General features: G+C 37.6%; 1 protein-coding gene and 2 long non-coding RNA genes across 5 annotated transcripts; 2 read left to right on the top strand and 1 right to left on the bottom strand.

Annotated features, from left to right (window-relative positions):
• Window positions 1–51,227: 51,227 nt before the first annotated feature.
• Window positions 51,228–56,327, top strand: LOC139129792 (uncharacterized). Of its 2 annotated transcripts, none has more exons than XR_011551678.1 (4): window positions 51,228–51,282; window positions 52,282–52,408; window positions 53,297–53,370; window positions 55,851–56,327. It is a non-coding gene; the product is annotated as an uncharacterized lncRNA (long non-coding RNA). The 2 variants fall into 2 exon arrangements; XR_011551677.1 differs by having other exon boundaries at window positions 52,282–52,421.
• An 8,602-nt stretch (window positions 56,328–64,929) lies between these two features.
• Window positions 64,930–232,134, top strand: LOC139125848 (fibroblast growth factor receptor 3-like). Of its 2 annotated transcripts, XM_070691948.1 has the most exons (8): window positions 64,930–65,149; window positions 65,487–65,598; window positions 67,937–68,112; window positions 68,478–68,600; window positions 68,831–68,942; window positions 71,139–71,235; window positions 71,595–71,693; window positions 72,021–72,962. In XM_070691948.1, exons 2-7 carry the CDS (start codon window positions 65,538–65,540, stop codon window positions 71,656–71,658), a joined length of 633 nt encoding a protein of 210 aa, XP_070548049.1. In that variant the 5' UTR covers window positions 64,930–65,149; window positions 65,487–65,537; the 3' UTR covers window positions 71,659–71,693; window positions 72,021–72,962. The 2 variants fall into 2 exon arrangements, 1 of the variants encoding a protein (XP_070548049.1); XR_011550383.1 differs by lacking the exons at window positions 64,930–65,149; window positions 65,487–65,598; window positions 67,937–68,112; ... (2 more) ...; window positions 71,595–71,693; window positions 72,021–72,962 and adding an exon at window positions 232,044–232,134 and having other exon boundaries at window positions 68,861–68,942.
• LOC139129791 (uncharacterized) lies at window positions 111,483–115,295 on the bottom strand. The gene is made up of 3 exons (XR_011551676.1): window positions 115,020–115,295; window positions 112,348–112,656; window positions 111,483–111,721 (listed from the first exon to the last, which is right to left on the bottom strand). It is a non-coding gene; the product is annotated as an uncharacterized lncRNA (long non-coding RNA).
• Window positions 232,135–288,358: the final 56,224 nt, after the last annotated feature.

Genomic DNA, 288,358 nt, shown 5'->3' with positions numbered 1-288,358 from the left:
ATGGGAGCAGAGGCAGAGAAAATCATCACGCAGTTCAAATTTGATGCAGAAGCAGATGCAAACGACTATGAGAAAGTCTTGAAGAAATTTGATGAGCACTTTGTTCCCAGAAACAATGTCGTCCATGAAAGGGCACGTTTCGCCGTCGCGTACAAAAGGCAGGGGAAACCGTGGAGGCATATGTGAGAGATCTTTACCACATAGTCAACAAATGTGAGTACGGTGACAGGGATGAGCACATCAGAGATCAGTTAATCTTTGGCATTCAGGATAAAGAACTGTCACGGAAACTACAGTGTAAATCCAACATAACGGTAGAAAAAGCTGTAGACATGGCAATGTATTCTGAAACAGTGACCCACCAAGTAGCAGCACAAGGAAAAGTCCAGGCTTTAGATGAAATTGCACAGAAAGGCAAAAGCAAATTTCGGTCTGGTAAAAACCCCCATAGAAGTAAAAAGGAGGAAATTCCAGAGGTGCCTGCACTAGGTGTGGCCGTAAACATGAGAAGGGTGATTGCCCAGCCAAAGGAAAGCAGTGTAATAAATGCAACAAAACGGGACACTTTGCAGCTGTCTGCAGAAGTAAAGGTGTCAAAGAGGTCACTACCGCCGAAAGTGGTGATGAAGTTGGGTCAGTAAAACATTCACTTTTTCTCGGAGAAGTTTCCAGCGCGGGAAAAAGACAGGGTGACTGGCAGGTAAATTTGAAGATTAACGGAAAAGTAATTAACTTCAAGATTGATACCGGAGCCGACATCACGGTTATCTCTGAGAAAGCACACAAACGCATTCCGAAGTGCGCAATTTTGAAACCCCCAGATACCAATCTTATCAGCCAAGGAGGTAAGCTGAACTGCAAAGGATGGTTCATTGCCGATATGAAGCACAAGGGGAAATATATCATACCAAGGTCTACGTCATTTAGGGACACCATGTTAACAATCTACTAGGACGAGAAGTCGCTTGTGAGATGGGCCTAGTAATCAGAGCCCAGGAAGTTGTCCAGCTTGACACTCCAAAACAAACAAACCAAAGCGTGTTTGGAGACATAGGCATATTCAATTGCAAGCCAGTAAAGATACAGCTGAAAGATGGAGCGAAGCCATACAGTGTCAACACAACAAGGCGAATTCCATTTCCAGTCCTTCCAAAGTAAAGGAAGAATTGCAGAGAATGATAGAGGGCGGAATCATCGAAGAGGTCACTGAACCTACAGAGTGGTGTGCCCGATGGTGGTGGTCGCAAAATCGTCAGGGAAAGTTCGTATATGCGTGGATCTGAGGAAACTCAATGAAGAAGTGAAAAGAGAAAGGTATGTGCTTCCAACTTTAGAAGACATAGCCCCAAAACTAGCAGGGTCCAAAGTTTTCTCGAAATTAGATGCTTCGAGTGGATTCTGACAAATTCCATAAGATCCAGCAAGTTCAAGGTAGACTACATTCATCACACCATTTGGTCGATTCTGTTTTAAAAGACTGCCTTTCGGAATCACCTCGGCACCAGAAATATTCCAGCGTTTGATGACAGACTTGTTAGGTGACAATGAGAAAGCAGAAGCGATTATGGATGATATAATTATACATGGCGAGACAATGCAAGACTATGACATCCACTTCGACAATACGCTACAAGTCATTGAAGATTCAGGACTGAAACTAAACCAGAGTAAGTGCTGAGATAAGAAAAACAAGTATTAAGTTCTTTGGAGGAATAATCAGCGCAGATGGGGTCAGCGCGGATCAAGAAAAAATAAAGGCAATTCAGGAGTTGAAACCGCCAACAAACAAACACGAGTTGAAACAACTACTCGTTATGGTAACTATCTGGGAAAATTCCTACCAAATTTGTCAACAGTGATACAGCCAATAAGTGAATTACTGAACGACAGATGTAGCATGGATCTGGAGCGTAAAGCAAGCGGAAGCATTCCAGAAAATGAAGCATTTGGTATCTACTACACCAATACTTGCATTCTACGACCCAAGCAAACCGCAATAGTGAGTGCAGATACCAGCAGCTACGGACTAGGTGCAGTCTTGCTGCAACAACATAATGATGTCAAAAGGCCTGTTGCATATGCTTCACGTACACTAACGAAAGCAGAGCAGCGGTACGCACAAATCGAAAAGGAGTGTTTAGCAGGCGTTTGGGCTTGTGAGAAATTCTCCCGATACATCACTGGTCTAGAGTCATTCATACTACAGACTGACCACAAACCACTAGTACCACTGATCAACAGTCAAGACATCGACAAAGCACCACTAAGATGTCAACGCTTACTACTAAGGTTGATGCGATTCAATGCAAAGTCAGTATACGTACCTGGAAAAGAATTAGTAGTAGCATGACACACTGTCAAGAAATCCGATTCAGTGCATAGAAAAACCTGATACGGAAGGTGAAATACAAGCACATGTCGATAACCTGGAAGCAATGGAACCAGGAACACCAGACAAGATGGAAGAAATCAGACAAGCAACGATGGATGATGAACAACTGAGGTTAGTAATAGAATATACCAGTCTAGGATGGCCAAAAGGAGCAAAAGAAGTGCCAGACGAAATTCAACAATACTACTCAGTGAGAAACCAGCTTTCATTGAATGATGGCAAACTCATCTATCAAGACAGAATTGTCATACCAACCTTAATGAGAGAGGAAGTCCTGGAGAAACAGATCCACGAGGGACAAAATGCCGTGAACGAGCAATTCATGCAGTATGGTGGCCAGGCATCACCACCGATATCAAAAGGAAGATAGCTAATTGCAAATTCTGCATGGAAAATAAACCAACACAGCGAAAGGAGCCGATGATGGCAACACCATTGCCAGAGAGACCATGGCAGAAAATAGCTGTCGATCTATGCGATCTTAACAATAAGAAATATATGGTCGTCATGGACTACTACAGCAGATACTTAGAAATCGTACATATGACAAGTACAACCAGCGAACAAGTAATTGGAAACTGCAAAATCTGTTTGCCCGATGGGGAATTCCAGAAGAAACATTCTCTGACAATGGTCAGCAGTTTTTATCAGCAGATTTCCAAGAGTTCAGCAGAAAGTATGGATTTCGATGCACCACATCTAGTCCACATTACCCACAATCCAACGGGGAGGCAAAAAGTGGAGTACGCATCGCGAAGAAAATCCTAAAGCAAGATAATGTATTTCTTGCATTAATGAGATACCGAGCAACTCCAATAGCAGCAACCGGCGTGAGTCCATGTCAACTGATGATGGGGCGCCACATTCGTTCCACATTGCCTACGATAGCAGCAAAACTAGAGCCAAGACAACCTGACTTGGAAGTAGTCAGAGCGAGCATTCAACAAAAGACACAGAGCAAAAAGTTTGCCAGAGCTGTTACCTGGAGACAACGTCCAAGTGAAATTGGATGGCAAAAAGGGATGGAAAACTCCAGCCAGGGTACTACAAGCGGGTACAGCACCATGCTCATACATTGTGCAAACACTAAGCGGTACTCTGAGAAGAAACCGAAGACACCTATTAATTGTGTCAAGGCCAGCCAAAACAGAGGGGAAGACCCTGGATCTATCAATATTTGAAAACGATGAGTCAGCAGATCCAGTTACACCAACCTCAGTGGAGAAGTCAACGCCCACAGTGGAACAACAACAACCACCGGTTGAAAATATCTCACTGCCTATGCCAGAAGCTCAGGGAAAACAAACCGATGTAATGAGAACCCGGAATGGAAGAGCTTTTAAGAAGCCTGTGAGATACTACGATGAATACTGTTAAGTAGATAGCAACCAGATTGCCTTGTGCGGGGCAGAATAATCCCCAGGCAACTGTTCGACTTAGGATAGTCCACCCCTAAGTCTAGTGAGGCGAACATATTTAGTAGAATAGAAATTTTGCGCAATTAGGGCGACAATCGACATTAGAAATTTATTGACAGTTGGACAAGGACAGAACAACGTATTGACCATATGATTGGATGACGAACACTGTTCAAAATGAACTCAAAAGAAAGGGAGATGTCTTGAGTTACTGAGAGTTACTATGACTACAATGCTAATCAGTATCAGTATCAGATTACTTTACATAAGACTACATGAGACAGCGACACGTTACTAGTTAGTCGACAGTCAATTGAGTTGTGTATATAGCTTTCGTAGAGCTAGTAATAAATGTATTGAAAACGACATCGAGCCTCGTCGTATTTCATGACACCCGCAACAATGGATCATCGCATACAAAAGAACCCTGGAAAAGAACTGGAATCCAAACATTCGCGATGCACTGATAAAGACCAAAGTCCAAAGACCAAAGTCTACGCCATTAGGAAAAAAAGCCGCAAACAAAATACACAGAAACGATCTAAACGTGATATTCTAGCGTTCCTTCTAGAAGAACAAGAGATCATTTACATAATTCGACATACATATACAAATATGAAAGCGATATATCTGTAGGCAACTGAAGAAGAGACCGAGCGGGTTTCTAAACGTGGGGTCAAGGGGTCACGGTTGTCCCAGACACGCTCGACCATGCCAACGTCTCGCTATGGCTCTTTTTAAATTAACAACCTATTTGTTAATCTCCACACTAACAGACAAAATAAAATGACACAAAAACACATTAAACCATATACAAGACGAGATAAGCAATGTGTAAAGTCTCTTTCCCTAGGCTTTATTACGATACGATTCATCAGTGAGGTTGAACATCTTAATTTGCACGATATAAGTGGCATCCCCGGTCACCTGTGCGTCGCTGAAAACTCGCTTGTGTTTCAGAAGTCTCACTCCTATACATTTCCCAATATGTGATCATTATTGGAAAATGTATAGGAGTGAGACTCATGGGCCCCCCATCACCTGTGCCGGAAGTCACTTGTGTGTTTGAAAACCTCACTTGTATGTGTTCGCTGTTTCAACGCATGCGCATTCAATCTCTGTTAATTGTTTGCTTGTCGTCTCACTTGTGTAGCGAAGCCCACATGTGTGTCGCGAAACTGAACTCACTCGCGTGTTTTTGCATCTCCGTGATACGTATCGTCACCAACGTTGACAGTGTGCAGTATTTATGGGAATGTGTTTGTGTATAGTATAAGTTTGTGCGTCTTGTGTTGCTATGTATCTTGACCTTTCACCAATGTCTTCTGAGTGTCCTGTAATATAAAATGTATGTGTGCTCGTGTATTAATCTCACAGATACCATGTGGACTTCACCGCGTATATATATGTCCTTATGTATATACATGTACAAACATGTATGTATGTATGATTGTATGTATGTATGTATGTATGTATGTATGTATGTATGTATGTGTGTGTGTGTGTGTGTGTGTGTGTGTGTGTGTGTGTATGTATGTATGTATGTATGTATGTATGTATGTATGTATGTATGTATGTATGTATGTATGTATGTATGTATGTATGTATGTATGTATGTATGTATGTATGTATGTATGTATGTATGTATGTATGTGTGCATGTATGTATGTATGTATGTATGTATGTATGTATGTATGTATGTATGTATGTATGTATGTATGTATGTGTGTGTATCAATTGTGTGTGAATCTTTTGTGTGTGTGTGTGTGTGTGTGTGTGTGTGTGTGTGTGTGTGTGTGTGTGTGTGTGTGTGTGTGTGTGTTGTACGTATCCATGCATAGACTATGATGTGATGTGTGTGCATGTAAATATATTCGCTTATACGTTTTAATATGTAAATAATTATTTTACATTCGGCGCCCATAGCCCCCTTCCACTCTGACTTAAACTTTTTTACGTCAGTTTACCCATTTTGGTTTTTACACTACTACTAAAATCTTCATGAAAATTCATCGCCCATTATTTTTTTGATCAAACTAAAAAAATCATAGAAATAGTTTTCAGGTGATAGATAATACATAGGTCGACATACACAACTTGATGGCAAAATTCACGTTGAAAAGAGGTCGTCGCAAAGGAGGAAAGTCACTGTGGTTTCTTTGTGCGAGCTATCTTGGAATATATCAAGTTTATTGCCAAGCGGTCCCCGACAACAATACTTCGTACTTACATTTAATCTCATTTCTCAGGTACTGCACAATCGCGTGTGCAGATAGCCTGTATTACAGTTACAGACCGCGAAACATTCTCACAGACGTCCAATGGGTCCCTTGAAACTGTTCAACGGTAAACGCTCAGAAGCAGTCGCAGGTTGGGTGCCAGGAAACGGTAAATATTACGGCACGGGCGTTCTGCATGGCATTCTAGTGAACTCAAAATTCTATTGTTCTCGATGGTAGGTGTACAATAAATGTCATTACGTGAGGCGACAGAGTGCAGTCGCGCGAGCCTATGTAAGAAATTATTGTTTCGTGTTGGTATCTCAAGAATGCGGTCGATGTGGCCGCTTGTAAAGTTCATGGGGCCACGGTCCAACCTTGATATGCAAAAGCGATTGAGCAATACCTTTGCCAAAGCTGAGACAAATGTTCAATGAAACCTTGACTCAAAACTTCGCCGTTGTACACCCACGTCTTTTGCCCAGTTTCAGTGAGTCAATTTTGCTTCCAGAGTCTGGGTAAATAAATGGTTTGAAAATTACCATCATATGAGAATGATACAGTAAAATATATACGGTAATCAGACTTTGGATAAAACAAACAAACGAACGCATTAGGAATTTGTATGTATATATATATTATGACCGCCATCTCGACACTCTCTGCATTCGCGGTCAAGGTACGAAGCGTACGGTCATGGTTGACTGCATTATGAAAGAATCGCTATAGGACTATGAGGGGATTGGCCGGCAGAAACCATGTACCTAGGCTAATCCTATGAACGCGGAAGATTTCGGGGTCCCGAACTTATGGCTTGTGACTCCCCAGAGAGTAAATAAACCACCGATCAAGTGGAACAAAGATCACAATGTTTGTGAATATGACATCATCCGTGATATTTGTAGAGCTAATCACCGATTGACAGTCAGATTCGCACCTCAAGTAAGGTATCTTTTCATATGGAAATGATTTCAAACCAACGGCGTTTGTGGCGGGGAATCTTGGCATGACAAGCTTTTTGTTTACGACGTTTAATATCGGTGTAGTAAATAATATAGTGTATAATATAAATGAGCCACAAAAATTGGACTTCATCACTGAAGTGAAAATACACGAATGGGATGAGGTTGGAGACAGTTTTAACGATTCGATACATATGAGTGACTCAGAAAGGTCGTGATCCTTTCGGTTGCAACTTTCGGAGGACAGAGCATATCGAAGATACTCAGAGGAAAGTCAACCCTTCACGTAGGTCGTTGAACAAGTTTAGTTATATTTTGATATGTCAGTGACGAAAATACAAGGGTAGACGATGTGATTACCTTGGAAATGTTTTATTCGTATAGCAACATTGTACAAAATATATTACAATGAACGAATTACGAATTTGTACCCACTTCAAGTTTTCCCTATTTCGCTCACAAATTCTTTTCTGGGATGATTAATTCAGCATATCGGACGCGTAACGACATGGATAGTTCTTGGAAAGGAACTGACTGGTACAACTATACGCATTGCATTGCATCTTTCATTGGATGCCGTAAATATGCTACCACTGAGCGCTGCGTAAGGTCGATTTTACCCGATTTGGTTGGCCACGTAACGTTCGTGAAGGTCTGAGTTTATTTTTTCACAACTCGAAAAATTACTCACTTTACCCACTCCAGTCTATATTTTACATCTAATGTCTTACTTAACAAAAACATAAACATTCTTCGAATAGTGAACAAACATTTATTAATTCCATGGCATTTTGTTTGCTCTGATAGCGCCACACTCAGCCGGTGAATAGAATCACCAAATATTACTCCTTCGCAACCAATCATCAATGGGTACAGCACTGCAAGGAATAGGTAAGGGCCATCTCTGTCTAATTCGTCTCTAGCTTTTAGAGTAAAGGTTTCAGTCGCTTACAATTGTAGTAACATAACACTCTGAAAATATCAAGTGCGTCTGTTTCTGAGATTAAATATATTTTGTTATGGTATTCATTGAGATAGGTATGATTTGTAGCTCGTGTTCTTGAGGTCGGCATACAGTGTATCAATGAAGCCAGTTTACAGAAATATTTTTTCATGGTGGCATAAAAGAAAAGCTTAAAAAAATAAGATTTTTCTTATCATTTGTATTATTGTGGCCATGGGTATATGATATGTCATTTTTTACCTAATATCATGGTGCGTCAAAAGTTCGACTTTGCCCGAATGAGTGACGCAGCACAAAATAATGAAACGTACGCTGATACGACCCTAAAACATCGGGTAATAACCTTAGTCCTGCAAGGTTGATAGAGAAAAGCATTATATTGCATTTGCCTGTGTGAACTTACCGGGTATCCTTAATGTAAACAGGAGACAAATAATTGTTACTCTGATTTTGCGTCTCATTTTAACAAGGACCGTCTTCTATGTATATCCGTGTCTGCGCACGCAACTCTTAGATGGCAAGAGAGGGGAGGTCATTTTTTTTGGATTTAGGCCAAAGTATGATTTGACCCGGGTAAACAGCGAGATATTGAACAAATAACGCACCCCTAAGAGCTGTTCTAAGTACAGAGGTAGTCTGTTAGTCGCTATTCGGGCCAGTACCACGCTAAGAACTACGTCAATGATTGGTCAATAAACAACAGAACCAATAATATCCTAATAACAGCTATCTTTGGAACAATTATATCATAATTATATCATATTATATCATTGTTATGATATATATGGTTCCAAAAGATAGCTGATATTGAGGATATTATTGGTTCTGTTGTTTATTGTTGTTTATTGACCAATCATCGACGTGGTTCTTAGCATGGTACCAGCCCGAATAGCGACTAACAGAATATCTCAAGTATGACAGTAGAAAACAACAACGTCAGCAAACGTACCCCTTAGTGAGGTTTCAAGTATTTCTAGACCCCTTGTGTAACCCATGAACTTCACGATGAGGAGAGATTGGAATAGAATGACATCACGTCAGCTTATAAAAGATAAAAGACCAGCTAATAAAATACAAAGCTTTCACTTTCATCATATCTACTGCAGAGAATCAATCCACACAGTATGAAGACCACTGCTTACGTTGTGTGTAAATGTAGTGCGGAGCTATTCATGCACAATCGGCCATGACGCGTTTCTAATAAACTGAGATATTTTTGACCGTCAACATCATGTTACGGTCTTGATTGCCACCGCTTTGTGATTAAACAAGACATGCATGAGGTCAAGCGCTTGGGATGTGCCCCGGAGACGAGCTTGCCTGCCCATGTCAAGAGAGCTGGCTTTTCTCGAGAAGTAGAAAAAAGTAAAGAGTCATTATTAAGTATTACGTAAAATACCTTTAGTTACAAGAAAATATTCCTTACCTCTACAGCACCTGCAGTTTTGCTAGGCTTTGCTCATCCCTCACAGCTACTGTCCAATAGCTCAAGCAGCAAAGAGCGAGGATGTTAAAATACTTTTTTAAAACCAAAGTGCACATGTCTAGGGCTTAACATACTTTTGAAAACCGACGTCCACGCCCCTGGTTTTGGGGCGGAGCACAAAAAGTCGTTCAAAACATAACCTGCTGCCTGGTGCTGAGTGCGTTATTTGGGTGAATCCCATTCGCTACCCCTGCTTGAGGTAGGGCATATAGGGACGCTGGACCAAAACCACACACGGCCCGCAAAAGCAATTAATTTTTATAATATACTAGTGCGACACTGCAGAACGTAGGGAGCGTTCAGTTATTATGGCCGGGGATAAGCCGGCAAAATCCGGGGGGGGGGGTCACCTCAAATTTGAAAACTGCAAAGGGGGGGTCATGTATTTTCAAACAGCTCAGAGGGGGGGGTCACCTAATTTTCATAAGTATCTGTCCCGTCAAAAAGCAGTTTCAGTGTTCAGAATATTCTGGGAGATAAAAATGATTCGTTGCATGATTTCATTCTCTGAAGTTATTCACCTGTAAATCTGAACAAAAGTACAATTATCTGTCACATGAACATCTTGACTTGACAACTCTGAGGCTTGTCTTATTGTAAATCAAGCTCACTGCACTGAGGCGATGAACAATTCCTATTACTTACATGTTAGAGATATAGCAAGTTTTGTCAGGGAAATTATTTAACAGTTACCTGTGCTGAGACTACTAGTACCATTAGGTGAAATTCCAATATCATAATTGTTGTCCACATCTGAACTTTTAAATACCCTATTTGAATCAAGTACATTTGTATCAATTATCAAACACCTATAAAAGCACAAATTAATTTAGTTTAGCATTGTAAAAAAATTATTCTTAGTTTTCTCATAGACTCCAATGTATAGTGAGTCAACATTTCGGTGAAATTCCAAAATCCAATTTCTTGTACACATATCAACTTTAACAATCCTAGGCTAAATAAGTACTTTAAATGAATTATCAAATGTCTATAAATACACAGAGTTTGATAGTTTTGTATTGGAAAAAAATTATTCATTTCCTCATAGACGCCCATGTACAGTGAATCTACTTGTGGTATAATTCCAAAATCCAATTTCTGGCAAACACATCCATTTATTACCACCCTAATCTAATCAAGTACATTGATATCAATAATCGAGAGTACAAAAATACATGTGTTTACCTATTTTTGTATTGGAAAAAATTATTCATACTTTCCTCATAGACTCCCATGTATAGTGGATGAACATTTTCAGTGAAGTTCCATAATCAGATTTCTTGTACACATTATATGCACCTTTAACCATCATATTCTAAGCAAGTAAAATTATGTTAATTATTGAACATTTGTATATGCACAAGTATACCAAGTTTTTCATTGGAAAAAAAAATTTCAAAATTTTATCATTGACTCCCATGTATAGTGGATGAACATTTTGGTGAAATTCCAAGGTCAAACTTGTTGTCCACATGCCAGTTGTAACACCCTATTTCATTTAAGTACATTTATGTAAATTATCAAATATCTATAAATGCACAGATATAATTTGCATTGCAAAAGTATTACATAGATTTCTCATACATGTATGAGAAAATATATGTATACCATGTATAGTGAATCAACATTATCAACAGCTGATTTTTAATTAAATCCAAATATCAAAATTTTGTACACACACGCTTGCGCAAAAATATTGCGATCCACCTGTCCAACCCCTTTGAGGGGTAATTTCAAAATTATAGCAAGTCAGAAGGGGAAATCTGAGCATTAACACCTTTTGAGTTTTGTAAGGAAGGTCATTTATAAAAATTTAAGCTCTTTTAGGGGGGATTCTATTGCTCCATACCCCGAGGTGTTTGTGTGTGCAGCTTTACTCAAGCAATGTGGGGGGGGGGGGGTCATGAAATTTTTGTCATCTTGAAAGGGGGGGGTCATCAATTTTTGGTACAATGGGTAGGGGGGTTCACTTATTTTGACTGATGCGCAGGAAGAATTTGCCGGCCCACCCCCGGCCATAATAACTGAACGCTCCCTTAGGGGAACTCCTGGCTTTGACAACCATTTGTGTAGAAGGCCTCATCCAAGGAAAATCGGATAACACAACCCCAGCCCCCGGAACCAGCGAAATACTGAGGAAATATCGGCCTACACAAAGTCGAAACTTCTTACTAGAGAAAGGTCGGCTCAAGATAATCACGCTATTCTCCTATCAAGTATATGCTAAATCTAGCTAACTTCGCTGTGATTTCTTGATCACTACACTTAGGCTGTTGGGCGATCAAACCACTTGCGTTTATCAGCACGTCGTAATTATAACGGTAACGCAGTCGTTATTCCTTTCATCAATTCAATCGGCTGTGATATAGATAAGGGAACGGAGTTCTAGATCATAATTGGCTTGAAAACTTCTCTGATTGATGCATTTTATGAGCAAGTTGGTTATGGCCAGATATTAACAAATACTTTGGACTCGTTTGGGCCGTGGGCCTGACTTAGGAGGGAGACACAATCATGTGATTGGCATTTTAAGCGATACAGCCGCCTGTCTCCGTCATCTGTCTCCGACTCCATGCGTGCATTCAAACTTTTTATAACACTACTTATTTAAATTGTGCTTGATATAGTGACATTAAGAAAGTTTCTCTTTGAACACAGACAGTGAGCGAAAGGAAAAATTGGCTCTACGTGCAATAGAATATGTCTCGTAACACTTTTACAACATATTTAAAGGTATGGAAATCGATCCCAGGGCCTAGGAGTGGCACATGTAAAACAGTGTGTATCTTTGCGTCAGAGGCGGAATAAACTATGAGTGTATCTATTTATCCAGGAAATCTTAATCCCGACTGCTATGTTTGTATGCATATAGAGCCAGCCAACGTTAGGGACACAAAAAACAACACGGGGAACAAACAGGCAGTGGCTTTGAACAAAATCAATGTACCCGGTACTTCACCGATATTCGTAGCTTGACGCACTTTGAACATAGCTCGTAACAAGGGACAGAGGAAAGCCCATGGAACTACGTGTACAACTATAACAGCCACTCATGTAGTTGGTGCACAGTGGAGATTTTTTGGCTCAACAACTTTGACGGATGATGGACTGACCTTTCCCACTGCAAGCCAATTATTATTTTACTCGATTCAGCACAACATTTTCGACTGTTGACGCGGTGTTTACAGTTGTTACGTGGTGGCAAATCCCAGTCGTAATCGACGACTGCTGCGTAAACAGTCACTGAATAAACTGTGCACGCATTTACGACCACTGGATATTTTTACCGTTTTTAATCGAAAACCGTCCGTATACGCGTATGACGGTGACAAAAACAACACAAGGAATCTGGCATACATTGTTACTGAATTACTTTGACCAAAAAATTCACCTAAATTCCGAACGATGATCATACAGAACTCTGCAGGTTTCCGGACTAAACGACCCCAAACCGACCGGATCTCAGTCAACTGTACCGGGCTCGACGTCTACTCTGTCAGCGTCAACTCAAACTTTCATTCCAGACAACTTTACCCAACAAACTGGCAATATACTAAATTTACGTTGAAAAAAATTCAAACTGTGTATCGTATTGAAAAAAATCTTACCGGGGCCACGGAGCAAATTAAAAAGCCAACAAACCCCAACAGAAACATTGGAATGATCATTAGTGTGCAAGGTCGCTGTATTATATGTCAGGGTAAAAAATCTAGCTTTTTCAGGACGGTGCAAAAGGCGGGGCAGAATTAGACAAGATTACGACCAATGTGTTACCGCCGATGGTACATAACGTACTGTTATAGCAGGTAGTTCGGTGTCCAGTGAGAACACGATTCCTAATATACCACGGCTGTTGATTTGAACTGCCTCCGATCGAAAATTGTCAATACAAAGACATGAAGATGTCAATAATTTTGTTAGATTATAAGTACCCGCTGTCTTCTCGCCAAATAGCTGCGATCAAGATTATTATGATAGAAGCAATTGACCGCCATACACCTGCTTGCTCTTCTTATACACAACGTGTAAAAATGGGTTATTCCTGCTGAGAAATACGACAGAAAATATTGCAATGTGAATTTCTTTCTATCTTTCTCGCAATGGTTTTACATCTGTGTCAATTTTACCATGGTTACTGGACCATTTCTGACGATTTTTACTGACAAAGAATCAGTTCACACTTATCGTGGGAACACATTGCAAACACGTTCAAAAAATTTTCATCACATGAAAGATTACCGTAATCCCCGTTCCAAAGATGTAGGAAATGTATAATGGTTGTTTATCATGAACAATCCCGAACTGCAGCCTCTAAATACAAAATGATTTTTCTTCTGAACAACAACTGTTCCTGACAACTTTTCAATCGCACTCCGGTCATCACATGACGGTTGTAACCGTACATGTGCTGCCGCCAAAGGAGAATCAAAATCAAAAGTCAAAAGTATAGAAAAAATATCAATATCCAAGCAATGTAAAACAGAGTAATTTTGATAGGGTCAATTTATTGTATATTATAAAAAATCTCCAGGCCACTCGGAACATCATAAGATTATGATCTCACTCGTTCGAATACTACACTCACACGGTAGGGTAAAACTGGAAACTCAGATCGTTAGATACTGCTTCCGCCAAGCGAATCCGCTTAGCTAAAGATGGTAAAAGGACCATAATTATTATTGCGAGTCTCTGTAAATTTTGCCGACTATTCGTTAGTATGTCGAATTTCTTGAGTTTGTCCGAAAATATTTCAGTGAATGACGTAAGGTTCAAGACATGTGAGTGCGAACGCAATATCGATATCGGGAAAGCAAAATCAGTCACAGACAATCGAGGAAGAACATAAGAGTCTATAACATGTAATCTGCGAATTAAATGAATCCTAGGTTACTATGAAAGTAAAAAGGTAATGTTGTGCCTGAATGGGAAAGAAAAATTGATCAAAAAAACGTCAGATAATATTAGAGCAATTTAGTAAAAAACAAGCTCAGAAAAACGTGTAGAGAAGAACGACATCACGGCGATCTTCAGACCTTTCATCATGTTTCAGTCTGAATGTCAACATTTGATGCTATAATCTATGTCAACGATTTCAGACGTCACGACCGCTTCTTTTCGCACGTCTGGGAGCTGTTTGAGTGATTTGGGTAGGCAATTGGATGTGGATCGGACTCGAGTTGATTTCGGCCGAAAACAGTCAGAAAAGTAGTTGTTCGTGCTCCGTCCAAATTTGATCCACATGTTGCCGGTTTTGTCCATGGCAATCAGCAGAGCCGTGGTGGGAGGCCGTATAACGCCGGGAACACACGGCATCGTACGCAGGGCTAGGCCACTATATACTTCCAAAAGAGATCTATCATAAAATATCGTACTGCAGGTCAACATGCACATCACCCATTCATAGGCTACAGGGACACAGATCAACAAACAAACAGGGAGAGGCAATCTGCTTGAAACCATGAAGCAGTCCGTTTGTGTCTGAGACTCGTGTTCAGTAACCGTCGGTCAAGTATTTTGCTCAGTGGTAAGAATCGTTTATTCATTGTTGACATCGTAATCGATCCGATGTACACATCGAATGTTTGATCGTTTGCACCTTTTCGCGTCCCCTCGTGATTGGCAGCTGTTTGAATGCTTTCATCTATTGTTCTGTGGACGCTTTGAACACAACATCGAAGCAGTTTTGGCATCAAAAATCAACTTAAAATAGAAAAAAATTAGAGAATTTCACCGATAAGGTGATGCAACAAGTATTCACAAAACGTAATATGTTGGAACAGTGCTTAAATTTACACCATGGTTGTTGAAAGCTCCAGATTTCGGGAGCATTCGTTGACGCTGTTACCATACGCCACTCATATTGGATTATGAATGCCCAGGGAGATAGGGGGTATTTATAGGCTCCCCCTGCCTTTAAGTCCCAGACAGTTTATTAAACGATTTTTACTACTAACACGATTGGAACTAATTAGGGATAATTTGATTCTGAATTACTGTCGTTTTAATATGCAAATGTGAGCTCACATGCTTTTCTCTTTAAGCAATGCAGTTGATTTTACAATTTGTGATATAGCCTACCCAACACTTTTGAGAAATTTGAAAAACATAAAGATCCAAATATCCCAAATTTGTTCAAATCGTGTCAACTCTTTTCTTTTGCATGATCACCGTACTATGTCTAATAATTCTTAAATAGGCAGTGAGTAGATATTAAAATATGCTTAGCTTGAATCCGGCAATCTGATTGGCTTGAACGGGGTTTAAGCTTATATTCTCAACAAGAAGACCTGCGCGCTTCAAAAATTTTTGAGCTCGCGCAACTTTCGAACTCCAGCTTGAGATACGCGCCATAATGTCAAACAAGTGTACGGTTTGAAATTGACAAACCGATAAAACACCCCTAGGGATGGTATACCATGAGATTTTGAACAGTTCACGACATTTATGCACGAGCGATAGCGAGTGCGTATATGGAGTTGAACTGGTCAAAATCGAGTGGTATACCATCCCTAGGGGTGTTTTACTGTTTTTTATATTACACCATTGAAATTTTGCATATGACGTTTTAAATGAAATTTCCTTGTTCATGAGCTCACGTGAATTTTGTGTATTTAGAGGGCCCCATAACACGAATATCTTTATGTTTTATGATAATCATTGCCCGGTACCGGTGAAGTACAAATGTCATGAGACGCAAAGAAATGGATTTTCAAAAGAGTAAACGTTTTATTCACCACAGAAGCACCAACAGTACCTGACTTGTAAGTAGGTCAGTGAAAGCTAATAAAAGAAAATTTACATAAAAATACCAGTGTCAACTTTTGAGCGAACCTGCTACCTCGACCTGACACAGACGATACAATGCACGCCACCGAGAGCAGGATATCTCGCTCCATTCCAAACGGAGTTCAGTCATTTTTGTTGACGAATTGAACGTTTATCGGACCATTGAATGTGTAGTTTTGAAACAAAACCTTGAGTTTGATTCATCATCTTGCTTGAAATGGTGGAGTACGACACGCATCAGAATTTGACTCGATAGAAGAACTCGCGGTTTGTTGTTGGCAATCGTGGATATAATCGGCCTGGGCTGTCAGTAGCGTCTGTTCGGTGTACCCAATGCTTCTCGGAAAGAATCCCGACAAGTTTCGACTTTGTCAGTGGTAAAGGTTATTTTGTGTATCATGAATTGTGCCGCGTCTCTATTTCCGCCGATCTAAAACCGTGCATGCCGTCGCTCTTGGCATTGATTTGTATACGCACGGGACAACGCTGCCGCCTTTGAAATTTCTTTCATCATATCGCCCAATTTATTGACCCCAATGGGGACATTGCAAAACTAGACGGGGTCATCCGAGAGGAAGTTAATTTTCTGTCGCTGAAACAAGCAATTGATACCAGGATGTAACTTATTCAAGTAAAATTCAAAAGATGTTACTGGGCATCGCTCATTGTCGGTGGCGTACATTTTAGCTTGGGACGCATAATCATTGCAGGGGTGATTTTTTTCTCCAAAATCGCATATTCAACGAATTTCTTTCTAAATTCATCGGCTTTGACTTGAAATGATCCTTTCGTTAGATTCTGTAACCCCTCGCGACCACGTCACCCAAAGTGAAATGCAAGATCGAACCACACTTTCCTTAAAAGACTCCTAGGGGTGGTGCTACTGAGCACGCCGCTTGATGCAAGTTTTTGCAAGTCCGCCTTGCATATCAGCACTTTATGTTCAACGCGATCCAATTCCGTGGATTTCAGCTGTTTCAAAAGCGCCATGTACAATTTATTTGATGAGTTAAATTCTCTATCCTGCATTATATGTTGCATTTCTATGGAACTGTGGTGAGTTCAGATTTCGATTTACGGCTGCTCAAATTCCGCCTTAGGCTTGACCGACCATACTGCTTTCCATCTTGGCTCCTCATTTCAGCGTAGAAATGGCATAACATGTAGTTCAGGTCTTGCACTGGAAAATTTTCAAAATCTGGATTTTTACCAGTACTTGCTAGCCATTCTAGAAAAATGTGAAAAAAGTGTATTATTTTCTTTCAGTCAGTGTTTTTGTTGTTTTATCAGAACACTGAGAATACGACGTGTACGCCTTCACGGCAAGCAACAATGTAACTCACCTTTCGAAATCTTGACTCCCATGGGGCCCCAAACAATCTGCCGCTTCGTATTTTTCTCATCTTTCAAATTCTCGATGTCTTCAATTTCTTTTTCACTGCAGATCGCGAACCTTTTTTGTTTTGGTGGTAAGAATTCCTGCGTCTCATTCAGAAAATCTGCTTCAGATAGTTCCTGAATACTACCAGATTTGACGGGAACGACCTCGACACTCTTAACGAAAGCCATTGTTTATGTTTGTGGCAGATGATCGCGCACTGGTTTCGACTACAGAGGACTCGCCGTTGCAGATGACATTCCTATCAATACGTAAAAAATTACATGTGCTATTTTTCAAAATGGACGCAAATCTACTGTTGTTATTTTGTTTATGTAATTTAGTACATAAATCTGCAATATCCTTTGAAACAAAGCTTTTTCCTTTTTTGTTTTATGAGAAAGGACATTCACATTCAGGGCCACTGGACAGATGCCAACTGTGGTAATGTCACAGTGGTATATCACCAACATACCACAGTCATTTTCACGTCTCGACCAATCAGATTTGATTTACACCATCAATATACTGGTATAATATAATTTTGCTAGTTAAATTTTAGTCTGGTGCAGCTCGATGATACCAAGAAAGAAGAGATTGTATAAGCAGCGACGGCGATGTAACAACAACATAATATTTTTAAGTATTTTGAGCGTTTTTTCAAGTAAAATTCTTCAAGTTTGATGTGTAATCACGATATCGATGATTGGCGTTACCATATGTATGGAATCAACTGTTCATGCTCGCGCGTTCTGAAACGTTCTTTTTAAAGTTTGTGTAGGGGCAAGGAGCCTGCGCATGAACCCTCGTTCAAATTTCGGTTCACACACAGGCGACCCATAAAGTATTACTGAGATTTTCACTCTGTTTTCACTATCATTTTCTCTCTCTTTATCATGCTCTGACTGATTGGAGTAAATAAAATAAATGGTTTATATAACCTAACCTAGCCTCTGTGACTCTTTATTTATTTTACACTCCATTACATGGACGTATATCTCTCATACATACATGCCAAAATTAATTAGTCAACACAACTAATTATGCTAATCCGTGGACTTATCAGAGGTTGGTCAACATCGGAAAGATAGTGATGTTAATGAAAAAGGAGAAGGTATGAAGATCTTGGGAAACATGTCCCGAGGACGTCCGTAAACCTAGTGGACGCTTATATATCATGATATGCGCAACAAACACTGCTCATTATTCAAAAATAAACGGGAAGTTAGATCGAAAGGAACGCTGGAAACGCGCATGCTTTTCGTTGCCAAGCGCCAAATTCTAACATAACTAAGCAGACATGGTCCTGCTCCAAGTAAAAAATGCCACCCAGAAAGTATCGACCGACCAAGCAGAAAAAGATTGCCGGAGTGGCCGTTTCATGAGTTTTTCAACAAAATTATATAGATGTATGTTTCACGTCGTCGTATTCTTGGAGTGTATATACCAAGTATAATTTACAATCGCGTCGTGATTCAAGGCACAATGGTGACACATTAACAGGAGCACACACTGGAGAATTTTGGCCAGCACTGTGAATTTTTTAAACCTGTTACCTTTATTTCTCTGCACTCGCTATTAACTCCATGTCTACCGGTAACATATCGTTATTTTCTGTCTCAAAGTACGTACCAGCAACAGGCCTTTTGACGTCAAAGTCGGTTGTTTTACGGTAGCAACCAAGCTCATGACTAGAATGACTGCACGGCGTCAAAGAGTTAATCTCGCTGGTTACTTTTTTCGCCTAATAAAAGAGAGTTGGTCGCTACATGGAGCTAGTTTCTAGCTCCATGGTCGCTATACTAGTCTAAGGAATTCATCGATTTTCAATCGCGCCTTATGCTGTTAGTGCACAAAATTCCCGAAAGAAGCGGCGCACAGGCTATAAAACTTCGTTTGTACTGTTAGGCTAGCTTTGGGTCCATAGCTGTGGTGTTTTCGGACTTGGACTTTAACTTCACCACCACAGCCATGGGAACGTCCATGTTCTGCCCGACAGCACGCTTGTCGCAACTTTGTTTGTCGATATTTCGAAAATTTTCCACCCAAATTGCCAACACTCATCGACAGCATGGTTATTAGGGGCCTACCACGACCAGAAATCTGCTCAAAAATCACCAAACTATCGCCGTTTTTCCAGCTTTTTCCGACATGACTACTCGCAGACCGTTCTTTTTCTGGCGTACAAGCGATTGACGAGGCTCAGTGCAGCCCGTCACTAAAGTCACCTGAGCGGTGACCTCGCAACATCGAAACACAAACTGACATCATGTCGGCCACTACGTTAAGCCTGTGAGAATTTTTACCAGCACTGTGAATTTTTAAACCAGTCACCGTCATTTCTATTCACTCGCTATTATCTCCATGTCTGCCGGTAACATATCGTTATGGAGAAGTTTAGTTACACGTAATTATGTTCCATCATCAGCTGATCAGTGATAACCATACGTCGCGTACGTGTAGAACATACGTTCGGAACGGCAAACAACACCTCTACACATACAAAATGTAGTCATAATTACGTGTACACTGTAGTATTTTTTAGATATTCTTGATGATTTCCGCGAATTTAGACAAGAAACCTTGTAAACTATCATGGAAAACATCTTTGATATCATAATATTTCGTAGAGTTTGCACCTGGTCCAGCGCAAGAAGTACTTGCTATATGATTTCCTTACATGAACGAAATGTTGTTATCTCATTCCACTTGTTATCTGACGCCGCCCCAAAGAGTTCTCCAAACCATATAAAAAACTGTATCAAAGAAAATCGGCCGATTTAATTCAAGGATACAACGAGCTAGAATATTCCTCATATAAAAATTAATGTTTCTTAAAACTTAAACGAATTTCCAATGTTTGTGAGAAAAAATACAGCAAAATTATCGAGAACACGCAGCTAAACTGAAAGGCAGACCACCGTCCCTCCACCCACGGACGGTGGGCAGACAAAACCTTTAGCAACACCACTCGATTGAGAGAACCACGCTTAACCACACGAACTTTGACCCTAGTCAAAATCAGACTTGTCCCTGGGAAATATGTTTACAAGTTTGCCCACATATAAACAACGTAAAGGTCAAAGGTTTCAACTTCCGACTTCCTGCTTTACGGACGTCCTCATGCCATGAACTGCAGGCAAGGCACTGGCAGGGTTTGCACTGTTCGCGACCATTTAAACGTTTGAAATTAGAGTAGCTAGCTCTCCCCGGCCATCGAAATACATTGGCTGCAGTAGATTTTGGATAAATGGTCATGACTGGCCGCAATTTGGTAATTTCTGGACACATTTCAGGAGAGCTTCTTACCTTCCCGTTTTAGTAACCATTCCTATCTTTCGCGATGTTGACCAACCCGTAAAATCCCTGATAAGTCCACGGATTAGCATAATTAGTTGTGTTGACTAATTAATTACAGCATGTGTGTATGAGAGATATACGTCCATGTAATGGAGTGTAAAATAAATAAAGAGTCACAGAGGCTAGGTTAGGTTATATAAACCATTTACTCCGATCAGTCAGAGCATGAAGAAAGGAGAGAAATGATAGAGAAAACAGAGTTAAAATCTCAGTAATACTTTATGGGTCGCCTGTGGTTCATAACGACATTGTCTTCTTGTATTAGCTTAAGCATATTAATATGTAACAAATCTGACCCGAGAACGAGCGCAGAGTAAGGTATATCATCATTAATGTTATGTTCGCTGCATATTTTTGCCATAGAGGTTGAATGGCCGTCTATCGTTTTATAGAATAACAGTACCTATAGCAATTTAACTTTAAAATGCCAAGTTCACCAACGAAAATCAATAAAACAGGTAAATTACATGATTCAGACCAGTTTATTGTATCAGGACGGGGAACAGAGAACTGATTCAAAACAAATACTTGATATTCCCGTTGCTGGCTCTCCGCCACACGATTTTTAATTCCCGCATGAGTTGGCCGTTCGTTCTCGTGAGAGTTGGCTTGTTTCAAATGGCGGCGCATTATGATGACCGAATCCGGCTTTCAAAAGTGATAGAAAATAATCATTTTGTACTAAATGTCTCATTTTCTTTGGAACAGAGACATTTCTTTGTCGGAAAAACACGTTATCGAGTAGGATTTGTGGTAGTTGACATCTTTAATTTCACACAATCCGTGATGAAGTAGTCAAAATGGCTGCCTCAACATAAACAACCGGAAGTGCACTCTTTTCAAACTCGTTTGGTATATAGATATTCCATTCTAAATACATTCATGTATAAACTTTAGTCTGAGTGCTCGTTTTCGCGAGCGGCCTTTCGGCCGCTCTCGCTGCGCTCGCTATAATGTGGTTATAAACGGTGCGTTCTGGTAAGGTCTTACATCAGCAATCAAATACCCTTGCTTGCCTTTTTTATCCTCTAAATAACTAACCTCTAATGGAATGTTCGCATCGGATGTCACCTTGTCGCTCACTTATGACCCCTGAATGACTCCCGCCATTGTCTTTCGGTTGTTCTGTTGGTATGTGTCCGCAATATTGATTTTGAGTTGAACCAAGGAAGCCATGCCTTACAACTGCTGCGTTCAAAATTGCCACAGCAACTCATCTAAGAACAAATGTTTGCATTTCTATCGACTGCCAAAGCAAAAGCAGTCATTTAGGAAGTCTTGGTCTGTTTAGGAATGGTACACTGAAGGTAGAGTCACAAAACACCAGTATTTGTGATGCTCACTTCGAAGGAAGTCGAACGATGAACTGCCCAGAGTTTTCCCATGGACGAAAACCAATTCATCTCGGAAACCACCCAAGGAGCGAGAGCCATTGAGCTTTCCCAAATCCCACTCTTAGGATCTGACTGCCTTGATGACTGCCGTAAAACAATATATCTGAAATGAAACGGGCGTGATCATCGGCTGAAGTTACGATGTGGAAAGTACAGCTGTCAACAATGTCATGCTTACTCAGACAAAGAGACGAAACAATAGCACAGCTCCAGTAAAAAACCCAAAAAAAACCCGAAAACAAAACAAACGAACAAACAAAACAAAAACCAGACAAAAAAAGCCAAAAAAATCTACGATTCAAACTATGTTTAGAGTATTTTGGAGACTCTGAAAACAACATCACATTGCCAAGAGATAAACTAATACCTACGAACCAGTTCTTTTTGAGAATATGTAATGTATGTAAACTGAGACTTTGTCTGTTTGAGAAAGATCTGACAGAACGGTTTGATATATCCGTGTCAACAGTGGCATGACTTTATGACATAAGTGGATCGTGTGACGTGAAGAAGAGTGATATATGGCGCCAAGAGAGCTTGACTTGACTATGCCCTAGTACTTTAAAGATAAATATTCAGTTACCAGCGTCAACCTTAATGTAACAAAAATCAAGAGTCGTAACTCTGTAAGAAAGTTTTTTGGAATCACACCAAGTGGAGTAGTGTCATTTGTCTCGAACATCCATAAAAATAAGCACTGTTCTTTCAACCGGGTGTATATCTGCTTTGATACACTTTCAAATAGTGAAGTTGATGTATTGGCATGGGTATTTCGATCAATTTTCCTCTATCAAAAGTAATCAAATTTGTCTTCCCCATGTTTGATAATTGCAATATTGCGAATGTTTACAAACTGTATCAGATACGGGACCTGTAAAGTCTACAAAAACACTATTGTGCATGACACAATATAGTGTTTCAGTCGTGTGGTATATTAAATAACATGGCCTGCAATCTATTTGAGGTTTCTAAATTAGTGTAGCTAAGTACTCATAAATAGCACAATACTATTATAGTTTCAAGATACAAGGACAAATGACTAAAAGTATTACATGTGCTATTTTTTTTGATAGTTGGCAAACAATGTAAATTGTGTTAGTTACATACCAGGTAGATATGATTTAGATTTAAATTATAGATAGTTAGGATGCTGCAAACTGAAAAAAATACTCGGAAATGTCTTTGAATTTCTTAGGAAATGTAATTTGGCAATATTTCTTTTAATTTTAACATTAATTTCAGAGAATACACTGAACTCTTTGAGTCGACTACGAGCAAAACTTGAGAAAGGAGTTGGAAAGATTGTAGGTAAGGGTTTTAATATCCTGGGGGAACTTGCTGCAAATATGTGCCTCCTCCAGGACAACATATGTTAGTTGAAGATGCCATAGAAACACATAGTGATGCTGTCACTGGAACCAATGTTGAAAGGTGCATGAAAAGAATAAAGAAGTACCACATATTTGATAGACCTATTCCTATCAGTTTAAAGGGACATTATCGCTATCTTTTGACCATTTTTCACCAATATTGTTGCAAACGAGCAGTTGCTGATGTTGTTCGACTTATTGAAAGATGTCTAAAAATGGTCGACCATAGACAACTTCCATCCCATCTTGCCTACACTGTGATCAGGGGTTTTTTAGATGGCTAAAACCCCTGACCCGATAACGGTAATGTCCTTTTAGTTGGATTTACCAATCAAATTGCTCAATGTATATGCAGTTTTAACCAATTTCGTCCTACCCCTCATTCGAGATATCAACAATAAAGACCCAGTGTAAAAGGTAATCATTAAATATTTAAAATTAATTGAGTATTTTGTTATTTTGAATGAGAAGTTCATAATCTCGTAGTACTGACATTACAAAGGGTAATCTGAAAAAGAGATATCGATGTTTTCTACTTCAAACAATCAATGCAATCTTCAAATACTTAAATACTATTTATAAACTTTGAAAATTGATAGATAGATTCATAAATAGAAATAAGGGAGTGTGGAAAGTTAAATACAGAAATTGTTAATTTGAAAATGACGAATTTGAAATGTTCTATAAAAAATTAGCATATGCCCAAGGTATACTAATTTTTATTTGCTTATTAGTTTTCATTAAAGGGGAAGTTCACCAAGGATGATTTTTACATATTTGCTAGCTTCCTGGTCACTTACCCCGTATAAGTTATTTTCGCCATTTATAACTTGCGCGATTTGTTTACAAAAAAACCGACAAAAATAGTAGAGGAAGATGCCCATGTCATTTGAATCATGGGGAAAAGCTCAAAGCTTTGAGCTTGCATAATGTGATATGGAAGGGACCATCTTCGGACGGGTATGGCCCCTATATTGTCCACTCACAGTAATACGGTAGTAAACAGAAACACAAAATCTGACAGTGGACAGTTATTATAAATATACGGATAGTTTTCAATCGGATTCGAAACCCACAACATACGGCATCAGTCGCCTAGCTGAGAGGCCACAGACAGAACCACTCGGCTAAATCTCCACTCCAAAAAGAGTGGTTCAATAGCCGGCTAAGTTGTTACATTTTTCTGACTGAGACCGCTCAACACGTTGTAGAGTTCGTGAAGCACTCAAGCACGCATGCTCACTATCATACATCGCACATACACACTTTATCGAAGCGAAGAAACGAATTTCATCGCTTTAACTGGGCGAACGATAACATCGGGGACAATTCTGTCCACCAGCAGTGTTACCAACCCAGGATAGAAAATACGGATAGTTTTCAATCGGATTCGAACCCACAACATACGGCATCAGTCGCCTAGCTGAGAGGCCACAGACAGAACCACTCGGCTAAATCTCCACTCCAAAAGAGTGGTTCAATAGCCGGCTAAGTTGTTACATTTTTCTGACTGAGATCGCTCAACACGTTGTAGAGTTTGTGAAGCACTCACGCACGCATGCTCACTATCATACATCGCACATACACACTTTATCGAAGCGAAGAAAAGAATTTCATCGCTTTAACTGGGCGAACGATAAGTGATTCATCGTTTATGCAAGGATACTCGGTATAAATAAAAGTTATGTAAATACGTACAGCCTGGTTGGAGCAGGGGTGAGTGGACTATGCCATACCCATGGATAGATGGTCCCTTCCATATCACATGATGCAAGCTCCAGCTTAGAGCTTTTTTCCCATGATTCAAATTACATGGGCAACTTCCTGTACTATTTCTTTCGGCATTTGTAAAAAATCACGCGAGTTATAAATGGCGAAAATAGCTTTTCCGGGGTAAGTGACCACATCCTTGGTGAGCTTCCCCTTTAAGATAAGCAAACAAAGCTTGGAAAAGTGAATGTTCAAATACCGCTAAATATCTGGTTGTATTGAATGAGTAATGAATTTAAATAAATACACAGCTGTTTGTTTTTCTCTGAAATAATTGTAGTGCTTTACTGCCTGCCTCTTTCACTGGTGAGCTAGCTGTCTGTGGCTTCGATTTTGGTGAGGGAAAGGCGTATTCCTTGACTTCATGTACAGAATTCCATGTTATACAAAGGATACATACAAACTTTGAAGTTTGTGCAAAAATACCCCCTTTCATATTACACATAACAAGTAAATTCTCCCTACAAAATTTCACTCCCTGACTCTGACTCTGCATAAGCAACAACACCACACCATTGTCTAAAATCAGATATAGTTCATGGTCGAAATGGGTTGTAGAAATGCGTAGAGGTAGAAATGCGTTAAGGTGAAGGGATCCATCTGCTGTTTTTTTACGGTAAAAAGTTGCACCACGTTGATCACTGGTCTTGGAGACTGGTAATTGTGAAACTAAGTACTTTACTTCCAGGGATCCTACACTTGGTAAACTAAAGGGGTTATGTACCAGTCTATCAACATGACAATATTCTCTTAAGGTATTTTCCTTCTGTTTATTATGGTTTGCTATCGATGCTGTAATTCTCCCTTGTCGATATTTGTACCATTTCCCATTTCCACCTTGACATCATAGCTACTTTACTTATGGTTGCCTCCTCTGAACTAATCAGCTCAGCAAAAAAATATCTGACCCCCAGGGAGTCTGATTGGTTTATCATGGTTAGGGGATTCAGAAGCACATTGCTGCGAACTTGTATTTGCAGGTTGATTGGAAGGCCTGTCTGTTAATAGTCGCGCCAGCGGCTTACTGACTACGCATGCGCATATTCATAATATACTATGCGAGCAACCGGAAGTGTACCCTACTTTCGTGGGCGCCGCCATGTGTTTTTGAGTGCTCGTAAATATAAACAAATTCGAAACGTTCTTGCTATTATTTGATAACATGCCATTGATAAAGTATATGTGTTTTATTAGCGAGTAATTATATTATCCACTCCATACACAATATCGGTACTATCACGCCTAAAAAATAAAAGAGAGAAAACTGTTGCGCATATGAACGAGAACGTTCGCAAAGAATGCTGGGATTGAATCTTAGAAAATCGCTCTCTGTGTCAATAACTTGGTGCAAAATTTGCCCGTCCCGACGTAACGCTGGTTTCAGCTTAAAATATCGGAAGTTGACGGTGTAGTTACTTTTGCAACGTTAACGATGGCACAATACGTCCCTTGTTAACACAATAGGTAGTTATTATGGTAAAAATTGCCAATTTATGTCAAAACGTTTTTCCACATAATACAGAGAATCTATACCTACTGGGCCTGATATCGTCGTGTACGTGAACTGTTTTCATCAGGGTAAACCGGTTATACTACTTGTACAAAGTACATAGAAAGTAACAATTAATTCTATTTTATCCTTCACGATTACTAATCATGAATCGATACAAATCACATTTTTAATCTCAACGCCTGGCGCGACACCAAGGGCTGAGCCCTATATAAAAGTAGTGTTACAGAATGATATTGGTTTACTGGTTCTTCGCTTGCCTGGTTGCGTGTCTGTGGATCACAGATCGTTCGTGTAGGTTTGCTTTGATTGGGGTCAAAATGGCTAAATATGCAAAAACCAGATGTTTTATTTTTATGTTGAGATACATAGTAACCAGCTCGTACAAATCGGCCCGCTCGTGTGTAAACTAAAGCTTGCCGTAGTTTACGAGAGAATTCACTGAAATAATAGGATTCAAATGTTGAATATAACAGTTTTGACATGTCTTGACGCAATGTTTACACACAAAATAATATGTTTTTGAACATTTCGGGGGGAGTAGAAAAAGAAATTGTATTAACATAAAAATAAATAAATGTGAAACAAAAATCATCAAAAATTAATTTACAGCTACTTGCACTCAACAGTGAGGAAATTTATAATAGTTAGACAAAGTTACAACCTCTATCCTTGCCATAAATGTATACAAAATTTGAAAGTTTTGTTGTCGTTATCTTTATTACAGTTAAATATTCATTGAAGACTGAATACATTTTATTCTGCATAATGGTTATTCATTTGATACGGAGTGTGGAATAGCTTGACTAGCACAAAATAATAAAATGCTCCTGTAAAGGATTGCATTATATTATACCTACAAACTTCAATTCAATAAGGTTAAAATATAATTTTATATAATGTATAATTTTAAACTTATAACAATATTACAAAAAATTAAAATGTTTTCGTTAAATTTTCATATCATGCTGAACTTTGAAGATACGTAATATGTTGCTCGATTAATCAGATTGTCAAATAATCGGCATGATGCCGCTATTATTTAAAGAAAAAGTATTCTGTTGGGATTATATTAATAATTATTAAAACGAAAACTTCATCCTATTGTCAAATGATTTGTTTTGATTAGATTATTTACAACAAGTTTTGATAGCCATTGTGTGGTTTGCATAGATTTGGCTAGTATCTCATTATTTCGAAGCATAAAACTTGCTGCATGTGATAAACATGTATAATAATGTCTATGATTTTTTCACTGTCAAAATATTTCAACTTTTACCAGTCATGAAAAATCATGATATACTTATACTTTAGCGCACCACACTGAAAGTATCTGTAAAACTTCCTTTGGTAATTGTTTAAGTTTTCTGTTTAGTCTATAGTCTGTGTTTGTTTTTCAAACAGCCTCCGATAAATGGCCTCGGCTTCGTAAGTCACCATTAATAAAATAAAATAAAATAAAATGACGTATGCAAGCAAATACAAATATCAGTAACTTTTCAGCACACATTGAATAGTGGGTACATTTTTAATACAGCATACAGCGCCCTCATTTTTTTTAACTATCTCCGTTCAGGGGCGATGACCGTTGAATAGACAGCAATAGAGAGTATGGATATATCTGCATTTACGACTCACAGCAACGTTTAGTCATTAGTATTTTTGATTTAGTCAGTGCGGATATGTGAGCTTGGTCTTTGCTCTCTGGCCCTTGTTTCCCTCTCCTAGAAATGATATTTTAGAGGTGTAGTTCTGGTCTTCACAGAAGAGTCCTTATTTCTACTGACCCTTTCGAATTATTAAATTGCCTCTATTAACATTTTCCTTCCATTTTATTTCTCACATATCAACTGTTTAGCGATAGAAGCAATAGGCACAAACGCAATTCAAAAGGACGAAGAAAAGGATTGATTTCTTTGGCGTTAGCTGAATTCAGACGTCGCGAAGAGCAGGTTCGGAGACATACGGATGAAATCAAGCAAATTTCCACAAAATTAATTTTGAATCCAGAGAAATAAATTTCTATGAAGAAATCCTTGTACACTCAATGTTATTAAATATTAAACCATACCCTATCAAAGGATAATCATATACCAATTTGAATGTATATGCACAAAGTTTTGACCGAAAAAGACGAAGAGTTTTGAATTTTGCATATTTTCACAATATACCATCACTTGCATAGTGGTGAATCCGAGGTGTCTATTTAATTAATGTTAGAGAATACGATGCCTTAAAACTAATAGATGGTTTATTGTCTACAAACGCCTTGACCCCCCTCATCAAGGCTGCACATCACTGGTGGCGGAAACGATATCCTGACCAGCTGCAAATACTGATAAAATAAGGCATCCACGACTCATGCCTTTTTCGGTGAAAATATACCACATAATAAGCGACCGTGTCACTACGAACAAATATGTGTAAAGAAAATATATTAGATGGTCAAATATTCAAAATTACAGTTATCAATCGCATCGTTTAGTTATTGTTTGCACTAAACTGAGCATTAAATGCTTAGAACCCCGAAGCATTAATTTTAATGTCAACTCCATACCACCTTACAATTCAATAAATTACCGTTATTGCAATATTTGGAATGAGACGCAGGTTAAAATGTAATCCCCTAATTTTAGTTTACTTTGTCGTATGCTGTGCACTGACTGAGTGATCTCGGGATCAAATAACAATTAAAAATATTTATTCACTTTTATGAATATATGAATCATCGGGTAAATGGACATTTCGTGTTAAGAATTATTACAGTCTAAGACTTCTCTTTGCCACGATTTCTTGATATAATCTTTGTGTCAATGAAAATCTTTGTCGACAAAATGCAACACGATATGTACATTTGAACTCTAAACACCTACCCCAAAAATAAAAGCAAAGAAAACAAACAAACAAACAAACAAACAAAGAACACAACACAAAAAGATAACATGGTAAATAGTGAAGCAATGTGCTGTTCTTATTGGTAATTCTCACATGTTCTTAACTTATTGCTGAAGCCTTAGGGCTCAGTAACATTTTTAGACAGTTTAAGCAAATTTTCGATTAGAAATATATTCGTAGTGCTTGTTTCCTGATAGAACACAAACAGACATGTAATGATGATTAGAAGGTACCCATTCATGAGGTTATTAACAGTATTCCAGAACGTCTTAATTTCCAGTTAACCATGTCTTTTCAATATTACCCGCATACTTCATACCAATACTGTACGCATTACTGTACCGGTGCATCTATTATAAGTCGATTTAATGATCTTAGTAGCAGGGCAGATGACATGAAAATTTAGCACTATGGCTACACTCCATGAAAGATGGAACAGTTGCCAAGTAATTGACGGTGTACAGTTTTAGATGGGAACCCAAGTGAGCAGTGCCCGCGGGTTACCAATACAGGGGGGCTTATTTTCTGACTTTTATTGTTGGCGTATAGGATCAAATCAATTAAACATCAGAGTGATTTATTTGTTAATTCAAGTTTACTGCTTTAATGTCTTGATACTATGATGTTTCAAACACTTATAAGATAACAATCAATATCATCAGTGCTTTCTTTTGGCATTGAAAGGAAACATATCCATCTTTGACATGTTTGAAGCATTTTGTTTAATATTATCATCAAGATGGATGACAGGGAGCTTGGCTGATTATGTTGTAAGATTATTCGTCATCTCTCTTCCCTCCAGGATCCATAAGAAAAGTAAACTATGCATACCTTGTGAGTTGTGACGATTTTCCACAGCAAACTACATGTTTTAAACTTTGCTTTGTTGCAAATACAGACATATCATTGGAATATCACTTAAAAGAAAATAGCACTACATGGCTGACGGTCTGTCTTCCTGTCTATCCGTTTGCCTGTTTGGTACCTGTATGTATGGCTGTTCGTTTGTCTCTTAAAAAAATCCTCAACAAAAGGCTAATCAGATTAATCGGCAATCCGATGTCCAGCCTTACTTTTTGACGACAAAGAAATATAACGAGATAGAATGACATAGCTAGCATAATTAGAATTACTGCTACATATTTGCATCTGAGACATCTTGACATTCAAATATTTAATCGTTGATTTTATGATTGAGGTTTGCGACAAAGATTATCGAGATTTTATTTGCACTTTATTACGTAAATGAATTAGTTTACCTTAAAGTTTTTTTTTTCTGACCTCTTTTATTGTGGACACTTTAAAAAATGTAGACTCCGAATCATCAGTACAATGAAACCAATAAAATATTTTTTCTTCTTCTTAAAAATGAATCACATTTTATTCGCTGTCTCTGAAGCTTTGGCGAAATCGTTGAAAAAAATTGATTTTTTTTTCCCTTGTACTTTGCATAATATTGTCCAATTACATTTGTCTGTAGGGCTGTTAAAAAGTAAATCTTTCGTGATTATAGTTTGTTATTTTTTCATATATCGAAGCCTTACTAATGGTAGTGACTTCGACTATTAATCGTATGTTGATCACCTAATATTATATTTTCCATTGAAGGTATTTTAGCCCCTCGTTTTAGTGTACGATTTATCTTTTGTAAATAATAGTACATGAATGCACACTTTCTCAGGGGTTGTCGATAACTCCCACGTAGTTTGGTAGCCCAATGTGACCTTTCATTTGCCCCGACGTTCCCTGCCTACGTACTGGTTGTTGTGCGTGCGCATTCCGGAAATATAACACGGTTGTAAAATTCTGCCAATAAAAACCATTTTATACATGATGCAACAATGGTAGTGAAAAGGAATAACGTATTAGTCAGATTCAACAGAGCCTGCGTTTTGTTTGTATTATTATTATCAGGTGAGTTAATACTTCAAAACGCAATCCACTGTTTATCTCTACCACGCCTAAAGGTGTGTGTGTGTATGTTGAGGAAGGATTGACACAAAATGTTTAGTCAAAATCCGAAACGAGACAGCTCATGTAACACATATTTGTATGTGCGTGATATACGATCCATGGTACTTTCGACATTAATGAATATATAGGATACAGGATTGTATATCATATGTAAAACTTGCAAGGTCATTATATGTTTGAAATTTAGCATGTCTATTGTCATGCCATCTTCCCTTAGATGCCGACTTGTTTATCGTAAGACCCGAAGATACTGTTGTTTATCATGGTGATGATACGCAACTAAACTGCACATTTCGAGAGCAACTGTTCGATAAAGCTTGGTTTCATGGAGCAAGTCGTATATCAATAGGAGAAATAGTGGAAGGCTCCACAGAACACTATGGACTAATCATTGACGGAGACACGTACAACTTACAAGTGTATAACACAACAATTACTGTATCAGGGACGTACACCTGTGAGTCACAAAGGGAAAGAAGTAAAATATCATATGCTCATCTTTATTTAATAGGTAGGCAAACCAAATTTATGAAGTGCCCATACAAATGTATTGGTTAAGTTATTTGCTGTGCCAGTATTAGTATTCTCCTATTCCTTACACAGCAATATATACCCGTACTTTTACATGTTAACACGTTAATCATACTTTCGTTGTGCCCGGAACTTCTTACAGCCAGTAATATGCGTTGTCTTTTCATGAGTACCATTTTACTCGCGAGCAAGTATATGAAAATCGCATTGAACAATTTCAAAGTAAATGCTTTACCTACACCTCACAACCTTCACTGCCGTACCTATTCATGTCGACTACGCTGTCGAGTGTACAGTCGCTGTCGCGGTAGGCAGTTTATCGCATGTTGTCAGGCAGGCACTTCTAAAAGTGTTACGACTTTAAATATCGAAATAGTAAATCACATTAAGGATAGCCCTTAATTAGTCACAAAATCTGATAACACCATTGAAAATGCACGACAGAGACGCGCACCATGGCCATTTGCAAGTTCGGTATCAGTTCTTGTGATACGGAGTCTGGGTACAAAAACATACCTTATTCCGTTCTTCCATGTGGCCACGTAGGGTGACTGGGTGCCGTACGTTGTGAGTTCGAAGCCTATTGAAACCACCGTATACTTGAAAATATTTTATTCTTAATGCAAAAATGTACATGTGAATTTCAATTGGCGATTCTGTACTAACTTCACTTATCTCAAGTTTCCTCAACTCCAATCACAAATTCCTTTCTAAAGTAGGTTTAGCACATGACTGCACAATGTTTTCAATGTTTCACGTGTGGAAAGACGGTCCCTCTAACCGAATGTTCCACAGTGGTAATAGAGGGAAAACAAACGTTTGGGGAGTTGTGGGGTTACAGAACTGCAACAAGTTGTTGCCAAACTCTTCAAGTTGGATGTAATATCAGTTCAATAAAGATAAAAAACAATCAAGGCAAATTTGCCAACAGCGTTGAAAGCGAAACCCTTTCCCCTGTGAAGTTAGACTGAATGTTATTTTCGTTACAGTCCCTCCATGAGGAACTGCGGTTTCCAGAAGGTATTTTCAAAGTGTGACACCACTTGGCAATTGCTATACGATATAGGTACGACATAACTGAAAAGACGCTTCGTTGAGCCAACAACTGGTACAAAAGATGAAAATGGTCAAAGCCAGTACTGCGTATGCACGGTCACTCCCCAAATGAGTGGAGTGACCATGGCGTAGACTTTGTGTAATTGACGAATGCTATAGCTGCTTTATCATATATGCTATGCCTGCATTTCCATTCTCCTATTGTTTGAACGGCAATGATCTGAACCTGTATTTTGACATGATAAAATACGAATTATATTTTCACTGTAACTAAACTACTTACAGCTATGCGCAAGTAAACTTTCACTGGTATGCGTGACCTTCGTTGGTATGTTCATATATATACATGTCTGTAAAACTACTGAGCGAATAAAACTTATGACACACCGAATTGTCATTGTGATTATGGTCAAAATTTGTTGTTTGCAGTCAGTTCGGGCATTGCACTTATGAAGTGCAGTGTACCAAAACATACAAACGAACGCATATATATAGATTTAGTACATATAATATGGTGCAGTGTTTTTGTCGTCCACTCTGCTGAAGATTACGGTTCCGGTCAACAGTGAATCATGATAGAACCTTTATACCACAAATTTCCTGTTGGCGAATTTTAAGTATCTAGGTGTTTAATTACATCGTTACAACCATAAATGAGTCACAAAAATCCAACCACACTGATAATACTCGCGACAAACAAGATGCAGCTATAATATTCCGATTTGTACCTGTCAGTGAGATTTACAGGTCATGATCGTGTTCGATGGCACCGGTGTTGGTTTTCGGACACAATGTAAAATACCAAGGAAAGTCAAACTTAGGTTGTTTAAAGAAGTTAAGTTATCTTTAGGCAAGCCCGTAACGAAAATATAAGAGCAAATGATGTACATAACTGTGAATTGTTTTATTCTTACAGCAACAAAATCACGAACGAGTGTACTCACTACACGTTTTCCCTAATCAGCTCACAAAAAAAAATCTTTCTGAAATTGTATTCGGCATATTTTACGACAGAGGACATATATCATAATTGGAGATAAACTGACTGGTACAGCTATTATATCCACTTTGCGTTCATAGATGATGTCGCAGAGGTACATGCTATGTGCTCTCAGCTGTTCATACTCTATCGATTTGAAATCGAACGCTGGGGTGGCGCGAGTAGGTGGACCCGATTTTTGCGGGCCTCACAACTTTCGTAAAGGGATGAGGGTGTGTTTCAAAATACGAAAAACACACTCATCTTACACATTTCATCCTTTTTTGTGTGTCTACCGCCGTTTTTAAACTAAAAAAATCTTCTTCTAATTGTGAAAACCTCTGTCGACGATTTAATATTTAAATTGTTCGCTTTAAAAGCGTGCCATAAACCTTCCTTGAGGTGGAATGGCCCAACAGCAGAATAATATCAAGAAGTGATACGGTTGTCATCACTCCTTATCAACCAATTTTTATGAGAACAGCGAGGAGCAAGCAAGGTCGACTTCAGTTGATTTCGTCACTAATTTCGGAAAGTCATAGCCAAAGTATGTATGATAAAGGGGTTATCAACGAAGTTTGGGGGAGACCGCTTTGTATTCCTAGGCCTGTGATGTGTCCGCATTTTGACTCGTTGCGGCGCAATTCATAAAAAAACTGATACATCACTCAGAATACGACGCGGTATCGCCCAAACTTAGTGTATAAACCCCTAAGTATTGACTGCTACTAAAATTCATATTTTACTAGCATAACTCCTACCTTCTTTAGTACGTCCTTAAGATATGGCTGCAGCTGTATACTTCATACCTCACCTCACCTCACCTTGTACCAACGCTGGGGCAGCGCGAGTAAGTGGACCCGATTTTGGCGGGCCTCACAACTTTCACGAAGGGATGATGGTGTGTTTGAAAATACGAAAAAAAAACCACTCATTTTACACTTTTCATCCTATTTTTTTGCGTCTACCGCCGTTTTTAAACTAAAAAAATCTTCTACTAATTGTGAAAACCTCTGTCGACGATTTAATATTTAAATTGTTCACTTCAGAAGTGTGCCATAAACCCTCCCTTGGGGTGGGATGGCCCAACAGCAGAATAATATCAAGAAGTGATACGGTTGTCATCACTCCTTATCAACCATTTTTATGAGAACAGCGAGGAGCAAGCAAGGTCGACTTCAGTTGATTTTGTCACTAATTTCGGAAAGTCATAGCCAAGTATGTATGATAAAGGGGTTATCACACGAAGTTTGGGGGAGACCGCTTTGTATTCCTAGGCTGTGATGTGTCCGCATTTTGACTCGTTGCGGCGCAATTCATAAAAAAACTGATACATCACTCAGAATACGACGCGTATCGCCCAAACCATAGAGAAAGATAGATAGAGTGGCAACGGGTATTGTTTAAGGCGTGAAGCGGTTACGTAACCACTCCATGTTCGCCTCGCCTCAGGTTGCTCTCGCCTCTCTTTTCCGAAGAGTACCGACCATGAATCCTTCGGTAATGTTCGGATTTTCGCCAATTGTTAAGCGAAAGTATGTTCGGCAAAAGTTTGTGTTGTTGTTGTCGTGTGGTGCTGCTGAGCAGAATTGACGTGCTGGCGAAACGGGAGTGTTTTGAGCTTCAAGAGGATGAGTTTTACCGTTTTAAAAATTCCTCTCATATTTTTATGAATATATAATGAGTGTATTTGAACCAAATTTGAAAGTCTTTTATCGATACTCTCTGGTTTTACTCAATGGTTTACGGTCAGTAAAACCGTCTTTTACACATGCGTCAAGAAAGGACATGTTTATGAAACTGCTGGCGTGTTATGTTTTGATTGGCGTGAAGCAGTGTTTCTGGCCTGAGAGCTCACAAAGTAACTATGGTTGCTACGCGACTGGCAGTACGATGCCATCTCGTCGTATTTTTCGCATAATCTCGTGTAATTATCAACCACAAACAAAGCCTCCAAAAAGTTTAACACCTTTGAAGCTCATTTTAATATGAAAAGCCAATAGTCTACCGAGATGACCATGGAACAAAAGGCATGCAAGTGTTGCCACTCTGTCTATATGTTTCTCTGTGCCCCAACTTAGTGTATAAACCCCTAAGTATTGACTGCTACTAAAATTCATATTTTACTAGCATAACTCCTACCTTTAGTACGTCCTTAAGATATGGCTGCAGCTGTATACTTCATACCTCACCTCACCTCACCTTGTACCAACGCTGGGGCAGCGCGAGTAAGTGGACCCGATTTTGGCGGGCCTCACAACTTTCACGAAGGGATGATGGTGTGTTTGAAAATACGAAAAAAAAAACACATCATTTTACACATTTCATCCTATTTTTTGCGTCCACCGCCATTTTAAACTAAAAAAAATCTTCTAAAAGTTGTGAAAACCTCAGTCGACGTTTAAATATTTAAATTGTTCGCTTTAAAAGCGTGCCATAAACCTTCCTTTGAGGTGGAATGGCCCAACAGCAGAATAATATCAAGAAGTGATACGGTTGTCATCACTCCTTATCAACCAATTTTTATGAGAACAGCGAGGAGCAAGCAAGGTCGACTTCAGTTGATTTCGTCACTAATTTCGGAAAGTCATAGCCAAAGTATGTATGATAAAGGGGTTATCACACGAAGTTTGGGGGAGACCGCTTTGTATTCCTAGGCCTGTGATGTGTCCGCATTTTGACTCGTTGCGGCGCAATTCATAAAAAAACTGATACATCACTCAGAATACGACGCGGTATCGCCCAACTTAGTGTATAAACCCCTAAGTATTGACTGCTACTAAAATTCATATTTTACTAGCATAACTCCTACTTTTAGTACGTCCTTAAGATATGGCTGCAGCTGTATACTTCATACCTCACCTCACCTCACCTTGTACCAACGCTGGGGCAGCGCGAGTAAGTGGACCCGATTTTGGCGGGCCTCACAACTTTCACGAAGGGATGATGGTGTGTTTCAAAATACGAAAAAAAAAAAACACACTCATTTAACACATTTCATCCTATTGTTTTGCGTCCACCGCCATTTTAAACTAAAAAAAATCTTCTAAAAGTTGTGAAAACCTCAGTCGACGTTTAAATATTTAAATTGTTCGCTTTAAAAGCGTGCCATAAACCTTCCTTTGAGGTGGAATGGCCCAACAGCAGAATAATATCAAAGAGTGATACGGTTGTCATCACTCCTTATCAACCATTTTTATGAGAACAGCGAGGAGCAAGCAAGGTCGACTTCAGTTGATTTCGTCACTAATTTCGGAAAGTCATAGCCAAAGTATGTATGATAAAGGGGTTATCACACGAAATTTGGGGGAGACCGCTTTGTATTCCTAGGCTGTGATGTGTCCGCATTTTGACTCGTTGCGGCGCAATTCATAAAAAAACTGATACATCACTCAGAATACGACGCGGTATCGCCCAAACTTAGTGTATAAACCCCTAAGTATTGACTGCTACTAAAATTCATATTTTACTAGCATAACTCCTACTTTTAGTACGTCCTTAAGATATGGCTGCAGCTGTATACTTCATACCTCACCTCACCTCACCTTGTACCAACGCTGGGGCAGCGCGAGTAAGTGGACCCGATTTTGGCGGGCCTCACAACTTTCACGAAGGGATGATGGTGTGTTTCAAAATACGAAAAAAAAAAAACACACTCATTTAACACATTTCATCCTATTGTTTTGCGTCCACCGCCATTTAAACTAAAAAAAATCTTCTAAAAGTTGTGAAAACCTCAGTCGACGTTTTAATATTTAAATTGTTCGCTTTAAAAGCGTGCCATAAACCTTCCTTTGAGGTGGAATGGCCCAACAGCAGAATAATATCAAGAAGTGATACGGTTGTCATCACTCCTTATCAACCATTTTTATGAGAACAGCGAGGAGCAAGCAAGGTCGACTTCAGTTGATTTCGTCACTAATTTCGGAAGTCATAGCCAAAGTATGTATGATAAAGGGGTTATCACACGAAATTTGGGGGAGACCGCTTTGTATTCCTAGGCCTGTGATGTGTCCGCATTTTGACTCGTTGCGGCGCAATTCATAAAAAAACTGATACATCACTCAGAATACGACGCGGTATCGCCCAAACTTAGTGTATAAACCCCTTAGTATTGACTGCTACTAAAATGTATATTTTACTAGCAATGATCCTACCTTTAGCTGCAGCTGTATACTTCATACCTCACCTCACCTCACCTTGTACCATTCTTGAGGTTGCTACTTCAGCAAACAACACAGGCGCCAATTGTGATTGTGTCTCATAGTCTTCAAACAACTACATCAAAACATATCCAGTATTAGAGAACAAATTCAATTTTTAAATACTCCAGGTGTAGGCCTAGGTATAAAGTTATTTCCTAATCAATAAATATAAAAGTACAAATGGAAGGTCTCTTGGTAATGCCTATTTCTTACGCTGGCATACATGAGGGGCGGGGTCGGGACCTCGAACGGAATGAATTTCATTTTGAGTCGTAGACAAAATATTTTGATTCGGACTTTATCCTTTTGAATTTTATGGGTTCGGAGGCGGCTCATTTTTTTTCGCAAAGAGCTTAAAGTGTAAGACTAACGCTCAAGACCGCGGTATTTACTAAAATGGACGGTAACTCAACCATTATTTTGATCCTACGGGCAGGATTGGATCAATTGGTCTGCCTATCTCCCTTGGTGAAATGTAGATCGTTATTTCCCGAAATAATTCGATCAAAATATCTGTACATGACATTTGGCTACATGACATTTGATGGACATTTATTGACTCATGAAGCATGGAAACTTGTCATAATTATTCCTCTTTTAGGATTCGCTATCCGGCTGCCAGTCTCTCTGCTTGTCTCGCCAGAGAAGTTACAGTTCGGCCAAGCAAGCCATTTACTCTACGATCGAAGCACAAGTCTACCACCTTGCCTTTCAGTCTGCTGATCTGCTGAGGTTCATTCCTTGAATTTGTTCTGTTTTGATATTTATATGCCCGAGGACTTGGAGCAAGTCTAGTGAATCGCGTGCATCATAGGGTTATCGTTCACGTTGTTACTTCTATTGTTTATGCCGGCTTAGCATTAATGCTAGAAGTTGGGACTGTGTTTCCTTTTAACATCACTGACAAACTGCAATTTACCGGTGGTACATTATTTTTGAAAAGTCCCTCTAAGCAGACCATGGCCAAGCTAATGACCATAAAGTTTTAGTTTCCATTTCAACACTAATGTTTTTTTGTTAGTTTTGTTTGTGTAGCGTACCTTCGATTCATACTTCATTGAACGAACACGGCGAACAATGATGGCTTCCTTTCCCCCAGTTTATCTTAATCTCTTTGTCCCTCTTCCTCTGTATCAACCTATACATACAAAGTCGCTGACACTGTACGTCCATGCTGCAACACAGAGAATCTATCTATCTATTCACAGATCTGTCTGTCTGTTTAGCTAAGGCGCTATTTCATGAGTTATGCAGATCGCAAATACTGGTGGAGAGATTTTAGAGTTCGTTCTTTTGCGAAGAAAACATTCGGAATGACAATCTCTGGAAGTGACGGGAATACGAAATGCATTCTCTGTCAATTTCCTTTTGCAATAATCTGCTATTGCGTAACAGACGCTGAATTCAAAAACGTTGAAATACATTACCCATTGACTATTGATAGTTGATCGATGTATAAGTTTTAAAAGCAAAGGGTATGCACAGCGTCCGAATATCACAAAAAATCTTCGAAAATGTTACTTGACTGGGGAAGTGTTTTAGCATATTCGTGGAAGAACAAGGTCGATCGACACTCTTTAGCAACAATAAAATTGGAAATGCGAAGTTGTCACTGAGATAAAAACCAAGGTTTTACTAGTATTTTAAGGTTGGAAAGTGTAACCTCACGATAAGTGCAAGCATAATATGATTTCAAGAAAATGTGCAAATGCCGTGAAATTTGTTTATGATGCATACCATCGCTAGTGCAGTCAATCAAAAATAAAGTTGCACTCTTACACCGATACGTTGTAAAACTGCATATGACGTTGATGCTCCGTACACGTCTATGAACACATGGTCAAATGTCAATGTACTCTTGTAATATATTGCCAAAACCGGTATCATTTTTTTCATTGTGACAATCCCTCGACCAAGCAAGGGACTGTTGTCAACCCATGGAGGTAAAGGTCAGACACAGTCAGCGTGTTAAGGGATTGAGGGTGAGCATATCAAGGGCCATAGTGCCATAATGATAACCAGTAAATTTATCTTCAATAATCCCTCATTACAGAGTACTGTGCAACCTAATTTAATTTGACACTTCGCCACGAAATGCATACTAATGACGCTTTCGGCGAAGTCATAATACTTACTACGCATTCAGCACCATTAAATGTTTTGGCTACAGGGCTTGTGAGAGAACATGCATGTTTTTACTTAGCAGATTTGCACAGCTCCTATATATGATTGTATTCGTAAAATTTGTTCTCTAATTTGTTCTTTAACTCCCCAGTCGGTTATTTGACGAGAGCACCTAAGCACTGTCCTAAGTCCCAACAAAAAAACGCCTATTTACGTTTGAACAACTTTTGTTTAGCTGCGTTAATGGAAAAACTCAAAATTTCAATTCAAGACTTTGAATTGGATTCTGTAGATTACTGGAAGCCAATGAAGTCGTTTCAAAATAGGTGTGATGTGATCAAATTTCCTAGAGCGAGTAACAAGACGAGCGGCACAATTTTGGGCTCTTTGCAAAAGTCTCAGTTGTGAATATGGTATTCCAGTCAGAAGTGCATTGCAATAGTCTAATTTTGCTGATAACACAGAGTGAACTAAATGAAGGCAGGTCTCTCAGGCAGGTATTTACGTATCTGACCTATTTTCCGGATGTGCATGAATATATTCTTGCAAAAGGCAGTTATATGTGTTGTTTCGACTGGAAGGAAGGTGCTGTCAAATATGGCTCCAATTATTCGGGCAGCTTCAACTGGTGTTATTACACAGGATCCAACATGAATGCTGTTGATTGGATTTGGGGCATTATCATTACTTGGCTTGATTATGAGGACTTGTGTCTTCCCGTCGTTAACTGCAGTTTGTTATTAGTCATCCACATCTTGATGTCTACTAAGCATTCTTCTATGCGAGATACTGCATTAGAGGTGTCATTGCGAGTGAAAGCCAAGTAAAGTTGATTGTCATCGACATATTGATGAAACTGTAGATTGTGTTGTCGAATTAACTGACGCAGATGGTGTAATATATAGTGAAAACAGTAGTGGCCCAAGAACAGATGCTTGGGGTACACCAAAGTGTAGAATTTGTGAGATGACATTTTCCCGTTGATGATAACTGATTGAAATCGGTTTGAGAGATAAAATGAGAACCACTGCAAGGCGATGACTTTGATGCCAATATCAGCTAGTCTTATAAGAGGAATGTTATGGTCGATGGTGTCAAATGCAGCAGATTAATCGAGTAGAACAAGTATCATATGTTCATGCGAATCAAGTGACATAAAGATGTCGTTGTGGACTCTAAGGAGTGCTGTTTCAGTACTGTGGTACTTTCTATAGGCAGTCTGAAATGGTTCAAGTAATAAGTTGCCGGTAAGATACTCGTTGAGTCCATTTGCAACAACTTTCTCTGTTACTTTAGATATGAATGGTAAATAAGAGATAGGTCTGTAGTTCTTGAGTATGTCTGGATCCAGTGAAGACTTTTGAGAAGTGGTAATAGATGTATAGTACTGTGGTTTGCTGCACGTATTAAAGTGTATGGACCCAAATTATTTTGGTTTTGTCTTTTTTTGTAACTTTGTACTGATATTGAAATTATTTGCATTTGTTGAAATTATTTTCATTTGATAGCATATGTTCTTTTGTAAGGGGACAATTAATTTTAAATTCGACAAACACAGGCCAATGCAAAATAAAGACTGTTGCAGAAAGAAAAGTAAACGTTTTGATTAAATAACCTGAAAGCAGTATATACTTTCTCGATTCCGTAATATATAATTTCATCCTAATTTAAAATAGATTTGACAAGTTTTCTTTTCCGAAAACATACAATAATAAATATCAAAAATTATACTAATTTTTAAATAATATATCTACATTTTGCAGTTGATATTCCTGATTGCTCAGTTGATCCAAATTCAGTTGTGTAGAAGGCTACAAAAATTATTTAGATGTGACCATTGATTTACCGAAGAAGCGCCTGGACACTTAGTCTGGTATAAAGGAGGAAAAGAATCCTATCGAGCTGAAAATAAATCGAAAACTGTAACTTGGATAACAGAGGTTGACAGGGCAGATAACGGGCAGAATTTGACTGTCAATTTCAACACAAAACACTGCCAAGATTGAGATGGTCTACATTGTCGTGTGATGAAAAGATTGTCATGGATGTCCAGTGTAAGTTGATTCTTCTATCTTCTTGTTGCATTCTGTTACTTTTCAAAGGCGTGTTAAGCTTAAGAGCTGATTGGTCTGGTAAAAATTATATTTCTCGTTCTTTATCATAATTGACTTTAAATTATGCATACATGTGAGAGGATTGAATAAATTACATAAATAGGAAGGTGCGAGACCGTGAAGAAACTAAATGATGCATATCTGTGAGAGCCTCAGGAAAGAATAAATTACATAATGGAATCTGGAAGCAGCTTCACGGGCCGGAGCACTTGCATATACTGGCAAAGGGTACCAGAATGATAATCAATAACTCTATTATGCCATAGAATGCTTCATGCCTTACAATTAGAAGCATGTAGCACTTGTGATTACTTATTTATAGGCATGTTTGTTTTATCTAGATCAAAGAAAATCTGCGTCTATATGATATTTTAGCAAAAAACATTCCAAAATTTTATCCCTCTGTATCAAAAATCTTTGGCTACCCAAGAATAAGGACTATACGTAATCAATAATGAGGTACGAGGTGTATGGCGTTGTTTGAAACCACGTATGAAACCGGTATAAGATTTTCATTCAAACTGAAGTTGACATATTTATGGTCACCTGCAAACATTTCCGCATTGCTCCTATGGAGACACATTTGAAGATCATGTATGAAAATTACGAAAAAATGTGGTCCAAGAATAGAGCCCCATCGGACTCCACAAGTGACCGGTAAACACTTCAGAGTTTTCATACATATAATGACAAGCATGTTGATACGAGAGAGAGAGAGAGAGGAGAGAGAGAGAGAGAGAGAGAGAGAGAGAGAGAGAGAGAGAGAGAGAGAGAGAGAGAGAGAGAGAGAGAGAGAGAGAGAGAGAGAGAGAGAGAGAGAGAGAGAGAGAGAGAGAGAGAGAGAGAGAGAGAGAGAGAGAGAGAGAGAGAGAGAGAGAGACAGACAGACAGACAGACAGACAGACAGACAGACAGACAGACAGACAGAGAGAGAGAGAGAGAGAGAGAGAGAGGTTTATCAACAAATTCAACCATATATTATGACCTTCGCCTTTATAATACATCTTTTCTATTCTATTTAGACGCTCCGAATGTCACTATCAAAAAAGTTGGCAGTAGTACTATTCTTGAAGGAAGATCTGTGGCCGCTTATTGCAGTTCCAATGACTCTAATCCAAAAGTAATAGACGAGGTTAACTGGAAAGGTCCTGATGGTAGTTTGATTTCACAAAATGGATTTCTATTCATTGGGTCCTTGACCAGAAATGACGGCGGTAAATACACGTGTCTCATGTGGAATATATTGATTAATGGGGGAAAAGGAATTGGTGAAGCCTCTATCCACGTTAACGTACAATGTGAGTTCAAACACAGACAAATAGAAACACAGACTGGCAACGCGGCATGACTTTTGTTCCGTGCTTGTCTCGGTAGACTATGGCCTTTTCATATTAAAATGAGCTTCACAGGTGTTAGATTTTTGGAACCTTTGTTTTTGGTTGATAATTGCACCAGATTATGCAAAAAGTTCGACGTGATGGCATCGTGCTGCCAGTCGCGTAGCAACCATACTTACTTTGTGAGCTCTCAGGGCAGAAACACTGCTTCACGCCAATCAAAACATAACACGCCCGCAGTTTCATAAACACGTCCTTCAATAACCAACTTTTAATAGACGATATGACTGACCGTAAACCATTGAGTAAAACCAGACAGTATCGATAAAAGACCTTCAAATTTGGTTGAAACACACTAATTACATATTCATAAAAATGTGAGAGGAATTATTTTAAACGGTAAAACTCACTTTCCCGAAGTTCAAACTTCCCCGTTTTCGCCACCACGCCGATTCCACTCAGCACCACACGATAACAACAGCACAAATTTTGCCAAACATATTTTCGCTTAAAATTGGCGAAAATCCGTAAACTTCCGAAGGGTGCATGGTCGGCACTCTTCGAAAAAGCGAGGCGAGAGCAACCTGAGCCAGGGCGAAGACGGATCACTTACGTAACCGCTTCACGCCTTAAACAATACCCGTAGCCAGTCTGTGTTTCTATTGGTCTGTGATACAAATTAATGTTTGTAATAATACCGTTACTAAGGCAGTAGGCCCGCCTTCCTTACGGAATTTGGTTATCTTTATGGTAATTGTGTGGTCTTTTGATGGATGAAAGTCGTCGATAACATCGTATTTATAACTCTAAATAAAAATGACATGTAAAGAAGTTAGAGTTTTGTCACTTTTCGTATCTGCCAAACTTTCAGGGTGATTCTAGAACAAAAGGAGATTACGTTAGTCTATCCAGAGTCAGTCTTCTGCCGAGTTGCCAGCATGCATGCTGTAGGTCATTGCTATCTATCACAGCGTTGAAAGCGAAACCTTATCCATAAAAGCAAATTATCAAGCATCTGACCTGGAATATGAGAAGGTTTGAAATCCGTTGAGATAATATTTTTAAACTTGTATAGCCAAGACGTGATGACGTCCAATGCGCCGCACGCACGACACAGACTCCTTGGCATTGCGGCACTGGCTAATTAATAAAATTGAAATTAAATGAACTTTTACCTTCTTCGAATCATTTGCAGAAGTTCAAATCATGGGTGAGGCAAAGCGGGGCCATTTCTGAGAATTTAGTCAGGAAATCAAAAGTCCTGGCTCTCGCTGTGCTTCAGCAAAACACACCAAGCCTGCAAATGAAAACCAACACAAAGTCATTCAAAGTCACAATGTCAATGTTTTCCTTTCACTACGACGATAATATCACCTATCTGGTGTTCATATAACCAATTTGGCGCTGTGATTATGATTTCATTTGTATTAGTTTAATATGCAACCAAAAATCACAATATGTGTGCAGACACTATCGAAAGTCAGCCTCTCTCTCTCTCTCTCCTCTCTCTCTCTCTCTCTCTCTCTCTCTCTCTCTCTCTCTCTCTCTCTCTCTCTCTCTCCAAGACGATACACAGGAGCTAATGAAAATTTGGAAATTTTTTATCAATTATTTAGCCCTAAGTTTAAGCCCCCCTTAAAAAATATTCCATAGCCCCTGTTAGAAGGTTATCTTTGACCTCATTTAAATCTTGACAGATTTGTAAAATGCAGATAAATATGTATATGTTAACAAGTTCAAATGAATTTAAACTCTCTCAAATCACGTTTTCAATTTCCTACTGCTAATTTTTTGTGTCGCATGAAGCGTAACCTTTGGCGTCATTTTCATGTTAGCACATTCACATACCTTTCAGTTCACCTTGTATCGGCTATACCGATCAGTTCTGCTATGTCGCCCAAAGCAAAGTGAATTATCAAAATGCAAGAACGTGTTTTAAAACTCGTTAAACAAAAGTCGATTTCTCTTAACACTTCAGCAAAAGCCATTTTACCCTCGTACTCACACTATCAATATAAAAATAAAACGCAGAGATGCTCAATTTGGCCAAAACAAACAAAAGCGTCATGTTCTTACAATCTTCATTGTTTTTAATTGTCAACCTAACATTGTATATACAACATGTCGGGAGCATAGATTGAATTCATTTTCAGGCAGTGAAAAACTCATTTTTAAGTTAATGGTCTGTGACCTTTGGTCAATCGTATACAGAACATGCACTGGTAGAGATACGCAAAGATGCTACAGCTTTTGTTAGTGGGTAATGGTGATATCGTTAGTGTGTGGCCTTGACACATTTTAAAGTTTTAAACATTGATAACACCATGATCAAGTGCTCACTTTCATAATTTCCGGTGCTATCTACAGATTTGTCAAGTCTTAAAATGGCATTGCATCCTGCAACACGTATCGCAGAGGGCAATAATGTACTGTTTCACTGCCAAGCTGGAAATGGAAATCCAAACCCTCAACGAATGGTGCTGTTACTCGGGGAGAAAGCAATTGCAGAGAAGGAGGGACCGACTTTACAGCACACAATAAATGAAGTCAAAGGATCGGACAGTGGTATCTACGAATGCGTCGCTTTTACGAAATTTCACGATGGTAGTCAAAATTCCTCTTCTACGGAACAAATACTGATAGTACACTGTAAGTTCATGTAACCTGTATTTAATTTTTCCCGGGCAGCTGCAAAAATCTACTTGAGACTCATTACAAGTACACGTATCATCATGCACCTATGTCACTGGCCTAAAACCCTACTTCCTGTCAAACGAAACACTTAAACCAGCGTTATGCAGTACATCGCTTGAATTTACATTTAACATGATTGGAAATAGTCTGGGAGAATCGGATCTTTATATATTTCAAATTTATCAACAATATTGGTTGTCCTATAGCTGACTGTTGCAATATTACAAATTACTCATAAAAATAGGTGCATTGCTAAAAATAAAATCATGTGATTGTTGTAATTACTTGAACTAAAATGTTTTAATTTGGATCATGCAAGAAACATGTTATGCTTACTTGTTGGGTTTTTTTTAAATTTCGCAAATGACAGAATTTAGTGTACTGTCTATTATGATTTAGGCCTAAATAGGTCAGAAAACGTGTTAACTTCGTCAAAAATTCAAGGCCTACTTTTTCGGTTTTAGCAGTTTGTCGAGCAGCCGGTAATTCTTACCTTTTCATTGTCCTGTCATGACAGAAAGAGATATGAAAGTAAAAATAATTATCATGGTTTTGCAACGACAGACGAAGTAATGAACACAGGTCGTACAAAAGAAGGAAGTATAATAACACGTTATACGATTATGTCAGAGTCTTTAAATCAAACACGAGGAAAAAACATGTAGACGATAAAGAAACATGACGAAAAAGCATTAAAAAATTCAGCACCGAAAATTTGCATTCAAAATGTTGATGCAATACAGTTGTCGTAATAATTCAAGACCTTCCAACTGTACCAACAGAGGGGACGTTGGGAAGTGATTGGCGCAATTCTTCGTACAGTGAATTAGACCATTTTTCTATGGAATTAAAGTGTACTTGTCCTTTGCACTTCAATCAAATAATCCTCCTGTACATGCACATCAAAAAGATGGTAACAGCAAGTTGCCTGTAAGTACAGGTTTTTTCTTTACATGTATTATTTACGCTGGTTCACCAAGTAAAGAATTACTCCCTATTAAGCTGAAATACTATAAAAGACTTGTGCAATATACGTAGTTTTCAGTAGAAGCCGACAACCGGATAAAGCGGACTGTTAGTAATAGCATTTGAGCAAGCAAGGATTTGGGGCAAACTATTATAATTGTTGTAAAATTCTGCTTCATGACTTAAAACCATGAGAGAGAGTAGCTGTCTAGGTTTGGGGAGGGAGCATTTTGGATTGTAAAGTTTCCTTCATCTCTCTTGTCGTACAGTCTTGTTGCAGTACAGGCATTTGTAAGTATCATTGAAAATTGCTCCAAAGATATCAGTATCGGTAAAAATAGTTTTTACCTTCCCATGTAGGAAGGTTTAAATAGTGTATACGGTAGATAGAATCATAGCATACAACTGTTTCTCCGCCCGGCAAAGTCTATATATTTATTTTTGTGTTTTAGGCAATATTCTTTACGGTCCGCCATGATCCTCTTGTGTGATTTCTCCCTATTGTAACACTTTGGATAATTCACTTGGAAATAAACTTTAAAAAAATTAAAAGTACGATAGGTACAAACAAACCCGAGTCATAATTCAACCACATTGTAACTTTGACGGAAAACACGATCGTGTTAGTACAGAGAAGAGAAAATAAAAACATTTAGAGAGTATGGAATTTACTCCCACTTGAATATTTTTAAAACACATTTTTAATGCCAATGGTCGATATTTAACGTTGCGACTGCGCGCGGATCGCGTGATATCGATAAAACATGTCCTCATAAAAGTAAAAGTTTGAATTTTGGTGGCCCACCTAAATTCAGCTTCCGAACATCGAGCGTTCGGCACTGGTGCCATTGTCAACTAAGCTATTGAGTACAAATCTACACTGACGCTGTTGTACGCCACAGTACTACTTGCGTCAGTGTCGGCCATGCCCAGTGCAGTGGGAAAAAGCTGAGTCTTACTGATTGGCGAAAAAAAACAACCCGGAAAACAAAAGTTTGCTCTTTCCACCAGAATTCGCATAGGTGACGAGTACAGTTACCTGCCGGTTTACCTGCGGCTAAGCGGCTGCCGCGTCATATACACAGACGCATACCACGCGCGCGGCGTACTGTGTGGCAGACGACAAAATGTAGTCATCGAAGGCGGTTAATATTTGACACGTAAAAAATGATGTTTATTCGGTATGGGTTAAAAATATAATACAACTGATTTAGAGTAATGAAACGACAAAAACTAAGGAGAAGTTTTAAAAACTTACTTGAGGTAAAGGCATAATGCTGTATATAAAGTCTTCGCAGTGAGAGGTAAATTAATTGCGTTGTTCGATATTATTATGGACTCCCTAGAATATTGTCGATCAGCACAACAACAAACCTTCGGGGGAATTCGGCTCAAAATCAGAAACGATCGTAAAACTTCGGGATGTGAAAAATACGCTCGGTAAATGACATGTTTTTATCGATATCGCGCGATCAGTGCACAGTCGCAACGTCAAATATCGATCGTTGGCATTAAAAAAATGTGTTTTAAAAATGTTACCAAATGGGAGTGCCACTTTAAGTATCAAACAACCATTATGTAAACAATGATTGTAAATTAAAGATGACAATAACGTTTGTCTTGCAGAGAACATATGGCATTGCTATGAGCTAATATGTTGCAGAGAATTCTTCATTGAAAGGTCCCAATACGTGTCCAACTCGCCTAAAGCTATTATATATACAAACCGTATACACTTGCCTACGTCGTATACACTTACCTACATCGTATACACTTACCTACATTTAGTTAAGTCCTGTTTTAATTTCTCCTTGTCCATATGATTTCATATCGACTGTCGTTTTATATGCCTGTTGTTGTCTTAAAATAGTCACCAAAGGGCACAACTGGTATTAAAATTGTTCTGTCAATAATGTAGATATTCCACCAAACTCCCACTACACTGCAAATTCTTCTGGCTTGAAATATAACCACTTGGTTTGTATGTGGCTTGCGGGTGAACCAGTTTGAAATATTTCGGTTTGCCCGCAATCCACTAAGATTTTTTGGTTTGCAGTCACGCCACCACAAAGAGTATGAATGGCATGTATTCATACCAATACATGGGTGGCTTATTATCAAGCCCGTCATGGCATAAATTTAAGCCGAATGGCTTCTTTTTAAGCCTTTCATAGTCTAATCTCATTGGTTTAAATTTGAGCCACTGGCATCGTTGGTTTGCTTATATACCGACAAATTCATTGGCTCATTTTTTAACCAACCACAAGTGGCAACTTTGTGAGCATGGTTTAAGTTTAAACATCCATGCACTTGAAATTAATCGGCCTGTTTTCAAGCCATTGTCATGACAGTCACTGGTTAATATCTAAACCAGAATCGTACATCACGTCACTACATTGATAACAGCGAGGACGGTGCGCATCAATGCCTGCATTCAGTGCGACAGATTGATTAGCTTTAATTTTGTCGTACTGTACAATTTTGGGATGTTTTCAATTGAACATAAGATATGAACTTGCTTCAAGTATGCGGGTACATAAATATCAAAACAATAATTTGAAGGAATTAATTGACAATACTGAAATAGTGTTGATCGCAAATGACGTCATTTTTCTTTCATTAACATGCAAAAATAAATGTTGGGCCTATAGGTCGGATTGTCTGCATTTCCCGCGAGAACAACGAAAGTAAAAACCACAATAATTTATGGCTCATGACGTGCCAAAAATATGCAAGCCAGATCACCGCTGATGATAATTTAGAGCGTTACGTATACGTGTGTCCACGCGTGACGTGTTTCAATAAAGTCAACGGTCGCGGTCATTACGTAACCTTTGACCCACGGTTCACCCTTTGTAACATTACGCTTTAACATAGTTCAATTTTACACAATGATTCCCCGAGTCAATGTGAACTTCGTTATAGATATTATATCACCGTGACATATGTAAGAATTATTGTACTTGCTGATTGATCGTACTCTTAAAGTGACCGCTGGCTAGTGGAATCCTCACCCCTTCACTTCAAAGGGAGTGGCGTATGAATTCCTCTGTCTGCGCGCCAAGCCACAGCCGAGATGCAGTGCAGCCGAGACAGTACTCTACCACCGTCCCTCCACCCGGTGACTCTACGCAGTCTACGATCGTCCAACCTTTCCGAAGTACGGCAGTCCCCGTCAGTTTACCTCCAAAATTTCCCATATAACAGTCGACAGCAATGGCTTCCATCACCGACGAAATATGACTTTGGAAGAACATGTTATGTACAGCGAAACTACATGTATTGTGTTCATTCGTTCAACCATGCATCGAGTCACTCGATGGAGCACAGTCCCGCTACTAGGCGCTAGATCTGTGCATGGAGGTAGAAAGAAAGAACCGACGTCTTTGGAATTTGAGGCAAGTAAAAGTAAGCTTTATTCCGTGTTATATTCTGTGTAAGATGTGCAAAGTCATTAATTTATACCGGGCTTGAATTTGTTCAAACACTTCGATCGCGTTCCGAAAACATTTCTGGGAGCCGCCATTCAACTTCCGGTACAGGCGGCTCAGTGAAACACGGATGCCCTACGCTCAGTCAATGTTTATGCATGGATGTAAAAAAAAATTACATCCATGGTGTATGGAACGCGATCGACATGTTTGAACAAATTCCAAACCCCATAAACGACAAGGTTAGTGTTGTGTAGTGTTTGTCTTCAGTAGTGATAAATCGGTACGACCAAATTCAGCAAATATGTAGCATTTCACATCAACACGCCTCGTCCAGTGGGATGTGCTTATTTCATGTATGTGGTGGAACTCTACACGGCCGTCGGCATTGTAGTGCTACTGGTGAGTGAGGTCGCAAAAACCAAAACTCCCAACCGCCTCACCGTAGCGCTTCAAATTTTGCAGCTAGTGCATATATTCATATCAATGATGATTGCCAAGGATGTAACAAATGGGCCTGATGTGTGTGTGTCCCTTTTATACGGTGTTTGTATGGCTTTCATGACGGCAAACTGACTTGCCATGGTGTAGATGCAGGTATCCTCATACCATTCTTTCAATAACAAAACTAGACTGTTTCATGAATGATATTTCTTGGTTATGTTGATAATAACCTCGACCTGGCAACTTAGATGATTTAATACAGACAAACATACCTCACAAATCATTTGTCCGAAATGACGTAATGGTTGATTCTGTTATTCAAGGCAACTTTATGTTTCCACAGCTTGATTTTAACTTGGGTCCTTCAACGTCATTGTTTACACAAATCCTGTGAGCCATCTTGTCATTCAAGACAGGTACATACTAAAGTGATTCATTTCCAGCAAATAACTTCACGTACAAATGTTGACCATTGACTTCCACTTACTGGTAATAGATACTTATTTGTTTCTTTTTCAACAGATGGTCCAGGGCATGATATACTTGATACAGAAAATGCCTTCAGCTCCACAAATTAACAATGGATTCTCTGAGCACAATGTGGAAACAGAATGAAGACTCTGCCCTCAGATATGGTGGAACTCAGAAAGTGATTATAAAAGGTGATCAAATATCGTTGTGTGCAGCGATAATAATCATGTTAGGCGTGAATGTTCCTCATATTTCCACATATTACTCTAACAATGTGGGTTTTGTTCAAATTTCAGCTGTTATTACATATCTGTGACATATCTTTGTCGTAGTCACACAACATACATGATAAGCACTACACTTATTATTGTAATTTAAGGTTGTTCACAAAATTCTGGGATTTATGTCCGAGTACATAGTGCAGTGGAGGTATTGTCCTCGATGCTACGCCTCTCGGACAATGCTAAAGCGTACGATGTACAAGGACATAAATCTCGGCATTTTTATTATACACCTTTTTGGTCCAATTTTCCGCAAAAAAGTCAAAGTGTTTTTGGGATGCCCGTCACATACTTCACCAGGCGATTGCAAGCAAACTGAGAACACATTCAGCGTGTCAACTAAACTCAAACCTGCGCAGCACAGTGTACATGATAGAAATTGTAGGTCAGCAGCATAATTTAACTCTAATTCACAGGGTTTTGATTCACCACTAGTAACGTTGTGAAGTACTGAATGTTTAGAAGTATACTTTTTGTTAAAAATTTAAAATCATCTCTCCTTTTTCCCTGCACTGACGTAAAGGTTTTTTGAGGGCAAATGTCAAATAGCGTCCAATGACACCAAATGTTATTGTACTGCGCCACAAAGTTATTTGACTCTGCATCCTCTGATACTGAAACTTACTGTACAACGAAACTCAATAGGTTACAGAAGCAGGTGTATAATAATCAATCACATGAGGGGAGGCACTTGCATGCACCTAGTTTATGATATTAATCTTATTCTGATGTATAGAAGTAGAATAGAATTGACATAATTTACCATTTTCCTGATTGTTAAACAGGCATCAAACTTCTCGGTTCTCAAGAGTGTCTTTTGTGGAAAAACTGCAGTTGGACAAATGGTTATGGTTTTGACGTAAGTATTGCTTGTTGAAAAAATTTGTTACCATAATTCTGTGCAAATTAGTAAAGGCACATTGGCTGTAAATTTTAGCAATTTGAATCTTCATTGTTGTGTGTACAAACTGCAGTTTTGATAGCTATATAACAGTCTCATGAATACCAATATTCTGCTTGACAGTGTACTGTGTACATGTTTAACAACCATTGTTGTTGTTGACAAATGAGTTCTATATAGCCTTTGCGCCTGTCGCCAGGGGGCATGGAACTAGGGGAAAATACTAAACGGAAGTGTGGTAAAACATATGACGACTTCTATACTTTAACACAGAACGGTGCAATTTTCGAGCGGAAAAAGTGAGTGAAATATGAAATGCATATTTATGCTACAACAAGAAAACACCTAATGGTGCATGGGACTAGCTCTGGTAAGTGTTCATGTGCATTGTTTAGCTCCGTATTATTTTATAACTGTAGATATCGGCGATTTTCAGCCTGCGATGCGGCCAAGTTGTAGACTCATACGAGAGTGGGTGACGCAAACTGTGTCACATGGCCCTGCTGACAGTAGCGCCGGTATGATGACTGTGCACTTCCCGAACCTAAGGGACCCGTAGTAGCTCAGCGGAAACAAATTTACGTGAATGTTCAATTTTTTTCAAATATTTCAAAAATAAAAACACAGCAATGAAAACATAAGTCAACAAAGTATGAATTCGTTAAAATTTTGAATTTTTACCCATAATTCTGAAGATTTTGACATACTGGCCATGTTACGCCGTCATACATTGTACATAGTGAAATGAAAGTCTACAACTCGCCCGCTTCGCGTGCCAAAAATCACCGATATCTACAGTTATAAAATATTACCTTGCTAAACAATGCACACAAACACTTACCTAAGCTAGTCCAATGCACCACTAGGTGTTTTCTTGTTGTAGCATAAATATTCACTTCGTATTTCACTTTTTTTCACTCGAAAATTGCACCTTTCCATGTTAAAGTATAGGTCGTATGTTTTACCGCACGTCCGGTTAGTATTTTCCCATAGTTCCATGTCCCCTCAGGACAGGCACAAAGGGTGTATTCCAGACTGAAATTTGATTTTCAACAGTAACAATGCTAAATATGCACATATGAACTGGGTTGATAATGTATGTTTGACACTCATCATGCCTTAAGAAGTAGAACAAGAAACTGCAGTTTTTTTGCACAAAATAAAATTACTTGGAAATTGCTAAAAGTTACAGCTAATTGAGCTTTCATCATGCTGGATTTGATTACTGTCAGATTCAGTGCATGGACATTGTGTAACACTACACTTGAATATTCATACAACCCTGTTACCTTCAGAGGGCTGGTTCAGGGATGTACACACAGCTGTACCAGCCCTGAGAAGCAACAGAGACTACCAGCTATTAAAATAATATCCCCAGTATAGCATAGTCAGAAAAATAACTAGCACAGCTGCATTTACATCCATGTACCTAGTGTGTGAACAGTCCAGTACAATTGTTCTGCTTATCAACTGCAGTTTCCCATTCAAGTCATTGAAGCATGATGAAATCCCCAATGTTTAGCTACTCAATACAGTATGTACATGTAGCATTGTTATTGTTGAAAATTTCATTTAGGGCCGTACAAGACTTCATTAGTCAGTTATAAAAATGATCAAATATACAGGCTATAAAACTTGGCATTTTAGTATGCTGTGGAAAGTAGACCAAGAAATTGTAGTTGATAAACAGTACTGAAATACTGAAGAAGTAGACAAAAGTTACAGTTAATGGAGCCTCATTTACTTATTTCAAACTACATACATGTGAAGTATATCATCAATGATGAGGGTTGCATAGCCAGAGTGATAAAATGCTTTCTCAAAGGTCTACTAACTTCTTTGCAAGTCTCAAAAGGACATTGCACTGTGACTCTGATATATCTTGTCTTGTAATAATCATTTTGATATTCTTGAATTGAAATTCATTATCGTGAAATTCACTCCGTAGTTTCACACACTTTTTGCCAGTGCACTGTTGCAGCAAGCCTATGACATTGACAGTAACTTGTAAGAGCTATCTTTGTCATACTGAGAGACTTGCCCTGAGCAGTCATGTCAGATTATTGATGCACCAAGAAAGACTTGAAAATTTGCAGTCAAATATGTGTTTAAGAACATGACTGTTATATACTTGTACAAATTCCCTAAACATACCAGTTTCTAGGCCTTGCCCTCATTGTACATGTAGCTGGGCACTGAGTGTTTTACCAGGAGCTCATCTTGGACTGTAGAGTTTGAATGTTTGCATCTTTTATATTGCAGGATGCTGGAAACCCACATTCTGTGGAAGAACATGACTGTTATATACTTGTACAAATTCCCTAAACATACCAGTTCCTAGGCCTTGCCCTCATTGTACAAGTAGCTGGCACTGAGTGTTTTACCAGGAGCTCATCTTGGACTGTAGAGTTTGAATGTTTGCATCTTTTATATTGCAGGATGCTGGAAACTCACATTCTGTGGACGAGATGCAAAGCAGCAGCCCTGTTTAGGTGTGCTCGTCGATAAAGGAGGAACCAGTTTGTGTTGTTTCTTGAAGATGTTATATTCTGCAGCATGGAAAGAGACAATGTTGTGCTAGGTTTGCTTAGTTATGTAGGGTTTCAAACTTTGATTACATCAGATGTGTGAAAGGAACATTTCAATTTGTAGAGTACTTCTGGCTTGACAAAGCTGGGATGAGAAGTAAATGGGCTGACAATTATGAGTGGTCTGCAGTGTACAGGGGATTTCCCAGTGAAACAGCTAGCAATTTTGCATCAGATGCATTAAATTATGTTATCAGTATGATTTTACAAGTAGCATTCATAAGAATGTCATTTTTAGTATTCCCTTGTAAGTATTAGATTCAATTATGTTGCAACAAAGACTGTTTCATTTCTTGTAAATTGCAATAAATGTTAGTCTGAAATTCATTTGATGATTGTTGTTGTTTTGTTTAATGTAGCTTGCAGGATTTCTAACTATTTCAGCTGTTGTTTGTGTTTCAGATATTTTACAGTCCTGCTTTGTGTAGCTCCATCACATAGAGGACCCAATAGGCCATTCCATGGGATGATAATCCTCCTCTGTGTCTACAAAATTTGAAGACATCCAATTTAAATTTGAAGGATGGTCAGAAATAATTATCCCTCCCCCCTCCCCTCCCCCCCCGGAAATATGGCTAATATTGAACTGGTTTGTCAGCAAGCCCTACAAAAAGCCATAGATTGGCATGCCTGCAAGCCAGCTTGTAATGGCTTGTTGGTAAACCAGAGGAATCCTTACAGTGGTTTCCCTGTAAACCAGAATTAGTCAGAAATTGGTTTGTTTGTAAGCCACATTGCAGTAATATTGGCTTATCTTCAAACCAGATGGAACCAGAATTGGCTTACTATTGATCCATGGAAGTGTGGTATTGGTTTAAAAATAAGCTACTGTTCAGCATTATCTGGTATATGGGCAAGCCACAGTATCTTAAACATGGCTTGCTAGCAAGCCTAGTTCATATAATAGTGGATTGCCTGTAAACCATTCTTTAGTACTAACTGGCTTACTGGCAAGCTGAAGTGATCTGTACTTGGCATGTATATATGCCGTATCAAAACCCAAACTGGCATGCACAGAAACCAGACTTGGCATGCCAGAAAGCCAAATATAAGCCAAAATTCACAACTCGAAACAATCCGTTTACTGACAAACAAGCCGGTTTATTTTGGCTTGAATTTAGCTGGCCGGCAAACCAGAAAAATTTGCAGTGTAACATCTTAAATTACATTTTTTGGTTGCAAATAAAACAAATGTGTAATATATATGGGTCACCTCTTTAAATTTAGAACAGTTATTCTTTCAGATCCACCAAAAATGTACATTGCCGATGAGAAAGTCCTAGCAGACCTAGGTGAAACTGTTGAACTTGAGTGTACTGTAGATAGCTTTCCGGCAGCAGTGAAAACATGGTATGATCCTGAGAATAACATAATTTCAAACGAAGGCAATGGAGACGACACAATCACGAGTAAAGTGACTATTACAATCGAAGATGAGTCTTACTACGGGATATACACATGTCAAGCAGACAATGGCATACCACCAATAGCAAGACAAAATGTTGAATTGGTTAAACAAGGTATGCCATTCATTTTAGCATCGATGCTACAGCGAACGTTACCCTAAAGTACTAACAAGTATAAGTGTGTTATTGAGTTCTAATTGTCTTCTTACTTTTGAATTCCTGTCGAGCTCGTAGTTTGGTGAATTAGAAAATGAGGTACCAGCCTGGATCATAATGCTTTCAGTAAGTGAAGCTGACACATCAACATACAGATTGTAGCACAACTTCAAATCTGTATTAATGATGGCTCGTGACACGCCACGCCTCCAATTCTGATCTCAGTGTATATTCGCTACAAAGTTATAAATCTACATAACTACTAAGTTATTATCATTATACAATGGTCATCAAATAGCAATTTTCCCGCCGGTCTTTGATGTTTCTAAAGAGTAAACAAGATCACACCGTGGAATATCCCGTACTCGATTGTTCTCATTCAACTTTTACAAATAATTAATTAAAAATATCTCCCTCTCGTACGATCTTGAATCAACCTTCACACGCCTTGGCCACGTGACGGACAAACTCTCTAAAAGGGAGGGCGCGTTACAACCAATAATGTAGTAACTAACCAATATGTTTCAAACCTGATAACATAGTAAAAGTTTACAGATAACATAGTAATTATTCTTAACCGATAATGTATCAAAAGATTTACCGATAACGTATCAAATGAAATGATATCTCATTGGATGAAGTAATTCATGGGAATAGATTCATGGGAAGGGATTTATCCTCGATCGATTGATCAATCATATTATCAATTGCTAGATCGACTGATAATCGATCGATGCATTGATCTATCTATTGATCGATCTTTCTATCGATTGAATGTTTGAATGAATTGATCGATTGACAGAACGACTATATATATATATATATATATATATATATATATATATATATATATATATATATATATATATATATATATATATATGTATATATATATATATATATATATATATATATATATATATATATATATATATATATATATATATATATATATATATATATATATATATATATATATATATATATATATATATATATATATATATATATATATATATATATATATATATATATATATATGTGAGAAGGACGTAGATCGATGTCTTCTTCGGACTGGCAGAGTGCTCAATTTTTGAACTAGAGCCATAGGTAGATGAAATTACGGAGCTGGATTATTTGATTAAAACATTATTCGCTACTCAGAGTTTCGTGCATCTTGCGATGCAGTCAACAGGAATGTTACCTGATGTGTGTTTGTGTGTGTGATATATATTATATATATATATATATATATATATATATAATAATATATAATATAATATATATATATATATATATATATATATATATATATATTTTTTTTTTTTTTTTTTTTTTTTTTTTTTTTTTTTCTTTCTCGATAGGTTTCTTTGTGTAAACCAACTGCCGCTCTTTACGAGCCTTTAATTTATCAGTACTTATACTTTTATACTTTTACCAAACCAAAGCTAAATGTATGGCCTCTATAGCAAACGCATTGGTTGGTTAATATGTCATTCTGTCGATCGATCTATCTAATGATTAATCTTCAATTCTATCGAATATATAGATTCATCGTTCCATCGATCGATGTACAACAAAATTTATGAATTGATAGTTCGATCGATAGTTCTATTTATTGGTCGATCCATCTATCGATAGAGTGATCGGATTACCGATCGATCAATCTATCTATGGATCGAGCGATCTATCTATCGATCGAGTGATCTATCTATCTATCTATCTATCTACTATCTATCTATCTATCTATCTATCTATCTATCTATCTATCTATCTATCTGTCTGTCTGTCTGTCTGTCTGTCTGTCTGTCTGTCTGTCTGTCTGTCTGTTATCTATCTATCTATCTATCTACCTAGCTAGCTAGCTAGCTATCTATCTAGCGATCGATCGCTCCCCATTAATCCCTTGATCAGATACGTTATACGTTATTAGTTTATTAATACGTAATCGATTATTCGGTGCGGTATTGCAGACTTATCAGTCACTTCATCCGTAATTAGTTCATTGATATGTTATCGGTAAATTCGGTTAGGAAAAGATACTCCGGTATCGGTAATTTTTTACTATGTTATCGGTTGGAAAAAATATTACGTAAAGGTTTGCACTATGTTATCGGGTTTTGGTTAGTTACTATGTTATCGGTTGTAACAGGGCGTTACACCCATTTACTTCATCTAAAAAAAGTAGCCGTGTCACATCTTAAAGGCAACAACCCTTCAATTTAAATACAAAAATTGACGTTGTGACTAATTCCTTATTAGTAGATGCCGTGACAGTCACTGTCCCTTTAACGCTCGATCGCCCTGGTGTTGAATTACATGCGTATGTACTTAAGAACGTATGTCAGTAATCACACTAAGACGCTTTTATCTTCAAGTCATGAGTAATTGAATTTCAATTTCCTTTAGATTCGTCCTCAACTCTTCCGATCGCTCTAAGTGTGGCTGGTGCTGGTGTGTTCTTAATACTCATCGTTGTACTGGCCGTTTGTTGTCGAAGACGTAGAGTGAGCAAGCCAAACAGATGTGAGCAATATTAAGTCATACAAAATTACTTTAAGGCTAATTAAGGCTAAGAATAAAAACAAAATAAAAAACAAATAAATTCACATGTCTATATTTGCAATGCCAATTACGTTAAAAATTTTAGACATACTGCGAAACCAATATCATTTCATGGAAGAAATATAACACTTTAGACGCCAGGCGATTGCAGATTGTCATTCGTCTCGAGAGTAACATTTGTTTACACATTATTTAGATTTACATTTTCGAATTTTCACAGGCGTACGCAAATACACCATCATAATGAAGTGCACTATGCAGGTAGACTGTTAAAAATGACATACTATGTCATTGTATTTCCCTAGAAAAGAATAGGAAGATTTATAAAGGGCGGTCATTCTAATTTACTTACAAAAACAATCTTCCATGCTACATCAAAAACTTAACAAATCGTCACTCTTTCAATATAAAATTATAAAGATATTTACTTGCCATGAATTGACATTGACATTGCCTCAGTCCTCCCTTTGCTGGCATCTCTGACTTGTATTATTTATTTATTTATTTATTTATTTATTTATTTATTTATTTATTTATTTATTTATTTATTTATTTTGGAAAAAATACACAATGTTTTATGTTTTACTTCAATTCAATGTATTTTTATCATTATTTCCACAGCTTTGTCACCTGAAAGTCATGTTAAATCAGATCTTTACTAGTTTTGGGCCATGGATTTGATTAGTTTGAATGAACTATTTCCATGGTCCTCACCAGGGTCGTTTATTCAGTGTAATCATTAGCACTGCTGTATCATTTTCCCTGGTGAAATGAAATGAAATGAAATGAAATAAACAACCACGACAGCTGTCATCGCAAACCTTTGAAGAACTAATTAGATAAACCAACAAGTGTGATAGTTTTTGTGAAGATGAACTAAAACATGATATATAAATACACATGTTATTTATTGTTTGTCACTTAAATAGCATCACATATGTTCGTTTACATGTTTTCTTTCTTGCTTTCTTTCCCTCTTTCAGGTAATTCAAATTCAAGGTATACGTTATTCTTCTATAATTATAATTTTTGCAATTAATAACTACTTTGAAGTCAAATTTAGTCTCTGAAAGTGATAGAATGGTTCGCATGGTAAAATCATCGATATCTCCGAAAGGAAAAAAAAAACGATATCCGTGGAAGTTAGGCCTCGCCTTCTCTGACGACCTACTGCATTGCAAAGTGGCGAACAATCCGAAAGAAAAAAAACAAACGCAATCAAAGGAAGAAGACCTCGATAAGGCTTCTTTATTATTTGTGTTCTAGGAGATATTTGTAATTTAAATGTTACCAGCATAATTTAGTGAAAATGATTGAATGATTATGGTAACTCACACAAGTCTCTAAATAACAGTTCATTCCGCAGTCTGTAGTGTGGCATGTAGCCCTTAATTGAGCTAAATGGTTACCCTCCGCAACAGACCGTTAACAAATTAGTGAACGCAGAACTATCGGTTTGTACCTTTGGAATACTGTCAATCTAAGCACGTATTCTAATTCTACATTGGGTATTTCCACAATCAAAAGTTACAAATTTGACCATGTATGATTGCAGCAAGGATAGCTTTAGTGGAATCACTGAACTGGCAATAGCAACGGAACATAAAGAACCTTTGTTCAAATCTTATATTTATCGTTTAATATAGGGCTCAGCCCTTTGTGTCGCGCCAGGGGTTATTAAGATTGGCAATGTTATTTGTATTGATTCATGATAAACTGTAATTGTTACTTCATAAACGTTTATATGACAACTACCGGTATGCCCAGTTTCCCTCTGATGAAAGCAGTTCACGTACTTAACGACGTCAAACCCTGCAGCAGGGCAGGTATAGATTTTCTGTAGCGTGTAAAAAATTTTGGCAAAAAATTGGCAATTTTTACATGATAACAGCCTATTGCGATAAACAAGGGACTTATTATGCAATCATTATCATTGCAATGGTAACCGCACTGCCCACCTTCCACTTGCAAGCTGAAAACTATAGCGTTCCGTCAAAAAACTGGCAATTTTTGAATCTAATTATTGACACAGGGGGCGCTCTTCTATAATTAAATCCCAGCATTCTTTGCGTATGCCCCGTTCATATGCACGACAGTTTTTCCCTCTTATCTATATTAACGATATTTTTGTATCAGCGACAAGGTGCATAATAACATTTATTGGCTAATAAAAGAGGTATATTTTATAAAAGGCATGTTATATAATAGTAATTTTTTTCGTTTTTGTTTATTTACGAGTACTCAAAAAAGAAAATATGGCGGCGCCCATGAAAGAAGGGTACACTTCCGGCTACTCGCATAGTATATTATGAATAAGCGCATGCGTAGTCAGTAAGCCGCTGGCGCGACTATTAAGCTCTTAACATACGCGATACTATCATATGTGTGACCAGTAGGAGATGATGCCCTCATTATTGGCAATCATATTATAGCTTTATCAATATCAGTAAATTTTGTGCCTTTATCTTCCTAGCCGCTTACTTATATTGTATCCGGTTATCCGCTATTGCTGTCCAACATCTATATTTACATTGTACATCTGGAATCGTTAACTGGCGTTGCCAAAAATATAAAAAATATAAATAATATTCACCCACCCGACCCATAAGGGACTCTACTTTATGCCTCTTTAAGTTTGCTTTCTTCTATCATGGGCCGGATTCACGATTGCTTAATTATTTCATTTGCTTTTTCATGCGACTATATTTTATTTTGTCTACTTTTCGGTAACGATGTCCTACCCAACCTGAACAAAAATATTCACGGTTAGTACTGGAACTGAAGATTATGCCATTGAACCCTACACGGAACTCTACGCAGGTAATAAACGGTATTTTCTATTTATCACATACATAGACCCAGTTATCCCTATAGTATGACGTCACACTATAGGTATATGACTACCATGAATCCATATTCCACATGTGGTGGATATGGGACCCGGACTACTTTTAAAACGTAAACAAAAAATCAGCTGTTCAGAACTTATTTTCAAATCCCTGAAATGCAAAAGTGGGAGGGTAATGAAGCATAAGGAAATATGGAGTATTAAAATATATGTGTTAAATACAAAATACCGTCGATACTAGAATTTTTATGAATTTGTGTTTCTTTGTCGTTGATTTGCGATTAAAAAGTTTGATGACTACAACACTGATATTTTAATATGCTATATTACTGGCATTTTGTGTTGTCTACCTCGTAACAATTGTCCTTGTTGATATCCATCAAACAACATTAGCATAGCCGATAACCCAAGACACGTACCAATCATCCCTGCAGCAGTAAGAATGTTTTCTGAAGCAACATTGACGGGTTTCAAGTTCAACATCACGATCAATGCTGCCGCGGCAGTCAACGAGTCGAGCCCCGGGTCGAGCCGGGCGAGCCGATGAAGCAAGAGCGTACATTATTTCTGACAGCAATGACGATACTCCGGACTTGAGACTCATCAGAAGAAACGCTATTTTATTTTTCAAGAGCGACGAGTTCACGAGGTTATCAGTGCATTTAAAGGTGCAAGCTATTGCTTTGTCTATGCATATTGTGCATCACGTTGTATTGTACCGTGTTGTTGAACTTCAGTCGTCTCGCGTCTGAGCTCAGAAGACTCGTTGCTCGTAGTCTTACCGATTGAGTCAGAGCCGAACACTGTTTTTCATTATAATTAAACAAGCTCATTTTATTCGTAAAATATTAAACATACAATTGATAATTTCGTAAAACATAATAATTGGTAATTTTGAAAATTTCATACAAACTTTGCAAAGCAGAATTCTTTGAACGATGTTCGAATATTGACAAAAATAACCCGTTCTCGGTAGCCAGATAGCTGCGGCTGAGTGTCGCCACGTCCCGCTCCTAGCGCTTGCACGTCCAATAATTTTATGAATGAATTTTCACTCAAATTGATGTTATAGTAAGTACCAAATAAATACCTTGTATTAAAAATCCATAGTCTTTCCTATTTCCGCTTGATTCGCACAGAAAAAGCCCTACGAGAGACGCTAATTATCCATAGGAGCAGCTTCAGCGTGCTCGAAGTTAACCTCGACGTGTACAGCTGAGCGCAGTCAAGTCAGCTGTGACCCAGCGACGACCGCATAACACAAGCGTATGAATTCTTGTAAAATACTCCCTCTCCTTATTTCCCATTAATTATCATTCCTGAAAGGTTTATTAATGGAAAACTGGGTCTATGTATGTGATAAATATATAACCCCCCCGTATTCCTCACTCGTGTGTCTGCGTCGTGGACTCGTGATTCCCCGTGTAGCGGCCGTATCCCCCCTGGCCGTATACGGCCGCTACACGGGGAGTCACGCGTCCGCGACACAGCCACACTCGTTCGGAATACGGGGGGATTATATATAAGTATCCGAATAAACATCGCACTAATTTTAATCTGTTGTCACACGATACTCAAGATATACCTATCCGTACTCTATTTTATTGAACAGAAATGTCGTATCTGTATCCTTTGGCGAATATCTCGACAACGGATGGAGTACGAGATACAGACAGAGGAAATATCACGGATCAATGTTATCGTACAGAGAATCAAGCAACTGACAGTGAAGAAAATAATGAAACCGATATTGATCGACTGTATGAAGAGTTGCCGGGATATCATTCTTACGCGACGGTAAACAACCACAAAATATTTTCAATATTTAGCATAAGAATTGATAGGTGATATTTAAGCTTAAATACTTTGAAAATAACTTGAAATAATCAGTTATGTAAGTGTCTTTCGATTTTGCTCCTCGCCTTCTCACAGTAATTATTTTCTTTATCTGAAGGAGGACAGCAAACAAAAATATGCATCGCTAAAGCCACATTTAAAGAGTAGATCAGTTTATCTTGAAATAGGAAAGTTGCAAGATATTGAAATATCGCGAGAATTTCTTACTCTACGAGAGGTTCTTCATGAAGGTGCTTTCAGTAAGGTTGTCAAAGCGGAAGCCTGGAACATCGCTGGTAAAGATGGAGCCACAGTTGTTGCAATAAAAACAATGAAAGGTATGTTTACGGCATGATGCATACATTATACAGTTATTAATATAAAGCACAGATGTGAATTTAATAAATAGTTATTATAAATAAGGCTTCTGTCAAGAGGGCATTACTGCCCTATGTAATGATCATAAGGTGTTATTATTACATCAATATTATCGTATATAAAATAGTGTCGCATACCAAATGCTTTGAAAATATTGTAGCATTCGGAAGAAGTTGTTTAATAAATTTAAAAGGGTATGCGGTAGAGACACATATATAAAATGGTTAGTTAACAAATCTGAGCAAATGAGTAAAATCCGAAGTGATATCAATTTTTGTCATGTTCTTATTCGAATAGAAGGTGCTAGACGCAAACGACAAGGAAAGTTTTCTACGAGAAATTGATTTGATGAAGTCATTGGGCATTAATGAAAATATTGTTTCAACGCTTGGTTTTAGCAGTGAGTTAGGTAAGAATTAATCTGCCTCATACCTTGAATGAATATATATATGGGTAATATATATATATATATATATATATATATATATATATATATATATATATATATATATATATATATATATATATATATATATATATATATATATATATTTATCACATGAACTGGCCCGAATTCTCACCTGTGTGACGTAGAACAGGACGGATAAGAAATCCGAATTACCCCTGTTGTACGTCATCAACCGGAACTTTTTTCTTTCATGGTACCGTTCATACATGCAGGCGTCGCGACGACACGAAAATATTTGTTGTGATCGATGCCGTGCTAGCTCGCACGTTATTTTTACAAAAGGTGACCCGATAAATCCAGACATGGAAACATAAAGGCATATTTGTCCAACGAAATTTCAAGTCGCTAAAAACAGTAGCTTTCTCGAGAATCGAATGGAGATACCGACGATCGTTATTTTAATGGCTCAGTAACGTCTCGGCTCCAGTCGAGTCGTGTGGACGTCGTACCTGGCGACCCCGGTTGGCGATAAAACCGAAACCTACACCTCAAACTGAATAATGAGTATAGTATAATCTTCGGAAAAGCGACATGGAGGCACAAGCCTAAAGTCATTCGACTAACAACGATCAATTTCCTTAATCACACAAAACTCCGTAAAGTCTCGCTCGGAATCAAACTTGCAGCGCGGCATAATGCTGTAGCGAAGACATAAGCTGTCGAGCTGTGTGCAGCGCTGTGGAATCCCATGTACTTCGAAAGTTGACTCAGACAACACTCAAAACAGAGTTTCCGTCAACAAAATTAGGATGTATCCATGGACGAGATATGTGTCAATGCAAACATCAAAGTTCGTAAGACGAAAACATTGATGACCGAGATCGGGATTGACGAGTTGACACCGGCAGAGACCGGTGACGGCAACGTTGTGGGCACAGACATGCAATGAGTGTGTCATCGAACGGAATCTTTCGCGCTCGCAAAGGTCGTAAACTTGTGTGATATTTTGAAAGCCACGGCATCTCTGAGAATGAGAATTACAGTTTCGATCGTGTCGTCTCATTTACTTTATAAATATAATTGTAAATATTCTAAGTAACTCGGAGTACTATGGTTATCCGTCGCTAGCACGGTGAAAGCTATGTCCGCCGATGGCAACTTGCCTTGGCATCGGTACAGCGCGAGACAATGATTGACACGTTCACGTGACCGAATCCGTACGTCTGGTTGGTGGAGATACCCTTTAATGTAGCAAATTTCAGCTTGATGGGATTATGAATGAAAGTATCTCCTGGGTGACGGGCCGCTTTACTCTTTAAATGAAAGTAATCCGCGTAGGTAAAACACAAATCGCGACGAAATTCATGCAATTTGTTACGATAATTTTGATCCTTTAGTTAAAAGAAAAATAAGAAGACTGTTCATGTGATAAATATATAATCCCATGGTATTTTTCTCTGTTTGACGTCATCGTATACGAGTGTTTTTCGCGGAGCCGCACAACTTCTCGCCTTCGGCTCGAAGTGTACGGCTCCGCGAAAAACACTCGTATACGATGACGTCAAACAGAGAAAAATACCATGGGATTATATATAAATATATATATATATATATATATATATATATATATATATATATATATATATATATATATATATATATATATATATATATATATATATATATATATATATATATGAACAAATGCAATCGTACCGTAACATGACATGAAAAAACACAGTACAGAGTTTTCAAAGTTTGTATGGAATTTAATAAAAAAAAACGCTAAAAAACGCACTGACAAATTCTTTGACATTTCTTGGTCAATCAGAAAAGCTGCACATTATCAATACTGATAAAAATTTACGAAGATATACAAACGCTCTGGGTATGTTTCGAAATGTCATTATCAAAACTAAATTATTTATCAAGTGTTAACATCACTTACAAATAGCACTGTAATTTCCCCTGAAGACATCTGTATACTTCGATATATATATATATTTACTTAGTATCATTATTTTACTCATCCTCTATAAAGTCTTTACTTTACTTATTTATTTATTTATTTATTTATTTATTTATTTATTTATTTATTTATTTATTTATTTATTTATTTATTTAGTTAGCTATTCAATTAAATATTACAAATGTGCCATATTTCTTTTCATTTTGGTTAGTATATTTTCTTCAATCATCATCAGTGTTGTTTGAATAAATTTTTGCTCGGTATGATATGTAGTCTCATAACATGGTTATAATGTAGCACTTTAATGACTTACGCTTTATGTAGAAATCGATATTCAGCTATTTTTTTACATCAATACCTTCACTTCAGAGCCATACTACATCATTTTAGAATACATGGAACAGGGAAACCTACAGACCTATCTGCGGATGATCAGAGGTACGGAGGGCGCCAGCAAGGCATATGATAATTTTAAACTGACGAACACTGACCTCTTGAAATATTCTCAGCAAATTGCCCGTGGAATGGAACATATTTCATCTAAGGTAATTAACAAAGTTCTTTTTCTCCTCGAAAGTTACGTTCGCTCTTTACCGTAACATGTTAAACTTTTTTAGCTTTCGTTTTTAGCTTTCCAATTATGTTGTTAATAAACAACAACAAATGCTTTGTGATATATATATATATATATATATTATATATATATATATATATATATATATTATCTATATATATATATATATATATATAATATATATATATATATATATATATATATATATATATATATATATATATATATATATATATATATATATATATATATATATATATATATATATATATAATATATATATATATATATATATATATATATATATATAATGTATTTATTTATTCATTCCTGCAGTGCATACACCGAGACCTTGCGACTCGCAATATTCTGGTGAACAATGTCGGCATTTGTAAAATCGCAGGCTTTGGACTAGCTAGTGAGGTTGTTGATGAACGTCAATACAGGAGCAAGATACAGGTGATTTATAATACATTTCGTATCCGAGCGTACTGTCAACAATCCACGCATTGGCATTTGTATTCATATCGAGGAAAAAATGGTTTTGATACAGAGACTTTGCCTATCGTCTTGAAGAACATAATTGTCAATGGTTGATGTTAACAGTTTACAATCTCATGCATATTTTTCACTTGCAAGAAAATGAGAATTTTCAAAACCATAACTTTTCTTATTTTTTTTATTTACAGGATCGATTAACGATTGGATGGTTGGCCCCCGAAACAATTGATGGAACTGGGTTTACAACAAAGAGTGACGTCTGGTCATTTGGTATCTTACTTTGGGAAATTGTCACTATGGGTATGAATATTTTGCAGGGGTTTCCATCGATTGAGAAATCGCAAAAGTACGATATCATTACCCACAGCAGACATGCTTTGTATTATTAAGAGGAGATCATATTGTGTTTTCAAAATCGTATCCATTTTAGCTCACGTGTTCACATACGTAAACTAATGTCATAGCGATGTCTGTCTGTCTATCAGTGTGTGTGTGTGTGTGTGTGTGTGTGTTTGTGAGTGAGAGTATGTTTTTTTTTCTGTCTGTCCGTCTGTTCACACGATAACTCAAAAACGCCTAAATTCATGCAGACAGGTACCATGTGCATATGGCAAGATCTAATTAGATTTTGGTTTGTGTGGCTTGCATATTAATGAAGGTATGAAATATATATTTTTTATATCATGGTTTCCTATTGAGACATTAATGACGGTGTCGCCGTATATCAAGAAATACTGCACAAAATTCCTTGAAACTTTTCACAGATGGCAATCTTAAAACATTATGATGATAGTGGGAGTGTCATGTCAATTATCTACTCATTTGCATATTTAATGAACTTTTGTAATTGGTGATAGAAGTCCAAAATTCCTACATCAAATTTGATGACACCAGCTACAAATATTGATCCGATAGATAGCTAACTTCTCAGTGTGAAGTTAATAAGTATCTCATTTGCAAATTTGATGAAGCTTTGTAATTAGTCATATAACTCCGAAATACCTGAATCAAAAATGATGAAATCTGCTGCAGATACTGATCCGAAGGATATATGAGAGTGTCATAAAGAATTTTAGAAGGTGTAAAGTTAAATAAGGGTTCATTAAGGGTTCAAATTAGTAAATAGCTCATGTACATATTTTATAATTTTTTGTAATTCGTCATGTAACTCAGAAGTAACTGCACCTGATTTGATGAAATATACTGCAGACACTGATCCGACATTTAGTAGTGTGAAGTTAAAGGCGGAGCCTACCTTTAAAAGGACGCGAAGCTATGTGGACACCAAACAAGCAACACGCGGGCACATAGTGTTTTTTGTTGTTGTTTTTGTTTTTTTCCGGTCGCAGAAACGCAGAGAGACTGCCAAACAGTCAGCGCGAAGCTGCTGCCGATTGAACTCTGTGGTTATATTTAACTTCTAACGCGATGGAAGACAATTTTTTATGAAATTTGAGCGTTGGTGGTGGCGAATCAATGACCTTTGGCGATTTGAACCGACCGTAAATCAAACGCTTGTATAAACTCTGTTTGCAGGATTAGCAAAAGGTGACAAAAGGTTGAGATTAGTTTGTGTTATTAATGTTATAGAAATCAAACATCGTACTGGCCAAGTGTTTGATTACGAGGAGAACTCAACTAATACGAAAACCTGGGATTGAAAACTATGGCTTTAATTAAACATATTTAATGAATGCTGTAATTCTATAACTCTGAAATTATAGCACCGAATTTAGTGTAACCTGCTAAAGATATTGATCTGATAGACATCTTATATACTGAGAAGCATTGGGCAGTGCCAAGTTCATAAATAGCTCATTTCAATATATATATATATAATATAATATATTTATATTTATATATATATATATATATATATATATATATATATATATTTATATATATATTTATTTTTATTTTTATATTAAGTTTTGTAATTAGTCATACAACACCGGAATAACTGCACCGAAGTCGGTGAAACCTTCTACATATAGTGATATGATTAATATATATTTATCGCGTGAAGCATTGAGCAGTGCAAAGTTTATTTAAGGTCCATTTGCATATTTGATGAAATTCATAATTAGTGATATTACTCCGAAATTATAGCATTAAATTTGATGGAACATACTATAGATCTGATAGATCTCTAATTGTCCCATGAAGCATTGAGCAGTGTCAAGTTAATAAACAGCTCATTTGCTTATTAAATTAAGTTTTTGTGTAATTAGTGATCTAACTCCAGAGCTCTGTGCGAATGTTGTTGAAACCTGCTACATATAATGATGTGATGGTTCTTTGAAGCTTACTACTCTATATTAGACCTGATGTTAAACTATGAAAGCACATTCAGTTCACATCCGGTAAAATGCGGTAAATACAACGAGTATTACAAACTTACCTAACTAATCGTCCTTTCCAAGTAGTGATGTGCTGGGTTTTTTTTATGGATTTTTTTGTGCATTTTCAATATTTGACAATATGTGTCTTTCTCAGGAAACAAGCCGTACAAAGATATGTGTACAAGTGAATTGAAATCATCGCTGAAAGAAGGTTATCGAATGCCCAAACCACTGCATTGTGACGAGGATCTGTAAGTTACACAATTACTGTATATGTTTAGAATGATATGCCGTACAAAATATCACAATCTCCCTCGCTTAACCACTATAACGGTCGTTAACCTTTGATTTCGTACCCTATATCTTAAACCATCCCAATAAAATCAGTGTTTAGAGTAAAATGATGACTTTATTTTCTACTATCCCTCTTCCGTCAATAGAAATATATGACTTACTGGACATATATACTCGAACATTGCACAAAACTAGGACAAAACTAAACCTGTATTTTTGTGTAAATTATTGCGCTCATCATATTGACGCATGCGCGCTGTCGTCCGCTATTTTGTCTATGTTGTCCCTTACAAAACTTGAAAACTGGCATTTTCAGATACGCTGTCATGTTGAGTTGCTGGAGCGCTGACCCAAATGCCAGACCTGGCTTTCGGAATTGAAGACAATGCTGGATAAACTCGTCAAAGATGAAAAGGTGAATGCCAATCTAAAAATTTGCTTGTATATTTATTTAGGGAAAATGGGAAAATGGATACCAGAACATAGCGTTATTTGAACATATACCGTATTTTGTCGACTATGCTCATCTTTTAATAAATGCATTTATTCAAGCATTCAATTGTTTCGCGATGGATGTTTTAATCTCTAATTAAAAGTACTGATGTAATGTTGTGTTTCATGTCCAACTTGCTGAAGTACCTTATGAAGCTCGACTCATCTATCTCTGTCTCTACTGTATGACTAATGCTACAATATGCTGATTTTTAGGTTACGTACCCTTTTATTTTAATTCTTCTCTTAGATTTACATACATGTCGAAGCATAGGGCCAATCGACACTAAGGAACTGCAATCCGAGGACGGAGAGAGGTGTTGATTATTTCGGATCAATAATTACATTCCGAACACGAAAAAAAGCGGCAGCAGCTTGAAAACGAACGGGTATAATATAAAATGGTAATTTTGCGTCAAGTCCCATTGATCCACCGGTACAAAATGTTAGAGAAAAAAACATGGGGAGAGTAAAAATGAGGTTATCGCCATTCACTATGGGAAAAATACGAGTGTATCATGATACAATTTTATTTGCCCAAACCCTTTTCCTGAATAACCCCAAATACGTAAAGTAATTTTGAAACTGTATTCTGCTACCTTTCACTTTTCTTGATCGTCACAAATATCTAACGAAACCATTAATATTTACATCGGCACTAACCTCCCCCCCACGTGTTTTTTAATGACACAAAGGATTTTCTTTAATTTGGATCTACCACTCCAGTTATACCCCCTGTTTTCTACCCGCGATTTTTTTTTCTGAAGTGTTACCTCCTTCGTTCGTTCTTTCAACATCCCGATTTTTTTTTCTGGATGTACCCCCTATTTCATTAACACCGGCAATTTTTTTTATCTATCTGCTACAGTACCCTCTCCGTTTTTATTTACCCCTGGCGGTTTTTTTTGGATCGTCCGAATATTTAAAATAATTTTGAAACAATCTGAGCGCCGTATGTCTCCATACACTTTTAACATGTTTTCACTCTACTCTATGCTTGTGTATCTCATGTATCCTCAGGAAATTAAGGGAAATATGAAAAAAATTACTTTTTAGTGATCGGATTTTTAGCTATGGAGATTGTAAAGAAAAACAACATTTCATAATATATAATCTACTGTTTTTATATATTTTCAAAGGTAGGATGTCGTGGTTTCAAAGGTTTTAAATAATAATTACACTAATTCTCTCGATGTATTGCTGGAGTCTTTCTAATATTAACAATCTACTTGAATGCTAACTATAGGACGCATGGCAGCTTTTCCGAACACAGATTTAAACGTGGGGGGTATGGCCTATTTGGGGCAAGTCGGCCATACCCTCCACGTCTATTAAAATTCATGAGTTTGCTTTTCTTGTTTACGCACACACCCATATCTGTTGGAAATTTGGGGCTACTACATGGGGTTGAAAACCCCCACGTATAGGCAGTGAATTCAGGTGACTCTTTGTAAGATAGCTACGATTCCGAAGAAAGACAAGACAAACTGATGCTTTCACAACCGGAGTGATGTTTACATTTTCCTGACCATAAGTGTGGTGATTACAACATTACTGTAACAGCACAACTACTCGTGCAATTAACTATACGTATTCACTTAAAATAAATTTTCTGTCACGGTATCAACCGATGCACGATGGTAAGCTATTAGCGCTACTGCCGGTATGAGTCAAGTCGTATGCAGTCCAAATGCAGAACTGATGAAAATTAGGACTCACTTCGCCTGTTGTTACAGTTATGTACTCAGTGCCTGTTTATTGTGATAGGATGCTACTGGTGATAGATCACAAGCCTTTTTTGAACGCTAAAGTCACTAAGGTTTCCAGATTCGAATGTTGATGCTTCTATAGCCACCTCTTTCAGAGTGCGCCACTTTTGAGGTTAATGAAAGTTCATGTTAAGAACAAAATATGACACCAAAAGATATGAGTATTCGTGCTGTCATATAGAATCCTGTGGGCTCACAAAGGAAAAAGGAAAAAGCATGCGATAAATATAACCATGATGACGACATCGGGTACAGTCTTCCAATAACTAATCGACTCAGAAAAAACGTCGTCGCATAGGGACTCTCAAGTGACTGCTTCTGTGATGTAATCAGTATGATGTAAATATGGCCTATAGCAGACAACGCCCTTATATCTCTCGGTTATTCATTTACATCTATAAGACATGTACTTTTTTATTGCATGCCCACGGAAATGTTATGACCTTATCTTCGGTGTCAGCAGCCCTACTAGCTTGTATACCAACTTTTAGTATGTACATCGCAAAATATTACACTGTGAGTGAAGTTCAATTAATTCAAATCAACCCCCTACCGTTGCCTATCGCTCAAATTGTGTATAATTGTGTAAAAACGGCTGGCAAATGATCATGTGATGGAACTTTTAGAAATCTTTTGAGAACATAGCCTCTGACAATAATTTTTGAAGCCAGTAGTTACTGGACACGTCTGTTTATCGCTTCATGACAGTTTTCACTTATTCGCACTCTCAATGAGTAAACGATGTTTTACTGTGAATTTAAATTAGGCGCAAACAAATCTCCTTTTTTGCGCCCAAGCCTATACACATAGCTTTATTGATAGTTATGTCACATATCAAAGAATATTCTAAGCTGACTTGTACAATATATATACTATATATATATATATATATATATATATATATATATATATATATATATATATATATATATATACAACGTCTATATTGATTTGAGAGAGAGAGAGAGAGAGAGAGAGAGGAGAGAGAGAGAGAGGAGAGAGAGAGAGAGAGAGAGAGAGAGAGAGAGAGAGAGAGAGAGAGAGAGAGAGAGAGAGAGAGAGAGAGAGAGAGAGAGGAGAGAGAGAGAGAGAGACCAACCGGAGTCAAATATAACTCACGCAGCTTGTAAAATACGTTTAACATTGATAAAGATAAACACTATCCGCCATTATTCGGCCACTCCTGAAAAAAACCGAACCGTGTCAAAACATGCTAATGAGCTGTAGACCGTGTCAACTTTTCATTTCTTTCAAAAGTTCTTGACAGAATCGTTGCACAACGTGTACATACCCATCTTACCAGGTTTGATCTCCTCCAAAAGCGCCAAAGAGCATACCGTCCTAATCACTGCACCGAAACACCTCTTTTGCGGGTGCATAATGGCACCATGCTTGCCCTAAACGATAAAATGGACGTCATTCATCATGTTGGATTTGCTGGTTGCGTTCGATACGATCGATCATTGCATTCTATTGCACAGACTGCAATCAAGATAAGGCATAACTGGCACCGTTCTGTCCTGGTTCCGATCATATCTGTCAGATCGCAATCAGTGTGTCAAAGTGGGCAACGTAACATCGTCAATTTCGACAATGAAGTGCGGTGTATCACAGGGATCTGTACCCGGACCCATCCTTTTTACACTATATACATCACCTTTGGAGGATATCATCAAAGACAAGGTCTGGATTGTATGATGTACGCAGAGGACACCCAAGTATTTGTTATTTGCAGGCAACCAGATCACGTACGTACATCTCTTCAGGAATGTATCGACGATGTTCGTGGCTGCATGAAGTCAAATCTATTCATTCTGAACGATGACAAAACTGAAGTTTTCCATTTCTCGTCTCGTCTGTAATCCGATGCAACGGGACTGTCTAGTCTAAGGATCGGTGACGCTAATGTCATCTCTTCGAACTCTGTCCGTAATCTTGGCACAATTTTAAACAGGTTTGGTGCTATGTCTGATCACATAAACGGCGTCAGTAGAAATGGCTACTACTCATTATAAAGAATTGGCAAGATCCGTAAACTTCTCCATCAGGACACTACCGAGACATTGATCCACGCATTTGTAACATCTCAGTTAGATTATTGTAATAGTCTCTTGTATGGAATTAACAAAGATCAGCTTTACCGTTTGCAATCTCTTCAAAATGCTGTAGCTCGTTTAGTCAGCCGTTCCCGCAAATTCGATCATATTACACCCCTGTTTGTTGATTTACAGTGGCTTGCTGTTGAAGCACATATTAAGTTCAAGATTATGTTAATTACTTTCAAATTCATAACAGGCTTTGCACCTGTGTATTTGACAGAGCTGATAGAGCAGTATGTTCCTACCAGAGATCTCCGTTCTGCAGACAAATTACGTCTGATTCCACCTTGAGGGAAATTCAGTAAGGCATACGGCCATATGGCCTTTTCAGTGTGTTCGCCATCGTTGTGGAGTATGTTGCCTGTAGAGATTCGTACTGCTAGAAATGTTGAGTCATTTAAACGCGGTTTGAAAACTTATCTTTTTAATCTGTATTATCAGTGATTTGTTTATGCTTTGCGGTAAGCTTACATTTTCTTCACCGCCGTACTGCTCGTGTGGTGCTGACACTTGCATCAGGTATTTTGAAAATTTACATATTCTTTTTTCCGTGCTGTACAGCGCACTGTAACGTATGTGTAGTGCGTTTTTAAAGACATTGTAATAATAATAATAATTATAATTATTATACTAGTCTATTTGTTGTGTTTTGTCTCCATATTTGTGCCCATATTTTCACCTGATCAAGTCCTATTTTTAGGACGAAACGTAGTGTTAACATTATCAAGGCAATAAACAAGAGAGAGAGAGAGAGAGAGAGAGAGAGAGAGAGAGAGAGAGAGAGAGAGAGAGAGAGAGAGAGAGAGATGGGCAGATTGGCAAGTCCTATGATTGTGGTTTAGTTTATGCACGCGGACACTTTATTTGCGTAGCATGCCCATAGATATAAAATTTCCGCCATCAACGGAAATATAAATTCAGGATATAGGCATTGATATCTTATCCTTGACATCTTATCGGTGGTGTACATCAGAAGCTGGTGAGTATGGTTGTTGTCCAGTCTAACTTCATGATTTCTCCTGCTTCTAGTTGTTTGATACCAATTGCTCGAGACTCATTATTTCGGGTATTTTACTGAGGCCCAACGCAAAAAATATGTTTGGTCTGGTTCCCTGCTGACCCATTCTCACTTTCTACCGCTGGCTGCACTGTAAGCAAAAATAGGGTCAGGTATGGGCTAATGTTTCAGTCAGAATTTGACTGCATATTAATTAGCGCAGTCACCTGACAAGATCATGTGATCAGCATATCTTTACAGTAGTGGCAAGCTCGGAAATTAGATGACAAAAAAGCGAACATTAAAGTTTTTTTGTAAGGCAGCTGTTTGGTGTCCTATGCTGTTATTCTGTGATGGTATTATGTGGTGAACTAACGATTATCGTCTATGATTTTTTTCTCAGACGTGACCTGATAACCATGGTGACCTTTAGCATGGTCGGAAATGACTAAAAAATAAAGGGTTATTTTGTTTTTCATTCAATGTCGACATGGGATGCTTGGTTCCGGAAACTATGCAGGTAAAATTACTCCCTGTTCATTCGAAATCTAAATTCGAAGGTATCTCTCAAGGTGGAAATAAATTCAACGCAATCTCTGAACTCGTACTATAGACCAATGATAGCCATGCTTACAATAGCCCATACATGACCTATGTACCTGACCCTATTTTCGTTAGCAGCGTAGGCAGCGGTAGAAATGGGTCAGGGAACCAGAATAGAAAATGACATGTCATCATGCCCCCATGTCTTACTTGTTTAACTTCTTTCGTTTCTCAATCATGTCCTACTGATGACCTTCAGTTTTGTTGATATGCATGTTAAAAATGGAGATTAATAAAATAATCTGCAAATTGAAAGATAACTTATCTCCATGAACACATTTTGAGTGTTGAATGGGTTTTTGGTCATAAGCGAGAAACTGTTGTGTTGACCGTACTTTTGTGAGCAGTGTTCCTGTCGAGATCATTCTTTTTATCGATAAAATATAATGTGCCTTCCGTGTTTCATGTTCGCTTGTTAGAAAGATAAAGAAACCTCTCTACCACAAATGTCATTAGCTAAGCCGTACAGTTCCCTTCTCATATTAAAGCTGTGGTTAATATCGTGGTAATTATTGAAATGAAATTAATTTAGATGATGTCATTCCATTATATCCGTATAATATAAGATTGTTAGCGCGCTGTGATCAACTGAATGATTACTACAGCATATTTTTTCAAAGACATGCAGTCTCCTTCCTCAGATATATGGATTGAGTGAACAATTGGAACGGAAAGTCATAAAAAATACAGAGTGAAATAATGTCAATGTGCAGGTGTAAGTGTAAATAAAAACCGGAGTGTAAGTGTGATGTCAAGATGGTCAATGATCTGCAGCTCATCTATTTCGCGTTCACATCCATTCCTGTTGCTTGCGTCTTCAAAACTGCTGTACTGAAGTCATCGATAGAGTGTCCTGGTTTGATGAAATCTTCACAAGTTGGCTTGCATGTGTTACCTTACTGTATGTCGAATCTGTGGTTATTCATCCGTTTTTCAGTGACTGTCGGAATTGGCCTACGTATACGGCTTGTGGGCATTGTTTGCAGGTTATGGCGTAAACTTTTCGGTTGAATCACATGTAAAATTCCTTGTATGTTATAGGTGTTGTCATTCGGTCCAGTTATAGTTGTAGTTTTATGTATGTCGTGGCAGATTTCGCATCTTGCTTTCTGGCGTGGTAATTTACCTCTGGCAAGTTCGGCAATGAGTCAAACATATAGGAGTTTCGTTTTTCATTCAATGTCGACATGAGATTTAGTCCGTGGGCTGGAGGGGCCCACCGTGCACCCCCCCCCATAAACCTACTACATGGGTATTTTTTTGTTCTTTGGGATCTGCTGAACTAGAAAAAAGATGTTAACATTGGATATTTTGGGATGCACTACCTGTCTGCACTGGTTTTTGATTTGTATGTACCGCAAAAAATGGCGAAAAATGGGTAGGGGTAAGGGGTACTATATCCTCCCCTAAATTGAGTAAACTAGCATGAAATAGCACAAACTTTACATTTTTGGAAAGCTCAGATACTGCTCTTTCTGAGCAATACCAACTTTAGCAAAATTAATTTGTGTACATAGAATAGGACGACTTTAAAATGAATTTTTTTGACAATTTTGAAATTTTTTACCCAAATACCATGTAACAATTGTGATCTACTTTTTATTAAGCAAAATTTTCACAACTTTTTGTGTTTAAATTATTCATTCCGACATATTAAACAAGAAAAAAAGTGTTAACATCAGATATTTAACTATACACTACTTCTCTGGCGTCAATTTTGAATTGCGTGTATCTGTATGGGGTGTGCAAAAACTAGGGGTAGGGGTACAACATTCTTTCCTTGATGAAGTAAACTGGCATGAAATGCCATATACCTTATAGTTTTAGAAAGCTTAGATACTGGCCTTTCTAAAATGCATAAGTTTTTAGTAAAAAAATATGACGTCATAGAATTGGATAACTGTAAATCGATTTTTTCTGGTAATTCAGCAATTTTAACCGGAAGAAAATACGATAACTATTGTTTCCTCCCAATGAAGCAAATCAAACAGATTTATGGATGTTATTTACTAATTGCAATGTGCTGAAGAAGAAAATAAATGTCAAAATTGGGTATTTACAATCCATTATTGTCCCTGCTCACTCAAATTGCAAGTTTTGCTACATTGGTATATCGTGAATGGGCATTTTATTGTTATGCAATGAACTAATGCACAGCCTTAAAAAGAAGATTTTAAAACGCACACACATAGTCATATTGCCATTTTCTCCTTAAAGTAAATAGATTGTTGATGACTGTCTATTTTTATAATTTACTTTTTAAATATTTTCTATGAAATAATTTTGATAAGACGTATTTGGAAAATTGTGTATGCTCCTTGTCTTACTTATACAGCAAGCATTACTAACAATCTATTAGGCCGTGGGCTAGAGGGGGCGTCTACGTGCACCTCCCCCCCCCCAACCGCACAGGATAACAAACCTGTATTTTTCAGAAGCCTTGGGATCCCTAGAATAAGAAATAGGATTTTAACAGACAAAATATAGGGACTCAATAGCTGTTACGGTCATGTTTTGAAGGGTGCCGCAAAATCACGATTTTGTGACCCACATGGATTTTTGTCAAACCTGTCTTCATATACGTCATCTGCTGAGCTTACTGTTTAACATGACCTGGCTTATGGGGTATCATTAGAAAGGTGATGTATTCTTCTTGATAATGTTATATAGCAATATGCAATATCTTCTATAGTTTTTATGAAATAGGGCCATAATTTACCCCATACCCCAAAGTTTATGTTGCAAATTACTGTCAAAACTAATCTAAATTCTACCAATTATTTACCTAGACATAATACAAAGGGTAATGCTGTGTATTAACTTTGTGTTATCTGCTACAGGTACATGTTAGAAACCTGAAATAAACTTTTGACAGAAAAAATATTGGGATCCTGTAGCTGTAACAGTCATATTTTGAAGGGTTCCGCAAAATCACAGTATTACTGAATCACATTCGTTTTTGTTAAACCTGTCTTCTTGTAAGTCTTCTGCTGAGCTTATTTTGAACATAAAGAGGCATATGCGATATCATTTGAAAGTTAATTTACTTTTCTTCAAAATGATATATTGCAATATGTAATATCTTCTATAGTTTTCATGAAATGAGACCAAAACTTACCCCATACCCCAAAGTTTTATGTCGTAAATTACTGTCGAAACTAATCTTAAATTCTACCAATTATTTACCTAGACATTATACAAAAGGCAATGCTTTGTATCAAATTGTTTTATTTGATACAGGTACATGTTAGAAACTTGAAATAAACTTTTAACACAAAAAATATCGGGATGCTGTAGCTGTAACAGTCATATTTTGAATGGTACTGCATAATCACAGTATTGTCAACTCGCATACATTTTCGTTAAACCTGTCTTCTTTAAGTCGTCTACTGAGCTTATTTTTTATTATAACGTGGCAAGTTGGGCATCATTAGAAAGTTAATTTACTCTTCTTTAAAATGATATATTGCAATATGCAATATCTTTTACAGTTTTCATGAAATAGCACCACAACTTACCCCACACCCTAAAGTTTTATGTTCCAAATTACAGTCAAAACTCATCTCAAATTCTGCCAACTATTTACCGGGACATAATACAAAGGGCAATAATTTGTATTAAATTTAGTTTATTTGCTACAGGTTCATGTTAGAAACTTGAAACGAACTTTTAACAGAAAAAATATTGTGATGCTGTAGCCGTAACAGTAATATTTTGAAGGGTACCAATAAATCATGGTATTGCCAACTCGCATACATTTTTGTTTAGCCTGTCTTATTGTAAGTCATCTGCTGAGCTTTTTTTTAACATAAGTTGGCTATTCGGGTATCATTAAACAGTTTTTTTCCTTTGATATAATTTTTTGCCAGAAAGCGACTGACATATTGTAATATGCATTGTAATATTGTAATATCATCTTAAGTTGTAATGAAATAGCAAACATCTCATCACCCCAGCTCATAGTTTGATTTGCAAACTACATCTGTTCTAAAACTTTGCAGTTTGCGAATTTGGGATATGGGGTAAGTGTTGGTCCTATTCATGAAAACTATTGAAGATATTGCATATTACAATATGTCGGTCGCTTTCTGGCAAAAATTGTCTTTCCAATGATAGCCCATAAGATAGGTTAGAGTAAAAAGTAAGCTCATCAGATGACTTACAAGATAACACATTTAACAAAAACACATACGAGAGGGCAAGACTGGACTTTACGGTACCCTTCAAAACATGACAGCAGCAACCATTCAATCCCAGTATTTTGTCTGTTAAAAGTCTATCTCATATTTGTGACATGTCTATGTAGCAAATAAAACAAATTTCATACAAATCACTGTCTTTTGTAATATGTCTAGGTAAAAGCTTGGTAGAATTTGAAATCAGTAGTGACAGTAATTAGCAATATAAACTTAGGGGTATGAGGTAAGTTTTGGTCTTATTTCCTGAACACTAAAGAAGATATTGTATATAACAATATGTTATATCAAAGGAAAAAAACCTTTTTAATGATACCCCAATAGCCAACTTATGTTAAAAAAAAGCTCAGCAGATGACTTACAATAAGACAGGTTAAACAAAAATGTATGCGAGTTGGCAATACCATGATTTTGTGGTACCCTTCAAAATATTACTGTTACAGCTACAGCATCACAATATTTTTTCTGTTAAAAGTTCGTTTCAAGTTTCTAACATGAACCTGTAGCAAATAAACTAAATTTAATACAAATTATTGCCCTTTGTATTATGTCCGGTAAATAGTTGGCAGAATTTGAGATGAGTTTTGACTGTAATTTGGAACATAAAACTTTGGGTGTGGGGTAAGTTGTGGTGCTATTTCATGAAAACTGTAAAAGATATTGCATATTGCAATATATCATTTTAAAGAAGAGTAAATTAACTTTCTAATGATGCCCAACTTGCCACGTTATAATAAAAAATAAGCTCAGTAGACGACTTAAAGAAGACAGGTTTATCGAAAATGTATGCGAGTTGACAATACTGTGATTATGCAGTACCATTCAAAATATGACTGTTACAGCTACAGCATCCCGATATTTTTGTGTTAAAAGTTTATTTCAAGTTTCTAACATGTACCTGTATCAAATAAAACAATTTGATACAAAGCATTGCCTTTTGTATAATGTCTAGGTAAATAATTGGTAGAATTAAGATTAGTTTCGACAGTAATTTACGACATAAAACTTTGGGGTATGGGGTAAGTTTTGGTCTCATTTCATGAAAACTATAGAAGATATTGCATATTGCAATATATCATTTTGAAGAAAAGTAAATTAACTTTCAAATGATATCGCATATGCCTCTTTATGTTCAAAATAAGCTCAGCAGAAGACTTACAAGAAGACAGGTTTAACAAAAACGAATGTGATTCAGTAATACTGTGATTTTGCGGAACCCTTCAAAATATGACTGTTACAGCTACAGGATCCCAATATTTTTTCTGTCAAAAGTTTATTTCAGGTTTCTAACATGTACCTGTAGCAAATAACACAAAGTTAATACACAGCATTACCCTTTGTATTATGTCTAGGTAAATAATTGGTAGAATTTAGATTAGTTTTGACAGTAATTGCAACATAAACTTTGGGGTATGGGGTAAATTATGGCCCTATTTCATAAAAACTATAGAAGATATTGCATATTGCTATATAACATTATCAAGAAGAATACATCACCTTTCTAATGATACCCCATAAGCCAGGTCATGTTAAACAGTAAGCTCAGCAGATGACGTACATGAAGACAGGTTTGACAAAAATCCATATGGGTCACAAAATCGTGATTTTGCGGCACCCTTCAAAACATGACCGTAACAGCTATTGAGTCCCTATATTTTGTCTGTTAAAATCCTATTTCTTATTCTAGGGATCCCAAGGCTTCTGAAAAATACAGGTTTGTTATCCTGTGCGGTTGGGGGGGGGGGAGGTGCACGTAGACGCCCCCTCTAGCCCACGGCCTAATAGATTGTTAGTAATGCTTGCTGTATAAGTAAGACAAGGAGGCATACACAATTTTCCAAATACGTCTTATCAAAATTATTTCATAGAAAATATTTAAAAAGTAAATTATAAAAATAGACAGTCATCAACAATCTATTTACTTTAAGGAGAAAATGGCAATATGACTATGTGTGTGCGTTTTAAAATCTTCTTTTTAAGGCTGTGCATTAGTTCATTGCATAACAATAAAATGCCCATTCACGATATACCAATGTAGCAAAACTTGCAATTTGAGTGAGCAGGGACAATAATGGATTGTAAATACCCAATTTTGACATTTATTTTCTTCTTCAGCACATTGCAATTAGTAAATAACATCCATAAATCTGTTTGATTTGCTTCATTGGGAGGAAACAATAGTTATCGTATTTTCTTCCGGTTAAAATTGCTGAATTACCAGAAAAAATCGATTTACAGTTATCCAATTCTATGACGTCATATTTTTACTAAAAACTTATGCATTTTAGAAAGGCCAGTATCTAAGCTTTCTAAAACTATAAGGTATATGGCATTTCATGCCAGTTTACTTCATCAAGGAAAGAATGTTGTACCCCTACCCTAGCTTTTGCACACCCCATACAGATACACGCAATTCAAAATTGACGCCAGAGAAGTAGTGTATAGTTAAATATCTGATGTTAACACTTTTTTTCTTGTTTAATATGTCGGAATGAATAATTTAAACACAAAAAGTTGTGAAAATTTTGCTTAATAAAAGTAGATCACAATTGTTACATGGTATTTTGGGTAAAAAATTTCAAAATTGTCAAAAAAATTCATTTTAAAGTCGTCCTATTCTATGTACACAAATTAATTTTGCTAAAGTTGGTATTGCTCAGAAAGAGCAGTATCTGAGCTTTCCAAAAATGTAAAGTTTGTGCTATTTCATGCTAGTTTACTCAATTTAGGGGAGGATATAGTACCCCCTACCCCTACCCATTTTTCGCCATTTTTTGCGGTACATACAAATCAAAAACCAGTGCAGACAGGTAGTGCATCCCAAATATCCAATGTTAACATCTTTTTTCTAGTTCAGCAGATCCCAAAGAACAAAAAAATACCCATGTAGTAGGTTTATGGGGGGGGTGCACGGTGGGCCCCTCCAGCCCACGGACTAATGCTTTGTTCGATAAACTATGAAGGTAAATGACTCCGTGGGCATACGAAATCTCAATTCAAAGGTAGGTATCAGTTGGAAATCAATTGAACGCAATCAATGCACTGGTATTATTGACCAATGATAGCCATGCTTACAACAGCCCATACCTGACCCTACTTTCGTTAGAATAGCAGCGCAGCCAGCGGTAGAAATGGGTCAGGGGATTAGAAGATGTTAATGATATGTCATGATGACCCATGGCTTATTTGATTAACTTCTTTCGTTTCACAATCATGTCCTACGGATAACCATTCATTGTTATTGATATGCATGTTAAAATTGAAATGAATCATTTAATCTGCAAATTGAAAGATAACGTATCTTCGTGAACACATTTTGACTGTTGAATGGGTTTTTCGTCTTTAGTGAGAAACTGTTGTGTTACCGTACTTTTGCTTGCATTGCTCATATCGATATAATTGTTTTTGCGATAATTTTAAATGTGCCTTTCGTGTTTCATGTTCGTTGGTTAGAAAGATAACAAACCTCTCTCAAACAAAGACTTTCAGCTCTACCATACAGTTAGTTAGTGAGCAACTGTTGCGTTGACCGTACTTTTATTAGCAGTGTTGCTGTCGATATCACTTCTTTAGATACAATTTAATGGGCCTCGCGTGTTTCATGTTCGCTGGTTAGAAAGATAAAAGCCTCTCTAGTACAAAGATTTTCAGCTCTGCCATAGAGTTTACTTCCCATATTAGCGCTATGGTAATATCGTGGTAGTCAAAGAAATAAAATTAATTTAGATTATGTATGTCCATTATATTCGTATAATGAAAGGTTTGCTAGCAATTGCAAGTTGTGATCAACTTACTGGTTACTCGAGCATATGCTTTCAAAAAGATGTGTAGTTTTATTAGTCTGATGGATGGGTGGAATGAACAAAGGAAGCGGAAAGCCGCGAAAAAAATCAGTGTGAAAAATGTCACAAGCAGGTGTTAGTGTAAACAAAAGGAGAGTATAAGTGTGAAAATTAAACAAAAGAAGTGATGATTTTTAGTATCAAAATAGATGAATAGAAATCAGTATTCTGAAAAGTAACAGTCATTTGTAGTGTGACAGAAAGCCGTACGGTAGTCCCGGTTGAATCCCATGTTAAGACAGTCAAGAGGGCTAATGATCTTCAGCTCACATCCAATTCTGTATGTTGACTTCTTGAAAACTGCTACACTGAAATCGTTGATAGAGTGTCATGGTTTGTTGAAATGTTCAACAGTTGTCTTGTATATGATATTGTTCTGTATGTCGAATATGTGGTTATTCATTCGTTTTTATCAGTGATTGTCAATTTGGCTCATGTATACGGTTTGTGGGCATTGTTTGCAGGTGATGGTGTAAATGACATAGGCTGAATCACAGGTACATTTTTTGTATGCTGTAGGTGTTTTCATTCTGTCCAGTTGTAGCTGAAGTTTTGTTTATGTCGGGGCAGATTTTGCATTTTGCTTTCCGGCATGGTAATTACCGTGGCGTTTTCGGCGCATGACTCAAAAACACATTTTTTTGTTTTTCATTAAATGTCGACATAGGATGCTTAGTAGGAAACTATGGAAGTATAATGTCTCCGAGAGCATTCATACGAAATCGAAATTCGAAGGTAGCTCCAAGTTGGAAATAAACTCAACCCACCAATCACTGCACAGGTACTATTGATAAACGATAGTCATGATTACAATAGCCCATACCTGACCGTATTTTCGTAAGCAGCGCAGCCAGCGGTAGAAATTGGTCAGTGAACCAACCTAGAAAATTTTATGTAATGATGCCCCATGGCTAATTTCCTTAACTTCTTTCGTTTCACAATCGTGTCGAACGTGATCTTGTATGTTGTAGGTGTTGTCATTCGGTCCAGTTATAGCTGTAATTAGTTTGTGTTAGGGCAGAGTTTGCATCTTGCTCTCTGGCATTGGAATGTTCCATCTGTCTGGTGGGTGGTGCATCCTGGTCATTTACTGCTGACTATCGGCTGTTATCTGCTGTTTCAGATTAGGTGGTTGTCTGTAGGCAATGTTGGGTTTTTCGGTGATGGTGTCCCGTTGAGTTGTATCTTCTTCTATGATAGGTTGGAGGTTATTATTTTCTGTAGGCCTTCAATTGTGGGTTGTTGGTGACTACCAATGGCACTCTGTGTTTATTGCCCTTTTGTGCCGGTACCGAGTTTATTTGCTCATATCTTGACGGCCCTTTAGCATATTCAAACATAATTTTGCGACGTTGAAATCTGACCTGAGATCTGACCTTTAAACGACCTGAGTGAAGATATGGCAACAAGTAACGCCTACAGTATATAATTTACCGATGACCTCATTTGTATTTAGTAAAGGTATAACAAACACGACATCCGTTAGTTATTAAATCCGTTCCACTCAAGTATATTGTACAAAATACGCCATCGCGAATGTGTACAGTGGCACGTTTATTGAATTAATAACATTACATATCAAACCTTCCCGGCGCCAGGCAAGTTGAGCCCCTTAACTGTCTGTTAATGCGCAAACGTTTTCTCGTGATCGTAACACATAAGTAGTCTGTGGTAAACTGGAGAATATCGGCGAAACATCCTTAGGTGCCGCCAAAATCGAAACACATACTCGAGAAACAAACTGTATATATTACCTGTCGTTTGGTTTCAGCTATTGCTTTCGTTTTGCAACTATCACGACCTACGCATAACGTTTCTCCATGTATACGTGTTAACTACCAAAATGGTGGGTATCATTGGTACTACCTTCAATACACTTTGATTCTCACATTGGCAAATCTAACTTTAATTGTTGGACAGTAAGGTGCTATAAATCGTTATCATCGGTTGCGAAGTGTCTTTAATGGTTTGAACTCAAAGTACCAACAAAAAAATGACCTTCGGTCGTTTGAAAGTGATCTCAACGCTCACATGCACAAAGAAACACTTGCTAACTTGGGAAAGATTCCTTTGTACATTTTCCACTTCATTTAGGATCAACAAACATTGTCCGACATGGAGTTGTTTTGTCGAACACTAAATGTGGGTGTGTGATCGTAAAATTTCGCACATGACAGGAGACGTAAAATACTTCAACGTAAGGAAATATATGCAATGACAACATGATGATAAACTAATTAAGTGATAGAGAAATATTAAGACCCTTCCTGTTAATGTTTTAATTTCACCTACACTTATTTACTAACTTGGTAATATGTTTTAGACCTCGAGCAAAATAGATGGTAGGAACCGCACGATTGTTTGTATCGATACATAGTCAGCTCATGGCCATACGTAGTTCAAAGGTCTGAAGATTTTAAGCCCATTCAATTACAGCATTGAAATATTCTACTCGATCCACTCCAATTACATATGTTCCAGTTAGTGTTATGGTCAGTATTGGCGTTCAAATGAAATTACCCCTGAATTAAAAAGAAAGACCTGCCATTTCCCTCATATGTATCAATCCTGCCGCCATCACTAAAATCCCTTTCTCGGTCAAACTGAGGTCAGACACATGTACACTCCGTAAACGTAATCTGGGGCGTATCTAGGGTTATGTCACCTGCCGTTTGGACGACATTAATCCTTTTTACGATAACCTAGGTGCACTTAGCACCATAGCCTATCTTAAATCATTGTCGGAATTTCTAGGTTGCCACTCTCGACATCGCGATCTAATTCAACTGCTGTGACCTTCATAGAACATGGTAACTTTAGATGCCTGTAAATTAAGAAAGGTCCCAAGTGGTATTGTAATATTTGTATGTGGTGCAGGAGCTAACGATCGTTTATTAATTTTTGCGAAGACCCTAATACTCTATAATGTGTTTGATTTTGACATTTTTTCTCCAGCCGGTTGCCATTTACTGTTCTACACTAATGTCCTGAGCCTCTCTTATAAATCGAAGACATAGTTAAAATGTTTGTTTCGAAGGCAGGGCTGACCTGGTGCTGCATGGTTGTTTGTCCTACATTTGAAGAGGGGTCATCGACAGCGCATGAAAGAAAATGGTCGGTACTGGTGAATGTTTGTTTTGTCTTTCACACGCTCGCAGTTGAATCGATGATGCAAATAACTGTATTGACACAGTTTTATTTGCAATTTATGGTATTACATTGCTTCGGGGTTAGGCATGATAAGCTGTATCCATGGTATCCTTTAGCAGATCGAGCTCGCTGATTGTAATACGTACACGGTTCTACTGCTACAAGCCAAAGGCTGTCAACAAGTCTTCACTGAACTTTTAAACGCAGTTCTTGTAGAATTATTTGGATGCCATGTAACATATACTTTCATTTAAGAACTAGTCATCTATTTTACATGACATTTATTACCATATCTTCGCTCCATACACATTGATACAGACTTAACCAGAAAGGACCTCTGCAGGAGCGATATATCGAGCCAAGCGCAGGAATGAATTCGAACATAAAAGATTTTGTCATTAGACAGAGCAAGTACGTCTACATGTAATTAGTAGGAAATACATTATTCTATTTAAAATTTAGTTCTTTTTTACGTTAATCTACATATTAAAACTTTAGCTGCATCCAATTCACGTTGTGAACTTAGAGCATGCACATCACTGGTGACTTCGGGGAGGGATACACCGACGGACGAGTTTGAGCATTTTGCATCCAGGGACCTCGGAAGACGGACAGACAAAAACGTATTCCAGAGAGACGACCCGGAGAAAATTATACGAAGTACCTCCGAACAAGCAGCGCATGGTAGTAGGAATTATTTTCGTGATAATGGAATGTTCTTATTGCTTTCATTTAACATAAATCAAATACATTGATTGTGGTAGCTTTATGTATCGATTGTCCAGCAAGAATGCATTTGCAATTTTTAATAACAAAATTCCATCCTCGTCATGTTATGATAAAAAGTTTACATCTGCGAGTAGATGATTGTTGTAATGTTTTGACTATTGTTGGAAAAAGCTAGTGCTATCGTCTATTTTTCCAAATTGTTAGTTTGTTGTGCAACATAGATCAGTATATTTCGCCGTTCAGAGACTGTAAGGTTAAAAAGGTTGCATGTACCAGCGCCAATTATCAGTGACGTCCACTCGAACGGAGACCGGCAACCGTCGTCAAAAGCGCTTCTAAAAATACCAAGTCTACCTACCGACATTGTTTTCTATAATCACAATCTCGGATCAGAATAAGATCATTATATCAAGCGTATGTTTTTTAATGTCCAATGTCATGGGCAGAAATTGATAAGTATAATACATGAAGATATTTTATGGCGAAAGTCTGTGTGGTCTTACTTGGAATTCAGTTATAACTGTTTCATGTTCCTGGTGCCCTTTGCAATTTCACGTTAACTGTTAAAACGTCGTAAAACCCTGCTGTAACTACAATTCATTAAGTATTCCCTTGACTGTGAAATTTATACAGGAAGATGACCAGCATTACTTGTCGCTTTCACCGCAAGGAAAAGATAACGAGAAAATTGAATATCTTGTGGTACGGCGCGCCAAATGTTTCAAAATATCTATCTGTTCAGTGCAAAAATAAACTGTCTTTCTTGATTAAAATAAAAAATTCGGTGTCATTACGAAAGGGAATACGTAAAAACAGTATAATTAAAAAATACCAAACGACAAAAATGTTATTCATACTTCATTTTAACTTGAGAATATTCTTAAAGCGTAATCAGGAAATAAACAAGAAAAAACAAATGAGCACTCGCCGCAGCAAAAACAAACAAACAGAGAAAAAACAGAAAAACAAAAAACGAGCACTCCCCACATAAAAAAAGCCAAACGCGCGAAATTACAATTAATTTATTCAAAAATCTCATGGTTCACGTTTCCTTCGATCGACGAATCGCCAACAGCTGGGAATCCGATGACCACATACTCCAATGTTTGACGAGATATTTATTGAGCATTTCAGCGATAGCTTTTACATCTTGAAACCGTACTTGATGACAGGGGCAATATCACCTAAATGACGCCCCGCTTAAATGCGAATAGTTCCAGAGAGTCATGTTAACTGAGCCAATTTGAGGCAGTCCACAGTTCAGATCACGAACGAGACGTACAACCCATGCCCTTCAGGGCAATACTGCGAACATATGGATGCCTTAGGCTGTGTTCACAAAAATGGTCGGGGAGGGGGGCTGGAGGAAATCAGGGGGATTTGAAAATTTTGGGGGTAGTAGAGGGGGACTTGAAAAAAATGTTGGTTACCTTTTATGTTTTACAATTTCAAATTCAAAGTTTTTGTAGGTAATTTAATGAAAAATGAATACCATTTTTTTCATCCAATTGGTGTAATGTTAGTAATATTTTAAAAATTCTAGAACCATTTTGCCATATTTCATTACTTTTATCTCGAAAAAATCTAAACGTCTGATTTGTTGTAAAAACTAAACGAGCCTAGTAACAGGGCAGAAGCTTCAACTGTTTATGATTTTTGCAATATTTCTATTTATGCAATATATCAACTACAGTTTCTTGCTGTCTCCCTACGGCATGCTCAAACACACAAAAATCAGTTTGTCAGCAAAGCCTGTATATATAGATATGTATTAGAGGATAATTTAAGTAGAGTCTAAACTGAAAGTCAGTTGTCAGTGATACAAATGCATGGTACACATACACAGCCTGTGATAGCAAGCTGAATACTTGACAGTTCAACATGCTGTAGGTTATAGAACAGGAACACAGTTGTATAAACTGAAAAAAAAAACTATTACCATTAAAGTTAACACAGCTACAGCCTACGGGCAGTGTCACTATCAGGTACCGCCCTGCTACTGCAGTGTCACTCTCACTGCATACCTGAGCAGTGACAGAGATAGCTCTGATCCTGTGAAAGAGTTTGGGTCAAATGACGCTCGTAACAGTTAAACATACTTGTACACAAGATCAGGCCAGAGAGTAACACATGGAAGACAAGGAACTTTTAATTATCAGGAACTTTTGAATTCTGGCATATTAGAGATATCAAATATTAAAGACAAAAGATGAGGTAAACATGCTTGATTTTCTAAATTTTCTAATTCTTGTCAAAAAATAATACAAAAATAAAACTTTGATAGTAAAGACTAAAATAAAAATATGTGACTAAATTTGCCATTATTACACCCCAAATTTCAGAGATTAAAACATTTATCTTATGGAATATTTTAGCTTTCCAGTATTGTCAATTTTAAGTAGCATCTAGTTCATATATGTCTTGAACTTTTGAAAAAAAAATTAGGAGGTCAATGTTACCAGTTTTTACAATAAGGCAATTAGCCAGAATTCACGATTTGCCTAATCTCTCATGATCGTCATTCTGTGTGCTCTTCGGCAGTAGCAATTGCAAGAGTTGGATTAACTCAAGTTTATGAACGGCATATTAGACCGATAAATCAAAAAGTTCATCAATGCGTTTGAAAATAAATCAATTTAAGAACTTGCCTAAGGAATATTACTGAACAAACTACTAATAACATGTAGTGTTGAACATCTGCAAGCGGAACGGCGCAATACGTGTTTATATTTTCTGCGCGTACATGCTTTACAAATATGCAGGCTTGTGATATTTTCGGGGGACTTGAACAATTTTGATCATATAGAGGAGGCATTTGAATTGTTTAGGGTATTGAGGGGGGATCTTAAAAAAATCAGATCATTTCAATCGCGATTCCAATTGTTATTTGTGAACGCATCCTTTGGCATGTCATGGAAGGGGTCCCAATTAGCTCTCCGTGGCAGAGCTGTGTGTTACCAGCGTTATACTGCCTTCCACCACATATAACGTCGGTAACACGCAGCCCTGTCACGCAGAACTAGGGGCCCACTGCAGGTCTTCCACCAAGCCGCTCTGTCATCGCCGTTATACGATTCCTACATTTGAATGAATTCAAATATCATGATAATAAACCACCTCGTTGTTTGGTAAATCCTCGTCTATTCTCAAAGGTCACCCAAATTATGATAAAATGAATAGTTTTGAAGAAATCTGCGGCGTGTTGAGAGAACTTCCACAATTTTCCGTGTTCGACAAGACGAGCGACGCAACTTTAAACATGCACTATGATGCAAACGCGTGTCCCTTAGGATCGGCACAACCCTTACGAGTATTATTTATTTGTTTACCCGTGTACATATTAGTGACATTGGCATAAAAAGAAATACAAAACAAAAAAATTACAAGATCGAAAACACTTCGCAAGGGAGAGATGAAAAAAAAGTCATCTCAAAATTACATGTTATAAGCTTTCATCAGCTCATTAAAGAACTTTGCAGTAATATGCACAAAGGAGTCATCTGAACAAGACATGTAATTGAAGAAGGACATCATGTCACAGAATGCTTCAGCTGAGCCTGAATATCAAAAATAAAATTACAGTAAGTATCTCTTAAACCCAAACAGGCATTGGTGCATGCACTTTTATTAACACCAAGAATGTGTTTGCATGCCTTCATCTGTACAATCTCAAATTCAGCGTTAGGTTTCAGGAAGTAATCATTAAATCTTTTTGACCTTACTTTTCTAAATGAGTAACACCCCAAACCTCTGATCTATACAAGAACACTGGTTTAACTAGATAGTCAAAAAATGCAGTTGTACCACCACTGGCGTCCAATTTTAAGAGTTTAAGGTTTTCATAAAAGCAAATAGAGAACGCAGTGCTTTGTTTTTTAAAGAAAGCCTTGCTTTTTAAAAATTTCCAGATGGAATAAAAGTGATACCTAGGTAAGTATAAGACGAAACAATATATAATCTCTTACCATAAATGTAGATATTATATTTATGCGGATTAAAGTTTGCATTGAATATAATGATCTTTGTTTTCTTGAGACTTATTGATAACCGCCACTTATTACAAAAGGATTCAAGCAACCTGAGTGAGTGCTGCAAACCATGCTGTGAGAACGATAGTAACACAATATCATCTGCAAACGTAAGAATTGGCAGTTTTCTTTCGAGCAAAACAGGAGCAGCAATACATTTGTTATGAAGTAAAGTTGGCAAATCATTTAAAAATAAATTAAATAAAGTGGGACTGAGATTACACCCTTGCCTGGTACCAACATGTGAACGAAATGAATTGGTATAACCAGATGATAACTTAATACATGACTTGGTATTATCATACATGCACTTTACAATATTCAAAAACTTACTACTAAAGCCTTTTTTTATAATTTATAAAACAACCCTTAATGCCAAACATTGTCAAAAGCTTTCTGTAAGTCTACAAAGCATATACAGAAATGCTTCGAACTACCTTGACGCTTGTAATAATTAATCAAAGACTTTAAAACGGAAATGTGATCGGATGTACGATATCCTTTTTGAAAACCAATTTGCTCGCAACTGAGCAAATTTTCACTTTGAATAAAATTGTTAGCTCTTTTATTCAGAATAATAGTAAATAGTTTCCCTACAGAACTGCTGATTATAATGTAATTTGAAGTGTCATCTTCTGGCCCAGATTTGTGGATAGGCAGTATATACCCTTTGGCCCACACAGTTGGAGATAACTCACAACTCAAAACAGCATTGAAGATCTTAAGTAGAGCTGGCATTAAAATAACTTAGCCACTCTTAATCATTGTATTTAAAATTCTATCATCGCCACAGGATTTTCGGAGTCAAGAAGCTCATTACCATAGAACTCAAAACCACTTAATAGTCTCCTCTTTATTTTTGCTTCAAAATCAGCATCAAAATGTTGAGAGTGAATGACCTTTTTTGCAAGTGATTTAAAATGACCAAACCAAACATCAGGAGCAACACTAGTACTGGCTGAGCTGTCTTTATTTTTCAAAGTATTAACTAATTTCCAATTTTTCAGAATCTACAATAAGAGACAATAAGTTATTTGAGAGTGAACGCTTGCAAAAGCCTCTTAAAATTGGGTCATTTGGGGCTTTGTGTAGTTGCTTTCCCATCTTACTTATCTCACTTTTTAATTTGTGACATGTATGGTCATACCATGGGTTGCTAACTTTCCTCTTTCTGTGATTTCTCATTTTGAGATTCTTGCATGCAGAATGAATAATGTTTGTAATGTCATTAACTAGCATATCAATGCCAGACATATTAGTATCATATTTTCTATGGCGAGAGAGTCCGGCCTTCGCAACGCCAGACACTCTCACTATACTCGCAGGGATAGACCGGTACGTACACGACATGTCGATCCCCATTGCAGAAAGCTTTATTTCCACACAGTCCAATATATGGAACTACGATATTTGTGCAGTACACATAGCTCTGCGTGGCAGGGCTGTGAGTTACAACCGTCATAGTACGGCCGGTATTACGCTGGTAACTGACAGCCCTGCCACGCAGAGCTACAGTATACAATGGAATAGTGGCTGCTTGATCAGTGTTTGTCAAGTCGGGTGTATTCGCGTTCTACATGTACTATTGAAAACGTTGCCTTGAATCTAAACGGAATGTTTTAGCCTGAGTATTTTTGCCTTTGCCACACTCCTTTTAGAGGCTAAACCCACGGTTACGTGTGGTCGATACAAAGCGGCCACTGCTGGTATGCAATTTTACTATGCATACCACGCAGCGGCCGCTATGTATCGAACCAGACGTAAACCGTGGGCTAGCCACTAGCCATCATTTTGTTCGGGCAAGACTCCATGGTTTTGGCACAGACTGTCTATGATTGGGGAGAGGCGGCCCTAAACTGTACAGCGAGAAAATCGCTGGTCGCCGTCGTGTATACTGTACTAGCGACGGGACCGCCTGCTGCTGGCTTACCACCTTGAGTGTACATTGAAACACGCCATGAGCCTCTGGCGGCCTACGAACCACCACGAGTGTTATGTCCAGCTTGTAACTGTCTAATATAGAATGGGACGTGTCGGTAACTTGGACGTCCATGAGATGATATTGAAGACTAGAAGCTGAGAGTTATCGCTGAAATACCCCAAATATCTTGTCCTACATCCGAATTCGATTGAAAACCCTCTGGCATTAAACTGTAACAATCATGACGCTGAGAATTATTCAATTTACATGTTGGGCTGCAGGTTGTCCCATTTTGTTTTCTTTTCTCGAACGGCCTTTATTTTCTACCTACCCACCCAAACCCTTTTTACTTACTTTTCGTTTGGTAACCTAAGTTTGTTTTGTTTGTTTGTTTTTTTGTGACCTCATTTTGTTTTATTTGTTCAAGCTGACCTCGTTTTGGTTTCTTTTCAGCCTCGATGCCAGCCCGATCTCGGTCTACTTTTCAATTGTGATTCTCTTTCTTTTTTTAGTCAAACCTGATAGCGGGTAGTTCTGTTTTTTGTAGTAGTGAAAGTGCTATTTTTTGCTTTTGTTTTCAATCATTTCGTTTTCAATCATTTCAATATTTGTGTGAGCGTGATTTTTGTTTTTTACTTTTCCCCTTATAATCAGCATTCATTGCACTTCTATACCAAATACACGTGTTTATACGTCAATAAGTATGGGAGTGTGGTATTTCTAAATTTTTGCGTACAGTTTATCTTCTCATTACGGTTTAAAGAATATTTTACAATTAAGTATTACATAGCATTCTGCCCTTTTTGCAATAATACTTTTCACGTTTATTTTCTTCCTTAATTCCATCGAATTTTTATTTCAATCGAGAAAGACGGTTACACGTCATCTTTATCTGTACAGACACATTCAAATATTTAATGACACATATCTTTCAATGAATGCTATTTTTATGAAAAGGGTCATTACTAAAATGCAATGATAAAGACGAAAGAACTTTTTTTTCTTTATTATTCATAAACGTTTAAGACTTTATTTAGAAACAAAATTTGACAGTTTTTTTCTACTCCTTGACGATAAATACTTTTGAAAAAAATGGCGCGCCGTACTTGAGGTCTCGAGAGAATTTCTTAGCCTTCGAGATGCGTTACACGAGGGCGTATTTTGTAGAGTTGTTAAAGCTGAGGCATGGAATATTACAATCGTTGACAGTCGTTGACTTGGAAAATATTCCCTTACACATGTTCTGTCTCATTTTAGGTTCAAGAAATATTGTCCAACATGAAATCGGGCAAAACATTATTGTCCAATTTACATACGTTTGAAGCACGACCGCCTAGGTCGTCACGTGACGTTAACCTATCGAAACCGGACGGTGTTATGATGTGACATGTTATGTCAACAAGTTTGAACAAAGGAATCACCCTACAGCGCAGATTGGAGCAGATCGTCCATGTAGCCGACACGAACACGAAGTGTCTGTTACCGGCTACCAAAAACTATGGAAAATAGTCAAGAATGAGCTACAAAATCACTATCAGTTTTAAGTTGCAGGTAGAATAAGTCTGTGCCTTTGTATAAAATACTATAAAAATAGTAGAAAGTGAACAACCAGCTGAAAGTTAGTTGAGGAGACCTTAACCGCATATCATTTGCATCTCATTGTCGGCTACATGGACTGTGTGCCCAGATTGGAACGTCTCTTTCCTTGGCCGCTCACATAAATTCGACTAAGTTAGAGTCATGAACGACGATTCAACAACTTAAACAAAGATCATTTATTGGAGACCGTGATAAAATGTTTGTTTCGACAGCAGTGCAGATTAGTGATAACCGATTGTTAGTTCTCTTTTTAGAGGGAATATCAGTAAATGGACAGCTGCAGATAGATTGTTGGTTTCTATGGTCGTCTCATTGGCTTCGAATATTCGTGTTTGTCGATGTCTAACCTCTTTATTTTTGTGCCATGATCGTAATCACGAGCTGAAATACCAAATAAGAATAGTGCGCTGGAGGCTCTTGTATTTACGTTTCCTAATTTGACCCTTCTTCGGCCGTCTCGACATGCAGAGAAAACATTTCACGTTGAACTTAATCAAATTGATTTGGCCGAGGACACACAATTTCTTTGGGATTGACATTAGGAGTGGCAAACTGATGTTTTTAAATATGACTTTTATTTGCAGTATCGAATAGGTAAATTTAGTAAATTTTTCGGTGTCGAATTCGCTAAATATATTTCGGCTAGATCTCCACTCTTACAAAAAGATTGGTTCAATAGCCGAACTAGGTTGCCACCCTTCCACACGCTGTAGAGTTCATAAACCATTTGTACACATATACCAGCTATCGCCATCGCTCACATCTTTATCATTGAATATATCCAATTGAAGTCAGACTCAAGATATTTCTATCCATCTGCAGAGCTACAAGCAAAGGGTACAATATTGAGATCATTCTCGATCGGTTGCGAAATAACAAAGTACGGAATCGAGTCATCCAGGGAAGACATCACAATCCAATAAACCCGGTGAAGTCTCTTCATGCAGAAAAAAGTTGTTTATTTGTAGCAAAGGTAAGCTGTTGAAGGTGTCTGCCTGCGACCTCTCCGAGCGGTGTGGATTAATTCACTAAGCATTCACGCAAATATGCCCCGAGTCGTTATCAACATCGAAAACAAACGCTATTAATGAATATACAGCTTAACTTGGTGAACGATAACCTTAGCACAATTTTGTCACCCAACTGGGTAATAATTAACACTTAGTATAGGTTAAGAAAACACTCCGAACTGAAATTCGGATGCTATAGGCCTTCTATTCCAAATAAAGTAGTAAAAAGTTTTCGACTTAGATTAATTTTGATCATGAATATCAAAAGTTTGGTTTTCACCAAAGTATATGTTCCCTCTTCATCCCTCGAGTACATTATTGCTAGCAAACAAAATTGTAGATTCTCTGTTTTATAAAAATGTATAGTATATAGGGATGTTAATGTTATATATTGAATAAAAAATTGCTTTGAAAACACCATGTTGGTTATGTGCAACGCAATCTTAAATTAGAATGCCTGAAAGTTTATGAAAAAGATTCATTCTAGCCGAAGCACAGCCAGTGTTCAGAACATAATTAAACTCATAGTTACTGTGACGGAAATAGACGCGCTGCACTGTATTCATTCTACCTGAATGGATGCTTGTTGATACCTGTTGAAGTTAAATATCTACATTACCAGAGTTCATGCCCTTTGCTACATTAGGTCAATCTGTGTCAGAGTCGGCTTGCTTTAATCATGATGTCGGAAGCACAGATAAGATAATCTGATGGCAATGCACACACATCATATATTTTGTACCTGGTTTTGACATGTCATTTCAGTTGCCGAACTTTTTTTGTTGTTTGAAACTGCTACTGACGTCATTGACTATAACCCCTGCCCCATTGACGAATATGCCATTCTACACCCATTCCTCCACACCAAGAACAAGACTGAGACTTAACCAATCACATCACTCATTGTAAGTGCTTTTACAAATTCATAACGTAGTGTCACGTAGCGTGGTTGTGATGTAGCTATTATAGGACGTACACTCTGTGGCAGGGGACAGTGGGCAGTAGACGTATAAGAGACGGCAAGGGTACACAGGAATTCTCTAAGTCGTTGTACTTTATTCAGCTGAGTAACACTAGTTACACGGTAAACTTCTATGACCTACACTAGTCGTCAGGGTCACGGTTGAACGTCGTCTCGGGGCGTCGTCGGTAAAGTGCGTAGACACGGTCCATCCCCGGAGGGACCGTGTCCCCAAAGTTCTCCTAAAACGGTGTCTGATGTTCTCCGTCTAACACACTGAGATTCATAGTTTATATTGAGTTTCAGAAACTGCAAAGTCATGCGTCTATAATTAACTGAGAACAATCAGCAAAGTCAAATCGCTCTTGGTTAAGTACAATGTCAAACAAGGGTAAAGGTCGTCAAGGCATCGATGATAACTTCAGGAGTTGAAACAATAAAAGGTCACGAAAACGAACACGGGGTTACTGTCGGTCATTACAGTCAAATTCAAAGGTTAAATTCTACGCATATGTATGGCTACGTCACAGTAGCATTAGTGAGGCAATGACAGTGGTTGGATACAATGAAAGAGTAGACACGGACAATTTATACAAGGCTACAGACGACATGCAACAAACTTGGAAACAGATAAATGTGAAAGGTTTTTGTCGTAAGGAGGCTAAATCAATCAATTCCGTCGTGATGATAAATGCAGATAGTGTGATCTACCAAATGAGTAGTGATCACACACAAAAAAAAAAACTAGTATAACGTATGCCCGAACATTAAGCATGGAGTTAGAAGACAGAGCACAATACAAAATGGATGCTTCGCATTGGCAGATAAACACTGATCAAGTCGTTGGCTAGCCGTGATCGTGGTCGCGGGCAAATTCACGACTACGCCGTCACAAAGTTTCAAAACGCAGCTTGAAAGCCTCTGAGAATCCACATGTAAAAGTCAAAAGTTAGGAAACAATACTGCAAATAACATTTACTCTAATACTGATTGACGCCGATTTCAACAGAGTATCCTAGGTGTAGTCCATTTGTGTTAAAACGAAACTGATGAACGTAGCCATCAAACGTGGAGCACAGGCATAGGTAACTCCACTATCTATGCGTTAATGTATCAGCGTCAAACTTATCATTTGTAACAGGGTCAACTGAAACAATTCATGGACTATGTACATGTTGGAACCACAATTCGAAACCGTTTACATACCTACCAATTTTCCTGTCTTACAACTCCAATTTATCGTCTTATCAGTCAAATCATAAACAACTCACAACGGCAAAAATAACGCTTTTTTACAATGCTGTATCCCTAAGACCTTACAATCTAACCTGTTTCTTGGCTGTTCGGTCTACTACAAGCGATACGTGGGCACTGTACGCATTGCGGAAGAATTTTGCTTCCAAAATTCATTCTTTTTTAGCTATACTTCGACACGTTATGATTGAGTTACTCTGTGAAATGTTACAAGATGAGAAAGAATCGTCAATTTTACTATTAATACTTTGCATACCACTACCATTAAAATATTGACGAAGATTCATCGCCCATGATTATGATTGCTTACACAGCAAAAGTAACGCAATTTTTCTCACTTGCCATATAATACTAGTCGTGAAGGTGGTTAGTTTCGTTCCAGGATCAATGGTTTTCGGTTGAATATCTACTCCGCCTATATGTAATCAGTTTCGGTCTTACGTTTATTTTATCCATGAGCTGTCAGCACACTATACACATGTCTAGGTACCCAGGGTGAAGGGCACCATTTTACAAGTGGTAAAACCTTTTCGTTTGGATCTGAATTATTACAAATTTTGTAGTTCATAAAAGACTAAAAGTTAAATATTTCAAATTGGACAGAAATTGGTCTGTGTTACAGAGATCATTCACTTTGACAATAATTCTGCTTAAAGGTCAATGATCAGGTTCAGATTTTTGAACGATGTACGATATTGATACAGACTATGAGAAATCAAACCAGTAAACAATTGTTCTGGTGTCAATGGTCTTGGCCACTGATAGCTACCATAATCATAAAGCATTATCAGGGAGAGACACTTATGACGAGTTTGCATTTCAACTGTAAGGAAATAACCAATGTTATGATTGTATGATTGCATATAGTAGATTTCTTTACGAACACAAGCATTCAAGAGAAGGGACAACACGAAGCAAGATGTAACATCTTTTTATAAGAAAATAATATCAGTGAAAAACAATGCGAGTCCATTAGTACACTTGTCAGTGTTTTGGGGGGAGAATGATGATGTTCATATTGCGCTTAATTCACGGTACGAAATGCCAAATCCTAGTATTATTTTTTTTTGAAATATATGGTACATCATCTACTCAGTGTATGTCGGCGTAGCAGCGGTGGCAAAATAATTCAAACTTTTGATTATTTTTTCCATAATATTTATTTAGTATGCGGATTGCATGTTGTTGTTGTAATTCGAAAAAAAATAGTTTGAAATAATTAGTTAGCTTGTCAACGAGGCCTCTATACAAGTGTACGTATTCTGTAATGCTTTACACTTGAGTTCTTGTATAAGCCAGAATATAATCTTCAAGAATATAAATGCACTCTATACATGTGCAGGTAGAGTTGATATGCTGAATTGTGCAATATATGAAGGTCAATATGCTTTTTGAAGAAGAACAAGAAACTGTCGTTCACATCAAGAGTACCGAAAAAAATATTATCAAAACTTAGAGTTACTGGTCATTTGATAAAACAATAACATTGCAAAACAAACAACAAAAACGCAAACAAGTGTAATGTCAAATTCATAAATTGTTAGAATCTTATCATTGAAATATACAGGTATTAAGCTGATTACCGCTGAAAATATTACGCCTCTGACCCTGTTCAATACAATTCTAATGTAACATCTTTAGTGAGACCTTAACAGTAATAAATATGTGAGAAACAATTTGTATATCATGCTTGCCCTGTCGTTTGGTTTCAGTGTATTTTTTTCCGGTTTACTGCTATATTGTCCTACGCATAACCTTGATCCTGTTCCATAAACATCAAGCATGGCTACAACTTGATGCGTATCTTTTGTACTGTGATACTTTAACCCTTTGAGCGCTGTAACTTTCTCCGTATTTGCATACGGTATGTGAACATATCCATCAGTAGTCAACAGTAAACAACCTCTGGTAAAATTGAAAATTCAAAAACAATAATGCTTGCTTTAATGGATACAATTTTCAGTCAGTGTTACAATCGATTTGAGCACGATAATAGGCAGCCTTGTAAAGGGTACATTTTGCAATACAAATGTGAATGTGAGTTTTAAACATTTAGTTTGAAGCCGACATTTCCACCGAAAACCTTTAATTTTCGAAAATAAATCACTGTTTGCATACCAAAGTGAAGAGTTCTTTTTTCAAAGTTTGGACCAATAAGTTTAAAGTTACATTTTTTTAAAATAATGTACTCAGATTTGCTAGCCTAAAATACTAAATCCATTCACCCACTACGCCGACGTTAAGTTTTTAGCCAGGACATGTAGACTTGGATGCGTATCGAATAAAGACAGTCGGGCTCGCCACCTCACATATTAATATTCATTGTGAAAAGAATCATAACAGGGGCGAGTTAACCGTTTTTGCCAGGTCCAGACAACGACCGCGCGCATATACGTAGCCCTTGGACGAAGCTTGGAGCTATTGTATTTTAAATGCAACTTGCCCTAGCCATTTCCTTTGCCAACTGCCTGTATCTGTCGAAAGAAAAGGCGTTCATCATCGACATGATAGTGTACACCGAAGCACGGCAACAATCAGGTTGTCTAAAACTTGTCATCGCCATATGCTTTATTTTTAGAGTACACCGTAATTAGTTGAGGAGCGGCTAGTCTAATGGCGAACATTAGCAGCGACACCTCTGTCTCCCATTAGCTTTCACCCCAATGTAGACTCTGATGAGGTAAATGTAATTCCGTTCAATCGTTCGATTACATTGTCTTAAAAACTTTATGCTAACTGTAATTTTTCACAACCAAAACTTCAGGGCTTGGCATTTTAACTGGCAATAATATTGTAGCAGGCTCGCTAACTGTACATGTAGTATGTGCGCGACTTTACCGATACAAAGTACATGTCGCCGTAGCTTCGCAACCGGCAATTTTCAATCAACCTTTCGATGGACTTAATCCAGTACGGTTCAGGGTTAGGACCTTCTTCAGTTCGTACGCTTGGGTATACATGAAAAAAAACTGTTTGACGCTTGGCTGCATGCTCTCAAAAGTTTCCTTAAGTTAAAAAATGCCGATGATTGGATTCGACACATTATCAGCGAAGAAGCAAACGTAGGGTGGTGGTTACATTCGCCCCGAATGTTCCCATACGTCGTCAGGTTTTGACTAGACTTAAGCTTGCCCCTTGTATGTGGCCATATCAATATCAAAAACATGGTTTGAAGAAATAAAAATCGGGCGACTGCCACGTTTGTTGTGAGGTGATCACGAAATTGAAGCAATGTACTCTGGCAGGCGGGTATGTGTTGATCGGGGGGTCAACGCCATGACCTTGCCAGCTTGTACTGATATTAGTGGCACACGCAAAGAAAAGCCAAGAGACCGGGCTCAGGTTTCGCCTCCAAGATGTTTTTATTTGTGTACCTGACTGTGTGAGAGCTCAAAATCGATTCCACCAGTGGTAAGACCTAGTTAAATTCGTGTGTCGCTCTAATAACCTTTTAAAAAGGACAGGGCAGGCAGATCGAAACATTTTTTAGATTTTTGTTGCAGCTATGGACAATTCGCTGCTTGCCTTTGCCTACTCAACCGGCGGAACCAGGGAGACATTTCAAGGTGAGTAATATGGTGCACAAAATCTATGATTGCAGTCTTTTGGTTGGGTCACGTCGTTTTCAACAGTAACACCAAACCCTTCATCAATACCCTCTAAATCAACCATTCCGTGCCAAGTTTCGTTGTCTTGGTGATTGACACTTTCAAAATTAAAGATAAAACTTAAGATGCCATTTTGCAGTTCACTTGTGAGTGTTGCGTGTAGCTTCTCTGTTCTACACTCTCTGGCGACTACATAGAAATTGACGCGGTCCTTACATGTTTTTTTCGCTCAAATTTATTTATCAACGGGTTAAAGTAAAATAACACCGCCATTTACAGTATAAATAGTATTGTTATTTACAGTCAAAAGAGAAACAAAATGTCTTCTAAGTGAGATATACCATTTAGGTTTAGCAAGGTTCCGGGTATTGTATTACTTGTATGTGGTAAAAGAGTTAATGGCAGTTTGACTTTTCCGAAGGCCTTTATACTCTACAATACCGGTATGTTAGATTTTGATATTATTTTCTCCTGCCAGTGGCCATCTAATGTTCTTTACTAATGTCCCGAGCTTCTGTTATAAATCAAATACAAAGTTGAAATGTATGCTTCGTATGCAGGGCTGACTTGGTGATAAATGGTTGTTTGTCCTATTTTTAAAAAGGGGTGAAAACAGCGCCGGAATATATGGCCAGGTGTAGATGAATACTTGTTTTGTTTTTAGCGATAGAGTTTCGATGATGCAAATATCCGTAGTGACAATATGTCTATTAAAATTTATGGTATCATGGCATTTCTGCGGGGCTAGGCGCGATAAGCTCCAATCGCGGTATCCTGTAGTAGAGGTCAGTGATTTTAGTACTTTACTGTTCTACAGCTACATGACATATACAAGGGCCTAGCTATTTACAATCCATCACTCAACTTTCTTATGTTGTTCTGAATCCTCCGAATTTTTAAGGCTTGGTCCATTTTTGGGTTCTCCTATAAGATATAAACGAAGAAAACGAACTTCCGCCGCTCGGACAACGCTCCACAATATCCTGTATCATGAAAAATGCCAATTATTAAATCTGTCAAATCATCTACTCAGACTCAAAGTTGTCGTGTCAGCCACATTGGTTCATAATTTCCGCGTACGTCGGCGTCGGACTTTTTCCCCTTATATTATTTACATAGACTAAAAGATCGTATTTGTTGGCGAAAAGGCGAAATAGAAAGTTGACGTTGAAGTTACGCTCGAAATGGTTCTACTGAAAATATGTTTCGCCTTTTAGTCCATCGTTCACAGCTTCGAATGGCAGCGAAAAAAATAAAGCTGAACTACCATACGTCTTTACATCTGAAGCCCACGATGTCCTCTTGCATCGGTATAAGGAGTAGCAAACTAAAGTGCATTCATGTGATAGGAGTAACGAATAGGCTGTTTGAACTTACAAAAAAAATTGCGACTGAAATAATATATCAAGGCAGCCGATACAAAGTGCGAAAAATATTTGATGTGTGTATAGGGTTATCGGGTCATCGAATTTTTATTACCGCCAAAATTATGCCAAACAAACAGGCACAGGCAGAGATAATCCTAAAAGCAGTGCACAGTATGGTCAACCAAGGCCATAAATTCTGGCGATGTTAAAATGTAACGTTTAAATATTTAAAAAGTTAGTTGAATATTAAAATGTGTGATAAATACAGTGCCATGCACTTAGAAGGGTGCTATAGATTTTATTGAGTTCTAAACAAATGCTGTGAATCAGATATAATTCACTATTGGATAAACTTTAAAGCGTTATCTGTTGAATGTAACTTTTTTCATATTACAAGTGATTCTAAGTGATCTTAATTCTGCTCGTTCTGATTAAATTTATCATCTTGTGTAATATCGACAAAAATTTTGCCTTTGGTCGAAAAATTGCAAGTTTAAAATCAATTCGAAGGCAACTGTGAGGATGTGAGGAAGTCTTACGAAAATTCACGGATGTTGGGTACAAAAGGCTTTTTAAAATGGCTTGACTCATTTTAGATGGAGTCCATTCATAGTTTTGGTCAGCGAACTTGTATTATTGGATATATTTATTTAAAATATCCTCTAACGACACCACGGTACGAAGAAATAAGCTACGGATAGCCAATAGCTATTGACTCAGAGCTCAACCCTATGTTACGTTCGTTCGTCCGTCCGTCCGTGACGTGACATTTAACAGCAATGCATACAAAACGGATACCGATGACAACACTGCAAATAAAAATTTCTCTTCTAAGATAAAAAAATTCAAAACCATAGGCCTGACTAGCCTTTTTGAAGCAGTCATTGACAACCTTTAACATTTAACGAGTGCCTCAACAGTCTATTCAGAAACGTGCAAACCCATAGTGGTGTATCGGTCTTTTGATAGCTCCATGGCGTTGGTGACCAAGAACAGCCTCGTTCGATTGAATATCTATAATGTACACTTATGTTCAAGATTTCGGATTCCAGTGCAGCTTGAATCTGCTACGTCTCCTTATAAAACCTTAGGATAAGGATGAACATCACTCTGAGCTTACACAGATATTTTGGTGCATTTCCAGTCATACACTCAAAAATGTTAACTCTCCTATGAAATAAACAATTCTTTGTATAATGAACAGAACCTTTAACCGAGAAAATAACTCAAGAGAAGGATAATCGTAAGGCAATTCAAACAGAATACGAAAAGCTTTCTTTTGTAAAATGAAAACTTTGTTGAGATTTGTTTCTGCTGTGTTTCCCCACACAGCACAACAGTAGTCAAGAGTATTCTATATAGGACCATAATATAAACTAATGCGGTGGCTCATTGGAATATATGTGCATAATCTTAACAACAGACTAATTCTCTTATTCAAAGTCTTACAAAGGATATCTATGTGCTCATTCCATGATAAACATTCATCAGCAGTTACCCCAAGATTTTTCCACTATATCCATGAGGAATTTTAATTCCATTAACATGTACAGATAATGAGTCGTTTGTCTCTTTTAGACGATTCAACTTGAAAATCGAAGTTACCAGAAGATACTTTTTTTTACATTTATACTCATTGAGTTTGCCGTAATCCGATTAGAAATTGGTGATATTGCATCATTCATTCTATCATTAACAACGTCAATAGATTGACCACTTGAAAGCAAAGTTTGGTCATCTGCATACATGGGTAAACTTGAAGAATCAACACACAAAGATAGATTATTGACAAAGAGCATAAATAACAATGGACCAAGGATTGAACATTGGGGAACACCAGTAGTTATAATATTACTAACAATATAACTTTATTTCAGCATGAAAAGCGAAACACTAAATTGTGTACGCTATCCCATACATCAAAAAACAGAAAGAACATAAAGTACAAAAACAGAGGCAGAAAATGATTAAAAGTGTAGAAGATTTCTATACGTTAAAAATGCTTTGAATTCAAAAGTGCATCATAATTACGTAGCGCTAAAATGAGCACACTTCCGATATTATTTAAACGTTTATGAAAATTATACATTGCTTTTCGTCTCAAGGCCTCAAAAGTAGGAATTGTATGTGAAACAAACATAACACTACAGTCGCGAGCATACCCCATCAAAATTCTGAAGAAATTGTTATACGCCACTCTAAGATTGTTCAGACTCTTTTTGTGTGAGAACAATACACATTAGTGCAAAAACTTCTAAAGAGTGAAATCTTCACATGAGTAGAACAGTGTGAAAATTTACGGAGCAGAGCATTTGCACGAATGTAGAAACATCTAGTTTGCTGCCTGATAGCACAATCATCAAGTGAATTGTTTGTCATGATATAACCTAAGTACGTATGTTCATTGACGATACTTAATAGGTGGTAGGCTTTCAACTCCAATCGAACTTTTTCTTGGCAAAAAGTACATACATTTTGATTTTTCTTGGTGATAAATTATGTCATGTTCAATACCATATCTATCACAAATTAAGACAAGCTCGCGTAGACCTTTAATTGACGGACAAAGAAGAACGAGGTCATCAGCATACATAATATGGTTGATAATTTGACCACTAATACTACATCCCTTCCCACAGGATTTCAGACGGGCACTTAAATCATCCATGTATAAATTAAAGAGTTGCGGGGAAAAATGCTGCCTTGGCGTACACCATTTCTTTCAGTAAAAAATAAAGATCTTGTATTTCCCCATTGAACATAGAAATGTTAAGTGCGGTACCACATCATCAAAAGACGAACAATATACTTAGGGACACCCTTGTCAATCACTTTCTTAAACAACGTCCAGTGATTGACGCGCTCAAATGCCTTCCTGGCATCAAGAAAACATGAATAAACAGGACTATTAAACGAGAGATAATAATTGGTCACTTCTTTCATGAGATAAATACACATATCGGTGGAGTGTCCACGTTTAAACCCAAATTGATAGTCATGTGAACTCAGATAATCTGTACAACGATTTACGATAATGATTTCAAGGATTTTTGAAGAGACGGTAGAAATGGCAATAGGCCTGTAATTATCCTTACTACTCATATTACCTGTTTTGTCCTTGATAAGTGGCACCAAGACAGTTTGCATGAAACTTTGTGGCAGAAACGCATGATACAGAAACGATGAAAGAATAAGAGCTAGCATGACATGTAGCCTATTACTGGCATATTTATAATGCTTGCTAGCCAGGTCATCAGGACCATGGATTTTCCGCACTGAAGACGGCTAATTGCATACGAAATTTCCGAAACATTAACGGAGTAGTCATTTTCCAGATTATTATGTGAAGAAAGCCATGACATTACTGCATCCTCGTTTGTGTTACTTTTTACATAATTTAGTAAGGAGGCGTAATGGTTTCTCCACATTTCAGTAATTTCAATCTGTCCAGAGCAACCTCCAACAGACGACGACAGAGTAGAAGGAGTACTATTAATTGAGCGAACAGTCTTCCAGAAACTTTGGTGTCCTTGCATCGAAGTGAATTTGCAAGCCCATCCGCCCGGGTTTTATTGTCATTCCTCTAACAAACTCGAAGAGCGTGTTTAAATTTTGCACGCGCAGCACTCATAATGTTATAAATGGGACCATTGCGAGGCCTTCCATAGCTACACCATAATTTGAAAGAATCCTTTGCTTGGCCATGGACTTCTTCACATAGTCGTTCCATCCAGGGACCAAATGTGTGGAATCCCTCCTTTTATATTTAAAGCAGACTTTGTACGCATTTGACAGAGCACGATTAATCTCTTTATAAAATATATTGATACAATCTTGATGACGCTAATTATCACAGTTGGGATTTCTACACAGCAAAGCCTCAGCCGGAATATTTATATAACTAAGATTGTAATCAGTAATATTATATTATAGTTATGTTACGCCTCTCTGACAAACACCATAAATAACAAACAATTTGCTGTCGAGAAGCTAGGTAAGATATAAACCAGGCAACAACGTTATCTGTTAAACTATAATAAGACAGTTTCCTAAATAAAATTTCTGGTTGATAAGATCAAAAGCTTTGGACAGATCAATTTTAAAGAAGACTGTTGAAGTATCCCTTGTCCATATTATATAAACTTTCGTCAGTGAGCGGAATCAACGCAGTTTGACAGAAAAAGGTTTTTCTAAAACCAGACTGGGTGTCAATCAGTAAGTTTGTGCATGACAAGTAGTTATAAAGAACAATGTGAACGTGTCTTTCCAAAACTTTAGAAAGAGACGGTAAAATTGAAAGTGGACGATAATTTAACATGCCCCCCACATTACCTCCACCCTTGTATAGAGGAACATTTCAATTTACAATTGAAGATTGCAAATCAAAATCATTTTTAAAGATAAATTAAAGCGACTTTAATTTTAATTCGAGAGAAAAAAATTAAATTTAAATTAAACTCGAAATGAAAATAAATGTCATATTCAATTATGAATATGATTCTAACTTTAAAACGAGAATTGATATGTATAAAAAATTTCTGGAGTAAACATCGTAAATAGAATAAAAGTGAATTACTTTTTAATCTTATATGATTTCACAATGGAATCACTCGTTACGTAAAATAAAGTCATTAGCTCGCGTGTGTAAACACGTGGGCTATTGTCATAGCGATGTCTGTCTGTCTGTCCGTGTGTGTGTGTGTGTGTGTGTGTGTTAGTGTGTGTGTGTGTGTGTGTGTGTGTGTGTCTGTCTGTTTACACGATAACTCAAAAACGCCTGAACGGATTCAAGTCAGATTTGGTAGACAGGTACCATATGCTACTTGCAAGAACTGATTAGATTTTGGTTAGTGTGGCTTGCATATTAATGAAGTTATGCAATATCGTTTTTTTCCGTACAATGGTTTCCCTATGGAGACGGTAATGACAGTGTAGAAATATATCAAGAAATACTGCACAAAATTTCATGAAACTTTTCACAGATGACAATCTCAGAACACAATGATGATGCTGTGAGTGTCATGTCAATTACCTTCTCATTTGCATATTTAATGAACTTTTGTTATTAGTGAGATAACTCTGAAATCACTGCACCAAACTTGATGATACTTGCAACAAATATTGATTGATATATACCTAATTATACTTAGAAGCATTGGGCAGTGTCAAGTTAATATATAGGTCATTTGCATATTTTATGAAGTTTTGTATTTAGTCATATAACTCCTAAATAAACGCACCAAATTAGATGAAATCTGCTGCAGATACTGATCCGACTGATATCTAACTGTAGTGTAAAGCATTAAGTAGTGTGAAATTAATTAAGGGTTCATTTGCATATTTAATGAACTTTGTAATTAGGTATATAATTCTGAAATTACGGCACTCAAGTCTTTGAAATTTGGTACAGATATTGTTTTGATAAATATCTAATTGTACTGAGAAGCATTTGGCAGTGTCAAGTTAACAAATAGGTCATTTGCATATTTTATGAAGTTTTGTAATTAGTGATATAACTCCAAAATAACTGCACCAAATGTGATGAAATCTGTTGCAGATACTGATCCGACAGATATCTAATTGTGGTGTAGAGCATTTACTTGTGTGAAGTTAATTAAGGGTTTATTTGCATATTTAATGAACTTTGTAATTAGTGATATTACTCCAAAATTACAGCGTTAAATTTGATGAAACTTGCTACAGATGTTGATCTGATAAATATCCAATTGTACTGAGAAGCATTGAACAGTGTCAAGTGAATAATTAGCTCATTTGCATATTTCATGAAGTTTTATAATTAGTCATATAACTCCGAAATAACTGCATCAAATGTGATGAAAACTGCTGCATATACTCACCTGGCAGATATCTAACTGTGTTGTAAAGCATTTAGTAGTGTAAAGTTAATTAAGGGTTCATTTGCATATTAAATAAACCTTGTAATTAGGTATATAGCTCTGAAATTACGGCACCAAATTTTGTGAAACGTGCTACAGATATTGATTTGATAAATATTTAATTTTGCTATGAATCATTGAACAGTGTCAAGTTAATATAGGGATTATTTGCATATTTAATGAACTTTGTAATTAGTGACATTACTCTAAAATTACTGCATTAAATTAAATAAAACGTGCTACAAATGTTGATCTGATGGATATCTAATTGTCCCATGAAGCATTGAGCAGTGTCAAGTTAATTAACAGCTCATTTGCATATTAAATAAAGTTTTGTAATTAGTGATTAAAATCTGAGAGTACTGTGCGATGTTGAAAAAAACCTGCTTCATTTAGTGATAACATATATCTTATTGTTCTGTGAAGCGTACTACTATTAATGAACCTGTTGTAAAACACGTGAGCATATTCAGTGTATATCTGGTTATAGTATGTCATAACACATTGTTGATATTTTTGTTCAAAACACATTCAGTGAGATAATAATGCAGGACGATCAGAATTGCGCTGTGTTCGCATCGGATCTGAGCGTGCCTCTGAGCATGTGTTAAGTCTTGATACATTGTCTCTCTCAATAGATTTATTGAAATTCTTGCTCACTTCTCTTCTTGACTTTTGTTTTTCGAAGTGAAACCTGCACCATTGAGCTTTTCGTTAAAATGTCTTGGTTTTCCTTATCCATATCTCCGCATGCAAGGTCTTCTTTTTCCGATTTAGCATTATTTGCTAACATCGTCATCGGCTGTTCAAAACGTATAACCTTCCTACAGCGTTTATATAAATATATCAAAAGACCGATTAGTATCGCGAATGTCAGGATTGCCACAACTGCAACAGGCGCTACTAGTTCTGAGGAAAATCCTAGAAAAGTAAGCAAAAGTAAATATATAATCAGACAGATAAAAAAGGCTGTTATGAACAAAGTGCACATATTTATTAATAGAATTGATATCATGAAGCTTACATATTTCTAATAAAGACTTCCTTAGACAGTTACATGTTGTGTTTTATTAATTATGACCTTCTATAGGCTAAAAATTTATGGTATTGTTTCGACTTATTCAATTCTGTCTGTACAGTTACATAATTTTGAAATAAAATTTCTTGGAATTGAAAACAAGGCCTCTGAATATAATTGAAAACTATGCTATTCTTGTTTAGAATCTTTTGTCAAATTAATCATAAAATTTGTACAATTTTCGTACAAATTTTTGTTAACGTTCATAAAGTTTGATCAAAGAATAGCAACAACGAAAGTGCAATCAATGCTAATTGCCCTTGATCTCTCGGTCTTAACTTCGTTTTTTGCTATGTCAAAGGGAACGGTAAACCACCGCGACTTCAAATAAACAAGGCTATACTGCCTCCACTTTTAATGGTAGCATCAAACAGCGCTACTGTGTATATTTTAATACAATTCTTGGCATAAAGACAGCAATTAGCCAACATGTCAACACGTGACGTAAATTCAAAACATGTAAACATACCATTTGTTGTACGAACGATTTTCATTTTTTGGCGATGGTTTGGTAATATTCCATTTGCTGCTATACAGGTATACGGCGTGTAATAAGACTGATCAGCCACAACAACCATTAGCGTACTGGTAACATAGTTCCCGTCTATATCATCATTAACTTGTCTTTGTTTGTCGTTATGTGAAATGCGGCTGCCCTTTGCGTTGTACCATGTAAGAGTTGGAGTGGGAAAACCACGAACCTCGCATATCAAGCTTACAACATCACCTATGGCAGCTGTTTGATGTGTAGCGCTGATACGGGCAGGTTTCGGAGAATCTGGGGAATAAGAGCAAACAGATAAACTAAATTAAGTACTCATGGACAAATCTCAATGAGCAAGCCAAATAGAAATAAAAAGAGTATTTCCTTTAACTTTACCTACCTGCCCTAATTTTTGGAGGCATGCCAACGGAATCACATACTAGTATAATTCTTTTTCAATTTGACTTGATAAGTATTATCAACATCATTGACTTGTCATATATCTTTTCTAGCGAACAAACAACGCCGCAAGATATTTTCATTTACACCAAATTTGAGGTTATATTACATGAACTGGCCCAGATCACCACCCATGTGACGTACAAAAGGACAGATAGATAATCCGAATTACCCATGTGGTACGTCATCAACCGGAACGTGTTTCTTCACAGTTCATTGTTACGAAAACTGAGCAGAAAACACGGCATATGACCCAAGAACGTGCAAAACAACTCGACTCAGAAATTCGCGAGCTGTTCTTGTCTAATGGAGGAATCGGGAGCCACCGGGAATAGATGATTTTTGGGGGATGGAGGAAATTACGCTGACCTTTTCCTCTAACGTTCAGCCTTCACGATCGTGCTACGTCGAGTTCTCGGAGACCGACAAGCAAGAGCTGATCACCGAACAGAGGAAGAAAAATACGGTGCAGTCCACAAATTGCACCGTAAACCAGTTCAATAATGGATGCGTATACGCAACCTTCAGAAACACGAGCGATATACGAACTTCTAGCAATGTCCTTGACTGTTCTCTCGGCAGCCTTTTCGCGGAGGTCCGTCAAAAAGACGGTTCCGAGTACGAACCAGACTGGCTTAAACTACGGGCGTGAAATAGATCGGTGAGAATTGTTACAAATTTTCGATCAGCCGCGACAAAGAATTTAGCAATTCGCAGGCATTTTGAGAGCAAAGCTGCCCAATTACAGACCCGGTGCAAAAGCAACGAACCAAATGCAACCGAAGAATTAACCGAAGGCGAGGAGGAGCCTCTTTTTCAAAAAAGTGTGATCGGCACGACCATTTTCGCGCAGGCTGTCCCGTGTGTACACGTGTATAAACAGTATGCGCCCCGTCGACCGCGAAGTCATCAAGTGAACGACGAGCCCTTCTATTTAGCGATAATTTATAAACCACAAATATCTACTTGATTCAAGCGTCAACAGATGGGAGCGGACAAGTTATATACCACCTGAAGTGCAATCTGTAAGAGAGCCTAAATTAACGGTCAAAACACCAACCACAGGGTGAGATAAACAGCCATCAGACGTCTGCAAGATAGCGGAGTTCACCCAACAAAACGTATGCAGCTCGCCGGTCACCGAAACTTGCAAAGCGTTAACCATTACGCGGTGAATTTGCCAGACGATCAGCAGCCTGTGTCGGAGATTCTATCGCGATCTTCATGATTAAAACAAGCATGTACCTCGTCAGAACGAAAACCAAGTGACAGATCGCAAGACGCCACTTGTGACATTGCAGAACCGCGACAGGTCTATGAGGCATTCCGCGCCTCATACCGGTCATTTCTGGCACAACTTCGACATCGAAAGTCAGCAACAACGTCATCTCCGCGACCGCGTTTCAACATCCTGCGGCAACAACGGCAGTCGGTGGGATAATTGGCACTGCAACTTAGAGTAATTGAACGAGTACCTTTGCAGTGAACTTCGGACGAGCAATATCACCCAAGTCTTCACAACGTAAAAATCGTTGTGTGGCAGTGATATATGACAGCAGTGAGGATATACAGAGTCAGTGAGCAGCTCGGCAATCTAAACAAAATATCAACGGCCTTATTCAAGCCCAACGCATTTAAGTACCTTTTATTGTGTTTGTTATGTTGAATTACCTAAATTGTATTTCTTAAGTAAAGCTTTTATTGATCGGACATCAATTATTAGCGAAACTATTTCAAACTAAATTTTTAAATCATTGCTTCAGGGAAAATTATAGTACGATGGGATTTTCATGTAATCTTTTATAATATTTGATTGGACAAATATTGTATTGGTAAAGTGTCAACTACACCCTATTTGGTTTTGTCGCTTGGTATAACAGCCGTTTCGAATCATACATTTGGGAACAGTACTGTTAAGGTAGCTCTCGGTTCTTTATCTCCTAGATCGAATTTACTCGACTCATAACTCGACTGCTCCAACAAGATACTGCCTAACCGTGTCGGCATGAAGGTCGTGGAAGGGGTTGTCTAGCACTGTAACCTAGTACTCCGTTAGGGTATTTTGAATATGCTTTCGCATATGCTTTCGCTACCCGTATTTACTTTCTGCCATGTCTCCTCCCTTCGGTTCAGGACTCGGAAGTAATAATGATTAAGTTCTATGCATCCCCTTGAGAAGACTTTTAAGGTGTACTCACAGTGTACTGTCAGTTTCTGTTCTGAAACAGAAAGCTCCATACTACTGTCGTGAAAGTACGTCAATGCGATGCATTTGTAGATACCACTGTCCGATCCTTTGACTCCATTTATTGTATGCTGTAAATTCGGTCCCGCCTCCTTGATAATGTAGTTTCCGCCCAGTGACAAAATCATCCGATAAGGATTTGGATTTCCATTCTCAGCTTTGCAGTGAATAGTTACACTATTTCCCTCTCTTACTTTCGTCTCAGGATTCACTGTCATAGTGACACTTGCCATATCTATAAGTAGCAGGAGAAATTATAAAACTCAATAATAATAAGTATGAACATTTTAAGTTTCATTTCAAACTTTACACTACTGCCCTCCTCTAAGATATTTTCTTAGAAAACTTTTATCCTGGCACTTGACATATCTGATCGATAATTCATATTTATAAATTTTGGCGAACTAAAATGTTCATAATTTCAACCAAGTCTACGCAATGAAAGTACTCCCGTCCTTACTTACCTATAGAAGGATATGCGTTGTTTGGGGAATTTGTATCACTGCATGTACAATTTGCGTGTAAATTACTGCATAATAACAAAATTTAACATAATTTTTTACTCACATTGTACATCTACTTCGACATATGCTTCACCAGTGCCCTTTTCCCCGTTGTAAAATACGTTAGACATATAGCAGGTGTATTTACCAGAGTCGTGTCTGGTCAAGGACTTAAGGACTAGAGTTTTATGGTGTGAAATTAAACTTCCATCAGGACTTTTCCAGTTCACCTCTGCTATTTCTCGAGGATTAGCATCAATGGAATGGCAATGAGTGGTCACTGATCTTCCTTCAAGAATTGTACTGCCACCAACTGTGACTACGGAAACTCTGGGAACATCTACGGTAAATGAAGATGACATATATTTAAGTCTTGATATATACAATGAAATTTTTAAGGCAAAATGTTGCTCTGTCTGTCTGTCTCTGTCTCTCTCTGTCTCTCTCTGTCTCTGTCTCCGTCTCTCTCTCTCAGTCTCTGTCTCTGTCTCTGTCTGTCTCTCTTGTCTCTGTCTCTGTCTCTCTGTCTCTCTCTCTCTCTCTCTCTCTCTCTCTCTCTGTCTCTCTCTCTCTCTCTCTCTCTCTGTCTCCGTCTCTCTCTCTCATTCACTCAGATTGAAAAAATAGCAAAGCAGAGCCTTGCTCTCCTCATTACTCTAACTTTTACCCTGGCCAACATTTTGAAAATACTTTAACAGAAGGAAAAAGTCTAAACTACTTACACTGGACATTCACCACGATCTTCTCGGCACATGATACCGTAGACCATCTCGATCTTGGCAATGTTTTGTGCTGTAACTGACAGTCAAATTCTGCGCCGTTATCTGACTTTTCAAGCTTTGTTATCCATGTTGCAATATTCGTTTCTCCTCGATAATACTCTTTTCCCCTTTTAAGCCAAACGAGATTGCCCGGTGTTTCATTCGGTACATCTATTTCGCATCTGAACTCGGCATCGTGGCCTTCTATCACAGTTGGATTTGGAGAAACTGAGCAACCGGGGAGATTATCTGCCAAATGTACATTTATTATTTAATTAAGTAGAAATAAGAACTTCGTTATCGCAGGTGTGCGGGAAAAATCATGCGTTGTATTTTAACAGGACAATTTGCTTACTATTCAACTAAAGATATTCTATTTCAAAATTATTGTTTTAAAATATCAGATTTTTTTCCGTTCAACAGTATGTATTTCTTCATCGGCCTCTAACTGACAGAGTATCAATGCGGTTTCTCTTTTCGAAAGAGCGGATCTTAGATGATATAAATAATTCCGTCAACCAGTACAACATTTTAGGCAAGGTAGCATTGTACTAACATTAAGGCAATGTATAAGAGGTTAAGGATACTGCATGTATATGAGTTCCTCATAATTTTGGTCTACCTACCTACCTACCTACCTACCTATAACATAAAGATCGGCAGACGAGGCGGTACTTTTTCTTCTTTGCGACTCACAAGTGTATGTTCCTGATACACTTGAGGTTGCATTATACACTTGTAGGTTGTATGCATTCCCATCAATGATTAGATCATAATGTTCTGCAGGCCCTTCTATTACATCCCCGATAGTTACACGACCAGTTCCATGAAGCCAAGCTTTGTTTGTAAGAGTATCTTGAAAGGTACAGTTGAGCTGAGTGTCATCGCCATGGTAAATAATGGTACTTTCAGGAATCACAGCAAAAAAACTGGCTTCTGAATCTAGAATATCAGTAAGATTGTCAAATATATATTTATGTGCTGGATATGTCAACACATGCTGACGTGGTAGATTCAATACAGAGTATAAATTTATAATAGTCTAAGAGACTGATACGTTCATCGCAGTATGCCAATTCATTCTAAGTCATATATTTTAAGATTGAAAACACTGCTATTCTTCACAAGATATAACCTAGTTCTTTCCAGTTGATTCATTGGTCGACTGCCGTCTGCCATTCATCACTTCAGTCGATGCCGTCGTGTCTGTTGAGAAAGTCATTGTGTGTTAAAGTTTTCGATATGCCGTAAGTTGTCGGCTTGAGCGGATGTCAATGTTCATTTTGCCAAACATAGTCTTTTATTGGGAAGAAAACACTCACGTTCTTGTCACTTGCAATTCAATGCCTGCAGCCAATGAATGCCATTCGATAGACTGAGACTGTTAGTAGGACCGTGTACAGTGACTTTAAGGGAGTTGTCAATGTGGTATATTTTCTATATACACAGAAAGAAATTGGAAGAATGAAATGACTATGCACTTGTAGGAACAGGCGCTTCAATTTGCATGACCAATAACAAGGTTTCTGAAGAGGAGATATATTTGCACTATCCTGGTCGTTGACACCCTGCTGTGATTGCAACGCTCGATTGCTCCATAGAAACTGCGTGGACTTAAGGGGAAAAAATGTTAACTGAATGATAAAATGTGGTTTTTTTTGGGCTTAGCACAAGAAAATCACATGAAAATGTCTCACACTACTGCATTCTGATTACATAGCTGACCAATGAAACTTTCGAAGGCAGTTGGAAACTTCAGCATCATTTACGAGTTCAACATTGCGATAACAGAGGTGGTTACTGGCTGTGTGATAGAGAATCGGTGGAAATCCATGTTTAAAGCATCAGTAATACCAACTTTTTACAAATTTTCACATATTTGTTTGAAATGGCATGTTGTATTTAATTTCATAAAGTATACGGTCAATAATACCACTGTATGCATGCCAAGCCAGGCTCACAGTCGCGTACAATTTATACCAAAATGAGTCATGGATTTTTGTCCTTACTGGAATTAAACCTTTGTTGACACACGAAAAGCAACGTAATACATTGCCGTGCATGCTCAACAACATCTGAACAAGTCTTGCCGTTTCGCCCATACAAACACACGCTGTTCCAAGTGACCTGGTTAATCAGCAACTGGTAACTTGGCCAAAATACGCACAAATTCGGAAAAATGCCAGAATGATATGTGTCAGGGTATTTAAAGAGTGTCCCGGCTGCAATGAGCTACGCTACCACACGGTCTGAACAGCTACATTAACGATTTTGCAGTCGAAAGTCTGGTACTGCTACCTTCATAATGTGCATACATTTGGTCACCGACGTACGGAGATAAAGTTCATTTAATGACTTGACGACAGAGAAAATAGCAATACAAACAAAACTTTGCTACATTTTCGTTATCTTTGAACTAGCATTCTCTTCCTTTAGTGCAATGGTATGGGAATTTCCTCGAAAACGGTTAATCACTGGACTCTGCTTTGTCTACTGAATAGAGAGAGTGTAGGGCGTATACTACACTGTAAAAATAGCGGACGCTAGACGCGTCTTTACGCGTTCAAAATGTACATGTCGGTGTTCAAATTTGAACGGCTAGTGTTCACATTGTTAACACTAGTGTTCATATTATTAACAATGATGTTCTAAGCCTGAACACGATGTGTTAACAACCATCTCCTTCAAGTGTTCAAAAACTCAGCATCACAGAAACTTTACAATACTCTGAAACAGTTAACAATCTTTTGTGTTTTTTACTTTACAATGGCTATATTAACTTTACTACTGCCTCGCTGTCCGGCATACGTACACGGATTTTGGTATGACAAATTTCACACTAAGTGAAAAATATTTCCGGTCTACAATTGCTGAAAGCATGTTTTTTCTAAAAAAGGAAGTATAAAAAATAATTTTACACGTTTATTTCGGGTTGAAATTTTGAAAATTTGAAAAGACAATCAGAAAACCACCATGAACGTTTAAATTTTAACATCGGCGTGCAAGAGGCGTTCTACTTCTAAACACTTGGTGTTCAAGTTTGGTGCCTTTTCTGATCCCATGATGCATCAAAACGGAAGTTGCGACATTTTTCTTGTAAGGGCATGCTGAAGTCGTGATCGTGCGAAAACAAGACCAGAAAGGGTAAGTTTTCTCTCCAAAATAGTAAAAGGTTTTAGATTTTGAAACATTTGTATTATTATCCTTTGAAATTAATTGTATTGTGCTTTGAAATAGCTTAACTACGTGAAGAAACCTTTTTTCTTTCAGTGGCTGGTATACCAACAACTAGCTGTGAATACGCAGTAGTACTTTTGGCCATGGCGTATCGATCGATCTCTCTCGGGTCAAGGGTCATCGGAACACACTGTATCGATAACCCTTGACCTGAGCGCGATCGATACGCCTTGCATAGTACCGCTGCGTAATCACAGCTAACACATGTCTTTTAGTAGAGACAATCGCATGGAAAACATCAATTAAACATCGTAGATTATACAATGTATTGTTTCAGCATATGAGAGTTTGGCTTTATTATTTTAATCAGTTGATGAAAAGAATAAGCAAATATTTTGTAACAGTATTGAAAAGAGGCTCCCCTTTTCCTTAACCTAATCAGCCCCTTGTCTTTTATAGAAAGTCTCATCTCGCCATATTACCTATTGTTGCATTATTTTCAGGATATAAAACAATTGACTTAACTGAAAATCGAAGAGTTGTTACAGAAGAGGTAGCTGTCTGGAACCAAGCTTGAGAACCCCAATTCATCTCTAATGTCGATTTAAACTTTCAAGGGTCAGTAACTGAATTTTGATAAGTTTCTGTATTTGTGTTCTTAATTAATCTAAGCTTTGGTAGCATGCTACGATCAACTATATGTTGCCGGAGAATAAGCTTTCACAGACGTGTAGTCTCCCTCATCAGATGCAAGGGTGGAATGAAAAATTAAAGCTGAAAGGGACAGAAAATTCAGAGTAAAAATGTCCACTCTGAATTACTGAATTTTCTTAAATTTTACTCTGAATTTTGTCACTTTCTGCTTCAATTTTTCATTCCCCTTGCATCTGATGAAGGAGACCACGTTTTTGAAAGCTTATGCCCCTGTAACATTTAATTGATCGTAGCCTGCTATCGAACCTAAGATTGTTTTGTATTGTAGCTCAACGCGTTTCTTGTTCTCAGCAACTGGTTTTTAGCTTTGCTGTCAGCTCAATAAGTGGATGTGTAGCATTGTACTCAAATTTGAACATAACAAGGTTTTTCTTCAAAACAGCCTGTACGAATCCTTTAATCTTTGGATTACAGGTTCCCAGGGATTACCCTAATCAGATATGTTTAAATTATGATGAAATATGCAAATTTATGTTTTTGAGGCTGATTTTGGTATTTTTTTGTAAAAATCTTCTTCTCTTTTACTGACGTCTTCATTATTTGGTAAACATGTCCCTAATAATGACCTTAGTCAAATTTGTGCTAATTGTGATGAAATATTCAAATTTTTATATTTCATGGCAACTTTTGTCATTTTTGGTCAAAAAATCTTTAAAAAATCTTCTTCAAACTGCTAATTTAACAGTTTTGATATTTAGGACATAGATCTCTACTGATAGCCTTTTTCAGATTGTTCAAATTATGGAGAAATTTGCAACTTTGTATTTTTAAGACATTAAAGACATTTCAGATATTTTTAAGATATTAGGGATTACCAGAATGTGATATATTCAAGTTATGATGAAATCTACGTTTTCTTTTATTTTAAGGGCGATTTTTACCATTTTTGGTAAAAAATATTGTATAAAAATTAATAGCAGGGTACACCAGAATTTGAAAGGTCTTTACGAATATGTTTTTAATTTCTGAAAAGTAGATTTTTGAAATGTCACCGATTTATTTCAGGGTTTATTTAAAGATATTACAAACAAACAAACCTTTTTGTTTATGAAGGACTTCGTTGGACAAGGAAATAGGTTTTATCCTGCCAAGGACCCACTTTCCCCACTTTCTGCATGTTGTGCCTTACTGTGACAATTTGACAACTTGACATGTTGTGTTTACTTAAATATGGACAACTATATACCATGTGCACTAGAGAAGCCTTGACTAACTGTTTTTCTTCAAAATTTACAATTGTCTACACAAGAGGAAATGTCTTTAAGAAGCCATCTTACAAAAATGGAGTATGCATTTCATACATATACGTGTTTTCAACACAATAAGTAAGCCAAATTGTGAGCTTTTCAAGATGAGTTTTGTACGTTTTAAACAAGTATGAACATAAAACGTAATCCACCGATATTTAAGTAAAACCAGTTTTGTCATTACTTTGTTCTATTTTTTAAAACGATCTACACTGTTTATGGGGATTTTTTATTGCTTATGTTTTTGATAGGAGGGTGTTTACACCGTTGGTAGTTTCCTCTGACAAACTTTACATACAAAGTAGCAATGTTTATTTGCCCATTTTACAGTAAATTATTGTATTTTACCATGTAAATATTTTGTGCATTTTTAGAATAAAGTAATTTCACTGAATATCAGTGGTCTGTAATATTATTTCAAGGCTTGAACACCCCCTGAACGCCCAAAATTAAAGGTGTTCAACAAGCGCGCATCATGTGTTCTAGCCTTTAACACACTTATCGTTGAACGGCGTCCATGCGTTCAAAAAGTGTTACAGCCCTTTGAACGCGTAAATGCGTTCAATTTTTTGAACACATTTCATGTGCAACGAGTGTTCTGATATGGAACACCATGGTGTTCAATATGATGTCTGATGAACACGTAGCGTTCAAAATCTGCACACGTGTGTTAAAAAATTGAACGTTGAGTTGGTTGAACACGTAGTGTTAAATTTCTGAACGTCTAGACGCGTTCAAAAAGTGTTACAAAAAGGCGTTTAATTGGTGTTCTATCCTTTAACACTTAACTTTACAGTGTAGGTTTACAGTATACGCTACGCTGTATAGGATTAGGCGACACAGCCGACTTAGCATATTAGCATATCGTTGCCGAAATTGAAAACGTTCAGAAAGGAACGAAAGATATCTTGAATGCAGTACAAAAAAGTTTTAATTTTGAGTTACCCTTCATAGTAAATATAAAAGAAACATTTCTACTGATCCTCGACAGGATAATATATTATGACGGCTTTACCGCCTAGCTGCGATCGAGCTCCTGTACAAGTTCACTGAGAAGTTGACTGCGGCTTATGCCTTCAAGTTTGGTGGAAATTATACCGCTGTATACAAAATGCCATTACATTTAACTCCTTAAAAACTCATGCGTCTAAGGCCAAGGGTTTGTAAATTTCTTTGGGTAGCTTCAGTTTTTTTCCCTAAACTTACGCGAAGATATTAGTCGTGCCTAGACTGGCCCCGGTCGTTCTCCCAGGGCGTACATAAGAGTTTTTCTGGCTAGGCTGGTTAAAGCCGACACGTATACACCCAGCGATGATCGGAATACTCTGCCATAATAGGCTGCATCGATTTCGCAATAACGTCACCGCTAACTCCTGTCTACTTAAGTGTACTACTTTATAAGATTCCTTTGTTTTGAGTTTAATGTGCCCACAGTTGTGCCAACAGTTGTCTTGCATTAATTTCACAACGGTACCGGTATTTCACTTTCTGTTTAACCTGGTCCATCGACAGCTGCCGCTATATTTTTACCTCGATGTAACGCACAGATTGCATCAAAATAGAATGTTCAGTGAAGTTCACCATACTTTGTTTGTAGATGTAGGGGGCTCAGTCAGTTCAGTGGAGTTGAACGGATTTCGGCAGGAGAAAGACAGTGAGGGGCAACATGTACCGACGTGTTGGACTCCCTACCTATTTACTTTGGACGGTGACCCCTGGCACAGTCTACATTAGAAGATTGTTGTCGATTGCTGTAGATCTGGACACATGAAGAGGCATTGACCTGAGGTCATAAACAGTGCAGAACCGCAGGCGTCGATGTTTTCGTCTCCCTGCTCCCGTTGACATAAGTGTTATGGCTTTTTTAAGTCCGATGGTCAGTTTACCCTTCCGTGGTGATAGTGTTATATAGTTATTGCCTCAATACATGGGTTTATGTGCTCGACAGCAGGTGAATTTTTTTTTGACCGATGCCCGGAGGACAAATTATCTCCTGATGCAAGGACACATAATTGTTTAATTGTTTAATCTCTCGACACATCCACACTTATGTAGATGTGATTTATTTGCCATTTTGTTGAATAAATTATCTTTTTCAATAAAAGGGAGATAAACTTAATTTGTAGCCTCTTATGTCAGTTGATCCTTGGCCTGTTATATTATACGCAGCAAAGTTAAGACGACCCACTCTTATATAATTTGACTGTCATGTGCATATTTAAGCATAAAACAGGTTTCTCTTTAAGTAGCTAGGAAATCCTCAATTTTCCAGGAAGTGCTTATTTCCTCTCTTTTATTTTACGCCAAGTAAACCAGGCATTAACAGTAGCCTTGGGCACTATGTGGTTTTCTTGTGCAAAACAATATACCGCACACGTTAATATTCTTTTGCCGGCTAGAATGTGAAAAGCAAGTAGTGGTGATGAAGTGACACTTTCCTGTCTTGTCCGGAGTGCAACTTTGTATCATGTACTCATGGCTATATCGCCCCGACCTGGTTAACTATCAAAAGTGATATATTACGGTAAATATCGAAATACACAGGCTAAACGTTACAAGTTTTTGTGTGTTCCCGAAATGCATTTGTAATTTGACAGTAAACAAACTATACAAACAAAATTGATGCAACTTTCCGACTAAGGTGCAATGTTGACGACATAAAAAAAATGAAAAAAAAAACTTTGAGCAACTTGCTGTTTTGTGCAGCTAAACATAGGAATTAACATGCTGAACCATGTAATGCTTTCCCGTGGTAACTTCATTGAGTTCTTGTAGCTTTAAAGCCGGTGTGCGGGGTAAAAGGCCCCCAACTAATTAAAAATTCATAATGGCGCTTGTATAAGTGACAACCGGCAACAGCTTGGTAGACCGCAACGTAAAAATTGGACTAAACGATTCTCAAAAACAATTTTTTGGCATACCATGAACATAAACTTTTTCATAAACACCTAGGACCATACATTTAATCGCAAAATTTCATAAAGTTTTTTTAAAACTACGACGATTAGGGGAAAATCGCAAAAGGACAAAGGGAATTGCCCTCAGGAGACAATCTTGCCATGATTCAAACAATTATCAATCATTCGGTTACGCGCAGCGGTATCCACTGGTCAAACATTTGCTGTAAATACGAGAACAATTACTATGTAAACAAACTATACGTACGCTTAGAGTTATATCAGCGGGCAAAGGATGAAAACTTTGTGTTGTCATCAACCTTTTTACTATCGTCTATGATGTAATGACATCACGAAAGTGAATCATTATCAGACGTGACCTAGCAAGAGGACTAGTCAGGACCGGTAGTACGATGTATTCTATGGAAAAGCGAGCAAGCTTTTTAAACAAAACTGTAGGCAGAGTCCGTAGTTTGCACTGCGAAAGACATCGACAACATCAATCAAACCATGATGGTAGCCCCCATGATCAATTTATGTATAGTCAATCGAAGAGGTCCACGTTTTTACAATTTCCCCTTCCAAATCTACAGCCGAACTTGACGGTACCGAACATTTGTTTGGCCGTATGTACGGCCGTGTGTACATGTGTTTTTTATACTTGGAAATGACGTGTACTGGTCGGAGGACTGGTAAGGTTTTGACATACCAATTGTCCCAGTAACACTTGGACATCTACGGTGAGAATTAACAAAACGTGTAAGACATCTGAAACGTTGAAACATTGTATCTGTCAGTTCAAGGTGAGCGCCATCACCTAATCTTGTACGCGCTTTAGAATGCTCATTGATTCAGTGCTACAACGTTATATTATTTCCACAAAGGCTGGACTTTAATTCCTTCAATAACTGAGGGTTAACTTTTCGAGCTAAACTTGCAATTGCTCCGAAAATAAACATTATTCGTAATGAGTTATCGATGTCACCCGCAAATTCGAGCAACCCACCATTGCTACTACAGATATCGTGATACACTAGACCCAAGGAAGTCTCGACTCTACGTGATGTTGTGAACTTCCTTTATTTTCTGATTTTAAAAGCCATCAGACATGACGTCGCCGTTTACCTATTTTGTACCATTTTTCAGAAGTGTTCCTCCTCATTTCATTGGTAATTCACCATACAAAATTGCCAATTTCAGGTTATTTCTAATTTTCTATAAGTTTATTACTTTTTTGATAATTATTTCAACTATATACCGCGCCAATATTCCTTATGTTCATGGCCGCTGGCGGTCAGTAACCGAATCATTCACATAATGAACGTTGACATGACCTGGAAACTTCAGTAAATTCACTCAAGCAAGCTCCTGCTTGATAAAGTAAATAGTTTTTCTTCCTTTCTTTTTTCTTTCGATTGTTGACATGGCATAAATGAAAGGAACCGGGAAAAGAAGGCTGTAGTCCTAGCCTGAGCGTGAGTTGAGAGCAAACAGATTACGCAGATAATGCGAACGATCGCAACCGATACCAACAGACTCATGTGCAGGGCCATGCCCCCAAACGCCAAACAATTGCAAAAGTTAGCATTAATCCTGAACGCGGTCCCTTTCGAGCAGGGCTTCAAGACAATCAATAATAAATTTTCTACCGTCCGTAAGGCATAGTCTAATAAACTTGCGTGGCAACGATGTCGAGACACATGTGGATCTGGTGTAAACAAACAAAATAGTCATCGCTTTCCGCTCCATACTAAGATCGAGCGCGATAGAATTAGGGGGAGAGTTAAAGCAAAAGATAGTTTTAACCGGTTACTATTATAATTAAATATTGTACCCTAAAATGTTTTTTTTTATGCAACTATATTTAGTCCCAGTATCTTTTCTTGTGATGTTCATTCAGATATTGAGGATTTGCCGCCCAAGTTCTTGACTTCTACATATAGTTTATGAATGAAGTTTGTTTGGTATCATATTCAATATCTGTGAACATGACGGAACGCAGGTAAAGTCTAAAAAATTAAGGTTTTTTCATTTCATTTGTATAATTCTTGGCATGGGTATATGATAAATCGGTTATCACCAAATATCGCCTGCTGTTCCTTGCATCGTATAAGCATTCGCGTCTGCTCTAATTTGTGGTAGGTGTGACGAAGCACAAATAGCATTTATGTTGATATGACATACACACAGGCGATATTAGGTTATAACCTCAAAATATTAATGACATCCTCCAAGGGTGACAGACAAAACTTTCAGATTGAATTTGTCAACAGGAACTTACCTTGTATCAGCAATGTTAATACGAGAGGGACGATTTCTGTGTTGATTTTGCGTCTCATTTTCACGAGCATCAGAACATGGAAGGAATTTTCCTACGAACCTTATATCCGTGTCTGCGCACGCAACTCTTACGTTGGTGAAATGATTCTATTAGATGACCTTTGATCCTTTTCGGGACAGAGTAAGTAAACAATAGCACTATAGGTTAGTACTAGCCTAGGAAATGCCACCGCCATTGTTTCGAAACAAATCAACAAACTTATATTATCATCATGACCATGACATCGGAATATATGGTACAAGATATTCATAACAATAACAAATATTCATTAAAATTAAAATGCTGTTGTTGTTTTTTCTAGCAAGCATCAGAGTTTTAAGCGAAGCGATGTGATTCATTGTAGGAAAACCGGTAATATTTATATGTAGCTGATAAACCAAGGGGGGATGTTTTCTTTGCCAGTGACATATCATACACGCTGTACTAGCAAAATATTATTCCATGAAATAACACTAATTTCCAATGAATTATTTTGTAAATTATACAAACAGTAGTAGTGCAGTAGGGTTGAGGTAATATATATATATCTATATTAGCTCACATGTATGAATATTAAAACGTACCAGATGTCTACAGAATATGACATGTTCACTTTGATTGGACAGTACTTTACTACGTCGCTGTCATTAGTTTTTGGAATTTAGTGACCAAGGCTTTACGAGTAAATAAAACACCCTGAATTGAGCACTCTGATTGGTCAATCAACAGTAGACAGTTTTTAAATATATATTATATATAACTTTTACTACGCATATGATTGCATTTTTCAAAGTGGCTACTATTAAATATGTATGCAATTATTCTGAGAATAAGCAGTGTCATTGGATGGCCGACGACTGCCAAGCTTAGATATTAACACCTAAATAAGGTTGAATTGCAAATCAAATATGTTTATTTTTCGCATAAATATGTGTACAAACTCTTGAATACACTTGACTAAATCCATCATCAATGATTTTAGTCATGACTCAATTTACAGCAATTCAAAAATCTATTTTAATAATGATGATACTTTTTGCTGATAATGCATAACAAAGACAACTAGTGACTTCTAATAACAGGTCGAAGATTTAGGATACGGAATAAGATGAATATAAAAAAGAAAGATAAAGTTTAAAAAAATAAAAACTAACGTTACAACCTTCCTGAAATTATCTTAAACGGATGTTTCTTAAAAACTTCCTTTCAAAGAAAAAAAAAACGCATTTGCTAATTCCAGATCCTGACTCAAACCTCGTTAACACTAAAGTTCACCTCAACTTAATTTGATTGAGACTTGAAATCAGTTAAAGAGTCAAATCACCTCCACTATATTGCATGCAAACGAATGAAAAGATAAACCTCGTCGCTGGTGGCAGTACACACAACACAATCTCCAACTACATACACATGTAGGTGTTACAATACAATACCAAAAATCAGTACCAACTTTGACCATGATCAAAGAGGCTAAATTATAATTAGTTTTTTTGCGACAATAAGTTAAGACTCATATAGTGTCATTTATTTTAATTCGACAGAGTGGCAACATCAAACAAATCGATGTATAGTTTGCTTAACAAAATTACTGATTAAGGTTCATAGCAATCGGTCAGATATTCGTTAGACCACCGGCTATAATTTTAATAGATTTTGTTTCTTAACGGCATTGTGCTTGTTAGCATTTTTTTTATTGATCGGTTTAACCTCTGAGGTTTTTTGACCGGAAAGTCTTGTTTATTCATCAATAATACTTTGATAGTAGAGATTCTTACCATCCACAATATAGGTCCGAGTAAAGAAAAACAAATGATTGAGCAAAGTTCGTTAAGAAAAACGAAGTGAAGTTGACATAATGTCAGTAAGTAGATCAACCGTCTAATAAGTTCAAGGCGCATCGTTTTGCACAAAATATCACTGATCCGGTAATTTACCAATAAATGCAGTTGCATCATGCAAGCCTTTAATCTCTTGTACTCCGAGGCTTATACAGCTTTGTTGGGAGTACGTTATCTGTTTAATGTGTACTAGTTTTTAAAGTAAGATAATCTGTTTCACCCTATTCATCACATGTATCATCCGACTCTGTCGAACAATCATCATGTTCCTCTTCATATGACACATAACATATAAGTTGAATGTTGGTATCACACCAAAGTCCCCATTTCCTCATCATGTCTTTGAAAATAGTCTTCACTGATGAGAGGGTGTTATTTCTGTCTGTTCATAATGTTGTTTAATCTTTGATACAATATCTTTTTAACTTTAGCCAACATTTCATCAGCGTTGTTGAGATTACCGAAGGCTGTGATGGGATCATCACTCGAGTGAAATATATTTGTGTTATTTTATCAACCCGTGACCCCTTGTCAAGGTTGCACATCACCGGCAGGTATGTGGTGCCCTGGCCAGATACAAACACTGATAAAATAATTACCTGCCAGTGGAAAAATGCGTTCAGTATATCTACGTATATTCGTGTAGGGAACATAATTAATCGCATATGTAACGTATATCTTTGCATATGGAACATTATAATATGTTGATATGCGTAGCGTATTTCTTTGCAGGTCATGAGTATACGTAATGCAGATCTTTGCAGACCTAGTATACACTGTAATTTTGCATTTTGTTAGTGTACGTATACTTAACGTATTTGGCATTTGAGTATATTGTCGTATATGTGGTATTTGCCAAGTGTGCGTATACCTACGATATAGACGTAATGGTGAAATGCATGTGCATGTGGAGGGCCACAAAATCGATAACCAATTAACAGTGACAATGAGTTAACCAACATAGTAACTCATAATTTCCTGGACCTTGTAGGCACCGAAACATGCCACAAGTAATTGAGTGGCGACCCACAAGACGAGAGGAGGTTAAATTTATGCAGTGGATAGACTGCACTTAGTTAACAGAATCAGTACATAAAGTGTACTTGAATCTGGTCAGGCGTTTTTTAGTTATCGTGTAAATAGTCAGACAGACGGACACACACACAAACACACACACAAACACTCAGACAGATATCGCTGTGACATTAGCTCACGTGTATGAACACGTGAGCTAAAATTGAAAAGATCCGACAATATCTTAATGTATAATTGAACATTATGAAATGTTATCATGTGTGTTTATGCAGACTATCATAGACCAATGTTTAACATACAGATATAATTATATATCCTTGATAATATGGGACGTAAATCATAAAATTGGTAAGTTAATGCTTAGACATTAATTTTGAAATATTTATGTTTTCACTGAGCTATTGCAATAAAACAACTCACTTTGTTTGCGAAAAACTATAAGATTTATTTGGAAGGCTGTCAATAAATTTTATGTTATTCCCTAGCTACATTTTTTTCTGCGTTGGACAAAGCGTAATAGGAGTTACAACGTGACAGCGTCACCACGAGTCAAAGACGAATGATGACACAGTTATTACGTCACAAATATTTCACTTTATTTATCACATTTATAAAGCCAATATTTCGTTACTTTTGCAACCCCTCTCCCCAAAAGGGACGAGGCTTTATGTCCAAGGACTATGCACCGGATTCAGTGACTCAGCCTATATCATCAAAACAAATGATACAAGCTCAGAACCTTGCGGGGGGATTTTGTGCCCCCTATTTTCCTTTATGGTGCTTAAAACGGACCCATACCTTTCCGGTAGGTAGAACCATACTTTCTTCCTTTTCACATCAACACAAGAAGATTTTTCAGGAGATATAGCAAAATGTATAGTTGCAACTATACGCTGAGCATATTCAGAAAGTTCAGATAATTATCTACGACTTTTGTATGTAACTGCTCGTGAACTTTAAAGCCGCACTTTTCAATCCCAGGTTCTCGCATTAGTGGAGTTCTCCTCCCAGTCAAACACACGGCCAGTACGATGTTTGATTTCTATAACATTAATTACACAAACTGATCTCAATCTTTTGTCATCTTTTGCTAATCCTGCAAACAGAGCTTATATAACCGTTTGATTGACGGTCGGTTCAAATTGCCAACGGTCATTTATTCCTCAGCACCACACTCAAATTTCTTTAAAAAACATCGTCCAGTCAAGTTAGAATTTGAATATAACCACAGGGTTTGATCGGCAGCAGCTTCGTGCTAACCGCTTGGCAGTCTGTCAACGTTTTGCGGTCGGAAAAACTAAAAAGTGGCATTTTCTGGAGCATGTGCCCTCATGTTACCTGTTTGGTGTCCACTTACACAATGAACGCCGCCATAGGTTGGCGCCCTTTTAAAGGGAGGCTCCGCCTTTAAGCTCTGTCAACTTCTTGGGCTTTATCGGCTGGATTTCCTGCAGAGAAATTAATTCCTGCAAGAATTTTGAGCTCCGAATAATCATTTGCCACATTTTACTTACGTGACATGACCTCGAAATGTGACGTACTGCATTTACTTAGCTCTCTGTCTGTCAAACAAAATGTATGTTCAGGCAATCTTTTTTGTTCTAGCCTACAAAGTCTGTTGAAGGCTGTTGGTTGCCATATATGTAAGAAAGTAAATGGTGATGAAATTCATGCTTAAACTTAAAACTGATTTCAGGTATACGGTTACCTATCTGTTTGTGGTTGCCTTTCCACCGAACATCTTGCTGTGTATTTGTACTTGCGTGAAGGTGTTTGCCTGTGTATATGTGCCCATAATTTCCTTTGTATTTTCTGTGCTATTCTTTGTTCACTACCCCACTTTTTAGCCCACGTGTTCACAGGTGGGCTAATGTCATAGCGATATCTGTTTGTGTGTCCGTGTGTGTGTGTGTGTGTGTGTGTGTGTGTTAGTGTTAGTGTGTGTATGTCTGTGTTTCTCTCTGTTTACATGATAACTCAAAAACGCCAGAACAGATTCTAGTCAGATTTGGTACACAGGTATCATATGCTACTTGGAAGAAATGATTAGATTTTGGTTAGTGTTGCTTGCATATAAATGAAGTAATGCAATATCATTTTTTCCGTACAATGGTTTCCCTATGGAGACGGTAATGACAGTATAGACATATATCAAGAAATACTGCACAAAATTTCATGAAACTTTTCACAGATGACAATCTCAGAACATAATGATGATACTACGAGTGTCATGTCAATTATCTGCTCATTTGCATATTTAATGAACTTTTGTTATTAGTGACATAACTCTGAAATTCCTGCACCAAACTTGATGATACGTGCAACAAATATTGATCTGATATATATCTAATTATACTTGGAAGCATTGAGCAGTGTCAAGTTATTAAATAGCTCATTTGCATATTTTATGAAGTTTTATAATTAGTCATATAACTCTGATATAACTGCACCAAATTTGATGAATTCTGCTGCAGATACTGATCTGACTGATATCTAACTGTGGTGTAAAGCATTTAGTAGTGTCAAGTTAATGAAGGGTTCATTTGCATATTTAATGAACTTTGTAATTAGGTATATAACTCTGAAATTACGGCACCCAAGTCAGTAAAATCTGGTACAGATATTGATCTGATAAATATCTAATTGTACTGACAAGCATTTGGCAGTGTCAAGTTAACAAATAGCTCATTTGCATATTTTATGAAGTTTTGTAATTAGTCATATAACTCCGAAATAACAGCACCAAATTTGATGAAATCTGCTGCAGATACTGATCCGACAGATATCTAATTGTGGTGTAAAGCATTTAGTTGTGTGGAGTTAATTAAGAGTTCATTTGCAAATATTAACGAACCTTGCAATTAGTGATATTACTCCAAAATTACAAAACTTGCTACAGATATTGATCTGATAAATATTTAATAGTACTGAGAAGCATTAGGCGTGTAAAGTTAATAATTAGCTCATTTACATATTAAATTAAGTTCTGTAATTAGTCTTTAAACTCTGAGAGTACTGTGCGAACGTTTATGAAACTGCTACATATAATGGTATAACAGATATCTGATTGTTCTTATTACACCCTCACATGGGTGTCAATTATATTGGTATGAATTGGGTTTATTTACAGGAATATTGAAAAACATAATACAATAAATCCTCGTCAGAGATAGTTACTCTGGCAGTAAACCGTATACACGTATCGTCTTATCAGGAGTCTCTCATCCACTCTGCGTCGTGTGCTCAATTGAACTGCTGTCAGAATGTACAATGTCTGTCTTAATTGTTTTTGCGTTTTGGTTAGTGATTAATCTGAGGTCTGCAAATGTTGCATTACATCTCCTTGCTCGTCGTCGTTTGAGACAAGTCAAAGGTACAATTGTTTGCTCGTCGTCGTTTGGGACAGGTCAAAGGTACAATTGTTTTAAACAACTTCATAACAGTCAAAAAGTATGCAGTAATTCGTGTCATACTGTATTATTTCATGAGTCTAATAAATGTCAATACATGTCGTGTAATCAGCTGTCAATTTCAATGCATGATAAGTAAGTTTGTAATTTTGTCAAACTCAAAATCTCTACAAGTCATTCATATAACACGTCACGTCAGGGGTCTGTTGAGAAAATGCTAAAATTTTCTAATCTGTTTACTGGATATCAACACGTGTGTACATTCAGTTCATATCTGGTTATTTCTTCATGGCTTTCTCTCTCGAGTAAGATTGATACATGCAGTTATTTAGTGATATACTGCCAATAAAAAACAGTGTTTCATGTGTAATTATCTACAGACTACACGCTCCGCGAGCTGGGCTGTGATTTAAAGATCTTATCTGCTAGGTAGAGAGCTAACTGCGACGGAAGTCCTATCTGTGCAAACAGGTGGGTAAATTGCAATAAGATGAAATTTACGTTAAATTTATATCCTAACCGTTTGTAAGAGATATAACACTTGCTTAATTTTTAGATTATCATTAGTAGTGCAAATATTTTAAGTAAGTCTATGTTTGCTATCATTTCATGGTAAGATAAAGGGGCATTCTTGCTCGATTTTTGAGACATTGAAAATATCAAATGATGGGATGTTGTCTGCTGAATTTTTATGTCTGTCGGTAGGCAATACATTTGTGTACATATTTACTCACTAATCCCACTCTATAATTGACTTTAAATTTACGTTTTGAACACTTTACTCATTGAGCAATATTTTCAGCACAATTTTTTGCAATACAAAGAAAACATGTAACCTTTTACTCGATTGATGCATATCATGTCTATAAATTTTTTATCCATTATAGAGAGCTTGATTTATTACTTTACCGTTGTAAGATTGTTCTTCATCACCCTCCCTAATGGATCAACAAGAAAAGTACAATGTTACGATTTCTCATAGCAAAATACCTGTTGCGCTTTGTCATTAATCATAATCATAATAATCAGTCTTTATTTTTATATTGTGCATTACATATTTAAATATCTCAATGCGCTTTACATTAAAAACTAACAAAAGAGTGACAAATAAAACTAAATTTAAAATGTTCAAAAAAGTAACAGCTGGTAAAACTCAAGAAATGGTTAAAATAGAGCAAAAAATAACACTCAGGTATTAATTACAAAGGGTATAAAACTCATGTACAAAATGAGTTACAAAGGTCAGTTTTAACCCGACTTGAAAATTATCGAGTGACTAAGATGCACGAAGATGCGACGGCAAAGAATTCGCAAACAAGGCGCACATATTGAAAACGCCCTATCACCATAGTAAGCTGTGCGGCCGATGGGTTTATGTAACTTAATTTCTCCATTTGAAAATGAACGCAATGTATGACTAGCACTACGTCAAATCAAAAGCTCATTAGTGAGACGGTACATGACTTCAAAGAACTTTGAAAGTAATACGAAGAATTTTAAACTGGATACGTTGTTTAATAGAGCATATTGTCCCGCATCCATCCCCTGATTTTATTAACACATAACTCAATTGAAGTTGTCGGGACTTGATCTGCCTCGCAAGTGATATACGATTGCGTGTCATCGGCATACATCACGTAATGTAACTTATGCGTGAAAATGGTATCATCATTAATAGTCGCGCCAGCGGCTTACTGACTACGCATGCGCTTATTCATAATATACTATGCGAGCAACCGGAAGTGTACCCTTCTTTCTCATGATGGGCGCCGCCATGTTTTTTTTTTTTGAGTACTCGTAAATAAACAAATACGAAACAAATTACTATGATATAACATGCCTTTTATAAAATATACCTCTTTCATTAGCCAGTAAATGTTATTATACACCTTGTCGCTGATACAAAGTATCGTTGATATAGATAAACGGAGAAAACTGTCGTGCATATGAACGGGCACACGCAAAGAATGCTGGGATTGAATTATAGAAGAGCGCCCCCTGTGTCATAATTAGATTCAAAAATTGCAAGTTTTTAGACGGAACGCTATAGTTTTTCAGCTTGCAAGTGGAAGGTGGGCAGTGCGGTTACCATTGCAATGATAATTATTGCATATACGTCCCTTGTTTAACGCCATAGGCTGTTATCATTGTAAAAATTGCCAATTTTTGTCCAAAATTTTTACACGCTACAGAAAATCTATAGCCTACCTGCCCTGCTGCAGGGTTTGACGTCGTGTAAGTACGTGAACTGCTTTCATCAGAGGGAAACTGGGCATAGTTGTCATATAAACGTTTATGAAGTAACAATTACAGTTTATCATGAATCAATACAAATAACATTGCCAATCTTAACCCCTGGCGCGACACCAAGGGCTGAGCCCTATATAATATTATTCTCATAAATACAAACAATCATATATATGTCTCTATTACCACCAGTCTTTAGGCAAAAACCTCTTAAAAGCGTAAAACATCTTGCTAATAATATCAATTGCTCGTGGAGCCAAGGAATCTGTCACTGTGAACTGAAGATTGAGTCGTTTTCGTTTATAAAAGGGGTCTCGCGATGTAAGAAGGACAAAAAAGTGATGTCAGTTCTTGTAATTTGTACTGAACAGGCACGCACTTAGTATACACAGGATTTCACTGGAATTTAGAAATAAAAGCCGATGTTACCGGCGCGCCTCCACTGTCGCCACGCGCAACTACGATCTGAGCTAGCAGACGTTTTCCAAATCTCGCGCTGGCTTTGTGTACGAATGGAACGTTTGCGGATAGCAACGCGCGTAGTAACCAGAATCGAGATAGTTCAGAAATGCACGCGATTGCCAATATTTGGGCACCGGGCCGGGGCGTGATACGTAAAAAAATGCACGGATCTGAGGGCGCTTTCTCCCATAGCTTTACACAGGCACGTGAATGTAGGTATATGATAACAGTTTCTTTTGCACCATTAAAGAAGTGGAAGTAGACAGATGCTAAGCAAGCAAGCCATCGACTGTAGCCAGCCACCAAGCAGGAGCGAGTTCCCATGTTTCCATCGTTACAAAATTTACCATGCAGCCGAGATTCTAGTCTTTACTGTGCAATGTGAACGTGGATTCAGCAGCCAAAGCATGATTAAAACATCGAAACGTAATTGTCTTAGTGAAAAATTACAAATGATCTGGTGGTGATAACCATGGAAGGGCCAAGAATAGTGAATTTGACTTCAGAGCAGCGATGATAGAGTTCAAGAAGCAAAAACATCGTCGGAAGTAGCCGGCATGAAAAGTAAAGAAATGAATACCTTCGACAGATGATTTATAGGTAATTTAAAGGTACATCATGTAGTTGTATACGCGTTTTTGATATTATTTACACAGATAAAATAAAATTCAGTAGAGGCTTGCGCAGGTTTCAAAATCCTAGCGGAAGCTCTGCTGTCAATAAGTTGCTGACCCAGTACCTTGAAGCAAATCACATTCTTATCGACAAACAGTTTTGGTTCCGTAAACAAACATAATACAAAATTAGCCGTTGTTAACTTGGTCTCCGACATCAGTAACTGTTTAGCTAGTAACTATTTGATATTTCCATTGATTCAAACACAGATTTTGACACCAACAATCACGACATACTTGTACATAAGTTACGTCACAATGACATTAGAGTATCCCATTGCAGTGGTTTACAGGCTACTTGTCGAACCGTCTGCAATATGTTACTACCAATGATATTGCATCTCAATATTCAAACATACACTGTGGGGTTCCCGAGGGTTCGATACTTTGACCAATTCCTTTTTTTCATTTACATCAACGATATTGTTTACTCAACTATGCCTTCCCTTTTATTCTTTTTGCAGACGATGCAAGTGTGCATAAACTCTTCAAAGGCAACCATATTGACTGTGTTATCATTTCGTTTGACTTACGCAAGGTCTGTGAAATTTGTCCGTACACAAACTAACCATCAATATGAGAAAACCAATTACATGGTAGTTAGAACTTGCTGCAGGAATGTGAACATAGATTGGATTAAAAATGATAGTTAGGAATTGCACCTGGTTTCTTCAGCAACATACCTCGGTGTTGATCTACACGACAGCATTAACTGGAATGCCGTATTCAAAGAGTGGTTTAAAACATCGCCCCTAAAGTTCAAGTTGATTTCATATCACAGCTAAGCCATTATGTTCCTTTAGTAAATCCTTTTTTCTTTTTTTCTACTTTTGTACAACCTTCCCTTCTTTCACATAGATCATACTGCTTTGAATTCTTGGTAAATACTTTTTGAGACTTTCCTAGAGTCAATCTAATAACACAAGAAGAAATGTACCCGCTTGATTACTTTCTTTTCAGATTTTCGTGCCCTTATCCCAATTGATTTAGAAAACTCGACATTCTAGATGTTTACCAGCTATGTAAATATCGCACCTGCCTTTCTGCTTTCGATTAACTTATTAACCAGTTTGCAAATGACAAAATTCGGTACCTCAGTACAGCGGGCCCTTGACTACCACGCCCGAGATAAATTCTGTGTCCCACAAATACACTTATCGCAAACTAAACGCCACATAAACTATTCAGAAATAGTAGCTTAGCTGGAATTCTTTCTCCATTGACAGCAAAAATAATAGGCGCGCCGGCGGCTTTCTGACTACGCATGCGCTTATTCATAGTATACGATGCGACTAACTGGAAGTGTACCCTACCTTCATGGGTGCCGCCTGTTTTTTTTGAGTACTCGTAAACCGTGCAAATTATTATTTTATAACATGCCATTTATAAAATATATCTTTTGTTAGCCAGTTAGTGTTATTATCCACCTTGTTGCTGATACAAAGTATCGTTAATATCACGCGTAAAAAGTACAAAAAATGGAGAAAACTGTCGTGCATATGAACGGGGGTACACGAAAGAATACTGGGATTGAATTTTAGAAACGCGCCCCCTGTGTAAAAATCAAAAAGTGCCAGTTTTTAGATAGAACGCTCTAGTTTTCAGCTTGCAAGTGGAAGGTGCGGTTACCATACGTCTCGTGTTTGACACAATAGTGCTGTTATTATGGTAACAATTGCAATTTTTGTCCAACATTTTTACACTTTAAAGAAAATTTAGGGTTTGTCGTCATGTACGTCATGTACGTCAGTGTACGTACATGAACTGTTTTCATCAGAGAGAAAGTGGGCATAGTTTGTCATATAAACGTATATGAAGTTACAATTAATTATATTTTATCATGAATCAATACAAATAACATTCCCAATCTTAACCCCTGATGCGACACCAAGGGCTGAGCCTTATGTAATATTAAAAGTCAAAGACATATACGTAAGAAAACATTAAATATGATAAATGTATGAATAGTTGATGTCGTACACATTTCTCAAGTATTTTGTCTGTAGTGTACTAATTACTTTATTGAAATACTTAATTTATTAACTTTATTTAAACATGCCTTTTTAATTGTATAAGTTATATGTTATATATGTTATTCTCCCCTTACCCATTGTTTATATAGTTACTCATCATGAAAGTCTAAGGTTCTGTATATTTTCTTCCAAATATTACTTGATTTTTATTTACTCATGTATTGTAAACATCAATACCTTACACAGAGTTGCACTTCTTCAGTTACATAACTATGTACTATTTTCCCCGACTATGGACTGGACGAGTTCAGATTGATTTATATTCCGTGACACCTATCCTGCTTGTATTTTTTTTACTTCGATTTAGTGTCCTCTATTGTTTTCTGTTATCCGATGATATAAATATGTAATGCACATGTACAATATACAATATAAAATATTTCGAAATAAGTGATAAGGTACTCCCGTCAACCCTAGTGGACGTTGATCGGACACACATTAAGTCAGTTTATTGTTTGTAAAACCAAATGTCGGGCAACTGATACTTCATTAGGGTAGCTATACTCTGTCACTGAAGCACTTTTCAACCCATACAGCCCATTTATGACATCAATGTCTATTTCATGTGTATTTTACTTTCAAATACATGTATTTATCTTTATGTATATATATATTATTTATACTTATATAGTATTTATCTTTATTTATATAAATTATATATATATATATATATATATATATATATATATATATATATATATATATATATATATATATATATATATATATAAACACACACGTAAAGTTTGGTCGTACACATGTATTAATGCATACATATACATACGTATATAGTGTATTCAGTCATAAAATGTAGAATACATACATACATACATACATACATACATACATACATACATACATACTACATACATACATCAATACACCATACAGACAGACAGACAGACAGACAGACAGACAGACAGACAGACAGACAGACATACATACATACATACATACATACATACATACATACATACATACATACATACATACATACATACATACATACATACATACATACATCCATCCATCCATCCATCCATCCATACAGACAGACAGACAGACAGACAGACAGACAGACAGACAGACATACAACATACATACATACATACATACATACATACATACATACATACATACATACATACATACATACATACATACATACATACATACATACATACATACATACATACATACACACATACATACATACATACATATTCAACAGGTCAGATATACTTCCGCTGTAGTAGTTAACAAGTCAAATCACTAAAACATCAGATTATTCTAACCTATTTTCGAGCTTATGGGCTGGAATGTTATGCCTTCGTTATACTTTTTCATTGGAGAGAGAGAGAGAGAGAGAGAGAGAGAGAGAGAGAGAGGAGAGAGAGAGAGAGAGAGAGAGAGAGAGAGAGAGAGAGAGAGAGAGAGAGAGAGAGAGAGAGAGAGAGAGAGAGGAGAGAGAGAGAGAGAGAGAGGGGGGGGGGGAGGGGAGAGTTAAAAAAACAACCTAAAATTTGTGACAAAATCGCCAAAGGTTTTATTGTCTTATATCGTCGATAATACATATAAGTTCACGAGCATAAGTAGCGTTTGCAAACGCCAAATAAAGTGTATTCCTTGTTTTGCGTACGCGCGCGTAGGGTTTTGATGATTTCTATGAAACACAAACTAAACGATTGGAACTAATTCGGGTTGGATCTTTATTTTTGTCAAATTTCTCAAAAGTATTGAGTGCAAATATAGCTGAATGTTGAAATATTGCAGATTACTCATAAAAAATGAATTGCTTAAAGAGAAAAGCAGAGTAGCTTACATTTGTAGGCTACACTGGCAATAGTTCACTATCCAATTATCGCAAATTAGTTCCAATCCTGTTAACTCAATATTTTTTTTCATAATAACGTCAATCAACGGCAATTTCTGATGGCAAAACTTTGCGAGTAGTTAAAAGAGATAAATGTTAAACTTTCACGACCAAAGCAAATGGTGACTAATTACCAGAATTCTAATTTGGAGTTAAAAAATATTGCGACATTGCATTGTCAATGTAACAATTTCTTTGAGGCTTGAAACAAAACATAACGCAGGTCTATACATATTTTGAGCCAAGGTCATTTGTTTTATTGTATCTTTTCATCGGTCTACAACAATTATATTATATAGTAAATAATCTTTACATGTGAAAAAAGTGGAGTAAACGCAATTCAAGATAAAACATACGATGAACAGAAAAACTCAGTCAAGTCTTCAGTCGTTCTCTGTACTAGTTATTTATATAGTTGGAAGATTCCATTTCCAAGGAGTGAGACAGGTTTACCACGTAAAACTCTCGAGTCATATTACATGTTGTCCATCTACAACTTCCAGTACAATGTTGATGCTGGAGTGAATAAGGAGTACGACTTAACTTTCTTTGGTCTGTGGGGCAGTAATGTTCACTTAGGAGAAATAAGGTGTAATGGTAAAATCGGAATATTATGTTATATACTTTATTACCATTTTAATATTTTAAAATTGTGTTTTATTTAATTATTTTAGTTTAGTTTATTTGGTTTAGTTTAGTTTACTTTAGTAGAGTTTAAGGTTATTACGAAAAATAACGCAAATAATGTATAAAGACACATACATGTAGTCATTAGCGCGCGTTTAACGCGTCGGGCGATGCGTTGCGCTAATATTTGAGTGCTTACTTTGAGCTTTTTTCGTAATAATAATAATTATTATTATCATTCATCTTCTTTTTTATCAGGATTATATCCTCCCGTCGTTTCCGATGCATCATTCCATGCAGTCTTTAGAGGCATATTCTGCATCCATTCGCTTTATTAACTGCGAACGGGTTAAGGGTAAGCGCCATATTTGTTTACATCGCGCGGCAACATTCGATGTACGAGCTGAACAGCGATGTCGTGCCATATTTGTACAGTGTCGTCCTGGTGAAAACGTTCGTTCGTTAGTACATTGTTATTCAAATGTTCGTTCGCCTCGTACATTATGTCGTACAAAGTTTGCTTTCGTCCATTATGAGCCGGAGGGGGTGCATTATTGCTATTATTTTATAGTTTTGGCAATGCCAGTGAATTTGTAGTTGTAGAAAACGAATAAAAAGGAATTTTTAACTGAGTTTGAAGCCAGTGAGCGTCGTCCAGCATGATCGGCCCTGACTCTGTACATATTACATGCACTCCAAACTGCACGTTCAGCACAAAAAATGACCAGCACTTTCACGGTTCATTTTGAATTGCAAAACGATGTATTTTCGAAGGAAATGAAAGTAACTGCATCCCTACCGTCTATATTGAACTTGAAACATCACCTTTAAATATAATGCCATTCAAAAATCCGACACGGTGAAATGCCAGAGATGAAGAAAACGGAATGTTCATGCATCGACATCAGTATGATCAGCGAGCTGCATGCCATGGTATCAGCTGATCAATACGATCATTATTATGTCGCTAGTAGTACAGCATTCATTGCAAACGATATCAACAGAGTTCAACATTGTTATTCAAATGTTTATATTTCAATAATAATTGTGTCTATAAATTTAATTTTCGATGGCTCCTTGAGAAGAGCTATTTTATTTCGGCGAACGACAGAACTTGACGTAAACGGGTGCTTGAAAGGTACAGTTGACAAACATACTAGAGGGTTTCGGTACCGTCGCGATATCGAGAACAAGGCAAGGTAAAGTCACAGACATGGAGAAAAAAACGATGAATGAAAGTTGTCTCCGATTACAGTCAGTGCATCAGAATTAGGTGGCCGAGATGTTAGATCAACGGAGAGTCCACGGTCGTCATGATTGTTGGCAGTAGCTGACCTTGGACCGAGACTTTGAATGGCTTCGTAGTAATTTCCGTAGACACTTCCGGTCAAGGTTGATGCCAGCAAGCTGCCGTTGTTGGCCCGTTTACGGCTGGTTCGAGTAGCCTTTCAAGCTTGCATCGTTTACATGGCCACAGACATACATAATATGCCATGTGTCAAACCCAGTATCGTCTAGGAGTTTGCAAACGTACTGAGTTCTGTTTCACCTATACGGCAACGAAGCGAACCATGTTGTAAACAAACGTAGTAGTACAACCAGCGTATCGGGGACTGCATGCTGAGCGACAGCCAGACAGACGGCAAGTGCGTGCGTGAGGATTGTCAAAATTTATAGTTTTGTGTATTACATGGTTTATCCGATATTTCCCCTCCTTTTAAATGCCCAGTCCTTTTTCGTTTTCAAAAAAAAACTTGCTTGCTGTGGGGCCGCAATGCTGAATAATGGAATACATTATCAGTAATAATGTATGGATATGACGTCACAAAATTCACTGGTATTGACAAAGCTATAATATAATACCTCATAATATTTTTCATCTTCAATACCCCATAATATTTTTTACCTTCAAACAATCGCAATAAATTTGCCTCCGTTTATTTTATCAGACGTTATTTTCAAAGTACAGTACGGAGTTTCGTTCACAACAAGGAGGTACCTGCCGGTGACAGACGTCGCAATATTTAACATCAAATATGAAAGTAAAGGGGTTATTGCGTGCCCGTTACGTTCCCGTTTTTACGGAATCTCGATTCTATTGTTTGCGAAGGCAGATGTACAATAAGTCATTTTAGGTTATTACATTTTATTTTATCTGAGTATCTAACTGTTCATTGATGGTTGTCTGCAATACATCAGAAACAATGTCGTTAGGGAGCATTCGATTTTTACAGGGGGGGGGCGGTGGATATCAGTTGGGGTTGACTTTAACGAAACCGGTTTTAGTGGGGGGTCAAACATACAATCAATTATTGGAAGGCAGGTCAAATTTTACAAGGTTTTTATGGAGTTATGAAAAAAATACTTCGGAATTTCACTGAAATTTTGCTTGGTCCTCCATACATAATCTATGAGTAATCTATAAGAAGCTATGAATAATTACTTTTAAATGCAAAGCTAGCTAAATCTTTGTATATGACAGAACCCCATGGCCGGTGAGTTCAAGTGCGCCGTACTAGCGGTATTTGCACGAGTGCTGCGGTGTATTCGGCGGCAGTCCTTTCACGAGCTTCGCTCGTGAAAGGACGAAGCTCGTGAAAGGACTGCCGCCGAATACACCGCCGCACTCGTGCAAATACCGCTAGTACGGCGCGCGTGCACTCACCGGCCATGGGGTTCTGTTATTATTACATATGTTCTGTCTTTCATTTGCATCATTTATCGAGGGAATCGACGATTAGACGTGCGTACTACTTGTCTACCAAAGCTTCAGGGCGACCCTGCGGATTTATATAGCATTGACATCACTGTAATGAGGCATCGGATCAGCTTTCAGTTTTCATTGGTCAACGCCGCCACACCTGTATTTTTATTGGCTAAACTGTTGTTTACTTGTTTATCAAGGATGAGGTAAGAGGAACGTCAAAGTACTCGAACTCGGCTTGCGATAGCTCACACACCTACACAAACGTAGCAACATGCCATAGATAGCAAAACAAAGAGAACTTTGAACATGGAACGCTTTTGATTTTTTAACATGTTGAGCTCGAAATTCTTTAAATAATCGATACAAATATAACAGTTTGAAGATTTTTACGGGTAATTTAAGAGTAAGATACGGCAAATGTAACTTGTCAAACGATCAAATTTCAGTGTTTACCGTGGCACACAATCGCTCACTGTTATCAGTAGCATGTAGGACACACAAGCACAGAATAAACTGCAAGCAAAAGTGACAGTCTATTGTAAACAGGGAATGTTCGGTGAGAAAACTACTGGCAAAAACGTCTTTGAAAATGTTAACTGCTTAATTGGCTCCGCTGTGCCCGCAGTTACGTGTGTTTCGATGTATAATGGCCGCCGTTGTACGGCGGTCACCATGCATTCATGGAGCTAGAAACGGACGTCGCCCGTTGTCAATGTTTTTGCTTCGCTGACAAACAAACTGCTCTTCCGGATACTAAAAATCATCCTCACACTATAATAAGTACATGCAATTTTCTTTGTCGTAGTTTTTAATCGGTAATGTCATGCATTTTACTATAACGAGCATCGAACAAAAGTGAAATGAAATCTTGTAGACGACATTTTTCTGTTTACAAACAAAAATAGTTCCGGGTCAAAATTGGTAAATACTCATTAACATAAAGGAATGGCATAATGTTTTTGGTATTGCACTGCAGTGCAAATACCGGTAGTACGCGCGCGCTTCGATGCGAGTAAACTGTGGTACATATGTAATAATGTGTATTTATGTACGCTTGATTATTGTTCTTGATCAGACTAGGGTAGTTACCGATGCATGTGTGCGCAAGAAATTTGATTTGGAATTTCACCGAAATGTTGTTTGACTATAAATGTTGGTCTACATGTATGAAAAAAACTATGAATATTTTTTTTTCTCTGATTCAAAGCTAGCTAAATCTGTGTATTTATATACACTTAATTGTTGATATTCATGTACTGTTTCAGACTAGGGTAGTTACCGGTGCATGTGTGAGCAAGACATTTGATTTAGGAATTTCACCGAGATGTTGATTCACCATTCATGTTGGTCTATGAAGAAACTATGAATAATTTTTTTCCAATACAAAACTAGCTAAATCTGTGTATTTATGTACTCTTGATTATGGATATTAGTGTACTTGATTAGACTAGGGCGATTACAAGTTCATGTGTGTGCAAGAAATTTGATTTTGGAATTTCACCAAAGATGTTGATTCTCTATACATTGTGGTATGTGAGGAAACTTTGAATATGTTTTACAATACAAAACTAGCTATTAAAATCTGTGCTTTAAAAAGTTTGACAATTGATATAAATGTACGTGATGAGAATATTATATTTGAAAGAGCATATCTGAAAAACCAATATGATATTCGAATTTCACCAAGTGATTGTTTGTAAAGTTCAAAAAGGATTCTTTCAAAGTTCAAAGGTCAAATGGAACACTGTAAGTGAATTAAGATACTATTGATACGGACTGTGACATCTGGGGAGGGTCGCTGTTTTTTAGCATGAAAATTGGGAGAGGTAACTTTTTCTTGCAAACACTTTTGAAGGGCCAAATTTTTTAGCCCAGGGCCAAAGAGTGCGATGAACTAATGAATCAAATCTAATGGGTTTTGTTTGTTTTGTTTTGTTGTTGTTTTGTTTTTGTTTTTAGTTTTTTGTTGTTTTTGTTTTGTTTTGTTTTTTTGGGGGGGCACATTTTACGATTAATGAAGAGGGGGTTGTTAAATTTTAAAAATTTGATTTGAAGGGGGGTCGCTTTTTTTTACATTTCATATGTTGCTCAAGTTCCGCCGACCCCCCCTGTAAAAAAACGGACGCTCCCTTATCCTCTATTTAATAAATCAACTGAGTGTGTATACCAATGATTCTCCCAAATATATGACAATAAACCAGTCAAAATCTAGTAGTTACCTGCCTAAAATGATCAGTTAGTAAAAATATTGATTGACAGCTATCTGAAATTAAGTCTTTCTAATTTGAAATGGAGGTCAGGGAGTGATCAATTTATGTACTTACTTACCGAGTAAATAAACACTTTATAATACCATTCCAAAGTCAACTACATATCTGTTAATGCTTTCAAACTGGGAAAAATTTTAACATAATGACAAAATGCGTTAATTGTTATTACAAAGTACGAATTATTACAAAATGCTGATACCCTTGTTACATTATGCGTAGACAATTTTGTATTACAAAATGCTGACACCCTTGTTTCAAAATGCGTAGACTGGTTTAATACAAAATACTGCAGACGTTCTTACAAAATACGTAAATTATTACAAAATGCTGATACCCCTTATTACATTTTGTGTAAGTTATTACAAAACGCGCCAGTATTACAAAATACCGCAGCACAACACTGTAGACCTCGAAAACAGGGTGCACAGCCGACTGTAGTAACCTCAGTGAGCTAGCGCTGTATGGTCGACGCTCAGTGCGTGTCCTTTCTTCTACAAACAGCCCTGATCAGCGGTGATCTCACCTGATAGCAAGATCATTGTTGTGGCTAGCTAACAAGCACAAAAATAACTGGAAAGTTCAAATGCGCTTAAATTGCAGGGTAAGCCTAATTTACGTGCCATGTGCCTCGTGGTGCGTGCTGCGTGCCGTGAGCCAACATAACATTAAACTGGTCCAATATCATTTCCATTCAAGGTAATATATTACCAGGTCCATGGGAAAATTGTGATTTACAAATTTAAGTAGGACCATTCTGTACCACTGATAGTTAGTGATGGTACCAGGTGTCCGGAATGGCTAAGCGTACCCTGCTAGCATGCTACACCCGTCAGGATTGGTCGCAAAATTGTCTAAATATTGTATGAAAAGATACAGGATATGAATCACAGCAAATAAGTCAAAGCCGGGAATGCTGTCGTTAATCATTTGAGTGATCGAGGTTTTCATATTTGGCAACCATGTCGTCATATCGACCGTAGAACTTTTTAAAAGTCCTAACGAGTCTTTTTGTATCCTTGTGTATCATTGTCTCAGTAATTTTGATACCAATGAGCTGTGTCTCAGTTGAAAATCAGCGTAGTCTGCAAGAAGAGGTGCACAATTTGTACACATTAACACTGCATGAAAACCCAATAATTCAAGTAAATTCACATTAATGAGTTGCCTGTATTATAGTATAATACACGTTATACCACTTTCCGCCTCGTGCCCATTGTTCTAACCATGCTCTCTAATTTCCGCAACCGAATATTTTATTATATACCACCTGGCTTTCTTTTGTTTAAAAAGTGTCCGATTTACAAGTTCTTTTGTTTAAAAGTGTCCGATTTACTAGTAAATCGGACAGTTCTTTTGTTAAAAACTGTCCGATTTACTAGTAAATCGGACACTTTTAAACAAAAGAACTTGTAAAATGGACACTTTTAAAACAAAATAAAGTCACGTGACGACGAGTAAAAAAACAATTGCGAGACATTATACCAGAAGAAATTTATTTCACCATTAAGTACAGAGTAAAGACACTTTAAAAGAATCACCGGACTGAATTAATTTTGCACGACTGTACATCTCAAAATCAATTACAGGCAGGTCACCGTGAAATAACGGTATTGATTGCAAATATCACTTCTGTGTTAAGGTTATTGTTATCACGATCATTCGAAGCTGAAATTTAAGACTTCAAAGTCAGTTATCAACACTGAATGTAGAGGTTTCAGTCGCCCTTGGTAAAGTTAAATCTAGCGACAGGCAAACACACACGCAGTACCACAGTCATTGTGGATCTACACGTATTTTTTGTACTTGCAGTTTCTGTTGCGCCTTTCTCTGACGTGGCTGTGTAGCTTGGTCTTCCGATTGTGGCCGTTAGCACTGGCGTGACAGGGGGACTTTTCTTTTCCATCTTTGGCTTTGATAGTTGAAGTGCACCGGATACAGCTTTCATTTGTACTTCATCCGCCGTATCGATATACGTAGAGCGACTCGGCAATTGCGTGTATGCTGCTCAAAGTTTTCGACCCAAATGAGCAAAGCGTGACTCTAACGTCGATCTGCAAACACCTTTTCACTTCATTCAACCAACCAATCAATCAAACACAATTCATACAATTCAAATCAAACCAGGTGCTCAACACGTCATCGCACTACAATAGCAACACATGTCAACTTTGTTTTAATCCAATCATGGATTATTTTTTGATACTTTCGTTCACAAGGTGTCAAAACGCGTCAATGTTTTCCTGCCAAAGTTTCAACTTGCACTGCACTAAAATTACAAATAAAAACTTTCGGCGTGCAAACAAGGCTCTAAAACTCGGCAAATTCGTGGTATAACACGGTCAGCGAACTCGTAGTCGGCGGTTTACGGAATTTAACGGTACAGTTTGCCATAAAACTCCTCGGCCCTGCGGGCCTCGGAGTTTTACTGGCAAACTGTACCGTTAAATTCCGTAAACCGCCTCCTACTCGTCCGCTTACCTATAGTGAATTCACATGAATCCACATGAATACAGGCTTGCTGAATGCAAAAAAACTGGATTCTTGACTGTATTCATCTGTATATGCACTCTTCAGCTAAAATACAGGCAATAATCCATGTTAATACAATAAGTATTATAGGGTTTTTACGCAGTGTAATATGCCGATAGATTGTTGAAATGTCATACCGCCAAATATGTTGTCGATTAAGAAATTAAGCATTTTAATAATTTCTTCATCTGTGTATTTCTGCTGGGCATCCATGTTGATACTGAAATAACCTTACATATGTTTGATGGTAATGTATTGTTACCTTCTACTGCAATTTTTATGCAGGAAAGCTTGTTCCAGAAGAGATGACAGCCTTGTTTTAAGTTTATCGTGGGGAAATGAAGGTTTAAATTACCTATCATATACTGGATATAATAATGCTTACAGACAGAGATAATGTTGTTTGAAGCTTTGTCTGCAGGAACTACAACATATTCGTCGTGTAAAGAATCGAGGCATGCTTTGACAGATGGGTCATCTAGTACTGAGGAAGTATTTATTCCTTTGCTGTGAGAACGGGAATGTGAAATACGTGATTTTAATTTATCTCTGACTTTGCTCAGCCATTCAGAGAGTTATTCCACACCAACTTCCTCAACTGCAGCCAACTGTCTTGCATATTTTTCGGCGGCATGTATGATAATTCTGAAACTAAATTAAATTAATTTAATTAAATTAAATTGTGGCTCTAGATATTTTGGGCCATATTGAAAGAGTTGCAGAAGTTTACTGTTGGTAATGATGGTCAGGTCACCAGTTATTATGTGACAAAGTGGTTTAATAGCAAAAGGGGATGGCAAGCAACTGCAAGTTCAGCTGTTGTTTATTGGAAAGTTGAAATTTTTCAATACATTGTTATAGTTAAAAAGTTTCCTACCAATGTTTTTTTTGTGTACGAGTAGGAAATTCTAGGTGTTTTTTTAAATGTAAAATATGGAGGTATTTTTTCTACAACTTTCTTATCATGCAAAATATTGCTGATGTTTGCAAATTGTACATGAAAAAAAATAAACGCTTGTCACTGTTCAAGAGTTCTGTCCTTACTAGCTTAAACAGCCGGTAATTGCTGATATCGATAATAATTTGAACTAAACGATAATCAGGGCTATTTTGGTTGATATTCATCGTTTGAACTCTTGACAGTAACAATCTCAATTTCTGCAAGGAGCAAGCAAACAAAGTAGTACTTATTTTGTGAACTCCGAACGGCTGATTAAGAAAAGACAATAGATCACTAAACTTGGGAGGACTGCTGGTATTACCATGTCTATGCCCATGGCTACGTCATCTTCTGGTATGAGAGTCAAATAAACCCATCACATTTACACGACTCCCCCTAGGTATGGATAAATTACCCACCCCTAGATTGTTATCGTTACATCAATAGGGCATAGCTGTACAAAGTTCAGTGATCCAATAGTGTTCACGTTGCTTGCAGTAGCTCCTGCTGAGTTTAGAACTACTTGAATACCGATAGATTTTTCACAATATTAGACTTTCATGTTCAGTATGGAATGTCAAGGACCGTTAAAATGAGTGTATTGGCATGTCGACAAGTTACTATTTATACCTGACCTATGGCCACACATTCTCTCAACTAATTTTTCCCCAGTTTCTCCAGTCTCTCATAATGCACTATTAGCATGTTAAGCTAGAAATAGGTGCAATTTCATTCTAATTCATTATCGCTTCATCCCAACTGTTAAATCACATTTAATAGACGCCTTGTATGTGCATAAAGTAGTAACCTGCGATATGTGCGTTCACGAATCCAGCATGTGCTGGCCATTAGGGACTGAATAAAAATTATAGGGAGGGAGGGTGAATTTCTAAAAATGATGCCGAAAAAGTGGCTCTGCCCATTTGTTATGCCGTCCCTGTAGCCATATTGGCAAGGTCAAATGTCATCCTGGTCGCTTGATATTTTAGAAGAAATCTTAGTAGACATAGTCATTTCCGTCCAGTAAACTTGAGACATCACCTCTGTGAGCTAGACTATATTTTATAGATGTGCATAATAAGTGAGGTACGGGATGATTTGAGGGTCGAAGGTTTGTGTTCCATACCCGTCATAATTCGATAGACACAAGCTGTGTCTTTGACTCTTAGGTAGAATAAGCCACAGCTTAGTTGCAGAGCGGGGATAGTGCAGGTCAAATGTCATAAATTCTGAAAACTAATAATCTAAAATCTTCTTAATATTATCATGGCTTAAGACCTATACATTTGAAATATTGCAACCTTACCAATGGTCTACAAAATAATGTACAGAAGTTTGATTGATCAATTTTAATGTTACAATTTACGCGGTGTGATTTTGAAAACCACTGGCCTCTCTCCCTATAATTTATCTCGAGTCCCTTTCTGTATATGCTCCTTGATGTAGAATTCGTAAACACACATTCGCTGGTCACCTGTTCATGCACTTAGAAGGCGGCGTTGAAGCCTGAATGTCGATTTGTCCATGAAAATTAATCAATGAAGTGAATTGCAGTGTAAATGCACCTATTTCTTGCTTTATGCCACTTCAGGTCATGTGACATATTGTTCTTGCCATCCATTTATCCCTGAAGTCACGACTACCACCTATTTTTCTCATGCAAATTAGTCATCAGTCACATTTTTATTCATATGTAAATAGGTAATCACCAGACTTTAATGAAAGAAAATCATTATCATATCAATAAAATTGTAGTGATTACTCATTTAAATATCAAAAAGAGTATGAACGATTACTAATCTGCATGAGAACAATAGGTCCAGTCGAGATGCCTAAAGCATTCTGACACATTCAATAACATAATGAAGACAATTTTTCTACTGATATGTGATAACATCACATTTTGTAATTCAATTTTAACTTTCGTTGAATAATGCTCAATGTAAGCAACATGATTTGTTGATGAAGATCTGTCTATTTTTTTGATTCAGCGTCTTCTTGGGCTGGACCAATCCTGTCTCTTTTGTTATGTTGTGTCCGTAGCAACTTAAGAAAGTGGTTTACTTACAGCTTCCTCTGATTAACATTAGATGAAAATGGTAGATGTATTCGACACATGCTTTTGTAGTGAGATCGACAAACATTTGAGGCGCGTAAACCGTTATCTGATCTGTGCCCTTTTTTGTTCTTTGATAAGCTGCTCATCGAATCTCTTTTGGTACACAGATGTTGCCACATTCACCTGAAATTATCAAACACATAACATATGTCACAAATAGCATGGAAATAAGTATAGCCTTTTTATTTAATACGTTTGTGGAATAGCGGAAAGAAATTCTGTGATATTTCCACATGAACGACAAATATTTTGATCATGTATTTAAGAGGCACTGTCTGTAAAAACCTGCAGAGCGCCTATATGAGGTGGCCAAGGGTAAATTTCAAAAACATATAAATTATATACCAAAAGATAGGCCGTGACCTTACTAAAGTACCAGTATAATAATTTTGTCGTGCTACCTTCTGTTACCATAGTAACAGCGTTTGAAAATAAGACGTCAATGGCGCAAATTTTACATCAAACGGTCAAAAACAACATTTCTATATAACAAATATACCAATATTTCACCAATCATTACTTGTCTTGTCTGATTTTCCAATTGTACAAGTACAGTAAAATAGTTACGCGAATGGTCAAGTCAATTAACACAATTGTTATTATTTGACCTTTGACCCCATCTTAAGTTCGTGATAGCGCCCTCAAGTGGCCATGTTTTTCGGATTTATGGAAAGAGAGAAAACTTCTCAAATTCAAACGTGTTTAACTCAAAAAGGAAGCGGGACCGTAATAGGCAGACATAATATTTACTTTAACCCATGACCGATGTCTTACAATCCATTTAAAAACGTGCGGGCACTCATAGTTTTTTTGCTTTAATTTATTTTAAAATTATGGAAAATTAGAAATATTTGCTAGGCCTTCTCGTTTTTTAAAAAAACCTGTTTAGTGGAGAAAAATAAAAACTAAATTTAATTAAGATATCTTTTATACTATAAAATATCATTTTCAGTTCTATCAAAAATATTAAAAATCATATTAATTTGGCAAAGTTTTTTGCGATGGCAACACTTCTAAAAATGGCGTTTTCTCGTCATTTTAATGATTTTCACTGATTCCTAGCACAATCTTGCGCGTCCCTAATAAGTGTTACACGAGCGTTGGCCTCGGAAATCTAATAATTGGAGGAAAGGAACGGAAGTTGTTACAAACAATCGAACGCGGTAGAGTAAATTCTAGAACGTGACCTGCAGCTATGACGGGCAGCGTTCGCACATTCAATACGATCACCGTTGCCACTCGTTCGCAAATCAACGTTTTTGGGGCTGGGACGACAATTTTGTTTTTTTCTAGAGTGAGTAATGATTTTGATATGAGATATCAACTGATTACAGTAATCAGAAGGTAAATTTCCTTACGGGCAGTGGTCGGACGTCGACGGGCATACTATGTGGCAGTGGTGATGCATGTACACGATCACACGATTAGCGTTGCTACTCGTTCGAAAATCAACATTTTTCGGATCTGAAAATATTGTTTCGTTTGTTGTGACAAAGAGAGTGGTCTTCGGTGTTGAGATATCGATTGATTACAGTAATTGGGAGGTTACGGGCAGTAATTAGTAGGACCCGCCGCGCCGGCAGGCATGGCATGGCAGACGCCGGGGGCAGACGCGATTCAATTTCACATGCATTCATCGCCCGTTCTCAAAATTCGAGACAGTGCCAGGGAGGTAGATAGCACTGCAGATGCTCCAAAAACAGTGTTTTGTTTGTAAAACCCGTTCTAGGCTGGCAGGCATGGCATGGCAGACGCCGGGGGCAGACGCGATTCAATTTCACATGCATTCATCGCCCGTTCTCAAAATTCGAGACAGTGCCAGGGAGGTAGATTAGCACTGCAGATGCTCCAAAAACAGTGTTTTGTTTGTAAAACCCGTTCTAGTCCCGTTTTTCTCCAATAGCGAGTTATGCTACAGCAATCAATGAGAAATAAACAAATGATTGTTTGTTTCTGTAACTGCTTGGAAATGTTCTGAATTGGTAAGACAGAAAGAAATATAATATTTTATATTATATATAGTGTGTGTGTAAAGTTATTTTCTTGTGTGTTTGTGTGCGCAGTATGATTTATTTTAAACTTTGAAGATTGGCTTGTTGATGTCAGTGTTTCACATAAAGGAGGTGACCCTGGACAATTCACCTTTTTGTTGACCTAGTACCTATTGGCTACCCCGGCCCTGCCCCTTGCAAATTGGCCAAGTACGTGTTCCCTTGAAATGATGTCAGGTGTGGTACCCAGTACACATAATTGTTAACAATTTGACAAACTATTTCTACACAGTCTTGTCTTCTGTGTTCAACGCAAAAAAATTCCCAAATTTGAAACTAACTTGATGAGTGTACTGGTGAATGTTTGGTCAATCAGATTTTTGTTCTTGCCCTTGTTTAAATTTATTTGCATTTAAACAAAACGTAAACACATGCTCAAAATATGCTAGAATAACTACAGATCAGTAAATTTCAATAGAAGAAAGGTTTGTTGCAGTTCCCGATTGTCAGACTTGAATCCCTTCTGCTGATGCCATCATGAGTGAAACACTATCCATCATTACGTAATACATGTCAATATGCAAATTAGTTCAAGGTGTATTTTTAGACCAAGCTTTTGGAATGAAAACTAATGGAAATGGAGAAAATTCTAGTTGATTTGAAAGTCAAGTCAATAATGAACACAAAAATACCAAAATATTCATGTAACTTGAAGCATTTTTTATTAAAATTCACTTATGAACTAAGTTGAGCAGATAGGTACTCAAAGTCTATGTAAACAGGAAGTGCATGCCAAGAAAGTATACGGTCGATTTTGATACTACAAGATCGGTATGTCAATCCTATCATAGAACATGTATTGCAAATGGCTACCCGCTGATGTAATGTACCGTATAAGACAACTGAAGAACATTAAAATAAGGAAAATAATTTGAAAAATACGACTTTCAGAACATATTACGTAATATTCTAAAGATGGGCGGGGTCTTTCACGTGAAAAACAATACCGTACCTGTGGACAGCGAACAACTATCAAAAACTAACGCAACGTACGTGTTGTTTACATTCCATTCATGGAGTGTGACCAGCTGCTTCCTAACATAGGCGAAAACATGCGTAACTTGACCGCCTAACTGAAGATTTTCAACAAAATTTCTTGTATATGTTGTCAAAATTACAAAAAATAACGGTCAATTGTTCAAAAAGTCTAGATCTGCGAGTAATTACCCGATTTGAAACGGTTTGCGTCATTTGAAAGATCGCGAGGTCACGCATGATGGTTACACCGTAATAGCGCCATTGGAGTGATCAGGTGACTATGGGAAGGGTTCAAAGTGCAGTATAACAAAGGAATCACGTGATACACACTTGAATTTTTTTCTCGCCACCCAAGGAATGGGGGCGCTATTTCCCATAATGCATTGCCGATCACGTACGCTTTCAGCATTGATTAGCATGTTAATGGCTCTACGCGATCGAACGCTCGTGCCCTGTCTGAATGGATAGTGCTGATATGTTATTATTCTTAAAATACGTACATTTTATTTGTTAAATTTCCTTGTACTGCCTTCATTTCTGTTTCCATTGATATCGATCAGAGTAGTATAAATGATTGAAATTATTAATGTTTTTGTAAATTCTTGCAATAATTATGCAATTAGCTAAATTATATTATACTAATTATTCTGCAGCATGCATAGTTGTTAATATGAATAAATATTACACACGTCCACAAAATAATATAAATGTTGTGTTATTTTTTCGATATGGCACTAAATTTCGGTAAAGGGCAAAGGTCAAAGGTCACTGTTAAACCAACAGAAATGCTTTATTTTAGTGGGGATCTATGGGGAGACGAGTATTTGGCGAACAGGAGTATTTTAGTGTTCACAAATATACAACCTTATGTCATCGGACACATACAAAATTTTACACGTTTTGGAAGAATCCAATGTGTATTAAGTCTTAAAGTAGACTGCACCTCTGTTATTTTTGAATTTTGCGCATAGTTCTGCGCAGTATGTCACAGCTCATTTCCAGTATGCCAAAACAACCCTTTCTGTCGATGTTTGTGTACACATTTCCATCGCCCCCATTTATCACTTGCAAAAATGATTCAACCAGTCCAATTATGGGAGACTAAATCATATAAAGAAGTTTTGGCTGCATTTTTGAAGTTTTTTATCATAAAGACAGTGAGTGCATATAAGCAGAATATGCCCTATGCTGTGAAATAACGCACTAAAAGTGGAATATTTAGAGTAAATTGGCATTTAAATAGTAGCCTTTAATTTCGCTCTGTTGTTTATGATGCGGCTTATAATGTTATTTAGGTCATTTCCCCCCACCATCATAACCTGAGTTCAATTAGTCTAGAACATTCTCAAGGTCACTGCCCTTAATGACCTCACAACCTTGAATTCAATTAGTCATGTTTGGAATGTTCTAGAAATTTAATTAGTTGTGTAAGAGAGATAATTTTAGAACAGTAATTAGCATGTCAATAAAAGTTCTAGATTGTTCTTATATGCCCTTATGTAAGCACGTGTGTATAAAAGGGACGTGCACAGCTTCCAGTCAGACTTTTGGGATCGTGTCTCGTGTGTGTTACTAAACTTCAGCAGTAGTCATTCTCAAGACTTTTCAAGACCTTCACTGCCAACGCTGGATTTATACTGCGGACTTTGTACAGCGTCAAGCCTGCAAGCCAAAGGACTGTTCATTCATCCGACTGACTGTTACAACTCTGAGACTGGAGCTTTGCCGTCCCAGCTGAGATAAGTAGTCTGTACACTTTTAAAGCTTGTACTCTATCCCTGACTTAGCAATTAGTTTTATTTTCGTAATAAATTTTGTTTAAACGTTAACTGCTGAGTTCACCCTTTTGTTCGTTTTCTCTGCACGTTACAATAATAAGACATTATTGTTTGTTATGTACACCCATGACATTCCCATACCATATCGTCATTTGTTACCATAGCAACCGAACTAGCGGGCATCATTAAACGCTGACTTAGATCAACTTAAAAAGTTCAGCAAATGGCCTTATGTGAAGAGACTTGAAGGTGAGATGTAATCTCTGTTACCCCAGCTTCCTATGGACAAAATCAAATCCAAATGCCACTATATCGGAAATGCTTTGAACAATAATGCTAAGGAAAGGATATACGCTATTATCGTTAAAGAAAGACTGGATAACCATGATCACGAAACTACGTCTAGACTGCGGCTGCGATCTTCATCGTCTGTGAACGTAGATGGAATGGAACCAATGGAAAAATAACTAAAGAGAAAAAGCGCAGCAATCGTGTTCAGGAGAAAGATACCGATCCACCATTGTGTACGGAATATTGTAGATTCGACCGCAGTTGTACGGGTGAAATGGTAAGATGTATCGGCGCTTTATTTGGTTTCATCGTCGTTGTGTGAATGCAACTGAGGATGAAACGCAGCGGTACTTCTGGCCGTGTCCTGGATGTAGAACTATCACAAAATTGTTGCAGTCCACTGAATTGAAACTAACTGAAATGTTGAACGAACAGGCCTAGTTCAGAGTTGAACTTTCTTCACTTCAAGCCGTTAACTCTGATTTAATAACACAGCTCTCTACAAAAACGATTGAAAATGAACAACTATGAAATAGATGTCATGAACTTGAATCTAACTGCGAGTCCATGCGACAGGAACTCAATACGCCATGCAATACGAATACCGATGTTATAAATGACTCCATTTTTAATTTACAACGCATATAACGGACACTCTGCCCAATCTTCATCACTTCGATCGCGTACAAATTCCTCAACAGCCTACGAGGACCACTCTGCAGCTGGCCGCCAGAAAAATGTAAATAAGGTACTGTTCATCGGTGATTCGTTATTTATACGCAATTTCTCAAGCTATTCAACTGACACTATTGTCAAGTGTCCGCCAGGTGCTACCATAAATAGAACGCGTCACTTCATTGCCATGAAATACTCTGGCAACGATCCTTTCAAGGAGGTTATTTTAAAAGTAGGTGGAAATGACTAGTTTACAAGACTTCACTGTTGAAAACTTGACTGCTGACTATAAACTACTTTTAAATGAAACAAAGAAGATTGTGCGTGAGAAAACTACTATTTTCAGTATCTGTCCCAGGATTGACCAGTCAAATCCTGACCTTCCTCCGAAAATTTATCGAGTCAATCATGAACTTTCCCAGCTGTGTGAATATGGAGACCTAACCGCTACATTTATTGATAACGATGCTAATTTTCGATTTCGGGATGGTTCAGTTGACACGTCTCTGTTACGGATGGTGTGCACCTAACGTATTCTGGATGTGATAAGCTCCTCACAAAGGAAAATCTCTCCAGCTGCTGCTTCAAAACGAAATCTTCGTCTGCGGGAAGGCGCTTTACATCTGGTAGCAGTATGCACAACAATGTCTACAACCGTCGACACTCGAATTCTCAACGATATAGCGATCAAGCGAAATCTAGAAGGGCGGTATACTGCTATCTATGTGGTGAATCTGGTCATATTGAGAGAGTCTGCAGACATGGAATCCGTATCAACTGCTGGGCTTGTGGTCTTCCGGGTCACAAAGCACAACACTGTGTGAACTTTCGGCAACGTTAGAGGCTCGGCGAGGAAGCTCAAGCCGTGGACTCTGTGAACACACACGCTTCTCGGACAAGCTTTTCGAATGGTCTAAAGATTGGATATTGGAATGTTCAACACTTAACTAACAAAATTGATCAGATTACTCATTATCTTTCTGTTGACAAAACGTTTTCATTGGATGTATTGTTTCTTGCTGAAACCTTTTTTAAGTAATACGAACTCTGTCAATGATTTTAAAATTGCCGGTTTTCAAATTGAAAGAAAAGATAGGATCGGAAAAAACGGCGGTGGTCTTTTGGCTTATATTCGTTGTTTGCTCCACAAGAAGGTCTGACCTGGAATCTGATGTCTTGGAAATCTTGTGGCTTGAGATGAAGCCTCTTAAAAGTAATAGTTTTTTAGTTGCTGGTGTTTATAGACCACCTGGTACCTCTCATAGCATTGATATTTGTATTGAATCGAATTAGGAAAAGGGTTTCTATACTGGTAAAGAACTTTACTTATTGGGTGACTTCAACATAAATTTATTAACGGAGAGCGGCCATAGTCACTATATTTACAATTCGCCGAGTAACTTGTCCTTAGTTCAACTTATTTCGCTTCCTACAAGACCAGTTCTAAGACATGTATTGATCATACTTATACTTCCAATCGAGAAAATGTTGCTAGCGTTTTTGTGCTTGAAGTTGGAATTTCTGATCATTATACTGTTGTAATGGTACGTAAAAGAAACTCGCATTATCCACGTGTAACTTCTCATCTCACGGTCAAATTTCGTTCGTTTACCAACATTAACTATAGTCTTTTTCTCCGTGACCTTCATCATGCGGTGGTGTTTAGTTTATTCTGCGACTGATGTAAATATTGTAATGAGGATTTCGGTTACCATTTTTAACAAAATTTGTGACATTCACGCTATTTATTGAAAATCGTTTTCGACGTGTTAGACAACAACCATGGATGAACGACGATATTTTGAATGCCATGCATGAGAGAGATGCTTTTCTTAACCAAGCAAAATATGATGCTTGTAAACTACCTCTTTATAGGCAATAAAGGAATAGAGTTGTCCATATGATTGAAAGGTAAAAACAGGAGTATTTTTACAGACAGAAAGGTTCGAATGCAAAATCTCTCTGAGATATTTTTAGCAGCATTATCAAACCTTCAAAAGAAAATACTACTCCGATTTTAGTTCATGGTATTCTTGTTTCTGACCCTTCTGTTACTGTGAACGCTTTCAATTCTTTCTTTTCTAATATTTCAAATACTTTAAATGTTACCGTCAACAAAGACACCGATTTCTCACTGTTAGAAGATCATCTTCGTGGAAAACTTGATGATGCAGTTTTTAACATTCCGCACTTGTCTTCTGACTCAGAGTTTGTTACAAGGGCACTATCACAGGCAAAATCCACAGGTGTCGATAACGTTAATGCTAAGTTATTACGTGTGAGTGCTCCAGTTATTTCTTTTTATCTCACCAAAGTGTTAAATCTTAGTATCGATAATGCAACCTTTCCTGAAATTTTCAAGTGTGCAAGAATTGTTCCGATTTATAAGGGCACTGGTAATGTAAATGAAATGTCAAATTATAGGCCAATTTCAATTTTCCCAGCAATTTCTAAGATTTTAGAGAATCACATTCATTGTAATTTGTATAAATTTTTGACCGATAAGAGTCTGCTGCATAAGACACAGTCTGGTTTCAGAAGGTACCATTCCTGTCAAACGGTCCCTTTTACGTATGTGCGACGAATTATTACAAAATGTTGACCGTGAGTGGTCATCTTTCTGGAGTTCTTTTTCTCGAACTGTCTAAGGCGTTTGATCTTGTTGACCACAAGTTACTCTTAAAGGAACTTTCTCTGTATGGACTGAATAATAAAAACCTAAATTGGTTTAAATCGTACCTTTCTGAACGTTCACAGATTGTGTGTCATATTGGTAAGACTTCTGAAAGACAGAAAGTATCAGTTGAAGTACCGCAAGAGTCGATACTTTGCCCGTTGCTTTTCACCATCATTATCAATGATTTGCCATTATCTGTAACTTCTAACTCTCATTTAGACATGTAAGTGTAGCCAGTGTAAGGGGAAACCCTGTTAAAATAAAGGAGAGTATACATCTACAGTTTACTCGACCACAACGTTCACTGCTGTCAAAAGCTTGAAAAGAAATATCAATGAGGCAGACACAGAAAATGTGCAGTTGTCTGCAAGTCAAACTCTTTAATGAATCTCTAAAATAAATGATCTCTTACAACAAGGCAACGCCATGAAACTTTGGCGTACTGCTTCAACACATGCATGAAAAACCTGAACAGCTGATCTGAATTGACGTTCACTACTACACTAAAACTACAAGGCCTTTTCTCAATAACGAACAGAAATGAGCTATGATACTTTAACTACACTGGAGACGATTTGTTTACATCTATCGCCAAGCCACTTGTCCCGTTTCAATGACTGAGAACTATATATAAGTCTTTTAGACGCATCGATCGACACATCAAAAGTTCACTTGCACAGTTGCTAAAAATAGCTCATGAAACACATGGCGCGTCTCCTCATGGCGGCGATCTCATCCAAACTTTCAACTGAGCAAAACTCGGCAAAATCACTGAAATATTATACCAAACATACCTGTTAAATAAAGGAGAGTATACATCTACAGTTTACTCGACCACAACGTTCACTGCTGTCAAAAGCTTGAAAAGAAATATCAATGAGGCAGACACAGAAAATGTGCAGTTGTCTGCAAGTCAAACTCTTTAATGAATCTCGTCAGATATCGCGAGATTCTCAGCAGTGAAAGTCTGACACTGGTGGCGCTGTACCCACTCTCGCTAACAGGTTACTCATTCGTATTAGGTAGGTACGTATAGTACCTGTATACAGTATATATATACAATAAGAAAAGAAAATAAAAAAATAAAAGTTGTCTATGGTTACACACTCCCCTGCTTTCTGGAATATCGTCCCGATATTCACAAGAAAATTCAGTCAGGGATTAACCGTTTGATACAATGTCAATCAACGCGGCACAAAGACGTTCTGCAGAGTCACCTTGAGCATTAAACTTCACAGATGTGAGGTAATCTGCTTTGACCATCCACTCTGGCTTACTGCAAACCTGAGTAAGATTCAGGCGATCTGGTGGTCGTATTGTCCGTTTTGATCTCCTTAAGGGTTCCCCTTCTACTTCTTGCATGGGTTCGAAGTGTACTTCCTCCTGAATTTCAAACTCCTTGTGTGGCTCAGCATCCTCCTGTAGACTCGGGTCATTTGATGGCTCCAAACTTCCGCTCACTTCGTTCTCAACAACACATTGTACTTCTGGTAGTGAGGGATTCTCAATCGGAAGTGTATCTGAAGTAGTCCCTTGAGGACTGGCGCCACTTACCACTGATGTGGGCTTTTCAGTAACCATGGCCTGTTTCTCCTCTTGGGGCACAGTATCTAGGTCTGATGCCTCTTCAGGTTCGAGTACCCTCTCCTGTGGTGCATGATAGACTGGGACGAAATGAACATCCTGATCACCATCTGAGTCTGACGAAACTGTACCATGATCCTGTGATTCTTCTGCCTTGCTTGTCGATCTTGTATAATCAACAGTCTCTTTGGGTTTTGCTCTTTGATTCCCAGATGGGCAGGGCAATGAGAAGCATGGTAACAGTAGGTTGCGATGGAGAGTTCTCTCTCTTCCAACCCCAGACTCTGGCCGGACTGTATACACAGGGAGGTCAGGATTGGTCTTGCAAACCACTACATAAACATCTCTTTCCCATCGGTCAGCAATCTTGTGTTTCCCTCGTATGCTAACATTCTTCACCAAAACCCGGTCACCATGCTCCAACACAGCTCCCCTTGCCCTACTGTCATACCTCTTCTTGTTGTATGAGGACTTCTTTGCAGCTGCCTTTGATGCAATCGTGTATGCACAATCCAGTCGGTCTCTGAGGTCCTGAGCATATTCACCATATGTATTTGGCGAATCGCCCTCAGGTTCCAATCAAAGGTACACGTCGATAGGTAATCTGGGATGGCGTCCGAACATGAGATAATAGGGGGCATAGCCAGTGGAATCGTTGGTAGTACAGTTGTATGCATGCACAAGTGGACCTACATATGATTTCCAGTCCTTCTTCTGGTGCTCCTCCAAGGTGCCAAGCATATCAAGCAACAACGGTTAAAACGCTCTGTCTGTCCATTACCCATCGGGTGGTATGGGTTGTTCTTGACTTCTGGACTCCTGCTATTTGGCAAAGTTGAAGAATGACCTCAGACTCAAAGTTTCTTCCCTGGTCTGAATGTAACCGGGCTGGAAACCCATAATGTACCATGAAGCTGTTGAAGAGATGCCGAGCTGTAGTCTGTGCGGTCTGGTTCTGGGTCGGGATTGCACTGCATAGCGTGTGAAGTGATCGGTGATCACCAGAATGTTAGATATACCTCCCTTGGATTCTTCTAGGGTCAGATAGTCCATGCATACTAATTCCATTGGCTGACTGGTCTGGATGTTCACCAATGGAGCAACTGATCTTGCGCCTGGGGGCATCTTCCTTCTCACACATCTCTCACATGACTTGATCTTAGTCTCAACGTCATGTGCCATGTAAGGCCAGAAGAAGCGAGATCTCACCAAGTCTAGTGTTCTGTCCTTACCAAGATGTCCAACATCATCATGCAGACCTCTGAGGACCATGGCTCTGTACTGTCTAGGGAGTACTAATTGATGCACCTTGTTGCCGTCACCTGTAATACGACTCCTGTACAAAACACCACTCTTGAAACTGAGTCTCTGCCATTCATTGAGATAGCGCTGAACCTCTGAACTCTCAGCCTTCCTTTTTGTTCCGGTTGGAAGTTTCCCACTCTCCTTGAGGATGAGGATGCGTTGAATGGCGGGGTCTCTTTGCTGTGCAGCCACCCACTCATCCCTAGTCAGTGTGGGTAAAGATTCACTCCCTGGCAGTGTTGGGGGACAATCCATGGTCTCTGGTACTGCTGTATTTGAACAACCAACCATCTCTACCAAGGGAATCCTTGCAGTCATATAAGACTGACACACAGCCTCTACCGATTCACATGGCACTTCACTCCCTCCTGTCTCATAGCGACTGAGGGTATCCTGAAGTGAGTCAGAGTCGGTCTCTGGGCTAGAAGTGTGAGGTCGGCGAGATAGGCCATCAGCATCAGCATTTCTTGTTCCTGGTCGGTAAGCAAGACTGAAGTTATACGTTGAAAGTGCGGCAAGCCATCGATGACCAGTGGCATCTAACTTTGCACTGGTTGTTACATAGGTTAAAGGGTTGTTGTCAGTAACTACCTTGAATGAGTTCCCATACAGGTAATCGTGGAACTTGTCAGTTACTGCCTACTTTAAGGCTAGAAACTCAAGCTTATGAGCTGGGTAGTTTCTTTCACTCGGAGACAAACCCCTACTCGCATATGCAACAACTCTCTTCCTGCCATCTTGTTCTTGATATAGAGCAGCACCTAGACCATTAAGGCTCGCATCTGTGTGGAGTTCAATGGGATGCCATAGTCAGCATAAGCAAGTACAGGTGGGTTTGATAACCTGTGAATGATGTCATTGAAAGCAGTCTGGCATTGGTCTGTCCACACAAACTCAGGTGTGATGGGTGTTTGGTTCTTCTTTGGTCCTGCGCTTGCCTGGGAGTCCAGCTGTCAAATATTCAATGGCTTCACTATCTTTGAAAAACCTGGGACGAACCTACGATAGTAGCGGCAAACCCTAAGAAGACTTGACCTCGTGGACACTCCTCGGAACAGGCCATGTTTTCAGGGCTCAACCTTGTCGGGATCAGTCTCTACGCCATCTCCTGAAACCACGTGCCCAAGGTACTTGACTTGACTCTTGAAAAGTTGGCATTTTGATGCCTTTACCTTCAGCCCATACTCTTGGAGACGATCAAAGACTGCCTCAAGCCGCTGAAGGTGTTCTTCAAAAGTGGATGAGAATATGATTATATCGTCCAGATACACAAGGCATATCTTTAGATTATAGTCTCCCATACACTTTTCCATGAGCCTCTGAAACGTGCTTGGAGCATTGGTCAACCCGAATGGCATACGGTTGCACTCGTAGAATCCAAAGGGTGTGGTAAAGGCCGTCTTTGGTCTATCTTTGTCCGCCATTCCAATCTGCCAATAGCCGCTCTTCAAATCGATTGTTGAAAACCACTTGGCTCCTTTCAAGGCATCCATACTCTCCTCTATTCTTGGCATGGCATAGGAGTCCTTGACGGTCCTGGCGTTCAACCTTCTGTAATCAACACATAGGCGAATTGACCCATCTTTCTTCTTGACAAGCACAATCGGGCTGCCCATGGGCTACTTGACTCGTGTATGGCCCCACTTGCCAACATACCCGGAGGAGGGACCTCACTTCATCATACATGGCAGGGAGTATGCGGCGATGTCTTTCACGAATAGGGTGGGTATCAGTGAGTGGTATCTCATGTTGTACAGCGTACAATAACCAAGATCATTGTCATGTTTTGAGAATACATCAGACTTCCTCGCTAGTAGCTCTTGGGCCAGCTGATATTGAGTAGCACTCAAGTGGTGTAAGTCTATATTGCTGCCAAGTGATACATTAGCACCCAGGTGATCACTACAATTACTATCCTGTCTGGCGGCCGTCATCTGTTGCTGAATCCCAAGCTGGTTTGTGAAGGTGATCCGGCCCACGTAACAGCATGAACTTCACCAATCACATCCCCTGGCCTCACAGTTACTGTCTTGTTAGAAAAGTTCTGCAATTGCACAGGTACCCTACATTTCTTTCCGGTACACTTCATAGTTAGGGCTGATGGGTTGACAACAAGACCACCTGGAAACTGCCTCGTCCCTCTGGGTTCGACAGTAACAATGTATTCGTCTCCCTGAGGGCCCGATTTAGTTTTACCCATAATGTTGATAACGCTGTTAGGTTCAACTCTAACTGGGCGCCGCAGCTGGGCTCTCACCACACCAAGATTACCATCTTCACCACAGAAATTGTCCCTGGCATCAAGGTGATTGTAAGCGTCCTGGACAGCAGCTGATATCCTCAAACTTTGGACAGATGAAGGTTTTTGTTTGCACAACCTGGAACTCTTCCTGTACAAGTTAATGAGGTTGGTGCCAACACACACTGGTACTTCTTGGTTGTAAGCTGTATCCAATACAACCAGCACCAGCACACTGTAAGTCTCATCAGTACCAAAGACATCTCTTGGAAAAGAGATCTCAGCCTCTATGTATCCCAGGAATTCCACCACCTGACCTTGTGCTCCAGTTATGGTTAACAGCTCTTCAATGGGATGTATCTTGCATGACGACAAATTGTTCTTGTAGAATGATTCACCGACCGTCGTTACCTGAGAACCAGTGTCAATTAAACTGCGGCAGCACACCCCATTAATGAATGCATTTTCTTCATTAGGATCACCCACAATGCGGTTGAGTACTGATTGACGGTGAACGATGACGTTTGCTTGGGCTTGCCCATTGGTTCTGCCTACCACCGCCCGCCGGTGGAGGCAGCTGGGAGTTAACTGACCAGATTGCTCCGGAACAGAAGGGGCGTTGTCCACCATCTTGGGATTTCGGCAACCTCTGGCTATGTGTCCCTCCTGACCACATCTGTAACAAATTACAGGTCCCCGGATGCGGCCAGTACCTTCTGGACTTCTACCTCTCCTTCTTGTGCCAGCATTTTGTTCAGGCAGATTTCTTTCTCTTTGCCTACCTCTACCACGACCCTGCTGTGAGGGCATGTCTTGAGGGTTAGCGTCTGAACTCGTACCATTACCCTCCATCCTGTCAAGTCTGGCTGACAAAGACTGCATGTGCTGCTGAATTCCTTTACTACTGAGTCCTCCTTCACAGCATTTGCCTTTTCAGGGACAATGGTCTGATTGGAGATACCAGCACGTGCAGGTTTGGCATACGCAAATGTTTCCTTCACTTCTTGTTCTGCTAGGCGGGCGATGCGGAGCAACTCATCAAACGATGTTGCCTTATCATAGCGATGTCTGGCAATATTTTTCACTCGTTCATCACGCAAACCCTTCCAAAATACAGTTCTGAGAGCTTCATCCACCGCCACTCTGCTATACCACCTCTCTCCTTAGCCTTGTTAATTGCCAGTTCAAGGCGACATCGATATCCAGCCACTGTCTCCTTCTCTTCCTGTTTGCTGTTATAAAATTGCTGTAGTAGAGTAGCACCAGTTTCAACCACACCATATATCCCACTCAACTTTTCCAGGATAGCCTCAATGGTTACATCTAACCCCATGTGCATCACAACTCTACCTGCATCTCCGCGCAGTGACTTCCTAACTGCTGTGGCCAGCGTCTCCCTGCTATGTGTTCCATCTCTCTGCAAACACTCAATTTCGTATTTCCATGACTCAAAGTCTGAGTCACCTTTATTCTTTGGGTCACCAGAAAAAGTTGAAATTCTTGGCGGTTGAAACAATGCAGCTGGTAGCATGACTGTAGACTTGTCAGTTGTAACTGGACATGACACCGCTGGGCTACCGTACTTTGGTTTGACTCCTATACCAGGTTGCCGACTGACAGGGGTTACTTCATGTCCAGCTTTACGCAGAACTTCGATCATGCGGTTTAATTCGGCCTGGTCGACTTCAACGGCATTGGTTACTTCACTCTCGTACTGCAACTTTTGACAGGGTGTGTACCTGTTGGCGTGACAACTGGATTTGATGTCATATTGCTGCTCATTGTCTTGGGTATGGTGTTAGATGCTGATGGCGTGGCCTCATATTGGAGTCTATCATACAAACTGACCGGCACCCTAGTAATTGTCAACTTGCTACCCAGGAACAGTCGGCCATTAAGTTTCACAATTGCTTCTTGAGCTGTGGCCTTGTCAGCAAACTGGCAGAAAGCATGGTCACTACGACTAACTGACTCTGGGTCGACTGGCCAGACAATATGGCTGACTGTACCAACAGATGACAGGAAATCACTCAACTCCTCACATGTAGCACTCCCTGCAATGCCCTTAATATAAACCGTATGGTCCAACAGGGCTCTAAATTCGCTGGGTGTACAGTATGTGGAGGGGTATCCATCATTGTTTGTAAAAACACAAGTATGTCAATCAGATATTGAGCAGGTATTTATCGTAGAAGAAAACAAAATATATACAGTTTACAGAGTCTCTCTTGTACTTTCAACTAGCACAGCAACAGTTCAGTTCAAACCTCTTTATTTCTCTTCAGCGGCGTATAACTTGTGGTTCACTTTAATAGTTGACTGGAGTTACCATGGAGATAATGCTCGATACATCACCTGTCAAACACTGCGACATAAACTTCATAGGGCACCATATGCTTGTGTACTGCAACACTTTTGCAAAGGGCCCACACGTTGGGCGCCAAATTATGTAGCCAGTGTAAGGGAAACCCTGTTAAAATAAAGGAGAGTATACATCTACAGTTTACTCGACCACAACGTTCACTGCTGTCAAAAGCTTGAAAAGAAATATCAATGAGGCAGACACAGAAAATGTGCAGTTGTCTGCAAGTCAAACTCTTTAATGAATCTCAAAAATCAACGATCTCTTACAACAAGGCAACGCCATGAAAACTTTGGCGTACTGTTTCAACACATGCATGAAAAACTAAACAGCTGATCAGAATCGACGTTCACTACTACACTAAACTACAAGGCCTTTTCTCAATAACAAACAGAAATGAGCTATGATACTTTAACAACACTGGAGACGATTTGTTTACATCTATCGCCGGAGCCACTTGTCCCGTTTCAATGACTGAGAACTATATATAAGTCTTTTAGACGCATCGATCGACACATCAGAAGTTCACTTGCACAGTTGCTAAAAATAGCTCATGAAACACATGGCGCGTCTCCTCATGGGCGGCGATCTCATCCAAACTTTCAACTGAGCAAAACTCGGCAAAATCACTGAAATATTATACCAAACATACCTGTTAAAATAAAGGAGAGTATACATCTACAGTTTACTCGACCACAACGTTCACTGCTGTCAAAAGCTTGAAAAGAAATATCAATGAGGCAGACACAGAAAATGTGCAGTTGTCTGCAAGTCAAACTCTTTAATGAATCTCGTCAGATATCGCGAGATTCTCAGCAGTGAAAGTCTGACACTGGTGGCGCTGTACCCACTCTCGCTAACAGGTTACTCATTCGTATTAGGTAGGTACGTATAGTACTGTATACAGTATATATATACAATAAGAAAAGAAAATAAAAAAATAAAAGTTGTCTATGGTTACACACGCCGATGACCAGACTCTTCTATCATCTGGCTTTACGATTTCCAAAGTCAAAAATCTACTTCAAAATGACGCTATTGCTGTTACAATTGGAAAGTAGAACGGTATGTTAACTAATGCAAACAAAACCAAGGCTTTGTTAGTTGGGTCGCGGTATATAAGCTACACAGTGTCGACCGTCGTTACGACAAAATTTATGTTGTAATAAATGATATAAGTATTTCTTGTGTTAATTTTGAGAGGACCCTTTGTGTGACTATTGATGATGTGGGTTCTTGGAATAAGCATATAGACAATTTATGCACCTCACTGAGTCAGAAAATAGGTCTTCTGAGACTCTTACATAAAATAATTCCTTTACCTTAGAACAATTCTGTATTATGGTTTAATTCAATCAAATCTTGACTATTGTAGTGTGGTTTGGGGAAGTACCAGTAAGAACAACATGGACAGGGTGTATAAAATGCAGAAAAGAGCATTGAGGATTCTACTTAACGCAGATTTTGATACGCCGAGTAATGATCTTTTCAAAGCCGCTGATGTTCTTTCCGTTAAGCAACGTATTTTCTATTTCACTTGTATCTTAGTCTTTAAATATTTTGAGAACTCTGTTCCGACGTACATTGCAGACATGTTTATGCCTTTAATGAATGTTCATGATTATCCCACACGCGCAGCAATCTCGCGTAAACTCCTTCTTCCTCGAACGGAATCAGGTCAGAGAACTTTTGTAATGCGTGCATCCAGAATTTGGAATTCCCTCCCAGAAAATCTTCGATGTAGCCCTAGTTTCAGTATCTTTAAAATATAATTGAAACTTTTTATAAAAGATAACATTGACTTATATTTTTTTCTGAATACGGTCACTTTGTTTATTTCTTAATTACTTTAACAACTCATGTGTTATTTTACTGTACTTTTATTTGTATTTGTTATTGTATTTAGTGTTGTGGGGACCTCATGGAAGATTACGGCCCTGTTGGGAACTTTTACCAAAAAGGTGTCTGTAAATGGGTTATCCTTTAATGTGAAAAATAAAAAATAAGTAAATATAAAAACATTCATATTGTCTATCTTTGACTTCTTCTACCTTAAAAATTCACGTTGTGACCCCCTAATTTTTTAGCCTTATTTTCTTTCAAATATCCCCTATAATTTATTCTGAAAGTTTCAACAAAAGTTTAAATCTGAAAATGGCAAAGATAGTCAACGGTTTAAAACGTGCCAATTTTCAGCATTTAAAAAGACACACAATGATGATATAATGCAAAAAAAAATATCGACTTTGGTAAAAGTGATTCGTTCATGATAGGTTCATTCTATAATGACCTGAAAACGTGACAGCACAACCAAACAACTATGCTTAAAGTCGTTCTGAAAGCGTATTGGGAAATTTCGAGATGTGCAGTGATGTCTCGAGTACACAAATATTCAAGGGCTGTTAGCGATCCATGGCATTCACTTGCTTTTCCGGCAGGCAATGCCGACATCACAACCTACGCTGTGACAGAGATATCCATTTCATGACAACAGGTAGATCTGAAATTATTGTGAATTGAGAATAAAACAAAATTACGTTCCTATGATTATTTGCTTGTACCTCTCTTAGACACTTGTACACACTCGCCTATTTAGAATCATGAACGGATAAGCTCTCATACGCAGCATTTGATAATGTGATGCGACGGTAGATAGGTCTTATCATTCGACACTCAGGGCATTGCTAGCCAGGGTTTCTCCTACTGCCTCCATGTTTCCAGGTCAAGCGATTGCTGATAATGTCACAGCAATTCACGATAGCAGTACATTGCTAGGATTCATCAAGTCATCAAGCTGAAATATGACATTGACTGACATTGACTCATATTTTGATAAATAAACGTCAAGTCAACACACCGAGATCGCTATCACCAATTTGAAATTCCCGCTGTTTCGACCGATGCAGGTTGCCTGGATTTTATCACTGAATTTCACTTCCGATGTTTGTAAAACTAAAGAAACACAAAACTGTTTGGTGTGTCGAATTTATTTTCGTTGATAATACATGGATAAAAATGCCAATACTCACCAATTTTCTCGGAGTGCACCGGCGGCTGCTTCCGGATTGCGGCAAGCGGGTCTATTACGTTGGACTGCGTGTTGCAGCTATGGTTATGTAATGTCATTAACCTTTGACCCTATAGTGACAGAAACCTTTGGATTAATTGCTTTTTATGTCTTCACTTACAAACGTCAAGGAATCCACAGAGCAGTTCCAAGGACGGTAAATATTTTTATAATTGTAGTAGAAGCAGGTGCTTACTTGTTTGCTGTATCTAAACACTTCCTAATGTCAAATATTTTCCAAGGCGACAGACTTTCAGTAAATACATACAAGAAGTCTAACCATTATTTGTAGTATTCACAGCTACTTCAAGCTTACAAGGAAATGTGTCATCGTATTTGTTTAGTTTGGACTTTGAAATTGTTCAAAATCTATTTTTTGGTGTGTGTTAAATGTCATATTCCATTTTTTCGAAAGTAAACTGTTAGCAATAAACCGATGATGAAGATAATAACAAAGAAATTAATTTATGAATTCGTCACCCTTACACCCGGAGTATATGTATTCGTATGGTACAAAAAAACGTGTCACGAAGTTGCTACTTGTGTTGTTGTTGTTATTGTTGTTGTTTGTAAATTTGAAAATATGTTTTTTGGGTTTATTTTTTGTCAATGGTATAAAAAACGAACTTGTTGATAAATGATTAAGACAGGCTTTAGCAAAAATCAAAATAAGAAAGTAGCAATATTTCATCACTTTTCATGACGAGCATAACATAAAAAATAACTGCTTGCCCGCAAGTTTTATAAGTGATTCACAAAACATTAGTCTATGTACGTAACATGATGTACATGTCACTACGGGATCTCGCACAAGGGTTACCATTTTTAATTTATAAAATTGGAAGTTTTTAATGCTGAAATTTGCTCAGATTTCACTTCTCCGGCATTAGAGCGCCCTCTACGGCAGAGAAGGGTCAAAGGTCAATATAAGGTTCCTAGGGACCTTACTCATGACAAATATATATACTGATACCGTCACTTTTTGTTAGTTAAAAATCTACAATATAGTGAATATGTTGCATTTTTACAGAATTTTCAACTTTTTAAAGGGGAAATCGTAAGGAAATATTAGGTCCTCACCATATCACGTGACATGGCCTGTAACATCAAAATGGGTCCGTTTAAACAAAAATTAAAATTCATTCCTTCTTAGTTAAATTATGCCCTATCATATGTGATATGTTTCGTCTTAATTGAAAATTTGACCTTGGCCACCTTTTGCAGGTTTTTACAGACAGTGCCTCAAAATTTATAACTTTGCAGAATTCGTTTTATGACGTTATAAATATCTTAGTAAAGGAATAAATTACCTTGCCAGAATGCCAGTGTGATGGCCTTCTATCCAAGCCATCTCGCACATTTGCTTTCACGTAAAGACGCCTACTTTCTGGTAGGAGAACTTGATTACCCTTGGCAAGGTTCGTCGATAGTAAGGTCCTGTCGGCGGTATCATCGCCAAGTTCTTTTATAAGTTGAACTACACATCGTGGATTGATGAACTCTGTAGTAGCGGCTGCTCTAATAGGCAGTTTGCCCGTGTAAAATCCACTTTTGTGTTTTTACATGGCCGTCCATGGACCTCTAGGAAGTCTCTAGGGTCATCAGATCAGACAAGTTGACAAGATCCGTCTTGACCAGTCAAAAAACGCCAAATGGCATTGAAAGCTGATGCATCCACGAGGCAATCACATGCATCTACAGATTGAATTCCTTCTCGCTAGCCAATAGCCAACAAGATAGAGTAAGGCAAGCCATTTTATTTAACCAATCAGACTAAAACAGTTTCCTTCTACACAGATGCATTATGCCACAGTGCATTGTAGCCCTTATTCAAATGCAGATTTGCAGTTGACCAGAGCCCTTGTCCTACTTGTCTTGGATAGGTCATTCTCCCAAACTCGGATCCAAGTGTATAATGACCCTCGTAAACTTTCGACGTACAATGGGTCGCTCCATTCTATTGTGGGTGTTCATATGAAAAGTCGACAATATATTGGTAGTAATTTTCAAATTTTACAGAAAATTGGCCTGGTTTTCGTGGTACACGTCGTTAATCGCACCTCGGAGGTGAGCTGTTACAGTTGTAATCACCACACTTAGATTCAGGAACTTGTAAACATCGCCGAGTGATGTTTACAAGTTCCTGACCATAAGTGTGTGATTACAACTGTAACAGCACACCTACTCGTGCGATTAACTATACTAACATGCTATGGTGCATCGTGAACTTTAGCTCTGGGCTCGCTGCTCACAGCACGCGACGCGAGGCACGCGACACGTGGCACGTGGCATGTGAATTAGGCCTACCCTGAATAGCACAAGCGCAAGCACTATGTGTGTTTCAGCGTTTGTACTCTTGAGAGGGTCTAGCCACAAAAATTGCATTTAAATAATGGGAGACTGTGCGCGGTCTTTTTCTAACGTGCAGCGCCAGCCGCTACAGGCTTTGTGCCGCAAAGCAAACACGTCAGAAAAGCCAGCGCACGGCAGATGCGCTACAATAATTGCACCTAGCCGGGATCATTCTTAGCCCTGCCATGGTACCTTCTTAGCTCATGGCCCTGCGCAGCGCGAGAGGCATACATTGCCTCCTGTCCAGCACTTCAACGCTGGGAACGCACAGCATCGTAGACCTGATATCTAGGGTTCTTCTATGGTCGTGTGAAACACACAATCCATGATGTGTGGAACAGTGTGAACGCAACGTCTTTTGTGTTAATCCATTCGCGACTGACATTATATGAACATTTGGAAGTCACTTCATGTTTCGAAAATATGTAAATTTCCGAGTCCCAGCCTTGTGAAAACGAAATTGTACATAAAAGTTTGCAGTTGTATTACGTGTAAATAAAATTGTGCTGTTGTATTACGAAAGCGAGGCCTTATGTTTATAAATCTGTGCAGCTGTATGAAAACGAGGGCGTATATGTATAAAATTTTGCAGCTTTATGAAAACAAGGGCAATATATATATATTATATATATATATATATATTATATATATATATATATATATATATATATATATATTAAATTGATATTGTTACAACTGGCGATTCGTATACCCCTACTGAAGTAGGGTATACATTCAACTCTTTTTTCTACTGAAACTGTTTGTAAGCATTCTCGTGCAGATGATAGTTGAGTTTGCACAAAGGAATGTACTGAAAAATGGGTAAATGTTAAAAGTAATACATATAGCAAAATCGTTAAAGGTTTTGATAGTGATGATAGTGAAAGTTTGTCTGTTTTTTTTTTTTCCGCAACTGGTTAAAACGAGAGCGTTCACTGTCGTCTGTTTCCCACGTTTGCTACTACCACTGTACTGTGCTGGCTCTTCACAAGCCGTACACAGCCGCGTCATTGCTAAAATCGACAAAATTTATCACTGAACAAGAATCCAACATATTATGAAGCAAAACGAACACACCATCCTGTCAAGTGACGGGTTAAATTCTTAGCATCAGCAAAGTGTTTGTATTATTGTTGAACTTTTGCGCGGTAACCTGCACTAAAGCAATGATGTTTACTGTAGTGACGTACGGCAAATGCTGCTTTCAATAGCTTGTGCCTTTCGTCGACACCTCGACTGGAGCCGCAAAAGCGAGATGGAATGAACGTTACATGGCAAATGTTCAAAGTTCCTTGTTACGCTTTGTTTAGTGTGATTGTTTATGATTTTAGTTTCATTCATAATTAAGACCTACGGTGATACACTAACGATCTTCATACGGCATCGCACTCCTTTACTCCTCGCCACTTTCGAGCAAATTTAAAGCTCCATAAGCTTTAGAACCTTTGTTTTGTGGTTTCCCTACACTTTCTGCATTGAATCCCAAAACTGTAACTTAATGCCGAGAATTTAGCATACAAAAAGAACACTCAAAATTTCAGCATGACAAACGGATTAGGGTCAGACACAGTAGTGATATAGAGAAGCAGAATACTGAAAAACTTGCCACAAGTTACAGCTTATGTCCCTTGAAATGACCATTAGCTTACAAACGATACGCTACAGTTCAGTGATGGTTTTATTATATATTATGGCCGAAGTCAGGATTTGTCATAATTTTTGATAGCAGTAAAAATACGACTCCAGCATTGCACAGTAAGAAAACTCGTACAGTATAAACAATGTATAAGCGCCGCTACGGACAGCAAGGCAAGGTTAACTTTCGATGCAAATTTACGTTATCACTTTACCTTTAAAAATAATGTATCTGAAGATACCCTTGTCCTCCTTGATAACTGCTATATCCATTCAAGTTTGTGCGGAAATTCCGACACAGTGAGAGACTACTGACGCATCGAGAGGAGCGGGCGTCCGAATGTGAACGAATCAGCAGGAGCCGATGACAAATCACATGGCACCGAAAGGTGAATTTTATTCGAATGAAAAAAAGGGTCTATGCATGTGATAATTATATAATTTCCCTTTAATTCTAAACGACTATGACGTCAACGAAGACAAGGGTTTCCCCAACATAACGGCAGTATGCCTTCGAAAACATGGTGACCCCCCCCGAAAAAGGTAAAAACAAGAGATGGAATAAATATATATTATATATATATATATATATATATATATATATATATATATATATATATATATATATATATATATATATATATATATATATATATATATATATATATATATATATATATATATATATATATATATATATATATATATATATATATATATATATATATATATATATATATATATATATATATATATATATATATATATATATATATATATATATATATATATATATTTATATATAATCCCATGGTATTTTTCTCTGTTTGACGTCATCGTATACGAGTGTTTTTCGCGGAGCCGTACAACTTCGAGCCGAAGGCGAGAAGTTGTGCGGCTCCGCGAAAAACACTCGTATACGATGACGTCAAACAGAGAAAAATTCCATGGGATTATATATTTATCACATGAACAGTCTTCTTATTTTTCTTTGATGTGGATGGATCAAAATTAATGTAACAAAGTGCATGATTTTTATCGCGATTTTGTGTTTTATTTACGCGGATTAGTTTTATTTAATGAGTAAAGCGGCCCGTCACCCAGGAGATGTGCAAATGTTTACAGGTATACTTTCATTCATAAATCCGATTAAGCCTAAATTTTGATACACCGAATGGTATCTCCACCAATCAGACATACGGATTCGGTCACGTGCGCCTGTCAATCATTGTCTCGCGCTGGACCGATGCCAAGGCAAGTCTGCCATCGGCGGACATAGCTTTCACCGCGCTAGCGACGGATAACCATAGTATTTTGAGTTATTTAGAATATTTACAATTATATTTATGAAGTTAATGCAATGACACGATCGAAACAGTAGTTATCATTCTCAGAGATGCCGTGGCTTTTAAAATATCACAAGTTTACGACCTTAGCGAGCCCGAAAGATTCAGATCAATGACACACAGAGTGTAACGCTTATACGCTTGTAGTGGGCACTGCCGTCACCGGTATCCGCCGGTGGCCATCTCGGTCGTCAATGTTTTCGTCTTACGGACTTTGATGTTTGCTGTGACACATATATCGCCCGTAGGTACATCCCAATTTTGTTACTTGACGGGAACTCTGTTCTGTTGTGAGTGTTGTCCGAGTCAACTTTCGAAATGCATCGGATTCTACAGCGCTGCACTGCAGGTCGACAGCTTATGTCTTCACTACAGCCATACGCTGCAGGTTTGATTCCGATCGAGAAACAACGGAATAATTTGTGTGATGAAGGAAATTTATCGTTGTTCGTCGAATGACTTTATGCTTGTGCCTTCTATGTCGCTTTCCTGAAGATTATACGGTACTCATTTATTAAGTTGAACTTTCGTTGAGGTGTATCTTTCGGGTTTATCGCCAACGTGGATTGCCAGGTACGTCCTGCTTGGCGATCGATCGCCATCGCAGGTACTAGGTACGACGACGTCCACATTGAGCCTTACGACTGTTCAAGCCGTGACGTTACTGAGCCATTAAACGATCGACGGTATCCTCATTCGATTCTTGGGAATAGCTAAAGCTTTAGCGACTCGAAATTTCGTGGGCATGCCTTCTATGTTTCCATATCTGGATTTATCGGGTCACCTTTTTGTCAAAATGCTATGAGAGCACGGCATCAATCACGACAAATCGGTCTGTGTCGCGACGTGCACGTACGAACGGTACCATTGCAGGAAAAAAGTTCCGGTTGATGACGTACAACAGGGTAATATGGATTTCTTATCTGTGCTGGTGTACGTCACACAGGTGGAGATACGGGCCAGTTCATGTGATAAATATATATATATATATATATATATATATATATATATATATATATATATATATATATATATATATATATATATATATATATTATATATATATATATATATATATATATATATATATATATATATATATATATATATATATAATATATATATATATATATATATATGGAGATGGGATATATATATATATATATATATATATATATATAATATATATATATATATATATATTATATATATATATAATATTATATATATTCGATCAAACCTATTCATTTTCTTTGTTTGGAAAAGTTGGAATGACGTTACTTTGAAAAATAGTTTATAACGTTACATCAAATTCATACTTCAGCGATATACACTATCATTTCAAGTTACCCGCTGACTTTACAGTTTTTTCTTTTTACTTATATTGACGTTTATTATAAATTTAGAAGATAATCCAAGACATTATACAATCAAAGTTACCTTTTAGTTTAGCTGTTCAAACTGACAGCTCCAGGTGTACAACTCTCAAAATAACTAGGAATTTTAAATTGAAACGAAAACGTATTATTATATTAAGATATCTTTTCGAGGACAATAATACTATCCGTCTATTCTTTCCCGCCTGTCCATGTGCCTGTCTGCCTGCCTGCTTGTTTGTCTCTTAAGGATTCCTCAGCAAACGACGAACAGATTAACTTTGTGAGGAATTCGATCATTCCAACTTTTCCCCACACAAAACTCAACAGTTAAGACTAGTCACACCTCGCCTTATTCTACTGTTCTCAAAGTTTCTCAAGTCAATGTATATATCACACGCTCTTATCATCTTTCCCGGTTTCTTCTACAAATTCGTTAAAATCAGCGGTTCTGGTAATCTTGTTCAACCCTTTAAAATGGTTGGGTAGAAGACTTGGAAAACAACATTGTAATTAAAAGTCTCATTAGCAGTTTAGCGAAAAACAGAAAAAATGACACATTACACGTTTTTAGTGGTTGCGAAGTTGAGGCCCTTGATGACTATAACTGAACACAGACTTAGGTGGTTGCACATTTTGACATGACCAACGACTACATTACAATAAAAGAAGGGCCTCGGCTGCTACTCTTGCGTCTACATGCACGCTTGTCGGCTCTGCGTGGCAGGGCTATAATAATACGGCTACTGCATATTCATAGCAGAGCATTCTTGACTCATACCAGCCGTAGGGATAATAGCGGACCGTCGCGTATCGGTTGATACCATGACAGAAAATTACTTTAGTAAATACCAGTGGTAACCACCGTGGTTTTTTTCTGTATTGCGTACGTTGGTCCATGGACGTAAAGATGTAGTCTTCTACCTTCATCGTTAGTCGCTCACTACGATCATTGGGCCAGAAGTGGAGCTAGTACCTCTGTGCCTGTGGCAAGCATTGTGGAATATCTCGGTCATTACATGCTATCTGTGTTTCGAATGTCATAACAACGGATTTGCTAGGGTCTTCATACTGTCCCTGTTTATGAGCTTTAGTGTTTTATTTGTACAAATGTCAAATCAATACATTTTCTTGCTTTGTTTTGAATCTTAACCGTCTCACAAATTCACTGCTCCATTTTGGGGATTGTAAACCTCATGTGAGAGACATTCCCTTGTGCGTAAACAAAAAAAGTAAACTTATGAATTGAGTGGCAGATTTGGTGCAAACCAGCCAAACTCACCACGTCTAAATCCCTGTGGGAAAACTATTATGATGTAGACGTTAAATTTGTGAGGGAAACGAAATATTACAAGATAGTTGACTGATAGGTGGCATAATAAGGATTGGTAATACTATCTTTACATGCAAATATTTTGATCATTGATTACTAAGTATGACTTCGATGATGTTAGCGACAAAGATGACTTGCATTGAATCTGTACATATATTATAGAAATAACGGACGACGCGCCGAACATTAACGTTTATTTGTGGGTAAGGGCGAGAGGAAAGCCAAAAATTAACGGAGGAGGCTTGCCGAGCCCGTTAATTTGGCTTTCCTCGAGCCCGCGCCCACAAATAAACGTTAATGGTCAGCGCGGAGTCTGTTATTTCCATTATATTATCAGCGAACCTAAGAAAACCGTAAAACATCCGAAAATTCAGGAGCGAACGACAACAGGCCCAGAAACTGAGCATTACGCGACGCACTGTCGCGCGCAGTAAAATATTGGCAAATCCGGAGATGTTTCAGAAAAAAAGTATCTCAACTTGACCTACAAGTGCTCCATTTTATTTTGTGATTGATTATGATTTACGTTTGAGCTGTAAAGTTACGATACTTTGAGTTGTTAATCTTATTATTCATATTCACGGGCATATAAACAGACCATTACTGTGTATTTGTGGTCAGTCACGTGGCTCAGCTCGACAAATCAAAATGCCGTGAAGAAAATGCCAAGAGGATTTGACCGGTTAAGAAGGGCTTGACTACGCAGTTTCTGCGTAGTGAAGTGTCATTACGTATTCATGGTGATCCCTGGCCAGCTGTCAATATCTTTGGGGGCTTTTGTCTTTGGCCTGCTTTGCATATGCGTCGTTGGACACGACCTGCCAATCACCCAGGTAGTCAATTAAACTATTAATTGACTGTTTACCGACCCAATTAACACTATCCAGCAGTATCAGTCATATTGTAATCGCGTGGCCCGGGTGGGCACAACGTAGGAACGCGTGTATTTCTATGTGTACGTTTTACTTATTGTGTTGTTTGTACCATCGTGCGTTTGAAGTCCTTGTTTCACCTACAGTATTACAAGGTGACAGGCTTACTATTAAAGTTCAGTATCATTGCACCGAGTTCTGCCACGGTGAAAAACACATGTTTTGCCTACTAATTAATGCCCGTCGCTGCCCGTCCTGAATGTAGCCTATCTATAGCTACAGTAATCAGTCAATATATAATACCCCGCGCCTTATACTTTTAATATAAACCACAGTCCCTCTATCCACGAGGGACTGTGTATAAACTTATAAAATCATAGTCCGAGCCGTAAAATTGTTGACTTTCGATCCGATATACAGGCTGATCGTTGAATCGCACCGGCGCATCCATGTTTACTTGCCCCATAAGCTTACTACTCTGCAAAGGGTGGGTAGATGGAATTCCTGGGCCAAAAATGAACACCGGGGCGAAACTTTTTGTGAACCCATGTGAAAACATAAATCATTTATCAATTTTGATATATACTCCTAAATTGTAAGTTTGATTGTAAAATCGAGACCACATTCAAGGGCTATGCAGACCGTCCATGTACGCACACAAAGTGACAGGAAGGCGGCAAACACCTAGGCTAGGCTTATCGCCAAAACAAACGCGCCAAGCGCTAACAAAAACCCATACCAAGCGGCCCTTTTCAGGGCCACCAAATACTCCAAAAAGAGAACTACCAAAAAAAACCATAAAATGACATAGAACACACAAACACTTAAAAGAAATAACAAAAATCGTACACATAACAAACAACTGAAACACAACATTAAATACAAAATAAACAATCACCGTAACGTAACAGAAAAAATGGCCGTGGAAATAAATCAGCTATTTCCAAAGAAAAGCCGACAGCAACATGAAATTCAACAACAACCTATCATCGCTCAAACTATGAAACTCCGTAAAATAGTACTAGGCAAAAGCCTTAAAATTAATTCGGACACCAACAAAACCAAACAGAATAAAACCACCTCAGGATTTCAACAAATAAAGTCGTAAAATGTGACTACGCTACATCGTGAGACACAAACAATCGCAACAACACCAATTCAAAGAAAAGTCAAATTGGGCTCCACGAACAACAAAAAACAAAAACTTGAAAGCTATCTGAAGCTGCTAAACTCGCACTTCTAGAGATACCCTTTCAAACAAGGAAACAAAACATGTCGCGTGCTAAAAGAATCGCGATAAACCAGCTTGCAAACAATAGAAAATTTCGGAAAAAAAACCCTTCGACAAGGGTCGGGTTTTCGTCATTGTCAACACAAACGATTACGTACTCGAATGCGAAAGGCAATTACGCAACACTCAGTATTATACACAACAAGCCAGAACAAACAGTAAACAAAGTAAACGAACTATTAATCAAAATGTACGAGAACAAGCACATCAACCAGGATACTTGTAAGTATCTTGATCCAATAAACATAAAATCCGTACCCCGCAGTGGTACTTATTGCCTAAAAATTCACAAACCTCCGCAAAAATCTAAAAGACACACCAGTTAAAACAAAATTTACCGAAGTAAAGAAACATAGAACAAACAAACCGAACCACCAAACGGACTCACAACGTGACCAAAAATTAATATACTTGCCTCGCTAATCGAAAAGCAAGACCACTAAAATGCATTAAAATAAATTTTCACAAACACACACTAAGGAATGAATCTACACTGCGACTGATGAGAAACCACACTCGGGTTTCGAAACGCGAGCGTCAAAGGGCGACTCTATCAACTTTTGTAACAACATAGGTCCGGCTGCGTCTCGCCATAAGCTTTCCCCACACAAACAAAACATTACCGTACACACTAATCCAAACTTCTCTACAAATATCCAAAGCGAAACAAACATTTTTATTAACACACACAATCGGATAAGAATGTAGGAACACATTTTCGAAATGAATCAAACACAAACTCGACACAAAAACATTTAGGATAGTTAGGTGGGGAGCCTCTTTCATATTTTTTACATCTCGCTATACTGTCTATGATTCTAAAAATAAAGTCATCTGCCACTTTTTCTATGTACGCGGTTTGGCAAAACTCATCTCTTCAATCGAAAGTCGGGTGATTCCATGGTTCTTTGGGGCACTTAAGTGTACGTCGAGCTTAAGGAATGTGGTTACATTCGCAATGTTTATTCGAAATTATTTATTTCTTTTAAGGCAAATGCATGTAATTCATGCTGTTGGAAATACTGGCCGCTCATAAACAAGACAATAAACTCAATATCTGTGCATCTTTACTTTTATTGTCAAAGTACCACCGACACCCACAAAAAACAAATTGTTCAGTCCAGGTATTTGCAACTCTGCCGTCAGACTGGTCAACCGGAAATCAACCATAGGTGTCTTTTGGCACGCGTATACGCCAGTCACCTAGGCGACGGTAATCCGCATTACTTATCATCATCGGGAGGGTACTCCTCCCCTATACCACTGGTGATCCCGCCCTCAAGGCACTACGTCATTTCGACCAAGCATTGTTATTGTAATTTCCTGCATAAAATTAACAGCGAGGTCAACCGGTCAAATCGTCTTGGCATTTCCTGGCATGGCGACAGGCAGTTGCATGGTAATAATAAAAAAAATTACCTAAAAGTTTACCTCCTCTTTATCTTATTGTGAACACGTTGTGAAATTTAGACTCCAAATCATAGATACCATAACCCTACTCAGATATATTTTATTTTCTTTGGGTGAATAAAACAAATCATGACAACTTTTCCCACACAGACTTAGACGTGGTGGCTGTGACCAATCTGGCTGAAATTGGTCATAGCCACCACGTTTATTAAAATTCATGAGTTTACTTTTTTGTACATACTTATGTACATACTTATATCAGATGGAAATATGAGGATTTGCGATTACATCAGGTTGACAACCCCCACACAAGAGCAATGAATTAAAATACTCTTTACAAAGCATGCGGACAAATTTGTTGGTTCCACACATGTCACTTACTCTTTACAAAGCATGACAAATTAGTTGGTTCCACACATGTCACTTCAAATACAACACTAAGGTTCATTGGAAAGGACAATTTGAAGCCGCCTATTAAAGCTCGTGCCCATGTGCAGTGATATGTTCGTCGGTAACGCTGTGAATGAAACATGCACACAACGGCCCACACAACATCGTAAGCTTACTATCGTGGTATTTGTACGTGCGTGGTACGTCCGTGATGGTATTTGAGTGCATAAGTTACCGCAGGCTACCACTACCAGTAACTCGCGGTTACTGGAAAAGCCGAGGTGTAGCCTAAACTGAATTTTCCTGTAAACGTCTTAATTTTTCTTAAAGTACATCACAGCAACTGGACAGCGAGTCTCCCCATTGAAAATACATTCGCATTTACTCAATAAAAATATATAGGTGAGTGACAAGGTTTTGAGAGGGTGTGCAACGTGCAACGTAGCAGATTTGGAAATTAGCCTGTGCTCCAGAATTCCACCATAAATACCGTTTTGAAAGTGTCAGGTGCTGCTTACTTTTGTTGGCTGCCTTATTTCATTTTCATCGACAATTCTGTCCCATTTTGCTGACCAACCGTTGAACCCGACAAGATACTGACACGGTCCTTCTTCAACTGCAACTATTTTCTTCACTGCACCCTTTGTCCACCAGTAACAGTCATCGAGGGCCTCAACTTTTTCACCTACTGAGAACGCGTAATGAGCCATGTTTTCTGTGTTTTCCGGTGTTTTGCTTAATTGCTAATGAAACTTTACCAAGTCAACTATCCAAGCATTTTAAGTGGGGTGATCAAAAAGGCCAGACCAGCCAATTTTGACTAACCGGGTTCAAAAACCGGGAAAGGTGTTAAAGTGTGCTACAGATGTGTTTACGACATAAACATTACGAACAGTAGGATTAAGATAGGTATGAATAATCCAAACTGCCCAGTTTCTGTGTGGGGAAAAGTTGGAATGTTCATTACACTGTTCCCGTAGCTTTGCCAAAGATTATGGAACATTAATATTTACTCTTTCCGAAAATTGTTGTCCCATGAAATCGTTAAAATTTTTTGAATTTATTTTGTATTCTCCCTTTGAACTTGCATAATATCGTCATATACAATTGTATATAGGACTGGAAAAAGGCATTGTTTCACGATCATAATTTTTTTAAATAATTTTCATAGTAGTTGATTCGATTATTAATAATATGATAATTAGCTAACATTTTTTCATATTGTTTTCAAAGTGTCACATGTAGATTATTAAAGACCCTCATTTTAGTTTACTTCTTTGCCTTTGCAAGTAATAATGAAGCATGAAGGTACACTCCCTTATATAGTCGATGACAATAACGCCCTCATGGCTTAATATCTCGATTTGACCTTTCATCCACGCCAACGTTCCCTGCCTACGTACTCGTTGTTGTTCGTGTGCTGTCAGGGGAAACAATATTATTTGAAAATTTTACCGATAGAATTTTTTTTATCCACGAAGTTACGATGGTAAAGAAAAGGAGAAGCGATTTAGCCAGTGCAAAGACTGCCTGTTTCTTGTTTGTATTTTTTATATCAGGTAAGTTAATCCTTCAAAATACGGTCCAATGTTTGTCTCTGTCACACCTATACGCATGTTGAATACTGATTGAAACCAAATGTTTAGTTAAAATCCTAAAGTTCCATATAACCGAAACAGCTCGTGTTAACATAATTTGTATGTCCGTGACATACGATCGCTGGTACTTTCGACTATTTTGAAACCAACTCAGAGCGTTTATTTAACAGCCTAGATTTGGCAGCATTGATAATGTGTAGATTTCCTAATGTATAAAGATTACATCACTTGATTATGTTAAAGTAACTCTATGCATAGTCAACAATTGACCACTTTTGTGACATGTGCAAAGAGAGGTCAGACGATCGTACAGGAAAAAAATTGAAAGAGAACGCATATGTTTCAAAATCCTTTCCCTGTACGAAGACAGAACAATTATTTTCGACTCATGTTTGGCTGCTACATATTCACAGATATCATATGTAAGATTCAAAGTCAATGAAGGACTGAAACATGGCACAATTATGTGGTTTTCTGCTATTAAACACGCCCCCTGAAGGGTAATTGTCAAGTCAAAGGTGTGGTTTACAAGGCCGAGGTATCAATGGGGACAACACCGAGAAGATCTACATTGGACTCACTGATAACACCTTCAAGACGCGCTTCTCTAATTACATGCAATCGTTCAGTAACGAAAGGACCGGCACTGCACAGAGCTATCTAAATACATGTGATCCTTAAAACAAACGAACCAGGTTTTTGGACATTGCATGGTCAATCATTGACAAACAATCAACTTGCTGTAACATAAACAGTGATGTACTTTTATCAGAAAAGTAACACATTATTAATGCTGACAAATCAATGTTGTTAAAAAAAACGCTCAAAGTTGGTTTTCGAAATGTCGCCACCGGAACAAATATTATTTATAAAATTTTAACACAACATACAATTAGAATGATATGTCCTCATCATATATTTAAAAGAGTGTCGAGCTAAAAATCCTTTCACTTTTTTTTGAGGATTTCAGGATACATGAAACTGAAGTAACAGATATCATAACTATGTACTTTGTACTCTGTGTACTCTGTCTGTCTCTGTCTCTCTGTCTCTCTCTGTCTGTCTTTCTCTCTCTCTCTCACTCTCTCTCTCTCTCTCTCTCTCTCTCTCTCTCTCTCTCTCTCCTCTCTCTCTCTCTCTCTCCTCTCTCTCTCTCTCTCTATATATATATATATATAACCGGGAGGGCACATGGTATACATTTTATGTATATATATATATATATATATATATATATCTATTTTTATATTACGAAGTTTACTCAAGTATTAGTTATAATGCTCTGCTTTAGCGTTGAGCACTGTAATTTCCAACGTGGATATCTTTATCTGAGAGACAGACAGACATACAGACAGACAGACAGAGACTGAGAGAGAGAGAGAGAGAGAGAGAGAAAGAGAGAGAGAGAGAGAGAGAGAGAGACAGACAGACAGACAGACAGACAGACAGACAGAGACAGACAGACAGACAGACAGACAAACAGACAGACAGAGAGACAGAGGAGGATGATATATCGTGTAGAAAATCATATCACGTAATTTTATTTGTGAAATTGTTTATCTCTTTTGCCATACCTTCTTCCCCAAGATGCTGACTTGTTTATCGTAACACCCGAAGATACGGTTGTTTATTATGGGGATGGTACGCAACTAAACTGCACATTCAAAGATAAACTGAGCAATAAAGCTTGGTTTTACGGAGAGAATCGTATATCAATAGGCGACACTGTAGAAGGCTCTGCAGACCACTATGGACTAATCATTGACGGAGACACGTACAACTTACAAGTCTATAATGCAACAACGAATGTATCGGGGAACTACACTTGTGAATCACAAAAGGAAAGAAGCAAAATATCATATGCCCATCTTTATCTAATAGGTAGGCAGATTAAAATTATCAAATTCCCATATAAAAGTATTGTTTATGTTGCTTGCTCTTCGAGTATCTCTATTCTCCTATTCCTCATAGAGAAATATGAACCTTTATTACATATCTACCAGAGATTGTGTGTTGGTAGCGTAATAAAATTGCTATTTTAACAGACAGGTACTTTAGCTTTTGATTTAGCTAATTATCACCGCTTTTAAAGTTTTAATAATCACTTGCTTTCAGCAAAATTTTTACAAAGTATTTTTAAACAAGTCACGTGCCATTAATAATGTTTTCATACAAAAAAGTGGGAATTAATTCACGTTAAATTATGTAAATTATTTTTCCGTTCTACTTTCTATCGAGAATTATTTTCTCCAGCTCCTGAACAACAATCAATATTGAAGTGGATTGTATATCTATGGAGGAAAATAATTATTACACCCGGCAGAAGTGTATTTATTTCAAAAATTTTGAATCAGAATTTTAGTATCGAAGTGATGTTTTGGCACAGATAGAAAAAACCTCTGACTGCGATGGAAGGCGTCACAGCTTTCGCGGGTTCTAAAAACGTTTTAAGCTAAATCATCGACAAGAAAAAAGCGTCGCGATATTGCTGTTTTCAACGACTGGCTTCGGACAATGACAACAGAAACTCGTCGACTCGATAGTATTTCTACCAGTCGAGGTTGACCCACAACGTAGGTTTTGCCTCAGGAATGACAACATGGCGACGAAGAGTATGAACCAGATTCGGCACCCTATTACCATGAATCAGTCGCCAACGAAGATCTACAACGGCAAATGAGTAACATATATTGAGTGGGTTTGATAACATATTCAACACTCGATCGAGCACATCGACAAGCGATAGTGGAATACCAGTGTCGGCAATGGCAAAGGCAACTGTCTGTGGCCGCCAACAACGCAAGTGATACTATATAGATCGGCTCCTCAGACAATGCTTGGATCTGTACTTCGCAATTGTTTCAATGATGTAGCGAACAAGTTCAAAACCAGTTACCGGGCTATTCCCGAAAACTCAAATCACCAGAGGAGTCTTCATCTCCACATTCAACATCTCGACCAAAGGAAACATTTCTTAACAGTGTCTTTCTTCACTAGATGTTCGTGCATCACCTTGCTTCATTCACCGTAGATCTTACAGCTGTACTCGGACTCTGATTAATCTTATTTCGAGCACAACTTTTGAACTCTCAGTCATTCGAATTTTATTACTGTAACTGTTAATCTTGTTATACTGAATACCAATTTTGTTAATTTGTATTCAAATATTCAATATATGTGTCTTTAAACGTCTTTGTTTGTGTCTGCTTTCGCTGGCTCATTCGAGATGGAAATACAGTGACACTGACATGGTGAACCATGCATTGAAATATCTGCATATGCATAGCAGAACGTGTTCATAGCCAACCAGTGAGCTTACAGCTGATAAAAAGGTCATTCGCAATATATCAAGTCGAACTATATTGAATCTATATGCAATTTGGTTGTGTCGAGATTAGGTGTTTCTGTCGACGGCGATCAACATGATAGGGAATATATGTAATAATTACAGAACTCAATACCCTCGGAGGTCGTGTTTCCTTCCAAAGGTATTTCCCTCGAAATACAGTGTATTCGGGCTTTCCTTTTCCTCGCTTTGCTCGGAGAAGTAATGCCGGCAAAATACATCGCATGCCTAGGGAAATATCTTCATAACGCCACAGAGTGCCCTCCGAGGTCAAGGAGTTCTGTCATAATATTTTGACATGTTGCCACGTTAATCATATTTTGCGTTGCAATGGGAACTTCTGAATATGCGTGGTATCTTTATATGTACCATTTATTGAGAAAAGGCACATTAATTGGGCGCTTCATCCAACATCGCGTACTGTGCTCGAAATCGATTTTTGCATAACATTTATTCATTTTTAATCAATTTGTTAATCCAAGATTAAAATAGTTGTTTGGTTCACCTTATTTAGCTTGTCAAGCAGTCGTAAGTTGTGTTATAAAGAAATGTTAATGTTTGCAAATGTATGCAAATCACTCGACATCCCGTCTTCTCTTTTTTCCCACTCTCAAGACTTCCAAAGAATTTAACTACATTCTGGCTTGGTCAAATTATCTGAGATTTACACATAATGTTCTTTAAATGTAAATAAATAAAATATAAAATAATAAAATATATATAAATAAATAACTTTTTGGGGCAATAAAATTGTTACAGTTTGAATATAAGGCATTTTTTTTTATTACAGCAATGTGCTTTGTTCCGACAGCCATTCAGAGACTCAATCTCTGAAGTGTATTTTTTTTCCGTGTGTTTTCTGACTTAGTCTGTGTTTGTTTTGTTTTTGTTTTTTATGTCTGTCAGGTCGTTTTTTTTATCCTCTGAGCTGTAAGTTTATTATCCTTTTTAGGACAATAAAGTATAATAATAATAATAATTTCGCTTATCATGTTTCAATCACCTTTTTGATTATAAGTTTTTCACCTCATGTCATTTTAAAATGAGGGCAGATAATGCATAATAAAGTCGTTTTATCTTCTTGTACTCTTGTTTCAAGTGAAATAGTATCAAGTTTTTGATTTAGATTCATGTGTATGATTAATACCAAAAATGATTGTTTTCACCAGAATTATACCTTCCCTCATCCTTTGAGAAAACTATTGCTACCATAACTAAACTGTAGAGCCTGTGCTTTTTGAAAATATATAGTGTGACTCAGTATCAGGGGTTTTCTTGGCATCTTAGATAAGAAATGTTCCTTGGAAAAATGTGTTGGCAACGTACAGATTTGAAAGCTAATACTACCTTTAAACGTTCACTACCGTACATGCTGTTCATGTCGACTGCACTGTCGAATGAACACACCAGAGTACGGTCGCGGTCGGCAGTGCACAGCATCTTGCAAGAGTCGCTCTTCGAAAAGTTTCCCATTGACGAGTTTTAATATCAAGGTAGTGAATTATACTGAGCATGGCCATTAATCAGTCTCAACCATACGATAACACCAACTGAAAATACACGACAGAGAAGGGGCAAATGTTGCACACACACGGAAATTAATCTTGGCACAAAGTTTTCAGATATTTCCAAGAAAGTAAATCTCTACTCACGGAATTTTAAAGAAAACTATTTTTTATGTAACCAAGTTTTACCAATGAAAGTAGACATTGCAAAGACGTCAAACATGTAAATTTGAATTGGCGATGCTTTTCTCACTCACTTGTCTCAATTTTTCTACTCCACTTACCAGTTCCTTTCTAAGTAGTTAATTCGGCTAATGAGACGGCGTGCGTCTCTTAATTAAGATATCAAACATGTCTTGATCTTAAACAAGTCCTTGTGTTTTTCGTTTAAATTGATATTCATGCAGTCTAACGAAATAAGTATAATCATCTTTGTACAAAATTGTTGAACAATTCTCTACAGTATCCTTAGGATTTGTATGTTATTCGAGTTATATTTTCGACAAATTCGTTCACTCTCCTCACCTTTCTGTTTTCCAGTGCATTATATCCCCGACACATTGTGCCCAACCGACTTCAACTGTCCTTATTTTTCCCACTGGTTTAGATGTTTTAATATGCCATCATGGTTTTGTCTTTCACGCACGCGCAGTAAAATCACAAGCAGTTGATCGGGAACCGCATTGATATCCGACGATGTTCAACGTATGTGTTCTATTTAGGCTGCTGTGTCTATAACCAAACTATATTAAGAGGATTCACCCGTCTTTTTTATTTGGAAGAAAGGGGATTAGACCGTCTCACAGGGCTTCATGGCAACACTTTCGGCAATTATACGCCCACCAAACTAGGGTTGCACATACACGGGGGAAACAAGTTGCAAGGGAGCTGTTGTTTTTCGGTCTCGGGTTCATACCAGGAGTAATTGTAGTAGGTCACTTTTTTCCCGAGAAAATGTTTTGCGAAGACATAGATTTAAACGGTGTGTGTGTCCTCTAATTCATCCAGGTCTGTCTGTCTTTCTGTCATTCTTGAAAATAAATCTAAGTTGTAATCAAAACGTCATGTAAGGTAGTGTGCGCCTCGAAAGTGAAATACTTACACTTTTGCTAAAAAATTTCTTGAAGAATGTATCAACCATTCTCTTTTAAAATCAAGCATAAACATAGGGGTCTGTTATATAACCAAGGTTTTGTTAGTATTCTGGTTACGTGGTATTATGTCGGGGACAGCAAGGTTGATATTCCAATGATGAAGGGATATAAAGACGACTGGAAACAACCAGTACGATAATCTAAGAGGCTACTTTATTCACTTAGCTCTAAGCTACGTACTTAGTGTGATGGCATAGCTGCAGACTGGCTTGAGTAAACGTGGGCTAAGACAGAAATACGTGCCCTCATGAATAGTAATGACAGCTCATGAATAATAATCACATGACACTACGTCACAGGCAACTGAGCACATTTTGGTTCTATGGAAACAAATTCCCTACTATTTACCAATATTTGACATTCAACATAACCCCTGTACCTGTGTAAACTCTATTGGGAAAGACAATTTCGATATTCGAAAAACTAACACGGTGAAAAGTTTTCTTACACCTAAGTGCTTTAAATAAGCACCCACAATTGGTAGATCAGATAAAGAATTGAAAAGTATCAGAGTTCGAGCATCTGTCCCCGAGGCGTTTTCTACATTACAATATTGCGTACAAAAATTCTCACTGAGCCACTGCGATATATTGATCATACGTATGTCTAGTTGTTTCGTAAGTTTTGTGAACTCGAGAGTCTTTCAAATGTTTTATTGGCACACTACTGATTTCTCTAATGATTCTCTATATACTGACCGCACTGTTTTCACTTGATCGGTGCTACATGGTATTCATATCGAGGTTTAGTTACTTCGTAAGTTCTAAAAGTCGACATTCTGATGATTAACCCATTGCATATTTAATGAATTTATTTAATTGTGCTATCTTCAAATACGTCAGCAATCATTAATCGAACTTAATCTTTTAATCACGAGATCTCACCACATCACCGTGCATGTCATTTGATTTATGCAATAGGCTATAAATCAAAATTTGATTGTGAGAGGTTATTACCGAATATCATTTGTTCCCGGCCTATCAGCACGAGTGTAATTTGTACTGCGTCAGACATGAGACGAAGTCTGTCTGTCTGTTTCTTCAATGCCCCATTCAAAACAAGACTCAGCCAATCATATTCTTGGTATTGCGATTCTTTCTTGTCCTTTTGTTGTTTCTTTCTCTCACTTTCTCTCGTCAGCCTTGTCTGTTTCAGAGATGCCAGACGCTTAAGACATGATATGAAATGCTTTTCTTCTACAGCACATTTCAAGGGAGTCTTTCTAATGCTGTCACTGTTGTCAAGGGATAGTAACGATAGTGACTCGAAGCTGACAATAATCTCCTTGCCCAGGCTGACCAGCTTCATTCACATCAACGGTTTCAAACACATTCATGAAACTATATAGCATATTTGGATCTGGAATTGGTTGAGGAATTCTCTTCAATAGTGGTCCAGTAAGTGGGTGATCACTGCCTTTTCAAGACACCCTTGCTTCAAATACTCCATGAAAAGTTCAACTACATGAAAATGTTTTGTTTTGTTTTGTTTTGTTTTTTATGCAGGAAAATACCTTTCCAAGTAAGCTGTCCCTGGAACTACACTCCTGGATTGAAACTTGTTCGCGTGGCATATTCATGTATACTATAGGTAGAGTTACCTGAAGAAAACCAAGTCTGCTCTGTGTCGGTGAAACTTGTGCCTTAATGAGTTCACGTACAAAGGGTGCACCGTCAATTGTTCTGCAGACTTCATTAGCAACTAACCACATATTTGTTTGCATGCTGTCCTTCTCATGGCTTTAATAGTTTACAACACTCATTTTTGTTATTTCCTCCCCAATCATACCTTCAAATCTTGTTGTCTTTTTTCAGTGGATAGTACTCCTATTCACAACAGCATCTCCTGAATCGCATGAATTTGTCCGTTCAGCTTCTCCCTGATCTATGACATCCGATGTTGTAATCGGAATCATGGACCATAGCCATGGGGTGGAAAAGCTTTGCTTGCAACGCAATGTTTTACCAGTAATAAATAAAATCTGACGTACTACATCTGACCTGCTATTTAAATTAATGAGCTTCCTATCCCGATAGAGGAACGTCTGGCTGTTTTACACGAAATGATAAAACTTTGTATAACATTTTCATGACTTCAAGATAATCTCTATTAGCCAAATGTGACACCAGCACTAACAGGCCTAACAGATGGTGGCCCAGGAGTTGGAGTATCTAATCTGAAATTTGGATTGCGAGAAGCAGAAATGAGCTTTGCAAACAGAAGCTCATCATCCACATGTATACCACTGTGGATATCAATCTTCTGGTATGGCAGTTTTCAGTCTATGCTAAAGGTGTTTTGAGTCGTTCAACTTCCTATTGTCTATTCCTACAGTGTTCATTACTGGTCATTTTTTTCCACATCTCCCTCCTGTATCACTTCACTGTATAAGGTTATCATCATGCAAAATGCAGCAGACACATCTGAATCCTTGAATATATTTTGGTGAACTATCTTGCTTCAATTCAAATACATCACCGTGACGATAAGTATGACGCTATTGTTCCGCGTCCGAAGCCCACAAAATCCCTCATGATTTATTGATTGCTTTGTCTCTAACAATCACAAGTGGTATATCATCTCTTGCGCCTTTGTTCTTCTAAGAGAATAACCTCATCTTTATGTTCTGGATGTGTGCTCCCTAATAGTGTGTGTTTTCATGTGATGAGTTTTTAGTTTCGGGTGTTTTTTAACAGAATAAACCCTTCCCTCTATGTTGCTTTGCTTGCAGTGATCTGATATTACGAGGTTGAGCTCGGTTATACTAGTTGTTACATATTTTATCAGCTTCTTATTCTTTTGTGCTCATCTATAGTGGGCGATGTTACGGAGATCGCGTGGTTTCACTCGTCGATTTGTGTACACGACAACATCATGGCGTCTCCTATGATACGTACTTTTATCGTCAACACACTTGGCAAAAAGCATCTCAACATGGAATAATTACGGCAAGATAATTTGGTTGTCATCACTCCTGAGCAACCTATTTTCTTTAATTACATGTAGAGCAGACAAGGTCGACTTCTATCGATTTCTGATATTTTAGAGCAACCTTATAAAAACGGTCAGTACCAATATGCTTGCATTTATAAAGCCAAGCCAGGCAAAATACGGACACATCACGATAATATAATGCGATACCGACCAAACTTTGTGTACTACTTAGTCAGAAACAGAACAGGAAAACCATGAGATATCGAAAGAAACGTGTAAACTGCACTCACTTTGGTATCGTCTTCTTTCCTCTGTATATCTGCATTTTTAATACAATTATTTTGTTTGATAGTATAAGCATGTGTTCTTTCGAAAGGGGACAATGCGTTTGAAATTCGACAGTTAAACAAGCCTATGCAACATAAGGACTATCTGCAGGAACAAAGCAAACATTTAATTAAATTACTCGAAAGCAATATATATATTTTTAATGAATGTTAATAAACTCGGTCCCTTTTAAAATACATCTGACTTGTTTGTCTTTCGAAAAATCATTATATAATTATACTAATTTTAACATAACCTCTCTACAATTTGCAGTAAATGTCCCTGATTGCGCAGTTCATCCAAATTCGATTGTGGTAGAAGGCTACAACACAACATTTAGATGTGCCATTGATTTAGCTGAAGAAGCACCAGGATACTTAGTCTGGTATAAAGGTGGAATCGAATCTTATCGAGATGAATATAATTCGAAAAATACAACGTGGATAACAACACTTGACAGGGCAGATAACGGCAAAGAATTTGACTGTCGGTTTCAGCACAAAACATTGCCAAAATGGAGATGGTCCTCGATATCGTGTGACGAAAAGATTGACATGAATGTCGAGTGTAAGTTTATTAAAGCTCATCACACACTGTGTCACACTTTTAAGACTTGATTGCTAAAGCGCCAAGTGAGCTGGTAGTTTATTCTTATTCATTGTCTGTATGAGTGTGTGAGAGAGAGAGAGAGAGAGAGAGAGAGAGAGAGAGAGAGAGAGAGAGAGAGAGAGGAGGAGAGAGAGAGGAGAGAGAGAGAGAGAGAGAGAGAGAGAGAGAGAGAGAGAGAGAGAGAGAGAGAGAGAGAGAGAGAGAGGAGAGAGAGAGAGAGAGAGAGAGAGAGAGGGGGGGAGGGAGGGGAGGGAGGGATGGGAGGGAGGGAGGAGGGAGGGAGAGAGACAGACAGACAGAACAGACAGACAGAGACAGAGACAGAGATCTTCAAAATGTGGAGCATATATCATGACCTGAGGAGGCATCATTGGCCAGTTGATTGAACGGTGGACGCACGCGTACGATCACAGGATGGTGAGCTCGAGCCCGGCATGGCCATGGTGTTTTGTCCTTGAACAGGGCATTATTATTTTTCATTGCTCCTCCTAACCCAGGGGTGATGTGTACCTGATAGGAAAGTCGTTGTGTGTTTCAGCTCTGCTGCGCTTATATGCTGCACAAGCGAGTTGTTGTTTGCTTCCCAGGGACTTGAGTGGTATCATATTAGGTCCAGTGACCAGGGGTAATAATAATTGCAAAACGCCTTGAGCATAATTACTATTATAAGAACCCATTAAGGTAGAACGCACCTCGGGGACAGACATTCGGACTCTCAAACTTTTACAATGCTATTCTGATATACCACATGTGGGTGTTCATTTTAATGCTCTTGGCAAAAGAAAAGTTTTCATTGGCTTACTGTTTTTTTTCGAAATTCTGAAATTTTATTTTTCTCCAATAGAGTTAAAACATTTATAGCGGCCACTTTGAGTTTCTAATATCGGTAAATTCTGGGTAATTTGTTTTCCTAGAACCAAATTTGCACGGAGATACCCAATGGTTATTCTGGGTTTTGAAAGATAATGATTGAGACTCCTTGAGGAAAGCTAGAGCAAATTTTTAGTCTTTTACTTTCGAGGTGCATACTACCTTAAAAATGAAAAAAAAAAATAAAAAAATGACCTTCACATCTATAATGTATCATTTAAATTTTATTCAGACTCTCCGACTGCTTTCGTAGAAACAGTCGGTGGTACTGTAATCCTTGAAGGAAGATCAGTGGTTGCCAATTGCACATCTATTGATTCTAATCCTAAGGAATAGACGAGGTGAACTGGAAAAGCCCTAATGGGAGCGTGGTTTCACAAAATGGAATTTTATCCTCAAGTCCTTGACCAGGAATGCCGTCGGTAATACACGTGATGATATGGAATGTATTTACTAACGGGCAAAAAGGAATTCGGTGAAGCCTCTATTTACGTTGATGTGCAACGTGAGTACAAATTAATATGTATACTTATATGGTTACTGAGGAGGAGGGTAGGAGGTTAACGTTATCTGGTAATCGTTATGGTAATAAACTGGTCTTTAAATAGATGATATTTATCGATTACATTGAGTTTGGAATCTTTTAACTTTTATTAATATCAACAGTAAGTAAGCCAGTTTGTTCTATGTAGTTTTTTCGTATCTTCCCAAGGTTTCAGAGAATTCCACGAACAAATGTAGACTACGTGTAATCTATCTGGAGTCGGTCTTCTGCTGAGCTGCGAGCATGCACATAATAGGTCATGCTATAAATCACAGCGTTACAAGCCAAAACATTTCTATAAAGCGAAATATTGAGCATATGACCAAGAATACGAAAACGATGAAATCTGACGAATAATATTTTTAAACTGTTGGTAGAGCCAAGAATTGAGGCACTGACTAATAAATAAAGTTAAATATAAATAAATTACTTGTTCGAATCATCAGCATTATTTCCTGTCGCTTTTTTGCGTCGGCCATTTGGGACAATATAGTCAGCTAATCAAGTCCTGACTCCCGATGTGCTATTAGTTCGAATAGTGTTATTTATGGCCATATTTACAACGTACACATACACCATTGACGCCATTTCTAAGTGGCTATACCATATGTAAAATACGGCGTTTTACAATTTCAGACATACAACAGATCCAAACGATTGTGCAAAAAGATTTGCCCTTCATTACAAATTGGCAATTTCCCCAAAATGTGAGAAACTGGATTTTTACTTGACTTTGTACTAATCCATGAGTCGCATATACATTTCTGTTTTTTACTCCATTCCGTTTTTGGTAATGTGATGCAAGTTCGCGAGACTTAAACGTGGTGCCAAATTGACAGATTCTAAAAGTATTGTAAAATGTAATATATATCAATAAATTAAAAAGAATTTCAATTTTCTTCGAATCACGTTTACAATTTCTCACAGCTTATTTTGGTATTGCATGAAGCACGTAACCTTTGACGTCATTTCCGTATTATACATTCACACACGTTTGACGACATTGCGTATCGGTTATACCGGCCACTTCTACAATGTTGCCTGAAAGCAAAACGGAGTATCAAAATGCAAGAAGGGTTTCTGATATATTTCCGCAAGCACCTCACCCAAAGCAATTTCTCCGTCACACTACTTAAGTGAAAAACAAGCCTGAAAATGTATATTTTTGCCAAAACCACTTTGAAAAATGCTTGAGAATATATACACATATACTGATTCAGTACATTTTCAAATACCTCTAGTAGAGACCTATCTATATTAATAAAATCCTGAAATACAGTGTACACTTTGTGGTCAAAGTCTGCATTACGTAATTTTCCCGGAATAGATATATGCTACTTATATCTCTGCATTGATATGTTCCACAAACAAAGATATACGTTACATATACCGTATAATGTTGTGTTGTATATACGTCCATATACGTAAATATACTGGACGTATACCACGCATATTTCCCTAGTGAACAAATAAACGCATTATGGTTTTTTTCCTAGTTGTTTGTTGTTGACCTAACAAGATATGTGCTACATGTGGGGTGCATAGATTCGTTTTCACGGTAAAAAATCAGGCGTCCAACTATATACGTAACGTAACGTGCATTGGTACAGATATGGATAGATACTACGGCTTCTGTTGGTGAATAATGGTGGTATTCTTAGTGAGTGGCCTTCAAAATTGTCATGTGTAAACGTTGATAACACCGTGATTTAGTACTTACTTTTTTTACTAATTATCGTGTTATCTACAGATATGTCAAGTCTAAAAATGACATTGCATCCTACAACACGTATCACAGAGGGCAATAATGTAACATTCCACTGCCAAGCTGAAAATGGAAATCCAAACCCTCACCGGATGGTGTTGTCACTCGGGGAGTCAGAAATTATCGAGAAAGAGGGACCAAATTTACTGCATACAATAAACGGAGTCAAAGGATCAGACAGTGGTACCTACGAATGCATGGCATTCACAAAATTTTACAACGATAGTCGAAATTCTTCTACAAATCAAACCGTAATTGTTCATTGTAAGTAGAATAAACTTGTATTTATTTTCCCAAGCAGCTGCGTGACACTACATGAGACTCATTAAAAACATCATCATGCACCTACGTCGCTGGTAAAATTAAATTCTGTAAAACATAGACTTAATACTCCGTATGCAGCACATGACTTGAATTAACACTCTGGTAATTACTGCATGTAACAATTGTTTAATTTCGTGTATGCAAATGCCGTTTATGCATATTGATAAATTTGTGCGGCAAATGATAACATATAATGTACTTTTCACGATGATCGAGGTCAAAATAGGTCAGGAAACATGTTCAAAAAACATCAGGGCCCATTGTGTTTCGTTTGTCGGGCAACTGATAAATGTTCCTCTTTCATTGTTCTGTCATGATTACAGAAGGAGAACTGAAAGTAAAAATATATACTTTGGTCTTGCAACGATAAAAGTTAATTCAAAATTATTCTATATTTGAATTTCATCTTTTGTTGACATAGCATATTTCTTTAACGCCGTACACCCACATTCAGAGTTTTAGAAATATTAAACTTTTTATTCATCACAACTGTGGGAAGTGCGAATATGATAAATGACTTTCATGGTTAACATTGAAATATTTGAAGGTGCGTTTCGTCTTTAATCTTAATCTCCACATTTGTTTAAATTTGCTTTCTGTCTTGGAGTTTCATTGTTAGCGTAAATAGAGTAAAAATTATATTTGTCCTTATGTACTAGCCGAAATGGAAAACTCAAAGAGAATCTTTTGACTTTCAGTTTAGAAGTTTTGCACGTCTTTCAAACGTCACATGACCTTATTTTTTTGTCTGCGCAAAGGGAATGAATATTTGTATCAGTGATTAATGTTTTCAAATGAGCTAATACAGTTTCAATTTTAGAGGAAGAGAAACAAGCTACGCCATGAGATTTGTTTTACTCCGATATGCAGTTCTAACTTACCAGAGATATTTTTCACAATTGTATTCCGGAAGTTTTTTTCACGACTGTACTCGGCCCTATAGGTGGGCATGGTATGCTGTGTCAAATACGGACAAGGAGCATGCCCACCTCACTTAGAGTGAAGTTGGTCAAAAATGCAGCAAAGTTTTAAAGCACCTGTACCCAAATATGTGTTTTGTGCTGTTTATTTATCATGTTTCTTTTTAATCACGGCCAGCTAATATGGTGCCATAGCCATCTTATCTGTCGGCTTCAAAATGTCCATGTCGTATGAACGCAGGTCAATATTTGAGACGATGTGGGCATTTAGTTAAATAAGAAGTGAACAAATAATCTTGTTTAGGAAATGAAGAAATAAAACACAAGGTGTATAAAAGAATAAAGTAATGAAAACACATCGTTAAAATATTATGTCAGTGTCTGTTAACATACGATACGAAGGGCAGATACCTTTACATGAGAGAGAGAGAGAGAGAGAGAGAGAGAGAGAGAGAGAGAGAGAGAGAGAGAGGAGAGAAGAGAGAGAGAGAGAGAGAGAGAGAGCGAGATTAACTTTGCAAAAATATTGTTAAGATACTGTTCAATACAAAAAAAAAGTTTATCTCACGATGTTGTTTATTACCTCCACCTGTACAAAGGATAGTGCTTCCAGTTGACATAAGTATGATAGAAAATTTTGTTTCTACCTTGCTATATATATATATATATATATATATATATATATATATATATATATATATATATATATATATATATATATATATATATATATACATATACATATATATATATATATATATATATATATATATATATATATATATATATATATATATATATATATATATATATATATATATAATATATATATTTGAGCCTCCTTTTTGTGATTTGTAACTAGTCTAACGCATATAATGTCCAAAGCGGAAAAAAACGCGTTAAATAGGAAAAGTCCCACTCTTGCTTCTTCATGTTGTTATCCATTGGTATAATTGTTTTACCGGGAAGTTATAGGACCGTGGGTGCACAATATCTGACTACTGATGACATGGCCATTTGCATTCAATTGGCTGGAGATTTTGAATTCTCACAGTATCGCTTTGACCTGTGTGATAAATGTGAATAATCATGATGGAGACTTTTTGTGACATGTGCAAAGAAGTGTCAAACGGTCTCATAGGGAACACATTATGAAACATATGCGTTCTCCGATAAAAGACGGAACAATTACTCAGTTTATTTTCGACTCAAGTTTAGTCGCTGCATATTCACAGATATCATATGGAATATTCAATGACAATGAACGCCTGAAACATTGCAAAATTATGGGATTCTGGGACCAAACACCTCACGTCCAATCAATAGCGTTGTTTTTTAACATTTGCTGGGATTTACGATAATCTGTGTCGAGTGGTCATAATGTAAACAGTGATTCGCCAGTGTTGGACATGCCGAGAACATTTGTGTCAATCGCGTTACGAGATACGTTGTTGCAGAACATTTGTCGCGTTGGAAGTTTTGAGATTAAGTGTTGAGTAACCAGTCTTGATCGTAATGCGTTTGGTAACTAGAGTTAAAGTTAAAATGCACAGAAAAAAATAGCCAAAAAGTTAACCTGTTCCACCTATTAAGTATGAACAGGAAGATAAGAGACAAAAAGTGCAAAGAAAACGTCTAAAAACCACATCTTCGTTTCGTCAAAACCTCAATCTGTAAGACTGACGTAGAACCAGTTTATTAATCGATTTCTCAAATTCGCCACCAGAGGGAGTCTAGGACGTCATAGAGCCAAACAAAATGTCGCTCATTGACAACGAGAATGGTTCAGACCATTCAGACCTCAAAAAACTTAGCAAACCATAATATTTCATTCTTTTCTATTTATTCTTTTCTCATTATCTATTAATTCAATAATATGAAGACCAGTACAGGCTTGAAAATAAAAAGCGCGCAAATCTCTAAATGACGACGTACACTTGCGCACAAGATCAGTATGGCGTCGAGGCTATAACACCTGTCTAAGCTCGTTGAAGCAATCCAGGTACTCAAGGTAATGCTGGAAAATCTTTACTACCAGCAACGCTAGCTGATGATCGACATGGCCAAAGTATTCCAATCAAAGTCCCAGACACTGAGGCTAAGACGCTGAAAAGTTTTGACTTCCTGAACTGGGACATCTTTGTTATCCATGGGATGTTGGAGATTCTTCGCCGGCCATGGACTGTTATTAAATCAGTATACATACGGATCAGATCATCAGATGATTAAACAGCCAACGGCCCTTTTCAGGGCCACCACGTCTTCCAAAAGGGAGATCATCCTTTAAATAATATTAAGATTTAATATTTTTCCTCTGACACTCACAGAAAACTGTACTTGTTTATGCGTCCTACACACAGTATGTGCACGCCTTCTCACAAATTGGCACATTCGTGTCATACATTTTGCTACATAATTTTGAGGCAGTGCTGCAACATTGAAGTGCCGGCGATGCCAGACGAGCCTAATTTGCAAGATTGTAGGATTCTAAAATTTAATCAAGTTGTATATGAAAATATAATGGTCTAACCTACTGTACATAGAATTATTATTTCTGTCACAGGAGGGGCTGTGTTTCCGTACAAGCCACTTGACTGTAAGTAGTAAGTAAATGTTCCTATTTGTGACAAATTTTTTACATCATTTTATTCAAAAATAACTACAGGGAGGGGGAAATTCCCCTCCCTGTAGTCACTTACGCGTTTGCTATTGTGCATGCGTGTAAGTCGTTCTGATAGGGAATTCCCCACTGAGTCAGATATAGGTCACTCAGACTTGCGCAATGCGCTAGCTATGACTCACTGGGTAATCCCTATCAGAAGAGCATTCTTTATCGGATGGAAGGGAGATCATTTGTTAGATAGATTCTGACTGTGATGTCAGTAAAAAATTCTGCTCTTCAGAAGGCAACAGGGGGACCATGCTCGTTCCGAAGGCGATTCTCGTCTTCTGAATGTAAGTATGTGAAGAATTTTATCAATATCTTCTGGTTGTGTGAATTTTCACTATGTTTCTCATTTTGACTACGGAGCAATATTAACACTTATGTTAGATTTTCCCCTATGGAACACTGTTGCCCAATACCTTTCCAGCAGGGGCTTTCCAATAGGACTTTCGCAATACCGTTCTGATAGGCTTCGAGTGTTGCTTAGCAGCCTGTGATGTCATGTCACCTAGACCGTAGTTACTTGGGCCAGACATAATTATCGTATATACAGTGAAAATTAAAATAATACCTTGTAATAATATACAACCATTGCTTCAGCTATAGGAATGGCAGTTCTCGGTGCTGTAATAAATGCAATGGCATTAACAGGAGGAAATATTATCGGTCAAAAGCTTTCCAGGAATGGCGAGGCTCTTATTGAAGAGAAAATTAGACATGATAAAGCATTAGAAAAATTTGAACATGATCGTCCTGTCTGGTCAGAAAAAAGATTACTCCAGGCTGATTGGGAAAGAGAAAATCAAGAGGACGTGCATGCTGCAGCTGAATTAAGAGATACAGATGCAGAAATCCTGGAAGAAGCAGCGGCAACTAAGTCAGCGCAAGCTAGCTCTGCATCAGGCGAAGCAGTTCAATTCTCAGATTATTATCAGCCCAGTCCTGAGCAAAAGAAATATGAAATGATTTATATTGCTGGAGGATTGGTCGTGGGATGGTTTGTGCTACACCCCTTCGGAACGCGATAGAGTCTCCGGAACGGCTACAATAATTTGATACAAAAGCTAGTTGGCCAGTTATTGAAATCGACTTCCTTTCCGTTTTGATCTGTTATCCAAATACGATTGAACTCATATAATCTGAACCTTTCCTCAATGACATTGAAATTGAGCTGTTTTTAAAATCAGAGGTGACCTTTTCACTTATTTATTTTGTATCCTGGACGGGAAGTATTTGTAAACAGTCCGATACTTTCCCCTGTATGTATTCACCCGAGCCAAATGAAACATAATTTCCAGTCACATCGACGGCATCTGAATGAACTACAGTAAAACCTGCCAAAACCGGACACCAGTGGGACTGAGAAGATCGTTCGGTTTGGAGAGGTGTCCGGTCTTTCTCTGCTTTTTTCTCATCTGCCGATTGACATAGTCTAACCACTCGCTGAAAAGATCGCTGGTCATCTAAGCCTTTCTGTTGATTTCCACGTGACTGGTAGCGTACCGATATCGATGTTGCGGAAGCATATAGGCTTAGCAGCATTGCTGATGATGAGTGGCTTGAGCTTTTCACCGGTCATACTGCAAGCAAGCATAACCGTGATACGCTCTTTTGACACTTTGCCACCTTTACACTCGTCGTTTTTTTTGGCCAGAGTTCGATCGGGGAGAGCGCAAAAGAAAACACCAGTCTCGTCGCAGTTGAAAATGTCTTCAGTGGCGAACCTCTCACATAGCGACGGTAGGCGTGACTTGAAATCGTTGACGGAGACACCTCTGCACTTTCACCTGTGACCTTACAGGACTTCACGTTGTAGCGACCACGCCAACTTTCCAACCAACCATTCTATGCCTTGAATTCGTCGAGATTCAATGTGCTGGCAAACGACAATGCCTTTTCCTGTAACATCGGGCCAGAGATAGGGATGTTTTTGCCCTAGCTTGCTGAAACCACTGCCATAATAGTTCGTTGAGATTTTGGAATTTCGACGTATGGTTTACGCGTCGCCTTGAGAGGTAGGCATTCGTTCGTACTGACTGAGAAACACAGACTTCTTCAGCAAAATGTCTGATACGGTACACTTACCGATATCGTACATCTCCCCTAATTTTTTCAATGGCAGCAACTTGGATTCGGCATCTCTGATCAACTTGATCTTGTCAGAAAGACTCAGCTCCTTTCTTCGGCGTTTAGCAGACGGGGCAGGCATCGTTACACGTTTGGATAGAGGCTAGACAGACTTCTTACTCGTAGGATGAATCGAGGAGTAATGTCCACAGCATCAAAATTTTAAGGCTTATATCTTTTTATCATTTGATCGTCCGGCATTTTGACATTTTCGAAAAGAAATGATCAAAAATCCGACAAAAGAAAACTTTGTTTTGTTGCGACAAAAACTTACCGCTAGGAATCGCGTCACAATTTTTTGTTGATTGCTTTAGTGATTGACAGGCAAGCGATAATTGACAGCGCCATAGAGAGCGTCCATTGGTTGTCGGTTTAAACAAAGCGAATGCTGAACGTTGTGTGTTTGCAATTAACAAAAGACCTTGATGAGTGGCATGGTAATGAGTCTCAACACACAATAGAGGGCGGTATGCCTTTATTAACATGAAACAAACACGAAAGACAAGTTTGTTTGGTTCTGTAGCGCTGACTTGGGCTGGCCGCTAAAAACTTTTCAGTTTCAAGCGATGATGTAATGAAGTCTGTGTGGTTTTCTCAGTGTTTTTCATTAAAACAGCTGCTGACAGCCATTCGGTTTCCGGAATTAACAGGGTTTGGCTTTTGGAGGGAGTTTAACATATGTTGCCTATGGCAATGGGAAGGGACTGAAAGTTTCGTCCGGTGTTGACAGTGATCCGTTTTTTCAGGGTTCGGTTTTTGCAGGTTTTACTGTATATATTTAGTGACTGTTAAGAAATTCGCTGTCTTCGGACTTATAGTACTTTTTATCACGGGGTTGTCCTCAGGTTTATATGAAAAACCGACGAGGTTAGCGAAGTTACCTGTGGCATTAAAAAATACTTTAATATCTTTAGCTAAAGTTAGAAGAACGCGGTTCGTGTTTTTCAAAATTAATGTTCTGCTTCAACCCGATTGCTTTGTTGAGTGTATCGATATTGTTGTTACCTGGACGTATTGATAGTCTTCTTCGGTTGGTTACTTTCTTTAAATTTCATATACTATTCGCCCCCGTTATGTTATACCATGAATTAGTGAAAGAGAGTGAACACTGTAATAGTGTTATTGTAGTAAACTGTGATATGTCAATGCAAGGGTTAAAATTAACAGTAACCGGTTTGCCTGTTTTGCTTTCAATCCAAATGATCATCTCCGCGTTGTATATACATTACAAAGTATAAGGTTCTGCAGGAATAATATTTTTCTGTTCAAGGAGATCTTTGGTCGCAACCGCGGCAGCAGTCGCTCCACCTAATTTTACCCACCGAGTCAAATTTGGTCGACTTGGATCGCCCATATCCATTTTCAGAAATTTGCTGGAGATCATTAGATATCCCATCGTAAGTCCAGCGATTACAATACCATCATACATTGTGTTTACAACTGTTTTAGTATCCATGATTGCTGACAAGTATATAAAATAGAAAAATAAAATAATTACGGAATTAATCCATCTCATACAATGTAGAGGGACCGGGACTTGGTTGGGAAAACTTACTTTCCGCTACCGTTCTGGGCTCTGTTTTCGTCGCTTTCTGAAGCGGCTCACCTTTCCGATCGTGACTTGGTCGAGCACACCCAAAATATAGCCCTAATGCAGTCAATGAAACTCCTATAATTCCTAAAACAAGATAACATTTATTATACCAGCTATCACACTGTTGTGGCGGTAGGCTTATACAGTTTGCCGCTACCGCAACACTAGTCATTGCTATTGCTTCCCGCTTCATCCTCTCGTTTTGCCTGTTCCATTCTGCTAATCTCTAGCCTGCAGCAACTCTCCCTGGATGCTTCATCGGCAATGTAATTTTCTCTATATTGCGCTGTGGCTCGTTCCGGAGGGTAGTCATTGGAGGGGCTTTGGTTGTCAGAGTCCCTGGCGGAGCCCCTTCGGAACGCGTTTCTGTTTGCTGAGTCGGTGTCGGTGCTTTCAAATTTGAATCCATTTATTTCGGATATTATATTTAACCCTATTTTTTAAAAATCTAAATGTTTACCCGTAATTAAACCGGTGGAAACTAGAGCAAGTAAGGGGCCCCATGTGTAGGCTATCCGTCCTGATAATCGTTTTATTTTACTTTTAGAATAAAATCCTTTTTAAGATCAGTGGCATAGTTATCTCGGTCATCGATTGGAACTACCTGACTTATTGCGCTTGCTCCTAGATCTATGAAACTTTGAGTGACGGTATCACTTATAAGAGAACTGTATCTCGCTTCGTACATTTTAAAGACCTTAATAACCGTTTCATCATTCCACCTTTCAACACTTTCGATTGTAATCTCCTTACCAAAAAATAACTTACTTTGGCCACTTGCAACGATATAGAGTAGTTTTTCACGCTTTGTCTCTATTATGGATCGGGCGTCTGAAGGCACTGATGGTAGTGGTGCTGTCGCTGTCGTATTTGCCACTGCCGATGACTTTATTAAATTCTCCATTGTTTGCAGTATGTTATCTATTCTTCGTAAAAAATAAAAAATCCTTCGGAAAATATGATCAAATCTATATAATATATTATCTACTCTTAGTAAAAAAATAAATACTCGTTTAAACCTGAATCAGAAATATAGTATTAACATAGTCTGGAATATGAGAACCGTAACCGTTCCGGTTCCGAAGGTAAAATATGGAAAATTCTCCTCCATTAAAATCTATCTGTATATACTACTACTAATCATGAGTACAGACCTATTCCCGGTTGCTTTTCAATTGAATAAAAAACATATACCGACAGTACAGCATGCTGATATTCCTTCCAAACCAAACGACATAAAACCTATTCTCATTTCCTTAGAAATATATGTAACGCCGACAGATAAATTTACTTTTCATCCTCGGGATATATTTAAAGATAACGTAATCACTCATCGAACAGCCAAAGAAAGTAATATATGGCTGGGCGGTCCAAACATGAAATACTGGGACCAGCAATTGAATTTCGCCGTATGGTGCAGCACTACTGGTTGTGGTATATCATTCGCCCATCTCATGGATAAGAAATTTCAGCCGCAAATATGATCATTCTGTCGTTTTCATGTATTTTTTAAAGTACGTCGGATCCTTCACGAAATTTCGGTTGCACTTCCAGACGAAGGTGTCTTCAAAGCCGGCGACAATCCATACAATCTCGTCCAATATGAACTTCTATGTACAGAATTTGGAAAATATAAGCCCTTCGTTATCGCGGCGGTAAAAATAAAGGTCTTTGTTATGGTTATGAATATTATACTAATCGTGGGCCCGTTCGACAGCCTGCAGCAATATACACTAGTCACGACTTTTCCTCTCCGCTGACAGTGGCGTTTCTATACACATACCATTTTTGGAAAGAAAAAACATGTATTGCCCGACAAAGACCCACCACATTATTATTTCTTCCGTAATGATGGATCAGAGGGGCAATACAATAGTTTCATCCCTCTGAAGGGAGACTCGGGACTAACAAAGGCCGGTCTCGCCCACCTCAATGAAAGCCTTGAAGCCTACGTATATTTCATACTCGGCGCACAAGCAAATATTTGCAGTACAATAGTGGGCGATACTGGAAGTGCAGAGCAAGTCCGAAAAGAATTCGGCGATCCCTCCAAGATGAATTCGTAATACCGACAAAGTAATCAGTTATAGGCGATATCAAGACACAATAACAAATACTGGTGTCAAACTTGATATGGCCGTTTCGCCCAATTTACTTCTCTTGCCGTCTAAGATGGTCATTCTTTCAGACCCTTCAATCGCAGGTTATAATAATGAATTGCAATACGCAACAGAATCTATGGTCTTCGGGGTGAATTTTGATATAAACACAGAAATTAAAGAAAGTGCTAAACATGAGATGGATGGTGATGAGGATGCTGTGAAGTGGCAGGATGAACCACCTCACAATGACACAAGTCGGATTCCCCTATCGCCTTCGGAACGGAAGGCAGCAGATACAGTCGCCGCCGGCGCGGATCCTATTCATGAATTCGGCAAAATTGGTTTGTTATCTTTAGCCATATTCATTACATTTATGTACAGTATATAGATCAGATGTACACGACCCCGCCATTCAACATGATTATAACTGGACCGACAAATTCTGGCAAAACGGAATATGTGATGGATCTCCTCACCGGTCCATACTTAGGGAAATTTGACTACGTAGTTTTCATTTGTCCGACATTCATGAACAATAAAACGTATAATAAAAGATTCATTTTCACCGATGACAATGTGTTTATATTTCCGGTCGGACTTGATGCTGTGGATGATACACTAGCCTTCGTACATAAAGAATGGGCCGGCACGAACACTTTAATAATCCTCGACAACTGCGCATCATCCAAAGATATGAAGAAGTGCAGTGACTTTTTAGTCAAACTTGGTTTCAGCGCAAGACACGACGGATTATCTGTCTGGGTTCTGACTTAACAATATACTAGTATTAGTAAACCATTCAGGGAAAACATACAGATGTTAGTACTTTTTTACACACCCAGCAAGACAGACAACAAGACTATAATACAATAATATGGAATGGAGGTGTCAGAACGGGAGTTGACTTCCCTAATCAGGCAATTGAAAAATACGCCATTCAGTAAACTAGTATTTCATTTACGGCATCCGTACGACATACAATTTTTAGTATAATATAGCTAATCATGGCTTCGCCCAAAGGTACTCTTAGAGAATTATATTACAACCCAAGAACTGGTTTTGGAGGTGTACAAAAATTATATTTTTCAGCACGCGCCAGCGGACTAAAAGTTACTAAGAAAGAGGTGCAGGACTGGTTAAAAACTCAGCTAACTTATAATCTACATAAACCGGTACCTCGTACTCGCGGTGCTACGGGTGGGAGGCGCGTTTTCGTATCATTGATAGACAATTTTGGCAAGCAGATCTTGTGGAGTTTCCTTTACCGTTCGCAAAAGAGAATAAAAACATTCGATACATGCTAACAGTAATCGATGTGCTCAGTAAATATGCATGGGCCAGGCCGATACAGTCAAAAACGGCAGATGATACTCTGAAGGCGCTACAAGACATGATTAAGAAATCAAGGAGGCAACCCGACAAACTTCAGACAGATGAGGGGCGGGAATTTAGTAACCGAAAAATGCAGAAATGGCTCCAGGAGTCTTCCATTCACTGGTTTCACACCTACAGTGACAAAAAAGCTAGTGTCGTGGAACGTTTTAATCGGAACTGAAGACGTTGATGTGGAAATACTTCACATATAAACAGATACGTTTCTGGCTCTCTATTCTACCACAACGTCTTTAGAATTACAATAACACCGTACACGGAAGTATCAAAATGAAACCCGTCGACGTAACAGAGGACAACGATTGGCAGGCATTTTATACACTCTACGGTCCTGAGTTGGCAGCCATGGGCACCATCCCTGAATTCAAGCCGAGAGAACGGGTTCGAATTACAAAATACAAGACCACTTTCAGGAAAGGATATTTACCAAATTGGACAGAGGAGATTTTCATAGTTTCAAAAGTGGTGTACGCAGCTGGACTAGGTACGCCACCAGTTTACAAGATAAAAGATCTGAATGGAGAGGAAATACTCGGCACTTTCTATTCCGATGAACTTCAGAGCACTGCTGGTGCCGACGAGCTGTACAGAGTAGAACGAATTTTGAAGACGAAAAAATAGGAAAGAAATACTATCTGATAAAATGGAAAGGTTATCCAGAAAGTTTCAGTAGTAAGGAGCCAGAGGAAAATGTTATTACTTGGTCAACTACACAGTAATTACGAAAGTTATTCAATAATTACCACGGAGCAAGTCTTAATTTCTTGAAAGAAGAAAGTGTCAGTTTACCACCATTCTTCCAACCACCTGGCCAAGTATTTATCATGTATTGTCGTAAGTAATGTTCACTTATTGCATCTTTTTGAGCTGTATGTGGATGAGGTGGTACCCCAGATGTACATATTAAGTTTGCAAGATCTTCAAAGCGACTTCTCATGTTGCCATGGTCCGTTCTTTCAAGTCCTCCTTGTTCAGCTTTATCGATAAGTTCTGGCTTAAGTATAATGTACACAACTGATATGAGCCTTAGACAAGTAACTCCAAAGTCTTGTCCCTTCATCATATCAAGTGCCTGTAAGTCAAACGGAGCATTATAAGCGTACACAGATTCACAAGCATTAAGAAGTTTGTGTAGGTTCTTGAGTGAGACTCGAGGTTGTTCTAGTTGTTCTTGATTAGGTGGATAATAAGCTTTTTCAAGTTCCTCCTCGCCAAAACCCTCTATTAAAAATCCCTGGCTGCCACCATCAAATGCAATTCCAAAATCAAAAGCTCGTGGAAAATCTACTGGTCCGACTGTCTCGGTATCAATTGTTGGATTAAGTATATTCTTGAGAACTTCAGGCGTAAGTGGTTGACTAATTACCAAACATGGAAGTCTGTAGTCGTCGCAAATTTCTAAGAAAGTCTGTTTGAACTGCTTATGAATCTCTTCTAATTCTTTTAAGGTGGCTATTTCATATTGTCTGGCTCGAGTCAGAATATTCCGCCTACAATAATCAAAAGGCATATATTTGAATATGATAATGAAACTGTGTAAATCGTCAAATGCTCTGGAAACAATCTTTTCTTCTTCCAACTCCGTGGTAACGCCCCGGATTCGAGAAAAAGTCAGATGATGAATTATGCTTGAGTTACAAATGATGTAACCACGTTCCGATAGGGCTTGTTCAGTGTAGGCCGAAGACTGTATACTAAGAGTATGATCTATAAACTTATTCTGAAAATCGGCGCTCTCCAATTTTCCATTATAAAAGTCGGCAATTGTGTTAGAAAAAGTGGCGGCGTCAAATGCTGGTACGTGAGTCGCTGCCAAATTTATTACATCGTGACCTTTACCGCTTCCAGTTGGTCCATTTATGAATATGTATGGCATTTTTGTGCTATCTATATCATAGAAAAAATTTTTAAAATTATTTTTCGTAAAGATATATTACGATAAGACAATGGCAATCCTTTCTATTTCAGATGCAATAAAAATACTTGAAAGTGGAGAAAACGTTCAAATCAGTGGCGGCAAATTGTATTTGGTGAATATGTAGATCCTATTATATATGTAGACAGTGAGCTAGAAGTGATTTTCAATATCGGGCCTAAATATGGTTCAAAAGATCTTGCTACATGCGATGAATGTGTGTCCGTTGGCAACAAAGTCTTCAAAAGTTTACCTTAGGTGAAAGTTTCGATGCAAGCACTGCTAAAAGTTATGCTGCAAGCCTGGCCGCTCACTCCAAGAATCCTGTCGGAACGGCTCCGCAGGTATTATTTTTACATTCCATCTAAAGTGTATCAGAAGCGAGAGAGCAACACACAGACAAATTATTTTAAATTTCGGTTTAAAAGAGCAATTCACGATTTCACTACATATATTGATATAGTTCAAGCAATCGACTGTTGTTTTTAAAGCAGTGAGCCGATTGCCAGCCAGAGAAAATACTGCTATTGTACCTCGTAATATCCGAAAAGGTGGTAAGATAGAATTCTTAGCATTTAAACCGCGCTTATTTAAGCATAATCTTTCTATCACTATAGAGAGGTTATTTTGTGTCATGCCTACAACAGAAATTCAAGACGCGGAAGAACTAGTCGACTTAGAAAGACTAGGCGAGATATATAAACAAACAAATGCTGCCAAAAATATTATAGTGGATTTTGATGAGCTATCATAGAATATTTTCTTTTAAAAAAAAAATTAGGATAGTATATATTATAAAGATTATTATGGATGAGAATATTGACGTTAGGCGCCGATTACGTACAGCATTCAAGGGAGCAATTTTACGAAAAGAATTTCCTGAAGTCAAGCGAGTCGAGGATATCGAAACGATCGATATCGAAGGTATGACCAAAATAAGAAAGATGTACTCTGTTTATGCAGATATGGAAGTCAAATTAGTGGATCCAAAAACGGAACGGACACAAATTCGTACATTGCCTGTTAAATTAAAAGATACATACACAAAAGATGTAAGAGGATCGGATATAAAACAACAATTAATAGATCGCTACGACCATATGCTTGATACAATTGAAAATGTCGAGGGTTCTGGTCTCGTTCTCGAGGAGATACTTAATTTTGAAGTAATTCTAGTAGAAGTTTTATTTTGGGCCGGCGCCCCTACGGGAACGGAACGAGTTCAACTTCCTAGATGGTTAAAAAATAAGCATTGTGTGAGCGATCTGGTTCTACCTTTTGGCAGCGAGAACTGCTTCCAGTATGCAGTCATTATAAGTTTAAAGTTTGGTGACACCGAATTTTGCAAAAAGAAATGTTGTCAGACTAGAAAAAAACGGAAGACGTATGACAAATTTATGGCCAATTACTGTTTTGATGGAATACCATTTCCTACGCTAGCCGATGAAACTGTATTCAAGCGCTTCGAGCAGCAAAATCCAGGGGTCAGACTTCAAGTATTTCAGATCTATGAAAATGATCCTTATCCGTCCGGCATAACTGTGTGTAGTAGCTGTAGTGGAGCTCGTTCGGAAGGCCCTAGCAGAGCCCGTTCCGAAGGCGATAGGGATCAAATAGCAAATATCTTACTAATAGTCGGCGAAGACGGCAGCCACTATGTACCAATTACTAAATTAAGTCCCCTTCTTAATTCTAACAGTAATGGTAAGAATAAGGGCAGACGGAAGTGTATTTGTATGGTTTGTAAGCGAGATTTTGCGTCAACAGAAGAATTAGAATACATCAGGTATACTGTGGAATAGACACTGCACAGCCAGTTTTTTCCTTAGGAAGTGTGTCAATTTGAAGGACGTAAGAAGAAGGTGCCCTGCCCCTACGTCGTGTATGCAGATACTGAGGCAATTATTGAGCGGGGCACCGGCCGACACATTCCAATTTGTATTTCGTATATTATGATTGAACGATGGCTACGCAACAAGCTGAAAGTTTTTAGTAAAAGAACATTCACAGGTACAGATTGTGTTACAGAATTTCTAAAGGATATAGAGAAAAGGGCTGAGGATTATTCGAAATCATACTATTGTAAAATAAAACCGATGAAAGATACTTCTAATTACAACAATCCAGTCTGTATTGCATGTAAAGATCAAGCTACACATCGAATAGTGAAGGATAAAGATACTTTTTATTGTAAAGGGTGTCGCCCGTCGAGAACCATTTCTATCTACTTTCACAACCTCAAGGGATACGATGGTTCTTTTATTTGAAATAAAAACATGAAATCGGCACCGATTGGGATGTTGACCAATCAGATCCAAATATCATAGCTAAGATGGGTAATAGTGGAATTATATGTCTTATGAAATCATTTTTCTTTAGTTCCTTTGTCTGTGGGGAGAGGAAGACAGTGAAAGGTTTCTTTTCTATAAAGTTTATGGATAGTTTACAACTAATGAAATTACCGCTCGATGAGTTGGTCATGACTGTACCAAAGGATTGATGGATAATACCACTTTCGTACCCAGAGATTCAGTGGAAGAAAGGTTTATTCCCGTACGAATATTTAGACTCGGTTTACAGACTGGAAGAGGACCAGTTCCCAGAGAGAAAAAAAATCATAGCAAACTAAAGGAAGATGATATCTCAGAGTCTAATTATAAACACACGCATTGAAGGTGTGGGATGAAGTGGGATGTCAGACGATTAAAGATTATATGGAATTCTATTGTGAGACCGACATTCTTCTTCTTGCGAATATATTCGAAAATTTCTGTGACACATGTTTAGAAGCATATAAGTTAGACCCAGCCCACTATATGTCAGCGCCCGGCTTGACATGGGATGCTATGTTACTTTACACAGGTAATGAATTTGATCTTATTCAAGATGCTGAGCAGATGACTTTCATACAGAGAGGAATTCGAGATGGTATCAGTCAGTGTAATATTCATTATTTACAGACAAATCATCCGGCTTACAAAACAGACGAGCCTGGCGGAGCTGGCGGGAATTACGATCCGGAGAAACCGTTAACCGAAATAAAATATCTCGATGCTAATAATCTCTATGGATGGGCAATGAGTCAACCAATGCCAACGGGGGACCTCATTGGATGACGATGGAAGAATTGTTAGAATGGTCTGCTCAGAATGGTGGAGCAGGCTTGGATTGGGGACCCAGCGCTAGATTTCCACCAAGTTTTCTAGAAGTAGACTTAGAATACCCTACCGAATTACATGAAGAACATTCCGATCTACCTCTAGCTCCACATCACTACGAATTTCCGAGGCAGGGCAGTCGACTGATTACAAGTCTAATGGACAGAGAGAGATACGTCTTACATTATAAGTTGCTTGAATTCTATCTTCAGATGGGAATGCGACTGAAAAAGATTCATCGGGCGCTTGCCTTCGAAGAGGCGCCATGTCTCGCGGAATATATTGACTTTAACACAAAATGAGAGCAAAGGGAAAAAACAGACTTCGAAAAGGATTTCTATAAGCTTATGAATAATTCAATGTTCGGCAAGACAATAGAAGACGTTCGAAAGTACAGAGACTTTAAATTTGTTTCGGGCCACAGTAGTACCGATAGTGGTCGTAAAAAAATTCAGAAGTATAATCCAAAGATGAAACATATAACTCTTATAACTTTCGAAGACGATGGCGATCCTGCGACAGTGCCCTACTGGAACTGAAAAGGGACCAATATGAATATAAAAAGCCAGTTTTCATTGGCGCGGCAGTGTTTGAACTTTCTAAGCTGTTTATGTATGAGATGCATTACAATTACTTTCGGAAGCGGTTCAAAGGAATACGATTAGCCTACATAGATACTGACAGTTTTATTTACAGTGTGCCTCTTTCTTCTCCAGACATAACTTTCAATGATATAGTCCGAGAAGATGTAGAACAGAATGGTGAGAAGTCTATATATGATACTAGTGGTATGAAAGATGTGATGGGAGTTCCAAAGATTAATAAAAAGGTCGTAGGTAAATTTAAAGATGAGTTGAAAGGTGAACCTATTCTTGATTTTGTCGGCATACGCTCGAAAGTGTTTGCTTTTTGGACTCCAACTTCGGAGACGAAAAAAGTAAAGCGGTTAAAGAAGTTTGCATTGAAAAACATTTGAACTTTGAAGACTATAAGGATCTGTTTGAAACTAGGAAGGAGCCCGAGCGGGCACAATTTTTACAGTTTGTATGGAAAAAACCTAGTGAAAGTCGTAGTGAAAAGCGTAGTAAAATCATTATGGCGCCAAATGATGTCAAAATGTGCAGTTATACAATCCAGACACGGGCGATTGGTTTGCAGAAACATGGCTGATAGGGAGGAGTTAACTTTCATATCCATTTAATCCGTAGTGTCGCATGTAACGCTCTAGCGGTGGACTAAATCCTTCTTGTTTTTGTATTTTTAGTGCCTGATGAAATATGTCCTGAATAAGGTCTGAGGCGTTTTCTGTTGTTGTGCTTCTTTCTTGTATGCTTCTTTCTTGTATTTGTGTAAGCAGCTGTTTATATTGAGCATAATAATGTTTTCATTTCTCTCGCCTTTTTGATACTCCTGTTTTTCCTTGTATTACATCAATAATAACACCTTGTTTAGGAGTTAAAGCTAGAAGAACTGGAACTGTCGGAATTGCTGCTATTACAGCTGAACTTACAAGAATTCCCTTAGTCACATTAAGAGCCATATCAATTTGGCCCATTAATTTGTAACTTTGCCGATATGCAGCGCTAGTTCTTTCGATATAGTCAGCCAATTGTTCAATGCTTTCAAGAACTGAGACGTGCATTTTTTTACTGTATATGTAAGGAATGATAAAAAATAATTGCAGTAATATAGAGAGACAATATGGCAACAGGAGGAGAAGAAAATATAGAACTCCAGGATTTCGATAATGCAAATTTAAATGATGATGATGCTACTGCTGAAACATACTCTATAGACGATGATAATGCCCTTGCAGAGGCCAATCCTTTCCAGACCAGCTCAAGCAATAGCCCCAAGGTAGGTCGTTTGACTGAACTTAGAGTAGATAAAAAATAAGTATGATTAGGCAATTCTTACAGGCGAATAAGATTACTGATCTGGAAACACTAATGTATTGGCTACGGATTCTGAGATTAGAGATTGAAAGCTGTATTGTAAAAACCTCAAGCTGTCTAAAGATAGAGGAGGTGGATTTTATAAGCTCACCAAATTAATGAGAGAAAAAGGAGGACATGAATTTATGAGAGATGTATTCGGAGGCCGCTCTAGCGCAGAGCCTGAATATGTGAGTCGTACATTGTATTCTGAAGATGTGAAAAACGATAAAATACCGGCTGAGAAGATGACACCAGAAGACATGGGTATATACAAAGATGAACTGACATTCTTACGGCAAGATGCTAGCGGTAATGCACATAAAATACAAGCTTTTGAAAATAAAATCGAAAAATGGAACGATCTAAACCCTGAATATAGAGCTATTAATGATGAATTAAGGATTGCGAATATGCGTATTGGCGAGCTTAACAATGAAAAAGTTAAAATAAGGCTAGAGAAAAGAGAAGTTGAAAAACAGTTAAAGGAAATTCCTGAAACACACACCCAAGCAAAAGAAAAAAACCGAAAAACTTCTAGCTGAACTCATAACAAGAGAAAGTAAAATTGTTGATCGAATTGAATATGAACATGATAAGATCAGTGAGGCATGTGAAAGTCTGGCTACGACTAGGTCTCTTCGTGATGTAATTTCCGATCCAGAATTACCACTCAGGCTGAAGCTTACAGAGTTATTTAAACTGGAGCAAACAATGGTTCAGGTCCGCCCAAAGTATATACAAAAGCGAAAGAAATTGTAAAGCATTTTGGCGAATGGTTAAAAACATGGCCGCAAAAAGTGCTGCTGCAATACCAGGTTTAATCGGTTCCCTTGTTAGTTTTCTATTAAAAACAGCAAGATCGGTGGTCGGGTTGTTGGAGAACAGCTATGGATATTTTTAACAGGTTTAACATTAGTCATAATAAATAAAATTATGTATTAATATATGACTAAGTATGTTGGGTGAAAAGAATATTACAAAGTTCTTTCTAAAAATAAAATCCTGTTTGGTTTCTCTGTCGAATTGGAATGGTGCAAACTCAGACAAGTAAATCAACATATTCTTCGGGCAAATCCATGTGTCCGACTCAAGATGATAATCTATATCATAACATATTAGCTTTCATTAAGGAATGTCAAAAGACTAACTTCTTTAAGCGACTAAAATTCATAAACGTATTCCAAGAGGTTGATGATGACTAAAAGTGTCACATCTACAACATTAGGGGAAGGCTGCATTAACTTGCATGGTACCTGAAACCCGAGTCCTTGCCTGAGCAACTCGGGTGACAAACAGAAGACTTTTAATCCCCAAGGTGTGAATGTTCCATTGTTATGTTTATCTAATCCAGCTGGTGCTATTGTTGTGCCATTGTAGGAAAGGCAGGTCTGTGAAATTGATCCTCCAGGGAAATCGGGTATTCCTAAGTGAATGGAGCTTTCCCGTAATGAGAATATGGGGTTCTTCGACTTATTCACGACACAGGTAATCGATTTATCTTTCAGTCAGATGGAAATATTTATGTAAAGATGTGATTTATTTTTTCTTCTGAGTTACTATATACACGAAGTGAAACTTAAGATGTGATTTATTTTCTTTTTAACTGTAATTTTTTCTTCTACGCTACTATATACATCACACGAAAATGGGGTACGATAGATCATTATTACCGAATTTCAGCAACCGAATACCGCAGGGAACGAAGTCAGAAAGAACTCATCATGTGGTTGCTCATAATCCAAGTGAGGCAGATCCAGGCCAGACACTTATCATACGATGTCCAAAGTTAGAAAGCGGAGTAGTACTAGTTCCAGATACTTTCGACCTGGTTTTTGATCTCGAAGTAACGGGACATGAAGATAACCGAGTAGTACAAAATGTTGCAAAAAATATAATCGAGCGTATGGTTCTCACATTTGAGGGTCTGGCACTTTTCAATCTGAATAGATATAACCTTATTGAATGTTATCTCGATCTCTTCAAACATAAAAAGGAGAGAACGAACATGACACTGTACAGAATTGAGATTGACAATCTAAGAAAATTGAGAAGTGGCGCGGCCTATGCAGATGCCGCTGTCATGGATGATAGTTTACTTTTGATACATATAAAACAAAATATGCTATTCGTCTGTCTCATCCCCTAATAACAGGTCATGGAGTTGCATATCCATCAGCGTAAGGAAGTCATATAGAATGGGAAATTACGTTGGCACCCGCCTCCCAATAATTTGTCAGGAATCATGTTGTTACATCCAATTATAAATTAAAAAACATTCAAATGGAATACGAAACAATATCTGATCAAACACTCGCGAGAGAAACTGCTGGTTATTACAACAACGGTAAAAGTTACCTTTACAAACATTAGCATTATTTTAGAACAATCCCATTCAAAGAATCAATCACTGTTATCAATGAAAATATAAATGTACCATGACGTAGCATGAGAGGTATCGTGATACTCTTCAATTAAAATCAGAATCAGTCAGAACTGAACAGTGAACTTTGCTTTAATCCATCCATTGATTCTGTGTCTCTGATGATTCAGGGTATTGCGAACAAAATATACGCTCGGAAGATGTTACCAAGACAATTTTGGACAGAAACAAGACGGTATTTTGCTGAAGATAAAGATTGGTGTGAAATTGATATAGATGAGGTCGATTATTTGAAGAATAAATTCTGTCTGTTTATCGATCTGCGTAGTTTTAAAGATATTGAATTTCATGGAAATGGTTTAAAAGTAATGAACACAAAAGATGGTATACAACTTGAAATAATAAAAATGGATACATCAGTGAAGGGTGTCGACGCTCGCGATGATAATATATTTGCTCATGTTTATGTTATCAGTGATGCAATGGTCTCTGTTGAAAATAGTAGATTAAAGTCTATACTATTTTAGTTAACTCCTGAGTTCAGAAAAAATTCTGCAGAAATTTTCATGAAAACCGTTCCGATAGGTGTAAAATAAGACAAACCTGTGTTATGACATCACAGGCTGCTAAGCAACACTCGAAGCCTATCGGAACGGGAAAGTCCTACTGGAAAGCCCCTGCTGGAAAGGTATTGGGCAACAGTGTTCCATAGGGGAAAATCTAACATAAGTGTTAATGCAACTCCGTAGGAAAATGAGAAACATAGTGAAAAGGACCCAACCAGAAGATATTGATAAAATACATACTTACATTCAGAAGACGAGAATCGCCTTCGGAACGGGCACGGTTCCCCTGTTGCCTTCGGAAGAGTAGACTTTTACTTACATCACAGTCAGAATCTATCTAACAAATGATCTCCCTTCCATCCGATAATAGAATGCTGTTCTGTTAGGGGATTACCCAGTGAGTCATAGCTAGTGCATTGCGCAAGTCTGAGTGACCTATATCTGACTCAGTGGGGAATTCCCTATCAGAACGGCTTACACGCATGCACAATAGGCAAACGCGTAAGCGACTACAGGGAGGGAAGGAAATTCCCCCTCCCTGTAGTTATTTTCGAATAAAATGATGTAAAAAAATTTGTCACAAATAGGAACTATTTCTTACTACTACTGTTAATACTTACATTTCTGAAAGCTAAATACGACTGAGGTCTTTGTTTTTGTCTACATATCAATTTTTCTTTATAATTATGACTGAATTTTACACGCGTTTATCAATGACACAAACTGCAATGCCCGTGTTACAGTTAAAAGTAATAGAAAAGGAAAGCAAATACAAGGGGCAGGCCTGCTCATATTTCGCCGACGTTTCTGCAAATCTTCAATGTGCACCGGACACAGTCGTGAGTATGGCTCGGCTATCAATATTCTCTCGGGACTGTCTCAATCCATTTTTTCTGTGTCGCGGCTATGAGGGAATACAGCTAGTTTTCAATCGGGTTGGAACCAACAACATATGGCACCAGTCGCCTAGCGGAGACGCCACACAGAGAACTGCTCGGCTAAATTTCCACTCCCCCAAAAAAGTTGAGTTAAAAATGCTTGCTCCTGAGCCTGTACCGTTATCGCAATTAAATGCAACACAATAGACCACTGTTTGTGACAGTATTAAAATATGGCTTACAAAGGCTTAGCAAATAGGAAAATATAGTACACAGTACTGAAGATTTCCCATAATTCATCATGATTTGTGCACACGGAAACTCCTCAGTGAAATCTACTGTGTCTCCCATGTGTAGACAAATTCACATATTTATTTTTTTCAATTCTGAAATCATACTTTTGAGGACACCATTCATCTCAATCCCCATTTTAAATGATTAAGAAAAGTATGCTTGATTGAGTGAGTAGATAGCATTTGTGTATAACTTTCCACTGATTATGTAATACTCGCAATCATACCAATCCATAATCCAATGACAGTAGGTCAGAATTCGTAAGACAATAATTGTAAACATAGACACAAAACAGCACAGAACAGACAGTAAATAGACGGTACACAAACAAAGTCATATTCATGAAAGGAAGATATATGGACCTCTGGCCAGAAGACCAAGAAGTGATATCAGGTGTTTCGGAAATAGTAAATGCATCGCGCCCCACATCTGGCTCCATCCATATATCAATCTTCAGCCATAAGAATAAAGTAATGGAAAGTAGGGAGACTAGCTGCACCTGTTTATGAAACAAAAGGATACTGATTTTTTTCCAAACAGAAAGACAAAAGAATTTGCGTGTTAAGTTTCCTCAGAGAATGACCCTTCACTTTGTCACAACTTGCTGCCTAAATGTATGGCGTTTGTAGTACCCACAGAATGTGACTTTCACCATTTTTTTAATGGTTTCTTTGAAATTTAGACTGATATATCCGATGGTACTTTCAATAAATATAATTAATCAAGTATCTAGAGGTTCTATATTATTACTTTCAGGCAGTACTGAAACAGTTATATAAATTTTAATATCGTGTGTGTATATCAAACTGAATTGTGGGTAATTTATTGTACTGTGTAGTACACTCTGCTAGATCGCGACCATGAATAGCAACCATGCCACGTGTGCTTTGCCTAAGTGACGTCGCTAACCACAGGATCCGAAAGAAAGGACGTGGCTGGCATTTTAAATTGCATTTTGTGGGCTGGCTGACACCAAGCGACAATGTCGACAAAAGTGAGTAATTGTTTGAGTCAAAGACAATCTCTTTTATCACAACGAGCATATGTGAGATAGGATAAGCAAAATAATATGGCGTTTGCATACTTTAAAATAATTTATTTTGCAATTTTCCTTGAGATTGCATCTGTAGCAAGAACGTAATGTCGAGTGGCTACGCATTCGCGTTACCTTCTGCACAGACTCGGATTAAGACGGCTGGCCCCGACGCTTGGTTCACATGTCCTGTGTCATCGAGTTCACCTAACGATCTACGTAACACCCTACCACTAGTATTGTGACAGTCTGCTGAAGTTTGTTCCTTCAATTTGCTCTATTCTGATTTTCATATTTACCAATAGACTTGAAGCAAGTCTAGATTAAGACGTGTTCGTAAAGTAAAATCTGACAGACTGGATAAAAGACTTTCAAATTTGGTTCAAATACACTCATAATGTATTCAAAAACATGTAGAGGAATTTTGAAAATGATAAAACGCACCTCCCCGAAGCTCAAAACCTTACCGTTTTTGCCAGCACACCAATGCCGCTCAGCACCAGACGGCAACAAAGAGAACTTTGCCGAACGTATCTTTGCTTAAAAAATTGGTGAAAATCCGCAAACTATAGGAGGGTGCATGGTCGGCACTCTTCAGAGAAGAGAGTCGAGAGCTACCTGAGGCGAGACGTACATGGAGGAGTTAAGTAACTGGTTCACACCTTAAACAATACATGTTGCTAGTCTGTCTTTCTATTCGTCTGTGGTAAAAGGAGTTTGAATTAATAATGGATATCAACAGATATAATTGGTCCTTACAAATTTACTTTGCGTTACTGCGCTCGTCCTACCCTTTATCTCGAACTTGAAACAAAAGACCTCACGCAAACACAAACCGGACTGATAACCACTGAAGAATTCAATCGCGCTGGGATAGAAGTGATAACGTATATACAAAGACAATAATTTGACAAAAGCGCAAAGTATATACGCGAAAACATGAAGATGGCATTGCTAAGACAACAACTCGGAATTTTTACTGACAAAGATGGCATTCTTAGCTGTGGACCTCACCGGCTCACTGATTTCGTGATTATGAACGCAAGCGAACGCACACTTCACTCCAAACTACAGCCAAAGGTCAGCTACATTCGACAACGCGTATGGATCACCAAGATTTGCCAGATCGTGAAAAAATGCTAAAAAAATGCGTCACCTGTCGAAAAAACGATTGGCAAACCTTACCAAATACTGATACAAGCTTTGTTGCAATCGTATCGTGTAAACGATGCGCCTACCATCCCAATTACTGGATTGGATTTCGCCGGTGCGCTATTCGTTCCGGTAAAGAAACGAAGGCCCACATATGTTTGTTAACCTTTGCCGTGACTCGCGCCATTCACCTCTGTATCACCCTATTTGTAACAGTCAACCCTATTTGTAACAAAACATAATTTTCAAAACAACTTTGCCGTGTTTGTTGAAATTCTAATAAAATATGCATATTTGTATGTTTGGGGCAATTTCCTTTTTTTCCTTGTCAAAACTCATTTTTCCGAAACTGCTTTAGAGTTACAAATTGAGTTGATTGTTACAAATAGGGGTGAAGTGTCAACTCTATTTGTAACAATCAACTTATTTGTAACAACCAACCCAATTTGTAACAAAAGTTAACCCAATATAGGTTTAGTAAGATTTCGGTCGGGAAACAAGATTTTTAACATTTTTGACCGAAATTGTTGAAAATTGCCCCAAAACAAACTTTTGGCATGTATCTGCATGACTTGATTATATCTTACGAGTAGGCCTCTTATCCCTAGCAACCTGCACAACGAAATTTAATCTAACGAGCAATCTTAGGAAAAAATGAGTTTCTCAAGGAAAAAAAAGAAAATTGCCCAAACATACAACATGTATATTTCATTAATATTTCATCAAATACGGCTAAGTTATTTTGAAAATTAGGTTTTGTTACAAATTTGTTAAATTTGGTTTCAAATAGGGTTGATTGTTACAAATAGGGTTTACACGTAACTCCTATTTGTAACAATCAACCAAATTTGTAACAAACGTTAACCCAATATAGGTTTAGTAAGATTTTTGTCAGCAACCAAGATTTCTTAAAATTTGTGACCGAAGTTGGTAACAATTGCCCCGAAACAAACTTTTGGCCTGTATCTGCACGACTTAATTATATCTTACGAGTAAGCCTCTTATTTCTAGCAACCTGCACAACAAAATTTAATCTGACGAGCATTTTCGGAAAAAAATAAGTTTCCACAAGGAAAAATAGAATTGCTCGCAAACATATAAATATGTATATATCATCAAGATTTCATCATCAATATGCCGAGGTTTTTTTTTTAAAATTAGGGTTTGTTACATATAGGGTTGATTGTTACAAATAGGGTTGACATGTCACCCCTTTTTGTAACTATCAACCCAATTTGTAACAAAAGCAGTTTCGGAAAAATGAGTTTTGACAAGGAAAAAAAAAGAAATTGCCCCCAAACATACAAATATGCATATTTTATTTATTTTTCAACAAATACGGCAAAGCTGTTTTGAAAATTAAGTTTCGTTACAAATAGGGTTGATTGTTACGAATAGGGGTGACACAACCTCGGACTTGTACCTGATCTATGTACGGGATCATTTCTACTCGCCTTCCGACGATTCGTAGAAAGACGCTCGCTACCCTCGAAAACGCCTCTACTTAGTTATCCACCGTGGATGGAAAACGGAAATTATCCACGCACCAGATATGAAACACTATTTAGCTAATTGACAATGATCATTCATACCTAAACGTGCCCCGTGGTTCGGTTTCTAGGAACGCATGATCGGACTGTTAAGAGATGAAGAAAATACTCATTCCTTACATTCGACGAATAGAACACCATTGTCAAATAGATTGAAACAATGTTAATGACCGACCTCTCATGTAGTTCTACAGGGATTCTAATGACACGGTACCCCTATCATCGTCTCACTTTCTTCAAGGACGGCCATTCACAGACGTGTCACACCCAAAGTACGACGACGACGAACTTTCGGACCCAATTTATGGAAATCGCAGTAATTTGAACAGACAGTATGTACATACAAATACAATTCTGGCGTCGATGGATTTCAGAATATCTACCTGTAATGGAACTACCGAAAATAAAATCAACGTGGTAGACGTTGTTCTACAGTACACAGTGACACTGAACGACGGATGCTTAGCGATTGGCCAGTGTGGAGAAATTAACCTATGGAAAAGATTGCATGATCCGATATACGGAAATCAACACAACGATCGGACTCACTATCGTCCTATTGTGGAACTTTACCCACTCGAAGTGAAGGCAGGCATTTCTTCATTATTACCAAGCGGCAACATTGACACTGACACAATTCTGCCTGACCCGATCAAAGGACAAAGAAGTTCTACATGTGCAGCGGCAGCCATTTTACATTGTAGAATACAAGACCAGAACAACTACGTGAACTCAATATCGGACAATAAAAATTGGACACTGTATACGGACTCTGTATCGCCTTCCTCCTTTCTCCTTTCTGACAATCTTGAACGCTAAGACCATGTGCGGAATGCTTTTGAAAGAACTGTTTACAATACAGGGTGTTACACAATTATTGTTTCAACTGTCCAAAAACATTTCTCGTCTACACTCACAAATTCATTGAAGTACTATTTTGATTATTAACTATACGTCCATATAATTAGATATCACAGCGTCTCTTATTTTCGTCTGTCAGAGATATGTAACTCTGTGCTTGTGTGTGTGTGTGTGTGTCTGTCTGTGTGCATATTCTTGTTTTTCTCACATCATCGTTGGCTAGACTGTTATAAGAATTGATATCTCAATTTACAAAACATAAAACAAAGATGTAATTATGAATCTACTTGTCTATTCTTTCAGATTCACCCAAAATTTATATTGACGATACGAAAGTCTTAGCCGACGTCGGTGAAACTGTTGAGCTTGAGTGCACGGTTGACAGCTTTCCGGCAGCAGTAAAAACATGGCATGACCCTGACAATAACATCATTCCCATTGAAGACAATGGAGACGACACTCTCACGAGTAAAATAACAATCACCATAGAAGATGAGTCTTACTACGGGATATACACATGTCAAGCAGACAATGGCATACCACCAATAGCAAGACACACTATTGAATTGGCTGAACAGGGTATATAATTTATTCTAACATCGATGCTGCACGCACGTTATCTTAGAGCATTACCAAGTAAAGTGTGTTATCGCGTTGATCTGAGTCTCCAGCTAAGAAGAGGTGCCATGTCACATTTTCAAAGCAGCAACCATCCAAATTCTAAAGTCATACAGAGTGGATGTTGCACCTAGTTATCTATCAGTAGGTGCCATTACAGTAACTGTCCCTCTAACACCCGATCTCCTGTTGTTAAATTAACACTCATATATACTGAAAAACTATGTCAACAATCACACTAAGAAACCAATATCTTCACGTCTTAAATAACTGAGTGTCCATTCCTGTAGATTCCTCTTTAATTCCCCTGGTTCCTATTAGTGCAGCTGGTGCTGGTGTGGTTGTAATACTACTCGTTTTACTTGCGATTTTGTGTCTAGGTCGTAGAGTCTGCACATCAAACAGAAGTAAGAAATGCTAAGTTATTAAATGTGCTTTGATTGTTCAGTTAGAGTTTTTATTAGGCAAGATAAAAACCGAATGAACTCACATGTCTGTGTTTTCAATGCCAATTAGGTCACACACGGAATGCATACTACAAGACCTTTACTCAATGGAAGGAATTTAACAGTTAAGACGACAGAAAAAGACAGATTGCCTCTTATCTCGAATGGACACCCAAATCGACACGTTATTTGGATTTACATTTTGTATTTGTACTGTCGCGTACAAAGACGTATCGAATGCAATGTGAAGTCATGTAAAGGGCACATGACATTATATTTCCTGGGGAACAAGCAATGTTCTATAAGTCACGATAGTTCTTAACAAGCCAGAATTAACAAGCACGAGAGCAATCGATGAAGACTTTTCATCGACTAGAATAGGCCAACAAGTCACGTATTTTTGGAAGAAATCATCTGAAACGAAACATATAAAAAACTACGTTTTTTTTGCTTGTATTTTAACGAAATCATTGCATCATATATTTTGGTTTTGTTTCTTGCATTCTTTTCTTCTTTCAGATGATTCAAACTCAAGGTACACGTTATTCTTCTATAATTTATGCAATAAATACTAACAAGTAACATTAAGTCTTTGAAATTGATATAATTGCTTCCCAGGGTAAAATCATCAATGTCTTCGAAAGAAAAAAAAGTATCGGTCGAAGCTAATCTGAGTACATACTTGGAATCAAAGTGGTAGGTAAACCTAAAAAAAATACAATCAACGGAAAAAGACCGGTAGGTGGTTTGTGAAAGAGAAATTTCATCAAAGATCAATTTTGATAAATTTAAATGTTGTCAAAAGAATTTAGTTAAAGCGATCGACTGATGTTGGTCACTCACAGAGGTCTGCACACAACGTTCCATAGCGTAGTCTGTAGTTCGACACGTTTCCCCAAATTAAGATATACAGGACTTCTTGCAGAAACTCTAAAAAGTAGCCGTCCGCAGCAGACCGTAAACAAATAGTGATAGTAAAAAAGGTAAATAAATAGTCGCACCTCAGCACGCGTTCAAATACATCTGGTATTTCTATCGTCGAAAAGTATGATGGCAGCAACGACATGTTTTACGGAATAAATGAACTGAAAATGGTAATTGGGCAGAGAAAACCTTTGTTCAAATCTTATATTTATCGTTTTTAATTTCCTAGCTTACTCGATGATATTATATTTGCGACAATTTGGCGGTGATGCTCTGACTATAGGCAATCATATTTATTTATTTATTTATTTATTTATTTATTTATTTATTCATTCATCAAAGATAAACACAAACACAAGAAATATGTCTACAATGGATAGGGTGACTAAAACAGGTGCAAATTACCTATAAAAAGACAGTCCCCGAAATGGAATGAAATATTAACAAAAAGGAAGAAAAATGTAGACAAGAGGACCAAAAGGTAGTCGGTAAAAGAAATAAAAACAAAATTCAAAAAGCAAAAAAGCTTTATCAATACCAGTGAATTTTTCGACTTTATTCTCTCAGATGATTAGTGATATTTTATCCGATTTTCCTGTATTATGGCCCAACATATTTAAAAAAAAAACGTTCACTGGCATTGCCAAATCTGTACAATAATACAAGTAATTAAGTAATATTTGCTCACAAGACCGATAATAGACTCAAGCAAACTTTGAACACCATAATGCATTCGGCTTTACCTCATACTTTATGATATGCAGAGTTTGCTTTCGTCCATTTTGGCCGGGTACATTATTGCTTAATTATTACATTTTCTTTTTTATTCAATTATATTTTATTCTATTTACGTTTCGATAATGATGCCCTACCAAACTTGAACCGAAACATTCACGGTAGTAATGGAACTGATGGATCGGCTATTGAACCCTACACGGAACTGTACGAAGGTAATAAACTGTATTTTCTGTGAATCAGAATTAACATCGCGCCATTTGTAAGTTGTGACACTATGCAAAAGATATATGAATGCAGACTATTTTTGTTAAACAGAGATGACGTATCTGTATCCTTTGACGAATATCTCGACAGCGGAGGGAGAAGGAGATGCAGCCAGAAGCAATATAACGGATAAGTGTTATCAAACAGAGAATCAAGCAATTGACGATAAAGAAACGGATATCGATCGCGTGTATGAAGAATTGCCTGGAAATTATTCTTATGCAACGGTATGCAACCGAAATATATTTTCATTATCAACCATAAGAATTAATGATATTAGTAATGTTGAAAGTACTTTCAAAGTAATTTAAAATAAATCAGTTATGTTATTTCAGTTGTTTATAAATTTCGCTCATCCCCTCATTACAGTAATGATATTCTTTACCTTATTCAGGACAGAGAACAAAAGTATGCATCGCTAAAGCCACATTTAAAGAGTAAATCGGATTATCTAGAAATAGGAAAGGTACAGCATCTTGAAATATCGCGAGAATTTATCAACCTGCGAGAGGACCTTCATGAGGGTGCATTTGGCAAAGTTGTCAGAGCGGAAGCATGGAACATCGCTGGAAAAGATGGAATCACCATTGTTGCGATAAAAACAATAAAAGGTATGATACTGTCATGATAGAGTTACAAAAACAGTGCATACAAGTATCTTTAATCGGTAGATATTGTAAATATAAAGTCTCCTCTCAAAAGGACAATATTGCCCAATATTACATGCCTTGATGCGAATGCACTGATTTGACTATGAACATCTCGGCAGTTAGTGGGCCATGTGAATGATGTGAAAGACCGGTTTCCGTAATTAACTGGTCCGGTTAGCACTTTGATGTCCAGGTAGACGCTTAACGCTAGATGTATAATATCCATGTGCAAAACAGTGCATAGGTTTGACTTTGAACACCCGGGGAGCTAGTGGGCCGTGTGAATGATGTACTGACCGGTTTTCGTAGTTACCCGGTCTCGTAAAGCCTTCTGACTTTAAGGTAGACGCTTAAAGGTAGGCTTAAATATTCATGAATGCACCGCTATTTGACTGTCGTCAAAAATGGTTAAATTGGTTGAGAATACCCTAACTAAATGCAATATGGCGTTATTGACCGAATAATTTCGTTCATGTGCCAGGAGACAATGATGTGACCTCCTGACGTCGGACAAATTATCACTTGCGTTCGGACACGTAACCCACTATATTCAGGCAATGATATTGCCTATACTATAGTTTGGCATAACAAAGGGTTAGAAAATGTATGGCATTCAGAGTACATTGTTCATAGCGCTAAATATATAGAAAGGCATGCAAAAGGAAATTACTTAGAAGTTCCAGTCGATGAATGCAAGCAAAAGGGTTTAATCCGATGTATGCCAATGTGTGTTATGTTCTTTCTTCCATTAGAAGATGCTGTCGCCAAAGATAAGGAAAGTTTTCTACGAGAAATAGATTTGATGAGGTACATCGGCAACAATGAATATGTTGTGTCTATGCTTGGTTTTAGTAGAGAGTTAGGTAAGAACTGATCAGCCTCAGCTGTAAGATATTGATTGATTGACTGACCGATTCAGCTAGCTAGTCTGTTATTTAGTTATGCACGCATGTATTGTTCTTTTAAGCATTTAATATATATATATATATATATATATATATATATATATATATATATATATATATATATATATATATATATATATATATATATATATATATATATTATACAATATACTTATAAATGTGGTAAGATATTCTTTTCAACCCTACACTTTTGCCATATATCTTGTAATTTGATTTGATGAGATGATTATAACTTTGTTTCGTGTTGATTGCTTATTTTCTCTTCTGATATTTTTTTGGCTAAGAAAATTTGTTTTTATCAAGCTTCATAGCACTGTGGGTGCAATTACAAGCGGCACTTTTTATGACATTTTGCTTTTGTATTTTGCTTTTATCTCTAATTCAATATTCAACCTACTTTTACACCACTACCTTCATTTCAGAACCATACTTCATCATTTTAGAATATATGGAACGGGGAAACCTACAAACCTATCTATGCGAGGTCAGAGGTAGGAAGGGTGCCACCAACACAGATGTAAAATGTAGCAATTTGACAGTTACAAACACTGATCTCTTGAAACATTCTCACCAAATTGCCATTGGAATGGACTTTATTTCGTCGAAGGTAATTAGCAACTTTTTCTGCTAAGAAAATTACGCTCCCTTTTATCATTAAAAGTACAACTTTTTTGCAAGTCGAATTATAATGATATTAGATAGAAAGAAAACCATATATATATATATATATATATATATATATATATATATATATATATATATATATATATATCATTTCTTTATATTTTTGTATCTGTACTAAATTATTTCTTATTTATTTATGCAGTGCATAATACACCGAGATCTGGCAACTCGCAATATTCTGGTGAACGAACTCGGCGTTTGTAAAATCGCAGGCTTCGGACTAGCTAGTGGCGTTGTTGATGAACGTCAATATAGGTACAAAATAAAGGTAATTTAAATTACAGCTGCAAGTAGCAAAGCCAGGGCCTTCGCGATCTTAGTGTACTAAGCAGACAAAGCAGACAAAAGTCATCAGTGAGGACAAGGGTCATCCTTAAAATATTATATATCGCAGAAAACTGTGCTCCAACAGCTTAACGTGCCAATTTTAAATCAGACCCTTGGCGTGGCACAATGATTGATGTAAGGATCAAAGATCAGGGGTCAATATCTGCAATTCAGTCTCATACTGGTCATTATTAAATAGAAACGAGCCATTTCGGACACTTACATAGGCTTGTTGGACATAGACTAGCTTCAAAGGTATAAAGTAGGTCAAAGGTCATAGAAAATTATGAAAAAAATATTATTTTAAAAATCCTCTCGAAACTGACAGGGCCTGTGACCATGAACATTTTCATGTAACTACGTCGCTAATGGGCAACAGACAATACTGATTGTAAACATAATTTTGATTGTAAATTGAATGCTGTTTAGCCCGTTTTTTAAAACTGCGTATTTTAAAGTGTTTAGAGGGTAAATGGTACACAAAAATATTCAGGACAATCTGCCACCTGGTGTTTCGAAGAAGAAATAAAAGTGTCACAAAACACAAGTTTGGTGGTCACGTGACAATACGAAATTTAAAGGATTTTATGCAGTGGCATTTAGTTGGTCAATAAGCCCTGCAAGTTTGAGAAGTTTACGTTTTTGATGAAACTTGAGTTATAGGACGATTAAAAGTATGGAAGAAGAAGATGTAAATGAAATATTCCAGAAAATACAATATGGCCAAACCTGTGTAACGCATTGGCTCCAAGGAATCCTAGCAAGTATAATAAAGGACAAGCCCCTAGAGGCCTAGGTCTCCTGCATACCATTTGAGTCCCAGCACAATGACAGCAAGCGAGGCGTTGACGTTTGTCTTCATAAAGGAGAATAAATCTGCGATTGATACTCAGACTGCCTATTGACCTGAAGAATATTAATGTAAATGCCCATATATATGTTATGCTCTCGCGCATGCATATAACAATTTATTAGTTACATGAAAACGAAAGCACTAATGCAGGAATATTAATTATCATGATTTCAACATATAAATTTTCTTATCTTATGTTTGTAGGGTCAATTACCGATTCGATGGTTAGCTCCCGAAACAATTGATGGAACTGAATTTACAACGAAGAGTGACGTCTGGTCATTTGGTATCTTACTTTGGGAAATTGTTACGTTGGGTATGAGTAGTTTTCATGTTTTCCCATCAATTGAGTAATTCCACAAAGCTCGATATCGTAAGTTTTCGCGCAGAGACCTCAAACTTGCTTTGTAATTATTTATGAGGAGATTGTTTTCTGTTTTTGAAATATTGTCGACTATAAAATGCAGTAGATACAGCGAGTATTACATACAGGCAAAAAGAAGTCAAATTGGACTCTCTGTTGTGCAACGCAACAAAATAAACGCAGCCACTGACGATTTGTTAGAAATAACACCGAACGCTAACGTCATCAAAGGCACACCACCTATCCAATTAATCCAACAAATCAAGCAAAAGATTTTAATTTGTATGCTTATTGTAGCTAAAAGTTACTAACGATGAGTTTGAAGATAAAACCAAAAAGACGATAACCCCTGTATAGGTGGAACCTGAACGGCGCGGTATCACGTCTCCTGTGCACGCACTTTCATATCTACACAAACTTCTCTGGTTAATGGAGGTGGTAGCTTAAGGGAAAGAGCGGACAGCAGCCGAACAAACACCGCAGCGGGCAGCTCAACAAAGATTGCTGCGATCGTATTGCCAGTGTTTTACACCTTATCCTTATTATTCGTTGGCACCTTCATCAATCTACGTCTATTACCAACGTCCAGATGAATGGAACACAACGACTCTCGTTTTCCTCCAGGATTACGAACTTGCTGACATTTTCCGTGTTGAGGGGTCTCAGTCAGAAAAATGTAACAAATTAGCCGGCTATTGAACCACTCTTTTTTGGGAGTGGAGATTTAGCCGACTGGTTCTGTCTCAGGCCTCTCAGCTAGGCGACTGATGCCGTATGTTGTGGGTTCGAATCCGATTGAAAACTATCCGTATTTCCTACCCGTTCTGCATTTCAAATTTAGTTTTGTTTTTTTTTTATCAATAGACCCTATCCGTGTTTAGCGTCAGATGTTTTCCCAGAGACAGAAAACCCTGGCTTCAGTTTCTGTGTTGGATGAAGCTATTGATAACATCTAAATTGAACCTTTTCCTGTTTTTCTCTGTTTAGGACACGGATATTTTTTCTCTTACACAACCATGATAAAATTAACGCCGTGTTGATGAAAAAGTAGAAGTTCACGGTATCGCCAGTAGGCCTCATAGAAAGATTAAATCACATTTGATACATTGTCTGTTTATGTTGACTGTATAGGACGTCAATGGCTGCGTTGTTGCACGGGACAACAGAAAGTCCACTTTAACTTCATTTTGCTGTAATAACCCAACCAATCGTCCGTTCCAAGCAGGGGTGTGCTGTTTATTATTGTTGTTCTGTATATTCATCAAGTGACCGTATGTGCCTTTCTCAGGAAACAAACCATACCCCGATATGTGTGAGTGGGAAGTGACATCTTCACTACAAAAAGGTTATCGAATGCCAAACCCTCTGCATTGCGACAAGGACCTGTAAGTTATCCTTACTATATATGTTTTGCGTGGTATGCCATCATTAGCCTTTGGCATCGTACCTCTATCTAATAAGCATTCCAATAAAATAAATATTTAGAGTTAAGTGATGATTCTATGTAGTTTTATCACAGGGGTTGTCTACATGTCCGTCCCCAAGGGTGGGTAGGTGTTTCGTTGTATCGCTAATAAAGATATATTCTACCAGCCTTTGGTGTTTCGGTCTTAGCTTAGCACTGCCCTTGACAATCTTGCGTATACGTTTTATCAACATGCTGCGTCTATTATCTGATGAGTTTGAGTGCCTAATGCAAAGTAACCAAGGTAAATTACTAATCTGTAGACGCTCTCATCAGATTATCACCGGATTAACTTTGACAAAGTCAACAACGAACGCACCAGCAAGGTATAACTGAAGAAAGGGCTGAAACTCTCAAAAGCCGTGTCCAGAGGTGGTCCGTAAAACTAGTGGACACTTTATATTCATGTATTCAGAAACAAACAGAAGGCAAAACAAACTTGAATATTCATTTGTAAACAAACAGGTCGGAAAGGAGGACCTCCCAGGAATGCGTGGTATGTGTTGAACACACTTTGGTAACGTATCGGAGATGTTTTATACTCTTCCTGCTGGCCCGGCAAAAACCACGTTGGTCGACGTGCCTAACACCGCATCGAACTGAATTAGACTTCACGGGTATATTGAAAAATTCCGTGTCAGTCGAGAACAAGAACGGAAAAGACTTTATTAACTCGACGTTCGAGCTCGCCTTCAACTTGTCCAGTTTATCAACTGCGTTCTTGCAATACGTACACTTTTGTATTAGTCTTCTTTTTCAAATAACAAAGGACATGTTTTACATACGACCGATTGTGTGCTCTGCAGTACAAGCAGTGTTGTGGGTTGGTGACTACGTGCCTGCAGATTTTATACACCGCGGTATTTGCTTTGAATTTTTCAATTGACCCCATGTGCTAAGTTAAAACACAAACAAGAAGGCCGAGTGTTCTCTCTGCAAATCAAGAAGCATTTCGAACACGAACGATTCGGATATCTTGACCTCAACATTACTAGCTACGCAGCTCGAAAGTTATGCTCGGAAACAGGACGGGAACATTAGTCAAAGCCGGATTTTGCACGGAAAGCATGCAATGTACTGCATACTGGTTATGCTCCCTTGTGTTTGAGACTCCCGCCCTCTCGGCCATAAACGTCATTGAGCTTGCCAAGAATATGATTGTGCAGTCGCGTGAATCTGTGTATATTTTGATACATTATTTTATCAATCCTTATACTCAACTACCTAACGCATCAAACAAGGGTCATGTCAGGTTCTTAGGACGTTCTCCAAAAGACATATCGATTAGTGTCGCGGAATGATTTTCACCGGGTTTGAGAACTAATAAATAACTGGTCGTCAGTGTGTCTTCGCATACCAAATCGACAAGTGTATTAGTAACTTCGAGGTTTCACACCCTTCACTGTAAAGTTGTTTTTATACAAAACACATTTTCGAGAAAGCTGACGTGCAAGGGAAAGACACAGCAACTGAGTCCGACGGAGGCGCAAAAAACAGTGCATTCGCATTTGTGTCCGATGTACACATCTCTGTTACTGTATTTCATTTTATCATATACCCATGCCCATATTGCTACATCCTAGTGACGTTCGCCGTAAAATATCAGCCGTGATCTTTCACGGTAAACGTCGAGATATGCACGATGAACGTCATCAGTTTAAGAGCTTCCCGAACTAGGCCTACATTAGCAGTTTGTTGGTAAACAACGTAAACAACAAAATGGCTGCCGCTCCCCGCCTGCGAAGCGATGTCGCCGACGTAAAAACTTGAAGGGCTTCGAGGAACACTAGTATTTCTGGTTGCAAAATACGGGAATATCACGTTGAGTCTTGAAGTTTTTCCCATGGTATTATTTTGGTCAAGTTCTAGCAAACATTCTGCCGTTCGCACGGCACCGGCACTGTGCACGGTCTCCATCGAACAGGTAGTGAGCGCGTGGCGTGACAGCGATGTCGCGCGCGCGACGACTGTTGACATGGCAACTCGAAGGGTAAACTAACAAAATGGCGCCCTCTCCGCGCGAGCTCCGTGCCGTACGACGATCGAAATCAGGATAGATTTAAAGCTGAGCAGTTTTTGATCGGGTACAGTTGTAATAGCATATTGCACCTTAAAATATTCCTGCTGTATGACGATTTTTGTATCCCGGTGTCTTTCTTCTTGGGTTTCATTGAGATATGGACGACTTGCAGCGATGTCGCGCGTGATTGTTGACATCTTCGTCGAATACTTTATGAATGAAGCCTGTTCACATAAACATTCTGATATTTATGCGCAAGGCGTAATAAGTAAAGCCTCAAAATTTAAGGTTTTTCGTTCTATTAATAAAAATTCCCTAAAATTATGGGCATGGGTATATGATAAATCGGTTATTACCCAATATCGCCTGTTCCTTGTGTCGTATCAGCATTCGTGTCATTTGTGCTGCGTCAGACACTCGACTCGTCTCGTGTCTGACGCAGCACAAATGACACTCATGCTGATACGACACAGGAACAGGCGATATTGGGTAATAACCTCTAAGTATCAGTCGACGAAGCCTACGTCAAATTGTAGTGAACTCCGAGCAAAGTCCCACATAACATGTAAAGGCGAGCCAGTGGCCATATCATGATGGATTGCATAAACTTCGAAGTCTAACATCCTTAACTGTATAGCTGGGTTTTTTATACAAAAACACATTTTTGGTAAAACGAATGTGTGAGGGAAAGACGGGGAAAGACACCGCGATCGCGCGACTGAGTCCGACAGCGGCGCAAGAAGTGTTTCCCCGACAGTCAGACATGTACACAGTACAGTACAGTATGCTATATCATGCATTTCTGAAGCGTTTTCAAACGTTGACAAAAAATATATGTCCAAAAGGTTTTGATTATATATAGTTATTACATTGTTACGCAGGGTTTCACGCGGGTTAAAAAACTGACATAAAAAGATATGGTGTCCAAAAAAATTCGTTTTATTCAGCTGACTGATTTATCGTCTTTGCTATGGCCTAAACATCCCCGTTTTCGTTCGACAAGACCGTGACATCAATATCTCCCCAACGTATGGATCAATATGGTTGATTATTACTATGCTTCCAATGTGTCTTCGCAGCTTTCATCTCGTCTTGAAACGAATAAGCATATGAAAATACTTTTGCCGACTAGTCAGTTTTTATGTAACAAGCGGCGAGTTTCCCCAAACGATGACCGGCTGTAGTCAAAAACACATAGATTGTCTTGTCCGTGTTTATAAACATTTATGAGCTTGACCCTCGATCCCAAGGCATGTTGGCTAATTTGTTTACCTCTATCGATCATGTGGGCTTAAACTAAACATTTTAAGGTCAAAGGTTTCTAGTTCCGGCTTCCGGTCTGACGGACCACATCGGGACACTGACTCCACCACTTCGATTAGTGTTCTATTGCTCAAAGAAGCAACCGACGAAGGCATAAATTGGCCTGTCCCCGTTTAAACATGTCAGAAAACTGTTGACGTTCGAAAAATTAGGAAATGTTTATTGTAAAGTAGATTTCTGTGGACACGGCTTTTGAGAGTTTCAGCCCTTTCTTCAGTTATACCTTGCTGGTGCGTACGTTGTTGACTCTGTCAAAGTTAATCCGGTGATAATCTGGTGACTGCGTCCACAGATTAGTAATTTACCTCGTTTACTTTGGCAAATTAGGCACTCAAACTCCTCAGATAATACCGGTACTTGCTTGCCTTAGCGAATTACGCAATCAAACTGGTAAGATAATAGACGCAACACAGTGACGAAACTTCGCTAAAGATTGTCAAAGGACGTAAATACGAAAAAAGAAATCGCTACAAAACCAGCGCTAACATAAGACAAAGACACCAAAGCTGCAAAGAAAGGTTGGTAATATAACTCTTTATTGGCAATATATATCATAGTAAAACATATTAAAATAAAATAAACCATAGCAGAAGAACCCTGTCCTTAGACAAGACACCCTACCCTGGGGACTGACTTTGTTGCAATTCCCTATGGTTTTATCCATCTTCCCTGTCCATAGAAATATATGACGCACCGGACATATGTACTCGACCGATTTACCATTGCACAAATTAAGACAAAACTCAACCGGTATGGTGATAAAAAAATATGCACGCGTTGTTTTGACACATGCCCCTTACGTCCGTTATTTTGACGACGCTATCCCTTACAAAACTTAAAAATTCGCGCATTTCAGGTACGCTACCATGTTGAGTTGCTGGAGCGCTGACCCCCAAAGCAGACCAGGATTTTCAGAACTGAAAACAATGCTTTTTAAACTCGTCAAAAATGAAAAGGTGATTGCCATTCTGACATTTGCTGAATATGGTGTCATTCGAACATAAGCTGTTTCATGTCGACAATGCTCATCACGTTTATTTCATAAAATGCATGTACTCATTAACGATTGCTGTTTCATTCTGTAATTGAAAGACTGACTTCGTGAATCTTAGTGTTGTGTTATGTCTAACTATTTTCGAAACACCTGACATCACTTCTAGGTCTTTTGGCCAGGTATATATCTTTCTTTCATGAATTTGACTTTGATGTGTATACCGGTGATTCACTGTTTGTTGTGCGCTATTTTGTGTCTATGTTTACAACTGTTGTTTTACGAATTTTAACCTAGTGATATTTGATTATGCATTGGTATGATTGCGACCATTTTGCTGAAGTGCCTAATGAAACTGTACTCGCCTATATCTCTCATCATTGTATGACTAATGCTACACTTTTTTTCCTCTTAGATTTACATCGATGTTCAAGCCATTAACCCAATCGACTCTTAACAACTTCAAAACGAGGACGGAGAAAGTTGTTGATTAATTCAAATCAATAACAAGGTTTTTTGACACGCCAAAAGCGGCAGCAACTGGAGAAAGCGTAATGGTAATCGTTGAAGAAGTGGTACATTGCTATGATTTTTTTCTATCCCCCGGTACAAAATGTTAATTGTTAACTGGTTTGAATTTTAACCACACATGTTTACACATACGTGTCAATGAGCGTCCATATTATACCCATCCTATAAACAAACCGTACATAATTGTTTTTGCAACTAGCAATATCAACACAACATATTTGTTACCGTGCCATTATTGCGTTGTGAGAGAGTAGATTGATTAGAGATAGGCTTCACAACAATGTGTGTTGAAACAGTATGTTCTAAATCATTGCCAGAGCAGGACAACTTTACACACTTTAATGTAAGAAAATACACAAACAAATTAATATATTTTACTTTCAGAATTTCTGTTTATGAGTAATTATTATGAAGTTTCAACGTCATCAAGTTTTTGAGAAGGATGTACTAATTCTACAAAGGATAATGAATTTATACGTACCCTATAAAAGAGTTATTGTGTATATGTAACAATGTCCCTTTACGGAAAGTTTGATTCAATTCGTGAGAAAATGTAGCAGACAAAACTGAATACATTCGCCTGAGTGAACGACTGAAATACTTGCTCTCACATTATTACATTTATGATAACACATTGTATTTTTACATGCTGGTAGGCATTTGTTACGTTATACATGGAACACTTATATACTATTTGCTGGGAAATATTTTGGAAGAAATATTTCCTCTTATTTTCCATATGTTTAAAGACCAATTTAATTAGAACTCATATATGACCTTCCCTGCATGTGATTCCAAGAATGAAATATACTACGTAAATCTCTTCCATTTAAGAGCTAGAATGTTTTATAACTTTTTTATTTTAGCAAATTTTCCATTAAAAGATTTAATAGTATTTTTACTCAAAATATATAACAGCAACAAGTTTTTAGCTTAAGAAATAAAGCGATATTGATGGATAAGTTATAGCCTTACTTGTCAATGCTTGTTGACTTTCTGTGTAGACACATTTTTACGAGTTACAGCCAGCCCTTTTCGAGTAATATTCAAAAGTGCTCGCTTGTCATTTGAACATTATAAAAGTTCGTCATGTCATACATCCTTATTCTGTCAAGTAATTATTCGGCATCACAGTTAAATCATTTTGCCTATAAGCAATGCCTTCCTTGATCATAGCTTGGAAGGAATCGTTCAAAGTGATAATAATTCACTTGAAATTGTGATATTATTTGATCATTATTCCAACAGGGAGCGTATCTTTCCTGTTTTGCATCAAGCTCGTACTTACGATTTCATTTTATTGAAGGGCTGTTCCTCTCTGTAAATTGATAATTTTGCAAATTCAAGGAAAATAAAGAAAACCAACTGACTTGTGTGCAGATCGTTGTCAAAATGAATCAACTTAATTGTTAGCTCCGTTTCATATGCCAGAGAGACATATAATTGTTTTAGTCGATTAACTTAAGTTATGATGGATGTACATTTACTTTGATTATATGTACACTGCGTTCAAGCGCACTGTAATTTGTTTTGTCCAATGCTTCGAGGAGCGCGTGTCCCTAAATTAGGGTCATGGCGGAGGCCTAATCAAACCGTAGGTACAGTAAGCAAAGTTTGCTGGGCCAACGATAGCAATCATTACAACATTTATGAAGCACGCAACATAAAAGCCGGAATTTAACGTCATTCGAACACACGCTGTACCGTGTCGACCATGCCCGCTGTTTGCAAATTATGAATTTATTTAATATGTGATTATTCCATTTCTAAACGATTGCCGTTTCAATCTAGGTCTTTTTGTGCTGTTTAATGTTGTGTTTGCATGTCCAACTTCTTGAAGTGCCATATGAAGCTTGACTCTCCTATCTCTTTCTTTTCGTTGTACGATTAATGCTACAATAAGCTGTTTTTTCGGTTACGTACAGTTGGCGTGTTTCTGTATTTCTTCTCATAGACTCGCGTCGACGTGGAAGCCATTGGGTCAATTGACACACACGTTCTTCAAAACGAGATTGGGGAAAGGTTTGATTATTTTGTTGCAATAAGCGGAGTTTTCCGATAATCCGAAAGAGCAACAAGTAGAAAATGATTAACTAACTTCCTAATGATCACACGGAACAAAATGACAAGTTTTAAATCATTGTAGTTAAGCCATAAATATTTACGCGAGGGTACGATGTAAACGAGCCTCCTAATCATACTTATCCTATAAACACACATTTTATACTTTTGAGGCAATATGAAAACAACGTTTTCGTTATCATGCAATTATTACGTTTAGAGAGTATAGTGTTGCGACAAAATAGTGTTGCGACAAAAAAGGCCGTGAAGTCAGCGATTCTCTTAAAATAAATTTATTATATCTGGATAGTAAACCTAGCGGAAAGATTCAACAAAGTCACAAAGCTTTGCCTGGAAAGCACACAACTCCTAAATAGTAGACTAAAGCGATTTACGTTTAGACAGGCCTTATCTGGCTTCGTGTAGGTCTGAAGCGTTAAGGTCTTGAACTGGAAACGTTTCGTGATCCAAAATACTCTTACCAACATTTTGTACCGTCCGGTTTTTAGACTAAAAGACGATTATGCAGATAATACTAGATTACTGTAGAGTTTTTATTTATATCCTAAATATTTTTATAAAAATATCTCCGTAGTAAATGTTACCTTCTAGAACGCTGTAAGGTTGACTTAATGGACTCGGGTCGTGGAGAAGAATGACCTACTTCTCAATAGATTGATTTTCAAAAGTTATACAAAATTGTGTGCTTAGAAAAATGTGTTCCTAACTATTGCCAAAACAACTTTACAAACTGACAGTTAACAACAGTGCACGGACAATTTGAATTATCCCTCTTTTCTGTATTCAAGTATAACTTTTACACATGTAACTATTGTGAAATTTCGGCGTTATCACGTTTTTGTGAAGGATGTTCCGATTTTACTAAGAATAATGTGGAAGTTTCCTTTTATGTCATCAAAGCATGTGGATGAATATACTGCTGCCTAAGACGACATCCGTTGACTGGGATGGAGGTCAAGGATTAGTGTTTTTGTCATGTTCTTGTCATGATTTTAAATAAATGACAGCAATTCCCTCTAAAATGGTTTTTAACTTATCAATTACTGAAAGCTCTAAAATCGACATCTTTGGCTTAATGAAATACAATTTGAAGAATATTCCCATGATATTATTTATTAATTGGATGTTCCGTTAAGAACGTTCGGCATTCGGCAAATTTAACGCAAATGGGAAACCAACTGACTCATATGGAGATCGTTAACATGGCAGCTACATAGAATCTCAGTATTTTAAGGGTTACACTGAACATGTTCAGAATGTGTCATATGTATCGGAAACAACACTAGTCAAGTATATTTTCAGCTGCGTTTCATCTGGCAGAGAAAAATATAGTTGTCACTCTCGTTCAGCTTCATTTTTTATAAATTGCCGACACCTAATGCAGTGTTGTAGGCGAGTTTTTTTATGTGGACGGACATACATCCGCACATACTAACAAACATACATTCATAGAGACGCCGCCGACCTATCATATAAGCTCTCTTTGGTATACATGCATCTACCTAATGTGAGCTAAATACAATCAAGTTTTCAGATGTCAATTTGATATCTCTATTTTGAAACATACAAAGGTAGGCAAGGGCATTACATGTGCACTGTCTACCTTGTGATTCTATGCTAAAGATGTTACTGCATAGGTGGATGCTACCTTGCACAACACTATTTATTCTGTATGTCTCCCATTTTAAAGTCTGACCTTTGTTAGTGACATACATATACTGATTCTCAATACTCTTATCTAAACTTCCCGTCCTATGATGTCTATAAATCTGTGATTTATATTTAATTATGGTTGTAATTTATGAGCTGAAATCTGTGTTATCGTATCCTGCATAAAGCTGGTTTCAAAAGTCAAAGTAACTATCCACGAGTTCATTTTTCATGTTCATCTTGTGATACTGTGTGTGAGAGCTGGTTGTTTCTACTTGGACGGACAGTTTTTGAAGTCCATATATGTACGGTATCACCCTATCCAAGTTAAGTTCATGACAATTGGATACAGATAGTTTCATTCAGCATATCAACATATCATTCAGCACATCGAAACACAATAAAATACTGTTCCCTCAGAACACTGGAAGCCATATGAGTTTACGTCTGGGGAAAAATTTAAAAAAGGAAGAATTTGCTTGCATTTTGAGCCATACAATACCCACCAAGCACCAACAAAACTGAATCACTAGAACTCAAAACATTCGGTATCACATTTCTTAACACCATGCAACTTGGTAGTCAAAATTAGTGATACAGACCAAAGTAAAGGTGTTCTGTTGTAGTATGTATTGCATTAAATTAATTTTAGAAGTATTTGGTAATTCTTGAAACAATAACATTTCACAACTTATTACTGGGTCGAACTCCTAGACGTCTGGTAGTTTCTCTGTAAAAATCATCCCTAACATGTCAAGGTGATATTTATGTTTTGAGAAATAAAAAAGTAAGCAAGAGCATAACATGGACAATGTCCACCTTGTGATTCTATGCTAAAGATGTTACTGCCTTAGTGGATGCTACCTTGCACAACACTATTTATTCTGTATCTTTCCCAGTTTAAAGTCTGACTGTTGTTAGTTACATACATAAACTGATTCTCAAAACTGTTATCTAAACTACATGGCCTCTGATGTCAGTAAATCTGTGAAATATTCTGATTGTAATTCATGAGCTGAAATCTGTGTTTTCACAGTCATTTCATGATTTTGATTGTCTTGTTGCACGAACAATTAATTGTAATCATAATTTACATAATTTTTATTAGTACTGGTATGGCAGGTTGTACTGGTGAGCATAGTCGCATTATCGTTTATTGACTTATAGTACATTGACTAATTCTGCAGTAACTTATTGCAGGTTGCTTCTTGCGAAGAGTGTTTTACATTACTGGAAACACTCATACCAGTATCAGTACGATCTGTTTTGACATCGCCTTCAGCCTATTAACAAACGTACAGGAAACAAAGAGTTATTCTTACAAATCAAGGCATGTGGAAACAGGGTGTGGAGATCAAATACACTCCTTAATTTGGCATACTTAACATATTAAACCCTTCAGTGAGAGTACGGTAAGACAACACAAATTCACATATCACCTGCTAATCACTCAATTGCCTTTTGAAGGTCAATAATATCTTCAGCAAAGAGTAACAATTTGTTACCTTCCCAAGTCTAAGTTCTTTTTATGTAATGTGCATGTATATACCTTTATGCATAAATTCATTATTTGTTTAATAGTTTTCATTTGATTGATCTGACCTAGAACGAACTGTGATGACATGAACTACTTACAAACAATTTATGACCTTGATTTACTCACTTGAACTCTTTCAATCATACTGTTTGGCTTGGCCTCATGTCATTATTCGGACAATGTTTCGATATTTTTAGCAATGCACTGCCGAAAATACCAAATTTACTTAAAATTTGGATTTACAAAAGAATATCATGAAATTACTTGGAAGAGAACTTCAAAAACATTTAAAGATATTGCAATTATGTATTCTCATACTGTTGTTTACAAATGAAATGAAAACTGTGATTAGAAGACTGCCATGTATGCGATGTGTATTGAACTCTCATTTTCAAAAAGTGTTCAGAAAATGTACAAAATTGAAGAGTATATTACATTTCGCTTCTCTCTGTCAATATCTGGGACGATATTTATTTAGGGAAGGAGTGTTGGATACCCAGTAAACCCACTAGAATATTTGTGGGATAGCCAGTAAATTCGCCAAAATGTTCAGTATTTTCACAATAGATCAACTAACCACTGAATAAATGACTGACAGACTTGTTCATGCAAACACTGTCCCTCTATAGAGGGACTGTGATGCAAATCACTTGAACAGATTTTTAAGTTTGACAAATTACAAACTTAGTAATTATGCATTGAAACTGACTACTGATGACCCGACATGCATTTATGCGGTATTTATCAGACAAAACTTGACACCTGAATTAAGACAGTATTACATGACTTATTGCAATACTTTTTTGACTCTCATGAAGTTGTGTACGACACCCCTCCGATTTTTAGGCAACACGGCAAACTTGCAAGGAGATGTTACGCAACATATACAGACCACATCATGGTAATCACTGACTAAAACACAAGGACAAAGACAGATACTGTATATTCTGACTGTGATCATGCATTTGTCCTCCGAATCCGGATGCCCACCAAGCGTTTAATTTGAACACAGCACGAATGTAAGAAATTGAGCTTTTCCTATTTGACATATAGCTCTGTCTAGCCTTTAATTCATATTCTAACAACTGAAGATACATCTTTGTACACATATTAATAATCAGCTGATTAGTTAAACAAGACTCTGTTTTTTAAACCTTCACTTTACTAGCATTTCTTCAGTCAAAAGCAGAGGAATGTTTCAACACAGTCCCTCTTTATTTGAGCAGATTTGGCGATATGTATCAGTTCATGAACAATGACAGGATATGACTCATCATTGGTGTAGGATACTTCAGTTACTGCCATCACTTTCCATACACATAGAAGGTACACTGCATACAAATTAGGTTATGGAACAGAACCTCTCTTTTTTGAGTAGGCTGGTTCAGTAACTGCAATTACCCCCACATATTTGAAGGGTTTTACTTTTTTCTCACCCAATTTGCATACTTTTGACACTGACATGTTCATTTGAACAAATTTACATCTCCACCCCCGGGTCCCACTGTACACCAAATACTAAGGTGGTAGGGGTAGCAGTTTTGAGTTTTAGAGGTGGTTTGACATACATCCGCACATATATTCATACATACATACATACATACATACATACATACATACATACATACATACATACATACATACATACATACATACATACATACATACATACATACATACATACATACATACATACATACATACATACATACATACACACATACATACATACATACATACATACATACATACATACATACATACATACATACATACATACATACATACATACATACATACATACATACATACATACATACATACATACAGACAGACAGACAGACAGACAGACACACAGACAGACACACAGACAGACAGACAGACAGACAGACAGACAGACAGACAGACAGACAGACGCCGCCGACTCACCATATAAGTTCTTTTTGGTATATATACACATACCAAATATGAACTACAAAGCGAAAAAAAAGATACACAATGATGCCCTCCTTGGCTTGGTTCCCCTATTTCTTTCGTTTTGCAGCTGGCGTGACCAACCTATGACCTTGCTTCAGTTCCAGTCTCACGCATTTTAACACTAGCCATAATGGCTATTTTTTGTACTCCTTGAGTGCAAATGGATACTAATACCGATGAAACTATCTTGCACAGTTGGATAGTAAGGTAATTCCAATCTTTTTCCTATGTTTTAATGTGTCTCCTATTGCTTGAACTCAAAAGTTCCCTGCAGAGACGCCAGGTCATGAAGCAATACTCAAATCCTTTACCAGTGATCCCAACCCACAAAAGCATAAACAAACGACGGGTTTTTTATGTAAACGTACCCTCAAATATATTTCGACACGAAGTCGGGGTAAATATTTTCATTCATTTCACAGACGTTGTAAGCACGATTCCATGGAGTGACGTCAGATAATCGCAACTAGACTGCGTTTATGTTGTGATATTTTTATCAACAAGTTTTAAAAGCCAGGTACGCCGACGACACAGATTGAAACGTTTATTATCATAGTACTAAAATAACTCAAATAAAGTGGGAGTCTCAGTCGTGAACTTTCAACTTTAAAAAAGTCACCAATAATTGTAAATGATTTACAGTCAGCGAAGAAAACACACATCACATGGAAGTGTTTGAGCAGAATTGTTCTCATCTTTACATGGACAAAGCTCTGCATGAATAACGCCTGCTATACAGTAACATTTTTATATTCCCAACTATTAAGAACTTGCTTTACAGAGAGAGCTGCGTACGAAGTTATATTCACATCCACACATATGTCTTTTGAGAATCATGTAAACAATAGCCCGCACACATACTTACATTGTGTGCAATCTGTGTGAACATATCCTTCAGGAGTCGACGGCAATAGTAAACTTGAAAACTTAAAAACAACAATGCTTGCTTTGATGGGTAAAATTTGCAATTACAGTCACTATCTTGTATTGGGCTTGCCTATTCAGTAGGAAGCCGATATTCCACCAAAAACCTAAATTTTGTTCCAAAATAGACTATTTTTGCCCATCAATATTAAAGAGTTCTAAATTTCAAAGCGTCTAAATAATTTTTAAAGGCAAAGACTTTTGATTAAAAAAAATATGCTAAAATTTTTGCTCGTTTTTGTGCTATGTGCAATCATTACATGTGAAGGTTGAACATCCCACAAGATACGATACGTCAAGTATTAGTACAAATACTTTAACATTAGGAAGTATATGTTTTTTAAAGGGTAAGCACTGAAGCAAATTTTTCTCAGAGGGGAGAGGAATATTAAAACCTATTGTACTAATATTCCGATGTCACTTGCATGTATTTACCAACAGTTACTACTTAATTTGTCTTTAGGCCACTAGCAAAATATATAGTAGGAACCATACCACTTTTTGTATGGATACATATAATTTATGATTGTGCTTGACTCGATGATCTGAATGGTTGAGTCCAATCCCGTTACAGCATTGAAATAGCCTAACACTACGAACCTGCTCGATCAAATCTAATCATGGACGAACCGGTCGATGTTATGGCAAAGAAAATCGACTCTCAATTGAAAAAAAAAAGAGTTTTCAATACTGACAAAATCAAATCTTGGACCAAATTAGGGTACTATCACCCTCTGTAGGTTGAAATAAATCTTTTTACGACCGCAGCTTTTACTAAGCAGAGTCGTTTTCTGTCTTAAATCAGAGCAGTAATTCCAGGGTTGCAACTTTATACATGGCAACGTCATTCAACTTCATTTACCCTTCTCTATAGAACATAGATAATTAGATGTTTTACGTGAAGAAACATCCTTTGTGGTATTGCATTATTTGCAATCCTGAAAGGTGTAACGATAATCTGATTTTTTTTTTATTTTGAAATAATTTTCTTCTGCCAGGTACCAGCTTATGTCTATGCTATTGCATTGAGCCTTTCTTATGAATCAAATACCTCGATAATGTTTGTTTCGAAAGTAATTCCCACTGGTAATAAATGATTGTTTCTGTTTTTGAGAGGCGTTATCAACATATGGCCTGCTCCGGACGGACGTTTGTTTATTTTTACACAAGAAGTTTCAATCCAAATATATATATTCAGAGATAAAATGCCCCTTGCCGTCATATTTGGTACTGCAGTTCACATATGGCGGCCATGTTTGATCCAAAGATTCGTGTACGTCGATGCTTAACCTTTTCATTTTTGATCTATATCACAGGATGGTATTCTTAGGCCGGAACTTGCCCGCACTCCCACGGTGGAAAACATTGATAGGTGCATGACATTCAAGTCTGAATCACCTGATTCAGAGTCAGTCATCAGCTGCATCTGTTGCATTCTTGACGGAGAAATTTTCATCAGTTATTCCAAATTTCAATCGGTCATCAGGACCGACATGTTGCTAAAAACTTTCGGCCCCCCAGATATCTGTCGGTCTTACCGTCGGACCGACGTTCATTTCGCACACTGGCCGGAAGGCCGAATATGAAAACGGTGGTTCCTCTTACAAAGACCCTTCTAAATCTCTTGAAATTTCTTAGCTCTACCCTTCTTGGGCCGCGTTTACAGGTAGAGAGAACATTTCAGGTCAATCTGAACAATATTTAGATGATTAAGGAAACTTTATTTCTTTGAGGTCGTCATAAGGAGCAGCAAAAACATGTATCAGTTTATGATTTGTGTTTCGGACTCGTAACGTAAGGCACCAACTCAAGTAGCGAAGGCATCAATGTCAAGGCACTCACTCTAAAATAAGTGGTTCTGAAACTGAACTAGCTTACACAATTTTCTTGCTGCCAATCTTTTCCAAGCTGAGGAGTTGATGAAGGAGTCGTACACACATGTCCACTCGCTATCACCATTGCACACACTTTATCTCTCAATGCAAAATTTTATTTAGGAAAAGGACTCAGGGACAATTTAGTCCATCGACCGAGCCTGGGCTAACAACAAAGGGTAAAAAATTGAGTCAATTCTCGATTGGTTGCGAACTACCAAAATACAGGATCCTGTTCTCCTGGCGAGGACATAAAATAAAAACAACAACGCTATATCCCAATGCTTTAAAAAGAGCGGTCAAGTTACCGAAGTTGTTCAACTTTTTTATCTGCAATCGTTGTACGGATAATATTTATCGACATCGCAAAGCAATGATATCAATGAATATATATAGGTCAACATGGTGCACGATAAACTCGGGGTCAATCCTGTCGTCTAGCAGAGTTATCAACCCTGTGTAGAACTTTCCTTAAATACTCAATCGGTTTCGAAGTCACATTTCATTAAAGCCCTTACTTTGGAACATATTGTGAGTCGTCTTTTATTATTTCTACACAGGGAAATGCTTGGATAATGTACAGTTGTTAAACAAGAGTGATTTCTTGATAATTCGTCATGAACGGTAGCCTGGCAAGCATGTCAACTTCAGCTAGTACCTGAACGAGGCCGGGCTATATGCAGAGAGAGCCCAGGCCGTCACAACTGTGCGTTCATCCGTGTTTGAGTGAATTTGATATAGCCGTACTAGAATACGTAGTCTCTCATTGAGGTTGACCCAAATCAACAGAAAAAATGAGGACGTGATAGGACAACGGATGTCAACTATGTGCCGCTTTTTGTCCCTCAATGATAAACACTTACCTGTTGCTATGTCAACAGTCTACCTTGGGCCTACAGCCGAAAGCAGTGGCTTCACTATCCGAGTCCATTGAGCTGATATTCAACGTAGAGTGAGCGCTCTCCCCTCAGTGACCTTGTATGTTTCCCGCGCTAAAACCAATAATGTCATCACGTCTATGGTTTTTATTTGCACATTTTCCACTATTGCCACGTTTGTCAATAAAACAAAGTTCCAAATTTAAAAATACAGAAAAGTGCCTCTAAAATTGTTGGGATTATTTGCTAATACCGAGCTATCGTATTAGACTGTGGAAACGGAAGGCATATATTACATTTTCTCTTGACTACGCTAAATACAGCAACAATGTACTTGATATTACTTTGCCACTCTTTCTAGGTGTTTGTGCAAAATGTTCACTTCTGTATCACACAACTTACGACTGCCTGACACATTTAAAGGTGCACCCAACTAAAACGTTAATCTTTGGTTACCCATTAATTGAAGTTGAATCATATGAATATTTGTAAAAAGTGATTTTGAGCAAAATATTCTGTGTTGGTGCACAGGCCACCAAATGAAATGATAAGAAAATGTAAACATAAATGTTTGTTTTCTCTTTTATTTTTGAGTTGAAAGAGGGCACAAAGTTTAAAAACCAGTATCAAGTTTTTACAAGACGATTATTCTTATCCTTCATATTAAAAAATAAGGTTTTTGACCAGGTATATCACCAAAATATATATATTTTCTTATTTTATGTGCTTGTAATGTTGCATCACTGAGTTAACTGAGAGTGGCTGGAAGTTTATTTAGTACATAAATATTATCCCAATGACAGTTTGTGGTTAGAACAGAAGTAAACTTATAGTAACATAAATCAATTCACGTCAGTGTATTTTTCGTACATTCGCCGATTTTGTTGATTCTTCGAAGTTAAATATTTACATAGCCAGAGTTCATACCCTTTGCTTGACCGTGCTCAGCACGTTTTTGCATTGCTGACTAAAGGTTAATCTGTGTCAGCGTCGGCTTGTGTTAATAATATTGTCGGAAGCAAAGATAAAATGCAAGATAACAGTGTGCACACATTAGATCTTCTGCACCTTGTACATACTGTTTTTCAAAAGGGAAACGTTTTCTTGTAAAGGTCAGTGCCTAAAACCCTTGACCGCTGACCAAGATGGCGTTCTAAACACATTCATTCATACAACATTCCAACTTTTCCCCACACAGAAACTGCCCTGCTTGAAATTATAACACATGTACTAGTACTACTCTTCTCGATGTTTATCTACAATATGTTAGATCAGCCCACGGTCCCCAATAAAGAGGGACCCTGATCAGCCCAATGTATTGACACCTTTCACAAAGCGCGTATATGATCGGATAAAATGGCTGTTCTGAGCATATTGCCCCTAGGCCTATATACTTGGTCAGACATACTGTTGCCTATAGTATCACTCAACTAAAAAAAAGCTGTTACACTACTACAAAGTTTCGTGTGAGACACCATGCCGAGTTCCTTCCCAGTGGGTTCAAACATAAGGATGGATTTAAATCAGACGCTACAAGACAGCAAACGATACTTCGGTCATATATTTTCACCTTGATGTGACGCAACAAATGACTCAATCGCGCGCCGCGTTAAAACCCGGATGTTCCGCGACGAGAATAGAGAGAAGCCGTCGGGGATATTTCGGGTGGTGGGGGCTAGACCTGGAAGTTAGTGACGGTCATATCAGTTCAGTATAGACAAAATACAATCAAATTTACAACGCATGTGGTTGGGCCGAAAAAAGAAAACTGAATTCCGTGGTGTCCCACCAATCACATAGTGGATCCATGGAGTACATAACGAGCAAGGTCTTGCCTACATGGATTGTTAACCGTAGAGGAAATGCTTCAGAGTCCGTTTGTGTTATCAATAAAGTCGTCACAAGCTTTAACTAGGTGCTAATTGTATGCATTCAATTCCTCTCTAATGAGAAAAAAAAATTCTCATGCTTTTCTGATGCACCATAGGTACGATGTTGTGTGGACCATTATGTACATTTTCCGTTCACAATGTTACCCTGCACCATAATAGAGGGAAATACTGTGGACGGACACAAATCACAATACACTTACTTAACTTAGGTGACTGCAAAGTTTGCAAACACCAAAGATCACATGTACAATAAGAGAAGGGCCTCAGGTACATCTTTGGCACAAGCGCTACTCCGTTCTGCGTGACAACTTTGCTGTATTTTTTTCATAAATAATTAAATCCGTGACAAAATTAGTTTTATTCTTTGAGTGTAATATATGTTCAAACATTGCAGTTTGTTCAATCATCTGGTACAATGCACAATTTATAAAATGACTGAAAAATAAAACATTTTGGCAGAATGACAGTGTTTGTGATGTAAAATTATGGGTTGACATACAGATAATTGTGATAATCTATTTGAAGGAGTACTTTACTATAATTTAAAAAAAGAAAAGTTCATGCAGAAATGGTAACATTTATTGTCAGCAATGTAGTGTTAATTTTGACTTTACTTAAAAATATGCCTTTGCCGGATACCAAATATATAGGGCGAAATATTATAATCAGCCATGCTAAGAAAAATCCACACGACAGCATTGATTCTTTTCTAAATTGATTTGATTTGCTTTGACAGTCAGTAAAATGTTGAACTTGAACACAACACAGTGAATAAGTACGAAGTAAATGGAATTATGTGGCTGCATCCACATGCAGCAATAGGAATGCCTTTGTCTCTCATTCCTCATTTCCAACCTGTCCCGTCCCTGACAAAAATAGTTTGGTCTGATATTTATAATGTTAATACTTTCTGTATTTGTTAAAATGTGCGCATCTCAAAAACTTTTGATCATAAACATTTTCATTGTTTTATCCCCTCATTATGACTGACCAGACAGTTAAAATGTTTACTCTGAATATTTAGGCATTTTTCCTTAGTATTTGACATTTTCAGAATAGCTTCTTATTCAATTTGTCATTTTCAAATATTAAAATGCTTCTTTGCGTTGGTAAATCTTTCCACGGGCAATAAATCAAACAAGCATCAAATGTGGTACTTCATATAGAAAGGTCTGCCTCTAGAAGGAGGGCATCATGAACAGTGTTTGTTAGTTATTTCCTCCACATAACCTTCTACAGGCGAACGCATGTATATTTGTCGGTTGTAATGTAAACATTAAACATGGCCGTCGTAGATCCGATATTCAATTTTCCTGTCTCAAATTTTCACTCATTTTTGTTCATATGACTCTGAAACTCCAGGAAACAATTGGGAAGAAAGAGTTGTCTTGAAATATTGAGATACTCGCCGATATTTTGCAAAATTAAATGAAAAGAAAATGCTATGAAAATGCCAACAGGCTTACATAATGGCCGTTTTCAGAGGCATATCATCCATCAGCAGATTGTGCAACAGGCCCATATCGCGTTAGGCCATTACTGTTGAATGTGTTTAGTAAGAAACTGTTGTGTTGACCGTACTTTTGTTAGCATTGTTCCTTTCGATACTATTGTCTTTATCGATAATTTTAATGAGCCTTCCATTTTTCATGTTCGTTGGCATGGTCTGAAAGATAACAGATATCTCTCTACCACAAAGACTTAGAACTCTGCTATGCAGTAGACTTCTCATATTAACGTTTTCGTTACTATCGTGGTAATAACTGGAAATAAATTATTGAATTAATGTAGATGTCCACACGCTCCAAAATCATAGAATTCAGTGTTATTTCGTTTATGACAGTGATAAAAAGTCTCGGGTGTATTCACCTCATCAAACAACAGCAGGGGCCAACGAAAGGTAATAACACATTGCCGAACCGTTGATAAGTGTTACCCTTTCATTCTGCAGACGTTATAAAACTAGATCAAAGATCAAACGATCAAATGGACTTCAATCAATCACTATCGACATCTTATAGGGAAATTTAAAATTCAGTTTATCCGAAATCTAACAGGATCAGTGTGAACTACTATTCCATACGTTACTAAATGGCAGGCTTTCATCGTACTTACAGGAGTCGAGGGTCCATGACCTATGAATGAACTCACTGTGCGATTTATTTCAGGCGACAGTTTTGTTTGTTGAGTTCTAGTCAATTACTAAGAAATGAAGATAGACTTGTTTACCACAGTTCTCAGCATTTCATACCATAAAGTTTGATTTGCTTTTACCTAAGTTACATGTGACACCTCACAAGTATTTCTTTTCTAGCACTAAATAGTCGTTACCATCGTGTGAATGTTCAACATATTTAGTTTAACTCCCTTCTCCTTCAAATATTTTTTTGTCATATTTTGACGACCCGTTCAGCATATTTTTGACTATAATTTTTCGCGATGCGGAAATTTGAAGTAAAATCCAACCTAAATCAAATAGAGTGAAGTCATTATAATTACGGCAATGAGTAATGCCGACAGTATGTAATTTACCGATGACGTCATTTGTATTTAGAAAAGGTCTAACAAACATAACATCTGTTAGTTATTAAATCCGTTCACCAAGAGCATATTTTACAAATACGCCATCGCGAATGTGTACAGTGGCACGTTTATTGAATTAACAACATTGTATATCAAACCTTTCTGGCGCCAAGCAAGTTGAGCCCCTCAGCTGTCTGTTAATAAGCAAACGTTTCACCGTGATCGTAACACACAAGGAGTCTATGGTGAACTGGTGAATAGCACGAAATAGGTCATAATGTCAAACTAATGCAGAGATTTACTATAATTTGAATTGAAGACATATCTGTTCAAGCAAATAAAGCTGTGGGACTTTCTTTGATGATGTGCATATCGACCGTGTTATAATTCATCATAAGGTGATCATGGAAAGGCTTCCTATACCAAGCATTTAGCTATATAGAAGGAGCAGCAAACTACTCTTTTGTCAAATCTTAACGACTCTTGTAAATTCTGGTTAACTGTCAAACGTATCAGAGGTGGAAAAAGTACATTTCAAGCTTGTAAAATCAAAGCAATGGACTGGTATAATTATTTTCAGAAGTTATTTGACACAAATATGCAACCAGGTGATTGTCATTTTGATGCTCACATACAACACGAATTGACGAATCATGATAGATTTTGTGATCCTTGTAACAAAAATGAGCCGTTATCTGTGAACTCCCCTATTACATTAGATGAAATTGAGTGTGTTATTAGAAAATTAAAGACAAACAAGTCACCAGGTCCTGATGGTTTTGTAAATGAAATGTTTAAATGTAGTGTACATATTATTTCACAGTATTTAGTTTCTATTTTCAATGCTATTCTTACCTCGGGAAACTTCCCAGAATCCTGGTGTAAGGGAATAATTTACCCTCTACACAAGAAAGGGTCTTTGAATGATGTAAACAATTATAGGGGAATTTCTCTTTTGTCTGTTGTCAGCAAAATATTTACAAAAATTCTTAATAACCGTCTAGTTAAGTGGGCTGATGATTTGAATGTAATTTCTGAAGCCCAAGCAGGTTTTCGCAGAGGATACTGTACTGTTGATCATTTTTTTTTCTTTGCAAGCATTAGCATCTAAATATTTGTCTAACCGGAAAGGTAGAATGTATTGTATTTTTGTCGATTTCTCTAAAGCCTTTGACTGTGTTCGACATGACTATTTGTGGCAAAGGTTGATATCTTATGGCCTGCATGGTAAAATTTTACACGTTCTGCAGTCAATGTATTCTAACTTGCAATCTTGTGTTTTATGCAATGAGGGTTTGACAGACTATTTTGAGTGCAAAATCGGCACTCGTCAAGGTTGCATGTTAAGTCCTCTTTTATTTAACTTATTTATTAATGAATTGTACGTGTACATGAATGTTTCTGATAGGGACGGTATATTTGTAAATGAAGAATTGCCTAATTTGGGACTACTTATGTATGCTGACGATGTAACAGACAGTGCCGATCTTCCAATTTCTTTACAACATAAACTGAATCAGCTAGAGTTATTTTGTAAACAATGGTGTATGAAGGTGAATCTTGACAAAACAAAAATAATAGTTTTCAGGAATGGTGGTATTTTAAAGAAATATGAAAAATGGTTCTATATGGGGAGGAAATTAGCTGCGTAAAGCATTACAATTATCTTGGCATGCTAATATCGTCTAGGTTGTCATGGTCACCCGCTAAAACAGAGTTGTCTACTAAAGCGAAAAAAGCCCTCACACAAATTCAAATTGTCATTAAAAAACTAGGTTGTATGTCAATTCAAAATGCATTCAAACTTTTTGATAGCTGTGTGGCACCAATTTTGTGTTATGGTGCAGAAATCTGGGTTTTGAGTATTCCCCTACTATCGAAAAGGTACACTTGAGATTTTGTCGATTTTTACTTGGCCTTGGCAGCAATGTAAATAATGAAGCTGTTCTAGGTGAATGTGGGAGATTCCCGCTTACCTGTCTTTACATGAAACGTTGTGTATCTTACTGGTTGAAGCTCATAGAAATGGACAATTCTCGTTACCCTAAAGCTTGTTATGAGATGCTACGAAAGCTAGATGAAGCGGGAAAAACAATTGGGTGACAAAGATTAAGCATTTGCTTATGAGATATGGCTTTGCCTACGTCTGGTTTGAGCAACAAGTTGGTAACTCTGAGTTATTTTTATCCTTATTCTGTCAAAGATTGAAAGATTGCTATAAACAAGAATGGAATGCGGCAATTAATGATTCACCCCGCATGAAATTTTACTCCATGTTCAAATTCCAATTTGAAACAGAGATGTATCTTAAATGTACTTTTCCACTTAAGTTTAAAGTCGCACTGTCAAAATTTCGTTGTTCCAATCATAGTTTAATAATAGAAACTGGAAGACATACCCACCTAGATGTACAAAATAGAATCTGTCCTTTTTGCGAAAAACGAAATGTATTCATCCGAGAGGATGAAATTCACTTTGCCTATTGTCCACTCTATGTATTACTTCGTAGGGATTTACTTCCCGTTAATATCAACGAAAACCCCACTAGAGATAAAATCACATCTTTATTTTCAACAAGAAATTCTGATACTCTTTTTAAATTGTCTGTATACATTTACAAAGCTTTACTGATGAGAAGTGAGTATTTGAAGACTCTGTAAATTTCCCTTTTCCACATTTGCCTGTATACTTGTTAGACTTTGCCTCACGTGACCATACTTTGTTCAAGATTTATTTGTAGTAACTTGTGTTGTATGACGGGCAGTGGCCCTTTACATAGACAAATAAACTCAACTCAATTTAGCTATAGACGTTTTAAATCTGATGCAAATTATGACTTGAAACATTGAACAGATATCATGATATACACAAAGCTTGAGAATATAAGAGAACGACATCCAAATAATCCCTCTTTTTCCCACGTATCATTACGAAAAAACAAATCTTCTTTTCGGTACAAAATAGTCAGGAAAATTAATCTTTTATTAAGAAGTATTCAAAATCAATATTACATTGTGTAATCATGTAAAGTTTGTGAAGACAATAAACATTACGGAGAAAGCCATTTTGATATTTGGTGAATAAAAATACACACAGGAATATTATTTGGCTACTACATATAATCAAGAAGACGTTAAACCCCTGGAAATAATATTTTCGCTAGTTTTAAAGTTGAGAATAGTATAGGCTAGCGGCGATTGATTACACTAATATAGACTTGTTTCTACAAAATGGGTAAAATTAATGAGTTGTGCTCATTTTAATAAGTATTTAATATTCTCTGGAATTTTGAAGATAATTTCTTGCACATCAAAATTTAAGATTCGCCCATGGAAACGTCGACGCATAATCTTTTTTCCAATATTTGCCAGAAGAACATATATACATATATATATATATATATATATATATATATATATATATATATATATATATATATATATATATATATATATATATATATATATATATATATATGTCAGTTTCCTTATAAGTATCAATGATGCCGCAACCTCCAAATTTTATATTTTTTCTTATTTGAAACAGTGACTTTTTGGCAGTCAGACTGAGGTCGGGGACACGTACACTCCCTCATGAGAAAAATGTAGGGCAAATTTATGGTCATAACACCCACTGTTTCAACGACATAATTTTTTTTACAACAGCGTCGTGTCTTGTATCAATGTCGTAGTTCTAATGTTGCAAGTCTCGTCATGGCAACATCATTCAACTTCCGTGGCCCTTCTTTACAGAAGACGGTATATTTACATGCTGTTATGTCAGGAATTGTACTGTTTTGTATTTTATTCCTTGTCTTTTGGTGCAAGAATTAGATATAACTAGACTTTTGTCATGGCTCCCATCCTCTGTAATGAATTTTATTTTAAAATTATTTTGTCTTGCCCTGTTCCCATCGAGTGATCAAGATCTATCTAATACATTAAGCGTCTTGTCTTCATCCACTATCTTGTAAACATGTTTGTTTCGAAAGTAGCATTGCCCAGTCTGGTGATCAAGGATAGTTTGTTCTATTTAAAGAGGGATTATCAACAGGATGCGGATGTTTGTTCAGTCGTTAACATGTCTATTGTCGATAATGCAAACATCCGTAGTGTCTTGACGCCAATATGGCCGTGTCTGTCAGTGTTTGCTTTACATATCGGACTCAAAATGCCGTACATCTGATACTGTGAAGCTTTCATTCACTGCAATATAAAAAGTAGCAATTATAGACCTAGGCTGTTATTTTTATACACGAACAGTATCTTAGACTAATAAGCTTATACGCTTTGTTATTATTTGATGTGTACTTGTGAATCAGTTTGTGTATGCATGCCCGGGCATGCAGAGGCAGACAGCGACATGCAGTATAGCCGTTAGTTTTGGTCAGATACAATTTGCTCAGCATATTTTGTTTCGTCAGATGACGTCGAATGGTCATCAATGACAAATGGACTGTCAAAGACGATGCAACTTGGGAAAACGTGTTATAACTTAAATTAGGTGTGGAGCCAGTGACATCTATAATAATATGCTCTTCCCTGGCGAAACGACCTTGCTTGTGGGATTAAGGGGAAATGTTTTTCACAGCTCCTCTGACGAAGTGCTGTTGTTTTGTTATCAGGTTTGTACAGTTCTATCACGATTTTATAATTTATTATTTCGTGAGTCCCCCAGAACGAGTAGCGAATATGGACTGAATCTTTAGATGCTTTATAACGCTATTTACACAAATATTTATGTCATCGCCTCTACCTATAAAGCTGCATTCACAAATACTTAGCAGAGAACTGTGAGATTTAAACGGATTTCACCATGTTGATGGAAGAGGATACTTTAAGCGTGGCACTGGGGAACAGATGCTGGTGAATATGCTTCTCGTAAGCCACGACATATCCTGTAAGACACTGTAGGATACATTGGTGCCCATCAGTAGGCTCCAAGTTTAAAAGAGAAGACATAAATGTCCAAACCGTTCAGCTGCAAAGAGTGATTCCAATAATCGAGATAAGTTGTTAGTTTTGTGACTTTGACCCCATCGCACCATGTAGAGTTCACGAAGCACTCGCACACTTACACTTACTACCTATATTGCATACGAACTTTAATATCGCTCAACAGGTTAAAAGACAGCCTTGGAGACAAGTGTGTCAGCCACCAGAGCTACAAACGTAGAGCAGATCTTTCAGGATATTTTCGATGGGTCTCGGGCTCACAGTGTACGGCTCCCAGTCGCCCAGCGAAGACACCACAGGCATTAACTATTCTGCTAAATTCCAAATCATTCACAAAGAATGTGCAAATTACAGAGCTATAAGTACTTACACTTTACTAACTGACCTCTCAACACGCTGGGGAGTTCAAGAAGCACTCATACAAATGTACTCACACACATTTATTTGTTATGCTGACATGATTGACAGAATGGCCAGTAACCGCTAAATTGGCCCACGATTCATCCGTTCTGTAAATGTAAATGGTCGATCCAACCCTCATCCAAGTCATGTAAATATGACGTGATGATTTTAAATTTATGTAAATCAGATCCATTGCCTGTTGAATGGGGTTTTAGTGAAAGTTGCCTAAATTTTAAAAGGCGCATCATTTCTCGATAGCCCAGGCTTTACATGTCGCACAGCTGGGGATCCAAAACTAGGTCAGTTAGATGTCTGAACTATCACCCCATGCCCACTGGGGCAGAAGTTTTAAAAATCAACAAGACGCAGCAGTAAAGAAACGTGGCATGAGTCACTTGAAAGCCTGTGCTCTGATGGACGGCCAGAGTCGGCCCCTTTCCTATTATTTACTGTTCAGAGAAACTGCCAAGACAGTACAGTGACCGCGCATCAAGTTACTGAGCAATGCTGCTGAAGTGTCAAAACGTTGTGTGTATTCAACTAATTTTGCTGATACATTGAATGATGTTAAATATTAACATGCACAGTGCCAGAGTTCATGCCATTTTGTTGACCGGATGCATTGCTTGTATAGAACAATATTTGTCAGTGTCGACACTGGTTTTATTACGTTGTCGGTAGAGTTGACTCGATGACCTGGTGAGAGGTGAACATACATCAGATATTTTACAACCTTGTACAAACCATTTTGACATGTCATTTGAGTTACTTAAAAATTCTAGGCGTCTTCGACTATCTACAGATCACCTTTCCATGGAAAGCCGCTGCTTACCGCTCGGTGACTACTAGCTCTTTCCCCGTTGAAAATGCGTAGCAAAGGCGTTTACCGTCGAAATAGTCGAAAACAATACCAACCGGCTACAATGTAAGTTTTAGCAGCTCTGCTGTCAACTTTAAATGTGAGAACTACAACTACAATTGCATGTTTACGAGGCCACAAAACATCAGTCGCCGTCAACATTGCTTGCAATATACAATTTGACCTCATTTGAAAACAGGCCGCGGTGTAACACTCTGTGCGATGTTGTACTATAGCGATGACAACTAATGACAACTGTGAATGCAGAGGAAAAGACACAACATCGTGCAGACGCGACGTCTCCGCCTGATAACTACCAAGATACGGACGCGGTACGTCTTGCTCGCTTTCCCTACTGCCGTGGACGGTTATTGCGGACAAGATACGACGTCCAAAGCACAATGACAACAAATAGTGTGATATGGACGGTTTGGGTTGTAGATTACCGGTCACAGAGAACATATTTCGCTCTTTCGTGAACAATCGGTTGGCACAACATAATCATATCTGCAATAAATTGTTGTAGAGAAAATGATATTTATAGTATTCCATCAAGGCAGAGTGGTGTTTATGTCAACCGTGTGATGAAACATTTCTCGTAGATGTTCGTTATCCGTGTACACGAAAGTTCGTCTTAACAAGTAGCGGATGCCAAGACGACTGTCATTCCCGAAGGATGATCATTATTACAGGGCCTGTTAATTTTGTCAAATAAACCATGCGGCGAACAAGATACTGGGGAACCAAGTGCACATAATTAAATATGAGAATATATATGAGTGTATATGTTCGATTTTGAAGCAAACGTGCGTTGTACTTATAATCTGTTCTCTTTCCCAAAAGCTCTTTCTAAATATTCCAAGATCAAAGGCAAGTTTCTGTAGACATTCTATTTATTTCTACATTTAAATTTTTCCTGTTAGTGTATTTGTAATATTCGTTTAAATCAAATTAATCAGCTTTTAGATTTTATAGTCAGTTGTGTGACATCACCACAAAATATGTTCTCAATCGATAGTCATCACAGTGACGTATGTCAGACAAGCAGCTTTAATTTAAAATGTATAACACATTCGTGGTACATGCTATCAAGTTTCGAGAGACAAAAACCAATGTCATTTATCTATATTTTTTATTCATTCATTAACACTTATATTGATGGTCAAAGGAAACTTACACAAGTCAAATAAAAACTTATCAACAGAAAAGTTTTGAAAGATCCATACTAGTTCGTCACATAAGAAGCAGCCTTTGGCCGAGAAAAGTTTAACTTACTGGGAGTCAGGACAGGATAATGACAATAGTATGGGTAGAGAAGAATTATTCAATTAAAACAGCAAACGTAAGTAACGGAAAAATTACATCTACGGAGAAGTTACCATGTTTGTACAGTTAGCTTTACCAGCTATATCTCATCTACAGTAACAAATTAATGAGGCTGGCCATTATCTATGTTTTCAATTGTTGAAAGGTAATGGAATGGAATACATGTCTTAAATTTCTGCTTTTTATCATAAGAAATTTACGGCACATTTTTTATAATGACTGAAGACCATCAACAGGGAACAACTACCTCCACTATGCTACACACATTTTGAGACTAGTCTAACTATTGCTGGATATTTTATTACTAAAAAGGTCATAACGTTTACAAAGACTGATTAGCACTTAAGTTCCTCGTTAAAGTCTCCCCTTAGTACATATCAACCGGAAGCACATGGCTCCTCTCTTTCTGAAAGTTACAATACGCCTTGAAAGTGAAAGGCTTAGACATTTGCTCAAAACTAGGCTATGTGAAACGCTGAAACATTCTCTTGCAAGTCAATAACACAACTGAGGGTCATTATGCAAAGATTGGCACTAGAAAAAACAAACTACCAACATTTAACGATATTTGAAATTCAGAATCGGCGCCAATCCTGTTTCAATATTTGATAAAATGCAATTTTCGATATTCAATAAACTAAAAGTAGATATTTCTTATTACCCCAAATTCTTCAAAATAATCCAAAACAAGGGATACCATAGACAAAAACGATAGTAAAATTTTCAGAGTCAATATATCGGTCCACGCGGCGCAGACTAAAAAAAATATTATCTTGTTTTCGACGAAGTCATGGTTGAAGGAAAGGACAAAAATACAGTGAAAGGATAATTACTCATAAAAAGGCTTTATAGAGCCGACCAGCTGGAATAAATATTGTTTGTAATTGTTTCTTGAAATGATGATAACTTCTTAAATGCAATACTCGTGAGCTTGCATGTTTTTGTTTGATTGTCTGTTCTTTATACGTTTACGATGATGTCATAAACCGTACTTTAATTCACGACAAAAATTATGGCACGAGTTCAATGACATATAAACTTGCAAACTTTACCACAAATGAAGTACGTGTTCTTGTGTTTATAAAGTACAAGTAATCTTTTTTTGCCTTAACAAGTTTTGATGCAAAACAATGAACCAAATATATGGTTACAGATAACATGCACAGATGAAACTAACAGCAAATCGAGCATTTTTGGATCAAGTGTATACTGCTTAGATCTAAACAATATCGACATGGGCTTAGATCAAAGTAACTCACATTTAGTAGTTAAATGGGATAATATTGATTATTATTTCATTAAAATGACGAATTACTGAGAACTACAATTGTGATACATGCAATACCGACGGGTTTATATGTTTTGTTTGTCTATTAGTTTGTTTGTTCTTTTTTTTTTGCTAATTCATTATTTTGTCTTTATATTAAATGAAATGGCCCAATATACCACCAATGACGTGTTCTTGTGTTTATTAAACACAAGTAATCCACGTTGCTCTCTTTACCATCTTCCACAATTTACTGCAAAACAATGGAATAACATGCGCATGTGACAGTGTAAATCGGATATTTTTCTGATCCGCACACATCTAGAAACTATCAACATAAGTATAGTATCAAAATAAAATAAAATCAAGGCGTTAGTACACATAATATACATATAAGTAAATTATTACATCCATTTTGTAAATTTGTTTAATACTATTGCCTTTTTTCAGGACACCGTTTTTTGCGGAAATTTGTTATATAATTTTTATGAGAAAAACATGACGTTATTATATGAAAGGCTCATCACACAGTCCTAGTTTCCCCCCTACCCTGGGGTGTCAACGTAAAATATTTACTCTAGATGACAACTTGAAGATGGGAATGTTTAAAATATTAATTTGAATTAGGCCAATTGTCTTGCTTGAACACCAGCGACTTATTTTATCTTTCCAAAGAACAATTTTATCGTTAATATACACATATGCAACGACATTTATCGACATGTACATGTAGAGCGATAGTGGCTATAATTGAGGCAAGTTTTGACAAAGACTAATTTGGCAAATTTAGTCTAAGTAATTGCCTCTCTATCGGCAGCATTTTATCTCCACATACTTGTCTACTTGATGTTTGATATCATCCTTCGATATGACGTTATCAGTTAGCTTTGTGTTACTACATTTTGGTCGTCCGTATGTCTGCATACACAGTCTCCTCTTCTGAATTCGGCCGTTTTAGTTGACGCCTTGGCCCAGTGCCACCGAACTCTAATTCTGCGTAGGTTAGATCTTCTTCTGAAACGTTCTAAATAGGCAGAAGGAAAAATTGTCAGACAGACCGTGGATATCGTTACTGGGAATTAAGTAAATTGTTCAATACGGAAACTGATAGTTGCCTTTTGAGGTGGACGAAAGACAGGAGACCCTACCCTCTGGCTGAAATTGGTATTTAATTTCATTAAAATGTAATACGATGAAGCACGATCTTAGTGACGAGCGAGATGTGTCAAGTATCTATGCGAAATATGCTAAACTTAATATTCTGAATTATCACAAGTTAAGCCAAAACATCTCGACAAAGCTAAATTATCTAACAGCTAATAAAATACGTGAACTCACACTTTCTCTTTTGCTACATGTATCCGATAAAGGGATCATCTCTAGCTCAGTGGCGTCTCCCTCGTTATCACCATTATCTTTTTCTCTAGCATCAAAAGCTGATGCGTCTTCGCGTCCTTCATTCAGTTCGCTTTCCTTTTTTTCTTTCTTTGATATCAGTGATTCCCCTACAACTTTAGAACCTGTGATTTTTTTAACCGAAACATGGACAAAGATAATGATATTGAAAGGGTCTGTTATCATCATAACGTTTTTCGAACGCGAAAAAAAAACACGGTTTAAGACAATAACAATCCGAATTCTTTTTTTCTCATATTGTAGGTCGAAAAATTGCACAAAGTTGTCAAACAATGAAAAATGTAGACCAGAATCTAAGGCATCCCCGTTATTTTTATGTCAGTGCAATATGTGTACGAGCAGTAACAAAATGACCACTGCATTTCAGACAAAAATGCAAAAACTGTTTTGTTTGTGTTTCTAACCTTTATGTTTAATATTGACGGCTTCCTGTAAGCCTGCAATGGGATCAGATCTGTCATAACGTCGTTTCCATCGATATGTGCGACCAATGATAAGTACCACAACTGTTACCACTATCACGAGTCCAATGACTACAATAACAATAATGGTCTTTGAACCTGATGCGAGAATAGTAAATGACAGCGCAATTAGAGAAAGAGACAGTTGTATCAAACTGATTTGCGGCCGTGCTGATAGAAGTTTAAGAAAGTCTGTTACTGCTGCAAATAGTGCTCATATATGTCTCTAAATTGATATTGTGAAGCCGACGTGATTTAAATTAAGACTTGCTTATACATTTACATGTGTTTTATTGTTACTTTTACGTTTCACAAAAGAGGAAATTATGTTGAATTTTTGTTCACTAATTCAGTTTTGTCTGTACAGTCACATCACGTTGCAATGCAAGTGATCAAATTAAATACAGCATCTTAATGTGATATATGTAAGAATATCTTTGAAAACTATATTTCAATCCTGACAAGAATAGTTTATAAATATCGATTGTGCTTTTTCATTTGTGTTGATAAAGGAAAACGGTTTGAAATATCGATTTCATAAGCGGAATAAGAATATATGTGTCTGTTTGATCAAAGAATAGCAATAATGAAAGTACAACCAATGCGTATTGCCATTTCAAGGTCGCTGTCAATCTCATCTACCTAGTTTCCTTATGTTTTAAAGGGCAGAGTAAACTACGATCCTGTGATTTCATTTCAAACAGTCCTGTCTCTGTTCTCTAAAGGCAGCGCAAGAAAGTTATACTATGTTCATTTTGATATGAATCTCGGAATCCAGACAGCGTCTAACAAACATTTCACTCAAACTAGGTTAGGTCAATTCAGAATAAATCATACTTAATAGCGAAAATACCTGGTCTAATGATCGTCATGTCTATGCTAATATTTGCAATATGCCATTAGCTGCTTTACAGGTGTACGTCCCGTAGTAAGACTCATCAGCCACAACAACCGTCACCGTACTGGTAACGTTGTTCCCGTCTATCTCCTCAACAAGATATCTGTTGCTACCATTGTGTGAAATGAGGCTACCGTCTGTGTTGAGCCATGTAAGAGTTGGCGTAGGAGAACCATGCACCTCGCATGTCATTTCAACAACATCGTTTATGGCAGCTGCATATGTAGTGCTGGTACTGACAGGTTTCGGAGAATCTGAAGATAACACCAATATCTTTATGAATGGATAAATCCATTTAAGCACTCATGGAAAAAATATTAAAGATGACGCCCACAAAGTATTATAAAAATACACTTTTGCAGTAACTCAACTAACCCTAGAAAAAACGCCTTCCTTAGACATTATCTTGCTTTTACAAAGCAGTCTGACGACTTAAATCTTACCGCACTTTATTGGTCTCAGCCACAAAAAAAAAAAAACTAGTACTAAATCCCTCCTAATTTCTAATTTTAATATCGGAGAACGCACACATGTTTTTATTTTGTCTCGTGAGTGTCATGAATATTATGTACTGTCAAGTATTTTTTCCACCAAGCAAAACGAAACTGTAAGACATAATGCATTAGGCAGCTTTGTACAGATATTCAATATTATTACATATGTACCACTGACAGTCCAAGTACTTTGAAGTCAGGTAAAGAAATCAAGCAAACATTTACCAGAGTTTTTTAACTGGATATGAATTCAACAAATAAAATGCCCTCGAAAAGAACCAAAAATATCGCCAAGACGACTAGGCGTGCGGTAGCTGTCTTCAATGAGTTGAATATGAATATGACGACTACCTCTGCCAGTGCATAAAATAACTCCCGCGGACCTTGATGGCCTACAAAGTATCGTTCTTCTTGAGAGTGACAATGAAGAACTGAAAAGAGTATAAACCGGATTCGTTGTCAGGTTACAACAGAAGTATCGAAAGACATCCTCAAGAAATAAAATACACGGATTTCAAAGAAACCGATAATCGCTCGCTTGTAGGCGCAAGAAATCGAAAGCAGAACAGAAAAGAAACATGCCGTGCAAAGCGTGTGCTTTCACAGGAAGCGAAGAGACCAAGCAAACTTGTTTCGAGCGACCAACGTGGTACTTCATCAGCAGATGCAACCATCAACACAGTTTCATTTAAATGATAAAGTCGTTCGGTCTCGCAGGTCAGTCATCGTGAAGCAAAAATAGCAAAGGCAGATCATCAAAAATCCGCATCTAGCCGCATCGCCGCCATTTCAAATACCCACAAGGAGAGTGATACATCGTTATTTAACAGTTGCACTTTTAGTGGTCCCGTAAATGTCAGTATTATACACTAAAAAGTAAAGAAAATACAATCTGCATCTCTCTCGCGTAATTTTCAAATATGGCGGCACCAAGTACGCAGGCTAACTGAGATGATGTAATTTCATTCACATGATTCAGGTCGCATTCATAAGTAAATACTTTATTTCGCCATACATGCTATGCCTGTATGCCATTTTCCGTTTGTTTAGACATGATGATATGAACCCGTATTTTAACTAATGAAAATACGAATTACATTTTCACTGTAACCGAACTACTTACAGCTATGTGTACGCGTGTCCTTCGCTGGTATGCGTGACCTTCGTTGGTATGTTCATATAAAACAGCTGAGCGAATAAGACAAACGACAATCCGAAACATCATTTGACATTACGATTGCGGTCAAAATTTTGTTGTTTGCAGCAGTTCATGGGCACTGCACTTAGGTACAAGTACAATTGTACCAATAACATACATACGAACGCATTGAAAATTTGTATCATTTGCCTACACCTGTCATCGTTCACGGCCGGTCCCATACGGTTCAAAGTTTTCATGTCGTCTACGCTGCTGAAGATTAAGATATCGGTTGGCAGTGTATCATGATAGAACCGCTTTAGAGCTTAAATATTATATCAAGGTGGTGAATTAAATCGTTGACAGCCATAAATGAGCCACAAAAATCCAACCGCACTGAAAATACTCGCGACAGACAAAGTGCACATATTATATTTCCGATTAGTACCTGTCAGTGAGATTCACAGGTCATGATCGTGCCCGGTGGCATCGGTGCGGGTTTCAGATACAATGTAAGATCTAGGAAAAGCCAAACTTTCGCTTAGATTGTTAAAGGAAGTTTAGTCTCTATTAAGTGCAAGCCAGGAACGAATATATACGAGCAGACGATGTAGATACCTTTTAATGTCTGCGACAGTAACAAATTCACGATTTACGACATATAGCGTACAGAACTCACTTCATGTTTTCCGTAATCACTCACAAATTCCTTTCTAAGACTGTAAATTTGACACAAATCTTACGGTTAAAGAAATAATCACTATCTATCTAAAGTGGGTAGGAGTATTTTAAGAGGTTCAAAGTCGTCTTTGGCATAACAATGTACCATATTGAGTTGTACAACTGGGAACAGTACCGTGGAAGTGACTCTGTGTACATAATATCTTTGACTACACTTAGTAACAACAACAAAGGGGTCAGATTACACACCGCTTCACTGCATGGGGATCGCAGGAATGGGTCAGTAGAGCTAGGTTATTGGGAATTGTTGGAAACTTTGGTAATATATATTCAAATGTTTTATGATGGAAAAGAAATAACACTGGATAATTAAGTTTCATGCATCCACTTGATAAGACGTTTAATGTAAACTCACAGTAAACAGTTAGTTTCTGTTCCATAGAAGAGGAATTTTGACTGCCATCGTGAAAAGTCGTAACTGCGACGCATTTATAGATACCACTGTCTGATCCATTGACTCCATGTATTGTATACTGTAAATCAGGTCCATCCTCATGGATAATATATTTTTCATCCAATGACAAAGTCATCCGATGGGGATTCGGATTTCCATTTTCTGCTTTGCAATGAATCAGTTACACTATTGCCCTCTTTTACATTCGTCGCAGGATGCACTGTTATAGTGACGCTTGGTATATCTGAAGGGGGAATTACAACAACGATTAATAATGGATTACATTATAAATTTTGATAAATTAAAGTTTTCGTAATTCCAGTAAAGTTTTCGCAATAACAATGTCGCAGTTGTCATTCACAAAACAATTGCATCGTTTTGAGCATCCGTATCATGGCATGTACTATTTCAATGACTACATAATTATAAGGCTTAACATAAATTTACACTCACATTGTACATCAACATGGACAGACGCTTGACCAGTGCCATTTTCTCCATTATAAAATACGTTCGACATATAGCAGGTGTATTCACCGGAGTCGTGCCTTGTCAAGGACTTAAGGAGTAGAAATTCATTTTGTGAAATCAAACTACCATCAGGGCTTTGCCATTTCACCTCGACTATTTCTTCGGGATTAGCATCAGTGGAGTTGCAACGAGTGGCCAGTGATCTGCCTTCCATTATAACTGTACTATTCTTAACTATGGAAACACGAGGAGCGTCTAAATAAAATAAAATGACATAATATATAACACAAGTATGGTCCGAATATATGCAATAATATTTTTAAAACAAATATAAACAAAATATGCATCTCTCTCTCTCTCTCTCTCTCTCTCTCTCTCTCTCTCTCTCTCTCTCTCTCTCTCTCTCTCTCTCTCTCTCTCTCTCACTGTAAACATTAATTGGGAAAATAACTGAAATTCCACAAATCTGGCAACATTTCCGCTTCTATGTATCCTTAAGTCAAACAGATAATGTTAAGAAAGAACGTAGGCAAACCAGACTTAGCAGATCACTCGCGTCTTTACCTAACCCAAGTTTTGAAAAGTCGCAGAATGCAATAGGAAAGTACAAGTGACTTACACTGGACATTCAACACAATCTTTTCGTCACATGATAGTTTAGACCATCTCGATCTCGGCAATGTTTTGTGTTGAAACTGACAATCAAATTCTGCTCCGTTGTCAGACTTTGCAAGAATTTTAATCCACGTTATATTTTTTGATTTATTTGTTCCTCGATAAGACTCTTCTCCCTGTTTTAACCAAACTAAGTGTCCTGGTGCTTTTTCCGCTAAATCTATGGAACATTTAAATACTGCGTTATGGCCTTCTATTGCAGTTGAATTAGAAGAAACTGAGCAATCGGGGATGTCATCTGCAATGTATAGATTGATAATTCTTAAATTAATGTATTTACCAACATTTGTGATGGAAAATTTGCAGGGGAAAGTAGGGATATCATCTGAAATATTATAAGTAGCACTTTAAATTAATGACGAACACCTGAAAACGTTTGCTGGGGAAAGTTAGGTTTATTTTCAAAAGGAGAAGCTGCTTGATATTCACTCCAGGGGATATAATTTCATTTAAAGTTAATATTTCAATTGTAAGCTTTTCTCACACAACAGCGTTCATTTGTCACCAGCCTGTGACATCCGCATTGTAAATACGTCGTCCCTTTTGGTCAGACCCTGCCGACACAAATGTTTTCATTAATTAGATCAGAATATATTAAGGGAAAATAGAAAAGGTTATCTATATAAAGGCATTGTACTACACGATTAAGATGATGCACTTGTATGTTTCTCTTGTAAATTTAACTTACAATGTATGAAGAGGCATGGGTATCAATGTAGTTGGGAATGATAAGAGTAATTAAATTAAAAAACGTCAAAAATTCAAATAATTGTTTTCAAAATTCAATAATTGTTTTCAAATCTTAGTTAGACATATCAAAAGCAACTCAAACAAGAGGTTTGTACCTCTCAGCTTGACCATGATACTCACAAAGTTATATATCATAAGTACGCAATTAAAGGGACAAAGTCGGCCATATATATATATATATATAATATATATATATATATATATATATAAAATATATAATATAATATAGATATATCTATATATATATATAGATACACAACACACACACACACACACACACACACACACACACACACACACACACACACACACACACACACACACACACACACACACCACACACATATATATATATATATATATATATAATATATATATATATATATATATATATGTATAATATATATATATATATATATTTGCGGAAATCGACCGTTTGAATAATATCAAATGCAATTTGGATTTGGGAACGCATCACAATGTGGCAAATTTCCAAATCCTAAAGATAGTGATCAGAACGACGTGAATACGCCGTGTGGTACTCTTACGAATCAAGGTATACTTCGATACTTAAATTTTCTAGATTTGTTCTAGTAACAGTACACGACGGCGTGATAAATAACTTTGTCCAGAGAAATGTGTCAAGGTCAGAGCTTCAGGGTCAATATATGTTTCAACACATATTCCATCAAAACAAATATGTTATGCAGAAAAGCACATGTCATGACTGATAAAGGGATGATCAGGCTGTGCATACGACTGCAGGAACGCAAAGTTATGCAGATAACGATGTTTCCTAGCTTCGTAAACTAAAATATTTAGTGTTTTATTTTGTCGGTGGTTTTCGACGATTGTCGATGCTCCGGAAGCTTTTATTCAACTTTAGCGAGCGTGTCATTCGTCAGCTAAATCAAATTTGCAAGAATATGATGCATTTGAAGTTTGTATATGTGCGTTCTTCCCTCGTTATCTGTTATGCGTGTGCAGGTCATAGGCCACTCACTTGTCGTAATACGATCACGTAAAATAGCATGGGTAATTGTTTACTGGCTTGAGTCCAAACAGGATAGCGCTGCTTCAAATGAAATCAATGATTCAAATTATTGGTCACTTCATTGATCACTTATCGATTTTGAGTAAGTATCTTATCATTGAAAAAAGGAAGAAAATGGCCGACTAAGCGACTTCATACCTTCAACATGCTTGATACCTGTATCTATACCTACCTATGATATAAAGTTCAGCAGATGATGTTTTATTGTCATTCTGTTGTGACTTACAAGTATACGTCCCAGATACACTCGGTGTTGTGTTGAACACTTGTAAGTTGTACACATCTCCTTTAATGATTACTCCATAATGGTCTGTTGAACCCTCTACATTTTGCCCCATTTACTATACGACTTTTTTATGTAACCAAGCTTTATCTTTTAATATCTCTTTAAATGTGCAGTTTAGTTGTGTGTCGTCGCCATGATAAACAACTGTATCTTCTGGTTTCTCTGTAAACAAATCAGCACCTGAGGACAGAAGGTATGACAAAAAAGCTTTTTTTTAAAGATGTAACAAATTGTGTAATTTTACATTTGATTAGGTAGGACAAGGAGTGTCTATCTGAGATAAGAAAATAAATCTTGCTGGTTTTAGATGACAGATATAATTCGTTCAACATGTAAGAGACCCAAGTGAGTGCGAATAAGCAAGTATCCTTGGTATCTGCCATTACTGTATCTGTAGATGATAATTTACCATGCGTCATCTTCTGGTCGGACTACGCTAATGTTTCATACACGCGATGCTATTCATCGAAAACAACATGGACGCGATATGGTGTCGGTCAGTAAGAGAAAAAGTGAATCACAAACAGGAGTTCTAAATACTTCACTGACTATGTTTATCATTATTAGGTACAAGCTGAGTTATTATTGAAAATTACGACTAAATATCATGAGCAATATTGAGGAAAAGTAAAAAAAAAATCAGAACAGGGGCAAAAGAATTATAAACGTGATCGGCCAATTCTTTTTTCGCTAAATACCTAGACTCGGTTCAAGTCTGTGATTTGTGAATGTTTGAGTGGAGTGAACGCAAATGATTTGTATTCTGCTTTCATGTGAAACGCGCGCGTGAGTGGACGCGATGAGTAGGGTGAACGCGATGAGTAGGAGTGAACGCTATACAGCGGAGTTTCACCCGGAATCACAGACTTGGCTTTCTTGCACGATCTGCGTTGCTATAAATTATTCATGAGATGACGTTTTCTTTACTCATATATTATTCATAAGATGACATCACTAAATTTTACACATTGGGAGGAGTTACCAATTGACCCAAACGAGACGTGCATAAAACTCACATGGCGTTGTTGACAAAATGTCGAGTGCGATCACTTCCACAAAAGTCAGCACGACCTCTGTTGTATCACCGAAAACGCGTGAAAATATCTGTGTTGTTTGTGGGGCCCATGTTGCAAAATGCGAAAATCGTCGCCGGTTATTAAGGATGGAAAAAGACACCGTCCTTACAGTTGTAGCCTGTTCTCTTACGTGCCCAAAGCGATGGAAATCAAAACAATGTGGGGCGACTTCGTATGTCAGTGATTTTCCGCTGCCGGTTGGTGCGCAGACGAACACATCTTTTCCCTCGATGTAACTCTCAACAAGCTTTCTTTGGTAATCTCGCATGATTAGCGATGGTCGACCGATCAGTTGTAAAACGCGGTTGATGTACGAACTTGATGCCATTATTCGCCCAGATATATTAAAACGTACTCGATGTCTAGCTGTGCACGGAGATGACAACAAACTTTTTAATGCATGCAGAGGTTTATTAGCATGCGTTCTTCTTATTGGCCAGAATAACGGCGGGGGCTGTCAATCATTTTGTATTTGCTCCCACGTCACTGTGTACACAGTCCGTCTCACCGCCTGTACTCTGCAAGAAGTCCAAGTCGGTGAATCCGGCAGAAACTAACTCACTACTGCGCAGACTCAAACGTGACGCATTCAATCGCTGGGAAAACCTGGCGTGAGCTGCCAAATTCCGGATAGGTTTGTACGAAATCGGAGAGACACAAGAGAAACTATTATAAATGATTTTATTTTTTTAAAATTCACCGACTTGAACCAAGTCTAACACTAAATACCATGCTAAAAGCGCTAAAATAAAGCCAAACATGAGAAACACATTGTTTAGAAGACTTGAATAGGATAATACAAAGAATGAATAACCAGCTCATGTTCTTGGCGCCGCTCTTTATTGTTCACAGAAAAAAAGACAATAAAAAATTAAGGCAGAGGTCTACTTTTAATGAAAAGTATAGTAATTTAATAATATGTGATTGTAACAATTGTTTTGGTCTAATGTATCGTATCAAAGGCAAAAATATAAATAAGTCTACAGTGAAATACAATTAAGAGAAAGAGGGATTCCTGTCAAACTTCCGATGGGATCCCAAAGTACCCCTACCCCTATCAGATGTTTCTGAAATTGAAGATAGGTTTCAGTTTTACGCTTTTCAAACCGTACAGAAAGCCGGACCTCCATTGTCATCCACGGTGATTTCAGCAAAGAACGTACCATAAGTTTAATGGCGACATTTTCATTTTTACCAATTTTTGTAACTGTTGTTTTCTGATTAAAGTTCCATTAGCTCTGTCTCCTGGCAATCTTTCCGTTAGTTTTGATCGAAATGATCACTGGCTCATGTTGAATAGCATGTCAAATAACAGAGAATCGCATATTATTCATTCCGTGCCCTACAACTAAATAACATGTGATTTTACAACGACAATTTCAATTTTTGTCCGGAACAGAAATACAAACTCTGTTGACACGCGGATTGCAACGTAGGCATTCTTCTGCACATGCGCGAGCCATTTACAGCAATTTCAAAATAAATATTTATTACTTATGCCCGGTACTTACGTCGTAGTCCATTGTCCGAGCACGTTGCGTAGCGATGTCTGGCTATCCACGACGCGATGTTGTTTTGATCCCGCAATAAACGTGAACTTGTACATCTCGCGTGATCGCGGCGTCAACATTATCTGCGTTCTCCCAAGCACGCTGAGCGTACCAGACGTCAACAAACGAGCTCGAAAGGGCAACACGTTTGTACAAAAAATAGCAGTTTTATGTGGCTATAACATCACTAATCATGTTTGTTTCTTCGTAAAACAACATTTTGCAACAAATATGAGCCTCTAACATGGAATTTTCCGAGGTAAAAATGGTCAAAAATTACACATAATGGGCCTTTAATTTTTAACCGTACAAAAGCCAAACAAAAGTGTTCCCGTTCTATTCTTTTGAGTAAGGAGTCCCAAAGTATCCCTGTTCCGTGCTTTTTGAGTAACATTTTCGTCACTTTCTTATATTTTCAGCAAAACACAAAGCTCGACGTTGTTAGCGAATTCTTTTTATGGTTTTTGTATATGCTGTGTAGGGTAGAAGACACCAAAGATGACGAAAAATGGCTGTCTTCCATCTTGCTTTTTGAGATATAAGTTAAAGAATTGTGACATACCCTTTGACTTTATGTTTCCATTGCTTTACGATGGGGTTTATTCACAATTAAAACGGTATTGTCATTTTGTGGTTTTTACATACGTTGTATTAATTTTGATAAAATACCATTATCAATTACATAGACTCATTAGCCAGTGTAAAGCTATGGGAAAAGCGCCTCACATCCATGTTTTTTGCATATCACGTCCCTGCCAGGTGCCAAAATTTGGATGAACGCGTCGAATATTCCGGGCCTACATTTGTATTCAGAACGTTTTACTGTTAACAACAGTGCGCTACATTCAAAACGTGCAGTCATACACAGTGCATCTAAATATAGACAATCGCCTGCATTTCTGAACTACCGCCGAGTCCATTCTGGTTACTAGATAGGCGTTGTTATCTGCAAACGTTCCATTCGTACACAAAGCCAGCGCGAGATTAGGAAAACGTATGCTCAGACACTCAGATCGTAGGGGCGACAGTGGAGCCGATGACATTGGTTGTTATTTTTAAATTATATTACCATGCCCTGTTTATTGCGTTTTAATTGGTCGAGCTGAACCACGTGACTGCCCAAAAAATACACAGTAATGGTTCGTTTTCATGCCCGTGAATCTGAATAATATCGTAAACATAGAAACTTTATGGCTAAAATGAAAATTGTGATTTGTAGAAAGATCATAAACAACCGAAAAATAAAAAGGATATTTTTGGCCAAGTTTAGACGTTTTATTTCAGAAAATCTCTGGATTTGCAAAAAATTTTTGCAGCGCGCTTACTAATCACTGACAGGTTCTGGTGCCCCGTTGTCGTTCGCACGGGAAATTTTCGTAAATGTTGACTTTTTTTCGGGGTTCGTTGATAGTATAGTTGAAATAACGGGCTCCGCGCTGACCATTAACGTTTATTTATTTGCACGGGCGAGAGGAAAGCCAAATTAACGGGCTCGACAAGCCTCTCCCGTCAATGTTTTGCTTGCCTCTCGCCGGCGCCCATGAATAAACGTTAATGGTGAACGCGTCGTCCGTTATTTATATATTGTTGTGCAATTCAGTGTATACAAAGTGCGTGCCTGTCAAGTGTAAATAACAATAATTTGTATGACAATGACGTCATTACGTATGTCAATCTGCGACAGGAAGCGGCCATCACTTTCTCAAAAAGATACACAAATGGAATGAACGCAATTTTATCCCCAAAACAAGGCTTGATATTGTCTTAACTACATATTTTTCATTCCATAAGGTATATCATAAACCGTTTACGGCCATGATACTGGTTTGTATTGACCTTACATATGGACCCCTTTGCTGTACGACCTCGGTCCACAACGACCTTATTAGGGACGTAAAGATTAAAGTAATGAACAGAAAAATGAGAATCGCAATCTTACTTTTATGAGTTAGATGTCATTAAGTACCCTACACAGCTCACAATACCACTACCTAACACTTTTGTAAACTACAAACGAGTCTCTTTGTTATGCACTGGACAAAATGCCTGATATACATTCAGTATATTTAAGCAATAACTCCGCCGCAGGAGGTTATACACGAGATTTTGGTACAATGCGCGACATATAGCACGAGCCGATAGGCGAGTGCTATATTGAGCGAATTGTACCAAAATAGAGTGTATACCAGACTGCGACGGGGGTTATTGGTATTATATTATATTCACTTGTGTGTCTTTGTTGCCTTGCTTGGGTATTTTCGTCACTTTAAGCCCAAAATGCTGAAAACGGACGTATGAGAGATCGAACTTCCGAAATTTAACGCCCGAGAACGAGCGTTTTCAAATACAGTTTGAATTACGGTGACAACCGACGCACACAGTATCCTACGATAACATACGCATTACGTTCATCAACATTGTAATTTATTCACATGCTACGCGAACACTAACTTTCGACCTGCTGCGAACACAGAAAATGAGTCAACTCAAGAGTTCAAATCACGAGAAAAGGTAACAATTTTTCGGTAAATTTACATAAGAATAATAAGCTCAGCTGTTTCGGCATACTAGAAATAGATTTGTCATGCGTCGACCATCGCAACATTCGGTCTTCGTACAGTGACTTTATAGGCGCTTTATTTTGAAAGGTGGTAATTTGGACATTATTGTACCAGTAAACAAGCAGTTTTTCAATAATCTAGACTTGGGATGAGAGCAACTGTGATCAACCGTTTTGCAGAGTGTGCTGCCCAATTGAGTGAGAGCTGGACGCTGACACTGCTTGTTGCATTTGATGTCAGCTTTCGTCGCAGTCACTAGGAGTTATCCCATTTAGTGGCGCGGCATAACCAAACTTTTCTTAACAATTGTGCATTAGTGATAAAAGCATGAAATTTGGTATGAATGTAGATTATTATAATATAAATCAATTTTGATACCGATCCACCACAGATTGAGCCTCGTTCTGGTGTGGCGGCCAGTTTTAAATATGGCGACCATCAGTCACTATAAAATCCCCTAGTTGCTGCCCTACGGATGATTCTATGGGGAATTGTGGATGTATTTTCATCATAAATTGCAATTAAGATTACTATTTGCATATTTTATTGTTTTAAAATCAATTTTGATACCAAACCCTTAAGCATAGACCCTCGTTCTGGTGTTGCGGCCATTTTTAAACATACCGATCATCAATTACTGTAAAATCCGATAGGTGCTGTTCTTTGGATGATTCTGGGGTGAATAGTGGATGTATTACAATCATAAATGCATATTAAGATTAATTTTTGCATTGTTTATCGTTTTATTATTTAATTTTCTAAGAAAAGTGAGTTCTTCTTATAAAATTATTGACAATATGGCAGCTACAAGGCCAAGGTGAAAGATTCAAAATTGCCAAATTTAATGTTTTTAACGATGAGCAGCTGTTAGCTGTCCTGTGTAAGTAGACTATCAGAAGATACTGTTTAGAGTTTTTTATTTCATTTTGATTTGTAATCGTTGATGCACCAGTTTCACACGTTTTTAGGGTTGTAGCTGGTATGTGTGCATCACACGTACGACAAACATACTAGGTTTTGCAAACTATTGGCCTGGATCGGCCCATTGCGGTGATGGGGAGGGTATGAAGTGTTTAAGTGTAAGAACAGCGTGTCCCATGTTCTGCCAATGGATGGGGTGTTCTTGAGTAGAAACGTTGAATATGTGCAATATTTTGACATTTTAATTATCGTTTCTAAACTTTATAATTAGCCATTGACGAGTTTTGCAGGGCGTTCTTGCTCATAAGGCCTAACATGGAAAATTGTGCGGGGAATTTAACCCAATCTCTCACTCTTGTTCATCTACATTCATACCTAGGTCTACATACAAAAACATCATAATATTTTCTGTGTAACAAATCTTTAAGTTTGAAAGCTGAAAGCAATAACATTTCTGGGGAAAATCTCTTATATGTCCCCATAATTGTCAATGTTAGAGATTTATCATGTAAACTACAATTAGTACATTAGTGGCGCCGTTTAGAATATGACCACGTGGAGAACACGATCATATTATATATTATTTTTGGCTATGTATATTATGTTTTATACATTGCTTTCATAATTCATTTAAATAAAACTGATCTTGAGTAATTTGATATAAATTTCATGATTTACAAATTAGTTTAATAGTTATTTCAACGTCTCGTCAATGGTCTATTGCACAAATAATAGATTCATGCCCATCATATTTTGAACATCGTGTATTTTGGTCCTAATCTTGATAGTACACTATTTGTTATTCAAATGCAAAAACCTGGTACCATAGTCATTAAATTGTATTACTCAACTTTCTTTCGTTTTAACAAACATAAAAGGTAAAGAAAGCAAAGCTCAAACACAATCCTGCACTTTTGTCAGTGATGTCCGTGCTTGGCACTCCCCGGACCTGCGCTTGCTTTTGCATGGCTAGTCAAGCGGCGAGTATTTTATTCCTTTCCATGGTGTTTACAGAGGCTGAGACAACAAGTTTAAATGACCATCCTAGACAATTGCCAATCGTATTTCGGTTATCCACTTGACACGTACACCCAAGATCAAAGGAGGGTAGTGTTGGCTGGCCAATTATCTGATCAAATGTGATGTATTCCTTCTTATACAAATAGTGACACTCCAGTCAAGATTGAAACATAAACCTCAGAGATTTCATGTAGTTCAGTATTCACAATAAATAAATTTTACATTAAGCGACATACAATTACAGCAAAGTTATTCCAAAATTTTGAACGTTTTGAACATGTCAGCCCAGCTCTATAAAGTGTAGAAGCAATAATTAGATCGACTACGTATCGGACACAAGCTTTTATAAACTATAGAACATCCTTTTAAACTTGAGTTAATTCTTAAAGATCATAAGCGATAATTAGATCTGCTCAACTTCGTATATATTCTGGAAATATTATACTGAAGAATGCCCAGCTAAACCTGAGGTAACTTATAAAGTTTAGAAATGATAATTAAATCGACTAAATATCGGACATATCTAGGGAAAAGTACTTAAGAAAATTCTGCTTATTTATGAAGTTTAGAAACTATCATTAGAGCAGCTAAGTATTATGTATATCCATAGTTTTGTTAATGAAGAAATCCAAGCTATCTGACATATATACAGAAACTTTTGCAAATTTATGAAGTTTAGAAGCTAAATACCAGATATATCCATAATATTAATGAAGGGATTGCAGCTTTCTGACATATCTCTACAAGTTTTTTTTCAAGAACGCCCAGGTAAACTTAATGTAATGTACGTGATTAGATTACGATTATAGGATCAGCTAAACTTTTCCTTATTTAGCTGTGCTTATCGTATAAAGCTACTTTAGCCAAATAGACTTTACATACAGTTTAGCAAACAAAACCTATAAACTTCCGCACCTTGCTCCTCAATCAGTTGGTTGTATAATTCGGTATAATGCCTTTCTTTTTTCATCTCCTTTACAGCGGGTATAACGCACACCATAGTTTAGTTTTCAAAAACTTGCTCTACAAAAAACACTAAATTAGATTGTCAGATAAGAACTTTTTAGTTCCAATCTTACAAAGCAAACTTGAAACAAACTACTTCAATATGTGATGTTGATAATATTTTGAGATCATCTGTGACTTTGATTTTGGCTGACTACTTTCATAAAGGCGTGTTTGATAAAAAATATATGTTTCAGGAAATTTGCCATATCTGGGTACCCTTCCAAATATGACCCCAATGACTACTAAATCATATTATCTTCCCGTTAAAACAACATGTCATATTTTTGACATACGTTTGTTACAAACAAAACTGATTTCATATAAGCATTATATTGCCATCTGTATTATGTGTAGCAAAAAATGGTAGAGTGTAAGCTAAGCCGTCATTGTTGATTTAATCTTTTGGGGTATTAGGTAAGTCTTGGTCCTATTTCATGAAAACTATAAAGGATATTGCATATCACAATATGTCATCTTAAACAAGAAAAAATCGCTTTACTAATGAAACCCCATAAACCAGGTTATGTATAACTTAGGCTCAGCAGATAACTTAAACAAAGACTGGTTTAACAAAAATATCAGTGTCTCAAAATCGTGATTTTACAATACCCTTCAAAACATGACTGTAACAGCTATTGCATGCCAATATTTTTTCTGTTAAAAGTCTATTTCCTATTTATGACGCGTCCCCGTAGTAAATAAAAGAGATTTCATACAAGGCAGTGCCTATTATTATATATCTAGGTAAAAGGGTTGTAGAATTTGAGATAAGCAGTGACATTAATTTTCAATAAAGTTTGGAGTATGGGGTAAGTTTGGTCATATTTTATAAAAGCAGTGGAAGATATTCATTTTACAATATATCATCTGAAGGAAGAATAAAATTACTTTTCAGTGTTACCCCATAAACCATGTTATGTTAAAATATAAGCTCAGCAGATGACTTACAAGGAGACACGCTTAACAAAAAAAGATGCGATTCGCAATACTTTGACTTTAAGGTACCCTTCAAAACATGACCGTAACAGCCATTGCATCCCAATATTTTTGCTGTTAAAAGTCTATTTCATATTTTGACATATTCTTGTAGCAAATAAAACAGATTTCATGCAAAGCATTGCCCTTTGTAATATGTCTAGGTACAAATTGGTAGAATTTGAGATAAGCAGTGACAGTAATTTGCAATATAAAGTTTGGGATATGGGGTAAGTTTTGGACATATTTTATAAAAACTATGGAAGATATTGCATATTACAATATGTCATCTGAAAGAAGAATAAAATTACTTTCCAATGTTACCCTATAAGCCATGTTATGTTAAAAATTCAGCTCAGCAGATGACTTACAAGAAGACAGGTTTAACGAAAACGCATTACAGTTTGCAATACTGTGATTTTGCGGTACCCTTCAAAATATGACCGGTAGAGCTATAGCATCCCAATCTTTTTTTTCTGTCAAAAGTCTATTTCACATGACTAACATGTCCCTGTAGCAAATAAAACAGATATCATATAAAGCATTGCCTTTCGTATGATTCTCAGGAAGAATATTGGTATAATTTAAGATTAGCTAAGACTTATAATTTGCATTGCAAACTTTTGGGTTACAGGTAAGTTTTAGTCATATTTCATAAAAAACTATGGAAGATATTGCATATTACATATGTCGTTTTAAAGGAGAATAAATTTACATCCTAATGATACCCAACAAGTCAGGCTATGTAAAAAAAGCTTAGCAGATGACTTACAAGTACTAGTAGACAAACGCACGTAGGTATGTGCAAAATAGTGATTTTGTGGTACTCTTCAAAACTCAACTTTAACAGTTATTGCATCCCCTTTTTTCTTTTAAAACTTTATTTCGTATTCTAGGATCCTAAGGCTTCTATAAATACATCTTGATATCCTTACCCAACAAGTCAGGCTATGTTAAAAAAAGCTTAGCAGATGACTTACAAGTACTAGTAGACAAACGCACGTAGGTATGTGCAAAATAGTGATTTTGTGGTACTCTTCAAAACTGAACTTTAACAGTTATTGCATCCCCTTTTTTCTTTTAAAACTTATTTCGTATTCTAGGGATCCTAAGGCATTCTATAAATAATCTTGATATCCTAGAGGTGCATGTAGACCCCTTTAGCCCATGGCCTAATATTTCTTGACTGCTGACATAGTGTCGTCCTTTGATAGGATCTAATACCGTGCATTTTATGCATGAGAATTGTGTTTTTGTCTGTATTTACAGTTTAACAAGTCAGGAGATTAAGAAAAGTTGAAAAAAATTGTAAATTACTCTTTCCATAGTTTGTAATTGAAAATATTTAACCAAAAATTACTCGACGCGTTGTGCAGTTGACATTTACTAGGTGAGAAATACCTTGTCTGGCGGCCATTTTGAATAATGGTTGCCATGGCAACGCTTCAACAGATTTTCAGTGGCTCGGTATCTGAATTTGTTCAACACAGAGAAGACACATCTGAGCCAAATTTGGTGCTTTTATCAAAAATTGCACAATGGATTTGCCATGCCGCACCACTAATTGTTATTTTGAACTTCTTGGTCTACATCGTTAGGGCATCCCGGTCTGTTACAATCTAAACTTTGGCAAAGAATGTCTGACATACCGTTACTGTGAGGAAGTTTCAGTTTATTTGTGTATGAACGAATAAGCTTCATTTTAAAGAGCTGTGTGTCGCGTCTCGACTCTCGCTGAATCAAGAAGAAGTTCACCGAGCGCCGTTGCCCTAATGCAATGATTTGTGTACATCAAATTCAAATGTGCTGCGTCAGAGGTGTCTTTCGTCATTGACCTTAACCTATTTTCACCAAGAGGTGAGTTACAAACTCATACTTTTATCTGTGTCTCGAAATTGGGACCTAGGTATTTGAAACAAAGAGGTCTGTTTTGGATTAAATTTAGATGGGTAGGTCCAAATGCACCGACGGACAATTTTCGAAAATGCTGGGTTAGGGGCCCGTTTAAGCACTGCTAAAACGGTATTTTGGCATCGATGAATGGGCTCGCGTCTGATTAGAATAGCGCATGGTAGCATGATATAATATTACTACATATATTGACGTATAAGGAACAAAATATCGATTGTGGTTCGTAGCGTATATCTTTGTACATGGAACAATTGGATACGTTGATATGCGTAGCGTTTATCTTAGCAGATTAAGAGAATACGTAATGTAAATCTTTGAAGTGTACACTGTAGTTTTGCATTTTATAACTATACGTACGTGTATACCTCACGTATTTGAAAGATGTACAGAATCAGTATATGTGTATATATATCAAGCATTTTGCCCAGTGATGTTTTGATTTTGTCCGTGTGGAACAAGTCGAAAGCTTGTCAGAAAAAAATGATTATCTCGATTTTTTGGAGATATTTTACCCTGATTAATTATATCAGCAAAGCCAAAGTGATAAAGAGGGTCCCTATCCAACTATTCAGGTCGGGCGGCCCTGCAGTCCCCATGCCGTGTTTTTCAACTTAGTTTACACGGTCTTTGGCAAAATTTGATGAGTTAAGCAAGGCGTATGGCCAAACCTTGTACATGTATGCTACTTTCGTTCTCTGCATACACGTAGTCGCCGACGGTACGAAGAACAAGTCTGCATATACTCAATGAATTTGAGAGAGAGAGAGAGAGAGAGAGAGAGAGAGAGAGAGAGAGAGAGAGAGAGAGAGAGAGAGAGAGAGAGAGAGAGAGAGAGAGAGAGAGAGAGAGAGAGAGAGAGAGAGGGAGAGAGAGAAACAGACAGACAGACAGACAGACAGACAGAGAGAGAGACAGAGAGAGAGAAACAGACAGACAGACAGACAGACAGACAGACAGACAGACAGACAGACAGTCCGTCGCTCTCTTTGAACTAATCTGCCTTTTCTTCAATTATGCAATATCAAGTTAAAGTTTATCGCAAATAATTGACGACACTTCGTTCCGTCAACTAATGTTTATTTTAGGGCCTTTCCTTGGCGACGATATACTCTAAGCTGTAAATGCACATGGCCTATCAACTTCGTTGCTAAAATTATTAAAGTCTTGCTTCATATGTAAAACTTTGCAGAAAATCCTAAACAACCATGAATTTCTCAAATAATCTCGAGCGTAACGAGTCTGTCATCCTCACCACGAGGAATCGGCTTGCTGCTTTGGAGCTCTGGGCAGAAGTTCAGTTTACTGCGACCCTCACTGCTATATTCAAAAAGCCCTTATATAAAATCAGTCACTGAAACGTTCAAGGCCGAGTTTCAGTTAATTCCTCTAAGTAACAATTTTGTACCTAAATCTTCGCCGAGATACCAGCTATGCCTAGGCTAGCCATGGTCTTTTTGCATACCGTATACAGATGGCCAAGGCCATCGCGTTCACATCCCACGGTTAATATCATGTCAGTTTGCCAAAATGTGCTTCTTTAATTTCGCGATCACCTAAGCGCTAACGCGATAGTCTGATGAAGTTTATTACTTCAACTAAATCTTCTTTTTAAATGTGTATTTAACTACAGACTCGAGTCAAGTCTAGGTCGTGTTATCTTGCATTGTTTTTGCATGAATACTTGGATTTCACACTACCACTAAACATGATTTAACACCATCAACTGCCAGCTACATGTTGTGATCCGTATATAATGCTCACATTGCGTCAGAAAAAAATTAAGGCCTGGTCACTGACGTAAGTTGCATCAGCTAATGTTATTACGAAAACACCGCGACTGATTATGCGCTTGGATGTTGGTGTCACATCATGGTTACCAGCCTCGCGTTGGGCGATACACCCGTGCATCGTTCACTGTAATTTTTTGTATTGACCTTATATCACTTTAAAACAGAATCCAGTTTCACATTACCTTTGATGCTGAAGTGATACTTTGATTCTGATCATCACTGGGTGTTGTTATATATTCAACATACCCAATTAGGTGTACCGAGAAAAAAAAATATCGGAATGTATTTCAAGTGTAAACTTACCATATGTAATCACTAAAAACTGGAAACAGAATGTTGCCGAGACTAATATACGATTACTACTCATGGCCAATATTACCACTCCGATAACATCATTTCTAACAGCACAAAAGGTAAAGGGGCCATCATATTCCATCTTATAGTAAAGCTTGCTCAGTCCGTCCAATGCTGGGGCACAAAAGTCTCTGCTGTTAAATTATCAACCTGATAATTCGGCCTTACTTATAAGCCTGACACATATTACAGGAGTCAGTGAATTTATGCGTTTCCGGTTGAACACAATATGTGCCTCGAAAGTGAAAGTCCTTGCCTTTTGCATGAACCGTTAATCAATGAGAATTTTAATCATTCTTTAACCAGATCAAAAATATAAATCAGAGGTCAAAATTCTGTACAAAACAAACACGTTTACTGACATTTGACGAGATCTTAAATTCATTACTACCCCCATTGTATTGTTTACTTGAGTAGAAATAAACATTTTTTTATTTCAGAAAACACCAGGCTGTGAAAAGTGTTCATACTCGAAGAGATTTAAAATGACCTTCAGCTAATGTTACACTCATGTGGAAAAATTACTCTCAGTAAATCGCCCCTCTTTACATAATAAACAATATTCAATAATCAAAAATCAAGTAGAGAAGTGTGTAAGAGTACATTGTACTCTTCACACTGCTCTACTTTATTTTGATGTAATCTTTTGATATGAAAACTGCATGGACAGGTATATCTTGAGTTACTCACTATGATTTCTAGCCATATTTATAGGAAATCCACCCATTATCACATACACATGGGACACCAGATGCCAGCAAACAAATATTAAATAAATATTAATTAATTATTTGATCAGTTTGTTCTTTATAAATTTATCTAAACCTTTGCTTTTTTTCATTTTTTCATCAGCTAATTAAAAGTAACCGTGGAAGGGAGTCTAGAGAACATTTCAAAGTTTCAAATGTCTGTAAATTACAAACAAAACATTGATAATGACACAACAATCATAAATAGATTGATTATATCATATTTCATGCTCAATCATTCTGGTAGCACATACGGCTCTTACGTACAATAAGCTGGAACAGTTTCATGCAGCAGGCAGTGCATTCTGAACAGGGTACTAAGAGTATTCTAAATATTCCGCGAATCATCAGTGGTCTGCGAAATATCTTGATCTATCTGTAATTTTCTCCTTCTCCTTTGTAAATTCCTGTCGAATGCCGAGTATTCAAATAGTCACAATTGAAAGGTAAATGTATTTCATGTGGTCAGTTAAAGGTACGTAAAACTAAGGCATTTAAGGAAGTTTTCAGAGGCTCCATTTGTTTCAATAATATAATTCATCATCGACAAAAAAGGAAATACTTCAATGGACAAGTAAAGTAATCTTGTATAGGCAGCGTGTTTTCATGGGTTTTTTTTTTGATGCTGGTTGATAAAACATACTTTTCTGCAACAATGTATAGATTATGAAGCAAGGAAGTTAAACCGGTATCCAATCTTCTGTAAATTTTATTTAAAAATACCAACGTTGCGGCGACACACAAGTCGCCTTTTTCAGTGTAAACTGTGATAAAAATAAAATGTACATATACAGTGATAAAAAAACAACATAAAATGACAGTGAGGTCTTTACAGATGGATAAAAAGGTAAAGCACAAAACAGTTACTTTTACAGTCAAAATATAATGCGTACAAGGTGTACAAATCAAGAAAAATCGGGAAAAAGTGTTACAAAATGAGAGAATGTAACTAGAAGACTTGATTACTCTTTGCCCCTATGGCCATCTATTGCATTCAGTAAACACCATTAAAGGCGAGAAAAAGATAATATTATCAGAAAAACAAAGACGATCTCGAAATTCAACTTACAATAAACAATTATCTACATGAATATCTTGTAAGAAGGTCCCTCTAAGTTGCTCGTTGACTTTATCTTTTTCTTACATTTATATTCACGTTTATTTTCAATTTTACAAGATATTCCAAGACATTTTACAAGCAATGCCACCTTTCAGTTTAACGTTTTGAGCTGACATGTGCGTGACACACGATCAGTGATAATGTCGACAGTGATATATACATAATTGTATATCATAAGTAAACACTTACAAGATCATTATATCTATGCCTTCTTCCCTTAGATGCCGACTTGTTTATCATAAGATCTGAAGACACTGTTGTTTATCATGTACGAGGCGCAAAATGTAAAAAAATAATATACATACATACATACATACATACATACATACATACATACACACACGCATATATATATATATATATATATATATATATATATATATATATATATATATATATATATATATATATATATATATATATATATACATACATACATAATCATACGCGTACGCATAGAGTGTATTCATTCAGACATGTACAATACATACATACGTTCATACATACATCATACGTATACACGTACGCACATAATTTCGCACAAACATGCATTAACACACACACTACACATACATACATACATACATACATACATACATACATACATACATACATACATACATACATACATACATACATACATACATACATACATACATACATACATACAAAGCTTCGTGCTTTTCCGATTACTATATGTTTTTGTACTGTGTCTGTGTGTCGTCTGCTCCACGCAAACTCTGATGCTCGGTCGCACATAGGCTTGTAACACCTAGGTTGGTTACTGTGACCAATTCTTTTGGGTTGGAAACGGTGGCCGACTGGTTGTGTGTGAGGCCTAGCAGCTAGGTGATGTTGTCGTGAGTGTATGGGGGTTCTAATCCCGTTTGGGTTATAGTAAAATATATATGTCCTGAGTGGACAGTTTCTGCTGGCGGATATTTACTTGTCCCCGAGACTGTCTATAGCTCAGTAAAAAGCTCCGTGCTTTTCCGATTACTATGTGTGTTTGTACTGTGTCTGAGTGTCGTCTGCTCCACGCACACTGTGTTGCTTGGTCGCACACAGAATTGTAACATCTAAGTTGGTTACTGTGACCAACTCTTTTGGGTTGGAAACGGTGGCCGACTGGTTTTGTGTGAGGCCTAGCAGCTAGGCGATGTTGCCGTGAGTGTGTGGAGGTTCGAATCCCGTTTGGGTTATAGTAAAAATGTATATGCATACATAAATACATACATACATACATACATACATACATAGACTATACAGCCTGAAGAAGGGTCGATATTTACATCTAGTCTCGCCGCGAAAAAATTGTATGCATAGGACCTCGTTCTGACTTCCTTATACAGCTGGACCTCGTTCTGACTTACTGATACAGCTGTAAAACTTTAGATACATAGGACCACGCTCTAACTTACTGATAGAGCCGTAAATTATATATATAGCAACTTGTTCTGGGTGACTGATACAGCTGTAAAACGTTGCTGTGCGTTCCCTGCGTTAAAAGGTGCTGGACGGGAGGTGGTAGGCCTCTCGCACCGCGCTTGGAAAACATAGTATCGTACGCAGGGCCATGGAGCTAAGAAGTACCATGGCAGGGCTAAGAATGACCCAGGCTAGGTGCAATTTTTTTAGCCCATGTGCCTTGCGCTGGCTTTTCTGACCTGTTTTCTTTGAAGTGCTGGCCTGTAGCGGCTGCTTCACAGCAACACTTTAGGAAAAGACCGCACACAGGCCGCCCAGCTGTAGCTGCCTTTTTTGCGGCCAGACCCTAGAAAGACTAAAGCTAATTCACGCATAGTGCTAGCGCTTATGCTATTCAAGTGCATTTGAGCTTTCCGGTTTATTTTGTGCTAGCGACAACAATGATAACCGTGGTATTGCTATCACGAGAGATCACCACTGATCTGGGCTGTTCGTAGAAGAAAGGACATGCGCTAGGCATTGACCAAACAATGCTCGTGCACTGCAGGTCACTGCAGTCGGCTGTGCAACCTACTTTCGCGGTCTAAAGAGTTAAACGAATAAAGAGGAAATTTTGGTGCCATAAACCCATGCACTATGATGGATAAGGGCAAATTTGGGTAACAAGACAGCAATTCATGGTCTTAGGCTTTCCTCGGGGCATTGGACGGAAGGAGAATGGCGGTACACAGAGCATGGTGCTTGTTTGTGTTCACGAGAATTAAAAAATGATCAGACATTCAAATTCACCAGTCAATCAGCGACACTCAGCCGATAGAGTGTATGAGATTCATTGAACATGGCATGGAGGTAGAAAGAGATCTCTTGCGACCTCCATGCCATCTTCAATGAATCTCATATACTCTGTCGGTTGTGAGTGTATGCGATTCATTGAACATGGCATGGAGGTAGAAAGCGATCTCTTGCGACCTCCACGCCGTCTTCAATGAATCTCATATACTCTGTCGGTTGGGCGTCGCTGATTTACTGGTGTTTTGAATGTCTGATCATTTCCAATTCTCGTAAACACAACCGTTGTATTAGGGACTGATCAGTTTCTTCGGCCTAGGGGGCGGTGGATAATTTTTTGCCGACGTCGAAAAGTGGCTGAACCTCCTATTCCAACTTTCGAAAACAGGTTGACCCATCTGTGTGAAACAAAGGTTAACAAAAGATGGATTATAAATTGAATAATTCTTTATATATATATATATATATATATATATATATATATATATATATATATATATATATATATATATATATATATATTATCTTTTTTGGGGGGTAATTTTTAATAATCAATCATTCTGTGTTTAATGAAATTAGTGTCATGTCAGTTGTAAGATAGGAACATAAAAGTGTCAATTCTAAAGTTTTAGTACAGTATTTTGAATGAGCTGTCTGTATTCCAACCCTCTTTATGCATAAGCAGATGTCCAGAACTTTTGTTAGGAAAATTTGATTGAAATATTAGTGCATATTGCTTTCTAATACTAATTCTCATGGAGAAAACAGAAAAGTATAAGGAACTTGCCATGCTTTTCATATGAAGGGCATGCTGAAAAAATGTGTTTGATATTTTAAGGAAATGCGCCCAAGGGAGGGCCGATAAATTTTAAACATGCAGATATCTACAATATATATATATGTCAAATATATGAAGTTTTGCACTAGGACAGGGCTCTAAAAATATGTCTTTTTATTATTAAATAAACATCTAATCAGGTCAATAATCGTTATCATTCAAGGTAACTAAGAAATTCACCAGGTCCAAGTATCATATCGAAAATGACAAAGGCAATGGGGTTATCTTGAACCACGAAATAGTGATGGTACCAGGTGTC

The sequence above is a fragment of the Ptychodera flava genome, chromosome 3, assembly GCF_041260155.1.
Source record: "Ptychodera flava strain L36383 chromosome 3, AS_Pfla_20210202, whole genome shotgun sequence".
Lineage (NCBI taxonomy): Eukaryota > Metazoa > Hemichordata > Enteropneusta > Ptychoderidae > Ptychodera > Ptychodera flava.
This window is presented reverse-complemented; position numbering and strand designations above follow the sequence as displayed.

Excerpts from the sequence above, each read along its gene's own strand:
- LOC139125848 (XM_070691948.1), top strand. The coding sequence starts at position 65,538 with ATGAAGTCATTGGGCATTAATGAAAATATTGTTTCAACGCTTGGTTTT. Across the intron at positions 68,113-68,477 it reads TGGAACATATTTCATCTAAG|TGCATACACCGAGACCTTGC; the intron begins GTAATTAACAAA and ends TCATTCCTGCAG. Across the intron at positions 68,601-68,830 it reads AATACAGGAGCAAGATACAG|GATCGATTAACGATTGGATG; the intron begins GTGATTTATAAT and ends TTTTATTTACAG.